General features: G+C 53.1%; 8 protein-coding genes and 3 long non-coding RNA genes across 36 annotated transcripts; 7 read left to right on the top strand and 4 right to left on the bottom strand.

Annotated features, from left to right (window-relative positions):
• The first annotated feature begins 7,130 nt into the window (after window positions 1-7,130).
• On the top strand, window positions 7,131-11,792 carry TSPO2 (translocator protein 2). The gene is made up of 4 exons (XM_061471901.1): window positions 7,131-7,287; window positions 8,807-9,013; window positions 9,319-9,457; window positions 10,311-11,792. Exons 2-4 carry the CDS (start codon window positions 8,841-8,843, stop codon window positions 10,491-10,493), a joined length of 495 nt encoding a protein of 164 aa, XP_061327885.1. The 5' UTR covers window positions 7,131-7,287; window positions 8,807-8,840; the 3' UTR covers window positions 10,494-11,792.
• A 1,478-nt stretch (window positions 11,793-13,270) lies between these two features.
• LOC133278772 (uncharacterized) lies at window positions 13,271-16,886 on the bottom strand. Of its 2 annotated transcripts, none has more exons than XR_009746687.1 (3): window positions 16,410-16,886; window positions 15,113-15,209; window positions 13,271-13,391 (listed from the first exon to the last, which is right to left on the bottom strand). It is a non-coding gene; the product is annotated as an uncharacterized LOC133278772 (long non-coding RNA). The 2 variants fall into 2 exon arrangements; XR_009746686.1 differs by lacking the exon at window positions 13,271-13,391 and adding an exon at window positions 14,578-14,797.
• Window positions 16,887-18,133: 1,247 nt separating this feature from the next.
• Window positions 18,134-26,173, top strand: APOBEC2 (apolipoprotein B mRNA editing enzyme catalytic subunit 2). Its single transcript, XM_061471911.1, has 3 exons — window positions 18,134-18,526; window positions 24,455-25,002; window positions 25,539-26,173. The coding sequence occupies exons 1-2, from the start codon at window positions 18,402-18,404 to the stop codon at window positions 24,993-24,995; spliced, it is 666 nt and encodes a 221-aa protein (XP_061327895.1). The 5' UTR covers window positions 18,134-18,401; the 3' UTR covers window positions 24,996-25,002; window positions 25,539-26,173.
• A 1,262-nt stretch (window positions 26,174-27,435) lies between these two features.
• OARD1 (O-acyl-ADP-ribose deacylase 1) lies at window positions 27,436-218,499 on the bottom strand. Of its 4 annotated transcripts, none has more exons than XM_061471913.1 (7): window positions 218,495-218,499; window positions 30,617-30,697; window positions 30,349-30,416; window positions 29,691-29,835; window positions 29,028-29,086; window positions 28,585-28,697; window positions 27,436-28,033 (listed from the first exon to the last, which is right to left on the bottom strand). In XM_061471913.1, the coding sequence occupies exons 2-7, from the start codon at window positions 30,690-30,692 to the stop codon at window positions 27,931-27,933; spliced, it is 564 nt and encodes a 187-aa protein (XP_061327897.1). In that variant the 5' UTR covers window positions 30,693-30,697; window positions 218,495-218,499; the 3' UTR covers window positions 27,436-27,930. The 4 variants fall into 4 exon arrangements, with proteins under 4 accessions (XP_061327897.1, XP_061327896.1, XP_061327898.1 ...); XM_061471912.1 differs by lacking the exon at window positions 218,495-218,499 and adding an exon at window positions 143,430-143,433; XM_061471914.1 differs by lacking the exon at window positions 218,495-218,499 and having other exon boundaries at window positions 30,588-30,691.
• NFYA (nuclear transcription factor Y subunit alpha) lies at window positions 30,909-47,018 on the top strand. Of its 18 annotated transcripts, none has more exons than XM_061471887.1 (11): window positions 30,909-31,074; window positions 33,711-33,832; window positions 35,431-35,517; window positions 37,755-37,901; window positions 39,176-39,307; window positions 39,938-40,043; window positions 40,488-40,636; window positions 41,448-41,621; window positions 41,978-42,079; window positions 45,497-45,572; window positions 46,396-47,017. In XM_061471887.1, exons 2-11 carry the CDS (start codon window positions 33,758-33,760, stop codon window positions 46,485-46,487), a joined length of 1,140 nt encoding a protein of 379 aa, XP_061327871.1. In that variant the 5' UTR covers window positions 30,909-31,074; window positions 33,711-33,757; the 3' UTR covers window positions 46,488-47,017. The 18 variants fall into 18 exon arrangements, with proteins under 18 accessions (XP_061327871.1, XP_061327865.1, XP_061327869.1 ...); XM_061471881.1 differs by having other exon boundaries at window positions 30,910-31,074; window positions 40,470-40,636; XM_061471885.1 differs by having other exon boundaries at window positions 30,911-31,074; window positions 35,434-35,517; window positions 40,470-40,636.
• On the top strand, window positions 47,392-49,926 carry LOC133278769 (uncharacterized). The gene is made up of 2 exons (XR_009746685.1): window positions 47,392-48,175; window positions 49,455-49,926. It is a non-coding gene; the product is annotated as an uncharacterized LOC133278769 (long non-coding RNA).
• Window positions 51,402-56,519, bottom strand: LOC133278768 (triggering receptor expressed on myeloid cells 2-like). The gene is given in 5 exon segments (XM_061471880.1): window positions 51,402-51,892; window positions 52,280-52,334; window positions 52,661-53,005; window positions 54,858-54,919; window positions 54,921-56,519. Coding segments are annotated over 5 exon segments (786 nt in total). The 5' UTR covers window positions 55,040-56,519; the 3' UTR covers window positions 51,402-51,687.
• On the bottom strand, window positions 57,117-62,873 carry LOC133278767 (polymeric immunoglobulin receptor-like). 2 transcript variants are annotated; one of them, XM_061471878.1, is made up of 8 exons: window positions 62,435-62,873; window positions 61,634-61,969; window positions 61,005-61,325; window positions 60,023-60,346; window positions 58,906-58,981; window positions 57,994-58,196; window positions 57,558-57,592; window positions 57,117-57,456 (listed from the first exon to the last, which is right to left on the bottom strand). In XM_061471878.1, exons 1-8 carry the CDS (start codon window positions 62,667-62,669, stop codon window positions 57,250-57,252), a joined length of 1,737 nt encoding a protein of 578 aa, XP_061327862.1. In that variant the 5' UTR covers window positions 62,670-62,873; the 3' UTR covers window positions 57,117-57,249. The 2 variants fall into 2 exon arrangements, with proteins under 2 accessions (XP_061327862.1, XP_061327863.1); XM_061471879.1 differs by having other exon boundaries at window positions 57,335-57,456; window positions 57,558-57,619; window positions 58,008-58,196; window positions 62,435-62,871.
• LOC133278766 (uncharacterized) lies at window positions 103,720-107,442 on the top strand. Its single transcript, XR_009746684.1, has 2 exons — window positions 103,720-104,408; window positions 104,547-107,442. It is a non-coding gene; the product is annotated as an uncharacterized LOC133278766 (long non-coding RNA).
• On the top strand, window positions 151,273-202,652 carry FOXP4 (forkhead box P4). Of its 4 annotated transcripts, none has more exons than XM_061471904.1 (17): window positions 151,273-151,392; window positions 169,628-169,838; window positions 177,027-177,116; window positions 184,133-184,255; window positions 186,047-186,133; window positions 189,578-189,725; window positions 190,138-190,342; window positions 190,591-190,695; window positions 193,269-193,356; window positions 195,220-195,303; window positions 196,186-196,387; window positions 196,491-196,567; window positions 196,759-196,860; window positions 200,603-200,724; window positions 200,823-200,889; window positions 201,003-201,169; window positions 201,340-202,652. In XM_061471904.1, exons 2-17 carry the CDS (start codon window positions 169,644-169,646, stop codon window positions 201,482-201,484), a joined length of 2,007 nt encoding a protein of 668 aa, XP_061327888.1. In that variant the 5' UTR covers window positions 151,273-151,392; window positions 169,628-169,643; the 3' UTR covers window positions 201,485-202,652. The 4 variants fall into 4 exon arrangements, with proteins under 4 accessions (XP_061327888.1, XP_061327891.1, XP_061327889.1 ...); XM_061471905.1 differs by lacking the exon at window positions 151,273-151,392 and adding an exon at window positions 152,116-152,266; XM_061471906.1 differs by lacking the exon at window positions 151,273-151,392 and adding an exon at window positions 156,734-157,064.
• On the top strand, window positions 210,591-225,854 carry MDFI (MyoD family inhibitor). The gene is made up of 4 exons (XM_061471910.1): window positions 210,591-210,739; window positions 221,211-221,393; window positions 224,886-225,134; window positions 225,509-225,854. Exons 1-4 carry the CDS (start codon window positions 210,670-210,672, stop codon window positions 225,763-225,765), a joined length of 759 nt encoding a protein of 252 aa, XP_061327894.1. The 5' UTR covers window positions 210,591-210,669; the 3' UTR covers window positions 225,766-225,854.
• The last annotated feature ends 2,961 nt before the right edge of the window (window positions 225,855-228,815 follow it).

Genomic DNA, 228,815 nt, shown 5'->3' with positions numbered 1-228,815 from the left:
TCTTGCACTGCTCTGCTTTGCTCAGGGCCAAACCTCGCTGCTCCCCTGATGGCTCACCCCTTGCAGGACCAGTCCGGACCCCAGCTCTGCTCCTAGCGGCACCAGTGAAGCTCCAGCAGTGGCTGCAATGGGTGGAAAGGCAGTGATGGGAGGGGCAGGATGCTTTAACACCGCGGGTAGGCTGTGCCCTCTTAATGAGCACACTCCCTATAATGAGCACTGGCACAGCCTATGAGCTAATGATGCCCCAGTCATCACCTGCAGCTGCCTCTGCTGGTACCTTCCCCTTTCCAGCCTGGCTGCTGGGATGGCTGGGACCAGAAGGGCTTGAATACTGCAGAATTAGCCCTGGGGAATGTGTTTGGGAGTGTTTGCTGGAGAAGGGGAGGAGCTGGAGGCTCTGGTTATAAATTGCTGTAGAAAGAGGGGCTCAGGCTTTCCACACCATCAGCCAGTAGCAGATTAAGCATTGGAATCTACATCAATATTTACCCTCCAGCTCTGGTCTCTATAAACAGCCGTGTGTCACAGCTGCCACTTGGTGCTTGGGATCACTGCAGTGGGATTCCAGCAAGGCAGGAGTGCTTCCTGCACACAGGCACGAGCTGCTGAGGCTCTGTCCCTGCCTCTCTGTGCAAGGAGAGGTTAAACCTTAACACAAGGCAAACGTCCCTAATGACAGCACCGGCTGCTCCTGTAATCCACTTTGTGTCCTGCCCCAAAACCACACCAAGCTCCTAATTAAAGTACCAAGAGAATTATTAAGGCCACAACAGTATTGAAGGATTTGCCTTTGGCCATTCAAATAGAACCAACCCTAAAGCAGAACCCAAGATGCATCAGCGATCTAGGTCTAGATCTGGTATTGGAGACAAGGACCTGGGTCAGGCTTGGCAGCACCCTGAGTTTTGTGGAAGTAAAGGTTTTCCAGCTGATTTCCAGGGTGTGAAATGAGAGTGGGCAGGAAGCAGCTGGGAAATCCCACTTGTGTTCATCATCCTCATCCTTAAAACAAAAGCCCTCTGCTCTGGGCTCGTTCCCTTCCCTCAGCATGTGCTGGAGCATCCTCAGCCTCTGGCTGGGATTCAGGGGCACGCTCCTCCCAAGGGATCCATTCATCTCACACAGCATTTCTACCACTGATAGCGGGGACTGCACGCAGGACCCGGCTGCACTGACACAATGAATTGAAGGAAACGGACTTTGCTCTTGCAGTGAAAGGGGAACACGTGCAGCAGTAACAACCCAACGTTGCCGTGACCTGGCACCAGCAGAAGGGCCTTGGGCAGTGCTGTGAGAGCAGCTCGCAGCAAACACTTCACTGCACCAGCATTCCTTTCCACCCTGTGCATCCGCAGCCAGGGATGCTGAATCTTCTCCAATTCATTCCTTATTCCCAGCTCTCCCTGACTTTCCATGAGTTGTGGTGGACAAAGTCAAGAGAAGACAACCCCAAAAGCATGCCTATCCATTCACCCATGGGGTGAGATGAGCTGGTTCCAGCACACAGGACTCTTCTGGCTCTGCTTCCCTGCTCATACAGCTTTCTGGACCAAAGCTGGAGCCTGTCCAGATATCAAGAGCTCTGGCAAAGCGATTTCATGTCTGCACTCAATATAGCATTTAGACATACCCTTATCCTCAGGTGGCTGTGGGGAATACTGCAGTAATTCAATGCCCTTGGCTGGAGCTCTGTTGTAAAGGAGGAACCTCTTGTATTAAAGTCAGAAGACCTGATTCAGCACAATGCAAGCGATAAATCCTGTTTTCTACTTACACGGGTCCACGAAGGAGACCAAACCATAACTCTGTCTTTATACAAGTTGTATTCCTAACTCAGAGCTCCCTCTCTGAAGAAGAGCCCTCACACTTGCTTGAACCATGTCTCTGCCCATCAGCTTGGTCACCAACACAGCCAAGGGAAGTGCCTTGGCATTTACCATGTGCTGATTGTGCTCACCTACGGGATTTACACACTCATTTGGGTGGTTTGGTTCTACTTTGAAGACTGAAACTGGACAAGCTCTATATGGCTCAGATGAGAGCTCTCTGAGAGCAGCACAAGGTGCTTCACAGCCCTCTTTTCCTTGTGATCCTGCAAAAAGCTGGACAATGACAATGCAGGAGGTGACCACGGCTCACCTGCACTGCCTTAAGACCAGAGCAATCCAACCACCCAGGCACCAAGCAGCAGGGCTTTGCCAAGGCAGGAGGGTAGCTTGCTAAGCAATGAGTCAGTTTTAGCAGCTGGCACATGTGAGGGAAAGGCAGACCCACAAACACTGGCACTTTATGGCTTCTTCAGACTTCAGAGCAATTCATAGATGCTCATTTTATTCTCCAGCAGTGTTGTTCCTGCTGCATCCCCATCTTTGCAGATGTTGCCAGGGGAAAATGCAGCCGAGCATCATCCCCAGCAGAAGCATGGCGCTCCATCCCTTCCGGACCATGGAGCTGGCAGCTCCTCCGTGGCTGGATGGAGAGCACAGTCCTGCAGGAGCCTCCGCTGTGGCAAGGCTGTGTGACCACCACTGCCAAGGGCGCTGCAAGAAGCACATTCACTTTCCTCACACATACTCTACACCTGGGGAAGAACACAGCAAAAGGACAGGCGTGTGATGACTCACAAACACCAGACTGGGGTTCTAAATCAGAACAACACCAAGGTTAGAGCCGTTAACTCAAGGAAATGTGCGCGCTTCAGAGCACAGAAATGAAAATGCCCACATCGGTCACATCTTCCAACTGTTGTGGTTTCTCTTCCTTTATTAAACCTTGGCTCTCCGCAGCATCTTTACCTTGGCTTGGAACTCCCTGCGCTCCCTGGGTTCTTTCACCTTTTCACTTCCTATTTCTGTTAAGGCTGAAGAAAAACATGGTTTTTCTCTTCACAAAACCGACTCAAAGCACTGCTTTGATGCATTTTGACAGACTCACGATTCTCAGCAGAGGTATTTAGACTAAAAAGAATCAGTCACTGAAGCTTTCCCTCCTGGAAAAGAAAAAGGACATCTCCATTAAAAGAACAACAAACATCCTTTCATATAAGTTTCTTGGCCAATCTGATCTTGGGCTGAACTGTACAGGCAGGTTCAGATGCAATGGTGCTTCCTGGGTCTCATGGAAGCCTTGAGTTACTAAATCAGGGTGGAAATCTCCTTCCATGGAAAAGCCAAGATGCTCGTCCCTTTCTTCTTCATCATCACCATCAACAAATCCCTACAGGCTGCCTAATGCCTTCCGAAACTCCTGGGCAAAGCTTGCTTCCAGGTTTTATGCTTCCTGAACCCCGGGCAAGCCGAGGGCTTGCCAGACCCTCAAGGCTGGAAGTGCCCTTGGGAAGGACCCTGATGTCCTCTGGCTGCCAGCATTAGCAGGAGGGAAGGGACAGAGGAAAACCCCTCAGGCGGCCTGGAACAAGAGGCATCCGGTCTAACGGAGCTCACCATTCACTGCCTGTTGCCGGTGCTTGTCTTCACTTCCCCAGTTCACTCTGAACCACCCTACTACAAAGGCTGGAAGTCTGCACCAGGGCAATTTAGGGCACATCAGCACATGAAAGTGAACTTGATTTAAGTGAGAGCATCACTTGAAACCGCAATAGCTTTTCTCAATTAACTCCGCGTGTAGGAAAGACCTTGGAACGCATTTTAAGCTGCTATATTAAGGCATTTTAAAGTCCTTTGTGAACACTATTATTCTGGCTCACTTTAAACCTTATGCCCCAGTCTGACATTAATACAAGGGTTGCGATCATGCAAGCGCATAACCGAGCAGCTGAGTTGTGATACCACTTAACCCACTGCAATACAACACTCTGCCAGTGGCTTTGTGGCATTTCTGCAGCTTTCTTTTCCTGAGGCAAGAGCTGAGTCCTCTGGGACAAAGCTGCATCCCTCTGCACATCCCCAGGTACCATCCTCGCAGTGCCAAGAGCCCAGCACCGTGCCGTGCACACGGGCAGCAGTTACGTGCTCTGACTGCTATGTGCAGGTCAACAGAAGCACTCGCAAGTCCTCCAGCCAAGCAGGAATTACTGGTCACAGGAGCTGAAGGCCAAGTATGTAACATCACATTAGAGCTGGGCTGGGGCTGTGTGCGGCTCATTAAAGCGGCTCAGCTAAAGCGGTAATTCGTTAAGCCGCATGACTTAATTGCTTGCAATCATCTGCCTATCCCCACACTAAGATCCTCCTCGGAGGAAAGGAGGTGTTGGGCTGCGTCCGTTACAATTCCTTCTCTTGGCTACTGAGGTGCAGCTGATAAGGCCAAGCCATTCCCTCTCGGTTATCACAGGCAGGCAGCTCCGCACACCAGCCCTGCTGACAAACATGCTGGGAGAAGCCCCAGTGTCCAAAACAGACCTCAAAACTCAGCCCTGACCCTTCAGCTCCCGGCCGGCCACAAACACATCCCTTGGGATGCAGAGACCCGGTGGGAGCAGCGTGTGCACGGCTCCTCCCTGTGGTACAGGGGAATCAAAGGCTGAGCCCTCACAAGTTAAGGAGGCTTTTCGTCTCACAGCAGAGCTTGTTCCTGCGATTCACCATCAGCAGGCAGGACCGCGAAAGGATGCTGTGCCGCGCAGAAGCACCAGCGCCCGCACCGCTCCGGAACACACCGAAAACCGGGCTTTAATCCCCCTAAAGATGCGGTTTTAAATTCCCTCTAGTGGAAAGAGGTGGAAATTGAAGCTGCAAAGTTCCTGCTCAACGAGCGATCCACATCCAAGCTGTGAGGGGCTCCGGGCTCTTGTGCTAGCCAGTGAACCAGACACATAGGGGGGAACCAGCTGGAGACTCCAGCATCATGTCCTGTTACCTGGAATTTTATTCCAACGTAATTGGAAACTTAAAAAAACAGGCTTTTATTCATTAGGGAAAAAAATGAACGCTGATAACATTCATTTAGTATGAAAAGCCTGAATAAACCAGGCTTTTCATAGTCCAAAACTTAGATGTTTGACTCTGCAGGTCTGAGCTGCCCACAAGACAGAAACTGTCATGAGGGTTCCTCCCCAGCCAGCACCGGTCCATTGGGCCGCCCGGCCCTGCTCCTGTTCCTCCTCCCGTTCCCATTCCCACCACTGGCAGCCAAACCCGGACACCGTTACTGGTGTAAACCAGAGCAGCTCTGCTGCATGAGGAGCTCTGCAGATTTATGCCAGGAGCTGACCCCGCACCTCGATTTCCAAAACCAGGGCAGACTGAAATATGCGGGTTTTCAATCGCGTATTCAGGTTAACAGAGCCTTTATATTTGGGCAATTAATCTTGCACAGGCTGAGACCTCTTGGGAAATGTGCAAAGGTTGCTAAGGCAAGGAAAACAAACACAGTTGTGTAACTCAGTCCTCCCATGTCTTTTCCCTCATGAAAACACAGTGCAGGGATGCACTGGATCTGAAACCCAGCAGTGATGTACTTTAATAACCAGAAGCACACCAAGATGTAGTTTAGAAATGATTTTACTACGAGGTAGCATTACCTCATCCTGTGTTACTGTAGAATGATTCAAACCAGAAGTATTGAGACATGACCCTGGTAACAGGAAAACCAGTGCTGTGTTGGAGTGTGTGGTCACAAACAGAACATACCTCGCCATGGGCACTGGTGTGTCTCTGTGACCATGCAAACTCTGGGTCCCAGCACTGATCCCTGCTTGATGCCACCAAAGACTCTTCCCAGACCTGATCCTCATCTTTCCACGCTCCCTCTCTGCCTACAGCCCCATTGCTGCATCTCAGCTTTACCTAAGACGCCCTGTGGCAGATGCCATTTGGAACTGCGGACAGGGAGCTGCGCTGCATCTTCTCACCTAGGAAGCAGATGTCCGCGCAGGCAATGGCACCCAGCCTGCTGTGATCCACTTAGGGCAAATCGCTCATGTATCATCCCATTTTAACATGCACCTTCATGCTTTCACTTATCCCTTTCTTTCCTTGAGTAGAACTGACACACGACTTTTAGGCTTGTAACTGTTCCTCTATTTTCTTCCTCTTTACATTTGCCATTCCCCAGCCTCACAAATTTACGGAGATCCTTGTGATTGGACCCTTAGTTTTTAATTCTTCCAGCATATTAGACTCTAAAATAGGCTGGGAATACAGGTGCTATATGCCAAGAAGACTGGTTTGTGCTCAAGAGAAAGAAATACCACCAGCTAAAAGCTGTCAGCCTGCACTCTTCCTAACCGAGCTGCCCAAGCCTGGTAAAGGCAACGCTGCAGGTAGCTGCATGATGACCACTGCAGCAGGCAAGAGACTGACTGCGATGGAAAGATTCAGTCACACCGAGCAGCTGCATCGTTGCATGGCAGAAGTTTCCATCACAAACAGCAGCAGGCTCCGAGAGCATGCAGGTGGCTGCTATGTGATCCATGTGCTGCTATTCCAAAGGGGCAGTTACACGGCACGGGCTCACCTCTGCAGATTGGTGCCACCTGAAAACCTGTCCCTTCACACCGGTTTTGGTTTTGTTTCTCCTCCCACAAAAGAATAATTTCCTTCGGAGCCCAATAAACCAGAAGGTCTCATTGGTTCTATGCTGTAACAGCAATACTGCATTCTGCTAGGAACCAGCAATTCTGCCTCTGGCTGTGAAATTCAGGTAATGACCCATAACTGAAGTAAATGAGTGTTTCATTTCCCATCCCTTGCAGACAGCTTACTAATGGAAATTGATTTCTAGCTTTTTTTTCTCTTTCATTTAACACGCTTATATAACATCTTTATTTTGGATTCAAGCGGTTCCCAGTGACTTGGAGCCGAAAGGCTGGTGTATGGACAAAACCCTGACCACATCTGGTTAATCCATGCTGCGCACCAGCGTGGCAGGGACAGCCTCCATGGATGGATCCTGAGGTGGGGATCAGCAGAGCTCGCATCCATGGGACACGCACAGAGGTCCTGATCCGTAGGCACAGTTACACCAGCACCACGTTCATTTGTAGGTGACACGCTGCATGCCCAGCCACCTACAAGGGTGCTCCTCTGTCCCTGCAGCCAAGCCACAAGCCCCACATGCCCCATCCCAGCAGTGTCTGGGTGCAAAAGGTCCTGCTCCCCCCCTGTGGCTGCTCAACCACCCCTAGGTCCATGTTAATTCTTGCCAAATTGGGCTCTCTGGTGTAATCTGATCGAGCCGCGCGCGCACACACACACAAACACACCCTTTTCCTGCTGTTTGGGTAAAACTCAGCCAGTTTCTTCACTGGGCATCAGCAGCAGACACCAGCCTTGGATGAGCAACCCTCTGTCTGTGCAAAGGGAAGAAAGGCAGGAAGGCACGGTAAGGGTTTTCCAGCTCCCACCCCGTTAGGTTACAGGGAGGCAAAATGTGGGTTTATAAGAATGTTATTTCCAACCCTTCTGCAGCCCCTCGGGTCAGGCTGGCAACTGCAAGGGAGCTGGGAGGAGGGAAACACCTACTTTCACATTTTACTTTCCTGAAGTGCTATAGATGAAGCAGAACTCAGCTGGAGCCGTTTTACAGTTTAAAAGCAGGACTAACAGCTATTATTTTTCTCAGTGTTGGGTTGATTTTCTGGTCCCATTGACACCTTAATAGCATCATAAATTGTCTGGTAAAGGAGTTTTTAGTTAGAGATGGTGTCTGGGGTATTTGTTCCTTACTGATGTATAAATCAGCTTGTACTGCTGTTGGGTGTTTCTAAAGATGGATGATTTGTAGCATGATGATAATAATAATTAGCATAGGATATAGCAGAGTGTTAATTGTGAATTAAAATAGCAGAGATGCTTGTGCAGATCAGCCCTCTCCTGGTGCTCCCCATCTCTCTGACCACCAGCGCCAGGGACACTTCCCTGCACAAAGGGGTTTTCTGTGCCTGCTCCTCTCTTCTTGCACTGCTAAACCCAGCCCTTCCCTTTGCTCAGGTGCATTTTGCACTTCTGCTGACAGCACAGAACTGCCGGGCTCCTGGAGAATCCCGTGTGTTATCCCCCATGAATGCTAATTTGGGTTGCATTCTCTAACGGATCAAAAGGGAAGGTGACTATGGAGACCAGACAGAGGAGGACAGGAGCCTGGCAGGTTCGGAGCCCTGCAGAGAATAATGGCAGGGGAAGAGATGGGACAGAGAATGAAACGCTTATCACAGCTGCCTTGTGTGGGAGCATAATGTCATTATTGCAGTAAATGTTCCTTCCTTTGATGCAAGAGGAAAACCACGAGCAAATGATGAAACTACTTTTGTGCCTCAGCTCACCTGCTTCAGAGGCAAAACCCCCTCTCTGCCTGCCAGGGTTACAGGGAGAAGTAAGCAAGGTCCATTGAGCTGTAAGGATGTTGGCTTGTTATAGACTTTAAAGTATAAATCCATGGTGAAAACAAGATGAAGTCAGAAGGGATGGGGTTTTCTGTGTGTGATCTGTCTGGGTTTTCCCATTGAGAATGCACACAGCTCTGCTGAGATGAGCACACGTTAAAGTTCATGTGCTGTCTGACTTAAGGAGGGATGATGGCAGGATCTGCACTCTTGTCTTCTAAGTATATAACCATCATAGCTGAACCCTGTCACACGGATATTGCCCTGAAATAGCAGGGGGAAACCACTCTGCTGGGCAGATCAAGGGGAAAAATGTAACCATGGCAGAAATAATTACCCTGTTTCAGAGATGAGGAGATGGGCAGAGGGCAGCCAGCAGCAGAGCTGAATGCAGTACTAAGTACCTTCTGCCTCAGAGACTGAAGTGGGATATGGACAGTTAGAGAAAACACTGGAAAAATCAAAGTAGGGGAAAACATCCTTTTAAAGTGATAATCAATGATTGTTTTTAACTTACAGCAGGCAAAAGGCTACTTCAAGCCACCAAGGAAGGATGTGGGCTTATACTGTTGGTTTTACTGTCCTGCCTCATGTGGGAGGTTTGCTTGGCTGGTTCATGAGCCGAAAAGGAATACCAGTTTGGTATGAGAAACTGAAAAAGCCTTCCTGGTGTCCTCCCCTGAAAGTATTGCCTGTTGCCTGGACCGTCCTGTACACCGGCATGGGGTAAGTTCTGCGATCTGCTCCCTCTCCCATCCTGCTCTTGGTGACACACAGAAGCCAAATTCTGGGCTAGGTACCACAGGCAATGCTTATGTGCAAGGACAAAGCCCTTACTTGGCTTTGTAAACAGCTACTAAAGACAGTGCTGCCCTGGGGAACATGTAAGAGCCAGGCGGGTACAAGCGAGGGCCACGTGTGAACACCCCTGTCCTGCACATCCCTGCTGCCAAACAACCTCATGTGAAAAGACTTGGTCTGTATTAGAGATTTCCTCACTGCAAACCTCTAATGTGTTCCTCTGTTCACAGCTATGCCTCCTACCTCATATGGAATGACCTGGGTGGCTGCAACAGCAAAGCGGTCCTCCCGCTTGGCCTCTACGGGGCTCAGCTGGCCTTGAACTGGGCTTGGCCTCACTTATTCTTTAGGGCACATAACCTGAAGATGGTAACGTATGGGTCACCCATTGGAGGCCTGGCTGCTGGGGTCCCTGCCACAGGGCTGTGGGAGGGTTTTCTAACCACTTGTAAAGAAAGCCACAAGAAGAGCTTTTGCTCAGATGCGGTTCACGCTGCACCTGGCTCTAGACAATGGTATCAGCCCCTTCCACCCCTCGCCCTGCTCATGCAGATAGCCCACCCAGCCAGGCACAGGGAGCAGTCAGCAGCCCCTAGTTAAGGATTCGGGGTGAGTGATAAGTCCTGCAGGGAGCCCCACCCTGTGCCAGCATCCCTGGGGTGTATTAGCAGTGAGCAGCTTATCGAGCAAACACAATGCGCTGTGCACTGCAGTCTATAGCAGGATGGGCACAAAGGTGAGGCACAGCTATACCAAAAAAAGCACTCACCTCAGGAGCCAAGGCCCAGGGGTGACAGAGGCACAGCATGGGATTTATGTTTCCATCTGAATTTTGTCACCCTGTGGATGTAAAGTACATTTGGAAAGTCTGTTCAGTGATAACAGCCATTGGTATTAACATAAATAAGGATGTGTCTGATGTGGCTGTGTGAGCAATACCAGCAGGAGGACAGTGATCATCATTAACAGTCTATTAATCCACGGAACTTGATAATGAACATAAATTAGCATCATTTTGGCTCCTGGTGTGACACATTCCAATCGCACAGGTTAGAGTTCAGAGCTAAAGCCCTAGGGTTTAGGATCGCTCTGGCTGACTTCTCACTGCCAAACCTCCCCCATTCCCATTCCATGTCCCCACCTCTGGTAGGATGGTGTGTAGTGGTGCTGGGGAAGGCTGCCCAGGGTGAGCACCAGCATCACGCTCATCTCTTTGATACAGGCACTGATTGACATCCTCTGCTTGGACGTGCTGACCATAGGCACCATGTGCTCCTGGTACCGCATCAACAAGGTGGCGGCGCTGCTGCTGGTGCCGTATCTGGGCTGGCTGGCCATGGCCACCTGCCTCAGCATCCGCATCTGGAAGGACAACCCCGAGCAGAAATCAGGGAAGAGCGAATAAGAGCAGGACAGAAATGAAGGCATTTGGGGGAACTACACTATGCTGATGTGAACCAAGATCTAATCATCTGGGGGGTTCATTCTGGGACAGGCATCGGAACGTGCCTCCTCCTCCTCCCAGCTTCACTGCAGCTGTGTCGAAGGGTTTGCACTATGCACCCATGTGCTCATTTGAAGTAACTGTGCATTCTTAACCTGGGAACAGCACTGCTGAGGTCTGAGTGACCTCAATGTTATCAGGTCAGAAGCCAGTAGCCAAATTAGGATCTCACGATTCCAGCATAACCCAGGGCAGCACCTGAACACCCCTCGTAACCCCCCAGAGCAGAACTTGTTCACACACGTGGTAAATCCCATCTCCTCTACTGGGACCAAACAAAACTGCCCTTCCCTGCTGCACACCGACCTTTAAGGAACTTAATTGTTTTTTTTGCTGTTTGTGCTGTTGCTTCATTTCCACGTATCTCCACGTTTGTGCCTTATACCATTAACTTTTTACCTGTCAGCAAGCAGTAATCTGCCTTGTTCTGCTGGTGAAAGGAGACTGGGCACTTTGGCTTCTATTTGTGGAGTATCGCACTCCTTAAGTTTCATGCTTCAAGATAGAGCAGCAATGATTAGAATGCAAATGCTTCTCCCGAGAGGAATCTTCTCTCTTCCACCTCCTTGTGCTACCCCTCACCAGCAAAGAAAAGCCACCATCAGTGCCTTTGAAAAAGGCACTTAAAACGTTGGTTTGGGTTTTTTTTTAAGTACAGAAACACAAAAGCCTTTGTAAAATTTAAGATCTTGCTCACACTGCCTTGAAGGTTGTAATTCCATGACTAGCGAACAGCCCCACACCAAGTCTGTCAGGAGCAGAATAGGCTCCTCATCCCAGAATCTGCCCATTCCTGAATATTATTAATCAAGAAAGGTTTAAATACATTTAAAGGTTTAAATCATTCCAGAGCAATGGGACCAAGCCACGACAGAACCAAACACAAGAGGTGCGTGGACTGGCTCTTGTCCGTCCTTTATTCTAGCCATTGCCTTTGATAGATCTGAGCCTTAGATGTTGCTGTCTACAGAGAATATTTACTATTAGTTTCTAATTGATAGAAGCAATCAGAATAGAAGTGAATAGCAATTAGATAGAAGTGAAGAAAGGTGGTGAGTGGGTTTTCTTTCTGGCAGCTGACTGTAGATTAGGGTGCTTGGGTAAACTTGCAAGGGGGGGAGGAGGGCTTAGCTGGGAATGTAAAATAACTCTATTTGCTTTTAATAAAACCAAGCCACTTCTGTTTGGAGAATAAATAAATCCAAGTTCTTATTTTCCTGCTTGGGATCCTGTGGGATCCTGTCTGGAGCCCACAGCCTGTGCTCTGGCTCCAAAGGGATGGGGACAGGCAGCCAGGCTCAGTGCCAGTGCCTGTTAGGAGTGAATGGGCTGTGTGGGTTCTGAGCCCAAAGGTCCCTTCAGCCCCTGTACAGTACACACACACTCACTTGGGGATGCATCCCCACAACAGGCTCCTCCAATACACTTCACACACAACTCCAAGGTAAGGAAGGTCAATTGTTGGGGTTTGGGCCCTTCCTGCATCACATCAAGCCTGATTTTTGAGCTCCTGAATGTTTTCCGGTCCAGCTCATACCAGCAGCAGAGCCGGGTGCTTAATGATGGGACCTAGGAGCACTTGGAATTGGTGGTACCTGTTTGAAACGTGGTCATACATCTTGTTCTGTCATTCTGAGCCCATCCATTATTCCTCCTTTGTGGCTGCAGGACACCTTTTCACAGGGCTGCTGCTGCAAGCACATTGCTGTAACCTCCCAAGTAAAAGCTGCGCAAGAACAGGCCATTGAATGGATGCAGCTGTGAGCAGGGCTATAAAGCAGGAGCAGGACTATAAAGCAGGAACAGGACTATAAAGCAGGAGCACTGCAAAGAGCACTGGAAAGATCATAAGCTACTTAAAGAGAGAGAAGAGTCCTGTGTATTTCAGGGCTTTATATAACTGAACTCATTTACAGTGGTGCCTCGTCTGTGTCTTCCAGAAAGCAACATGCCAAAGGACAGGAAGACATAAATTACTTCTTCCTAAAAAGAATATGATAGCTGATAGCTGGGCTGGAGACTCAATCCTGTCCTTTCCCAATCAGTGTGGCAAAGCCCCAGAAACAGGGATGAGCTGAGCCACCCAGTGAAGCCAGGAGGGCTAAAGCAAGTCTTTACAGTGCCCTCTGCTTTTGGAAAGGGGGAGAGTATTAATGAAATCACATTTAAGTTTTTAAGTGACACTAGATCTAGTTGAAACCTGCAAAGTTTTAATCACATTTCCAAATTAAGTAGGTGAATGAATATTTGAGCAGCTTTCCTAAGTGAGTCCTCTTTCCCCTTCCTCCTACTTTCATCTGCAGCTAAAAGAAAACCTGGAGTTAAGAGTAATAGGCTTTTTTGATCTTTTGCCTTCTCCATTTCCCAACTGCAGTGACTTGGTCTTGTCTTCATTTCAGTTTCTCTTCCTTCCAGCCCACCTATAAGTGCACCAAGAGCTTCTCTTTGCTCCTTGCATTCTCTTGCAGGCAGCAAAACCAGCAAACACTCCTCCACGTAATACACATAATAGCTTAAAATCAATTGGCAAAGTTAAATTCAGCAAAACACCCTCTTGTATTAATATTTAAAGCATCATTTGGTATATTTGCTATTTAAACAGATATAGTAAAACCCCTTGCATGAAAATAACTTTAATGACATTTCAAAGGCAGTCATCTAGAAAATACTTAATTATACCAATCCAGCCTCTGCTTTCGTAGCCCTGGCTTCCCATCAGCGCTGTGGTCACACCAAGGCTGGGAGGAGCTCGTGGCCACACAGCTCTTGTCCGGATCCATCCCTGTGCTATGGGCAGACCTAAGAGAACGAAAAACCCAAAGCAAAGAGGTGAGAGGCTTTCCTCCCTGTCACACATGATCCTCCCCAGGGGCCCTTCTAGCAGGGCATCCAAAGAAGCTTTTGCCTGTGCCGGCACTGACCAGGCGGGAGGCACGAAGGTGCCTGGAACAGACACTACGGCGTCAGGAACATTCATAACCCACGTCGGGACACATCGCACCCCACACAATTCAAGCAGTGACTCAAAGGCCGCGCATTCACGGCAGCTTTCACAGGGTCGTGGCATTTCAAGAGAAGAACCACCCCTCAGATCACCATGTCTGTGATGATCCCCCTCTTCAGGCTCAGCCAGTGCTTCCAGAAAGATGGACTGGGTACTAAACTGCTCATTACACTTGATCATAGCCCAAAGGGCACAGCCCCGGCTGCTGGATCCACAGTATTTGTGCATAAGCAAACCCCTCCTGCTTTTCTGCCCAGCCTCACCTAAGCCTTGTCGCATTCAATAATTCACCAGCTGCTCCAGAGAACACTCTGGCTCCAGCAGTAAGGAACTTTAATTGATTTGCTGATGTCTGGAGCTCTGCTAAAATACAGCCAAATGCTGCTGTGTGCACTGATTCAGGGCCAGGCTCTCCCCATCACTCCTCCATCAGCACTGATGATGCACAACATAAATCCCTGTGGCTTCCATCACCTACAGCGGCCCTGGGACCGATCTCCCCCTAACCTGCTCCCAGGAGAACTACAGCAGAAGCCCAGTAGGAAGGGAGTTGTGCTGCTTGGAGCTGCCATTAACTCCCATTGGAATGGGATTTAATTCCATGGGAATCAATTGGGAAGCCGGTGGTGCCTGCCAACAACGCAGACACTGCCCTGGCTCTGTGGCAGGGGGTGCGCAAGGGTTGGAGGGCACAGGGTGGGGGAACCAGGCGAGAGCATCACTCTGTTCTGCCTGCACCATGGCTCACTTCAGCCCCAGTGCCTCCTCCAGAGGGACGCAGGCACCACCCAAATTAAACCCATGGGACACTGTGGTGTTTCCTGCCCCATCTTTTAAACCCTGGCATTGTGTTCTTGCAGTGGGAGGAGAGGGACAGGATTCTATGAGAGCCTGCAGGGGCCAGGGGAGGAAAGCTGCCTCCGCACATCACTGTCAGTGTGTTTATTTACCACGTAACGGTAGATACAGCTGGAAAAAGCAGGAGGGGGATTGCTGCCAGGCAGTGTATCCGGGGAGATGTTTTGTTAGTGCCACCAGCTGTCCCTTTGGAATAGAGAGCACGTCTGCGCCGTGACTCACACAGCCCGGGTCTTGTTTCACTCCCGCATCCATCCAAAAATGTTCCTCCAGCCTGAGAATGCAGTAAAACTCTCCAGTTGCTGGCAAGGGCTTCTGCCGCCAGCTCTGTTCTGCTGCCCCTCTGTGATCAGCAAAGGAAAAGAGCCACTTTAACTTGTAAAGGAACTCCTGCTGCAATTAGAGGGACAGGAGCTGACCTGCCAGGTCAAGGGAATGCAGAACTCTGTGAGATGCCTAGTTAAGATGGGGAAAAAATAGTCATCAGATTGGTCTAAAGTCAGTGGAGAAACTATTCTGGGCTTGGATGGATGCAGGATCAGATATAAATGTCCAATACTCCAGCAAAGCCAGAAAGATTCTCCCAGAACAGGCTGCTGTCCTAGCCTAGTTACCTTTCCTGACAGCATTCCCATGCAGACAGCTCCTCAAATCTTACTGCAAGTTGTTGTCTCCAAGGTCCACTCCTGCCCATTCCTTCATGCAGCTCTGCTCAGGCATTCTGGCCTCCATGCTCCAACACAGTGAAGCCAGACCTTTCGAAAGAGAGGGAAGGAGATGCCAGATGTTGTGGACACATCTGCCATGGATGGAGAACCACAGCCTGGGTTTGTGCCACTGTGATGGAGTCAGCTCAGTGGCTGATCCTGTGGTCACCGCTGGGAGGTTTCCTCACACACTGCAGAAGAGGGAACCTCCAAGGGAAGAGCCCATGCCCACCAGCTGCAGTGTGTGGGGCATGGGGAAAGGCCATGGGGCTCTGCTGGGATGAGACTTTGGCATGGGGCAGTGGATGGGAAGAGGCAATGGGCTGACCCTTACCCTCCCTGCACAAGACCCAATGTGAGTTGGATCTCCAGGGCTTCTCCTGTGGCTGAGCTGCGACTCCATTGTGTCGAACAAAGCTCATCATCAACTAAATAAGCCATTAAGTCAATGGGGAGACGGGCAGGATGGAGGGAAAACTCAATAAACCATTGGCAAGTGCAATGACTGCAGTGAACCCAAGTGCCATCGGGAGGTCCCTTCACGTCCCAGCACCACCCTGGCACCTCCCAGCTCCTTTTCCCAACCCCATCCTGAACAAGCCAATAGAAAAAGGTTTCCATCAGTGGTGTCAGTGACCAGGCCCATGCATGGATGCTCCCATCACTTTGGGGGAACCAGGGTTACTTTGCACCAACCATAACTTATCAAAGCCGCCATCATTCCTATGGCTCCGACACCAAACACCAGATTGACAGCAACTCGACGGTGTCCTTTTATATCTCTGGCACAGGCAGAGGGGAGGATCATGACTATTTAGTGCTGAGCCCTAGATGGAGCCATGGAACAGCTGGGAAAGGGCTGGGCAGAGGGGGAGCCTCAGTGCCACATTCCCGAGATTAGATTAGAGCTCAGCTCTGAGCCCTGCAGAGAGGCCAGGCCACAGAACACTAAAGGCTGCAAGAAGGATGGGAGCTTAGCCCTCGAGAGCTTCCAAAAATAAAGAGAAGTGGGTCAGAGGGACTGAAGAGGGGCTGGAATGCTTCTTTGAAGCAGAAGGGTAAGAAGGAAACAAGCTGTCACTCAATAAGAGAGGATTCCCATCCCCAGAAACAGTGCCTGAAATGTCAGAGGTGAGAGTGACTGGACATGGGAGCTGGAATTCGAGCACAGTTACCATGCAAGAGGAAAATACCACACCTGCCCTCCAGGAAAGTATTTTAAGCTTAAAAATAAATAAAATCCTGTACCATGAAAGATCCATGTTCCACGGATAGGATGTCTTGGGACTTGTCAGATCCATCATTGCACTGTTGTCACAATACACTCCATACCGGCTGTGTCAGTCATCAAACAAACAACTTCTCATCACTAGCAAACAGTGTGGGAGCGAGGGGGATGCTCTATCCCAGAGCTGTTACCAATGCAGAGCCACAAAGGATGCTGTAGCACAGAGGCTGTTGTTAGCAGCAGGGGGGCTCAAAAGAGCAGCCAGAATGAGTTCTTTATGGTAATACATTATTTGTTATCTATGATAATAAGTTATCCGCCCCATGGCATAAATTTAATTCACTTTGTGATAGTGTAGATCCCTCTAAAGCCTCTTTAGAGCTGATTACATGTATTACAAAGACCAAATTTGGCCTGAACACAGGTATTCACACCTATTTGATTCCCATAGAATACAATTTATCCTCCTCAAACTCAGAGCAGGTTTTCCACTAAGTACAGACCGAGCACTCAATCAAATAGAGCTTAATATTTCATATTTACCAAATCTCGAGGATGGTGGGTTCTGAACCCAAGACACTGAGGTTTGATTTCCAATATGCTCTGGCTGAAAAAGGAGATCTGCACAGCCACACATCTTCCATCGACGTTCACCCCCATGGCACAGCAGGATTAGTTTCCAGGAAAAGCCTGACTCAGGCTTTCGTTAGGCTTGGCTCACATGGGACTTCTACAGACTTCAAATGATTTACGTTTAGAGCGAGAAATTGGAAGAATTTCACATAATCCTGAAGGGAAGGACACACACACAGCCCCCTCTCCAAACACATAAACCTCTTTTTAGAGCTCATATGAAAGCTACATTACTCCTGAGCATCCTTCTAGGTTACCACAGCCTCTTCAAGAAGTCTGCTTGATCCAGTGCCCAGCAACCCAAACATCCCAACCTCATGTCAATAAAATCTTTACAGTCCTCCTCGCCTCCCTGTATGAAAGGCAGGCTCCACACCCATCCCAGTAAGTACCTTACTGCAGTGTGCCCAGCGCTTCATCCTCAGCACGCTGCTGACACCAGTGCCAGTCCCCTGCTGCACAACCACACTCCACTCATGGCACCACCATGCAGGCTCCTGCTCAGTCACTGCTTCAACACCTGCAGAGGGGAAAAGAAACAAAGACCTGGGCAAGAATGGCTGAGCTCAGCAGTTTTCACCTGCTCACGGCCATGCTACTGTTCCCCATGTACTGAGCACTTACCAGAGTGAAAACATACACAGCAAGGGGCAGAAGCTCAGCACGTGCGCTTGGAATTGCCCCACACCACAAATACTGCCCCACTCTAAGGCTGACTTCAAAATCCAATCTGACACCACAACAAGGGAGATTTCACCTGCTCAGATCCTGCTTTCGGTGTCCCTGCGTGGATGAGGAGGGTGGGGGCAAAGGCAGGTCCCACTCCCCCAAGCACTCCTGTCGTGATGCTCCCAGGGGCCCAAGAGGCCGAATCCAGCAAGAACAGTGATTTTTCAGGAAACCAAGCGAGGATTGCCCCTCTCCCCTCTTGCCTGAGCCAAAACAGCAGTCCTTCAAGGTCAGCAATGTAATAAACTGGCAAAAGAAGGTAGATGGGAAAGCTGCCAGCTTTGCATCTTGCCAGGTATCTGTCACACTAATGGATAAACAGACCCTTCTGCTTCCAGGATTTTCCATCCATCACTTAACCCGCCCACTGCGAAGTTGTCACTTAATTTGAAATTAAAAGGGGAGCAAGAGGAATTGTTAAAAAGACCTCGAGAAAGCAGGGGAAGGAGGAGACACCCGAGAGCCTTGGGTCACCCTACCCCATCCAGCCTCTGTCGTTGCTGCTTTGTTCCATATTTAGCTCCTGACAACTGTGCCTAGCACAGGAACTCCCAGCTCTGTTTTTCCCTCCTCCCTCTCCCTTAGAGCTCTCAGAAATCGTTCCTTCTTTTTCCCAGTGGCCATAACTTAATACCCCTCGGCTCAAGAAGATGGCAGAGAAGCAGGAGGAGCCCAGCAACACCCAGAATGGGGAACCTGACAACGCGGAAGAGGGGGAGGAAAAGAAGAAGAAGCTGAGGCGGGAAGACCTGCCACCATTTGAGATTGTGACAGGGTAAGAGGTTGAGATACAAGTATGGGGGCGCGAGAGAGGGACGTGGGGATGTCCAAAGGTCTCTGCCTCAGCTCTTATGCTGGGTCAAAGACAGCATCTTCAGCCAGTGCATTGCTGAATATTCCTAAAGGAATTAAGCGTGGCTTTTGTTGTGGTGGGATTTGGTTCAAAGTTTCACTGAGTTTTAAAAAGGATGGATTCACACCAGGCAGGCAGATCTGTTTTACACACGCAGGTCTGTTCCTGCAGTGCTGGCTGCTCCCCTTACACTGCAAGTAGTCCCACATGATTTGCCTGGTGGTACCGGGATGGAAGGCACTGGCCCTTGATGAGTGCTGAGTATTGATTTCTTGGCGTGAGCAGTGGCTCTCTTGTCTGAGAGTTTCACTAATGTGGATTGGGAAAAGCACCCCTGCTATGGCCGATTTGCTTTATGAACCTAAGGGACAGAGTTTTCAAGAGATAAAAGCCCACATTCCCAAGGGCTCCTCCAACTCCACAGCTGGATCCTGACTTTCAGAGAAGTCTGACTCACAAAACAGCCCCAAAACCACAGGCAGCTTTCAGGACTGCAAAGCAGCAAGGGGCTGCCTTTGCTCCAGGGAGCCTGGCCTTTGAAAGAGGCAGATCTGAGAGATGTGCCAGGAAGCTGAACTGTCAGATATAATGGACAGCTGCAACCAGAACCAACTCGGTAATCTGCTATCTCTAAGCATTGCAAAATGTTCATTGTAGTAGTAGCAAGATGCCCTGTGTCACTCCTCCTTCTGGTCTCCCTCAGCAGTCACCAAAGGGAGCATTCCCACCATGTAAAACCAACTCCTGGTTTCTTCCAGCTGCTTGAATGTAAAAGCTAAGGCCAGATACTAAAATCCCACTTGGAATCTTCCTGCCTGTGATATGGTCACTGGGAAGAAAGATTCCACAGATAAAATTTGGGTGGCACTTGTGAAAGCGACACAGGAGGCAGGACCCAGGTCTGATCCCACACAACCAGGTTACAGCCCTGCACAGGGGTGGAAAAAACCACCATTTTCTTCTTAAAATGTGCCTGCTCTGGCAAAAATCACTTCCCAAGGTGAGGCTTCTCTTGGCCTTTGGTCTGTCACACAGAGTCATAGAGATAATAAAAGGCACTGCTCCAGCAGAAATGTAAGAAAAGCACATCCCTCTGCTAGGAACAGAGCTAAGACACCACAAATTGTTTATATGGCCATTGGAGCAATGACACTGGAGGTGACAACTTCTAGACAAGACATGCACTAAAATGAATCTAATTGAGGAACTCTGATTTTTCAGCATTAGAGCACTCACCCTGCAATTAGAAATGCTGAGGAATCGGGTAGTGGCTTCACAGCAGCTGGATGGGAACCGGTGTGCTTGTTATGGATGAAAAGTCCTTTCTTAGTGTCAGCCTGCAGTAACATTCTTTGTTGAAATGACAGGAGTGGTGCAGAATTTGACTGGACTTTCCACTCTGGAAAGGCGGCAGCAGGAACGGGAGGGATGATGAGTGCCTGCAAAAAGGAGAGCAAGGGGGAAATTCAACCTGTGAGACTTATGCTGGATGTGGTGCCTTTAGTGGAGAGGAAAATGGCAAGAAAAGAAATTCCACAGTCACATTAGTGCTTATAAATACCTTGTGGATTCCCGTAGGAATCGTGACCATGTCTCTTCTGATCATTAGCTCATTACTAACATGCTGACTGTTAAAGGTGAGAGTGAGGAAGTACAGCGGGAATCCTGAAGGACCTGGGAAGAGGCACAGAAAATTCCAGCAGTTCCTACCCCCTATCATCATGGGTTGGATTTCTCCAATTCCGTACATATTTGCAGCCACTGAACCCAGTCAAATAGGAGAAATCACAGAACTGCAAACGTGGAAGCACTGCAGCTCAGTTACACTGCATTTCAGTTCTAGCCCTTGGATTAGGGGCACCTTATGACACGCAGCCAAGTTTCCAAGCTGTTGCTTACAGCTGAGGCTGGCTTACAAGAAAAATACTGGGCACCCAACTACTCTGTTTAAGAATATTAACCCCTGTTTTGTCAACATTTGGCTCAACAGAGTCCCAGATAAATATAAGCCCCATCTGTGCACATTGCCTGACATTTAAGTACTCTCATTTATTTACGCTTCGGGGTGTAAATGAGGCTCCTTCTAGCAGGGATAAACCTTAGTTCCTGTCTCAGCTGATCACTGCAGGCTTCCTATAACCAATGAGCCCAGCATGAATGTGTTTACTTGAGAATAGCTGTCAAGGAGCAAGCAAGAGGACACTGGTTTATCAGATCAAGTAACTTAAGACCTGGAGAAGGGAATGGCAAGAAAACTTCACTGATTGCAAGAAAAAAAACAAACACAAAAGCAGAAAAGCAAATAGCCCAGGCACTGAAATATCTGGTATTTGTGTATTTTAAACAGCTTGTGAGGTCAAATTCAAGGCAATACAATATTTATGTTCATCACTTACAGCAGTACAGCTTCTGGTGTAAGAAAATATGAAAATGGAACTCATCTCCTGGGTATACTTCATTAGCATTACCTTTCCTTAATGCTGGAACAAAACCCATAATGGGTAAAATAGAGATAACATTAACATTTGTGCACCACCTATCATTCAAAGATGGGAAAACAGGCTGGCCAAGCATTCAGTATTACTAGGAAACCATCCTTTCAAAGCTAGAGTTGAGTTTCCAAAGCAGTTGGCTTAGTTGTAGTGGCTGACACAGCTATTTCAGGGATGCATATTGATGCTCAACTGTTCTGAGTTTTAATCTACCCAAACAACATAATCACGATACTTCACTTTGTAAAAGTCATGCCAAGCTGTACCTCAGGGTGAGGTTACACAGCACTGCAGTATGTGCACAGCCCTGTGGTACATGGGGTTTGTTCTTGCCTGTTCTTTCACTGCTGAAACACTCCCTGCAGGGCTGTCCAGTTACTCCTAGGAGTAACACCACCTTGTTTGAACCCTGGCTGCCAGGAAGGGTCACACAGCAGGGAGGACCCAGCTGAGCCTGGCCAGGATGGATGCTTGCAATTCACTGTCCTGAGGTGTCCTCCCTGCTCTGGTTTAGATGGGATTAAGCAGGTTCTCACTGACCAGCACGCCCAGCTCTCTGCTTGCCTGGGTGTCCTGATCAGCAAATTTTCCAAGCTCTCAGCCAGCTACTTGGAAAATGCCCTTAGCTTTGTTTATATTCTTTATTGGAAAGTTATTAATGAAGCTGATACGTATCCCATGTTGCTAGGAGGATGGATTTAGGTGGATATCCCAGATAATCTTAGGCAGACACTGAGATGGTGAGTGATAAAATCCATCTAGAAGGAATGACTAAATGCACTGCTGAGTGAACACATCCTGGAACAGATCTGGAACAGGTCACTGCTCTTCAAACAGCACATCAAAACATCCACACTCAGCCTCACCACTGACGTAATGGCTTTGCAGTCAAGAGTTAAATCTGGAATGAGCTTCCATGTGACTGCTGGGCTGCATTTAAATACATGATCTTATTCTAAAACAACTCATTGTAGCCTGACAAACTTAGTTCTGAAACAAGGCAGTGGGTGGCTTACATCAGACCCAACATAGCTGGACTTTAAAGAAAACATTGATTAAATAACCATTAACCAAAGAACCACTCATTAGCTAGAATACAAAGCAGGAAAAGTGCTTTGCTTGGAAGCATGTGAATTGTTTTGGCCCAAAGAACAAGAGAAAGTTGTTCAGGACATAAGAGGCACTCAGCTAAATTAGAGTTTGGTAATGCTCTTTGGTTTATGTCTTGCAATTCATCTTAAAGAAAATGAGACTCACTGTAACATGCAACTTTAAGCCATACAATGTAAGGGAACAGGTCAAAATGCAAAGAAAAGGAAGTTAAAGTTCCTCTGGGTAGTTTAGAAATTGTGCAAGCCAGCACAGGCTTCCCTTATCTAGGCTTGCGCAGACTCTGAATGCAAATCAGAGAACCATAGGCCTAATCATATTCAAAGAGCACGATTTATTTGCTCATTAATCAAAATAATAGTCTGTACCCACACTAGTGCTTTGCATCCCTCATTAATACACTGCCAGCTAAACCAGAAATAGTGTGGAAGGCTCCCAAACAGGCTGCTCCTATTGTTTAAATCCCGTCTCGTGCAGATCTCATCTAAGTAGAATTGAACAGTGTGAGGTTTAATTACAGGGTTTAATCAGCAGCTGAAAGCCTGCTCCTAGTAAAACTTCTCGAGGCAAACCTGTGCTCTGAACTTCCAGTCACGAATCAGCGATATGTGAAAAGAATTCCAGCGGCCCCATGGTATTCCCAGCGTAGATGCGATTCTGTGACCAAATCGTTTTGACTCATACATCGTGTTGCATTTGGAAGACCAACGATCCTCCTTCCAGTCACTTCCACTGTCTCTGGAGACACCTTGGGAGATGCTGCATCACAAATTGCTCCTTCCTCTCAGCAGGACAATGCTTTGGCACCGAATCCTGCAGCCTCACTGCTCTCCCAATTAAAAACTCCGGGAGTCTGAGGATCTGTGCTGACCTTTGCTCAGTGCACCCCCCGGAGAGGGCTGACATTATAATCCCACTCTAGATGAGACAGGAATGAATAAAACACTGTTTTACAAAGCCCCGTTATTGCCTCACTGGGAATATCAAAGTTACAGGTCCACCTAAAGCTCAGATGAGAGGAATACAACATGCCAGAAGATTACTGGTGTATAATAAATGGAGTGTTGTGTTACTCCTTTTCATTATTTCACTTTGGCTACCCTGTGCAGTCTTCACTCCCACCCTCTGTGGCATTTAGCAGGTCACAAGGCATGTTGTGAGCACAGTCTTTTTCATCTTTCCACCTAACGCTCTCAGGTACTAGTCCTTGTACCAATTACATGCTACAGGGGGTGATCAGAAAGCCTGGTACTCCCCAAACAAAGAACAGGGACTATGAGACAATGCAGCTTTCCTTTTTTGTCTCTTCAGCCACCAATGCACCAAGGCTACATGCAGTATTTAAGGGACTAACTGTAACTTCCTTAAGTAACAACTACCTTGTGTGAGCAAAAGGGCTCTGCAAACACATTACTCACTGCCATGAATCACTTTGGATTCTGCTTCTTTAGAAACCCAGAATGGAAGAGGAGGTGCACAAAAAGTATCTGAAGTTTATCAGCAGCATCCATGAGAGACCTCTCAAACTGCAGTGGGAAAAACACTTTCACAGAGAAGTTAGATTTGATCTCAGGTATTTTATTAAACCAAAGTCACAACATAATCCTACTGAACATCAGTATTCAGCTGGTACTGAAGGAGCAGAACCAGAACACATAAAAGGTGTAACTAGTCAGTCATACTTGCCTCTACTCAGAGGAAATCCAGCCTGCAAAAGCACGGGGGGCAGAACATTAACCAGCAATGCCAGAGCTATCATCCTAAAAGTGTAGGTCAACAGATCCCACAGGTTAACACTGCACCACCACCCTGACAGAACTATGTTAATGGCCTAGAAAACAAGCTCAGTCTACAGGTACATTAAGACTAGGAAAATGCTAAATCCTGTCCCTCCTTACCAACAGTAAATACCTGAGTCTCAAGAAATACATTTTAGAAGCAGGTTCTTCTTCAAATATGTCAATGCAGATACCAGATATTCCCAATACAAGTCTGCTAAAATTAAGTGAAAAAATACTAGGTAGAGAGCACGGGCCTGGAAGCCTCATCACACCACAAATTAGCTGAGTATCACAGGATTTTAGATGTACTTTGATTCTCCTACTAAAAGGCCTCTCCTTTTAATGCACAGAGAAACACAGCCACCATAGATGTGGCAACTAGTCCAAGATCACCCACAGGAACTAAGCCAATGCTATAACCCTTTCCTGTCTGCCTCTGAGATGCCTCTCTCCTCTCCACTCTCTAGGGAGCGCCTCCCAGCCATATTCTTCAAGTTCCAGTTCAGGAACGTGGAATACAGCTCCGGCAGGAACAAAACCTTCCTGTGTTACGTTCTGGAGACCCAAGGCAAAGAGTCGCTGACTTCCCGGGGTTACCTGGAGGACGAGCACGCGGCTGCCCACGCGGAAATGGCTTTCTTCAACACCATCCTCCCCAAGTGCGACTCCAGCCTCCGCTACAACATCACCTGGTACGTGTCCTCCAGCCCCTGCGTCACCTGCGCCGAGCGCATCATCGAGACCCTGAAGAAGAACAAGAACCTGCGCCTGACCATCATGGTAGGGCGCCTCTTCATGTGGGAAGAGCCAGAAATGCAGGCGGCCCTGAAAAACATGAAGTCAGCCGGCTGCAAGCTGAGGATTATGAAGCCGCAAGACTTTGAGTATGTGTGGCAGAACTTTGTGGAACAGGAGGAAGGAGAGGAAGCGAAGGATTTCGTGCCATGGGAGGACATTCAAGAGAACTTCAATTATTACGAGGAAAAGCTGGCTGAGATTTTGCACTGAAGCTCACGTGAGTGAGGGGTTCTCCTTGGTCACCTCTCTCCTTGTATCAGCATTACAGGCTCCTTTATTTCCCAGGTTCAAGGTGTCATCCAGAGCCCCACTTCAATTACTGTTACTTTCACATGTGCTGGGCTGGATTTGCCTGTACCTGAGCACTGAAAATGATCTTAGGCAGTAACTTACCCCTTCCAGTGTAGTCAGACCACAGTGGGCTCCTCCACAGCAGACACGAGGGATTTAGAGCTTTCTCTTTTTAAACACTTCCAGGAATAAAGAATCCACATGCGCTGGGTGCAACAAGAACATCTCGTTATTCCCCACATGAGTATATCCAAAAGACTTGTGGCAACAGGGAGGGGAGTGTGGAGAGAAGGGGATTTTACCCACCCCTAAAGCCTAGCTGTCCAGGGGAAAAAACGACGGCTAAAGGAAATCACAAGTCACCACTGCAGAATTCCCTTTTGGAACTAAAAAGTCACCTGTTTAAGGCATAAAACACGAAAGCATTTAAAGCTTCTAACATGTCTTTCTGTCCCTCCCCAGGACCAGTCCAGAAAAGCTCTATAGAGAGAGATGCAACAGACTTGGAAACCTGGGACACCCCTGCTTCCCAAAGCTTTGATTCCAGCAGGATGGAACACCAACTTGTGGAAGACCAGGCCCTGAGGGACTACAAATACACATACACCACAAACCTTTGGTGTCTGGCATTTTTCTGGGTTTATTTTGGCCCCATTTCCCCCCTCCCACCCCAAACCAACTCATGCTGCCTCTGCTGATAGGAAATGAGGCAGCACCATAGCGTGTGGTTTAAGCCTTGGATGCAATGGAGAGCAGCGGGTCTACAGGAGAGACTGTAGGCCTCATACTGGGACTACTTTATGAGAAAAGGTCTTAGAGCAAAGCTGCCAATTAGGTCAATGCATTTAGAAAGTACAACCTTCATAAATGTTAAAGAGATTCAAGAGGGGAAAAAAAGGGTTTTCTTCCTCTGTCCTCCTCCACAGTCAGAGCTGTGATTTAAATTAGGGCTAACGGGTCTATTTTAATGTGATGATAAAGCCCTAAGTACTCAATTGCAAATACATCAAATACCTTCTCCCCTCGTTCAATGACGTGTGCGATATGAAACTCGGAAAAGCAAAGTGAAATAAAACTAGAAGTCACTGCAAAAGCTATAGCACTATTTGTTCCTTCTTCTCTGGCTGTGAGAGGTCCTAAATCTGACCTGACAAGCGAGCTCATCCTGGGCCAGCCACAGATGAAACATTTCACAGCTGAAGTGCATCATTATGAAAAGGGAAAATCACTGCATGCCAAAACACATCCAAGAGTGCATACAAGTGCAGAATACTGAGAATATGGGCAAATCACTTCCCATATCAGCCAAAGCACAGACCACACAGGGGTCACAGAGATGCTCATCAGCTCAGATACCCAGGCAGGGTTTGTCCTCATCTGGACTTGCACTTCCTGCACTGTCACACGCTGGAGCAGTGCTCCTCACACACCCTCCCTGCTGCAGATCACCCCCCTCTCTCTTACCTCAAGTCAACTGCACTAAACTCAGGCATAAATTTTCCAGGTGGGAAACCCAAGCAGCATTGGGAACACCTTTGTGGAGCCCCTGGGGACTTCATCTCTTTGCCGCTAGAAACCAAACGTAAATGAGCAGAAGGACTGAATCAATGAGCAGTGGTGATGTCCACTCTTCATCAGCTCAATACCCCCGAGTTCCTATTTGTCTTACTGAGTTTTCCAATTGTGTATTTAGCTACAGCAATTATCCACTAAAACCAAGCTTAGAAAGGATGGCCAACACACACAGATGGGATCCATAGATCTGCACCGGCAAAGAAACACACAATACTGATGAATCACAATGTCACGGACAGAGAACACCCCATACATTCAATTCATACTGAAACCCAAATAGGAACCCTCGGTTATGCTACAAGCTGCTTATCTCCCATCTTTCAAGTTTATTCAACACATCTGGCATGTTTTTGGGCATTCAGTAGGAAGGAAGTGAAAAAGATTTGTTATTATGGGAGGGTGGGAAAATACAGACACAAAGGAGATGCAGAGTGACAGCTCTTCAGTACAGGAACCAAGCTTCCTAACATCAAGCAGTTACCAGTGAGCTGCTTTGCTTTTGCTACTGGCATCACCAAACACCAACCTGCGCATAACAGCTGAACTACAAATGCAGTAAAACAGGAATATGGAAAGAAAACCTTGGAACTCCACACTATGGCTTTTCAGAGCGTATCAGGCATTCACGTGTGTGGGCTCTCAGACAACAGCAACCATAGGATACAAAACACACCCAATAAAGCACCTTCACCCATCTCTAGTGTTCCCCTTCAAACCCAGCCTTCCTCCAGAACACAGCCACAACACATACACACACAGAGGAATGGCCAATCTGACACCAGAGTACTGCACAGCTCTTTATTTCATATTGACAGCATGATTCTCAACCAGTACTATCTCCTAACAAAAACAACTGTATTTGTGGCCAGAAGGTAAAAATTAGATTGCTAATCCTGTAATGAACAGAGTAAATCAACTGTATGCCACGTGTGGACACTGCAGAACGGGGAAAAACAAGTGACAGGGCTCCACAGCTCTCGATACCAACAAACACCCAAGTGACAGCCAGCTCCAGTTTCACCCTGCACAGGAGCTCACAGCTCTAGGAACAGCGAGGCTCTATGGAGGCCCAGTGACACCTGGTGGCTTCCAGAGACAGAGCCAGAGGGTTACAGCCCCACCACTGCTTTCTTCACAGGCTGCTCAGCCCCACATCCAAACTTGCTCGTGGCACCAACACCACCTGAGTGAGCTACGCTCCAAGGATGTGCTCAGCGTGCAGTTTTCCCCCTTGCCAGCTACCAGGTTCCCAGTCCTCAAAGCTCAAACGCACTGCTGCTCACAGAGTGTAAACTGTGATCTTGATATCAGTGCCTTCAAACACCTCCTCAAGTATTGCTGAAACTTTACTCCAATCCAGGCCATCAAGTCCACATCCAATCCTGGAAAACGAGACATGAAATCAGCTGTTAACAGCCCCTTTTGGAGCATGCTGTGAACAACCAGCCCTCCGAGCAGCTTCAGTTTTGTGTGGCACTAACCCAGCTCATAAAAAAAATCACAGAATCCCAGTCTGGTTTTGTTTGGAAGGGACCTTAAAGCTCACTCAGCTCCAAACCCTGCCACAGGCAGCGACACCCGCTAGAGCAGGTTGCTCCAAGCCCCACCCAACCAGGCCTTGAACAGTGCCAGGGATGGGGCAGCCACAGCTTCCCTAGGCACTCTGTGCCAGGGTCCCCTTGACCTCATAACGAAGAATTTCTTCCTAATACCTAAACTAAATCAACATAATGCACTTAAAGTAAGGAAGCAACCAAGCCTGGATGTTTTGCTATCATTTAAATACAGTGTGAAGTGCAAGTTTCATTTGTACAAGTGACCAGAAGAGAGGTGGATTCCTGAACTCGTATTTCACAGCAGAGGATCATCTCGCAGACATCCTCATACACAAAAAGCACTGAAGTATTTAGATTAGAGTAACCCCACTTCCTACCTAGGCATGGAGATGTCAGTAACTCCGTTGTTCAGAGAGTGAGCTTTCATGGCCTCTAAACTCTTCCGCATACTATCGTATGTTGGTTTGTGAGAAGCTTTCTTCTTTGTAATCTAAGCACAAAAGTAAAAAAGTCAGTTGTGCCTTTGCCATGATCACTGCAAACTGCTTTTTTATAATATCATATCCCACTACATTCCAAAGGTCCATGCCCAGAAAGAGACATGGAACACCCCTTGTTTCACAGCTTAAAACAGTGTAATTTAGCAGCTAGTTCTGTCCATTTAAAGCTTAACTACACATACAAACGGTTCCTCTCTATTAGCACAGCTCACTCCTCTCATTTAGGGGAGCAAAGTCAAAACCTCCCCTTGACTACTAAAGCCCTTATCATCTTATCAAATATAGTTAGGCAAGTACCCAAGTTAACGTCACACTCTCACCAGGTAGTAAATGTATCGGTCGTCTCTCTGGAGCACTGCCACCTCCCCAGTCTTCTTTTCTGAAGTGAAACAATTAAGAACTTGTTTTAAATCACTCCTATACCATTGTGGAATTCCCCTGCACCCCACGCAGCTTGGAATGTCCTTAGAGAGCTCAAAGTCCCCCCCCGCCGAGCCTTCTCTTCTCCAGACTGAATCCCCCAGGTCCCTCAGCTGCTCCCCATCAAACTTGTGCTCCAGGCCCTGCCCCAGCTCCGCTGCCCTTCTCTGGCCCCACTCCAGCGCCTCAATGTCTCTCTTGCAATGAGGGGCCCAGAACTGGATTCAAGGTGCTGCCTCACCAGTGCCCAGTGCAGGGGCACAATCCCTGCTCTGGCCCTGCGGCCGCACTGCTGCGCATCCAGGCCAGGATGCTGGGGGCTTCTTGGCTGCCTGGGAACAAGCTGCTCACGTTCAGCTCCATCAGTCGGCAGCCCCAGCTCCTTTCCCATGAGCAGCTTTCCAGCCACTCTGCCCCAAGCCCTCAGTGATATGCTTTAGTGGTGGTCTTGGCAGTAATGGGGTAATGGTTGCAACTGATGATTTCAAGTCTTTTCTAGCCTGGCTGATCCTATGATTCCAAATCAAGGGTTTCCCCTTCAGCTCCTGCATGTCCACACTCACGTTGATCCAACAGCTCCTGCACACCTCCAAACTTCTCCTTGAAGAGCCGGGCTATGCCGGCACCCATGCGGCAATCCTCGCTGATGCAGTGTGCCAGAGCATCTTGTGGGGGGCACGTGAAGAGGTCCCCCTTCACGCATTTCAGCTGGAAAATACCACAAACACAAGGGCAAATAAAAGCAAGCCCAGAGTGCAGATTCCACTAACGGGATTCTCAGAAACAGGGAATCTGGCCAGCATGGCCAGTGAAGAGTGTAAGAACTTGAGCTTTAAGATGCAGCCCACAAGTAAAGGACTCAGCATCAATGAGAAGCCCAGCGTACAGGGAACTACCTTTTCTACAGGACCAACATGCCAGCTTACATGTTAATGTTACTAAACCAATGCTTAAAAAGGAAAACTACATACGATGGAGCACAGTTGCATTAGTGCACGTCTTCAGCACACCACCAGTGAGCCAGCGCTGCGTACCCCCATACACTTCAGCACCCCTACGCTCTTGCACAGCATGTGCACCACTGACACCAGCATGAGGAACTGAGCACCATCAGCCACAAGCCAGTTTGCTCCGGCACACTGCAAGCAGCTCCCGCACTATCAGCCTCTTCACACAGACACCTATCACAGCAGTAGCCCACATAACCCATTTCCTACGCACTCTCTCCTCCTGATCCTTGGAGAAGTGGGTGGCCATGGTAACGTGGGCTATGCTGAAGGCTCCTGCAGCTGGAAAGATGACAGAGAGAAAAAGAGAGTTATTAGGAAGCCCACACACACACGGGTGCAAGGCCAGGCCTACTGCATCAATGGGGACCACCACGACACCCCGTAGGCACAGCACCCCCGCAGGGGCACCACACAGGAGCCACCCTCAGCCCTCCATCAGAGCACCCCTACCCTTGAGGCCACCCCTCAGCAGCCCGCACCCGCGGGAGCGCCGTGCAGAGCGCTCGGCGTGGCCGCAGCCCGCGCCGCCAAGGCCCGTCCCAGCGCGGCCCACATCGGCCTCCACCGCTCCGCTACCTCCGCGGCAAGATGGCGGCGGGCGGGAGGACCACCCCCTCCGCCATCCTCACCCAGAACATTCCAAGCGGCAACAGGCATGCGCCAAGAGGTAGAGGCGGGGGCTACCCAAGGCAAAGGAAGGGGTGAGGCCGCGCAGGCGCAGAAGCCGTGGGTGGGCAGTGCCCGGCGTCGAAGGAGGGAGGGGCCACCCGCGGCGTGCGCCGTTGTGCGCATGCGCCGCCCGCGCCCGCCCCCGCCCTGGGCTTTGTTCGGGGTTGGGCGCCATTTTGCGCGGCGGCTGAGTGAGGCGCTGATTGGGTTTCGGGGGCCCGCGGCGGAGCCAATCAGCGCGGGGCCCGAACCGGGGGAGCGAGGCACGGTGAGCGCGAGCAGCCAATATGGAGCCCCCGAGCGCCGGCCCCAGCGCCGGGATTGGCGGGGCCGAGTGGCCAGTCAGGAGCCCGCGCGCGGGGCCGGGCCCGGCCGGGGAGCTGCGGGGCCGGGGCTCGGCTGCTCCGGGCCCGGGGAGGCGCGGGGGGAGCGCGGAGGGCCGGGGGGGGGGGGGGCACCGGGGCCTGGTCCGCTGTGGGGAGTCGCTTGGTGGGCCCGGCTTCCCTCGGCGGGGACAGGCCTGGCCTGTGCGGGGCCGCTGGGACGGGAGCCGGCAGCGCCCCGCCCTCCACCGGCCGTGCGGGGGGAGCGGAGCGGAGAACGGCCCCGCCGGCTGCGACAGATGGGCCGCGGGCAGCGCGGGCTGCGCCTCCTCCTCCTCCCCTTCCCCGCTGTGCCGGGTGTGAGCCGAGGGCAGGACGCGGCTCCCCCCTCTCCAACCCCGCCTTCCCGCCCCGCACCTGGCCGCCAAATGTCGCCGGCAGCGCTGCTCTCCGTAGGGAGGATCCGGCTGTGGTGCGGGGTGAGGAGCCCGGGGCCGCCGAGCTGCCGCCTCCGGGAGCGGCCGTGCCCGCCGGGCAGGCCCCGGGCTGAGGCCGAGCCGCCCTGGGTTGCTCCCGCAGCCGTGTGGCGGGTGAGGAGCTCCGACAAAACCTGGTCCCCCGTGGTTTATTACTGCTGCCCTCAACGTAGCGCAGGTCCTGGCGTGGGTTATCGCGCTGGTTCGGTCTCAGTGTGGCTCTGCTGAGGGAGCTGTTAGTACATGTTCTGTAGCCCCATGGCAGTGTGTGTGTGTGCAGGTATGAAGCACGCTGACGGAACATGAGGGCACTGTCAGGCAGCCCAGGGCCAGGGAGGAAGCAGTGGCTGAGGAGGCAGCTCCAGGAGCAGTGTGTGGGGCTGCAGTGCATCACCTGGTCCTAAAACTGGAGCAGTAACGCTGGTGCTGTGGGTTTGAATGAAGGGAAGTTGGGCTGGTTCAGCCTGGAGAAGAGAAGGCTCCTGAAGGGGAGACCTTAGAGCAGCTCCAGTTCCTAAAGGGGCTGCAGGAAAGCTGGAGAGGGGCTTGGGACAAGGGCCTGTAGGGACAGGCCAAGGGGAATGGCTTGAACCTGCCAGAGGGGAGACTGAGATGAGCTCTTAGGCAGAAGCTCTTCCCTGTGAGGGTGCTGAGGCGCTGGCACAGGGTGCCCAGAGAAGCTGTGGCTGCCCCATCCCTGGCAGTGTTCAAGGCCAGGTTGGACACAGGGGCTCGGAGCAAGCTGCTCTATGGAAGGTGTCCCTGCCTGTGGCAGGGGTTGGAGCTGGATGAGCTTTAAGCTCCCTTCCAACCCCAACCAGTCTGGGATTCTAAATAATCCCTTGGGAGGACCGTGATCAAATGCCTGTAAAATCTGTTTGTGACTTTGGCTGGTGGCAGGCAGTGCAGAGAGCTGGGATTTCAACCCTTCCGGTATGTGAAGTACACAAGACAGCGACTCAGCACAGGGTGTGTGAAGAGCCATCCCCAAGCCGCGGTGGGCCTGTGCTCAAGAGCTGGTTGTGGTGTTAAGGAAGCCAGAAAGCTTTTGGCAAACAGCTTTTACTGGGCCTGCTATTGGAATACATCCCTGATGAGTGGAATGTGGGAGCCGTCTCCTGCCAGGCCTGTGTTTGGTGTTAATGTGCAAGAAACCAAGAGAAAGTAAAATCCTTTTGTTTTCTTAGGCTACTGTGAGGAGTAAGGTGATGGAAAAATGATGCATTCTTAAGACACATGCAGGGCACTGAAGTACAAAGGATGGTTTAAAGAGCAGGAAGCACTGCAGCAAGTAACCACAGCAACTGTCACAGCTAAAGTTGTGACTGGGTTTTGTGTGCTTCTTTGGGAGCCTGGGGGTTTTGGTGCTTTAGAATTCCAAGATTAAAGTTATAGGCTGCTTTTCACTAATGTAGCAGGTACTTGTACAGTCATAGCATAAATCAAATACCTCATTAAGAGTAAGAGTAAGAATTCTTCCCTTGTGGATCTACTGAGAAGAAACCTGAGGGAGAAGGAGGTAATGGAACTGAGTGTTTTATTTCAACAGCGTGTTCCTCATATGTGCAGGCAAGAGTCCAGGAGCTCTGAGGCAGTAAAAGGCTGGGGGCAGTGAGAAGTCTGCTGGTTATCCTCAAATATAGGAAAGGAGGAAGAGGAAAAGGATGAGGAGGGAGTGCTGTGTAGTTGGGGAAGGAAAGTTCTGCTTTGCTTTGTTGAACTCCTGAAATGCAGCTTGGTTTTACATCTGAACTTTGTGTTTGGTGAGGGGATTTAACCATCACATCCCTCTCCTCCACCAATATGCAGTGCAGGCATCAGTCTACAGCCCAGAATATTCAGACTTGAAGGGTAAAATGGGAAGAGAAAGAGGCTCATAGCTACTATTTCATGCACTGAAGATATTGAGAGCATTGAGATTGTGGTACTTTCTGCTTCGTGGTCAAATGAGCTGCTCTTGAAATGCCAATTGTAGTTCTGTTAGTGGGTGCTTTGAAAGAGGTGGTTCTGACATCAGTGCCAGCAGATGGTTTGCTTTTCAGGCACTGTCAGGTAACAGTAACCTTCGCACAATAATCACAGGCTTTGTTCACTTCTCTTGCCAGATACACAGGCTGAGGTGCGCCTTCCACCGTGCTGGAGCTGACCCGCTATGGAGCAGTACACAGCAAACAGTAACAGCTCCACAGAGCAGATCGTTGTGCAGGCTGGACAGATTCAGCAGCAGGTATGGAGGGTGGAACGGATGAGCTGGTGTGCTCAGAGCTGTTACACATCATCTTGTACTCTCAGAGTTTCACAGGACCAGCCTGATGCTTCATGATACTGTCTGGATATGCGTTTGCCTGGCTTTAGCCACCTAATCTGCAGTCACTGATCCGACTTGAAGTCAGAGTAGATGTAAAAATGACTTATTAATAAAGTTGCAGGTATACAAGCTACCAAATTCCACGTTGATGGGAGTTTGCAAACTGGTGGTGACCTGAGGAAAGTAACAGATCCCCTCTGAAAATGGAAGAAATGTAGTATTAATAGAAACAGTCTGGTGTCCACAAGGAACAGTGTAATTTCCCCCCACATTTAAAATAGGCTTTGTTGAAGCCCATAGAGGCTTTCTCAAAAGGAGTATTTGAGATCAGTCATTTCAGAACTACAGGTGGAGCAGAAAGAACACACAGCACAGGAGTTGCAGCAAGACATGTAGCTTTGGATTAATTCATCCTCCAGAAAGACATTTCTAGCTCATGTTCTATTGTGCAGGTGAGAAAGGCCAGGATTTTTTAAGGGCTTATAGATTTTTCCTGTTAAATTTCACCCATTCAGCTACAATAACACATTTTCAGGTGAGCTGTGCTGCTACTGCTGGGTTTTGTTGTAGCTTGTGTTTACTGTAGTTCAAGGCAAGGGGAATTTCTTACTTTGTTGTGCAAATGAGTGGGTGATGTTTTCAGTGAGATGGGCTTTTGTCACCAGTCTGATAGCAGGGACCAGCTTCTCCCATTGCTTTTAATTGACATTTTTAGTCAGAACAAGAACGTACTTGAGGTTAAACATAAAGAATTATCAAAAACACCTGCTACAGCAGATACATTTGGTTTTCTTGACGCTTTGTAGGTGCCAATGAGGTAAATACATACTGTGGCTTGCTTCACTTTTAGTACATGCTCTTAAAGCCTGGGTTGTGTATGACATGAAATGTTTCTCTAAAATAAAACGTTTAACAGGCCTGTTGTAGTACAGCTTTTAGTAGAGAGATGTCCTTCATCTCCCCAGTGCTAACACAGTTAACACAGATATTTTGGGACTCTTACTAAAGAGGCTAAAGATAGAAAAGGCTTTTAGATTCAACTGCTCTTGCAGCCTCTCAAGATTGTCCTTCAAGGTCAGCGTGGGAAGACGTTGATGTGGTCATGACATAGCTGAAGCTATGACTGGAGTCATCTGTGCTGCTGCTCTGTGCAGGAAGGAATTTATGGCCTTTATTGTAACTGACTGCCAAAAATCTGGAACCCCTCCACAGTAAGGAACATGGGCAGTGAAAGGAAGAGTTAAGCAGAAAGGCAGCAGTCTGAAACACTGAGGCTGAGATGTTAGATTCTGCACAATAATCTCATGTCTTTGGAAGGTATTGCTGTTTGGGATAGTGAAGCCTGTATGCAGTTCTGTTGGTATTCCTTTCTCAGGTTTGTAAACATGTTCACATTCCTTATGTTCCAAGAGCAGTGTGTATGAATTTTCAATTCACCCTCTTCCAGCAAAGTGTCGTTGTCTCTTGTTGGAGCTGTGCGTTTCCATGTTTCAAGCTATTCCTGTTCCTATTCCCAGCAGCAGGGTGGTGTCACTGCTGTCCAGCTGCAGACTGAGGCCCAAGTGGCATCCGCCTCAGGCCAGCAAGTCCAGACCCTCCAGGTAGTGGTGATCTCTCTAATTGTGTTTGTGAGCACTGCATGACTCTCGCCATCGCCACATATCTAATGCTGTGTTTTCTCCAGGGTTTGAAAGAGGAACAGGAAAATTTGCTAGCAGTAGTATTTGTGCTTTATGCAAGGTGTAGGGTTTTCCACGGAGAGCTTTTCCTTGGATCTCAAGTGCATGCCAGAAACCCTGATGCATCTAGGAATTCTGGCTGTATATTCTGAAAGTGAATAGTGGTTGAAATGGGACTTAAAAGACAAAAAAGCCACCAAGATGAGGAAGAACCAATTCAGATACATAACTCAAAAGATTTCCTGTAGTTTCAGGGAGATGGGATTTCTGATACCCACTGTGAGTAGCTGTGTTTTCACTACAGACAGGGAGGTGGTAGAGCTTGGAGAGTGAAACTTTCTCACCTGTGATTAAAAAGGGCACCTGAGGACAATATTGGCCTCTGTGAGATGGAGACATCTGATTTCTTATTTATGTGTGACCAGCCCAGGGAAACCCTGAAGTGTGTATCCTAAACTGGAAAGAACAGTAAGGTCATTTCAAACCCTGGTTTGTTTCAGTGTGGAGTATTTTCTGTCTTGCAAACTCCATTTCATTAGCTCACGTCAGAGGCTTTAAAGGAGCTGAGAAACCCTGCATAGCTGCAGCACTTTAGAAGTGGGGCATTTCTTACTCAGGATTTGGATTCTGTTTGGGTTTGAATTCTTCAGAGGGGAGTTCCAGGAGGCTGGAATGGTCTTGCCAGGTGTAAAGTTGAACACAGCATTTTTTATGTTCAGAGTTCATTTGTAAAGCTGGCTGACATGAATTGCTTGGGTCATTGTGGCCTCCTGGTTGACCTTGTGGGCCCCCCTTTCTTTTTTTGTTCTCTTTTCCCCCTGCTTGCTCTAATACATTAACAAGAATCCCGGAATGAATCATTTTTGTTTCTGCTTATTGGATATTGTACTGCTGACTGTGCTTCTCTGGCTGCCATGAGCATGCTTGTCTCCTTCTCTTTATGTTGTGATTCAAAGCAAGCACTGCTGATGTTTGGTAGGGACTTGTATGCCACAGGCTGAGGAACAGAACAGTGGTGCAAGGGTGACTGGAAAGTCACACTATTCTGTGTGGGGTGTTGATCACTGAGGTACAACCGCAGTTGCTGCTGTGGATGTGTTAGTATGTAATTCACTTGGGTGTTTGAACTATGCAAAGTAAAGTGTTTTAGGGGTAGTTCAGTGTGTGCTGGAGCTCTGTGCTGATGTTCAGCCTGGGGTTCTGCAGTGCTGAGTACTGCAGAGGAGTAGCACTCGCTATTGCCTGGTCTTGAAATTTGCAGGTAGAAAACCCAAGAAGTCAGTGAGGTTTAATCAGGTTTTTTAATCATTTCTAAACAACTGAGAGTGTGGCCAAGAGTCATCACCTGGTTCATAAAACTCATTTCACGTTTAAGCCATGGAGGTATGGTATTGGCAAAGATATATTCTGAGGACTTAGCAGGTGAGGGTGTTTAAACAGAGAGGTTTCCTTTGCTTTTCATTGGCCTGTTTCCTAGTGACCAGAGACATACCTGATCTCAGTCTCCAGAGACTCTTATGCTGAGTTTACAAATACAGTTGTAAGCGTTGTTGGGCCAAGTGGCAGCTGCTCATTGTCTTTCTCTGTTCCTTCCTGAGCTACACTTTGTGTTGTTACATTCATAATTTGACTTAATACCCATGAAAAGGTTCCCTGAGAACATCCCACGCAACATATCAGTTAGGAAATGGAAATGTTGTAAGCATGTAATTGGGGAGAGCTGAAGCTACTTCAGAATCTGTCAGAATGGCTTATTTAGAGCTTTCTCATTAGGAACTCCAATTAAAGATTAGCAGGAGTGATGTGAATAGTGAAGTTTCTTTTATTACACTTTGCTCTTGGGCTGTGCATGAAAGTAGTTATTGTGTCGGGAAAATTTAGCTGTGCTTTTCATGCTTCATTGCAATTAGACTTGGAAGTTTTGGTTAGACTGCAACAGAAAAGGATAATGTACTAAATCCAGTAGCACATCACGGAAAAGAATCTAGAAATTAAAGATACTTGATGGTGATTGTGAACCTGGTTACTGACTGTTGCACAGTTTCTCTGGTCACCGCATTAAAATAGGTAAGCGTTCAGCCTCCTGTGGGAGCCACCTCAGTTTCTGGCTTCAGGTCACCAGACTTTTCATTGTTGTGTTTGCTTTTTGTCCCTTTTCCCAGGTCCAGGGTCAACCCCTGATGGTACAAGTAAGCGGAGGCCAGCTGATCACATCAACGGGCCAGCCTATCATGGTGCAGGCCGTGCCAGGGGGTCAGGGCCAGACGATCATGCAAGTCCCTGTTTCTGGAACACAGGGGCTGCAGCAGGTGAGATGAGCCTCATTTTATTTGAGGTAAACTGCAGAGAATGAACTGGGATGTTCTCACCTCATCAGATATTGTATTTGCCTCTTGAACTAAACTGGGCAAAGCCGGTTGTCCTCCAGCTGTGGATTTGGCAGTGAGCTGCGTGTTAAGAATGCAATGGCAATTCTTTGTGTATTTGATTTTTGTATTTTATGGGATGGTGCAAACCTTTTAAATGAGATCCATTAAAACACAGCTGGAGTTGGTTTGGGGTTTTTGGTTTGGGGCTTGTGTTTGTTCTATTTTAGCTGGCCCTGAACAGCGTAGTTGTGATCTGGTGCCTACTCAGTTTTGGCTCAGAAAGATGATTAATTGATTGCTTGAAGAAAGCTTCTTGAAAATAACTCTTGTGCTTGAGTTCATTTAATACACGATGGCTGAAGGCAAATTGAAACTTTCCTATTGCACAGAAGGTAATCCTGTAGAAGGTATAGAAGATGGATTTTATTAGATTACAAGTATTTGTAATACTTGTCTAAAAGATGGTTTTTGAATTCGAACAGGAGCTCACAGTGTGTTCCTCAGAAGCCAAGGGAAGAGCTGTAACAGTGGCTTAATGAAAGTGTTCTAGTGATTCGAAAATGGGATTTAGGAATCAAGTTGAGCACAGTCCAGGAAGGCATCTGATGTCTCGGTGTTTTGGAAGGTTTATTTAGTGTTTATTTAAAATCCTTTTTGTTGAAAACCAATATATTTTGTGTAAGGTTCTTTACAGTCTGCTTGGTGGAGGAAAATCCATACCTGAAGCATCAGGTTCAACCCACATTCCAGTTCCTCTTTTTTAAAGTAAGAAATGTTCCACATTGCTGGAAAGACTTCTCTGCAAAGCTGAAGGCAACTTTTATCTATGTCCAGGAGGATTTCTGTGTGCTGGATAATTAACACTTTGCAGATTTCTTAAATCTTAGTCCTCTTTCACCTGACTATTATTATTCTGGTTTCATGTAAATAACTTACTTCTTTTGACCGTTTTATTGTGTGAGCAGTGGAGAACTGCTGCGGTATAATGACACCAGCATATTATGTTTCCTCTATTCTGCATGACTGTGACTGCTGTGTCACGGGGAGGAGTAAAGTAAAACTCTTCATTTGAAAATGGAAAAAAGAGAAGAATCAGTGGTTTCATTTTCTTTGCAACAGTAAATCATCCTCAGAGATGATTTGGTAATGCTGAGGCCAAGGAGGGAGAAATAAGAGGCATAGTTAATGTTCCTTTCTGACTCTTTCTTCCACAGATTCAGTTGGTCCAGCCAGGTCAGATTCAGATTCAAGGTGGGCAGGCTGTGCAGGTACAGGGGCAGCAGGGCCAGACCCAGCAGATCATTATACAGCAGCCACAGACTGCAGTTACTGCTGGCCAGACACAGGTAACTGCACCAGCATGAAAGGGTTTTCTTGAGAGGAACAGGAAGAGAAACTTGGCAAATGACTTAAGATGTGGTTAAGAAAAAAGGGGGAAAGGCATTATTAATATTGAGGAGAACTTGAGAATAAATTTCATGTTTTTGTAGTGTTTTCATACATAACTCTGGGGCAGAATAAATAGATTGCATGTTTTTATCCATTGTGTTTCTGTACTTTATTGGTTCATGGTCGGTTTTGTCTATTTGTTGCAATTTGAAAACATGAAGTATCACTAATGTCATACTTGCGCCATTTGTGATGTAGTCCAGTCATGCCTGGGGTTTCTGCTGGTTCTTTTGTTTAGGACCGAAATTAATAGTTCTTCTTTTAACATAGTCATAGCAAGACAGGAAACGTAGAACTTGTTTCTTTCAATATTAAATATGATACTGTTAGAAAAAGTATGATATATGTGCTTGAGGTGTTTTATCTGCAGTTCAGTGGGTTTGTGCTCCATCCTATTTCTTCATGCTGGTAATAAAGCAAAAGAAATAGATGCCTGAAACACCTTAAGCACCATGTATTAATTCAGGAATTGTAAAAGTTGAAAAGCGAGCAATTTGTAAAGTTATTGTGTTATTTGTTTTGTTTAGACCCAGCAACAAATAGCAGTGCAAGGACAACAGGTAGCACAAGCAGCTGAAGGCCAGACCATAGTCTATCAGCCAGTTAATGCTGATGGAACCATTCTCCAACAAGGTATGAGTTTTGGTGTGAAGAGAGTCAGGACTTCTCAATATCTCTGCCACAGGTGTTCATTGCCTCGTAATCACTGTCAAAGAAAACACTGAGTTGCAGTGCTGGGGGTGCTCTGAGTGCAAACAAGCTCTTTGGCAAGGGCTGTTTTCTAACAGAATAGAAAGGTGTTTGCTTTTACACCTTGGAGTACACACATCTTTCACCTGACATTGGGATTACTGAGCAAATACAAACTAGATGATCTTAAGGTCCTTTCCAACCCTAACTATTCTATGATTCTGTAATGCTTTTCTGGATCTTTTTGCATGCTGTGGAAGGATGAATGAGTAAAAAGCAGAAGTGGGACTAATGGTGTTCCCTTCTTTTTGTGTGCGTGTTTTTTGGTTTGTTTTGGTTTTGTGTTTTTGTCTTTTCTTTTCTTAAAAGTGACAGTCCCTGTTACAGGCATGATCACCATTCCAGCAGCCAGTTTGGCTGGAGCACAGATTGTCCAAACGGGAGCCAACACCAACACAACCAGTAGTGGACAAGGGACTGTCACAGTAACGCTGCCGGTTGCTGGAAATGTTGTCAATTCAGGTGGAATGGTTATGGTATGTATTGACCTTTCCATTGATATTCTTAAAGGTTTGAAGTTTCAAGTTGCCTGTACACAAACTGTTGTCTGAGATTAACGTCGCCTTAATATCATCAGTCTTCTCAGTAGCATTCATTTAGGATTTAACCAAGGGAAGTTTTGAGCTTCAGTGGCCTGTGTCCTATTGCGACCTGGGTATTCTGTGCTTTCTTTCTCCCACAGCAGATTGAGTTCAGAAATCTAGAAACAGAAATTCAAAATAAGTTGTTAACTGATAAATAAGGCTTAAAAAAACTGAATCAGCTCTTGCTTTTTTTGAGGATTCCTTAGTATTTGTTTTTCTGATTCCTAAGAGGGCTTTTTCTGCCAACTCCTTTGTAGTGTGAGGCCTTTTAGCTTGCATTCTGTTCTTCGTCCCCACTAGATGTCAGCAGCTCTATGAGTAATCCTTAAGAAATTACCATATAAATTAAAGAAGTGATAACCAAAGAGAAAGGGAAGCAGTGAGCATGTCCTGTATGCTTAATTGTACAAGAAACAGTAGCACGGTCATAAATTGTACATGGTATTGAAATTTCACCATTATTAAAAGAAAATAAAATCCCTGAGCATGACTTATGAATAATTGATTTCTTTAAATTTGCTCTTGTTTGTTCTACAGTTTAAGAACAACTTTTATTACTCCTTTTAATTCAAGTAGGTGCATTATCTAAACCAAACCCAAACGCTTTCCATTTTCACGTTCATGGGTTTTCTTTTTTAGTTACTTTTTTTGCATTCACTTTATGTTCTCAGCTACAGGCACTAAACCCACATTCTCTGTACAGATGGTACCTGGAGCTGGCTCAGTACCAGCTATCCAGAGAATACCTTTGCCTGGGGCAGAAATGCTGGAAGAAGAGCCCCTCTATGTAAACGCCAAGCAGTATCACCGGATCCTGAAGAGGAGGCAGGCACGTGCTAAGCTTGAAGCCGAGGGAAAAATTCCCAAAGAAAGAAGGGTGAGAATATAATTCCCATCTAATCCAGGGTTGCTCAATGGGAAAGGCATAGAAAATCATTTGTGCTGGAAAATGAGGACTAGAATCTTAGTGATCTTCAGTTACTACTTTTGTGTCTTCATTAGCTACATCAGAGTAATTTTAAGTCACTTGGTGGCAGTAGTGCTTCCTGTGCCTGCTTCTGATTGCTGAATGTGACCGTAGCTGCATTGCAAATGGGCATTTACTGTTAACACTTCATCTTTGGGAAGGATGGGGACTGGGTAGGCTTTTCTAGCAGTCAGGAATTTCCCCTACTCTGAGTGCTGAAGTAGAGATGGTGGGCTGGTCTCATTGCCTGCTTCATCCTGTCACAGAAATACTTGCACGAATCTCGGCATCGTCATGCCATGGCCAGGAAGCGGGGAGAAGGTGGACGTTTCTTCTCACCAAAGGAAAAAGACAGCCCTCATATGCAGGTTGGTGGTGGTTTGTCTGCTCTTTGGACAAGTGCCACTTTCGCTTCTTTACTATACGCTTTGGAAGTGAATTGTACTGTTCTGTTTGTTCTTTTTTGGGCTAGGCTGCTGACCTTGTTCCCTTTCAGGCAGTGTAAAGAAATAATTGTCTCTGGTAGAGAGCAGGTGTCTGTTTGCCTCGAGTAATTAACTTAACAGTAATACTGATAGAAATGTATTCACTGTGTTGTACAATCAGAGAAGGCTGTATTTGTCCTAACAAATACAGTCTTTGCAGTCTGGTTGCATACCAGAAGTATGTTTTTAGGACATGAATTAAAAGTAGAGGCACCTTATCTGCATCTGCTGGAAAATTAGAGGAGGTGAATATCTGATTCCTAGCTGTATGGTGATTGGCATAAAAAGTGCATGACAGGTTTTCAAAGGAAGGGACACATTAGAGTAGAATTAGCCAATTCTGTTGTTGATTAGTGCTTCAAAGCAGTGCTGTGGCTTCAGCAGAAGATTTCTTTTTCTGAAGTAGAATCCTTCCCAGGTACTCAACCAGTAATAGGTCTTCTCTATCACGAGAAACAAAACATTAGCAGGAACTACTGAGATTTATATATCCCATTCTCATACACTGGCCTGTAAACACCAGGAAAAATATGACATGTTCAGAGATCAAGGAGCGTCAGGAGTATCTCCTCTTGATAGTTGTGCATGCTTCTCTCTGCTGTTACAGGAAAATATTGATGTTACAACCTGGTATGTATTTTGTATCTGTAGGATCCAACTCAGACCAATGAAGAAGCAATGACACAGATGATCAGAGTGTCCTAACTGCTGCTTAAAGAAAAAATATAACTGAGTAGGATTCCTGTCCCCTCTGCAAGTCTCTCCTCTCTTTCCAGTGTATCAAGCAAGTCTTTCAATGGGACATTCACCATATCACAGCCCATCGTTTTCTACAGAACAAGCACCACGTTGTCAGTATGTGGGTTGGGATTTTAACTGCAGTTCACTCAACAGAAAAAAAACACTCAAACTTACTGACTTTCTTGGTATACTCTTCTGATCCAGCACAGGGATTTCAGAGGCTGAGCAGTGCTCATGCCTTTGTTTCCTTCTTTTAAACATCTCTTGCATTAAGATTGGCCATAGGTGAGAGTGTGCTGCTGACTCGGTGATCAGCAATAACTCTGGCATGCTGAAGCAGGGGCAACAAAGACTTCTTGGAGTTATGGCCCTTCTGTACAGAGACTTCATCCAGCTTCTAGCAACCAGCACCAATGTGGCTACACCACACAAAACTACTTTGTTTTCCTGCAGAAACTTGTTATTTACATCCACTCCTTACACCTTTGGACTTCACTGTCAACTGGACTGTTCCCTGTTGTTGCGTCTGCACTTCTGAACTGGCAGAAACTGAAGGGGCATTCTTTTAAGTTCACCTTGTAAAATATGTAAAAAGCAAACTCTTCTCTGGGAAGAGTTCAGCAATCTAATCACCATGATAGAAATATTTCATGATCCCTGCAGGACTTGATATATTGTGTATCTGTTCCAAGAAGTAAGATGGGAGAGGGTGATGCGGGGATAAGGATTTAATTGGTAACAGCAGTCTCTGGGTGGTTTTTGGTATGTTTATTGCCAGTAGTTGTTGCTTGGAAGAGAAGTGGGTGCTAGTATAGAAAGGTTTAAAACTTTTAAGTGAGTCTCTTCCAAAGGATTCCTTCTAACCTGCCCATCCAGTGCGTGGTTCCTCCAAAAGACATAAAATGTGTGATAGCACTTGACCATCTTTGTGATGGTGTTTCTTGATGTCTGTTCTAAATCAGTTCTACAGTTCTCTCATTCTACAAGGAGTGAGGGATTTTATGGCAGCAGAAGCGTCGGGCGACCTAACTCGGCTCATCCTGGTGTAACTGAGGAGCTGTTAAACACAGGAAGGCAGATATTGATGAGCCTTTAGGCTTTTGATAGACTGCCCTCTTTAAATAAAAAACAAAGTGGCACTTAATCCATTTTTTTTAAATGTAAGTACTCCTCTTTATTTTTCATGACCAGTCGCTGGCTTCTGCCTGAGTGTCCTGAGAAAACATATCTTGAATTCCACAGCTCATTCTGGATTTTAAGCTTGCTCCATTCTTACTGATTTGAAATTTGGCGATGGAAGCTGTGGTTCATAAGCATTTTAACAGGTGATACTTGCATCTTTCTTTCTCCTCCCATCATGTGTGAGTTCTAAGATGCTCTGTGTATCACCTGCATTCTGCCGTCCCATCTCTTCCGGTTCTTGTGGTCTGTAGTTCAAACACAAAACTGCCAGGAGTTGAGCATGGGATTGGCAGTATTGCCAGGCATTGTCACTGAGGAGGTAGTGATGAACCCAATAGGTAAAGCTGCAGTGGCCAGTATGGGTTCGAGGAAGGCAGCCAAGGATGGGTGAGACTGGTTTAAAGTCAGTGAATTCTGTTTTCAAGTAAATGCAGCTTGAAAAAAAAACCAGCCCTTATTATTTCTTGTCCCCTCTGCTTTTCACATTCACTTAAAGCTTATGACTAAGTACAAAATGGAGGACAAATCAGCAAACTGTAGAAGACTGAGAGGATACAAAAGGACAGAGCCTTGGAAATTCTATTTACTTTAGATAAGAAAGAGAAATTCTGGACCTAAGAGTGTGAAAAGGTGGGAAGGAATGCAAGAAGAGGGAGCAGAAATGTGGAGAAATGCTACATTCTACATTGCCAACAGGCAATCTTGGAGGAAGAGCATGTCAAGATATTAAGGATGACAGCATTTAGGTCAGCCACCCATGGAGGTACATAGCCAGTGAAAGAACACAGCAATGCAGATCTGGCATTTGTAGCAGGCAGCTGGATTTTCTCAGTGCAGTTCAGTTCATTTTCCTGAAGCTTTAGTGCCATGTTCCTGCCCTTACCACTGCTGATGTGGTGAACTGAGGCTGAGGAGGAAGCTTGGGCACACGGTTGACGCCTGCGGCTATGGGAGGTGGTGGCCAGTTCTTGACATGCAAATAAATCTGTTAAATGCTATGAGTTACCTAAGGCTCTGCTCACAAATCTTAACGTTAGGGGTTTTCCCTAGTGGTTGAAAAGGCATTTGTTTACCTCCATTGCATTAATGGCATCTTTGGTGCTGTTGGTTGCTTCTGCCTTAAAATACTTGCCCAGTTTGAGCACGGTGCTTCTGTTCTTCAGTTGGCGACTATGAAATGCTCACCCATTTCAGGAAATACGTAGCTCTCTTAGTGAAGGACTAACAAAGAAAAAATCTGCTTTATTTGAATTTGCAGCATTATTGTAAATATTTTTTAAGCGCATCTGTACAGTTGGTCAGTGAAATATTCATGTGCTGGAGGCTTATTTCTGTGCTGGAGTAAGACAGCCTCTCCATAACGTTTCTGCTCTTCAGGTCACAGCTGATCTCTGTCCTGGAGAGCTCCTTCTGAAAATTGGAAGTCAGGAAAGCAAGATTATTGCTCTGACAGGTATTTTTTTTAATGAATAATTTCTTCTTTTCTTAAAGAACTTGTAAACTTCAAAGCAGCTAGGATGTTTTTCCCACTAAGCTCTTCTATATAGGTTTTCTGACCCGTTGTTGTAGAATGTGTGTTAAGACCTCTGGATTTGTGTTACATAGGAAGTCTTATTGTTAATACTTTCAGTAGTGATGTGAAAGCCTGAGTGCTACTGTCCTGTTTTTCCTTTGCTTTGGGTTATATGTATCACTTCTAAAAGTAGTGTTTGCTTGGCGAGACTGGAGTTATCGGTCAACACCATGTTTACCAAAACTGCTTTCTTTTCCTGGGTAAATGGGTTAAATTGGAGACGTCATCAAGTTCAAACCTCTCTAGTAATTAAACGGGAATTCTTTGTAGATTTGCTACACTTGATCAGATCCTCCCATTTCGGAGAGCGTAAAAGAGAGGATAAAGGAAGAGGCTCGGGCATAATTGTGGTCGATTGACCCAGAGAGCACTGGAGTGGCGAACCGATCAAAAACCAGTTTAATGGGAGTGTGAAGAACGGGGTTTGGAAAGCGGTCCCCAGGCGATGCCACGCGGCTGTAAGGCCCTGCATGTTAAAAGGGGGCGAGAGGAGTCTTCTCTTTGTGAATGGGTGTGGGGAGGGTACCGAAAGGAATGAAACGTGAGGCAAAGTTTGTATATAGTTAAAAGTTTATAATTTTTTTTATATAATGCATTTTTTCAGGTGTATTTCGGTCTTTAATAGATGCAATTGTAAGTACTGTGTACACTCTGCAGCTAATAAAAGTTTATAAACCAAGAACAAGCTTTGCTGCTTTTTCAGACCTCTTGAGCCAAGCGGCAGCGGTGACACGGGGCAGGGCAGGCAGTGCTGAGGAGCACCCAGCAGCCGCTGAGCTCTCTCGCCCTCCATGAGGGAAGGTTGTGGGCAGCGGACATCTTGGTGTTCCTCTGCTCCATGCCCATCCGCCATCTTGCTGCCTGAGGCACTGCTGTGCCCGCCCTTGGGGCCAGGCTGAGGGTGCTCATTGGCTGGGGGCTGCTCTGGGACACCTCTGATTGGCTGGTGAAGAGCACTCTTCCTCACAGCCTGAGGAAAGCAGTGTCTCAAGATGGCGGCTGTGGGGTGGGTTGTGTCTGAGGAGGGGCTGCCAAGGGGTAGGAGAAGGCTTTGCCTCCCCACTCAGAGCCCAGGGAGTATGATTTATTATACGATTGTTAGGTTCTTATAGTGCACTTAGGGCAGTGCTCTTAGCAGTTAGCAGCAGGTACCAGAGGAAGGTGCCCAACCATCAGTTCTGTATTTGTGTACTCCCTATCGGAGATTAAAACAGTCCTCTTAGCGTTTACTGCTTTTGAAGTGAGACAAGAAACAAATAACTGTTTCAGCAGCTATCTTACATTTGGAGTGAGTTTTAACTAGAAGGACAGAAGAGACCTTTTGAGGCACCAAATGGAAGGTATTGATTAATAGAATCATAGAATAGTTTGGGTTGGAAAGGACCTTAAGATTATCCAGTTCCAACCCCCCTGCCATGGGCAGGGACACCTCACACTAAACCATGGCACCCAAGGCCTCGTCCAGCCTGGCCTTGAACACTGCGAGGGATGGAGCATTCACAGCTTCCCTGGGCAACCCATTCCAGTGCCTCACCACCCTCACAGGAAAGAATTTCCTCCTTAGATCCAATCTAAACTTCCCCTGTTTAAGTTTTAACCCGTTACCCCTTGTCCTGTCACTGCAGTCCCTAATGAAGAGTCCCTCCCCAGCTTCCCTATAGGCCCCCTTTAGATACTGGAAGGCTGCTATGAGGCCTTAGTCCTAGAAGAAACTCCTGTCCTCTTAACATCCTGTGCTCTGTCCATCTGATGCAGCCAGTTCCTTGGGCGCTGCAACTTGTCTTCCTGTTGCCATCAAAGGAGGGAGAAGCCGGGAGGACGTGTGAGACATTAGCCAGGTATGTGTTTATACCATTATTCAACAGCCAAACCAGAACTAGGTCTCTAACCAGCTGTCTCTGACAGGCTTATCTGAAGACACAGCAAGGTTTGTCATGTCTCAAATGGTCAGAGGCTGCTCGTACCCATTAAACCATTCCTGAATGTGGTTCCACAGCTCAACAGAAGTGGATTGGGTGGGCTGCTGGTGCTTTCCAAACTTAGCTACCAAAGATGCCCATTTAAATTGGGTCTGAAGATAATTCTTCCTTCATTATAGGCAGTTCAGGTTACGAGCAAGTCTCCATCATATGCACAGAAGGAAAATACCTGTAAGATGTTACAGATTTAGGAAGATTTGACAATGTTTCTTGTGTCTTTATTTTAAATCAGGCAGTTACATTTTGATAGTTTGTGACAGGGGACTGACAACATCCATAGAGATAAACTGTCCCTAGAAACACCCTTGAATTTCTCATATGATAGCAGATCATCTTCAGCTTTTTAGGCAGAAAGACGTGTGCACCAGTGAGCTTCTCTATTAAGTTGGTTATTCATCTTCTATTACTTTAGGATCGAAGGCCCCCAGTCTTGTCACTGTGTATGCCATTGCATCCTGATGAGGGTCTATGCAGGCAAAGGTTCAGGTGCTTTCAAACAGACAAGTAGGATAAATAAGGAGTCAGATTTGTGTGCTGCAGCCTCTTACATTAACTGTTGGTCGCTGCTGTTGTGCATCATGTCAGACCTTAATGGTATGGTCCCCACACCAACACTTCAGACAGCTCAAAAGTGACCCAAAGCACAAGGGTGTCAGCCATTCATTTTAACAGAGCTGGTTAATGCAGCTGGTGTGGGGTAAGCTCGGAAAAATTAAAAATAGCAGCATGCAAGAACAGAAAATGGGAAGCTGGCACAGGAAGGGAGGGATGCACTCGTGCAAGCCTGTTTAGGAAGCCAGAAATACGTTTCTTTAGCTATTATTAATGGCAAAAAGCTTCCTGTCATGTAGCCACACCAGACCAGTCAACACAATTTCCTTCTTCCCTACCCCTCTTCCCCCTTCAGGATTGTACAAGCACTCGCAGGCAGGCAGAGTGGAGTTTCTGTGCTTCATGGATGTGTTCTCTGCCTTTTCATGTTCCTTTTCCTCCCATGCCACCCAGTACTGAGGTTGGAGTCTTCTTGGGATCTTAATACCAAAACATTAAACCTATTTTTGTACCATATTTGGCACCCTCGGGCTCCAGCTCATAGAATGCAGATGAAAATCTCAGTCAGATGGCTTTTGGGATTTATCCATAATCCCTAATGAACGTTTGCAGATAGCGTCATGATAACAGGATTGAGGAGGTCAATCAGTGTGTGTGTAATTTATTACGGGTTTATATTGCAGCATGGGTGTGGTATGATTAACAAGCACCAAAGGCAAGGAAATACGGAGTTATTTCTTTGTCAAAATAACTAATTTTGGGTGTAAATTCTACACCCATGTGTTCAAACTGAAGGCAGTTTATACTATAAAGTAGACAAATGTTTTTCCACAGGACCCTTGTTTACTAAAACACGTCAAGTGCATTACTTGTGTGTTTCAAGCCCTCCAGTGACTGGCACTGTATCAGTTGCTACCAGAGAGAAGTAGTTTCCTGTATTTGGGTTTATAGTTGCCTATTGTTTAAAAATAGAGTGATTTGGAAAAAAAATACACCCTAGGCTCCCACTAGATTTGCTTACCAAAACTGGGATGCTGGACTATTAGAAAGTGCAGGTATTTTTGTCAGGGAAAGTTTGTGGATCCATGTTTCTCAACATTTCAGCTCTGTTCTGCCTCACACCCCAGACACATCCGACCTCAGCAGTTGGTTACAAATTGGTAAGTTTAGCAAAATTCTGTGACTAAGCCCAAGGCTTTGGGCTGCTTTGCTGAGGTGGACCTGTTTTCAGTTCCAGAATGGGGAGCTGTATCCTCATGGCGTGTCCATCTCATGCAATGAAGAAGCAGAGCTAACACCAGCACAAAGAGAACTCACAGAGGACAAGGAAATAAGCATCCCCAGGATGATGATCACTGGAGATGAAGTTGGGGTGGCAAATGGGAAATCTGGATCCCTGCTGCCCTTTGTGGGCAGGGGCTGTCAGGCTCCAGGGCTGCTCTCAGGTTCCCTGGGACCCCTCAGCTGATTTCTTATGCCTTATACAGGTCTTCTACATGAGTTATCAAAGCTTTTCTGTGTGAAAGGTTTCTGTGACTGGAAAACACTTTTAACTGAATGGAAACATTTGTGCAAAAGCTGTTTTTTAGTTCTCATTGACTTGAAAAATTGCTGTCCCAAACCCATTTGGTTTTGATTAATACAGTCCTACAAAATGGTATTCAGTGGTTTTGATGGGAATCCATAAAATATTATTTTCTTTTTATTTCCTTTGAGACTTTTTTATTTCATATGGCAAAAAATAATTTCCTGGCCACTTCTGCCTCTAGATACATACAGGTACATATTGTGGTTCTGTGTTGAACTATATAATGGAGTTTTACCCTGTCCTTGATAACCTCTAGTGGGATCTTTATGTCTTGGTACACCACCTTTTGCTGTAAAGCAAAAATGGAAGTGACACATCATTCTTGATTTAGCTGTCTCCCACCCTGTGCGCTGTTCACCTTGTAGCTCACCCTCAAGTGAAACCACTACCTGTATTCTTTCCAGCAGAATATTTTTCACATCACCCATAGAGAAACGTGCCAGAATTCTCTCTTGGGAGTCCTGCCATGATTCCAGGGCACCACAGTTACCATGTGGGAATACTGAAGCCAGGTTTTGTCACTACATCTGCAGTGGTGTGTGGCTGTGGATGGGCTAATTTAGCCTCTGGAAATGAGTTTAGCCAGAGCACAACCATGGAGTGCCTTATCTGGTTTGGGATCTGAACTGCTGTTTCTGCATGGTGCTAAGTGGGGTGCATATACCAACCTGCCCAGCTGGGTCAGAGCACTTCTGCAGAGCATAAACACACCAGCACATTCTAAGTGTCACCTCTTCTTTGGGTGATGTGCTGTGACCTCGTGTACTGCAGCTCTTCATCATGGCTCCACACAAAGTCAGATAATCAGTTTGATTTTATTTAGCTTTGCAAGCAGTGCAGGGAAAAGAATGTGAATGCCCTTGGGTTTGGGGTCTTTCTGGGAGAGCAAAGTGCAACCTCACTTTGGGGAACGATGAGCAATGATCACGTGTTAGTAAACATCCCCTTAAGAGGGTAGAAAAAATACAGGGAGAAATACAGAGAGCCAGTTCATTCTGTCCTTGCAAAGAGAACTTTGTGTTTTGAGAAAGAAGGAAGCAGGCTCAGGGCTGCAGGGAGACTTCCCATTCCATTCTGTTATGTTCCACAGTCCCTTGCACCTTTCCACAGTGACTTCACCAAGGATCCACACAGTGTTCAAGGCAGTTTCTGGGAGTTAGTCTTCATCACCTTGGAAAGACAGGATCTGTCACCTGGCACTGCTCTGAAATGGCCCGAAGTTGGTGGGTCTCAATGCAGACCCTGGTGAAATGATAGGGGGATGAGTATCTGGAATAACTGCCTGATGGTGCTGCTGCTGGAGAGCACAGCAGAGCACTGCATTCCCAAAGGCTTTAAAGAGTGGAATCTCGGTTAAAATACTGATTTTTAGACAAATCTTAGCTTTCAGTAGAAGCCGTCTAGTTCTGGTTGTGCTTTCGGGGAAAGCCTTTGAGCGTTTTGTGGAAACATGTAGGACACCTTGAAAAAAACTGAAGACAAGGAAATAACCAGCCCTAGTCTGAGAAGGGTGATCACTAGAGATCAAATGGGAAACCTGGATCAGTTCTTTATCACTGATTTCCATGAATCAGGAAAAGGTTCTTGGATCTCTTGACAGAAAGAGTTCATGTTCCTCTTTTCCCCCAGCCCTCGATCCCATCCCATCCTCTTCCTTTAGGTTTGGGTGCTACTGGCAGCATCTTTTCAGTTCAGTTGTGCTGGGAAAAGTTGGTCATCGCTAAGAAGAGGTGGCAGATGGTGACATTCCCTCTCCAGAGCGACAGGTTCAGCGGCACCTATGTTTAGTAGGCGATTCTTTTCTTACAGCAGGTGGCAAAGCTTTGCCTGCAAACATTTGATGGTCATTTCCCTGTGACCTCCCTTTGGTGTGGCTCTAAGCAGTGCTGTCCCAGGAGGGGCTGATTCCATCACCAGCGAAAGGAAGGACCTGCTGCTCACTCAGCCTTGGGTTCGTCCACTCTGTTTCTCTGCTCTTCCTGCTGTTGCCAATGATAAAGATCAGCACAGCCACCAGGAACTTAGAAACCAGTAATCCAGCAAGGATATAGAAGACAGTGAAATCAGCTTCAGGAGGGATGCTGTGGGGAACCACAAATACAACAGTGAAGGGGATGGTTCAACTTTTGAAAGACAGCATTAAAGAAACTCATAGTACAAATGTGAAGATGGTAACATGTGCAACAGGCAGTCCCTGCCTGTGCACAACAGAGCCTGGTTATCTCACATACAGATAAAATTATGATCTTCAGGATTTGTTTTGCTTGACACTTAAGCACTGTGTTTTCTAAATTAGGATAAAAACCTTAGAAACCACACAGCAGCTCTAGGAATTGTCATGGATTAGGAACAGGTAGAAACTATGCCTGTGGTGCTGTTCCTCTCAACTTCTAATAGGGTTGCCAATGCTAATCTGCCTTAGTCCTAGGAATATCAGAGATCACAGCATGAGGAGTTCTGTGGTTTACCTGGAGATGCTGTGCACAGCCCTGGGCTCCTCTGGCATTTGAGTCTCCAGGACAGCTGATGACAGAAACAGAACAGTTTAGTCTGCAGATGTTTGTGGGTGATGCTCATTGGTGTCACCTACACCAGTGCCCCTGCAAGGCACAGGTAACCAAGGGGAGACTAGCCACTGGGCTAGCTTTTAGAAGGTTAATCTGGGTAGCAATAAAGGGATGACATGTAAAAGGGATGTCCTGTAAAAGTGAGGTCATGTTACTGTAAATCAGGAACTAAAAAGAGGCAATGAAACACAGTTCTTCCTTAGAGTAAGACACAAATAGATGTTTACTGAAGTGAGGCCTTGGCATCTGCAGAACCTGTGAACTCAGAGCCTCGGGACATACCTGTCAGCACTTCCACTTGCACCTTCCTTAAGCTGTTTGTTTCCCCCAGGTAGTCACTTTTGCACTGGTACAACCCAGCATCCTGCTTCTTGAGTCCCTTTATGGTGACTGTCAGGACCCCTTCACGGACGTTGTCACTGATAGAGGTGGTGCCATTCCTGTTCTTTAGGAAAGGCAGCCAGAAGCGTCGGGCACTCACCACGTGTTGGCACTTGGTCTCATGGATCTGCTTGCACCAACTCTTTTCTCTCCATCGCTGCTGCCAGGGGTTATAGGTGCAGTTGACAGAAATGGTGTCCCCCTCCATTCCATACACCACAGTGATATTCTCTGCTGCACAGGCTGCTAGGAGAGAAGGAGGAGCATGAAGCTGGGCATTTAGGTAGACTGAGTTGGCACCACACAAGTTGTCCTGCTTTTTAAAAGCTCTTTTTACAAGGCAGCTCCTAAACCGATGTTGCCAAGCTGTGTGTGCCTCTTATTGGGCTGTGGCATCCCTGCTTTGCCATGTCCAGCTGCGGCAAGGCAGCCCGCTTCAGGATTTGGCCTTGAGCACTTCCACGCATGTTAACAGATGCAGAGTTGGCTCTGGAATACCCTCTGCTGCAGAAAAGCTCCTTTGCCGTAAAGGCCCGTGAGGTTTAAGGCTCTTTACACAGCTCTGGAAATACTAAAATCACTGTGACACCTCCAAACCCATGCCCAGCTAACTGCTTAGGAGGTTATTTCTTAATCCCACTCCTAATTTCTAAATCTAGAGGTTTAGCTTTTTTTTTTTTCACCCTATCTTTTAATATCCTGCTAATTTTTATTATGTTGACAACTGGTCTGTGGCTGCTTGGCTTTTTATTTGGTCTTAGCTCCTTATTCGTAATCTCCATTCCTCTTGATGGTTGGCAGAGGCAGAGGGGGCAGTCTGAGCTATTCATACTTCCAGAGAGAAGTGCAGTGTAGTATTTGTGGAAATCCCTGTTATTTCTAGTGAAGAAATTCAGATGTTGGTGCCTTCTGTGAAACAGAAGTGACGATAACACAGAAAGAAATTAAAAAGCCAGACTTTGGGCTGGCTAAGCCTTTTAATAACACTTCTTAAAATCATTTTAACCATTCTAAGTGAACTGTAAACTAAACAAATCTGAAGATCTTTCAGCTTGACTAGAAGGCAAAAATACGCATTAGTGCTCTCCAACACACTCAGGTCTTTATCCTGATCTGTTGCCCTCCTCATTTATTTCAGCTGAGGTTTACCCCCGACATGTCCAGTCCTGTCCTGTGCAATCCCTCAAAGCACTTTAACTCCCTCTCCTATCCCTCGTTACCCCCTCTTCACCTTCGATTCTGCCCCTCCAGTTCCAGGAGTGGCCCCAGGGTTTGGGGCTTTGGCTTTGTTTTAAATAGAAACAGCACTGCAAAAAAAATCTCTTCATCCAAATCATGGCATTTATAAACTTGCTGATGCCCCTGTGGAACACTTTGTGTCATCCTCTTTTCAACCAATTCTGCTGACACATCACTTACTATTTGTATTCCTCTTCCCTTCGTCTGTGCTACTGAAAAAAGGATAGGGCACTACTTTCCCAAACTCATTCAGATTTTTGAGGCAGGTTTCTGCACTCCCAAAGCCTGAACCTTTCACCAATGCCCTTCTGTGCATTGCTGTAAGTACCTGGGACCTCCAAAGTGTGCCTGGAGGGAGAGGGCTGCCAGCTCGGTCCTGTGCCTTGTCCTGGGTCCTTCCCAAGCTGAACATAGTCAAGTGTCCAAGTCCCCTTTGCTGAGCTTTCTTTGCCTCCTCTCAAACCTGCCTGCTGCAATTTATATTCCAAGCCCTACAAATGGGCATTAACAGGATTTTGCAGTTTCACCCAGGACTTCTGTCAGCAGTGCTTCCTGTCTGACTCAAAAGGATCCCGGTGGGAAAAGCTGAGCACTTGGATCACCCTTTGGTAAATGAATGGAAAAGCACAAACTCTTAGGAAGGAGTCTGGCATCCCTGCAGTGTAAGTGGGGAGGAAGAATAGAATGTAGAACACACTGCAGTGTTCCAGCGTCCCTCTGCGTGCATTGCCCTGGACCTTGCAGTGCTCAGGCAGGCAGGAAGAGTCTTTACCCTACCAAAGGTACCCTAGCCCAAGTTCTGCATCAATCCTTCACCCTACCTGTTAACTGAAACCCAAGGCCATGTATGCTTTCTTACCTGGTAAGGAGACCAAGAAGATGAGGTGCACGAGCTTCTCCATGTCAGCTGAGCAGAGGAGGCAGGAGAGGAGTCTGGAGAAAAGTGGAAAGGGCTCTTGCCCAAGAGCAGCTTGCTTTGCCCCCTCCTTGCTCTGCCGGAAGGAATGAGCACAGGAACTTGGCATCTTTTTTGTCCTGCATATTGAGCAATTCACCAGGGATGGACAATTCTTCCGTGGGCTGCAAATTCAGGCATCAGCACTGCCCATGCACAACCACAGTTTAGTCTAGACAGCCTGAAAGAGAGCATCATGTGATGGCCTGAAAATGTGGTGCTGGGAGCCCCTCCCAGCCCAGCCTTGGAGCCTGTCCACCAGAGCAGGCTTTGCATGGAGTGAATTCCTGCAAAGTCAAAAGGGAAAGGTGGCTCTCACGGAGACTGCAGGTAGCTCAGGCAGCATCACAAGGCTGAGAGGTGGGCAAGGACATCCCCTTGTGGGTTATTTTCAGGAGAAAGAAGGTTTAGAAGAGCCTTCACATGAAGCATTCCTATCTGACACCTAACCAAAGGCAAGAAGACAAGAACACGGTGTCGGGTGAAGCTGTGAGGTGCTTTATGTGAGCAAACCAGACATCTTTATTTTGTATGGAGCAGAAAGCACAGATCGTGGCATGGGGGCACTGACTCGGAGGCAGTCAGTGCTCAGGAGGGCAGTTGGAGCCTCCTGTGATGGCAGCAGGCTGGTAGGCTGTGGATGGTGCTGGTTTTTCTTTCTTGAAGTTATTTACTTGGAGTAAACGAAAGTACAAGTAGACCCTTGGTAACGTGTGTGCTTATCTGCTTCACAGGCAGATAAACCCCACACTTCTCTCCATTCAGAAGTGCCTTCTTTTTCTTTCCTCTAATTACAGCTTAAGGAAATGGTACCTCACAGTGTCCAGACAGTCTCCCTGAGGCTGGCTGCTTGCAGGTTTTGTTCATTCCTGCTCCAGTGAGCACAATTTTGGGTTCTCTTTGATCAGAAGCAGCTGTCTTCCTGAAAATGTCTCTCTTCCACTCAATTGTTTTTCACTCTTACTCTTACACTGTTCAACCCAGTGTAACTGACTGCATGAATAGCAAATAGTTTAGGGAATCTAGGCCTGAAGGAACTATTTCCAGAACCATTTTCTTTTTCTTGCTGTCATTTCAACTCTGAAAATCTCAAGAAATACATCAGCTTCCCTGCTGCAGCCATAGCAAGAGAAGCCTTTTGGATGTGACTGGCTTGTGAAGAGGAGTGGGCTCAGGCTCCTGCAGAGCTGGGTGCAGCTAAATCAAGTGCCAGAGTTTCTGATCTTTTGGAGAAATGGAGCTGAGCCCCAGCAAACTCACTGCACATTGCTCACCACATGACTGCTAAGTCAAGGCAGCAGATGTGTCATCTGGAGTGTTTCCAGCAGAGAGAGGGAAGTAATGGCATCACTTTCCAAGGGGTGCTCTCCCATGAAGCTGCATGAAAGCCCCAAGAGCTTGTTTTCTGTGGTGAAAGCTCTGCAGAACCTGTCTGTGAGGAGCAGCTGAGGGAACTGGGGGTGTTCAGCTGCAGAAAGGGGGCTCAGGGGTGACCTCGCTCTCTACAACTCCCTGAAAGGAGGTTGTAGCAAAGAGGGGTCAGTCTCTTCTCCTAATAGGAGGGAGGTCTTAAAATGCTGTCATGGTTTAAACCCAGCCAGCCAGCTTGTTCACTCATTCCCCCCTTTTTCCTCCCTCTTTCTTTCCTTCCCTTACCCCCCCCTCTTCCCCACTCCTGGGGGGATGGGGAGGAGAATGGAAAGAATGCAACTCCCACGGGTTGAGACAAGAACAGTCCAGCAACCAATGTACAACACAAATCACCACTGCTACCAGCAATGACAACAATGACAACAATGATAAGAGAAAATAACAAGGGAAGAGAAAACGATGCCACCTGCTGAAAAACGAGTCCGACCCAGAAGACCCCGTGTCCTTCTGGGTAACTCCCAGTTACCCCCCCAGGCATGATGTGCTGTGGTATGGAACACCTCTTTGGCTAGCTTGGGTCAGGTGTCCTGTCTCTGCTTCCTCCCAGCTTCCCCTCCTCCCTGGCAGAGCATGAGCCTCACAAAGTCCTTGGTCAGGGTAAACATCACTTAGCAACAACTGAAACCATCGGTGTTATCAGCACTGTTCCCAGGCTGAAAGTCAAAACACAGCGCTGCACCAGCTACCAAGAAGGAGAAAAATGACTGCTACTGCTAAACCCAGGACAAATGCATAGGCAACATACACATGGCAGCAAAACCTTAGATCTACCCCCAGTGTCCATCCACACACCTTCTACTCCCCATTCCCACTTTGTATTCCAGTACTTTTCTCCCATTTCTGGATTGTTTTGGGATTCTGTGCTTCATCCCTTGTCATTCGTTGTTAACTGCTTGACCGCAATGGTAGCATATTCCACGTTTTCATCCTTGGGTTTCCTGAGAACCTCACTTAGTTCAACATTACAGTAGAGAGGATCCTCAGGGCTGAGCCGGGATTTAAAGTTCAGGGTGACATACTTTAGGTCTTTGCTGTTGTCTCTGGGACTTGGCAGTCTTTCATAGCTGTCAGGCTATGGAAAGAAAGGTAAAACACTTGTTTGTGTGATTCAGCTGTTATCAGACCATTGGTAAGGAATTTGGTACCACAGGGAATATCTGACGTTTTCCTTACCTGGGCTGTGTTGCCTGGTTTCTCATAGGTGTCCTCTCCATCTCTGTTCCCTTTGGAATGAGCTAAAATCAGAGATTGTAAAAGTAGAGAAGTCCATGAAATGCCTGGGCATTGCCTAAGCTTCAGGAGTTTGAGGGAAGGCTGTGGGATTGCCCAGAGATAGAAGCAATGGGGGTACCCGTGGGACCCATCTACCACATTGCTCCCACTTTACTTCTCTGTCATGTTAGGAAGTGTCACGTGCAGAGTCTGGAGGAACATGGGTTTGTCTTATTGTCAGAGGAGCTCACAGCAAAGAGCCTGCCTTGAGGCTTCCCAGGCAGCAGCTGCCTCATCTTCTCCAGGGGACTGTGAGTTGGGAATAAGCTCACCCGGAGTGGAAGAGAGATGGCCAGGAAAGGCCCTGCTTAGTCCAGACTAGAACACAAGGCATTACCAGACTCCACATACCTGTTGCGTTCAGCTGCTTGCAGCGCCTGACATACAGTGTTACCAAGCTGATGAGTGCCAGGAAGAACAGGATGCTCAGGATCCCAGACAGCAGGATGGTGTTTCCATTTGAGCTGAAGCCAGGAGAGCAAAGGAGTTACCAGTGTTAGACAGTAGCACAGCGTGATGCTGTTGCAGCCCATTATCAAGCTGTGACCACAAAAGAGACAGGAATAGCTTTAATGCCCGAGGTTTTATGCACTTGAAAGGAGGGCCTGGTTCTCCTGCAGCAATGCTCTCTTGGTTTCTCTGTGGCTGTGCCTTCTAAGCTTTTCCTAAACTATTCTCCAGGCTTTAAAAACGAGGCACTGTTCAAAGTTCAGAGCACAGTACCAGCTCTCTGGAGCAGGTACTGCCTTTCCCCCCCCGTGTTTTGCTTCACCTGAGCTGATGTATGGTTGTACTCTTAGGTGCTGCTGTAGTGTCGATGACAGCAGATGTCCAAACGGGAAGAAAATCCTTTCTATTTAACAGCCTGGTAAATAGAAGGATAAAACAGCAGCCAAGGACTATTTCATTGTTAAATATTCATGGCCAGGAGTAAGCAAAGTTGAGACAGAAAGGCTTAGGGGCAGACTCTGGGGGTTTCTATGGCTACAAAAAGCACAGTGCAAAGATAGGATAAAAAGGTAAATAGGCATCTACATTCCAGAAAGCTGTCTCTTGATCTTCCTTTGTAATTATACCCTGGGCAGGAGCTGGAAGAGGAGGTGCCATCTTTGGTAAGGACCGTGGTGTGTAATTCCTCTGGGAGCAGGATGCCCAGAGGCTGCCTGCCCCAGGCAGACACATGTATTTTGGAGGAGACACTGGTAACTCTTGTATGTGGTCAAGCTCAGAGACTTTCTGCAGGCCTTACCTCGGGGCTGGGCTGTTGGCAGCAGGGGTTGCTTGACTTGTGCCTGCAGCTCCTGGCAAAGTTGTTCCAGCCAGTACTGCAAGCACAACATGAAGAGAATTACCACTACTGAGTTGCTTTGCATTCACCAGCTGAACTTCCCTGCCATTCCCACCATGGATATAAATGCATTCCCACTGCGACACCCTGCACAGGGAAGCTGCCTGGGCTGTAACTTGTGTCATTGGGACACATTCTGGCAGCAGGGATGGGACTAGAAGGATCAGAATATGGGAGGGAGGGGCAGGAGCACAGCAGGAGCCCTACATGCTCTCAGTGCAAGCACATCTGCTCTATGGGCAAGATCTTGAGGTAGCAATGATGAACTTAATGACTCTGCTTAAGCAGACAGAGGCTTGTGAAAACTAAGCAAAGAAAGAACATTGGCTGTGCAAGACCCAGTTGTAAGAGCTGCTTCCAGGCCTGTTCCATGCCCAGGGAAGGTTGTGCCTGCAGGAGGCTGCTGGCTCAGAGCCTGCACTCAGTCCTAGGAATCCTGGTAGGATTTTCACCTAAAGAATGATAGCATCCCCTCTCATCTTCTGGATTGCCGTATCCCTGCACCGCTGCTCCGCCACATGCCTGAAAAGGCAGGCTGCAGCATGGCCTGCCACAATCAGGTGCTGAAGTGCTAGCACATACTCTTAAAACATCATGCTGAAACAAAATCTAGCAGACAGAAGTCTTTAAAATATGGGTCTACAGGTTGTCCCCTTGGCAACCAAATGTGAAAGTCTTAATAGTCTTTGAAAGCCAAGGGACAAGTTGCTATAAAGGGGCAGAACTGGTATCATGACAATGAGTGACAGAAACACCTCTGTGAGGATAATTGAAGCTGCTCTCAGGTGGAAGTAAAGCAACACAGCACACACGTTTGCTCCAGTTCTGATCCCTGCTGCTATTCCATAGCAGGGCTGGTATGAGAAGGTACCGTGACATAGGGCTTGGGCAAGCAGACACGTGCAGATGTAATGTGGGAGGTGGTGTGAGCTGGGCAGTGCAGAGCCCAGAGGGAAAGGGTAGGAAAGTGAGTTTGGAAACTACAACCAACCATGTTTCCCTACAGGTCAGTACTCACCCTCAGAAACATTAAGTGTGACCTCCAGCATTCGGAAGAGATGAGCATGTTCGTAAAGTGCACACCAGTACACACCGGTGTCCTGCGCCTGCAGTCTCTCCATGGTGACAGTGACAATCCCCTGCTCCGTGTCGTCCTGGATCCTGACTCTGCCTTGCTGAGGTGTCCTCTGGTACTCCAGGCTGTTGGTGGTGACTAGCACTGTACATGATTTCCTTGCTCCCTCTTTACACCAGGCTTTGCTCACAGCCCTGTACTCTGGGACACTGTATGGACACTGGACAGAGACATCGCCTGATTCCTTGGCTGTGTATTGTTTGGTCCCTGGAAAACACCCACCATGTTTGGTGAGACCCCAGAGCAGGCACAATACCATCACTGGAACACTGCTGTGGGCTGAATGCTCCCTAGATCCTCTACCTCCAGACATGAGGAGCAGAAGGGGCCTGGACCCACATTACACATGCAGAGGTGAGTCACAAATGCGTGCCCCCTTCCTCTGGTTCCCCCAGGGACTGCACGCTCATGGGCACTCAGCCCATAGGGCCTGGGAGGCAAGGACTGGGGAGGGATGGCAGCTGTAGGGCCAGATCAAGAGCAACGCCTGGCAGTGGGATTGGTCTCCAGCAGTGCCCAGCATGGGCAAGCCCAGTGCTGAGCTGGAGAAGCTGCTTCTGGAGCCGCTGGATCGGCCCTGTGGGAAGCACTTGTGAAGAGTGGCACCATTTGTGGGAGCTCCTGGGAACCTCCCCTGAGTCTCTGCTGGGAGCAGACAGAGCACGAAGGGCCAGGCCTGGGCCTTGGTTCCACAGGCCCAAGGGGGAGCTGCCAGTGTGTCTGCCAGAGAGATAGAGCAATGGGTGTGAGCTGTGTGGTGGCAGTGCTGGGCTCCGATGCTGTGGCACAGGATGGGAGGGAGAACAAATGGGAACTGGGGCTGAAGTCTGGAGACATCCACACCTGGCTACCAGTAGGTACTCACTCTTGAAGACAGAGAGCCTGACCTCCATGAGCCAGGTGAGAGAAGACCTTCTGTAGAGCGCACACCAGTACATGCCGGAGTCCTCAGCCTGCAGCTTCTGCATGGTGATTGTGACAGTCCTTTTCTGGGTGTCATCCTGGATCAATGTTCGGTCTTCCAGAGCTTTGCTGTTATGCTGTGTTGAAGAGTAGTCTGTCCTCACTATGAAACTACACAAAGTCTCATCTTCTCTTCGACACCAAACTTTTGTCCCCAAGCTGTAGTTCAGGGTGCTGGGCAGGCACTGCACAGAGACACTGTCCAACTCCCACTTATGCAGCTCTGTGAAACAGCAGATGTGGTCATGGCCATTAGCAGTAGGTGCCTGGGACAAACTGTGCCCTGAGGCAGCTACTTCAAGGACAGCAGTCCCTCAAGGAGGGGGTGAGGAAGGGAGGACAAGAGAGCTGAGAGCTCGCAGGTCTGTGGAGCTTCCTCACACTCTTGCCTGCATGAGTGGGGAAGGCAGCGAGCAAGCCTGGGGCAAGAGAGGGGGGGGTCCAGGGAAGCTGCTCAGCTGTGGGGATGGAGGGAAGGAATGATGTTGCTTTCTGACATGGCTTGATTTTCTGTGGGGAAAAGGTACTCACCCTTGAAAACAAACAGTGAGATCATCCTTAGTTGATGATACCCGTAGGAGTAGTAAGCACAGAAGTACCTGCCTGAGTCCTCTGCCTGGAGTTCAGTCATGGTGACAGACACAGTTCTCTCTGTGGGGTTGTCCTTTAATGCGACTCTCCCTTTTGTGGCCCAGTTTGTGTGTGAGTATTCTTTTGTCACCACTAAGGGCTCACACTGTCTGTTTCTGAGGCGGCACCAGGCTTTCTGCTGCTGGTGGGTAGTCTGTGCTGTGTAAGGACACTGGATGTACAGACTGCTGCCTTCTGAGCGTGTCTCCTCAGTCCTAAGTATTTGGGCCTGAAAACCTGTAAATATCAGATGTGGTGAGGGAGAGGGAAGCTGCGTTCTGCCTCCCAAAAGACCTGGGGAAACTGCCTGCGACCTTCCCCCATGGCTACTAATGGCTGGAGGAACTCTGAAAACCAAAATTGCTCCTGGCTAAATTCACCTGCTTGGAGACCTGAAGGTTGATTTCTGGGGGGCAGTGCTGAGATTTCAGCTGGGCCCACCATTGTGATTTAAAATCCAGTATCATTGATTTAAAACCACAGACTCACAGGTGCTGGAAGTGTTGGACCTTCAAGCCTAAATGGAACAATAGTGGGAATTGGGGCTGCCCCTTCCCTTCCCATCCCTGCTGGGAGTTGCTCAGCTCAAAGTCTGGCCGGTGCTGGATTCCAGTGGGGAGCTCCCCAGGCAGCAGGAGGTGGGGAAGGGTGACCCCCGCTTAGGTTCATGGGAAGCCTGAGGCATGCCCAGCCCTTTCTTACCTGGGAAGCAGAGCAGCAGCAGGAGGAGGGCTCTCAGCTCCATGGCTCTTCTCAAACCCAGGGAAGGGGCATCGCTGGGGGCTGCCCAACGTGTCCTGTTCAGAAGTGTCTGTCTTGTGAGCCCTCCTGCATCACAGTGATGCTGGTGGAGGAAGTGCCTGAGCTCTTGCTTTCGACGGAAACACTTCACCACATTTTGCTGTGAGACTGATATTAAGAAAATTTGAGGGTGCATTTGCGGAAGTGGCTGAGGGCAGAGCCTGGCCCGTCCTGAGGGCAAAGGCTCTTTGCTGCTCTCACCTGGCCATGTTCACACTCTGCCCTCAGGGCAGCAGCACTGGGGTTCTCCTCGGGCTGTCCTGAGCCATGGGGGATGGAGCAGGTCCTTTGCTGTGCCCTAGCTCTTCTCTCTGGGCTCCCAAGTTGTCCTCAGCCCAGTCCCTTCCTGGACGGTCTCCTCAAAGCTGGGGTGGCAATGAGTCCTGGGCTGTCCACTCTTGGTTTCAGTCTGTGTGTCTATGGAGCAGGAGGCAAAAAACAGTCCCTTGCAAACGGAAGCCATGGTGTTGTGTGACTTCATGCTAGCTCCGCCGCAGTGCTGCATAAATGCTTGTGATGGCTGGTGGTTCAGTGTGTGGAGGGATCAGGCAGGAAACTGTGGTTGTCAAAAGATGAAGAGATTCTTCAGCTTTGGTTACAGCTTAGTACTGTGCTCAAGGACAGATCTTTTCATGCCTATTCAAGCTTTGTGTCTAGAGATACAGTGAGCACAAATATATATGGAATTATATTCCCCCTATGGAATAGTTAACAGGCCTGAGCTGGCTCTGTGGAGGCTTCAAAAGACTGAAGATATAAAAGGTTTGGTAAGGAAACAGAAGCCTGTGTCAGTCGTGTGTGATAGTAAAGCTCTGCTAGTCATACTGGGGGCTGCTGAAACAGTATTACAGTGCTGTCATTTGGATGAGCTCAGTTCCAAAATTATTAGCAACTCTTTCATGTACATTTGCTTCCTTGCTGCCTCCCAAAGACTCTCCTTTTCTTTGACAGTGGCTTTCAGAGGGATCCTTCCCTTCAGAGTTGCTTTTTGTGCTGCATCAAAGGTACAGTGCTCCATGCACTTAGTCTGCCATGCCTCAGGATCCGTGAGTCTGCATCTTAACGATCAGCTCCCACTCTTGTTCCAGCTGCTGTAAGGACAGCTCATTCTTCTGCTTCACTCTGCAGACACCTTGTGCTTGCCCTACTGGGAAACATGTCCCTTGGTCAGTGGGGCTTGACACATTCTCTTCTGCTTCCCCTTGAAATCCCTGTGCCCTTCTGTGCCCTTCAGGCAGTGGCAGTGGAGCAGCAGAACAGCAGCAGATGCCTCCACTGCCACTCACAGGGTCTCCCCTGGGCCAGGACCTACCTGCTGCGCTCCAGCAGAGCAGTGCAGGAGCCTGTACTGACACCCTGGCTGCAAATCATTTCCAATTATATGGATAAGCAGCTTATTAACAATACATTCTGGCTAATCATTTTGTGCTAGATAACTTTGCATTGTCTTGTCCCCAAATCCCTCTCTCATCAGGCACTTGATGCTCAGTAACAAGAAGGGGGGATGCACTTGTTCTCCTACAGCAAACCCCAGGAGTCTGCAATTAGCTCAGTTGCTGCAACTGGTTGCTGCAAACCCAGCCAAGATCTGTGCCCACTGCAATGCCTCCCCCCTTCCCACAGCATCTGCATTTGCTGTGTCCTGTCTTTGAGGAGAGCAGCACGGTGTGCCAGGATGGGTCATGAGGAGATGCCTGTCCAAGACCCAGCGTGGTGGTCACTAAGGAGCAGCAAGGAAGGAACGAAGTTGGTCCTTTTGCTGCATCTCCGACAAAGGATCAATATGGCTTTTAATTATAGTATCACAGCAAATAAAGGTGAATGTTATCTCAGGAGGTCACTTACTCCAGCCCAGGGACACTCAGTAGGATCAGCTGTTTCAATGTGATTTCTAAAGATCTCGGTTTAACTCATTTAAGTCGCAGCATCCTCCTGGTGACCTGTTCCAGTGCTTGCTTGAAGCTTCTCCCAACATCTGACTCTCCTGCTATCTACATGCCCCGCTCCCTTTATACCCCTGAGAACTCAGAGCACAGATCATTCCCTTTCATTGCCTTTTATGCAGTGACACCTGCCTTGCCTCCCTTCAGGATAACCACCCCCAAGCCTTGCAGTTTTCCCTCCCAGGTTGTTTCTGGCAGCTTGGATCATTTTTTCCCCCCTTCTCATCAACCCACCTCTTCTGCCCGTCTTCTTGGAGTCCCCCTGAAGCTTCTGTTGAGCTCTTCATCCAGTCAAGGATAAACCCACACGCTCAGAAATTCTTGCTGCCCGTTGATTCACTCCCATCGCCGTGAAACCCGCAGGATTCCGAACGCTCCGGTGGAGGTGCCATGCCGCTAGGGGGCGGGCGAGGACCGGGAATAGCCCCGGGACCGGGCACGGTGGTTTGCGCTCCGGTCCCGGGGCACGGCGGTTGCTGTGTCCCTGTGGGTGCTTGGGCACTGCGGTTTGTCCGTCCCTCCTGTGGCCCCCCTGGCTCTGGGAGGCAGGTGCCCGTGTGCGCCCGTCTTGTGCACACTGCAAAGCTTTCAGAGGAGCTGGATATCCCTCCCACCACCACCCTGCAGTGTGCCCTAAGAGGGACCTTCCACAGCCGGCCAGAGACCCTTGTCTCAAAGCGGTGAGCAGGCTACAGCCTTAACACCTTGCCTGTCAGCTGATGGAGCCTGCCCGGCCCTTCCTGGCGGCATTGCCACCAGTTGCTTCTTGAGCACAAGCAATACGAACCAGTCCTTCATCCTCATCTCCGCAGGGATGCGGGGCAGTGAGGAATCGATGCTCAATAAGCGTGAGAAAGGGGGATGCTGGGAGAAGGGAGAAGGTGAGGGCTGCTCTTAAGAGGAGGTTGCAGCAGATGGCTGGGGAAGCAGTAGCTGTAGGGAGGGGGAGTATGGGGGCAGGCAGGAGGTGCTTGCTGTGTGCTTGCAGGGGCTGCGGGGCCCACGGGACAAGCACTCTGTGAGCAGGACATGGGCTGCGGGCTCGGCTCGCTCTGAAGGAGAAGAGGCCCCACAGCAGCAGCTTAGCGAGAGGCCTGGTGTTTGGTCTGTTCCACATCAATGGGGCGTCCAGCTGTGGCTGAGGATGAAAGCAAGCAAGCGAGAGAGAGAGGATTAAAGGCTCCCAGGGTCTCCTCTAACCCGCCTAAGACTCGCCAAGAGGGCAGTGTGCGGCTTCAGGAAGGCTTCTTCATATGGAAAATATTATGTGAGGGAGAAAAAGAGGAGGGGGAAGGGATGAGGGAGAGAGGGAGACTTCTGTCCAGAGAGTGCTGGGGGAAGACTGATCACAAAACCCATTTCGGAGGCTCAGACCAAGCACAAGGAGAAAAGTGCTGAGCTCTGCCATGGCCAAGAGGGTGGTGGGCCAGAGGTGTGATGAGGCCTGGAGACAAGGGGAGAGAACATGAGGTCCAAACATGCTAAAAGCACCGAGAAAGGGATGAAAGAAGAAGGGAAAGGGATAAGGGGAACAGGGAGGCTGGCAAAAGGGAGGAGAAAGACAGAAATGAAGGGGGAAGTGGTGAAAGGTGGAATGAGGGACACAGAGGAGAGCAGGAGGTGATGAAAGGGCCGCTGTCTGCTCCTCCATGATATTAAGCAGGTCACGGGGGAAGCAGCCACGCAGCCCCCCTGGCTCATCTCCTGCCCCGCCACGCTGCTCCCAGGAATGCTTGGGATGGGGAACAAATTGCTAACAGAAGTGAGACATTTTGCACTGAATGCAAGCAAGTTTCCAGTGAAAGGTTTCCTGTCAGTGGGTTGGGGCTGGAGGGTGTGGAGCCCTTCTGCTTGCTCTGGTGGAATGATGCTGGGGGTTGACTGGTTACAGTGCAGGATGAAGGGCCTGAGGCTGGGCTCTTCCTGCCTTCTGTTTGGGCTGCCAGCGTTTGGCTGCTTTCATTCACTGTTATTTTCTGCTTCACCCACGTGTGGCATTCTCTGCCTCATCAGCCCTTCCCCTGCTCCCCCGGCCACCCCCACCAGTGACATCTCCCCAGTGCTCACAGCCTCCACTCCACTTTCCTCCTTGATTTATACTGGTGAACCGAATGACCTTCCTTGACCTCATTTTCATGACAGTGCGAGCACACACATGGGCACTCAGCAAATGGCAAGTCCCTCTTGAGCAGCATTGCCCTCTGAGCAGCAAGGCCAGCTCTCCCATTCACATATGGGGTGGCTTTGGGGTCTGCCCCATCACCCGCATCCACAGCACTGCCACATCTGGAGACGTGCAGGACTTTTCCATTCTCCACCACCTATGCTTCAAGGGAGCCCACAGGTATCTGTAGTTTGTCTCTGGGAGAGACAGTACCTGCTCTTCTTTATCTAGGTTGCTGTGTTCTTGGTCATCGCTTGCTACATGGACCAGCCAAGCCAAAACACAGAGCTGAGAGATGTGCATTGACCCCCTGGTGTGGACGCGCTTGCAAGGAGAGGGAATTTCTATTACCACAAATACGTGGTGCCCCATGACTCCTGATGGAATAAGTGCATTTTCCCTCCCTTGGAAACACAGAACTGAGTCTCTGCTCCTGGTTCTGAGGAATTTCAGACAAAAGACTGTAGTTTTTAAGTGAGAGAAGAGCAGCCAACCCAAAGGTGCTGCTGGGTTTGGAACAGCACATCAGCCACGCTGCTGTTTGCCATGCTCCAGCTGCACTCCACCCAGACTCCACTCTGACATCCCAGAGCTGGGGGTCTGCCACACTCCTTCCAAAGGGCTGGCAAAGTGGCTTTGCCCCTTTCCCTACCCCAGCGGTACACAAATCCCTTTGTCCCTTGCTCTGGAAATCTGCCTTCCTGTCCCTCCCTTCCCTGCCTTCCTGGGAAGTCAGCGTGGATACGGTGCTGCCGGCTTGCCTGTCTGAGCTGCTTAGTTAAGAATAATAAACAAACTCCTAAATGGAAGGATATTCTTTAAACCTGCCTTGTGCTGCCTGCCAGGGAATGCAGCAGCAAAGCCCACCTCCTGTCCCCCTCCAGCCCTCGCTCCAGGCTCTCCTGAAACCTGATCTCCTTTGCTGTGGAGCTGCACCATGGCCTCTGTGTGCACCTTCCCCCCTGACCCTGTCTGGATTCTCCTGTCCTTTTCCTGACACACACCCAGCAAGCACATGCTGCTGGCCCAGACACACACATACCACAGCGGGGCAGACGGTGACACTGCCGCATCTGGGCTTGGGCAAGCAGAGGTGGCCGTGCCCAGGTTAACACACGCGGCCGTGGTCCTCCCTTCACACGGCTGTGCACAAGCACGCTGTGAAGAGAGATGCCAACACTGTGCCAGCAGCCAGACAGCTCCCCCGATTGGGAAAGCCACCAGGGCAGTGTCTGCTCCCAGTGCTCATGGGCACGTGGAAATCAGTGGCCACCCAGCCCCAGGAATGGGGGTTTACCTCTGGTACAAGGATGTGCTGCACACACCACCCTTGTGCTTGAAGCTCAGACCTTCCTCTACGCGTCTGCTTTGCTTTCATACACTCTTTGCTCTTTGCAGCTCCTCTTAAACAGGTTTGTCACTCCTCATCTCTCCATGTTGCTCATTTATCTTTTATTGAGGCACACAGGCATCTTTTCACCCCTTCTCCAGCTTGTTCCCCCCCCCTTTCCAGCCCACACAGCTTCCCAGCTTTCCTTCTCTGTGGCCCATTTTCCTCATGGCAGCGTTCACAGCCAGCAGGAAGAGGATGTCAGTTAGAGGCTAAGCAGTCCCTGGGACCCTCCGGCCCTGCCACACTTTTCAACCCACTTCTCGTTTTTCTTCTTCTCTTTTGGTAATTTATTGTTTTCGGCTCTCCTCCTCCTCAGCGCCTGCTAAAGGGAACTTGTCTCCTGCCTCCCCTCTGTTTTCATCTTAAAAGAAAGGGAAAAACCCATTTTGCTCTTTCCCCAGCTCCAATTCCCCTTCCACCCCCACACCCTCCCACCTCCCTTCCCAGCCCTGAAACCTTTCCCTGATAGTGTTGCTGTAACTGTTCAATTAAAGCAGCAATTACAAAATCAATCAAACGGAGACGTGTGCTGAGCACTGAGCGGGGCCGGCTGCAGAGTGGGGATGCGCCTCAGCCCGGCCCAGCCTGAAGGCAGCTCAGCTCCCAGCTCAGCTCAGATCATCTCCTTTGCTGGTGAGACCTTGCTCTGAGGACAGGTACTGTGCTCTGCAGGGTCACGCTGCTGGGCAGAGCCACCATCACTGCCTTCACACCACCTCCCATCAAAGAGCATCATAGAATCGTAGAATGGTTTGGGTTGGAAAGGACCTTAAAATCATCCAGTTCCAACCCTCCGCCATGGGCAGGGACGCCTCACACTACACCAGGTTGCTCCAGGCCCCATCCAACCTGGCCTTGAACCCTGCCAAGGATGGAGCATTTAGTCTTTGGGCACCCTGTGCCAGTGCCTCAGCACCCTCACAGTAAAGAAATTCCTTCTATCCAACCTGAACTTTCCCTGTTTTAGTTTAAACCCATCACCTCTTGTCCTGTGCCTACAGTCCTGCCCAAGCTGCTGGTGTTACCCATTGGCTTTGGCTTAAGCTGGCAGCAAGAAGGTGCCACGTGGAACAAGTCACTGGCGATGTTGAGACTAGGGTGGCTGCTGCAGCAGTAGGAAGGCAGGCGAGTGACGAGGTGAAAATGGCAAACCCAGGCATGGGAGTTGCTGGGAATTTCATGGTTTTACACCTGCTGACTTCCTCTCCCCTTTGTGTGCGTGTTTCTGCTCCTGCTACACACTTAACACATGTCGAATCAATGTGTGCCGTGGCTCTTTGCCACTCTCTGCTGTTTTCTCACCAGGTGACACACTGTCTTACTCCCCACTGTCCATGTCTCCTCAGAACTGCATCCATGATTTTCACTGCAGGAATTCCCTTTAGACACCTGCAGCCCTCTTGATGCTGTCATAAGCAAGCAGCGAGCCTATCCCTGACAAATCCTTCCAAACTGATCACAAACAAGAAGAGATGAGCTGGAGAGCGTGTTGGATTAAGAGGAAAATGTGCAAAGCAGATGAGGTTTGGTTCATACGTGGGTAGAATCATGGCAGCTTTCCAGTGGTGTGAAGAAGGCAGCTTTAGCTTATGGCGTTTACTGAGGAGAGCCACATCCTGTGCTTGCTTACACCAGGGAAACCCCATCATCATCTCCCTCGAAAGGCCGAGGCAAGCTGAGGAGCAGCTGGGACCAGAGAGCTCAGTGGGAAAGGATGGGGAAAGCTTTCTTGTAATCTTAATGAGCGATGTGTGTGAAAGGAACACCTTCTGAAAACCCCTTTGCCTTCATAGAGCCCATTTGGGTTCATCCTGCTGATGGGTTCTGGTCCTGCTCGTCAAGGCTTCCCTCCAGATTTAAAGGAAGCGGGATTGGAGCTATTTAATGAGGAGCTCTTATCCCAGACTTGACCCTGATTTTGCACAGTCAGAGGAGCAGCATCCCAAAGGCTTATCATTCCTTTAAGAGCAGAAAGCTGGCGGGTGGCCTAGGGCAGGAGTCCAGTTTGGCTTTCGTTTCTAGTGAGTAATACTTGAAGCCTGGTCACCCGGCAGGAACTATGGACAGACAGGACTGTGCTGACACACTTCCTAGTGCAGCCAGGGGGACACAGATCAATTTGCAGGGATGCTGTAATGAGGTCCCCATCCCCAGTGGCTTTTTTAGTTTGGTGACAGCCTGATTCACTGGAATTCTGTATGTATAAAAGTACGGGAGATAAGCACCAATACACAACTGCTGCTTCACCCCTTTTCCAAAGTCCCTTCTGTCCAATGCTGCTGTTCTATGCAAAGCTCATCTGTTTCCCTACCCACCTGGAAATACCAGGATGAAGAGGGCTGGAAAGGGAGGCAATCTGGCACGGGGAGTACTGGGTGGTAGGTTTGTTTCTGTGCCAAGAAAGGCTACAGAGAGGCTGCTGGAGCCCTCCTGCTTGTTCCAGTTTGTGGCAGTGTTTGCTGGGGCTCAGTGGAGGTGGATGAATGGACCTGAGCACACTCTTGACTTCTGTCAGGTGGGGACCTGTTCCCTCAGGAATTCACTGCTGATTTATGAAGGGCTTGCTCCTGACTCGCAGGAGGATGAATCACGGCGAGATTTGCCCCCTGCTCCGGGGAATGCATCGTGTGCTCCAAGAGATCTGCACAGCCCTCACACGCTCAGGGCTGCCGGTGTGGGGACACAACCGTGTGCTCCTGGTACCACAGGGCACGGGGCTGGTGGCCCTGGCGGAGCCCTCAGCCTGTCCCTCTCGCTGTTTGCCGTCTATATTTGGTAAAAAAGAAATGATTTGGGCTTGTTTGTTTGTGGCTCCTTGGAAACCCCCCTTAAGAAAGAAATGGCTTCTTTTGTTTGGTTACTTGGGAAGAATATGTTCCCCTCCTTCTTTCTCTATTTTGAAACGCTGAAAGCAGCAAAGCTTTAAAGAGCCCGAGAGCATCCAGGAGGGATCGGGCTGGCCCAAGAGCTTCCACAGCTCCACTTCCCTCGGCCTCCGTCTCCTCAGACACTCGCTCCAAACACTGACAATGAAAACACGATTAAAACGTCCTCCAAGTTCCTCTTTCCATTGAAAAAAAAAAGGGGGATTTATGCTCTCTTTAAAAATCAGAATTAATGTGATTCTAATGTGTTCCTTTTGATCTTCAGGGGATTTTTTACACTGATGATCCCTAATTTTGATTTTTTTTTTCTTTTGGTTTTAATTGTTTTAAAAAGCTTTAGTGAAGGGAAAAAAAAAAAAAACCAACCCAGTCCTACTTCTCTGGCACATCTTTAACCTTTAAGTACCTCTGGAAAAAAGATGTTTAAAATATCTGATACATTTTTAAGCAGGGTGCCTTTGACAGGTCAGTTTGAAACCTCTCTCCTTCCTCGCGCTGTGTTGGAATAAGACAATTTTGCAGCTTGGATTTTTTTGACAGTTAAATTGCAATGTAGGCAGAGGGTGGAATAGGGATCCTGTCTCTTTAACTCTCTAACTAGACAAAGACTTTTCCCCTCTGAGAGCTGAGCCCGGGATCAGAACTGTCAGATGATCTCGTAGCACTTGGGAGAGTTTGCAAAGTCATAATTATATCTTTTAACCTGTCTTGCTCTTTGCAAAAGAAAGGTCCTATTATATTGAAATGAGATTATTAGCCATCAAATACTTTCTTTCTTGGGATTCTTCTTCTTTAACAAAAAAAAAAAAAAAAAAAAATAATTCAAATACCTTAACTACTTTGCAATTGAATTTTTATCAGATTTACTTTTCACTAAATAAATGTTCTGTAGCAGCTAGGGTTTTGTTGGTTTTTTTTTTAAGTATTTTTAAAAGGGTGTTTTCAATATGCACATGCAAAAAAAAAAAAAATCAGACTAAATGTCTGAAATGTCACCTGTATAATTAAAGGAAGGTAAAGTTTCCAGCTCAGCGCAGGTTTGGTGCCTGGCTTGGTTGCTGAGCTTCTAACCCTGCTGCTTTTCCTGACTTCAGTGCCAAAAAGATTGCTATTTCCTAAACCACATCATTTTCCACCTTCCGTTTTCTCTTTCATTGTTCCCCCTTGTGTCTTGTCTTCTTCCCCAAACTTGAAACAAACGAGACCCCAAAGAACTGCAGAGCTGTTTTGCTGGGGTGCTTTTTTCCCCCTTTAAATCCACCCAGTTAAACCCGCTGCACTGCAGTGTCAGGATGTGCTTTAACGAAAGGTGACGGCTGCATTAGAGCCATCAGGGTAACACCAAAAAGGAAGGGAAAATAGGACCCAAATTCGAGTGAGAGCTCCTTTGAAGGAGTTCACCCGAGCACCATAGTTACGCCCAGAGCTCATCTAAAACTCGAGACCCATTCCAGGTTGCACAAACAGTAAATATTTAGCTGAATAAGGACTGAAATGAATACAAACCAGTTGAAATCCACCAACAATCTGGGCCTGCTCCAAAGACCTCTGCAGTCAGTGGAGGATCCTTCCACCTGCTACGACAGCTTTGGCTCGAGACCCCTTTGTTGGAAGTGCTGGGTCACTTTAATCGACTGATTAAAGTGCTGTCATTTATAGCTCTATAATTCAGATTGTGTCAGCCTTTCCATTATAAACTCTCTTTCTTTTCAAGGGTGGGTTATGTCTTGGCCATAAAAATTCATTCTGAGATTAAATTCAGCATGTTCCGATCTAACAAAGGAATTGTTCCTTGTGCAGACAGAACTCCCCGTTAAACTCGCAGGATGCCAGGAGGTCACAACTGCTTTGCATTTTTTAAGGGATTAGATACATTTCAATGGGTAAAAATGCTGTGCAGAGTGCCCAGGGCCTGATCCTGCAGCACCCTGTCACGGGGCTTTAAGAGAATAGGGACTATTGCTGCGAGCAAAGTTACTCAGATGTGTATGTGTTTGCTAATACCACACTCTGGTACATGTTTCAGGAAGGGCCTCAGCTGTACCCTGCCATAAGGCACTTCTATTTGCTATTTACTATGTGCTGCTTTTTTACTTCCAAAGGCTAAGAATAAAGGCCATCATTTAATGCACATTTCCGTAATCATCTCAAAAGACGTCTCAGTTGTAATGAAAAGCAGGAGACTGACACATCAAAAGAACCTCCCTGATGTCAAATAAGGCCCCGATTCTGAATGAGACCCACCTGGGGAAACTTTGTGAAGAACCTCAGGACAGGAGAGTAGGGAAATTCATTGAGCTGCACTTTATATAAACCTTAGCACCTGCTAAATGTTAAGTACATGTTTTCTGTATCTCTAGAACTCCCCTGTGCTCCTTTGGCTTTGGTATTAAAACACCTCCCTGTCCTGTCAGGTCTTAATACTCACAACCCTATTGCAAACTAAAGCTTTTTATTTCTCCTTTACAGGCCAGACGTGGTGCCTTCAGGGAAGCTCCCTGCCATGGCATCAGCCGGCTCTGCTCCTCCAGCTTTAGTTCCTGTTTTCCTGCTGAAGCTGTAGCACCATCTCCCTCTGAGGTCAAGGTAGGAGCAAATGTCTGGTTTTACTTCTGCATGTGTTTCTTTTCCAACTGGATGACTCAAGAGTGGCAGATATTCATAGAGTAGCACCTCAGTGAGCTACCTTCAGTTGTCTGTGTGTGCTGGAGAGCCAGGTAGATAAAACTGGAGAGCCAGTTCAACCTGTGTAAACTGGCAGCATCCCCTTGACTCACTGGAGCAGCTCCAGTTTACACCACTGAGGGTCTGACTTGGAATTTCAAGGCTTTTCAGTTACCATCATAAATATCTCTTCTTTTTCTTGGCAACGAAATAATCTATAGAGTAGTTCCAAAAAATTAAAAGAAGTTGTTGGCAGATGTGTCTATTAGTTTGAGCTGGAGATTTTTGGCTTTCTGAGGTGGGAGTTGGGACACAGGGTAGTATGGAGGCTTCTTAACATCCACAGTAGCTTTACCTCTGGCTGTGCAGTCCACTGAGCTGTCCCTAGAGGAAGGTGCTTTGTTTCCCTGGGCTGGCTGTAGAGAGGCATTGGAGAGGTTTAAATGAGAGAGCCTGGAACTCTGTGATATGAGGAATTCCAAAGCTCCCCCTTCCCTCGGTGACAGGCGAGCCGGTGAGTCCGTAAGTCTCCACTGATGTCAGTCCCTCTGCTCCAGCTTTTGACAGCGATGTTGCATGGCTTAGGGCATGGCAGCAGTAGATGATGTCTCACTTCATACATGCGAAACATGGAAACTAACACCTTTCTTAGCCGTGGATTCCTACGGAAAACATTCCCAGCCTTCTGGGAGTAAAATTCCTCGGCAGGGCTGGCGGCGCTGTGCCTTTGGAAGCCTGGCAGAGCCCGGCCTGGCGCTGCAATGGAAGGAGATTGGGGTTGGCGCCTCTGTGGGTGTGAGTGTAAACATCCACCTGGGTGTGCCAGCGGGAACGTGCCCTGGCTTTGTTATTCCTAAGGCCCGGCTCCACTTAAGACTTTCTCCTGAGCGATTATCGACGTGCTGGCGGTTCCGGGGATGTGGAAGTTGGCTGTTTACTCTCATTTGCCAACAGCAGCATCAGCCCTTTGAGGCACTGGAGTCCTCCCTTGAAGTCAGGAGTTGCTGTTCAGCAGCTTTGCAGAGCAGAGCTGAGGAGAAACCGAGCCCAAGCTCTGGCCAGAACAAGGTCTCAGTGGGCATAGCTCACCTCAGCCATACCCTGCCCTCCTGCCTGCTCATCCCCCCATTGCTGGCACCAGCCTGTGCTCAGACTCCCCAAAGCCAGCCAAAATCAAGGTGAAAGGTTCTATAAATTCCTGATGGGAGTTTCAATTGCCCAGATTTTTAAATTTGGTCCTGGGACTGGTTCAGGAAAAATGTCAAAGCTTTTGCTCCGTTATTTGTGCCGAGCTAAATATAACCTGGGGGGCCCCACCTTAACTGAACGCTCTCACTTGCAAACAGAGCAGTCCACAGATTCCCATCTGCTGGTTCTCTTAGGTTTCTGGCAGCCAGAAACCAAACTCATCAGAAGATGGAAAACTATTGCTTGTTGTGGTGTCACCCTTCCTGATAGAAATCAGTGGGTCTGTTGGAACGTAGCGAGTAGCAGCTCCAACTCCTGCAGCAGGGACTTTTCCAGCTGGACATAACCAAGCCTGCAGTCAGAGCCACCGGATTGCTGGTGGGGTGTCCAGCTTCCCAACCACATCCATGGGTGCACCTTATCCTTGGCTCCTGCCGTGGTGGTGGAACAGGCTGAAATGGCCTTTGCTAGCACCAGGGTCCTGTGCAGACAGGGTCTCTGTTGGTGGAGCCTTTTGGGGCAACGGTGGCTTCCGAGGTTTTGTAAAGTGGAGCATTTCTCCTAAAGCAGCTCCCTTCTGGCAAGACAGACCCATCACCCCAGAACCTCAGCACTTTATGGGTTGGATCAGAGGGCAGTTGTTCCAGAAACACACTGAACTCCCCAGTCTAGGTCTCTTTTTTTGTTGTGTGGTTGTGTTGGGTTTGGTTTTTTTTCAGCCTTTAACAAAATCCCCCGAGATCTGAGCAAAAATAGAAAGAATAAGAAAACAAATTCTATCATAACTTTTGTCAAGGGCGGGGAAGTCATTTCCCAGCCTGCTCCAGACCCTTGCATCCCAGAAACGTTTCATGGGCTGAAGCAATCGGTCTCTCTGGAGGTGCTTGAGGGGAAAAGGGAGGCCACGAAACCAGGGCCGTGTGTTCCATCTGGTGTGACAGCAGTGTTTAGCCCGTGGCTTGGGCCAGCTGCCCCCTGCCCATGGCAACCTCCAGGAGCTGACACCCGGCCCCTCTCTGTGGTGTCTGTTCTGGGGACTGAGGACATCTTGATGCCATATTTTGGTTTTACAGCCCCTGCGCAATAATCACCTTTTCATTCACCCTCCCACCCTCCCTCCTCTCTTCTCTCTGTGCTGAGGAACAGCAGACGGGAGATTTCATGTGCCATAAATATTTAGATTGTGCCTGTGTGTTTATAACACTTGCCGAGAGTGTAACTGGAGCAGCTCACACTCAGCAGCAACACCTGATGCTGGGGAGAGTTTTCCATCACCTCATATGGACCAGACAGCCGTATGCCGCTGGCCACCACGCACTGGGACCAGTAGCTGTGTTGTTCCTGCCCCTCTCCCCCCACCACACCAGGGAATAATGACTGTAACAAAGCAGATGGGCTTTCATGTCCCTGGGGAGCTGCTGTTCCAATGGACCCTGGCAAAAGCTGTGCCTGGGATTCAGTGGGAACTTTCTGCAGTGTTATGGGGGAAGTGTGTCCACATGTGGTAAGAGATCCATAGTGCTGTTTGTGTCTTAGCCTCCTCAACATAGCCCGAGTGTGTTCACTGCATGGCACTGTTGCCTTTAAGAAGGTGGAACATCTAATGCAGGAGCTTTTCCAGAGCAGGTTGGTAAAGCTGAGCCTTGTGAGCACATGAATAACCCATCTGCAGTTCCAGGCCCCTTCCCATGGCTGCCTGGACCAGACCCTCTGGGCTGGGCTGTGCTGGCGGCCCTGGTTTTATGTGGAGTGGAATCCCAGCTCCTGTGGGAGCCTGCCTGGGCACACGCTGGGTCCAGCCATGCTCTTCCCAGAGCATCAGGTCTCTGAAGTGTTACGGAATTTCTTGTGCTTTAATAAATGTGTTTTTATTAATGTTTCTTCAGGGGAAAATATTTGTCTTTTGTTTCTCTGTGTAGCCTCTTTAGGACTTTGTGGAAGCGAAGCCAATAGCACTGCTTTTGGCTCTTTTTTCCCCCTGCCCTGTGCTTTTTTCCTCTCTCTTTTTTTTTGGAGAGGAAATAAATCTCTGGTTTTAGTCCCTTCCCTTGCTCCTATTCCACTTACCTGCTGGTTCTGTGCCTTTAGTAATGGGAGCAGTGGCTGACTCACAAACTTGGGAAGGGTTTTCCTCCCTGGGCAAGTGATTTGATACTTGTCTCCTATGGACATTGCCAAAGCTCTTTCCAGGAGCCTTTAATACTTGTCATGCTCAGAGGTAAGATATTACAAATGATGTCCAGTTCAGTAGTTGTTGGGTTCTTTAAAGACTGGTCTTTACCACCCATGGCAGGTTTTGAACTTGATGCAGTGAGGACTGGAACTAAAAGGAAGAAGGAGAAAAAGGGAGGGAGAGAACCCTTCCTCGCCCTGTTTTAGAGTCAGGGGATGGAGAGGAAACATAAACTCAATTTGATGTGGATTATAAGGCACCTATAAAGAGAGTCATATGAACTGAGACACTTGGCTCTGTTACTCTAATGATACCTATGGAACAATATGTGAAACCTATTACACTATTCTGGATGGATGTATGTGTGTATATATATTTATATATATGTACAGAGAATGAGAGAGAGAGACGAAATATGGGGCCTTTATTTTTATTGGCTTCTGCAAAGAATAAATTACACAGCAAGGGCAAGGTTAAATTATTGTAAATGTCTGTATGAAAGGCATCACTTAATTATTAACAGTCTGCTACAAATAAAAGGTACATATGCTAAAATGGCCTGACCTGCTGGACCGGGGGTGTTTAAACTGCCGCTGAGGCCCACAGCTGACTTGTTCTCTGTCAGACAGGCTGGAAAAAGAGGCAGGGTAAGATTTCATTGCAGAGTGGCTGATCCCTCTTTACCAGATGTCAAGTGAATGCCTAGAAAATGGGGAAGGGGAAGGTGGGGGCTTTCTGAAGGCAGGGGCAAACCACTGCGAGGAGCAGAGGATGCGGAAAACCGCCTGGATGGATGGGGAAGGAGGGAAGCGACTGATGTAACTGGCTGTAAAGTGTGTCTTACAGTCTCCCTTTCTTATGACTTAGACACAAAGGGTATGAGTTTCTTAGTGAAGCTCTTCACCCTGTCCCAGATAGGAAAAGGTTGGAACCCTTTAAAGAGCTGATCAGCCCTCATGTCCCATGGACTTGCTGTGTGTGCTGGGATCTGCTCAAGGTGAGCAATAAACCCAAGTGCTCCATGCTTCTGTTTGTGGAAAGAGAAGATGAGCTGCTGGCCCAAGCTCTTCCAACTCTTGGTTTTATTGCTGGAGACTTACAAGTTGGCCACCAGTGCTGGATGCTGCTTTAGTTTAGGTGACTTAACAAGAAAGCTGAGGCTGATGCTGCCATGTCACTGCCCCTTGCTGGTCTGAATGTTCCAATATCCCACTGGAGAAGGGTATTGGGCTCCCTGAATCTGGCACTTGCTGTGTTAACAGCTGTAGGAAATAGAGGCTTTCAGGACCCTGTGCAATATTTGTATGCTTTAAACAATCTTTAGATCCATACAGTACTGCTTTGCTCTTAGGTTTTATTTCAATCATCTCTGTGAACAAGTAGCACCACAGGGCAGAGCCTTCTTCTCTGGGAGACCTTTCCTCCCATCCACAGCCAGGCTTGACTCCTGTTCAACATCCTCCTGTCAAAGGCAGCCTGAATGTACGAACAGGGCATCTTCCTGTTTGCGTCCACTTAAATTTGCAGAGCTTTTCAATCCTGAAGGCTTTTGGGTTGCACCTGAGGAATCTGCAAAAAGTAACTCAAAGAGAAAACCATCCCAGGATGGAATTTCCAGAGGGAAACTTGGAGGCTTCAACAAGTTGGGTTAAAAAGGGCTAAAAATCCACCAGTCCATCTGAATGACAGTGGAAAGCTCTCCCTTTCCTTCCCATGCAAAATTAAAACTGCTTTTGGCAAGGCAGGAGATGTCTCTGTGATTCCATGTTCAGCTGCAAGGTCAGAGGGAATCCCTTGGAGCGCTGGGCTGATCCCTCTGGCCAGGGATTCCCACAGGCCCTGTGGAGTTGGAGCCTCTGCTCCCGGGGACACTCAGTCTTGCTTTAAGGATCCCAAACAATGTGAGAAATCGCTGCCTCTCCCCCTCCTTGGTGTAAGTCCTTCCAGAGGCTGGATGTGCCAACAACACCATTTGCTCAAATGGAAAAACAGGATGAGTAAGAAAATACTCGGTCTGAGCTTGATCCTGATGGATTTTAATGCAGTTTGGCACCTGAGGAGAAAGGACAAAGAGGAGGAGCCCAAGTCATCACTCTCCAGTGGTCCCGACACCCACTGTAAGTGCTCTGCAGTGCATCCCTACCCTTGTCCTTGGCACTTAGATTTAGTAAAGCTACATCATGCTATTGTACTGTGCTTTCACAGTGGTCTGTTCATCTGCTGTCTTCTGTGTCAATGAATGCAAAAGGTCCATCTCCTCTTCCATGTTCCTAAAATTCCTATCAGTGGCTGCATCTCTGCTTCCTCTTCACCCACTTGCCCTGGGTTTCCCTCTTCAGGAAGGCTGCTCAGCACGTGCTGGATGGCCTTGCTCTTGTTCCAAGGCGCAGGTTCGTGTAGAAGATGTTGAAGACATAGCTCCAGGAAAACTGGATTTTGGTGGATTTTCTCATTGCATCAGACTTCTTTTCTGCATGAAGGTTTGAGCAGCTTGGGAAATACCAAGTCGAGGTGAAAAGGAGTTGGATGGAACTAGACACAGGTGCATTCTCTCTCCCACATGATTCGTTAGGTCCTAACTCTGTATTTTACCTTTGTGAAAGTCTGACGTTTTCCCATAAAATCCTTGGTGACTGCGGGAGCAAGAAAATGCTTAACCCACTGCTTCCTTTTGCTTTGGTCACATCTGAGAGAGGAGCAAAGCCCTTTCACTCTGCTTGCAGACAGGAACAGAATTCCTCACCGAGAAAACCTGGCTCCACAGGAGGGATGTCTTACAACAAGGGCAAAAGCATGTCATGACCATGCAAGCCACCAGTAGCACAGCTTGTTACAGACCCCGTGGGCCGCTGAGGATCTCTATCATTCTCATCTCATGGACTGGTTTGGCGCGTCTCCAAAGGACATTGGCAGCGGTTCAAGGCCTTGAAAGGTGCTGAACACGCCGAGTTCCCATTGTCTCCAGCATGTGCCTGTGTGTTGGGATGGATTATCCCACTGTGCCAGCGGCACCGGCATTTGCCTGGGCTATGTATGGATGTTAAGTGCAGCAAAAGGGGCAGGTTTGGGAAGGTGACTTTTCACCTTTCATGAGAGTTGCAGCTCTGTCCCCAAATGCAATAGCTTCTTGCTGTGGATGGTAACTACCACTTGTAGCCATAGCATTGGATGGTCATGGGTTTATCTATTCGAGGACAGGGGTAGAGATGAGCTGTGGATCACCCCTGTGTGAGAGGTGTAGCAGCCACTGAGGGGAAGCGGTGATGTTTGCTACTTGGGGTTGTAGCAAGGGGTAAACGGCTGTTGGTCTGAACTGGGGATGCTGCCACAGGGTGTGAGATTGCTTTGTCGTAGTTGTTGGGGTTGTGAATAGGTTGGAGGGGCTGGTTGCTGATCAGGAGTGAAGACCTGAGAGAGCTGGGGCCAGCAGCCACCATGAGCTGGTGTGTGAAGTCCTGGGAGAAGAGGCTGTTTTCCAGGGGTGAGAGTGTGGGAGAGAGCTCATCCATATGTGTGCTCTTAGCACATGTGTTCACACGTGCAGTGTTCTCAGCTGGTCCCGAAAGGAGCCATGTCTGGGGATGAAGGGCTGTGGTGGCTGTAAACCCCAGGCTCCACACGAGAGGCAAAGAGGGACACAGGAGCAGCGAGGTCAGCCCCACCTTGCATGGGCTGCCCTGGAATGTGTTTGCACTGGGGGTGTGCAGCCCTGCGAGCGCCTCAGCAGCGTGTTGAGTTAGTAACACGAACCTGCACAAATACCTCCGGGGCAGACAGGTCCAGTGCACGCCGTGTTTATTTAATAAAGAGCCAGTGAAGTAACTGCAATTTCATTGTCAATTTACTAATGCGTTGCAGTTATGTTTCTTAACCTCATTGTTTGGGCTCAGGAGCTTGCAGTGCCTGGCCAGAACTTCCCTTTTTTCTCCCCCTTATCCCTCCCCTCACGTGTAAAACACGTTTTATTATGACTAGAATGTCTTCTATTTATCAAAAACTGGGATTAAACCCCTCAGCTCCCCCTCCCTCGTTCCACGCACATACCCAACTTGGCAACAGGTTGGTTTATCACCCTCCTGCTAGCCTCACTTGCTCACTGGCCTTTATTTTTAAGGGAAGTAAAGCCCTGCACGTTTGCACACACACACTTTAAAAGTTCATCTGGGAAGAATACAATGGAAACTGGCTGGAAGGAGGTGGAGCAGTGTGTCTTTGTGGTCTGGGAAGTCTGACTATGGCCTCCTACTCTTTTGGATGGAAACCTGGGCTTGAAACACGCTTGCACGTTCTCACTAAAACCCCAACCACCCTTCCCCAGTGAGAAGAGAAATGAGCTCTTGGATGAAGGTGGAGGGAGGCCATCAGGGCAGCTGCTAGGAGCTGTTTGGGGCTTGATTCTCAGCAGATTCCAAGCTCTGTCCAAGTTTTGGATATTTCTTCAGCATCAGTCACCATGTCCAGGATTTGCTCCTCCCTCCAGCCCTTCTGGCCTATTGTGGCCTCTCAGGTGCTCATCTTGTAGATGTAGGCTGACTGATAGAGTGACATTGCGAGGGGGTAAGAGGTGGGATGCAGAAGCAGGGGTGGGAAATTTGGCTCTAGAGAGGACACAGGGACCTTCTGGAGTTCCCACCCAAGCCATGGTTTTGCTCTGTGATACTGAAAGCTTCCCTACTTCTGTTGATAGGCACTGAGTTGTTTTGGGGAGCGACTCTATCTGTGGGTACATCTTGTGTGTGTGTCTAAGTATAAGGCAACAACATGCAATAGGCAAATATCAGGCTATCTGATTGTCTACCCCTTTATACAGCCTCAGAGCATAGACCCAGCTTTGGGGTTCACATTCTGCCTGGAGCGCTCCAAGTGTTGCTCCCTCAAATGGGATGCTCCTGCTGCTGCAGGGCCTGGTCTGTGCATTCCCTTCTCCAGCGCTGGTTTAACGGGAGGTTTGTCTCTGCTTCTGCACACAAAGCAATGTTTTAGCACGGGGCTTTCCCTACAGCTCCCTTTGGACATACCCAAAGGCTGAGCGCAACGCAGGCAGCTGCAGCACCCTGCCCTGCCCTCGGCCGTGACCTAGAACCACAGCACTGTCTGCTCCCTGAAAGGGTTTGATTCAGCCCTTCCCAGCAGAGCAGCAGCCAAAGCCCTCCACAGCACAACCTCTGGTCATGACAGATTACATGGGGTGGCTTCAGCCGGGAGCTTGCCTTATCCCAGGGCTCTGGAACCCTCCTTGGGCTGCGGAGCCCGGCTCTGCCTGGGCAGCAAACATGGAGCAGGGACCCTGTTGTAATTAGAAGGAAGATTTCTGCTAATCTCCCCCTAAATGAGGGTCTAATTCCTGGAGCAGAAACTTGTCAGCTGCTTGTTAACAGCCCCCAGACCCCCCTCACATGGGCTCCATTAGTTTTAGGAGTGCTTTCGGTTGTGCCTCTCCAGTTTGGAACAGGAGCATAAACCGTGCTTAACCGTGGGCTCGTGTCTGTCTGCACTGGCCGTGTTAATCACCCTCTGCTTAAATCAGATGGTTCCAGAAAGAAATACAGCAGCAGTGAGGGGGGGACACACACATTTCAGAGTGAATTGGCTTTTTTATTTTTTTCCCCCTTAAATGTGGAAACTTTTAGACACAATCCCAGCCCTGTGTTTAAGTCATTAAAACATCTTTAAGCATTTTCTGGATTTAGTTTTCTTAGCAGCAGTCCTTTTCCTGGAATGTATTTTATTTTATTTTTCTTTTAAGTTGATGAAAAAAAAAAACCCAACCCCCCCCCCCCCAAAAAAAAAAACCCTAAAATCCCACCCCTTGCATTTCCAGGCGAGTTTTAAGGGGAGTGAGGAGAGGGAGGGCTGGGGGAGGCGGAGGAGGGAGGAAAGTGAGAGAACAGGGCCCTTTCTGTGTTTTATTTCTAATCCGCAGGAATCCATTTTAGCCTTTTATGGCTGTTGCACTTGCTGACAGGATTTACATTCTCCGTATGTTATCTGAAACATCACAATCTGTGGCTGTGGGATTGTTTCATGCCTGGGTTAAAAACACGCCAGCGCTTCTGGGAGGCTGCGGGGAGGTGGGCAGGGAGCAAGGGAAGAGCAGGGAGGAAGAGAGCTTTTAAAGAGGAAAGAAAGGAGAAAGAAAGGGCTGAGCACTTGCTGGAGCTGCTGTTGGCAGAGCTCACTCCCCAGACAAACTGATGTGAAGTGACCCAGGGGTTATTATAATCCCTCTGATTCCAGCTGTGCTGGAGCACGGTGCTGGTCTACAAAAGCAGCTCTTGGCTGAAGGCCCTCCATGCCGGTGTCTCTCAAGCCACATTGTCTGCTTGTCCCAGTGCAAGGCAGGGTCCTGCACCCACCATGGCTGGGAGGGAATGGCCTGTGGCCACACAGGACCTGCAGGCTCCATCCCATGGCCTCTGATGGAGGGAGAGGTTCTGCATCACAGCGACCCAGTGACAGCAGCGCTCCCACGTGTCCCGATGCACGAGTAGATGTTGGGTGGTTGGATGCAGAGGTTTTCCTCTGGCCTGTGTATCAAAAGCCCCTTGAGAAAACCTTGATTTTGAAGAGCCTCTCGTTCGGAAAAACCAAAGATGCTGCCATTAAAATCCTGATTTTGCCAGGTGTTTGTTGAGAGTAAACAGTGTGGATGTGATAGCTGGTTTCCAACAGGCACATTCCTGGGTGTCCTTCAGTCCCCTGCACTGTCAGAGAGTGCTGAGCCTCAAACACACATCCCTCAGTGTGTCTGAGCCTGGATGCCCAAAACATCACTCATCTCTCTTTAATGTCTTGGCTCTTCTCCTTGGGCTGTGCTGGTCCTGCCGTTCCCTCTGATATTCCTCACTAAGTTAGTGGATGTCTCTGAATACACAAGAAGGTGCCATTCGACATAGTTGGTTTTCTGATCATGACCAAGCTCTAAGCTCTTAAGGTAGGGACTTCAGGTTTTTAATAACTCACGGGAGAACTCAGGGAAAATGTAAGTTTTATGGAGTCTAGAGAATATTTTTAAAGGATTTAGATGTCTGGAAAAAGTGTCTTAGGAGGTTTAACTGCTTTCCAGTGGAAAAAAATTAACAAATATTCTTATTTCTTTGTTAGTCCCTTCCAGGGCAGAGCAACAGCCACGTGTTGGGGAAGGGCTGTGCTCTGGATGCTGTGGGACAAACCAGTGCAAGGCAGCACAGCCCATGCGGGGTGGGCTGGAGCTTAGGCCCATGTGTTCTGCAGGGTGAAAGCACTGGAATCACTACAGCTTTGAGGGGTTGTTATTTTTGGGTGGCAGAAATATCCCCGGGCTGTAAAAAGCTCCGTGTTTGAGAATCAGCAATGGTATGTTGGATCCTAACCTAACCAAAGCGGGATGTAGGCTCGCTGATCTTTCACTTTGCAACCCCCTCTTCTCCATGCCACTGTATCCATTGAGCCGGGATGGAGTCCTGCTCTTGGGAGGCACCGGAGGTGGATCATAGCAAGGCCAAGCTGGGAGGTGATCTCAGGTGGGTCTGTGGTGTCTGAGCTCTGACAAGGCAGATCCAGTGCAGTTACTGTGCAGCTCAGCACGTTTGGCACCCGCTCCATTCCCGCAGCAGCACACGCCTGTTCACACGTGTATGCAGGGCCCCGCACACGGAGCCACGGCAGATGCACTGTGTCGTGCACGCAGATCCCCTCCTCATCACGGGTTCGACCTGGCACTTGCCTCCTACTCCCCAGTATCCAGCCCCTTCCCAGCCAGTGCCTGGTCACCACATCCCTCGGCAGAGCCCCCATCCCACAGCCCCTTGCCCTGCCCCAGCACCCTCCGCACACACACAGACCATGGCAGAGCCTCTGCCCCCATCGCCCCCCAGTCTCCCCTTTGCTGGAGGGAATCAGGTTACGGCCCCCGTCCCTGTGAGTGAAAGAACCCACCTGTGTCTGCGGGGCCTGTTTTGGATTCCTGGGAAACTTTAACCTCTATTAATACCACTAAATTATTTCTTCATATGGCAAAGCACTTATGTAAACCGATCTCCTCCCGCCTTCTTCCCCTCCTGCCTCGGCAGAGGCAGGCGCTCCCACTCAGATGGATCTACCTGCTCTCCGGGGGCTTTCAAACCCTCCGCATTCCTCCGTGGCACTGCTTTTAGTTGCAGAAGGACGTGCGTGTGCTGGAAGCGAGCACGTGATGGGAAAAGGGGGAGAGAAAGGAGAAGGAAGGGAGGAGTGAGATCACCAAACTAATTGGCTCGGAGGCCTCTGGAGCAGCAGCAGGTTGTGGTGTACATTTGTCTGTCTCTCCGTCAAGTCTTAGCGAGCTGATGTCTGACTCAGACCTCCCCAGAGCTGGAGTAAATTAGGAGTAGGCTCGCTGGGGTCAAGTAGGCTTAGTCGTCATTTACACCGACACCTCTTTTTATATTGCACCAGCTCCCAGCAGTGCCAGGCTGGTGTGAAGGGACCTTCATGTAAATGAGAACCAGGCCCACGGGGTTAGTTTTACCAGTGGCAGCATCAGATCCTCCCAGCCACAGGCATTCAGAAATGGTGAAATCATGGGACTATCCTGACATTCCTCAGATTCAGTGTTTTCCTTTCGTTTCTTTGGGGCTTACAACTTGTGTCCTTCCCTGCAAAGGCTAAAAATATGCTTTTTAAATATGAACAAACAAGTGAAAGATTAAAAACGTGTCAGGAAGTCACAGGACTCCAGCAGATGGGGCTCAAAGAAAGGAATGCCAAAATACCTGTGGACTGACGGTGCTGCTGGGGTCACCAGAGCAGAACCAAACCTCTTCCATGGCCATTTTCCTCTTCTGCAATCGCCCTTTCTAAAGAACCAAGGAAAAGGAACTTGGAAGCCTTTTTCCTTTAGGTTAGCACCAGGTTGAAGGCAGCCTTTGGTCATCTCAGAAGAGACAAACCTCTGCACTCCCTAATTCAGGTGCACGGGATTTTCTGTCCAGGCTCTCATTGAATTAACTTCATGTAAGGCACGAACACAGAACGTGTTAAAATCACGTTGAAAAATGAGGCCTCAGCCTCCCCAGTGTGTGGCAATGTGCAGCAAAGCAGAATTAGTGCAAAAATACGGGATTCTGAATAGGAAAGTCAGTTGTGCTGCCTGGATTTGACCTGGTTTAGCCAAGAGTGACCAAGTTATCCAAAGTTTGATACCAACTCCACTCAAAAGTGCTGGAATTTGAAAGCCTCTGACCTCAGCAGAGGCAGGTGCTGGTCTCTGAGGGCTTCTTGCTTGCCTGCCTTGCCTGGTTCTGCTGCAAAGCATCTCTGGGTTGATGCTCTGCCTTTCAAGCACCAAGCAGAGCAGGTACCAGATTTCAGTTGAAGCTGTGAGATGACACCATGGAAAGAGGCTGGATCCGAGTATCCATGCTGTCCATCCAGCCCGGAAGCTGCTCAGACCTCTGCCCATGATGGCTCCAGGCAGGGGATGATTATGGACTGGAACCAGCTACCCCCAGGAGCAAGGGATTCACGTGACTCTTGGCATCTGTGGATGGAGACGGCCTTTCTGGAAGGGGTGCTTTAGTCAATGCAGGGTATTGGGTTAATTCGGGACAAATGGAGACACAGGAATTACGGAGTAAAATGTCCTGGCCTGTCTTCTCCAGGAGGTCATCTGGATGATCTGTTTGTCCCTTCTGGCCTTTAAATCTACTAATCTATTTTCCCTTCCAGGAAACACAACTATATTCTGAGAACAACAGCCCCTTAGGAAGAAAAAAAAATAGGAGAAACGCAAGCAAGCCTTAGCAAAACAACAGCAAAGACCAAACCCTTCAAGTATAAAATAAACTCAGGTACAAGGTGCAATTAACAATGCACAAACAGCGGAGCCTGGAATGTAAATTGTATTTAAATAGGGCTGTGAAGAATGTTTCAGTCCCCTAAATGGCTTCTCTCTCCTGCTGCCTTGAACCTCCAATCAAGCCCTGCCTGGGAGTAATTTGGTGCTGGAAATTGTTGCCACACGAGCAGCTGAAGGCTGGCAGGGTCACCGGCCCCCCGTGTCACACCCTGTCATTTTAGATTAAGATATGCAAAGGCGACACGGCTGCGAACTTTCCCTTTGCTGCTGCGGCCGCGTCCATCCCCGGCTGTAATGAGAGGAGGCGTAATTGGAGTCAACTGCTTGATTATGATAATTGCTACTGTCTGGGGGGAAGAAACAGTTGAGTCCTGGAGCTGGAGCCGTGCTGCACCTTTGGGGTGATGGCTCTCTTTGCCTGCAGATGGGCCCGGCAGAAAGCATCCCTTCCCGGCCCCGCTTTGGCCTCTTGACCTCTGCTTGACCACTTGTTGACTCCACGATTTCAGGCAGGGTCATGGGGTTTTCCAGTTGTTCTCCGCTTCCCACCGGAGAATTGGTCCTGAAGGATTTATCCCCTAAGAGGGAAAAGGCCTTTTTAAAATTTATCCCCAGCTCTTCACAGTGACACAAGTGGGAGATGAGGTGCCATATATTTCCCACTGGGATATTTATCGCTTTCATTGTATGTCTCGGCAACAATCTGTGGGAAACACCTCCAGGAAGCTTGGCTGGTCAATCTGTCATACCCTGCCTGCTTTCATTTGCTGAGAGAGCAGAGATGGTCCTGGAGGTCAAGGCACCAGGATGGGAACGAGGCGACAGGCGCTCAAATTTCAGAGCTTCCAGCAAACCTTAATGTGATCTTGTCCGAGTTGCTTCATCTGTCTCTTTGCATCAGCGCCCCTTGGAGACACAGAGATGGCCCCTTCTCCATGCCAGCCTGGTTATTAATGCTTTTAAACGGTCTCGAGATCCTGTGATACCAAAGGGAGGATCTTGCAGTCAGGGTGGGACCCTGGGGGACATGCTGTTGTACTCCCCAGTCCTCCGCAGGCTTGGGCAAGTCTCTTGGGCTGGGAGCCTTGGAGCAAGCTGCAGTTTGAGTGGGAATTAAACTCTTAAACATCCCTGGGAAGGTTGGCTCTAAGCTCCATGTGCAGTGATGTCCCCCCTGTCCAAGGGAGCCAGTTTCCAAGGGAGCTCCCATATGTAATTGAGGTGTCAAGAAGTGTATTGTTAATTCATAGCTGTTATTTATTAACATCAACCTGAAGTGCAAAGCTGCACTTGAGTCTGAAGCAGTAAGCGCGGCCAAAGCGACAGCAGTAAATAACCAACAAAGTAACTGGATAATCGTTTTCCTTCGTATCTTAAAAGTTTAATAAGATTGATCTTTTTCATGCTCCTGTTCAAAGCATGGAGGGGAAGGCCCTGTTTGCATCAGGGGAGAGATTTCAGAACCATCAGGAATGGCAAAGCTCAAAGCTGCAGGTGATGCTGTGGGATTTGGGTTGTGCTGAGCATGGGGCTGTGCCCCACAGCACAGGGGTAGCTGGGGTGTAGCTGTTATCACAGAACCTGATTCCTTTAAGAAAATAGTGTGCTAAAGTGTCAGGTCTAACGCCCAAGTTAGAGCTAGCATCCTTTCCCCAGGACTCATGGTTTTACCCATTCACTGCTATAACTTGTTTCTGGCAGTGCTTTGAACTGTGTGACCGGTCAGTTCAGACCTTGCTGGGCTGCTGTGGTGTGCTCACAACAGTGGCCAGGCCCACCTGCTTCCAAGGAGGAACCTGGTGCACTTGGAGCACTCAGGACAATGATCTGGGGCCCTGTCACTGAGCTCTGCAATAGGATCCATTCTATTGATATATGGGATAACTGGTCCCTTGGGAGAGTTTCTTCCTAATCTCCGCTAGTTAGAGATTGCTTTATCCTTTGCAGCAAGGACTTCTGCATCCCTTTCCTCTGTATCTTTCTTGTCTCAAACTTTATCCCTCTAATTCTGGGAATCATTTATTTCAGTTTCTGTGGGGGTTTTCCCTTTATGTTTTTCCCAAGTCCCCTGAACCCTGGCCTCAGGAATATCTTGGGGAATAAGCAGAGTAAGGTCTGCAGGTGAACTCTGCTTCTGTATGTAAGTATAGATCCTTCTGACAGCTTTGTTTCACGTCACCAAAACTGCCAGAATACACTCAGAGCCTGTTCTCTGGCTACATGTTCATTTAAATGGGAAAGGCCAAAGGAGCTGGCAAAACCCTCTCTTCATCCAGTTCTAATTTTACTTCATTGAATTCAGAGTCATCCTCTTTAACTCAGGAGTTGGTGATGCTGCTGCTGCTCTCCTGGACTTGTGGTATCTCAGGCTGCCAAATCTGACAGGATTTCACAGGGAACTGCCGAGAAGTTGTTCTCTGGTCACTGGTTTATCCCATGGAGCAGCTTCTGCAGAGCTCGGTAGAGGTTCACCAGCACCAGGGGCGCAGAGGGAGAAGCCAGTGGAAGACAGGAAGAGCACAGTGTGACACGGCTGAGCCGCATCAAGGGCTGGGGACTGCCCGCACCCTGTGAGCAGTGACTGACCCCCGGGACCCCTTGCGTGTGCCGAGGCTGCTGTGGCCCTGGTGCTGCACATCATGCAAATAAAGCCATGACCTCGAGCAAGAGCAGGTCAGAGCTCTGGGCACTCTGCAGCGTGGTGGCCTTAGAGGGCTGGATGCAGAAATTGGTCATTTCTCATGGCCGTTAAAGGGAATGGGTCTGAAAATGTGAACTAGGAGTCGGTAAAGATTTGCTGTTCTTGAACTTCTTCTATAGGTGCTAAAGCAAACCTTAGGCTTGGGGATGGTACTTTTCTTCCTTCTTTGATCGCAAGTCAAACGTAAAGAAAACTGTTCCCCAACCTTTAGCACTCGTAAAGCATTGTCTTGCTTCTCTGGTGGTGAGAAAACCCTGCCTTGCCAAACACCCCCTGCCCGGCTCAGCCAAGGGCTGTCTCACAGGGGCAGAGCAGCAGCATCCTGTCTGGCAGCTGCTTGGGGAACGGAGTCCAGCAGCTCTGCCCTCACCTGCAGGGCAGGACTGAGGCAAATGAGCTCTCAGCACCCGTTGCTTTCCATGGGAAGGTGGAGGTGAGGATGGCAGCTCCCCTATGAAATGCCTGGAGCAATGTGAGCACGTTATTGCTGCTGTCCTGTGGCTCTGCATCCTGGGCCTGTGCCTTTCTCTGCACCTACTGCAATATCTGATGGGCTGAGGGGATGTGGTGTTCCCCATTAATTCAAACCCAGCTCAGGAGGAGATTTAGGCTTGCTGTTATCTCAGGGGTTTGTGGTTAGGTGCTGGGGTGGCTGGAAGCAGCACAGCCCAGCCTCAGCGCGGGCAGGCGCTAAGCCAAGGTGCTTTAGAGAAGCTTTGCCTAAATCCTGGTCAGAGGTGGCCACCCAACTGCCCCAGCTGGCTTTGATGTGCTCACGGGGGCCTCTACTTGAGCTGCAGCACTTGCTGCTCCACAGCAATTATCCAGAGCTGGTTCCCGAGTCGGGAAGGGGGGCACTGGCACTGCACAGGGAAGCATGGATGGAGCCCTGCTCTCCCGAGTCCCCAACCAGGCTCAACCCGCAGCCCACCTGCAGACCCCCCCTCAGCTCGCATCCCCAGGGCAGAAGTGGTGGCATCTCCATCTCCCACTGGCACCAGCCTCTGCATGTGCCTGGTGCAAAGGCAGAAGCAGTGTGCCAGGGTGGCGAAGGTGGGATGTCTCTGAGCATCACATTGGAAGTGATGGGGAGGGGGCTGCTTTTTTTGTTATCCAAGAGGAAAAAAGAAACAGTAAACGCATCAAATAATAATAAAAATCCACCCTTTTCTTTGAGCCTGAATGTATGCTGGTGCAGTGCTTAGGGGATTAATCTCTTAAAAAATAAGTGCCATGTGAGTAGACAGGCAGTGATTAAGGTTTTAACTGATCAGTCTGCGTCTGACAGTGAACCAGCTATTATCTTAACGGAATCAAACGAACATTCAGAGCCTCTGCTCAGCCCCAAACATGAAAGGAGATGTCATCTGCTGGCAGTTGGCAAGCCGCAGGGGAAGGGGGAGAGCGCGAGAAGGAGGGAAGGAAGGCAAAACAAGGGTGAGGAAAAGGGGGAAAGGCAGGCACAGCTAGGGAAGGGAGGGGAGGCGAAACAGGGGAAGGAGAAAGGATGGAGGTGTAAATAGGGGAAGCAACAGAGAGGAAAAAACCAAAGGCAGGGAGAGCAGCAGAGGCTTGAGCTTGAAGTGCAGCCGCCTGCCCTGCGCTGGCGTTTCTTCCCTCCCTACTTTCCTAAAGGGTTTGGAAGCAATTCCCTGAGCCAGCCGGGCGCTGCCTCCCCCCGAATCCCCTGCCCTGCCTCTTCCCACCCCGGCTGTCGCTGCCGCCAAGGTCCCCTCTCCACCGGGGAGGTCTGGCACTCTTGAACCTGAGGTCAAAAACAAGAGGGAGGAAAAGAATGGCCTTCAGGCCAGAGGAAGAAACCAGGGCAACCAAGCTCTTAACGTGATAAAAGGGCTTTATCTCGAAGCACTTAAACAAAACACACAAGCCTGAGAGAAGAGGCTCTGTCAAGTATCCGCCAGGGCCATGGGGAGATTGCAAATCCCCCGGGATAGGGGGGCTGCTCTTTACACTGAGCAGACCCTGGAGCTGAGGCTGGGGCAGGTGACTGCGGGAGGGCAGGAAGGATTTACCTTGGCTTCAGGCTGGCAGCCAGGGTGGAGACGGCAGTAATTCATGGGAGCCGCTTAAGCGCAGATCAGAGGGGAGCAGCTTGGAAGTGAGCGGCTCTTAAAGCAAAGATCAAGGGCACAGGGAGCAGGAAGTGGGTCTGGAGAGGGGCAGGAGGGGCAAGGAGACACCCAGGAGCGGGTGAACACAGTCCCATTCCCTTCCTTTAGGGGTTAGTGTAAATCAGTGTCATTGCTTTGTAGTCAGCGGGTTGATGCAGTTCACAGGAGCCAGGTTGGCCTCAGGGACGAGAGCGTTTTCCTCTGGGACATGTTGGGAGACTGAAAAGGAGCAGTTGCAGTTTCCAGTGCAGGGGAATGTGTACTGGAGAAGGGAGAGGCTGCCTGGCAGAGAGCAGGAGCTGCCTGGTCATGCTTGTGTGGTCGGTTTGCATCAAGGGGACAGCAGGATTTGTGTTCTTGAGGGCAAAGAAGTAGCTTGGGCTGGAGGAGGACTGGAGACCCGAAACAATGGGGTCTGTTAGCCCAGGGGCTGCTGTCGGTGTGGGACAGCATGGCCTGGAGATGGCAAGGGGCGGGCTGAGGAGCTGAAGGAGACCCCAGGAGACCTGGAGCTTGCTGGGCCTCCTGTGAAGGGTAATGGGCAGGGTAACAGGGGAGGACAGGTGTCTGGGTTGTTTCCTAATGCATGGGAAGGGAAGAGGAGCTACACATGCTGCAAGCATCTGGCAGCGGAACTGAAGGCCCTGATCCCAGAGAGCTGGCAGTGCCCAAGGTCCTGCAGCCCTGCAGCCCCAGGGCCCTAAGGATGCACTTTGCAGCAGTTGGTCTATGGCACAGCCCCACCTTTGGGGCAGCCAAATGCTGCTGACATGAAGGGCTTGGAGGCAGGGAGACCCCCACCACCCTGGGGGCTGTGCATCCCACCTGCTGATTGTCAAGAGTTGACCTCATGGTACCCTGCTCCAGAAAGATAAGCTGTTTCCTAGGGCTCCTTCATCCCTTGGGGACTCAGCCCCATCTCTCTCCCCATTTCTCACTGAAAGATACGTGATGCTTTCTGCATCCCCCTCTTTTGGGGGGCATGTCCTGCCCCAGCCTGGGGAGCTGCTCTCTATCTGTCTGCCAGCTTCCCCTCCAAGTTCTGTGGGCTTTGGCATTGGGTACATCCTCAACCCCATCAGCAGAGCATGTGGTGCCCCACATGGCTCCCTGTGGATCCAGGTGACCTGAGATGTCCTTCCCCATGGATCCCTCTCGTTCCATGCTTGCGTTGTGCAGAGGCCATGCCATGCCTGGGTGACTGAACCCAGTGATGAATCTCCCTGGCGCAGACAGGGCTGCCAGGCTGTTATTGCTCCTTGCTCTCCCTCCTGACTCCATCTGTCTGCGTGGTGCTGCTGCTCCATGCCAGGAGAGCTGCAGGAGCGCCAGGGTCACGGCTGCCCCATTACAGGGTGAGATTTATCATTGGCAGGTGTGCTGCGGGATGGTATATTATCCAGGATTATGAACTGTAACAGGATAATCTCTCTAATGTAATTCAAGCTCTCGACATGGCTTATGGCTCCTTAATGTACCTCAGACTGAAGAATTACAAGAACATTTTCCCCCCTCCCTACCTTGTCAGCTCCTAAATGATTTAGGCAATCGCCTGAAGCCAGATCTTGGCCTCCAGTCATAACTCAGAGCAGTTCAGTAAATATGATGGAGAAGGAGTTTTCCTGGCTTTGCTCTTTCTTCCTTCCACTGTGCTCAGCCCTTGCTCTGCCAGGGAGTGAGGAGGGAGAGCCGGGGTACGTGGCCCTGCCTCTGTCCTGCGGGCTTCCTCTGGCTTTGGGGATGAGCTGCTGCCAACCAGGCCCTTGAGAGCAGGGCACAGAGCACCTGGCACGTGCACCAAGGTCATTAATCCGATGGGACATTCAGTCGATGGTCCCTTGGGAGGTTTGTGCATTGGGGAACCATGGGGTGTCCCGCTTAGAGCATCCCCTCTCCCCAGCGCACCAGCAGCCACATCAGCAGCACAGCGTTTACAGCAGGAATGTGGGAGCTGTGAGAGATTTTCCCTATGAGCAAGGGAAGTCCCTTTCCCTGAGCCTGGGACACAGCACTAAGCCAGCTTGAGCAGTGACGGGCCCCTTCCCAAGGTCTCTGCAGCAATGAGACCCTCCTGTGTGCAGTCAGTCAGGGTGATCTCTGCTATCACCAGCAAGACAGATCTCCACCACCTGAGGAGTTGGGATTTTTCTTCTTTTTCCCCTCCCTGGAAGCTTCTCCAAGGCAGAGCTCCATAAATCTCACTCCCCAACCCCTCCGGCAGCCCGTTGTCTGCATCCTCTCCATCTTCCTTTCTTTTCCACATGGGATGAACTGGGAGGCAGACGTGTGATGCCGGGAGCAGGAGAACCCGGCTTTCCTGTGCTGCCGTGCACCTCCCTGCTGGGCCTGGCTGCCATTTGGCAGTGCCTCCCTTCCCCTTGTGTCCTGCATCTCCTGTTGGCTTAGAGGGACTGTCCTGGGGCTACTGTGCTACAAGTGGCACCCAACTCTTCCAAGCCATCCAAGTAGTGACTGGGTGTAAAACCACCAGTGGAGGCAGTTACTGGTGTGGATGTCCACACTTGCTCCCTGCCCTCCTGCTAAGCCAAGGGGAAGCTCTCCCTTGTTTTTTGTATAATTGGCTTTTAATTCCAGCTCTCTCTTGATTGCTTTCGATGTAACAGTGGGGTTGGTGGTGCTGATTTTAAAAGGGTTCGTTCAAGGTGTAAAGCATGGAAAAGATGAGCAAGGCAGCACTGGGATGGGCCTCTGTGCCTCTGTGCTCTTCTGTCTGCACCAGGGAGGTGTGGAGCAGCAGGAGTCAGTCCTGCCTTTGCTAAGCCCCGCTCTGAAGCCCCTTTCCTCTGGCCACCTCCTTGCTCCTGCTCCCGATAGCAGCTGGGGGGTCTCACTGCACCCCCTGCGGCTGCATCCGACCCAGCAGAGAAATTAAACATTGTAAATGGGGCAGGGGAGGGAGGAAAGAAAGCAAAAGAGGAGAAAAAAGCAGAGATTAAGCCCAGGAACTGCAGGGATACAGCTTCCACCCAGCGACAGGCTTAAAGTAAACAGCAGATACGCAGAGCAGGGCCGGGAACCTGCCGCAACTTGGGAGAAAAGTGATGCTGGAAAAATACACATCCTTTAGCATGGAAGGGTTTAGGCCTGAGCGGCCTGGTTACCTGTTGCTAATGTGAGTGTGGGAGATGCGTGAAGTGCTGGGTGATGGCTGGAAAGGAAAGGAAAAGGGGAATCTGCAAAAAGGAGGAAGGGGAAGACAGTGATAATGTGCAGGTCAAGATGCAGCATCAAGCCTGTGACCAAAGGCACAGCTGAGCTGCTCCTAGGTTGGGGTGACAGTGATTTCCCATAGGGCCCCACAGGGTCAAGTGGGTCTGCCAGGGCCCACCCCTGTGCAAGGGGCTGGACGATGCTCTGTGTGTGTCCCATTTGCTGCTGTGACCACTGACACCCTGGGACTGCCCAGTGTCTCTGTGGGCTGCGTCCCCATGCAGTGGCCATCCCCCTGTGGGGTGTTTGGGGAGGGTCAGGTCTGCACCCATCTATGGCACATACGTGCACAGGAGAGGAAAATAACCCTGCAAAGATGGAAAGCGAAGGGATGAAAGAGAAGAGAGAGGTGAATACTTCAGAAGGAAGCAGCCAAGAGGTTGCACTTGCTGGGCACGGGACACCAGGCTGGCTCCATCAGTGACTCCCCCAGAGGATGAGTCCAGCCGGAGCAAGGACCAGAGGAGAGGCAATGAGAAAGCAGTGTCCTCTGGAAGTCTGGAGGCAGTGTGTGGTGTTGAAGCGTGACGCCCTTCCTGATCCCAGCCCCGGGCAGGGCACCAGCCGCGGCTCCGGCAGCTGTATTTACTGTTGCTGTTTGTTGTCGCCCTGGCAGCCTCTGTAATGTGAATTTTCTGTGTCACTGGCTGAGAGGATTCCAGGCAGGTTTTTGATAATGTGGGGTTTTGTAAACCAGGGAGGGAGAGGGGGGGAAAGAAGCCACAGGCGAGAAAAGTGCTCGGCCCAGAGCTTTTAACTCCTTCGTTGCCAAATGTGTTGGGCTGGAGTTTGTGGTTAAACCATCAGAGAGTGTTGCTGGAGAGCTGGGTACCACTGCCTGTGTTCCCTGCCTGTGGCAGGAGGAGGGAACATGGGTGCTCCAGTGCCATAGCAATGTGCCAGCCTGGCCTGGGCACTTGTGCACACATATCAGGCTGGGGAGAAGGGCAGGATTTTTGCACAAGATGCTTTAGGTGATGCTCAGGACACTTTTAGGGCCAGTCACTTCCACAGGGCTCTTTAGTGATCCCCAAATGATGCTCCATGAAAGGGTTTAAGGAAGGAGGGGTTCAAGGCTTTCCCCACGGTTTGGTGTGTGAGCCAAGCAGGTACTGCTTCATGTTCAGGGCTGCTTTGGACCAGCAGCAGCACATGGCATTTCCACTGTGCTGACCTTCACAGAACCATCATCCCTTAATTCCCAGCATCAAGAAAGGAAACCCCAGGCATCCTTGGGCAGGTCCCCACAACCCTGCCTCGGGTCCCTTTCCCACCTGCTGCTTGGGATATGTGTGCCCCATCACCCTGTGCCTCAGTTTCCCTCCTGCAAAGGGGGGACAAGCAGTGCTGGTGCTGTCCCGGCTGGTACCCAGTGGCACAGGCTCCCTGCAGCCTGCAGCGAGGGGCTGCATCCCTGCATCCCGCAGCCTCAGGGTCTTGCCACTTGAAAGGCAGACGAGGCTGCAGAGGGTTTGATCTCTCCATAAACAAACTCGAAATCCAAGTGTAATCTTCGCCTCCTTTGTTTTCAGGCAAACAGAGCAGCAGCATCTGTCTCTTCCCGGCACTGCTGCCAAAGCTCTCGACACGCGGTGAAAAGCCGCACCAGAATCCGTTCTTTCTTCCTTTCTTTCTCTTTTCTTTCCTTTTTGTCTGGTTTATGCTTTGGATAATTACTGTATCACGGAGAGATAGTGTGGGGGGACAGGAAGGAAAAGCTATTTATACAACTATATAACTGAGGAACTGGTAAAGCATCTTCAGCCACGTCTCTGCTTCCCAGGTGGCACCTTGGCTTAACCGATTCCTTCCTGTGACACAAAAGGGGGATCTCTGCCAACCTTTGCCATCTCTGCCCCCAAAACTTCCTTGGATTAACCCTTTGCTTGCTCACTCAGAGGAGAAAGGAGTTTCCTTCTGGTCTGGTACCTAATTTCTCCATACACATTGCCAGAGGAGGGGGCAGTGACCCCAGGACCTTGCATGGAACAAAGAATGAAGCCTTACATCTGGGTGGTCAGTCAAACATGGGGCTTTCAGCCCTGTGTGTCCACGTTCTACAGCCAGCAGTGCTCCCCTGGGGTCCTTCTGCTCCTCTTAGGAGAGGGGAAACTGACACCAGGTTGGCTAGGATCCTACAGAAAGCAGTGCTGGAGACCAGCTCGAGCTCAGCTCCCTTCTCTACACCCACCAGCCTTAACACCCTCCTCCAGCCACAGCCACAGCCGCCGCCGCCGGTCACCTCCTCTCCCAGCCCTCAGATTTAACACTTCTCTCACGCGGGCAGGAGGGACTGTGTGAGCCGACCTGATTGACACATGATTGACAGAGCCAATTAGCCAAACTAAGCCAGCTGCATTCAACTTGGTCCTCCAGAAGGCTGGGGGAGGAGGGGAGAAGCAGAGGGGAGGCCAGAATCCAATCCCTCTCCCATCAGGCATGATTGCTGGTTTTGTTTTATCCTCAGCCTTTTTTCGATGTCTTGGAGACGCTGCATCTCGTTTCCTGGATGCCATTCAAACGGTGCTCACCAGCTTCCCATGCACTTGTCAGAGAGCGTGAGGGGGTTGTCATCACCTGGGCACGGTTTCCCAGCTCTGGGATTTCCCCAGGTAAAACAGGGAACTCCTCAAGGCGTAACATGTTCCAGATGAAAGTGCAATTCAGGGAAGGGATGCGGCCCCCTCCTGTTGCCCAGGCAATAAGGACAGTGTATAAGGATGTAAGGAGAAGGAGGGCCTGGTGGGCTGGTGACAAAGCAGGAGCTGCCTGGGGTTTCTTCCCTCTTCTGCTTGTCCCCTTGGCGTGGGGAGTTGGTGGTGGATTGAAGAGAAGCGGGTCGAGGAGGCTGGGATGGGAGAAGGAAGGCCGGGAACGCGCTGTCACAATAAGGACAGGCCGTGCATGGAGTTTGTCTCTCTGGAGATCTGGGTTTCTTCTTTCTCAGTGTTTTTTGACTCATTTCCTCAGCTCGCAGTCAGATATTTACTTAACCTTGCAACTGCTCTGCACTGAGAATGCCAAGTTTGGGGGCTGCAGGCGCTCTCCCTGCTGCCGTGTTTATACGTGGAGGCTCACACGCGCTGCACACACGCACGAGCAGCCCTTGGGCACTCATACACTTGTGCAAGGGGACACACAATGTGTGTGCAGGGCCAGCACCTCGATCCTGGTTTATGGCTCCATGGCCAGGGAGAAGGCACAGGCACCTGTCAGCACCTCAGCATCCATTGCTGTGTCCTGGCACTGGCACTGCAGTGACAGACCCATTGTATGTGTCAAGCCCACATGATGCAGGAGACAAATCTCACCTTGAACATCAGGTGTGCTGGGCACATGAATGATCATGGACTGTTTGGAGCCAATACATGGATTTTAGCCACCTCTGCTGTGTGCTGTGTGATGAGTCCAGCAAGGCTGGGACACTGCCAAGAGGAGAGGCCCCCTCCAGGAGTCACACTTTTGCCAAGAGTCCTGTTGGGGTGGGCAAGGCATGGCTGGGACCTGCTGCTCATCATTCTTCCTTCCCAGCCTTCTTTCCCCACCCAGCTCAGACGTGGCCATACTCCCTCAAAGCCTGCCTTGTGTTGAATTTCTAGGACCCAAAGCCTCCTTTAGGGGTGTAGAGTCAGCCCTTGGTGACCACCACCAAGGTCTGGACAGATCCCAAAGCCTTTACAAATTGATGAAAGGGTTCATTTCTTCCCTTAATGAGATGCAGCCCTCGCTGGGGGCACTGCAGCATCTGTTTAGCAGCTAATAGCAACCCAGCACAACACTTTGGTGGAGGCATAGAGAGCTCAGCCAGGCCAGGGGGTCACTGGCACTTCCTGCAGCACTTCTGGAGCTTCTGCAGTGGCTGTAGCCAGCCAACAGATCCCATCCAAGGAGCCTTCAGGAACAGCCTTCAGGATGGAGTCAGGCAGCAAGTACACAGCCCCAGCCAGAGTGCACCAGGACAGCGCTGGCTCAGAGGAGAGTGTCCAGCTCAGCCACCCAGACCCTTCCCTGCGTGATCCAAGGTTGCCTGCTCCATCTGAGCTGCATCAGAGCTGCTCTCACCTGCCCCAGCAAGAGGAAACAGCTCAAACCTGTTGTATGGAGGCTACCAGCTCCTCGCACAGCTGGAACCTCCTCCTCCTTCTCCCCACAGGCAGCTTCCTAAGGGCCAGGAGCCGGTCAGGAGCATGGAGTGCTGGGCAGGAAGCACTTGTATGTACCTTGATTGGGAGAGCAGAACACAATGGCCCCTGCGCAGCGCAACTGGCACATGGGAACTCAGAGCAGCTTTTGTGCCATCGATTTTTGCCCCAGCTAAATGCACATGAAAAAGTCATTCAAGAGGCCACTTGAAAACAGTCTCTGGCTCTAACATGGGTGCACACACTCAGGGTGTCAAATGATTTCGAATCAGCCAAGAAAGGTCTGATCAGCGTTAGATGAATGGAAAGAATCCGCCTGACTTAGTGAGCTTTGGATCCAGCCCTGAGTTATTAGGAAGTAGCTATCAAACCTCGAAGCAGGCAGCTGAGAGAAGTGAAACTCTACCCAGGTGTTAGAGATCCTGAAACAGGGAAGGAATTTTTCTTCCCCTTGGCCCTGGAACAACAACAATAGCACTTCTTCTACCCTTAAAGCCTATTTCTGAGCTGAGCAGGCAAGCAGTTATCATCATCCTCCTCATCACTGCTATCTGAAGCTCTTTGAAGCCAGAAGTGGTCACTCTGCCAAGGGATTGCACCCTGCAGGCTGTGCCAGCAGCTCTCACACACAGCCTGGCTGCTGCAGGGCACTTCCACACCGGAGCTGCAGGAAGCAGCGGCACTGGATGCCCTGTGCAGCCAGCCAAGGGGACCCGCAGGGTGAGGGTTTAATGTGAGGACGGCAGAGAAGGAGGAAACTGGCAACAGTCCTGGAAATTTAAAGCCCTTTCACTGCCCAGCTCTCTAAAATAAAAAGTATTTGTGATAAATTAATGAATTAATATCATCTTGCCTCCCTAAGCCATCTCACTCGCTCGCCCTTGCTGAGGATAGAAGCCATATAGGTACCATAGGAGATAAACGCAACTCTCAGCCTCGCTGATGCAGCCTCACTGCTTGTCCTTGTCCCAGCAAGGGGAGGGTAATTCCCCTAATTCCCTCAATCCCAGGAGGGTCTGTGGCTGCCAGGGAGGTTCCTGCACCACGTTACGGCTCCGCTGGCTCATGCAGGTCCTTCCCGGAACCCGCCTTCCCGGCTCAAGCGTTTCTGGGAATGAGGTCCCAGGGCTGTTGGTTTGGGGAGCCTGCCAGGATGGAGGGGATTTGGGGGAAAAGCGTGGGGCCCCTGCTTTGGTTAACCCCTTCCCCTCCAGCGCTGGGTTCCAAAGCTGCCCCAGGGATGGGCCCCAGCCACCTCGCTCTGCATCTCCAGCCTCAGCAATGAGAGCCTCAAGCTTTGTGCATCCCCCTCTGCGTGTCTACGGAGAGATGATGCTTCCCCGGGTATCTGGTGGAAAAAAAGGAAGGGAGGGGAGAAGCTTCCAGCCAGTGCAAGGCAGCAGGAGCCAAGTCTGAGCCTCGCAAATCTCCGGCCCATCCCTCACGGGTTAAGCGGGCTCTGCGTGTGCTAAGGTCAACACAGGCTGCACCTGCCCACGGGCTCCTGTGCGCGGCAGCACAATTGATGGCTTGTTCCTTTCATAAGTGCCGTTGGAGCGCGGTGCCCAGGCCCCGAGCCAGCCTGCTGATCACATAAAATATTATTTGTGTTTAAAAATTCCAGTAATTGACTATGCACCGGTTTTTTCCAAGCCTTCTGCCAAGGGCAGTAAAATCAAAATCCGTCCCAGGTTATTTTCATCATGCAAATTCCCATCTCTGTAAACAGGAGTAAAGCGGCAAAGACCCACTGCCTGCAGCCGCCCGGCCGGGCCGGCCGCCAGCGTGTGCCGGGAGCGCGCCGGGGCCCCGCGGGAAGCACCGGAGCAGGGAGCAAGGTGCAGCGCTGAGACCTGCCCCGGCCGCAGCCATCCCTGCCCTGCGCTGTCCCCTCATCCCCTCCCATCTTCCGCTGCTGTTGTCCCAACTCCTCCCTCTGTGGCATCTTTCCCCTGGGATGCTCGCTGGAGCCCAGCGCTTGCCCCGCTGCTGCCTCTCTGCTCACACCAGCTGCTTGGGATGCTCTAATCTTCCACAAGGATCTGGCCAGTCCTCACCGCTCATATATCAACCCAGCGTGGAAGAAGGGAGTGTCCCTGAGACGGGAACTCGGCATTTCCTGATGGAAACCCCCTTGCAGGATGTGTGGAAACAGAGGTGTCCATAGCTGTGTGCGGCGGGTTTTTGGCTGCAGGGCTCTGTGCTGGTGAAGCCTAAGTGCTGCTTAGGCCAGCTCCCCCCCCCCCCCCCAGCTTCTCACCCCAAAGCTCCAGCAGTGGTTTCTTACAGCTGAAACTCAGTGAGACTCAAAGGCTCTGGCAGGAGGCTCTGGTGGGGCTTTGGTGGTGGTTTGCAGCCATCCGAGGACGCTGCAGGAACCACAGGGTAATGGGAGATCCCAAAGCAGGACAGCTGCCCCTAACCCTCAGGGGAAAGCTCTCCAGAGTAAACCTGAGTGTTTCAGGGCAGAGCTGGTACAATGGGGCTCTCCAGACCCTGGAAGATGAGCAGTAGATCTGTGGGGGATCCCAGTGATTTGCAGTTGCTAGAGCTGTGCAGAGTTTGTGGTTTTGAGGCCAGGGCTAGGAAGAGGTCTGGAAGGCAATAGAAAGCATTGCCAACCCCCAAAACACTCCAGAAGTTGCCTCAGAGAGAATAACCAGCTCTAACTCAGTGCCCTGGGGCACTCACCAGCCCGGAGGGCTGAGGTTAGGGCCATCAGCTACATGAATTATCCCATTCTCGATCATTACCAGACCTCTTTGTACCCAGTTTGGAAACCTGTGGGAACAGCTGGGCTCGCGTGGGACACTGCCCCACACAAGGCCCTGACCTACTTGGAAATGGCAGTTTTGTGTTCCTATGGGCCTTTTGGTTTTGCATGCATAAGCAAAGATGACATTTTATCCTCTTCAAGGAGAGGGGAGGGAGACCTTGCTAAGAATTCACATCTGTTTTGGAAACAAGTCAACGCAGGAAAACTACCCACATGGAGAAGTAATGTGGTTTTGATTGTATTGCACTCTATAGAAAGTAGTGCATACATATTAAACTATATTAGACAGTATAATAATAGCTTACAGTTAGTCTGCCTTTCATCTGGACGTGCTTCACAAACGTCACAGAAATGCAGAAGCCTCTCACTGCCACTGAGATGCCACCTCTGTGGCATCCCTGCACATGTAAACCAGCACAGCAGCCTCAGACCACCAGCCACCTTGAAACCCTTGCCAGTTGGGATGGGAAAGGTTCCTGTCCTCGCCATGCTCCAAGTTTAACATCCAGGGAACAGCCATGCCTGACAGCAAATGGCTGAATAAGGACTACAGGGAAGCAACTGTGTTATGTTTTATTTTAAGGTGATCCCTGCAGTCTAAATCTTGGCTAATTACTTTGGCTCCATCTTAAATGTTGCATGATTAATAGATATGGATGTGTGTTTAACTAAAACCTATCACGTTTGAAGGGAATAATAACAATAATAAGTTTTTCCATCCATTGAGATCCAGACCACTTATGATAATTGAAATTGCATGACACTGCCAGTGAGGGTCTTGAGATAGTTTCCAGTTACCCAGGTAATCCTGTTCTGCCTCCTTTATTGCTCCAGGGATCTCAAGTGGATACTGGCATTTTATTTTCCTTTTCCCTCATCCTCCTGGACCGCTGCACTCTTCTGTAACACAACCAATGGCTTCTGGTGAAGCACTTTTGGATGTGCTTAGTGCAAAACAGGCCTGTTGTAGAGCAGCAGGATCCACACTGAAGGCCAGGGGCTGTTGGGATGATGCAGGGTGAGTGTGCTCTGGGAGCAGAGGCAGCCGAGGGGTGAAAATCCAGCTTGAGGAGCAAAGGGAGACCCTTTTCTGGTCCGGGTCCCACTGCTCACTGATGTGCCTCATCCCATGGCAGAGGGGATGGCTGCTCGGCCGCTGTTTATACGAGGGCAGTGACGAACAGGCTCAGCTCAGCGATTGCAGGAGGCTTTGTACAAACAAGGAGATGAGAGGCAGAGGGGAGGGATCGGGGCTTGAAATACCGGCTGTAAACACCACGTGTTTCAAGGAAAGACAACTTGGAGCAGGGTGATCCAAACTCACCAGTGTTGCAAGAGTGGAGCAACAGGGAGGGCGACGCGCGGCCGTGTGCCGGCGCGGGGCTGAGCTTTCACAATAAATGATTAAAGCATGGTTCAGATCCCGTCAAATGGAACGGTGCTAATCTAATCACAATCCATCTGGCACTGCCACATCTGTCCCAACACCTCCACCTCTTCATTTTCAATCAGCCTTAAATAGTACATAATTATTAATGTCTACCCGCCTGTCAGCCGGCGCGGGGGATTCACTTATCTCTCAAGATTGGCTAAGGCAAGACACTGATATCGATGGATCTAGTGCCCGGCTCAGAGGGCAATAAGCCTTTTGCCCTTGGTTTCAGTCCTCCCTTGGTCATGGGGGCCTTGGGGATGGGAGGGAAAGTCACACAGAGCCCCTGGAAGCTGGCACCAGGCAGGGATTCAGCCGCTGGCTGTGGTCAGTGACTGGCTCAGCAGTGTCACCTTGATGCATTGCTTTGCTCAGATCCAGAGCTCACTGCTGTTCACAGGGGTGGTTGCAATAGGGTTTTTTTGGCTCTTCCAAGAAACAAGCCAACGCCAAAGCCCCAGCTCTTTGTGGGGCTTTCTGTGTGGGCTCTTTGCAGCTCTGGCTCACACTGACCAGCCAAACTAAGCAGTGCAACATCTTACCAATCCTTAGGAGTTCTACTGCGAGTCTTCCAAAACCTGGAGACGTTTAAAGGCTCAGGAATCGTGTGGTTATGTGAAAATCTTGTCTCTTTCCTCCTTTATAGAAAAAATATTTTCCTGTTCTTGTGGCTGAGATAAAGTACAAAAATATGAACTGGAGCAATGTGAAACCCAGAAACAGCAGCTTTCCTGGATGATTTTTAGGTGCTGCCTCAGGCCAGGGAGACACAAGCTGTGATTTCCTAATGGTCAAGATTAAAGTCCTCTTTCTGCCCAGGTTGAAGGAGTTGGGACCAAGCCTCTGCCCCAGCCGAAGGATGTGCTCGGCTGCAGCCGCTGAGCTCGGCTAAGCCGAAGGCTGGGAGAGAAGCGCTGGATGGCAAAGCTCAGGAACAGCCTTAAGAAAGCAGAGCCGAGAGCAAATACTCTGTGCACATTGAGCGAGCCCCCCCTGCATGTTTACAGAATAAGTTACCAAATAACCAGTGTCTGGGGGATATCTGGTGAGCCCTTGAAACGAACGCTGGTGTTTTGATCAGCGCCATCGATCTGCAGCCGCCGCGCGGTGCTTACGTGGATTTGGAGGTTGAAAGGCGCTCGGTCGCAGTTCACAGTTTGTTCACAGACAAATCCTGCTGGTGGGGTTCTTTGTGGGCCTTTCTTCTCGGGAAGAGCCTGCTCAGCACGTCCAGGTGAGAAAGCTGCTTTCACACCGCTCTGGGCATCTAAGGCATGGGAGTTAAAGGCAGATCTGGTGGAGGGGAGAGCGGAGCTGTAACAAGAAGCGCTCCTCTCATCTCCATTCCGCTCAGGAGAGGATGTTTCCACAGGGCTTGCAAAGGCAAAGGCAATAGGTGCAAATTGCTTCTTGGTGAAGGGATGGAGAAGTCCAACCGGAACCGCAGGGAAGCGAGGGAGCTGAATAAAAGGCCCATCTGATCCCCAGGTCTTCACCTCATCCTCTGGCTTCCTTAGAGACCCAAACCCATGACCTGGGTCAGACAAGGGGCCAGGTTCTAGGATGTGGAGTTTGGGTGCTGAAGGGGAAGACAGCAGTTTGCTCTGGTCTGGGTCTGTCCTGGCTTTCCAGAAAGTGTTGGCCCATGGACTGTTTTGCTTCGAAAATAAGAGTAAATCAATGGCTTCTCTTGGCTTGGGTGAGCTTGGGAATGGCTGTGATTTATAGGCCTCTGGTTGGTTGGAGTTTCAGGCTTGCCTGAAGCCTGGGTGATGCCACAAAGGAAGGAAAACCCCAAACCCCAGCTAACTGAAACCAATGGAGTCGTTACTTAGGTGTGGGCCGTGTGCTCCATTTGCGGATCCTTCCTGAGGTCCCCAAGTGTCAGAGCTCACTTTTGGGTCAGTTTTGCTCCCCACCCTAGAAAGGTGTCCATGAAGCAGGACAGAGCAGCGCTCCGCTTTGCTCCCCAGGAAGCACCAGGGCTGGTGCAGCCGGTGCAGCACCCGCAGCATCCTCTGCTGCAGCTCCTGGTGCAGCCTTCCCTCCACATCCCGTTTCTTCCCCCCTTTCTCTTTCTTTCTTCCGTTTTATTGCCTCGATCATCTCTGGACACTGGTTTCACTTTGATCTCTGGAAACTTTGGCATCGCTCCGAAAAAATATATGTAGATATTGGGAAAGAAAAAAAAAAGGAGAATAAGGGAAAAGCCGAGTCTTTGTTCCCCACAGCTGTTGTCATGCTGGAGCAAATCTCCACACAGGTATTAAATGCTCACCATTGATCAAACAGCTGGTGGTCCAGCGTTACCGGCACGGACCTGCTGAAGCCGAGTTATTTACACGAGAAATCATTTGGTTCCTGAGGTCTTGCTTGAGTTAAAGAGAAAAAAAACCCTAAAATCACAGAGTGGTGGGGAGCAGAGCTGGAGATGTGGGGTGCTGCGGGGCAGGGCAGAGCTGTTGGTGCCACTAAATCCTGGGCTGTGGCTGCCCTGCTTCCTCCCCATGGGTACCCCGAAAACACTCAGCCCTCCAACCATCACTGGAACCCTCAGCCTTGCAGCTCCCACAGTCCCATTGCCCGTCCTGGGACATCCCACTGAGGACATGGAGGGAGACCCGCTGCAGCCGGGAGATGGAGCCCGGCGGGCGGGTACAGGAGGGAGAGGCTGGGGCATCGTCTGGCTCCCACATGTGCCTGGGTTGTTAGGAAGATTTATAGGGGAGAATGCGAGGCTTTTTCTCTTTGGCTTTATAATAATACATTAGGCTTTTAACCTCTGACCGGGAGCTCTGGGAGGGGGATGCTCCAGGCAGCCCCCGGGAAGGGGAGCGGGTGGGTTGGGGTCCTGGGGGGCCGGGTGCGATGCCGAAGGGGTTAATGCGATGTGGAGGAATGCTGGAGTTTAACAGGAGGCGTCGGCTGTCTTGAGGTCACCTGCGAGGGATTAGCGGGCGCAGACAGTTGTTGTTTGAGGACTGTCTGAGGCCAGGGAAGGGGTGGCGAGGCCCCAGGGCAGAGGGGGCTGCAGCCCCACCAGAGGGATCTTCCCTGTCAGCCTGACTGTGAACTGGTGTCTTTTCTGCTAAGGAAATTAATCCATCACCATTGGGAAGAGAAGGAACGGGGACCAGTGGCAAGGGGGGGAAGTTGGGGTGCAAACTGTACCAGAGCCCAGGTGGGCAGCAGAGATGCTGAGGAGGAATTGAAATGTTGCAGGCATGGCCAGGACTCACCAGGCTGTCCATGCGTGAGCTCCTTCCAGAACAAGGGCTGCAAGACAGCTCCCTCCCGTGAGGACCATGAGATAACTGGTCCTTGCCGGTGTGCGCCCAGGTGTGCAAGGGCAGCGTGGAGGGATCTCCGTGTTAGCTCTGAGTATGAGCAACCTGAGGTTTTACACACCTTCCATCACCACAACTGACTCACAGGCTTGGCTGGGGCTGTGGGACCTGCCTCGTTGCTGCCTTGATCCCAAATCCCTGTAAAACTGCTTTGTCCTCCATCCATGGCTGTGCCCTCTCTGAAGCCGGATCAGGAGATCCGTGCTCCTTCCCAATGGCTTGGGAGTTGAATCAACACGTGACTTTTTTGCTGTACCTCTTGCTGTAGTATCTGCACCCTCTGCAGATGAAAGGTATTAGATGAGGATAAATTCTTAATCATCACAAAAATCAATCATTCCTTACCTATAATTTAGTTGAAATTAATCCAGCAGACGAGCAAAGGGCCAAATGCTAAGCTGTGTCCTGGGTCTCTTTATTGACTCGGAAGGAGAGCATCTTCCATTCCAATCAAGAGCAAAGCTTGACAACCTGCACCCAGAAGTTTTCCATTCTGAAAGGGAGAGCACAAAGAAAAACCCCACAGAATAAATAACCTTATTCTTTAAAGAAACATCCTGATTTTTCTCTGGTTGGGGCTGGATCTGACTCATGGTTTGACATGCTGGAGGGAGGGTGCGGAGCTGTAAGAAGTCAGGAACACCCTGTGCTTACCTGCAGGAGGTTCAGCCTTGTGGTTTATTTAAATATAGGAGCCCAATTTGCATTTCAGGGCTTGTAGCAGCCCTTAAACATTGGGTTTATTTACATGAAGGAGACCTCTCCTTGGTGAGAGCAGAGCAGGTTTGGTGATAAAGCAGAGGCCGTGTGGCCCAAACTGCTGGAGAGACCTTCTAAGGCAAAGAGGCTCCCTGGGGCTAATGGGTGCTTTTATTGTACCAGCCCTGTAATAAAACACAAAATAAAGCAATTTTATTGAAATTCAAATGTAAATAGAAGATATGTCTCACACCCCATCCCTGCCCCTGCCAAGATCTGTGTCTGGCAGCAGGGAGATATCCCAGCTCCATCTGTGCTCCGGCGGGCTTCAGACCCGGGTCTGCCTCTTCCTCCACTGCACTTCACGAGCAGGGACCCAGCTGGTGCTGGAGCTGGGTGCTGCATGGCTGGGTATAGGATGCTGGAGCCCCAGGACAGGAAAGGGCTTCCTGGGAGCCATGCAGGGAAGGAATAAATTGCTGGGGGTTTCCCACTGGGCACATTTCATAGCACTCAACTTTAACCTGCTTCTGCTCCTCGTGTTGTGAATGAATAGCGAGAGGTGTTGTCCAAAGGCAATGCTGAGCACCCAAAGGACCAGGCAAGTGATGGCACGGTCAGAGCCAACCCTGCTCACCTCTGGGAAGAGATCTGCTTTGCCCAGGTCCATCTCAGGGGTGGTGCAGCAGGAGCCACCCATCCCTGCTCCCTAAGGAGCAGTGGCAGCAGGGCTTGCCCTGGCCAAATGCATCCCAGCTGCTGGCTGAAGGAAGCATTCCCTGCATCCGTGGAGGGGTTCTGGTAGTGGCTGAGGGACAGGATAATAAAACAGGAAAAAATTAACATGTAAGAAAACATAGCTGCACCTGAAGCAACAGAGCAAAGAGAGTCAATGCAGTTCCCCTCAATGCCAGAGGAACTGTACGTCAGGGGAACAGGCCGGTGCCCCCCTCCTTCCCCCCCGGCTCTCGCTAACTCCTATTTCAAAGGCAGACAAACAACACACTGTACTGTGTGGCATCTCCACTCTTAAATCTTCCTGTCTTCAGGTCCGTGTAATGTGAGCTGCGGGGCAGGATCTGACCCTTGCGCCGAGCGGGAGCCGTCCGGGGCACAGCCTCAGCTCCAGAGAGAAATCCCCTTGGCCGGATCTCCAAAGCCCCTGGACGAGCCGGAACAATCCTTTGGGAGAGCCCAAAGCGCTGCTGCGGGCTCTGGTCTTTGGGGTTTTGGTCAAACCCCATGGCAGCCGGAGAGCCCTGCCCCAGGCTGAGCCCCTGCAGGGGCCAGGGGCTGCAACCACTCGCCCAGCTCTGCTGCACCTTCTCCATTCAGGCTCTGCTTATTCATGGCAGCCCGAAAGCCGTTTGTGTCACCGTGCTGGCCATCAGGCAGTGCTGGACTCCATGGACCAGTGTCTTGGAAGTCATCTCCTGCCATGGACTAAGTGCTGCCTGGAGGCTGGTTGTGTTGCTTGCTGTGCTTTGCTTTTCCTTCTTTCTTCCCCCTCCACCCCCTGCTTTCTTTCTTGCTTTCTCTCTCTTTCTTTTGCAAAGAGACATCATCTCTCTCCCACTCTCACTCTCGCTCTGTGAGAGCTGATGCAGTTAATTGGAGCTTCTTGTAAGTGAACATTAACGCAGGCAGAGCCAAGAAGACGTCTTGGCAGCAAAATATCATTATCAGCTCTTGAGCTCCAGCCAGAATCCCCTTGTGGTCAAAACACCATTCTTTAAACCAAACAATTAAGGGTTTGTGCAAGTGTTGCTGCCACGAGTTATCGGGATGTGTTGGGGCCACCCCATCCCTGTGAAACCTCCCGCTCTGAGCAGGCAGGCAGGTGATGGGCTGGAACCTCCACAGCATGGGTAGAACTGGGCAGTGGCGGCGAATTCACCCTTCTCCCTCACCGCACAAAGAAAGGAAAGCATTGCAGCCTCTGGAAACTTTCTGTCCAGGTTAGAGCCTCATTTGAGCCTCAACGGGGGAAAAGTCAGTGAAAGAGGATCAGTTTAGACAACTTGAGGTTGTCAGGAGGCCCTGAGGTACCTCAAACACAAACCTTCATCTTCAGGCCTGGCTGAATCTGCCACTGCTGCTTCCTACCTTTACAGGGGGACCCAACCCAGGCAGGGCAAAGAGGCATCAGGGCTGCCACAGGCAATCACGCTTCCTCTATTTTCTTCTCCTCTGATACCTGCTTTCTTGTCTGCTATCCCACTTCCTTCCCCAGTCTCCTGCCCACCTCTCTATGGTTCTTCTACCATCCCTCTTCTCTGCTTACTCACCAGCAAAAGTGCTGGTCTGGTGTTACAACCATATTCCTATGTATAGCAGCTGATAGAGGAAATAATAGATAAAATATCGAGTGCTTCAGGGGCAGAAGGTGTGGAAATACAGGTCTTGATATCTCTTATCACAACAGCAATAAAAGGCAATGCTTTTTCACACCCATCCATGCTCACGAGAGTCTGAGCACGAGCATCCAGCAAAAAGAAACTGAACCAACACATGGATACCCAGACCTGCCAGCACCTGGAAATGAGAGCAGCACCCTCAGCCTTTCCCTTTCCTTCAGGCTGAAGGAAATGGGGACTTGTGCTTTGGGACCGACCCCTTCACCTGGGAAAGTCCCTTCCAGGACATTGTGACATTAGAGGGGGAAAAGAGGCAGAAGGGGAGGATCCCCTCAGCACGGGGGGATGCGCAGGGCTGTGTCCGAGCAGCGCTCCCTGCTCCTGGGCACAGGTCCTTCCTTTGCCCCTGGCAATATTCAGGCCACGGATGTGAGCTCTAACCCTGCGTCTGGCTGCACCCAGGTCTGTTTCCCCCTGCGCATTGCATGGCTGCCGTGTGCAGGCTGCGGGGGCCCCTCTGGCCTTCCTGGGGACAGTCCCACCGCCACCTGTTCCTATGGAGAAGGCTTTTTATCACAACCACTCGGCAAACAGCGCCCGCCGGAGCCCCTCTCTGCCCGGAGAGAGTCAACAAGGAAAAACAAACATTCCTGGTCCTTGTGCACACACATCCCGGGCTGCTCAGCGTGCCAGACCGGGGGCTCCCAGAGCCAGGGCCGGTGGGCACAGCCCCAAGCCTTGCTTTGGGGCAGCCGGGAAGGACGCATCCCCCCTTTGCAAAGGGCTTGTCCCTCTTCCCTTCCCTGGCAGTGGGTCCAACAGGGTCAGACCTTGGGCTTCACTTCCCAAAGGGGCTTCTTCCCAGCAAGCTCTGAGGTTGCAGCGTTGAGCTTTGACTGCCCCCGTCTCCCACTCCCTTCCCACTCCCACCAAGGCGGGGGGAGAGGGAGAGGGCAGACAGGATCCCCCATTGCGACAAGCGCTTGCAGAGCCGGAGCTGGGAATTAACATGCTCAGGCTGTAATTAGGGCTTCAGCACCGTGACACCTTTATAAGTGTCTTTATTTAAAAGCAGGTAAATTGGAGGCTTCCAGGTTGGGTACGTTAGCAGGGGGAGGTGGTGGCAATGATGGTGGGGAAGGGATGAGACAGGAGTGAATTATTTTTAGTGGCATCCTTGTGCAGTGATGGGTTAACCATGGCCTGGGTGATGGGTGGGAGATGTAGAAACTTGAAGGAAGTTGGTTGCAGTCAGTGGGGAAAGAGAGTATTTGTATAGCTCCTACATCTATCTGCCTGTTGAAAGGGAACGGGGGTTAAGCTGCATAGGTTGGACCCCCCCCATTGCATATCAAGGTTGTGCTCATCCCATTGCCTGCTCCATTCCGTACACCTGCTTCTGTCAGCACATTTGAGCCTCTGCCTGCTTCACCAGTGACCAGGGAATGGCTGGGAATTACCCCCAGCAGGAGGAGGAACAGGAGCAGGGCCGCGGTTATGGGAAGCAGGCAGCTGGGACTGAGCCTTCCACCAGCACTGCAGCATCGCACCCATGAGCCGTGGGCACCCTGCCGCTGGCCCCACGCTCACCACCGGCCATCCTGGCTGCTTAGACACAGCGTTTGGATGCAGATGGCACCACCGGCAGGCTGAGAGTTCAGGGATGTGCACATCTAGACCAGTCTCGAGGCTTTCTCTTTTTCTCCCTGACAGCTGCTGCCTCTACTTTAGGCAAGGACATTAGCACCGAGAGGAAAAAAAATTTGATTTTAATGCAAGCCCCAGTAATCAGCTATTTGTGATGGAATTTTATCTGTCCTGGTCTCTAAGGGATGAGAAGCAAGCAGAGAGGAAAGAAGGGTCAGAAATTAGTATGCAGAAATATCTGATCAGCCAAAGTAATTTTCTTTAATAATCGTATTCATACTGGCTGCTCTCCGCTCACTAGAAGAATTAAGTATTTAATAGTAATATATTTCATCTGGCAGCAGTTCCGTTTCGTTAGGAGCCGCGATGCCTCCCGGGGAGGGGGTGGGCAGCGCATGGCAGGGGCGCCGCTGCCGCACGCACCGGCCCCACCGCAGTGCCTCTGGGATGGGGCAGCATTCCCGCAGCGTGGGACAGCCTGCAGCATGGCTGTAGGCACGGAGCAGCGAGCTCCCAGCAAGGGAAAGGGAGGTGAGGGACTGGACCATCGACACGTGCTTCGTGTTGGGCCCTGGGTCGGGAATCCTGCGCTGCTGCATCCTTTGGGTTGTGCAATACAGGAGGTCACACCACGGGGACAGCGGGTTGCTCCGTGCCCTTAACCCCCTGGTTCTGTAACTGCTGGGAGATGCACTAATTCTTGTCATTGGCATCCATTCAGACACTGAACTGGAGCATGTCCATAAGTCCCATTGGCTCTTATAGGACTTATCTACATACTTAAACACTGCCCTGAATATTGATGTTTTCCCAAATCAGTGATTATTCACAACAGTCCCATAGGAAATGTGAGAGCCTCCGGGAAGGAAGCTGCAAGCGTGGATCTGTCCGAGTGTCTGTCATGTCCTATGTGGGCACACACAGACATCTCTTGCTCCAGACATTGGCAGCATCTTTCCACCATGGCAGCACCTCGAGCACCAGTTCAGAGGAAAGGAACCCAGGCAGCAGCACAATTGCACCTTAGCAAGGGCAGGACTGTGCTCCCCAGGGCCACACGGGCTGCAGGCACAGGGAATGTGTCCTGTTTGAAACCCCCAACCCCACGCCTCCATCAGAGCTCCCCTGGGACAGCCAGAGCAAGGGAATGGGGTTACCCGCTCTGTGCCAGCCCTGCCTCCAACACCCACTGTGATGTGCACATGGGAGGGGAGAAATGGATCCATATTCACTCAAAGAAGAGACAGAGAAATGGAAATCTGAGTTCAAATCCTCTCTGTTCTTTTAACAGCACATGATAGAAACAGATGGAAAGTGATGCTGGCAATTCAGATCACTCGACAGTCTGGAGTTAAAATACCTGTGTTAAACTGACAGTACTGCAGGCACTGGGGAAGGAGGCAGCCAGGGATTGCAGGTGCCTTGGCAGAGCAGTGACTTGGGGATAAACTGTCCTGGAAAGGTGGAAATGCACTTGTACAGCCAAACCCTTCCAGAAATCACAGCAGAACAGTATCACCCACCCTCGTGGTGGTGCTCGCCGGACTAATTACAAGCAAACTAGTTTTGTGGCTGCCCCATCCTTGGCAGTGTTCAAGGCCAGGTTGGATGGGGCTTGGAGCAAGCTGCTCTAGTGGAAGGCATCCCTGCCCATGGCAGGAGTTGGAACTGGATGAGCTTTCAGGTCCTTTCCGACCCAAACCAGTCTGGGATCTATGATTCTATGAAAGTATCAATGGCAAAGAGCACAGGTATTGGATGATTCGATGTGGCACATGAGGGGACACACCTATTCTCTTTCTTTCTTTCTTTCACATCTTTCCCAGATTTGCTAAGATGAACAAACCTGCCCCTGGGCTCCCTTCCTCTCATTTCTGCCATCCCGGATCTGCATCTGCTCCAGTGACATGGTCTCTGCAGCAGCTTGCAAATGCCAGGAAATACTGTTCAGTTGAAAAGAGATCTGGGACTTGGCTCTTGTGATAAATAGACTGCAGTGTGGGAATAGTGAGTAAATAAATAGCATAGCAGAGGATAAGATGCAGGCCCCAGCTCCTGCCTGCCCCATGCCTGCTCTCTGGCTTCCCTCTCCAGAGCTTTCCAGCACACCCAGAGCCATCTATGGGCACCTTGGCTCTTGGCAAGGCCCGTGCCAGTGGTCCAGCTCCCAGCAAACACCCTCATCCCTCTCCAGAGCCGGTGACCCCGGACATCCATCCCTCGCACGTCTCCCTCCTTCCTCCCCTCCTTCCCTGTCCTCCTCCTCCTCCTCCTCCTCCCCAAAGCGCGGTCTGCAGAGCGCGTGTTTGTGAGCTCACAGGGAACGGCGGGACACGGGCCTTTCTCTCAGCTCTAATGAAACCCTTTAATCATATTCAAATAGGTTACTGTTCAGGGGGAAAATAGAAATATGGATTTGATAGCAATAAATTTCCCTGGCTGGCTAAGCCCAGTTCTTAATTGTCCTGTCCCAGGGCTCGCACATTTCATTGTTCGTTAGGTGCTTAAGTCCCTGCTCTCATTTTGTGGCGGTGACATTACCGCTGATGGCTCTAATACTCTCATAATTTGAAAGGGGATTTGCATGATAGAACGCAGAGTATTAAAAGAAAAAGAAAAAAGGAGAGTTAAGAAAAAAAAAAGGAGGGAGGGGGCGAAGAAAAGGGGGGGGGGCAGGGGCTCGGCTTCCACTTAAAAAAAAAAAAAAGTCACTTTCTTCAAAGTCAAATCATTGTTTTCATTAAAGTGGCAGAAAAAAAAGTGTCTCCTCTGCACAGGCGGCCCGGCCTGGCGCGGAATTATCCTTATTGTTGCTAATGGTTATTAATTATTATTATCCTGCTACACAGAGCGCTGCGGACGTGATGTCCCCAATGTCCTTGGGACAAAGAGTGAAAAAAAGCCAGGGTGTCCGAGCCAGGGTGGCTGCTGCCGGGTGCTGGGGGCCGAGGGGCTCTGCCCAGGGCCCCACTGCGGCACTGGTTTGGTGGTGGAGCCTTGGAAGGGGCCCAGCAGGGTCTTGTCTCTGCAGCTTTCATCCCGAGGTTCGTGGCTGTGCTGCTGCCCATGGCTTGGGTTCAGGGCTTGTTTGGGTAGGAAACATGAAGATGGGGTTGCCCTGCTGTGCGTCTTCATCGCCAAACTGTGGTGAATGTGTAGGGATAAGCCCAAATATATCATCGTTCCTTGATGTCCAGAGAGACTCCGACCTCCAGGCTGGGTTATGCACCGCTGCCTCTGCAGGGCTGGACACCAGAGCCTACCTTAGGGCTGCATTTTCCTACTCACTGGCTTTAAAAGCTGGGAAGAACCATTATGATCATCTGAGCTACAAGGACCAGAGGGCCTCGGCACTCGGGGTGTCAGAAATCCTGATGTGGATTTTATAGTGGCAAACCTGCCTCTGCAGAAACCAGGGCACGAGTCTCCAGGCTGTCATTTTGCAATGCAAAGATTGGGGGGAGCCAATTCCTGCCTCTGCCACCGGCACTGAGAGCCCTGGCCATGGCAGCACTTCCACGCAGGTGATGCTCTTGTTAGTAAGGGGAACAGTACCCTGCTGTGGTCACTTTCCTTTGGTCTGCTGTTGTCCAGCCATGAGGAACAGACCACCAACTAACCGGCCACGTCTGTGACTGCAGCATGTCCTGAAGGAGGGCCTGTGCTCACTGACACAACTTCCCCTCCCTGTCCTTCACGTGAGAGAAATGCACAGGGAGAATCTGCAACCAAAAACCAGCCCTGGGTCAAAATCCCCTTTTCACCTCTGTGTATGGAGGCCGCAGTTCCTTTCTGCAGTTGATCTGATACTGAACACTGGTGCATGGACACACGCTGCTCTAGTGCGCAGGAGTCTGTGGAAGTCTTTATCCATCGGCTCTCAAACAATAAAGTCGCAATCAGAAATGTATTAATTATTCTCATAGTGTGTCAGGCTTGTGCAGAGATGATGTTGTGGCTGCTGTTCTCTTCTCAAGTGATTTAACATCGTTCAGGGTGGGAAGGGTCCGGGTCTATTGACCTCAGCAGAGCTGGAGTCATTCACCCCAGCTTGGGCTGCTGCCCTTGCCATCCCCTCTTTCCCTCTAACTCCATTGTCCATCCCAGGCTTGCAGAGATGGCAAAGCCCAAGGCCGTGTGTCCAAGGTGTCCTTGCTCGCATCGCGCCATCCCACCAAGGGATGATGGGGCTCCCCTTGAGAACAGGACAGGGGTCTCATCCTAGGGAGGAACATTGCTGTGTCTGCTCATTCCAGTGTGTTCGCCACCCATTTATGGGAATTTCGCCATCCCAAATTCCTATGGGAAGCAGCCCAAAGGGCTCACAGAGAGCGCAGATTCCTAGCTGTGTGGCTGCAGCAGGCACCCAGACTCTGCGCTTGCAAGGACCCGAGGTCAGACTCCCAGATGTGGATGGATTTTGCCAGCCCCATCCCGAGCTGGTTGCCCTGCCCTTGCTACCACCAATTGGCAGCACGCCCGGCTTGCCTTGCCTTGCTCCCCCCAGGCTTGGAGCAGGAGACAGGGATCAGCCATGAGCAAAGCCAGGGGGAATCTGAACCCCACAGGTGAACCGGTAGACGCCTAAATCCAGAGAGACCCTGAAGGGTGCAAAGGAACCAGTTAGCGGGGTGTTGAGGGAAGGATCCTGGTCAAACTAGGATCATCTCGTCTCTCTTCCATTCTATTTTCATCACCGCAGTATTGGACCACTTCCCACTAACATATTTACCCAGCGAGGTGACTACCATCTGTCTCCTCTTTATTAAAATACTCCAGGATTTTCCCCCATGAGTCGTGGCCCATGGGAATGGGAAGAAAGGATGTCAGCGAGCTGGAGGAAGGGCTGGGAAGTGGGTCATACCCTTCAGGAGCGCTCTCAGCCCCTCCAAACTGGGGCACGCCGTGAGTCCGGGGACACAGTGGGGCTGGACTCGGCTGTGGCTGATCCCGGGTGGATTTCTGCCTGAAGGCACCGTTTGGAACGGTGCCGGCCCCCACCGTGCAGCAACTGGCTCCCCGATTGCGTCACCGGCACCGGCAGCAAAGGGAATTATTCAGGCCCTCGTTTCAGCTGAAACAATACTGCAAATTAGCCAAACGTGTGCTCCGCTCCCAGCACAGCTCCCCGGGAGCACGCGCCTGCCGCAGCCTGCACGCAGACCTGCTCCGAGGGGCAGGGGATGGAGCCACTGGAGCTGGGTTTATGGAGGTGAGGAAAACACTCATTTCCTTTGGAAAGGGCCCTGAACCTTGAACCTGGGAGGTTCTTCCCAGTGTGGGCTCTGCTCCTGGACTCTTGCCCACCCCGATGGGGCACAGCAGCCTCTGTGCATCCCTCCTCATGCCCCTGAGGCTCAAACCCTCCATCTTTTGCTACCTACAGGCCCGTCCAGCAGTTTCCCCACCAAAGCTCTGCAGCCTCCACCACCAAGGAGGTGTCCATGGCTCCGTGCAGCTCTCAAGGGGAGCCTCACCATCCCCAAACTGTGCCCTGTGCCGCAAAGCAGCATGCCCTCCCTCATCCCGCTCTCGGGACGATGCTGGGATGCAGGAGATGTCCACCACCACTGTCCCAAGCGCCGCTTGCCCTGGGAAAGCACCAGAACCAAAGTGGAGCTTCAGTATTTTTGCTCTCTCATTCACTTCGGGGTGGGGGAGGAATGAAGAGGGGGAGAAGGGAGAAGAAGGGGAGGGGGACAAAGGGGGTTTAATAGGCTCCAGTGACAGCACAATGTCCACATTGGGAAAAGATTAATGACGAAAATTAATCGCATGACCTTTCTTTCGAGGAGCTGGAGGTGAGGCGAGCCATTAAAGCCTCTTATGTTGTAATTAACGTTTGAGGGGAGAAAAGACTGGCTTTAGAATGGATGCGATCATTTAATTAGGGTTATGCGTCAGTGCCACAACAGGTTCAGAGAAGTCATAATTTAACTATAGCTTTAAATTACCCAGTCAGAAGGCAGGTGGCAGGGTTTAATGGCAGGGAAGCGCTGGCACCGAGGAGCAGGGAAAACAATTAAATAAACACCTCGAGGGGAGAAGGAGAGGGAAGATTCTGAGGAGGAGAGGGGGGCACCCGGCCAAGGGATCGGTCACAGGGAATCCTGTCACAATGGAGCGGGACAGACCTCGTCCGGGTGCAGGAACCACCTCGTGCATCCTCCCCGCTCGAGCTTCCCATGGCAGCAGGTCCATGCCTCAGCCCTCTATTCATCCACCAGCCCCAATTTCCCCTTCTTCCACCCCTATGGACATGGGTCACAATAGGATTCATGTCAGGACACCGTGGCTTGGCAATACCTGGTCTTTGATGCTTCTGATCACCCCGTGATCAACAGCAATGAGCAAAAGCAGCGCATCTTTACAAACACAGGGTTTTAGAGACAAGGTCGGGATTTCTTCTTTTCCTTTCAGGATAAAACTTCACAAAAATACCCAGGGATATGCCTGGTTTTCCCTCTGTCTGTGGAGAGACATCCACTTGGTGAGAGCACCAGCTGCTTTGTGCTGCTGCAGAAGGTCTTTTGGTCTGTGAAGGGGAATGAGATGCTGCAAAGCATGGGCATGGGCATGGGCATGGGCACCAGCACCGTGTCCTCCTGGGCTTTCTTGGAGGGCTGATTTGAAAGGGAAGAGTTGGGCTGTGTTTGACTTTGGGCAGCGACTCAGCGCAGGGGGATGTGTGTGTGAGAGCAGAGGTGAAGGTGGATGTGTGGAATCTTGGAAAGTGATACGTGAGAAATGAGTGTCATGATCAAGTGCTGCATATTGGATGGATTATTAAGGTTCAAAATTAAAACATATACAATATTGCCAATGCCAAGAGCTCTCTAATCATAAATCAGTTCCCCTGACCCCTTCATAATCATGAGATTGCCCTAAAGAGCAGGAGATTTTACATAATAATAAATGTGAAAGGGGTGGGTTTTAATTGGCCTCCTGCTTTCTGGAGCCTGCAGTGGTCACGCTTCCAAACGCTGCCAGCAGAAGGCTGTTTTGTTTGGGGTTAGTGGAGGTGGAGGGAGGGTTTCTGTAACGCTGGATCTTTGCGGAATTAGGCTTTAGGGAAAAATGCCCATTTCTCATGAGCAAACAGAGGTGAGGAAACCGGAACCCCGAGATCCCAGTGCCGATGCTGACCTCGGTGGCCAAGTAAATGGGAGCTCCTTACCTTGGGATACCAGCAGCAGCTCTGCTGCCTTCAGCAGGGCAGAAAGCTGGAGAAAACAGTTCTGTGATCTAAGCAGCCGCTTCAAATCAGTGTGATGCTGCTGCGAAGGGAAGACAGTTTTGCATTCCCTTTTCCTTCCATCATTCACTTTGGTTCTCCTCATGCTTTTGCTCACGGAGGGGCTGGTACCACTTTGCACCTCTCCCTTTGCTTTCAGTCTGCTGCGCCTTGCAGTGGAGGTTCTCCTGAGTGCCCGGGTTTGTGCTGAAAACCCACGCGTCTCTTTGGGCAGAATCCCTGGAATTCTCACAGCACACGGAAATCACAAAGGAAACCCTCAGATGCTCACCCAGTATTGACCAAGAGCTCTGCATACCCCTTTCTGTGAGTGCCCCTTGTGAACCTGTCACCACTACCCCAGGCCCTGCCCTCCCTGTCCTGGTGCATGGACCTGGTCCATCCCAGCTCCCGACTGCCCATAAACCCCAGTGCCTACGAGAGAGAGATGGAAATGACTTCTCTCCTTCACCATGGCCTTAAAACTTAATAGTCTCTCAAATGCCGTGATGCAAGGGGGGGCTTTTATGGACTCGACAAGGGATAATATTATTAAAGTGTGTTATTATATTAATTCCAATATTTCATGAGATGGGGCAGGGGGGAGAGGGTGAAGAATAAAACCTTCCACTGGGGAGTTCCAGGTTCTTTCCCCCCAGGGCTGCACACAGTGGTCAGCGAGGGCTGCCAGGGCTCCTGGAGTGGCAAACCCACTGTTCACCTCCTCCTGTCCCTCCCCTTGTCCCAAGGCAGCTGGGGAGGAACCAGGCATCCACTAAATGCCTTCACTGCCCAAACAAGTGCCACTCGATTGTCTCCTTTCCTAATCCCATCGCTTTCTCCTTCTTTCTATACTTCCCTCTTCCCTCCTTTCTCCCTGTTCCTACTTCTCCATCCCTCTCCAAGCCAAAGCGCCTGCTGGGATTTTGGAGTCCAGCCACTGCCCGGCTTTCACCGTGTGTGGGCAACACCAAACAAACAGACTGTAAATAAAATACCCTCCCTCTCACACACACACATATTTTCTCCATTACCTCCGCTAATACTGTCTTTCTTCCATCTTGACTTCAATGTTGTTTTTTGTCTCTCCCAAACCCCTCCTCCTCCTCCTCCCTGCAATTTATTCCAGCTGTGAAAACCTTTCTGCCATCCCTCTGCCACACGGCGGATAGGTGAGTGGCAGCGAGAGAAGCCCCTCTAAGCCACTGTGGCTAATCTATCCCACATGTGTGCCTTGGCGGGCGTCCCGCACCGGAGCCCGGCCGGACCGCGCGGCTCCTGCCGGAATCAGCCCAGCCCTTCGCAGGCTCCAGCCCAGACGTTTCCTTCCCTGCACCGATGGGAGCAGCACCGCGGATGGAACGGGCTCCCTGGGTCTTTCCTTTGCTGCATCCTCTGGTACTTGGTCCCGTGGTGTGAGCCGAAGGGGTGAGATGGCCTCGGGGAGGAAGGGTCACCATGGGGGAAGACAAGGGAGGACGAGCTGTGAGCACATCATAGATCACAGATTGGGTTGGGTTGGAAGGGACCTTAAAGCTCATCCACTTCCAACCCCGTGCCGTGGGCAGGGACAGATCAGGTTGCTCCAAGTCCCATCCAAACTGGCCAACTTGTCCCAGATCCCATCCGAAGCCATTCATGGAGTGGAGGGAAGGGTTTGGCTGTTTCATGCCCTATAACCATACACGAATTCACCCTCCATGAGCTGGGAAGGGGACCCCAGGACCCTGACACCTCAGCTGTGGACACTGAGCTGTGCAGCTGTAACATGTTCAGCTCCCTCTGAGGCTGATGGAGACAAAATCAAAGTAAACCCAGCGCATTACTCCAGCCCCATGACACTGTGTTAGTCAATAATAAATCCTGTTCATAAGCACGGACGTGCATAAAAAGATCAGATCATCAAATCCCCGCAGCTCTCAGCTGTGGGGTTGGGTTTAAATAGACACATATTGGGGCTTTGGCACATCAGTGTTCAGTGCGGGGCAGAACTTTGTGCCACATCTACTGTGCATCACTCAGAGCTGCCAGCCAGGGCAATGCTGTGGTACCCAGAGGAGGGCTGACAGCCCTGGGGACCTGGGGGAAGAGCCTCACTAAAACCTTAAAGACCACTTTATTTAACAGAGAGCTTCAGTTAAGCAGTGGCTCCTGCTGGGCTATTTTCCTGGCTTCCCTCTGGTCTCAACACCAAGCAAATAGACAGGGATTTCCCATCGCAGCCCAGGGATGCAGCAGGAGGAGAGGGGGAATCCTTGCTTCCCAGCAGGTTTGAGGCAGGAGTGGGACATGCCCATTGTCCTATAGAGCTAATTGCCATCCTCGGCGTGGCCTCGAGGCTCTCTGGAAGTTGTGTCTTGTCTGACCATGTGGCTTGGTTTGATTTTAGGCTAATGAGGATCTTTACATGCACCTTCCCTATCCCAGGGAGCTTTTCCCTGCCCAAGCCGTGCTACCAGCCACACCTGGAAATAGGAAGGACCTTGAGGGGGCCGTGTCCTCCTGGTGACACCACCTGAACCTGGAGAAATAAGAACAGCTGAAAGTATTTGTCCAAAACGGAGTGACCAGTGACCGCTGCCTCCTCACCAATCTTCACCGCTGGGATGGAGCCTCCCACCAAAACCCCACCCCAAAACCACACACATACGCCTTGGTCACCCTCAGGTGTTATCTCTGATTGACTGGAAAGGAAGCTGGGGCAGATCAATCAATCAGTGAATCAATTCACCTGCCAATGACACTTTTCTCACCTTGCTATCAGGGCTGAAGAATGCAAGAAGCCAGAGTCTGCTGGAGGATGGATGTGCAGGGGAGCTCCTTTGCACCAGGATGAGTTATCAGCTGCAACCTGTGTTCTTAGATAAAGGTTTTAGAAAGGCAGGGGCTTGTAAAAGAAATAACAAGGAGCTCCTCTTAGGGATTCTGTGTCTGAAGCAGAGCAGAGCATTGCTGGGCTAAAGGAAAGCCGTGTTTGAAGTGCGTACTGGGGGTGTGCATTGCTCAAACACACCAGTGAGGTCCTGACTCCTCCAAAGGGAACATCTGCTCAGTAAATGCTGTCTCCCACCTGATGGAAGCAGTTGAGTAAAGGTGTGGATTTGTTCCAGATGGGGAGCGAAGGTGCCATCATCTGAACTCAAACCAAAAATGTACGTGTTGAGCCCTGCTGAAGGGATCATCTTCCTGCTTCCAAGCAGGAGGCAATGTCCAAAATGAGAGCGTGCAGCGCGAGGTGTGAGGATCTGCATCTGCCCTCATCCTCTGCCTCTTCCCTGCTGTCCTTCTTCCCCTACATGACCAACACAAGGGGTGAGATCCTTTCTTCATGCTTGGCTGTTTGTGGGGACATCCCTGATCATTTCAAAGAGCAAAATGTTTGACTGCAAGATGGAATCCCACAGCTCAGGCAGCGAGTAAAGCCCCTTTCAGCCCTTGGACCTTAGGAGCAGAAGCAGGGAAAGGACCCCGGGGTGATGGAGCAGAGAGGGCCAGCAAGCCTGGGAGCACAGCAGCGATGTCCTGTGGGATGTCAACTCCTGGGACATGAAGGTGTGGAGAAGAAAGGAGAATAATGGCCCTGGATTTCCCCCAGATGTGTGGTGGGCCCACATGATTGATGGCATCTGTCTTTTGCTTTATTAAACTTGTGCAGCCATGTTCAGCCAGGGATTTGCAAGCGGCTTAATGGGTATTAGGGAGGAATCTCCTGGCAGGACAGGGAGATTTCGGGGGTTTGCCGAGCCACTGGCAGGAAATGTCCTGCACCACGTGGCGTGTCCTGCAGGACAGGGACTGCAGCTCCAGGAGCCAAGGGAAGGGCCAAGGGGTGATCCTGCCAGGCTGCACTGCCCGAAGCTGGAACTGATGCCCTGGTTTGCTGTCTGGGTCCTGAAGCCCAGCTCAGGCAGGAACATTCTGAGTGTCAGTTCACTGGTGGGTTCAGGGACAAGCTGGTGCAAGAGTCCCTTTTCTGTGGGGCTCAGAAGGGATCTGGGGAGACAAGTTAATGCAGAGCCCCAGGTCTGTCCTGGTCTCTGCTGCTGAGTCAGACCTTTCTTGTGTGCAGGCTTATGCCTGTTCCTTCTCTTTTCCTCTTTGATGGGGATTTCAGGGTGCCTGTGCCATAGCCTGCTTTTCCTAGTTAGAGGAGGTGCACATTGGACATGAGTGTTCATATAGATGTCCATGTAATGCATGTGTGTTTGTATGTGCAGAGTGGGGATGGCTGATGCAGAACTTGTCAACTGGCAACATTTGCACTTTAAAAGCCTGATTAAACAGGAAAGTTTCTCAGCTGCAGATCACTGCGGTGCCTTCCCCACAACCCCTCACCTGGGAAAACACTCCGGGATATTCCCAAGTCGATTCTCCATCCATATTAATACAGCACCACCTGCCCAGGGCACTGCTGCTGTGCCAGCACAATGCCACAGAAGAAACTTCCCTCTCCTCTGCCCCAAGCAACCAACCCCTGTGAGTTACATTCCCTTCTTTCAGTTGTCGTGACCCTTTTGTGCATTACCTTAAAGCCTTTTTGTGATGGAAGAACACCCCTGGACTAGGCACTGTGATAGGAAAGGGTCGGCTTTTTCCTCTGCCAATCCCTCTCCTCCAATTGCTCACCTCCGTCACTTCTCTATCCACACCTTCTCCGCCCCGGGCACGTCACCATCACAAGTCTCAGCACAAACTGAGGCCTCTGAAGCACCAAAGGCATTTAGAAATGAAATCAGTTTGGTTTCTTTCCATTCAAATCCTGATTTCCACTTGGGGGAGTTGGGTGTTTTTTGTTGCAAGCCCGGCACAGCATCCCCACGCTTGGGTTTGTGCTGCAGAACAAAGCTGGGAATCTCGGGTACCACTTCCGCCAGGTGGGTTCTAAAGGGGTTCGAAAGAACTTTCCCAAGCACAAAGAAAGGGGCTTTGGGGAGAAGGTGACCCCGGAGCAGCGGGATCCCCGTGGATCCTGGCGATTCCCTCCTCCAAGGCCAGACCCAAGGAAGCAAACCCCAGAGCTCCAGCCCAGCCCTGCTCGGGAGCATGGCCTCTGGCCTCTTATCCCTCCTTCCTCCCCGCGGCCTCCGCGCTCCCTCCTTCCCAGCCTCCCCTCCTGCCTCCTCCCCAGCTCCCTTGTTTTTCTTATTTTAATTTTTTTCCCTTTTTTTTTTTTCTTTTCCAGGGATTTTTTTTTTTTTTTTTTTTTTTGGTGCCTCTCTTTGTCAGAATTAGTCAGGGCTGAGCTGCCTCCACTCCCCAAGGAGACCCTATTTCACCCTGCCTAAAGTTCACCGCCTTGTCAAACCGAGCTAATCTCCTGCCGGGGAAGGAAAAAGGCTCATTTCAAACTGTGGCCCATTGGGGAGCGCGGGGGGGAGGAGGAGGTCTTCCTGGCTCCAGCCTGAAAAGCCCCCGGACAATAATACCCCTTTTGTTCTAGGACAGTGGGAGGGGGCGCGGCGGTGGGAATGAAAGATGGGGGATATTAAAGGAGCAGGTGAAAGACATGCGTCTTCAACAGCCACAGATAAGAGCCGACCCCCTTCTAATCTGACTGAAGCTTATTATCTTACTGCCACAGTCATTACTATTAATATTAAATATGGAAAAAGAAAACTGCATGAGACAACAACCTTAAAGAGGCTGCGCTGAAGCAGCGGCAGACGTGGAGGTAGAGCCAGAGACTGGGGCCGGCTTCGGAGCAGGGGGAGTGGAGATGTTCTTGGGGTTTGGAGGAGTTGGTCTGGCTGCAAGATGTCCCCTTGGGTCAAAGGGTCTGGTGAACACAGCCCTCGAGCCAGAGGCTTTCTTCATACTTTACTTAGCAGAAAGCAGCAAACTGGGGGGGTTCTTAGCATGTGGGGGGGGGTGAGATGAAGGGATGCGCCGTGCTCCGGCTCTCCGGGGGCTCTTTGGGATGAGGCCGTGGGGCTCTCCCCCATCCCTCCAGATGTTCCGTAACGGAGGGAACAGTGTGTGCACAGCCCAATGGAGGGGAGGGGGGCACATGGAGAAACTGGCTCCCCACTTCCAGCCCTACACGTGTCTTCTGCTCACCCAGCATCTCCCACACCTCGCTCGCGTTGCTGCCCGGGAATGCGGCCCCGAACCCACCGGGAAGCGCCCGTGACTCATCCCGGAGTGTCCCCCCCCCAGCTCCGTCCCTGCCACAGGTGGCCTTGGGAACAGGCTCTTTGTCCCGTTTCCCCCTCTGCCAAGGTTTTCTTTGTTCCAGCAGCCCCTGGGCTCTCCGGGGCGGGGGATGCTCCCGGAGCCTGTTTGCTTAGCGCTCGCCCCAGCAGCCCCGCGCTGCCTCGGTAAATAACCAACCGTGCAGAGCAGGCGGCTCCGGAGGTGCCTCTCCCACCCGGAGCCCTGCATGAGCCGGGGGGAAGCAATTCCCTTCCTAGCGCAGGAGAGCAGGGGGCTTCTTTTTGCTCTGATCTGACAGACCCTGCATGGATGGGAACGGGGGGATCTGGGAACTGGGGGTTAGCAAGTGTCCCCTGAGCATCCCTCTTGCAGCAGCCGGGGAGGCGACGCTCCCAGCCTGGCTCCGTGGCTGAGCCCCCTCTCCCAGGCAGGGCTGCACTCACACCCCAGAGCTCCCAGCGAGCACAGGCACTGGTGAAGGTGGGTCCGAGCGGCTCTCAGTGCAGAGGACACTGCCTCCTGCCAGATGTGGGGGGGATTCCCTGCTGGAAAAAGATTCAGAGGGGGCTTTTCCACCCTGGGGAAGGAATGCCAACGGCTGGGCAGCAGTGCTGCAGCTCACAGTGCTCACTGGACTGTCATTTATTAACCACGCTCAAGCAGGAGGTGCCGGAGGGGGAGGAAGCCTCCAGGAGGGGATTTGTTTGCTGGTTTGGGGAGGGAGCTGGGGGCTATAACCCCCTGCATAGTGCAGATGTTGCAGCAGAGCCTGAGCGTGAGTGAGGATGCAAAAGGACCTTCTAGCATGGCTGTGCCTCTGGGGAAACGCAGTGCACCCCATTGTCAAAGGAGACCAGCATGGTCAGACCCAAAGGCTCCCGGGTCTCATCCTGAACACCCCCCCCCAACCAACCTCACTGCAACAAAAGGGCCTCTGAAGGGCCCCATCCCCGCTGCTGCACCTGCGGCAGCACAGGGCACCGCGGCCGTTCCCAGGGCGTCGCGGTGGGAGAGCTCCCACCCTGGCGAGGCTCCGAGCAGGAATGCTCGCCGCGGCCTCCTTCCCCTACAGTAAACATGAACGGGTGACCCCGGAGCCACGGGCAGGGCCTGGAACCGTCTGCGCGCTGCCGAGCCGTGGGAATGCAGCAGCCGCTGCGTCACGCCGGGGACTGCAGCGAGTCAGGGCTGCGGGTCCCTGGTCCAGCCGTGTCCTCGTGTGCGAGCTGCCGGAGCTTGTCCCTGCACGGAGGGATGGAGAAGGGGGTTACTTCCTGCTGGCAGCCGGCTGGGATGCATGGAACTGGCAAGAGCTGATGCTGAGATGCGTTGGTGAAGTTACGTCCTTACAGCCTTTACCTGCAGCAGGCAGAATTGGGCAGGATACATAAGGGAACAACTTTCGCAGGGCTCTCTCTTGTTTCGATCTAAGGCAAGCTTCTGGGATGAAATGGGGAAAATCCCTGCGGGGAAATAGCTCAGAGCCTTGCAAAGGTTGGCTGGGATGGAGGAGAATGGGGAATGATTGAGCTTGGAATTAGCAGGTCTAGAAAGCAGTAAATCAGGGCTCGTTCTGTTACACCAGAACATTGATTTATGGGGTTTAAGAGGAACATTTCAGGAGCCAAAGGCCTCTGAGTGTTTTTTCACCCTTTGCACCCAAAGCAGGTGGATGTAGCTGTGCTCTGAAGGATGTAGGAGCCTGGGGTGTTGCATGCAGGGGTGACACGCTGGTAGCGTCACCCCACCATGTGCCAAGGGAAACCAAAGGCACTGATGGTCAGAGGCCCTTTGGGTCCAGACATGAGAAGCGAGGCCTGAATCCCACATGTGGGAAGGCTTCACAGCTCGTCACCCCGAGCAGAGCCCATCACCTCTGAAGGGGAAGGCCTGGCTGTTACCACATGTAGCTCCATTTCAGCTTAACTCAGTTCAACTCCTTTGCTCGCCCTGAGACAGAGAAAATTCACCATGTTAATATTATGGGGCCCACACCATGATGTGTTAAATATCTCTGGACACTAACTCTGCCCCAAGAGGGCAGGGGGGATCCCATGGTTCTCACTGTGTCAGGCCTGGAGGGGTGATCTGTTGCTCGGTTTCAGCCCGATCTGTGTTTTCATGGCCTCAGTCCATGGAGCAGGCTGGAGGCTGTCACAGTATCCCGCACGCCGGCAATTTTCCACTCCTGTTTGTCAAAGCCAGGTACATTCTTTCTTGCTCTAGACAGCCTGAATGTGCTGTTCCTTATCTAACCTTGTATTGATGTGTCTGTGAGACAAGGTATTCAGTGTGTGTCACTCCTGAATCCTGGCATTTAGGACCTGCTCTGGGTGAGCTGCTTGCATCTTTGCGTTTCGTGCTGCACAAGACTTTTCCTTTGCAGCTCTTAAAGCACCCTGTTAGTTAGTTCATTATTCTTCCAGTCCATAAACCAGTAACAAGCAGTGTCCTTAGAGACAAGCCAGCCTTTGACACACACATGAAACCCCGTCAAGTCAAGGGGAAGGAGGCAATCCCGTACATACAACAGCAGAGAACCAGACAGCCCCCAAAATAAACCCTGTGCTGCACAAAGTGCTGCCTGATAACGTTCAGCTTGAGCCAGGCGGGATGCCTGCACTTCCTGAGACGTGGGCTCTGCTGCTCTTAGCAAACCTTAGTTAAGCCTCTGAGGGGGGTGTTTGTTGTATCTTTTGCTCTTGACACAACAAAAGCAATCGGAAGAAGCTTCAAAAGCAGCCTAATAACTGTGTCTGCAAAGGTGTGCAAACCCCTGTTCTGCTGAGTGCTTTGCTCTCTTCTCTTCCAAGGGCCATGCACAATGTTGTCCCAGTGATGGGCACAGCATGATTGCCAACAGAAACTGGGTTCTTCCCATTAACTTTAATTAAACATTGGCTTGGGACATTCAACCTGTCTGGAAGCCCCAAACCACTCATCCTTTGGCTTCAAAGGCCAACATTTTTCCAACCTGAGAGCCTGAATTTGGGCTCACAAATCCCTGTTGAAGCAGCTGAATGAGAATCCTCCAGAGTGCGTAATTCCTGAGGGAGGGAGATGTGCTGTGGTTAACGCTGTGGTTAATGCTGTGCTCGCCCTTATCATCACCAGCCCCAAGCAGGGTGCCGGGTCCTTCACAGCTAGTCGGAAGGAAGAGTTCCTTCTGGAGGACAGGGAAATCTGCCTCTGTGATGGATGGTAGGAGCTGCGGGTGTGGAAGGTGGCGGGCAGGCCTCTGAACACACTCAGATGTGCACCGCAGTGGGTCAGGAAGTGGGGTTTTCTGTGCTGAAAACATGAGGTTTGTTCAGGGGAGAAGATAAATCAGACTCGGAGCTATCCCAACACACAGGGAGGAGTGGGGGATCCCGGATCCCTGTCTCTGGATTACCCAGGATGGCCACTGTCTTTTTGGAATGAAGCGGGGCTTGGCCCTGCTATGGTTTTCAATGAAAAGTGGAATGATTCCTGGGGGTAAAGACACCTTTCACACACAGAAGCCCTCATCACCCATAGTGGCATGGGTGAAACCCAGTTTTGCATTGAAACCCTCTCTGGGATGGTTTCCAGCAGGTTTCTGCACACATCTCTTGGGCCATGTGGACTCCATGGCTCAGGTTTTCCCTGCTTGGAGCCTGGCTCCGGGCACATGGAGTTTGTTCCCCTGCTGCAGGAGAGTCCTGGGCACCAAACCCGGAGCGGTTTGTGTGTGTCCAGCTGGGAATGAGCAGGATTCAGCACCTCGCCTGTGCCCGGGGGCACTGGAATTCTGACTGATCCCAGGGAAAAAGGAAAAAAAAGGAAAAAAAAAAGGAAAAAAAAGGAAAAATAAAAGAGGCCAGAGGGGGCAGGGAAGTTGGAATGAATAAAAGACCGGGATTAAAAAAGAGAAGAAGAGAGTTTAGGAAAAAAGGGAGAAAAGGAGAAAGAGCTTCACAAAGTGCCACTTAATTCAAAGCTTTGACTTTGGCTTTTCCACCTCGGAAGCATGAAAGCAGCTAAATTAGCAAAACAGAAGTAAACTGTTGACTGCTTCATTGCAGGATTAAGTGTGATAAATGGAGGTTTTGTTCAGCCTCTGTCCAGATGTTGTGTCTACACTGGGTGGGTTTTTCCTTCTTTTTTTTTCCCCTTCTTCTCCTCCTCTTTTTTACATTCTTGGCCCAAGGCCCATATATATTTTGGATACTGCAGGGAGTATATAATATCATTGGAAAATGATGTGGTCTGGTAACCTTTTAAATAACATTTCCTCCCTCCTCTCTTTTCTAATAGTTTGTTTTTCTTTCCATGTTTTCCTTTTATTGGGGGGAGGGGGGGGAATTTTATTTGTTCCTTTTTTGGGGGAAATTCATGAGGCCGAAGTTTTAAAACAGAGCACAACAAACACCCCCTCCCCAAAGAAACCCAGAACACACCCCCTTCCCCTCCCCATTTAGAGGGGGGAAAAGGGAGTTGAGGGACTTGTAAGGGCGCAGGCGAAGGATGTGTTTGGGACTTTCCTTTTTTCCTGTCTAGAAAACCTTCCTGGTTACACTTGAACGTTCCCAGTGCACGTGGCCCAGCAGAGATCCCGGCTCCTGGCACTGTTTGCCCTGTCAGACCCCCCCCAACCCCAAAAGCACTGCTTTTTGCCTTCCATTCCATGAAGCAGAAGTACCTGTCGCTGCTGGAAGCAGCTGATGTGCGGCCTCTCCTGAATCTCACACAGCATCCAGTGGGAATTCAGACTCCAAACAAGCCGGGAAGGAGGCGAGGGCAGTGCCTGCAGAGCTGTGCCCAAGGGGATGAGGGAGCCAACCTCTTCCCTGTATTCCCTAAGGTTTTAGCATCCCCCCAATAGCACAGCCCGATCCTCGCATCTCCACCACCGGCCTCACTGCTCCCCTTTTGCCTTCAGGGTTCCCCACAGGGCTCCAAGGGTTTTTTTCCAGAGTCCACCTTAAAATCCCCTCTGTCCCTCCCTTGGCTCAGCCTGATTTGGGAGAGGAGCCTGGCCCAGGCTAAAACTGTGCTCTTGCCTCAGCTCACCGCTTCAAGGCAGCTAAAGGAGCACTTGGGGGCTCACCCCATGGAAGCAGGACCATGCTGGATTAACCCTGTGAGGATAGAGCCCTGCTCCCTAGGGTGACACCCTCTCCCTTGGTGTGCTGCAGGCAAAGGGTGGTAGTGAGGGTACAAAATGGGTTGATTTAACCCCATTGTACCAGCCAGTGAGGGTTCATGGCTGGGGGACGTTGGGCAGGACAAAACAGTGTGTTCCCTGCCCAAACACAGGGCTTTCCCCCTTGGAGCATGGTTGGATGTCAGCACCAACACTACTTAGGACTAGTTTGCAGCGAGTTTAACACCCCTTATTGCTTCCTAAGGCAAGGCAAAGGATGAACCCACTGGGTCCCCTGGTCACTGCCTGGCTGGTGTGACTTATGGAAAGGGATATGGAAGCATCCCTATGGCAATGCATGAAACCTGCCGTGGCTTTCGGATGCTGCCCCTGCTTGAGGCACGGAGCCTGGGTACCCATTTCCCAGCACAGCACTGCCTGGGGACATTGCCCCTTCCCCATTCCTGTCCCGTGGGGTTTGTTTTTACTTCCAGGGTGACATGAAAGCGACAAAAGGTGCGAATTTCAGCAGATAAAAACGCGGAGCAGCAGCCGCTCGCAGCAGTAAACACCTCGGGAAGCCGCGCTGGGCTTTTCTCCCCTCCATCACCTCCTGCCTCCCTCCTCTCCCTTCTCCTTCCCTGCCTCTCTCTTTCTTAAGGTAGCAGCGTGGGAGCTTTGCCAAAACACTGCGGTCCCGTGGGGAAGCTTTCCTCTCACTGAAAGAGCCCTTGCGCCTGCCAGCCCAATTAAAACAACGTGAAGGGAAAGCAGCATCTGGAATTGCGCTGCCTCTCACAGCCAAGTCACAATTGTTTAGTCTGAAAGTCGTTTCAGGGAGAGCGGGGCTGGCTGCCTGCGCTGCGGCCCCCACATCTGGATTTGCGGCTAGACAGCCTCTTTGGCTGCAGTCCTGTGTGCATGTGCATTTTTAACTTGAGGATATGCTGACAAGTTAAGAAGTCAGAAAGTCAGTCACAGCAACAGCCTCCGCGGCCCCTTCCTCCCTCCGCCCCTTTCTAACACACACACGCAGTTGACTAAATACAATTTTCTGACATCCTTTCATCTGGAGAGGGTTTCTTCCCTTTCCAGCCTGCAGCTCGGGTCCCCGGTGAGTTATTTGAGCCGAGCCAACACATGCGAACAAAAAGTCTTCTCTTTCGGTGGATGCTCAAGGGCCCGTCTGTGCTACCCACGTTTCGCCGGCAGCGGGGCTCCGGCGCGCTCGTGGCCGCTGCTGCAGGGACCCCGTGCCAGGGGGTTTGGTGGTCACCAGCCCCGGTGCTGGTGGCGGTGTGAGAGGGGCTGGGGTGTGATGGGATTGTGCCCATTGGGGTGTGTGGAACCGCAGCCAATGCCAGCCGCTCCCAAGTAGCCCCTCCAGGATGTGAACGCGGCTTTGGCCCTCATTTAGGTTTTCCCTGCGATGTCGGGGTGATGGACACAGGGGGGATCCCCCCCCAGAAAGGGACAGGGAGGGTAAATCTGAGCGTTCACAGACACAGCTCAAAGAAGGCCGCTGACCATGCTCCCATTACAGCTTGCACTTGTTCATGCACAGCCCAGAAACACCCCGAGCCCTCACTGGTGTGGTTTTGCTATCTCAGGAGCTGGAGCAAACTGTAGAGTGGGGCCGGCCCACAGGATTCCCATGGAGAAACATCTCATCAGCCCATTAAGGCAAATGCCAGAAATCCAGGGTCTGAAAAGCCTGGGAGGGGGGGGGGGAATGCTCTGAGGTCTCCCCTCTGGGGAAGCAGGTTTTTTGCCTTTTTGCCTTGTTTTCCACCCACAGCTAAGCTTATCCTGCCCCTCAGCCCAGCATCAGGCCTTTGCTCAGCACAGGTTAACCAGCACCCACAAACGGGGCTCCCCAGATGCCAGGAACATGACAGGGGGATGCTGGGGAATGGCTCTGCCCCGATCCCGTGGGATCTGAGGGGCTGTGCTCCAGGGGCTGCTCCTCCCGCACCTCTCCCCGCTGTCCCTGTGCACAGCAGCGTCGCCACCAAACTGGTTTAGCAGCTCTGCAGGGCGAGTTATGTTGTGTCGAAAGCTCCCCAATCCGTGTTGTTCACCAAGCTCTCCTGTATAAATAAATACCAGCATTTCTCTCCTGACCTTTGCTCTTTTGCCGGGTTTCTCCTAAACGCAGAGCATAGGAAACCGCAGCCCGAATCACCCCGTCTCCATGGCTCCGTGCGTGGTGGGGCAGGGAGGCATCTGGGAACTGTCTTCTTCAACCTCCTCCCTCCCTGCAGCCTTGGACTTTGGACTCGCAGGAGACCCAGACACATCTGAGCTTCTGCCTCGAGCTGAGGGGCAGGAGGAGGGATGGAAAAGCGGTGCCATCAGTGCCAGCATTCCCAGATCCCACGTGAGGCCTCCGGCTTGTTCCAAAAGGGGCTGAAAACCCACACCATGATGCTGTAATGGCTGTCCCAGATACAGTTATTGGGGTTTTCTTTGTCTGCCTCCTGCTTTCCAGGCCTGCCAGGATAGCAAGGTCATATCTCCAAGTGGGGCTGGGTGGCCAGAGCTTTTGCAATTGCACCAGGAGTCTCCTGGTAGCCAGTGTTTACTCTGAAACCTGTTGTGTGGCTTTGTTCGCTCCGGCTGGATAAAACACAGCAGATCCAGGGGGGAGAAAACAGTCCTAGAGCAGTAAAAGGAAATAAAGCCTCTAAGAGCCTTGAGCTTATTGCAGCCTTCTCCCTGCCAGACCTGCAGGAGCAGCCCCTTGTCCTCTGGCTGCATGGCAGAGACCCCAAGGATGCGGGGTGATGGAGCATCGCGGTGCTGGCTCTGAGCTCACCCACCCTGAGGGTGTTCTTGCTGCTGGGAAGCTGTGCCTGCCCTCGATCCCTCCTGACTGATAGCTGGGTAAACTCGCCTTGTTTACCCATGTGGGTGTCACACTGACAACAAGCAGGTCTCTACCTGAGTGTGTCATAAGCGAGGGAGGACAGTAAATAAGAAGTGACACGTAAGGCTGCAAAGCCCTGGGCTGCTGGGAACGAGGGAGCAGCTTCCTCCTCTGCATGGCACGTTCCAGCAGAAGCAGATCGAGGGCTCAGTCATCTCCTTGGAAAACACTGGGGAAAATGACATAAACGGCTGGAAAAAAGGAGAAGGAATGTTTTACCCGACTGCGGGGACTTTGGGACAAGGGTTTTATCCCGACTTTGCCCAGCAAGGTGGCTGAAACCTGTCACTGCAAAGCCATGGGCAGGATGCAAAAGGCCCCGTTTAAGATCCAGCTGTGATTTCTAAGCACAGTGGGCAAACACTCTTCCCACTGAATGGTTCAGCTCCTCCAAAAGCACTTTCAATCTGTCTTCTCCCATTTCTTCTTTTCACGGTGGAGTCGCAAAGTAGATCAGCCTCCCCCGAAGCAGGACCATCGAGTGTTTAAACTCAGCTCCAATTCCTCCCATTTACTTCCCAAGTGTCCTTGAGCACATCATTTCCCTCTGCCTCAGGTTCCCCACCTGTGAAATGGGCCTGAAAGCGCACGGAGACAATATAAAGTGCCTGAGGCGGGACAGAGCCGGCTGCGCCGCGCCGATGTCCCTTGGGTTTAATGAAGGCTGCTCTGCGGAGCGAGCGGCGTGACCGCAGCGTGACAACGGCAGCCGCCTGCCCCATGGAGGTGCTGAGCCGTCTGCCATGGCACTGCTGGAAACGTCTCGTCTCAGCCAGCCCCGCACTGATTGCTGCCTGAAATACTGCCTGGGGAATAACGTCTGCCATGGGACAGCACCAGCGGATGCTGGAGCTGCAGAGCGGGGATGCGGAGCTCGACTTGACTTTACCAAGGACAAACCTCCGCATCCTGGTCCCCTCCGCCCGTGGCACGCACACACTCACACGCACATTCATGCACCCACATTGGGAGTTTCTGGGTTTATTTTACATTTTCCCTCGTAAAGATTTGTGTCCGTGCTGCTCTCGTATCAAAGCCAGCAGTGGCCCCTAGGATAAACATGCGGTCAGAAGACAGAAAACTCCAGGCTAAAACGCTATTCGTTTCACCCATAGCAGCATAAACTGAGAGGCTTTTAAGAAGGGCGAATGGTTTTCAGTAAATCTCTCATATCAGCAGAAACCTTTGAAAGAGTTTGTTTAAAGGCTGTGGAGATAAACAGCCCAGCCAAGTGTTTGTTTAAGATGTATGTACTCTGTGTCGACTGGTAGGCTGGTATTTATATCAAGGGGGGAGAAGGAGGGCTGGGATCACTTTGACCCTTTGCTAGCTCTGCCTGCAGAAACAGGGGTGCTTTGGGAGATGGGGGGTCCGGGCTGGGTGTCACACAGGGCCCTGGGCTGTACTGAAGGGTGCGTGATGATGTGTGAGGGTGTTGAGGGCTCTGGCTGTGCAGAGGCGTGCAGGGGTCCTGCCTGGGATCTCTGTGCCAGGCACCGGGGAGATAAATGTCTGCTGAGGGATTCCCTGCCTTGGACAGCCTGAAGCTAAGCCCCACAGAGGGAAGGGAGGAAGGAAAGAAGGATGAAGAACCCTGGGAAGCAGATGGGTGAAGCTCAGCACAGCTTGCCCTCGGCCATGGGAGCTCAAAGCCGTCTCCTGAGCCTTTGGCTGCTGCTGGAAGTGGCCTTTAGGCAGCTTAGCAAAAGGTGACTCAGCACCAGTGGGGTCCAGGCTTCTCCTGTCCCTGCAGGGATCCGGCAGGGAAAGCACAAGCAAAGGGGAGCAGAGACTTCCCTGGACACAAGCCGGTTCTGTCACCTTCCCTCTCAGACCTGGATGTGAATCATCTGGATGGCTTTTTCCCCCTAAACCAAACAAGATGTGGGTGCTGAGCAGCCTGCCTCTGGGAAGGAGATGCTGTCAGAAGGGACTTGCTCTAGATCTACCCTTGTGTGAGAAGCAGCAGAATTTGGCCCGTTTCCTGGGTTGGTAGGATGTGTGCAGTATCCATCAGCTGAGCACCTGAATAACGCTTATAGCATCTCCCCTCATCCTGAGGGATTCCACAGCACAGCCTGGGTGCACTCAGTGCTCCTTCTGCCACTCCTAGGACAGATCCTGGGGTAAGGATCAGAGTGTTCCACACATCTGCAGCCATGGGAAGTGAAGGGGAAATGCTGCAAACAGCTGACGGTCAGGTGGAAATGGAACACAGAGAGCCCAGAGCTCAGCTGGTTTAAATCAGCATCTTCACACCAGTTTGTAGGGGCTGAGGTGGTCCCAAGTGTTCTGAGATGCAGCCAATCCTCAGCATGGGCAGCCCTGGGATGCTGGGATGCATTTTTCATTGTATTTGCCCTCATTACTCACTGAACAGCCTCTTCAGATCCCAAGTTACTGAGGACTTCGATGTTTGCTATGGAAATGCAGGCCCATGCTGATCTCTTCTTGAAGCCTTGTTATGAAAAACATCGTGGCCTCCCTCGGTCACATATTGCCAAACCCTCATGCAAAGTTTTCCCTAAGCTAGAACTGGAAGTGAAGCCCCTTTCTGCTCCTCTCGTGCTGGGAATATGGAGAGCAGCTGATCCCTGTCCTCATCACAGCAACCTTTTACACCACCGGGCTGTTATCTCCTGCCCTCCTTGGCCTTAACCAGACCAGACTAAACAGACACAGCTCCTCCGCTCTCTCCTTATAGGTTGTGCTTTCCAAACCTCTTACTGCTGCTTCTCTGCTTGCTTTTGAACTCCCCACCACCACCATTGACTGATCTCCCCCCTGCTGCATCCCGCATGGGCAACTCCTGAGCTTGTGAACAGACATCAACCTCACTCTTCCATCACTGCCTTGCCACCTTTTGCTTCTCGTTCCCTGTGCCTTTGCCCTCATGAGTTCATTCGGTTGCTCCTTCCTTTTACTGCAATGGTTCTGAACACCCGTCCTGTGCCCCCCCCCAGCAGCAGCCCCCCTCCAGTGTCCTCCTGCATGCACTGAACTTGCATGATGGAGTTAAGAGCTGGATGTTCTTGGGGTCCTTTCCAAGCCAAACCATTCTATGATTCAAAGGCCTTTCGGTGTGGTAGCAGGATGCTGATAACTCCTGGTGTGCTTTCCCACCCAGCTGTGCCTCTGCAGGATGATGACTTCATCTCCAGACCATGTTACCTTTGTTTGCCTACGAGACTGCACCGGAGCCTCCCCGCTCTCCCATCCCTGCTCCAAACAAACTCATTCCCCCCCATTCCCTCTTAGCTCCTTACAAATTGATTCCTTAATAATCTAGTTGGGTATTTTTCTGAGTATCAATTTATTCTAATCCCCTCCCACCCCCCCAAATCATAGACAATGTGATTGTTTCTCCCAGATCTCTGGAATTCACCATCCCAGTTCCTGTTGATGCAAATCAATGAATCAGAGATGGCTTCAGTTCCTCCTTACATAGGACAGGGAACCACAGAGTTTCCTCTAAGCCCGTCCCCATTTGGAGTGGTGGCAGCATCTGTGCAGCAGTTTGTGACCGGTGTGAAGAGCCACCAGGTCAGATACTGGGGTGATGGCAATGGAGGGGGCCAGGGCTCGTCCTGGCTCTGGTCCATGGTGATGCTTGCAACAGATCTCCTTATGATCTCCTGTCTCACTCAGGCTCCTTCTGTGCCCATCACCTCTCTGTGTATCATGGAAGCAAACCCTGAGAAACCCCTTCCTTCACTCAGTGAGTATTTGGAGTTTCTCGGTTCCTTTTCCAGCCCATAAACACCCATTCCCCTCCCTGGCTTGCTTCTCCTCCACCCTCTTCTAATGTGTGTGCAAAGGAAAGCCCTGTGTGAGATACTGCTTTCAAACCCAGAAGCCAATACTTTTCTTTTCAAACCTCAGCATTTCATCCTTCCTGTAAGGAGGAAGGAAGCCCCTTTTGTTGAGTACACAGCCTGTAATTTCCCTGTCAGATCCCAGCAGCGGGTCAGTGTTGTGACTGACTGACTGAGGATCGCTCCCTTAAGGGTAATTACACTAAATTCCCTTTTGAAGGACAGCTTTCCCTGGATATGATACAAGGAACCCGCTTTTTTCCATTCACTTAAATTCATGAATTCAGCGGCTGTCACCGAGCACACAGCAGCCAGGGACTTGTGCCCCTTCCAGCTCCAAGGCGAAGCCTGAGGCGGTGGTGATGGGCACACGCAGCAGATCCCCCCAACGCATCACCCATGGAGGAGCTGAGCTGGGATGAACCTGGGTGGGAGCTCCCTGTGGATCTGGAGGAGGATGGAAGAGGGGTGCAGATGGATGTGGGATTTCTCTGCCCAGCTCCACGCATGATGGTGCTCTTCCTCCCTTCTCTCCACCTGGGTGGCATCGCAAGGCTTCATCCATTACTGTCTGGCATCTCGATTGCTCCTGCGGGCTCACCCACCATGTGTCCAGGAGTCACTCATCAACAACAAACAGTTAAAAGGAAGAAAATAGGCTGGAAATATCAATGCACTTTGGTAACAATAAACCCTGCTTTTAATTTATGCTAATATGTAGGGTTGTGGTGACAGTAAGAACAAAATTACAGAGTGGCTTTCTAGCTGGTAATTATCCCTCCATTTTCGTTGCTCGGGAAGATGGACACACAATTATGCTCTCTTGCTGTATATTAATACGGATTCTTGACATCTTCAGCAGACCTGGAGCTGTCATCGGGCTTTTTGTCTACTTTAATTGAAAATTAATGGTTACTGTGTTACCAGGGAAACGGTGGCAATGGACGCCAATAGCGCTCACATATCAAACAGGCACTGGTGGCATTGTCTGTCCGGGTTGACCTTGAAAGTTAAAAGAAAAACTTAAATTAAAAAATAAAAAAGGTGAGAGGGGTAGAAAAGAAGGAAAAAGAACAAAAAACAAAACCTTGGAAAAAGAGGGTTGGACACTGGGAATCGAGGGGAGGGGAGAAAGGGAAGGAGGGATGTGAAGGGGAAACTTGGTGCTGTTTGTGTCTCGCTGGGGGTTAAAAGGGGGCTTGGAAATGAGGGAGTCGAGGTGGCAAAGTGAAGGGTGTTGGAGTGTGTAACCCATGCGGTGTCTGATGAGCAGCTCCGGGCTCTGGCCTTGAGCCGCTGTGCAAGTGAGTGGTGTGTGCTGGGCAGGCGAGGAGCCCGAGGATGGGCTGCGCAGGGGGATGTCAATGGTCTCTGTGGAGATAAGAGAAAAAAGGCAAGAAAGAGGGAGAGAAAAGGGCTGAAAGGAAGAGTCCAGGTTTGCTCTGATGGGGTGGCAGCAGACCCACAGGTTCAAGCACCCCCACAGCGCTCTGGAGAGCGTATGGTGCTGCGGTACAAGGGATCCTGCGGCCCCACAGAGATAAGAGCAGGGGGCACACGGAGGGGCTCTGCTCCCTCTGCATCAGGAGCCATGGGACTTGCTCCTCTTGGAAATGCAGTTTTGGGTAGGTTTTGCTTTCCCTCGCGTCAAACTTCTGCTGCCTCATCCCTCCTCAGCTCACCCGGGAGGGATGCAGCAGTGGCTGTCCTTTGGGGGGGTGCAGCTGGGCAGGAGGACCCCAGGGAGGAAGGAGCTCCCGGCCAACAGTGGGTCCCACTTTCTGGTACCCAAATGAGCTGCACAATCGGCCTGGCTTTTCCTCCTTGCTCTCCTTGAGGTTCCCGTGGCCCTGCTTTTAGGAGCATGGGGAAAGGCAGCTGCTCCGCTTTCCCATGCATAGTAAAATGCCACCTTAGAGCAAAGGGATTTGGTAAAGAAGCTGTCACCACCCCAGGTGTGCCTGCTACTGCCCGGTAGGAGGGCAGAGGTGTCCGGTCAAGAAGAGCTGTGGTGAATGGAAGTGGGAACAATCTGGTCAGGAAGTGAAACGGTGACATTTCAGAGCCCCCTGTGGAAAAGGTGCCCATGGCTGCTCCTGCTGCTCTAACGCAGCCGCCTGTGGGTTCGGTCTGGTCCAGCTGCACCAGGGACAGCAGAAATACACCGGCTGCATCCTCATTCCCCTTGGAATGCCTCTGGATGCAGCTCCGAGGTGAACGCAGCCTCTCCAGGAAGGCGACTGGGACCCTTCTGAAGCCAGAGCCCGTCCTCCTCCCGAGCAAACAAGAAGCCAAACACAGCAGAGGCTTGCCTGAAAGCCAGAGCCTGTTTTCATTTTCCCCGCATCCCTGATCCCAACCTTAATCCCTGCTCTGAATCCTGTCAGCCCGGCTGTTCTAGCACTGACATTGCTGCAGGCATCTTCTCCGCTGCCTTCCCTCAGATCTGCCTCCTCCTGGGACACCTAAAGAGGACTCTGAGATTTCTGTGTTACTGGATGATTCGCTCCGTGCCCTGCAGCAAAGCGCTGGGATCCCAGGGGAGGATGCAGGCAGAGGGGGACGGGGCTGCGATGCCCGTGGGTCGGTGCTGGTGGAGGGCTGTGGCCGTCTCACCGGGGTCAGCCAAAAGCAAGGGGAGGGCAGGACACGGTGCTGCTGCCTCCTGCTAGTGCTGGTGGGGAGATGAAGCTGTCACCCCAGGACAGTTTATCCCAGTTCTGCTGTCAGGTCGTTACCATAATGATGTGCTGGAGTATTTTGCCCAACTCTCCATCGATCTGAGGCTGTAAATGTCAGCGATAGACACATCACTGGGGCAGGGGCTGCAGGAAGTGGCTCTGACAGGGCCTGCCTGCCTTTCCCTTTGCCACCGATGCAGCTGGGCTGGGTTGGGATAACCACGGGATAACCGAGGGTGAGTGCCCCAGCCCTGCAATCAGAGGGGGCAGGTCCCACCAGCTCTATCCTGTTTGTGTGGCACTGGGAGCCAACGCTCCTGGTGATGGTGCTGAGCCCATCTTGCTTTGATCCTCTGGGATAAGGAAAGGAAAAGGTCTGCAGGCTCAAATCGTCTTGAAGCAACAGCACGGGAATGCTGTAGGGTTTGGGGATTCTGCATCTGTGTCTCCAAAGCTCCCATGGCACAGAATCCCAGATCCAAACACCTCTGGGTGGGTGCAAAACTGAAGTTGTCCCATGGCTGCAAGTCATAGGTTCCCCAGTCAGGCAGGTTTCCTCTATAAAAAGCAGCCAAGCTGAGCTGTGTGATTCCCAGCAGGTGTTCCACTTGGATCGGGGAGGGATGATGGTTTCTCATACTCATCCTCAAGCTCTGCGGCCCCTTCCCCATCAGCTCCTATGGGAAGCAGTGGAGAAGAGCTGAGACTGGCAGCCCCTGGTGCTCCTGATGCTGTAAACCCTCCAAGTTACCCCAAACTCAACCCTTAGTGTAAGAAACAGAGCAGTGTCTTTAGGACCTTCAAGGCGACAGAAGGGCAAGGCTCAGATATGGGGTCCTGGGAAGGGTGTGCACCAGCCCCAGTGCCTATGGGGGGGTCTGGCCCCTGATAAACCCCTGGACAATGGGACACCCTGATACTGGCACCTCTCCCCATGCTTTAATCGCCGCTGCCGCACGTGTCTGAGCGAGTCTAAGTGCAGCAGCATAAAGGTTTTACTGTGGTTTATGTGGGCACTTGCAGCATGGGCCCTGGGTGTGGGGTGTTTTATTCTCTATGTGGGGACTTTAATAGGGCATGTTTGGATTTTATGAGCCTGCGTACATGGGGTTTATGGCAGGAAAGGTGGGCATTTTAATGAACTGCTCAAGACACAGGAACAAGAATGGAAAGATGTTTTCAATGGCCCCTTAATAAATAACAAAGGACCCCTACATTTAAATGGTGTAAGCAATAAAAAATGTGTGTATATTGTTGAACATACATAGTTCCTGTGACGTTTAAAATCCGTTATTAACTTCAGCTCTTTGTGTCCGCTGCCCAGACAAGAATCCTTTTGCCTTTGGGGTTGCCAATGCAGGGTGCTGGAGGCTCTGAGGTCCAGGGCAGGATGGATGATGTGAGGCTTGGTGCATATGGAGGGGCTGCTGCTGCTCACCACGCTCTTTGGAGCACCCCAGCAGTGTGGAGTGGCTGGAGAGGGCCATAATTGGGTACTAGCAAGTCCTGGGATGTTCAGAGGGGAAAACTGTGTGCCTGGGACCATGAAGGCCCTGGAACCCCTGGAAAATGCCCTGTGCTTCTCCCTTCCCATGGCAGTGTGGTGGACGAGGGCAGAGCATCCTGTGATGCGGGCACGCTGTGAGCAGTGGGGCTGGTGCCAAGGTGCTGAGCCAGTCCCATGCCAGCTCCAGGGACAGTCTTTTGGCTGGTGCTCTCCTGCTTCTTGAGCAGATGAACGTCAAGTGGGCTCAGAGCACGCCGCATCCTGCAGGACCCCGGGGCTGATTCCTGCAAGAGCCTGAAAATATCCTTCTTTTCTGAAATGTTTGGATAGCAGGACTTGGCCGATTTACCTCATAACATCTCCCGTTGGCCTAAAGCCGAGGGCATTAGCAAAACGGTGAGCCAGATAAATGGTTCTAGCGCTTTTTTCTCCTCTCTATCTGCTGTTACAATAAAAAAGGGCCTTTTCCAACCAAGTGCCTCCCGTTAACCCCGGCAGTGCCGGAGCACAGGGAAGGAATGGGGATGTGAATGAGCCAGGGCTGGGTGTTTGCACAGCCTGGAGTGGGAAAAGCCATGGAAAGGCTTTATGCTTCCTGGCATGGAAGCCTGGGGCAGCAAGATCTGTGGGTAGACATGGTACCCAGAGGACCTGGTTTGATGTGCCCATGCCGTTGTGTTAGATGCAGCTCTCAGCTGAGAGGTATCTCCTTCCAGATGCCAGCTCAGTGCTCTGCACCAGTATTCAACGTGAAGCAAAGAGGGTTTGGGGTTCATCCCCTTTTGGCGGCTGTGGAGGTGACACAGAGGAGGAGGTGGCATGTTCCGTATTGACCAAGAGAGCAGGAGCTGCTGGGGGAAGCATCAGCATCAACTCTGCAGGGCACAAACGCCCTCTGCACTTAGAGGTGTAATAAGGTGCGTTGGAACCACCGGTGCTGCACAGCAAAGGGTCGGTTTGCAGAGGCAAAGGGGCTTTAATATCAAATAACCCCAATTAACCTGTAACAAATTCCCAGCCCTTATTTTGTGATGCTTGCAGGGAGAGAGGAGCAGGACCCTGAGGCCCATTTGGGCTGCTTGTGGAAGCTGTGAAGTTGCTGGGTCAGGAAGAGAGTGAGAGGAACCAGTGGGGTCCATCTTCCCCCTGGTCTCCAGCTCAAACCCTGCCGTGGGTGCTCGCTATGACCTGAAGCAAGGAGACACTGATTGTACTAAGTTAAACTGCTTTCAAAAGGACAAATCCATCAATGCTGCAAGCGTTCAGGCACTCGGAACCTGGCTCCGACTTGGAGCTGGGGTGGTTTTGCTGGGACACGGTGGCTCTGAGCTGGGTAATAACTGGTGTTCTGGTACACCCATCCAAACACCTCTGCAGCTGCGCTCCGGTACCTGATTTGGCCTCTGGGACCGATGCCACAGTTAACTGCCAGTTTCCTCAGTGTAGGGCTCAGGCTCTGGAGCAAGCCCAAATGCCGGATCGGGATGCGCCGAGCTCCCGGCACACCCAGTTTGGACCGGGCGAGGTGCGCACCTCCCCGAACGTTGGTGACCTCATGCCGCAGACATGGATGAGGTCACTGGGATAATTGCTCTCCCAAAACGCTGTATCTTGCGGGAAGAGGATGTTATGAAGCCGGAGAACTTGCTAGGGCAACAAAACCCACATCGGGCGCCCCTGGCCGAGAGCGCTCCGAGGGCAAACTCACGGCACAGCGTGCCAGGACCTCCGAACAATAGGCTGCAGGCTCCGGGGGCATGGCAGGAGAAGAGATGCCGGCAGCTGAATGCGGCGCTGGGGGAAGCCAGGGGATAATTGCAGGAGGAGGAAGATGTGCGGTACCTGGCGGGGAGGGAGAGGGGCCTTGCAGGGACCTGCCCTCCCCAGGGCTCGCTCAGCGGGTGGGCAGAGCAGGGCGAACACCCCCCAGCACTCCCCATCCTCGCTGTGCTGGGTTCTTCCATGGGGAAAGAGCCACACGCGTGCGAGATCTCTTCCTTGGCCTGCCAGGCCGGCTCCTTCTCCCCCAGGGAAAACTCCACTTCTGCCCCTCAGAGCACTGCAGGTGCCTGGGGGTGTGCGGGATGCTCGGCCCTGCTATGGTGGGTTCACTCGGCAGCATGCCGTGCCTCAGTTTCCCTTCCAGTGAATCCGCAGGAGCGATGCTCTGCCACCCCTGCACAGCACTCACAGAGCCTTGCTTGCAAAGATGAACCAGGTATTGCACGTCCCACTCTTCCTTCCCTTGCCAAGGAAAGCTCTGATGTGTTTTATCCTCCTGGATAAAGTCACTGCAGCCTGAAGGATGTGGGCTCAGCTCGCAGACCTCGCTCAGGATGTTCCTTTATGCTGGTTCTTCTCCTTGTAGCCCCATGACAGGTATCCGAAAAGAAGCTGAGACCAGTCCTACTAAACCTTCCCAGCTGTTGGGACAAGGAAGCCTTTAAAGAGACTGAATGTGAGTGAGTTTCACAGGGAAACAACCAGAAATACTGCACCAGGAAAAGAAATAATAGTAAAGAGAAAAGCTGGGGGAAAAAAAAATACCCATTCAGTGGAAAAAACTCAACTCTTCCCTGAATAAAGCCGACAAAAATGCTGCCGTAGTGAGCTGTGACATATGGTTACACAAATAGAAACCACAGAGGGGAAAATCATGTTTTCTCTTTCATTATTTATCACTCTCTAACTGTCTCCAGCTGGGTGAGTAAACAGCCTCATTGGGCTGTAATGAGAACAGCCTGCTGCTGCCACTGTGCTCGAGGCTGCCGGCATGCACCCGCTGCCCCTGCGCCACCGACACCGGCTGCGGGGGGACATGGGGACACCCCAGCACCCGTGCGTGCTTAACCAGGCGCAGGCCGGGAGTTCAAATCATGGGGCTGCTCCCGGTTATTGTTCCAGGGGAATTATGTGCCCAATTTCCCCCCTGAGCCGCGTTGCAAATTGACTCCTAAGTGTCCCGTGAAATGGCTGCATAATTTGCACATTTGAGAAGCGGCTGCAGGAACGGGCTGAGCTGGGGCTTGGCTTGGCTTGGCTTCCTTTGCCTCGCTCGGGTTCGAGCTGCTTTATTTGCCCACCCTGCGGCTCTCACAGCGTTTAATCGCAGGGTCTGGGGGCTCTGAACGCGTCTGCCCTCCTGTCCCATCTCCAGCGGCTCCGAAAGGTCAAGTCCTGCAGCTCTCGCCTTCCTGAGGACCAGACTGGAGGCAATGGTCCCTTCCCAGCCCCGTTCCCAGGAGCCCCAGCATGGAGCCTCTGTGGATCCCAGTAGCTGGGTCCTGTCTCCAGAATCCCACTGCATTTTCCCATTTGCTTTGCTGGGGTGGGGGGATCAGACTTTAAGATTCAGATCCCCCCTGATTAGGGCAGGCTTTGGATTAGGCTCTGAATTAGGTCAGGGTGTGGGATGCTTCAGCCTCCAGGGTGCTTTTGTCTTTCCTTCCTGCATCTTTCCTGGGGCATGGCTGAACTTGAGCCTCCCTGGCTTGTGCACATGGACCAAAGGGTGAGTTCCATTGGGCACAATGGCCATGGCCCAGCTTCCAGCAGCCACTGTCACTGCACTCACCACCCAGCACAGGACCCTTGGGAAGGCTCAGTCATCACCAGCCCCATGTAGCACCGAGGCACCGCATCCATCTGAGCCTTTTGGGAGAGAAAGGTCTTTGCTAAGAAAGTCCTTGAGCATCAACGAGCAATTTCCCATGAAGATTAACCCATTTCTGAAGTCAGGAGCAACCGTCCCGTCCCCTCTGTGCCCGAGTCCTTCCAACAAATGAAAAACTATTAGTAAACGGAAGGGTTTTTAATGCAAACTGACCCAATTTTGAGTGCCGCTTCTCCCACCTCAGGAATAGGCTGTGCCAGAGTTGGAGTGAAATTAGGTCATCGCTGAACAGAGGTCATGAAAGAACATGAAAAGCTTTTCAGTGGGAAACCCCAGGTTTTATGGCTTTTGTTCCATGGAAATCCCCTCCCAAATAAAGCTGCCAACAAGAGTGACCAAAAAGGCACAAAACACATCCCTGCATCCTCCCGCTATGCCCAGTCAAAAAGCCCAGCTTGGCCCAGCTGCAGATTCCACCCCCCTGGGAATGTGCACCTCTTGCGGTGAATTTGGGGAAGAAAACCCAAAACCCTTGTGAGAACCTGGTGGGTTTTCCGACTAAATCCCTGCATCCTTCACACCCGAGCACTGCTGGCCCCCTGCAGAATGAGCATTTGGGAGCTCCAGGCAGGTAGGGCTCAGCAGTGCCTCTGATTCAGGAGCACGCACTCCCATCCCCTTGCCTTAACCCTGACTGAATCAAAGCTCTTACAGTAAATACTCACTTGGCTTTCACAATCGCCATCGGATGATCTAATCCCTGCCCATTTCCCTGGGAAAGGATAGCAGAGGCAACTCCTTTCTGCAGAAAACCAGTGCAGATGAGAGCCAGATTTGGAACCCCTGGGAATCTTGCACAAATCAGTGAATCAAAGCTCATCCAGTTCCAGCCCCCTGGCACAGGCAGGGACACCTTCCACTAGAGCAGCTTGATCCAAGCCCCATCCAGCCTGGCCTAGAAGGTTGAGAAGATTGGTAAAGTTGGAAATGGGGAAGTTTTGGGAAGGGGCTGGAGACAACGGAGGCTCATCCTGCACCAGATGCAGCTCTGGTCCATTGCTTGGCTTGATTTTAAGGTCTCCTCTGTGTGCGTACACACACATACAGATGTATCTTCAAATGCACAACGCGGTGCATATTTTCCCCTCATTCTTCAAGAGAAGTCTGGTCTCAATTGCATCTGGTTTGGGCAGTTGCTCAAGGTGCTGGTGGTGCCTTCCCCATCTGGTCCTGCAGGACCAGCTTGCTCCCGCCGCTGCCCATCCCTGGTCCCGGATTCAGAGCCCTGCTGCATCCCATCCCCATCGGGCACCTCAGCAGGGGCTGGGACCCGGCCTGAGGGTGCTGCAAGCACTGGCGCAGGACGCACAAGGGGTGCCCCTGAGCTCAGGGGAGCTGCTCCATGGCCCTGGCCCAAATCCTGGCTGGCATCAGCCAAAGGGGAGCGAGGAGGTGGAGGAGCCCTGGGTGAGGGGCGCAAACTCCAGCCCCAGACAAAGCGCTTTTGTGCTCCCTCCAGCTTCCTGCCGCCCGCTTTGGGGGCTGCTTCCTTCATCCTCTGCGTTCTGTCCTGCTGCTGGAGCATCAAACAGGCAGATCCTGACCCCCAGAGCCTCCCTTCAAACTCCTGTTTCTACCCAAGTGCATTGCAATCCCAGCACTGGCTGCTCCACCACCTTTCCCTCTCCTCCCAAAGCACCATTAGCATCCTCCCGGTGTCCATTTTAATGGATTGTCATCACCCAAAGTAATCACCAGTCGGAAAAAACTTAATTTTACAAAAGGACAAAAAGAGGCTTCGCTCTAATTGATGGAAAATTGGTCATTTCTTGTCAGGTTATTGTTCATTTCCCACCTGCTAATGACTGCTTCCACCAGCCATTCCAGCCTAAAAGCATCACGAAGAGCATCCCGGTGAGCACCCCACTGGGCAACCCCTTGCCCTGATTGGAACCTCTGTGAAACTGGGATGAAGAGGGATGTTTTCACTAATAAACAGACCTGCCCCACACTGTCCCAAACCACTGCTGTTCAGGGATCACATCACAGCAGTGCCCAGGGCCCATAGCCTGGTCCCTTCTTGCTGGGCATCGTCTCAACGTGCCCATGGACCGCGGGGAGTTGCATCCCTCCTCCGGCAGCCCCCGGCCTCGGTCTACACAGGCTATTACGGTAATTTGATAAGCCAGTTCCTCGTGATATGAATCTTTGCCTTCGTTAAAGAGAGGAGAAAAAAAAACTCCATTGCATTTTGATGGCTCACAGGGACAGTTCATTAAGCAATCAACTCTTTTAATGAAATATTTCTTTGTTAAAATATTCATTGATCTGCCGCGGGTTTGCATGGAGGAAGGGAAGGGCCATGTCCCAAATGCTTTCCTCTTGAGCCTTTCCCAGCGCCGGGTTGTGCCTGGCATTGCCAACACGGTGAGTCCCACAGCAGGCGTCTTCGGGGAGCCCAGGTGAGCCCCAGCCTGAAACCGGGAGCTGGGGCTTCCTGGATGGTTCTCCCTGCCTTTATCCCACTGTGATGCCTAATGAGGGCTGAGGCTGGGTGCACCAGGGCTGGGTCCTTGGAGGAAGCAGCGGGTGATGCCGGTTCCGCTCTGGTCCAGCTCAGGCAGAGCCATTGATGCCATGCAGGGACATCTGGGAGACATGGGGAGAAGATGGAACAAGAATGAGTGGAAACGGGCAGAGAGTGAAAGGGGGTGTCCCAAAGGGGTGCTCTGTCCCCAGCGGAAGAGCAAGGAGGAGGGAGCTCAGAGAGCCAGGATGGAGCGAGCGTTGGCAGGAGTAAGAGAGGAGGGGAACGAAAATATCTCAAAGAGTGGGAAATGAACAACTGCAGACAAAGCACTGAATGTGGCCTCCCCCCCCCCCCCAAACCTTACACCGTGAGTAATCCCCACCCTCGGCACCCTGACGACTCACACAAGGAGTCACCACGTGCGGGTAAGCATCTCCCTGAGGAAACAGCGCAGACAAGCACCGTGCGGTGAGCGCAGCCGTCCCGCTCCGGATGAGTAACGGCCTTTGGAAGGCAGATAAAGGGGGGAAAAAGAAAGGAGGGGAAAGAAAAGAGAGAAAAACACCAAACCACGGCACATGCCAGTGGGGAGAGAGAAGCCAAATGTGCTGCTGTCTCCGTGCCTCGGTGTGCTGGTAGCGCGCAGAGCAGGAGGCACGGCTCCATTGGGGATGCCCTGCGGCCCCTCTGCTCGCAGACTCCTTCGTCTCCTGCACTAAGGCTTTGCAGACACGGAGGAAAATTGGTCACTGTCTGGAGACAGCCCCCCCCCCCGCGGCACATCCTCTGCTCCGTGTGTGGAAGCAGCACACCCAGGCGCTGCGGAGTCCTCTCTCATTTCGCTGTCACCTTGAGCTCAGTAACACCCAGCTGAGCCCTGTCTGCCTGAGCCTCCTCTGCGCCTGCAAGCAGGGGAAACTGAGGCACGGCACAGCCACAACCCCGAGGGGCTGCAAAGCCCCCGCTGGGCTCTGCTGCACCCCCACAATGTTTCCTCCCCGTGTCCCTTTTCTGTGCGTAGCTGAGGGTGCCACCCCCCCCCCCCCCCCATCCCGGGGGCTGCTCCCTGTGTCTGAGGGCAGCGGGGACCCTCTGGCCAGGGCAGGGGAGTGATGCCAGACCCCGGGCAGACGCCGCCTGTCGCTTTAAAAGGGAGCCAGGAGCCTCTCATCACTTACAGTAACTCGGTGCATCATTTCTTCGCCTTACGCAAGAGGCGAGCAGGGTCCAAGAGCTCGGCGTGGCCCCGCCAGCACGTCCGGGCAACGCCGGATTCCTCCGGGCGCCGGCCAGAGCGCTTGGCCCCGACGGCATCATCCCGAGGGGGCCCCGGAGGTCTCCTTGGGGTGAACCCCGAAACAGCCCCGGGTGGTTCAGGCGCTGTGTGGAAGCGTCCGGTGTCATTTGGGTGGAAAAGCAGCTTCTCATCTGCTGTTGTTGAAATGTGCACCTTGGAAGGGACGGGAATTTGGGGCTTTGCTGCGTTAACGCGCAGTTCCCTCCCCGAAACACTGCTCCGGAAGGGAAAAAGTAACTTTCTTCCCTTGTTCTCCCTATTTTCCCATTCCTAACTTTCTTCTTTCCATATATTTTTGTCTTTATTTTGCCTTGAAGGAAGGAGGGAGAGAACTGAGGTGAGGCGGGAAGCAGAGTTCAGGGGACACGTTTGCATCCTCAGATGCAGACCTTCCAAAGGAGCATCTTCAGAGAAGTCAGGTTTTCTTTTTGAAGTTACTCGCCCTATAGAAGAGAAAATAAAAACCAAATGGATGCTTTCCAGAAATGGCCGAGTCCTAACCTGTGGCAAACAAGGTTTGGATCCAGCTTGGAGAGGAGCTTCCTGGGAGGATGAAGATGCTCCCAGGCCGGAGCTGCTTTGCCTTGTGTGGGATTTAGGACAAACCCAAACTGATCTCCAGAGAAGATTTCAGCTTCTGTCACCCTGAGGGCAAACTGGAGCTGTTTCCATTCCAGGCAACACTGGGATAAAATCCTTGGTTGAAAATCTACACTTTTTAAAGGGTTTTGATATTCCAGATAGAAGAGCAGAAACTTTGCTGAGAAAACTGACTTCCCCCAGATAACAGTGTGGGGATCAACCACAGAGGCAGGAAAGTCAGGATGAACTTGGAAGAGGTGGAACATGTGGGTTTCCCAGAAGAGCCACACGTTCGGGACCCATCACTCCTGGTCCTCGTGCCATGTGTCTCAGGGCTTTATAACCAGACATTATGCAAAAGGTTTAATCCAAGGGCTATAAATCCTCCTGCTTCTGTTATACCCTTCTGGAGGTGATACATGTCCAGAGCTTTGCCTGGTGCAGAACAAAAGGAAGGGTTTTCCCTTCCTTTTTCCCCCTCTTTCGGCAGGGAGGGAATTGCCCCCCTGGGAATCTCTGGATGTCCCCGATGTCCATCAGCTCCCCAGCTATGGCAGGAGTGATGCCTCAGGGACCAAACCCACTGAGCAAGAATCCGTACAAACTCTGGCTAAACCCTGGTCCTGCCATGTCCTCACCCAGACTCCTGCTTGTTCCTGGCTTTTTGGCTGACACAGATGAACAAAGAGGGATCTTTGGGCCTTTTCCTTGGAGCCCTTTCCTTGGAGGAAAGCTGCCCATGTCTTTTTGTGCAAATCCTTCCCACTCAGGTGCTGTTTGATGTCTTCAAAGGGGCTGCTCTTGTGTTGGGAATAGAGGGCAAGCCCAGGTTTGTCTGGGGCTCGTCCCTCAGCTACTTTTCACTCAGAAAAGTGCCAGTTTGGGGCTAAAAAAATAGATTTTGTTTTTTGTAGGCTGATATTTGGGTAACTCATAAAGTCTGAGGGGTATAAATGTGGGGAGATGGATGCGAAAACAGCTTTTGTGTATCGGGGGGGGGGGGGGAAATAAAACTCCCTGAACCCACAACACTGCCTGGAGAGGATCGTGTCAGTGTGCCAGGGCACAACCAACCAGTGGTGCCTCTGCTCGGGATCAGGGGACCTCCGGGACCCCCATGGAGCAGGGGAGGTCAGCGACCCTCCATGTGGCTGCCCCTCTGCTTGTGGGGAACCAGCTCATTGGGGTTTGCAGTGTGCCAGGAGGGATCCACTCTGAGCTGGGGGAACTGATGCTGCTCCGCTTCCCATATGTGAACCAGCCCTGGAACGGGTCGGGGAGTCCCACACCTGAGTCCTGAGCAGGAAAAGTGTGGGGCACTTCCCCCCTTCCTAATGCTTGCTTTAAAATCCCCCTTTTGAGCAAATAAATACCTAAATAAAGGGGAAAATGCCTTTGCCACGGTGTCAAGCCTGAGGGAGGCCCCATGGGTGATGCCATGGGTGCAGAGCCAGCCTTGCCTGGTCACTGGCCACGGATCCAAGGGGTGATTGGTACTCCCCGAGGGCTGGCCGGGGGTTATCATCTTGGTTTTCCATTGCCAGGGAGAGGGGAAAGCTGTTGCTCCCTAAAGAAAGCACTCGGCTCCAATGGGAGCCCCAGAACTGCTTGGGAACAAGCTGAGCCTCCCAGGATTCCCAGCCCTCCGAAAGGGCTGGCAAAGGCCTGGGTTAAGGCTTGGCTCAGCCCAGAGCAGGGCTCACAGCAGGGTCACACTGGGCCTGTTTGTCGCCTTGATGTGAGATTTTGGGGGGGCAAAACTAATGGTTTCACTGGGGTCTTTGCTGGGGCCAGCAGAGCTTGCAGCTGGGGGGAACCTGCTTGTCCATGGCACAGGAATTCCCGGTCCAGACTTTTCATTCAAAAATGGATTAATTTTTAAAACAGTTTTTGTGTAAAAAAAAAAAATTATAGGCAAAAAAAACCAACCAACCACCCCACACCTGCAGGTGCGTTGGAATACTTTTCATTCCAAGTTTTAAAGCTCTTTTATCTGTCCATAAAATGGAAACTACAAAAGAGCTCCCCTGGGAACTCGGGGTGTCGGGGTGTAACGGGGCTGCGGGCTGCCGGGGTCACCAGCTCCGTGCCTTTGCATCCCCATGCGTCCACTGGGGTCAGCGGTGCGCGCTGGGGGTGCCTGTGTGTGTGATGCTCCCCGTGCCTCAGTTTCCCTCGCGCGATCCCATCCCTCCGCATCCGCAGCGCTGAGCCCTGGGGAAGCGAACGCAGCAGAAACCAATTAGCGCAGGCGTTAATGAGCTAAAGCACGGGGGGGGATGCTGGGAGCGGGGACACCGCCTCCCTTCCCACCCAAAGGGGTTGGGGGTGTGGGTGCGGCCCCTCCCGGCCCGGGGAAGGGAAGGGACGGAAGGGAAGGGGAGGGGAGCGGGCGGGGAAAGCGGCTGCACCTGCTTTAGAGGAACTATGGTAGGGCCGGTGCCCGCCCCGCGCCGCCGCGCCCGCGCCGCCGCCGCGCCGAGCCGGACCTGAGCGCGGCCCCGGCCCGGCCCCGGGCTGCCCGCGCCCCGCTTCGGCCCGGCGCCGCCCAGCACCGCAAGCAGCGCGCCAGGCCAGGGGCGGCGGCGCCGGCGCCCGGGAGCCCCCCGCCATGCCGAGCCGCTCCTGAGCCCCGCCGCGCCGCCCCGTCCAAGTTTGGGGGAAGCGGAGGTGGGGGGGGGGCCGGCCGCATGCCCGCCGCTGGACCCCGGCGCGACCAGGTGGGTGAGAGCGGGGCGGCACGGTCCGAACGAGCCCCCGGCACCGCCGCGGACAGGGGGGGGTTTGGGACGTGCCCCCAGCCCCGCCGGCAGGTGTGGGGCACGGACACCCCCCCCCCTTCCGTCCCCAATGCACCCCGGTTCCCCGCTCCCGGAGCGCGGCGGGTCCGTGTCCCCGCGCTCGGAAGTTTGTTGTGGAGCCCGGACAAAGGGAGCGGGGCCGGGGCACGGGGACCTGGGGCAGCCCCGACGCGGGGTCCCGGCTTCCCCTCCCACCCCCCCGGGGGTTTTATCCCCTGGGGGGGGGGGGTCAGGGAGCCCCGGCGGGGTTTGGGAGGGGGGAATCGGGCACCGGGAACTCGCGCTGCCGGTGCCGGATCCAGACCTGCTGGGGCCCCGCACTGGGAGGTGGGGGGGGGGGGGGGGCACGGCCCTGCTTGCCGCCCCGGGCTCTCTTTGTTGGGGCTTCCCATTCCCCCCCCCCCCCATCCATTTTTCTTTTTCTCTTCACCAGTTTTATTTTAATTCCGGTGGTTTGGGGCGCTCGGGTCGGGTTTTTTTTCCTCCTTATTCCCTTTTCTTCCCTCCCATCGCATTTTAACTGAGCCCCAGCCCCGCTGCTCTGTGCTGCGGAGCGGCCCAGCGCGCGCGATCCCCTCCTTTGGGGAGGAATCAGTGAGTCGGGAGCCATCACTTAAGTTTTGAGGTCGCTGGAGAAGCCGCCGCCGCCGTCCCCGTGAACCTGCGTCGCTCCTGGGAAATCCTCGGCGGAGCCTGCAATAAGCAATAACCCCGGCAGCGAGGTGAGGGGAGAGCAGGACGGGACGCGCGGCTGCGGATGGAGCTGGAGAATATTCCCGAGCCATCCCCGCAGGTTTGGATGCTGGAAGGGGTGGCGGGGCCGTGAAGCCCCGCGCTGCGTTCGCCCGGTGCAAAGTTTGAGAGGCTTCGGTGCGGCTTTGTCTGCGGGCAGCGAGGTCGGGGTGGGTTTGGGGGGGGGGGGTGTTTGTAACCTCCACACGGTGCCCGATACCGGTTAGGACCCCGCTAACAGCAGCAACAATAACGTGTTCGGAGGGAGTTTGATTACGGAGCTGTCGTCTTCGGGGAGTTCAGAGATTCCCGGGCTAACGCCGTCCGGCTCCTGGAGCCGGGAGCAGCCTCTTCCATCCCCTTCCTACCCGGTGTCCGCTTCTGTCGCGAGATGCTCTCGCCAAGTTCGGCCCTTTCTGTTCTTCCCGGCTCCATCTCGCTGTCCGGGGGATGAACAAACGCGCCTCTGTCTCGCTGGCCGGGATCGCTCCGGCGGTTTCTTGGTGGTGGTGGTAAATCTGGTTTGAGTTGGCAGGCGCGTTTCGGAGGTGTGCAGAGGAGAGGACAAGTGGAGCGTAATCGGGGTTTCTTTTTCCATTTGGGAATGGTTCCTTTTTTCTCCCCTTCTTTCCCCTTTTAAAACAACCCGGACCGCGTCTCTCCCTCTCCCCTCCTGGGCACTTTTTAATACCAGCGAACAATGCACGGAGGAGAAAGCACAATCCTGCAGGCTCCGTGGTGCTCGCAAAGTGCCTGCTTGGAAAACTTGCTCCAGGGTGGGTTGTTTTTTTACTCTTATATATAGTCCAAGAGGAATTTGTGTCCGAATTGAGCCTCGGGGGCTCCTCCATCCCCATCGCTCCGGCTGCGAGCCGATACCCAGCGATTTCCCTTTTCCCACCCTCGGAACCAGCTCAGTAGCGATTGAGACCCGAGCGCTGTAAAGCTGTGGGGCATTCAATAAAAACCTGATTAGTTTCTGCATGGAAAGGGTTGGTTTTAACCCAAACCAGAGGCAGGATTTACTTGGACAGATTTCCTCTTGTGCACTTAAAAACTGACCCGAGGAACATCCAGCACCGTGCTGGGTGTTGGATCCCCGGCGTGCAGCTCAGGCACGGCACGATTTCGGGTTCCCCTTCCTCGATTCCCTGTATTCCCGATTAACTGTAGCGGTGTCTCGGGCTCTTGTGAAAATCCAGCTCTAAATGGAGTGTTATTTTTTAGCATTATTTATTTGAATTTCCACTCCACCTTAAAGTCTATTAGAAAAAAGAACAAATCCGATGAGCCCCCGGGGCTGGGTGGATGGAGAAAATCATCAGATTTGGGAAGTTTTTCCTTTTTTCCCCCCTTTTTTTTCCTTCCATTTTTTCCTTTTAATTTTTTCCTTTTAATTTTTTCTCTCCCCTCCACATTGCTTAAATCAAGCTGGGACGGGGGGGAGAAAGGGGCAGCAGTGCCCGTGCTGAGCTGGGGAGGCTTTGTGAGGGCTGCGAAGCCTCACAAAGGCAGGAGCAGGGGGTAAAGCGGGGGCATCAAATAATGGTGCAGGCTCCGGGTTGCAGATGTTCCCGGTTTGGGGGTTTTAAGTTCTTTTTTAATAGTAATTGATTAGTTATTAGGGGAGTTTGGTGTGTGTTCTTTCCCCCCCCATCCCAAGCTCCCATTGGGATGTTTGGTGTGGGGAGGGGGCTGCTTCCATGTCCAGCATCGCTCCTGCCACAAACCCCCGAGAAACCGGCAAAGTTGGACTCGGTGTTGGTGGCAGGGAAAAAGTGCAGGAGAACGGGATTGGGATGGAAAATCCCCCCCTTAACATGGGCACCCTGGGATGTGTCACCCAAGAGGGCTGGGGGTGGCAGGTACCCCCTGGATTGGGGATGGAGGATGCCAGGGTGAGGGGGGGGCTCAGTCTATGTGTGCCGGTGGGCAGAAGGCTGGGAAAAGGGAAAGGAATGAAATGGATTAAAGTTGCTGCTGGAGGAGGGGGTTGATACACAGAGGCCCCCAAAATAACATAGGAAATATCAGTAAATGCTGTGTCCAGCTTTAGTCCCATCCCTGGTAGTCGGGCGTCCGTAGGATTTACGTCCCGGTTTGGGAAGGGAAGAGCAGGGCCCGTTACAAACAAATCTGTGCAATGTATAAAATGAAGTGACACTCAAACATCCAGTCGGGCCCTCGCCCTTTTCTCTCCCAGTAACCCGGCAGGAATGCGAGTGCACTCGCTTGTGAAGTTGCTGCCCTGGAGTCCGGGAGCTTTTCTTCTCTATGCTGGAGCTGGGGGATGCTGGAGCTGCGCTGGGTCTCGCTGGGGGCGTTCGGGGCTGCTTTTCAGGGTTTGCTTTCCTTTTATTTCTTACTCCTCCCTCCCCCCTTTTTCCTCTTTTGTGGGGCAGGCGGAAGGGGGAGAGGTGCGGAGCTGGGGTTGCCTTTGTAGCACAAGGTGGGGGGGAGCTGTGCCCCTAGCCGGCACTGGGTTAATTCTTCCAAGCGGAGAAAGGCGGGAGAGCCCGGGGGTCCCGGCTTTTCTTCTGCTCCTTTTAAAGTAACACACGTTTATGGCTCTTTGCCTCTTGTTTTCCCACTGCGGAGTGGGGTTTGTAGCTGGGAATACTTGGGGGAATTCTCTTTATGTATGGAGGGGGGAGCTGGGGTGGTTTTTCCCCTTGGTTTGGGAGCCTGGGAGAGCCTCCGGGTTGGAGTTGGCAGGTGGTTCGCGGGGCTCTCAAGGGGATGCTTGCACCCCCCATCTCCCCAGTGGACATCCAGGGTTTATCCCGGGGTTTATCCGGGTGCTCCCGCTGTGGCCTCGCCGTCACCTGCTGCTGCTGGAAGTGGAAACTTGAAATTTCCTGTCCCGTCCTCTTTGATTTCCAGCTCCTCCGGCACCGCCGCGGGAGTTATGGGGTGCAGTGGGGCTGTAGGAGCTCGGTCCTGCCCCGGTGGGATGCTCTGTGGGCATCTTCCTGTGGAGCGATGAGTTGCATTAGTGGGAAGGAGAAACGGGGGGAATTAAAACCTCAAATACACTCGGAAAGCCGCGTGTTCCCCTCGGAGGAGGTAAAACCCCTCCGTGTGCCACTGGAGCCCCTGATGCGCTCAAGGGAAGCGCAGGGGTAAATGTGAGAGTAACCCAGGGCTGTGCCAGCGGCTGCAGGGTGAAGGTCTTCCATGGGGAAGGACTTGCACCCGTGTTACCCTCTTGCAAAACCTCCCCCTGCTCGCTGCGCTGCACCTTTTAAAGTCAAACAGAACTTGTAGATCAAGATGGGGCTGGGCACAGCTTGAGAAACTTCCTAGTGTTTTATCCCCCCCCCCAATTGTTTGTTGTATAAAATGCATCAAAGCCGCTGCTCGAGCGTGGGGGGTTTAACTTTTGTTAATTCAAACCCTTTTGTCAGTTGCAAACCTCTGTGATAAAACACGGTGGTGGTGATGGTGCTGCCTGCGACTGAGCTGTGTTTGCGAGCGGAATGGCATTGGGAAAGGGAAGAACCGAGAGGCGAAAACGGAGGAGGAGGAGAGCTGCTCCCTTCGGAGGTGGGCAGCGTGGTGCTGCTGAGGAGAACACAACCCAAGAGGTTTTACTCTGTAAAGATCCTGCTGGAGGAGAGTTGAGATCTGGGAATGGAGCTGGACAGAAGGCGTTAAGGGATTCCGATGCCTTGTGCCGGGGCTGTAACTGGACGTGGTACCCGGGCAAGGGAGTTCCGTGTGTGCGGATGGGCACCGGGAGTCGGGATCCTTTCTCCTTGTGTTTCTTAAGGAAAAGGAAAAGCAAAGGCTGTGTTTGCAGCGGCTCTCTTGCGCGCTGTGCTGGGGTTAAGGAACCTGCTGTCGGTGTCTCCTGGCCCCGGTTAACGTTCGCCACCGGCTCGTGCCCTGGCAAGTTGGCTCTAAGTCTGTCGCGTTGGGTTGTGTTGGTGGGAACGCTCCTCCTGCGGGTCCGGATGAGCAGCAAAAACATCCTTGTTTTTTAGCAAAGCAGGGAGTGGAGCGCGGCTGCGGGAGGGAATTTCACCCGGTGCCGGCTCAGCCAGGGGCTCCGGGGCATGTTTGTCGGCAGCCAAAGGTGCCGTAATAAAACTGTTCTTTGGGAGATCGTGTTCCAGACCATGGAAAAGTGCGAGGAAACCTTTCTGTTTAAGGTGCCAAAGGAGGCAAAACTCCCCCGGGGGGGGGAGCTTGGCTTGGAGGAGATTGGGAAAGTGTTTGTTCTGCCTCATTGGCAAACCTTGGTGCGACCAGCATTGATGGGGAGCTGGCGATGGGGATGGGGGCACTGATGCTGGTGGGAAGCAGGGGAGCCCCAGCTGATGGGGACGTGCTCAGTGTGTTGTGTGGCTGTTTGGCAGCTCGTGAGATGCTGTCCTGGGGGTGTCTTTGCTCAGGCACCGATGCTCCCGTTTAACAGGCAAACACGGGATTGGGATCAGCCGGGATGAGCTGCTCACCCAGAGAGGGGGGTGTTGAAACGTCTTATTTCAACACACCTTTGCCAGGTCGCTGGGTTTATCCAGGGGGATTTAACTGCGCTGAGGCTAATAAAGGCATAAAAGAAAGGCATAAAAACCCCAGCAGTGCCGGGCAGGGCCAGCCGAGCATCGTGCTGCAGCCGTCAGAGCCTGACCCTGAACCCTTCACTTGCTTCCTCCCTGTCATGGTTTATTCCACGAAGTAGATTTTAGGTGAGTGGCTTTCTGCCTGCCTGCTTATTGTGAGTCTGCAAGCTGGGGACGCTCCTGTATTTGTTCGCCTGTAGCAAGATCTGGATGGGGACCACCTAGGAGAAGCTGTCACGGGCTTGGGAAGAGATGTCTTCAGGAAACAGGGACAGTGGAGGAAGGATGGAGGTAGGTTGCTCAATGCAGGATACAAGGCCAGAACCTGTTTGTAAGCGAAGGATGCGCTGGGATCCGTTTGCTCAGGAGCCTTTCCTCCTTCTGGTGTCCTCTTGGCTTTGGTTTTCTCCCTGTGAGTTGTTCCCTGCAGCCTATTACTGGGAATTAGTGGCCCATTACTTTGGCCATTGACTCTGGGCACAGCTTGCTCTGTGCTTGAGCTCACTGCTCGGTTGGGTGCCACCCTCATGTGCCGGGATCACGGCACATTCCTTGGCTTGGCCACCGTGGGATGGGGTTTCCGGTACAAATGATCCCGCTTTGGCCACGCGGTCCTGGGTGCTGCTGGGAGGATGCTGCTGGATGCAGGACTGTCCCTGAACCCTGCTGGGGCCCTTTTGCAAGGGCTGGAGAAGCTCATCCCAAACCTCCCTGCTCTTGGGCATGGTTTGGCCTGTTAGAAATGGAAGGAGGAGAGGAAAATGAGGGGTGGGGGACAGAGGGAGAGTGTCAGGAAATGTGGGGTTTGAAATGATGCTGTGCCGGGGATAGCTGCAAAAACCTGGTGTTGCCGAGATGGGTTCTGGTGGGGGTGAGGCTGTGCTCTTGGAAAGGGCTGTCTCCGGCTTTGCCCTTCTCCTGGGCTGTTTCCAAAGGATTTGCACTTTCTCCTTTTACTCTCCGAGCTGCTTTCCACACGGCGAAGTCGCTTCGCCACCAGAGCAGTGCCACTTTGAGTGTGGATGTCTGTCGTGGGATGGGGTTTGTTCCATGGGCACAGAGGGGTATCCCCGTCTCCTGCTTATGCCGCTCTGGCTTCAGCTCTGCTGGCGCAGGGTTTGGGAAGTGGGGCTGGCCCAGATGTTCACCGTTAATAAATTAAAACCTCAAAATCGCCATGGTTTCTCATTTGGAAAACAAAAGAGGCGTTTGTCCCCTGCTGTGCGGGTAAATGTGGTGCTGGGGAGGAGGAGGAGGAGGGTCCCATCGCTCCCCATTTATCTCAGCCTCTCGGCACCCGCCGTCTGGGGCACTCGTGCCTTCTCCTACCCCAGTGGGTGCCATCCTATTCCTCTGCCCCCTGGACCAGGTGGTGGGTTTGTAGGGTGCTGCTGGCAGGGGGCCTGGTTGCTCCCCAGTGAAGGTGAGAAGCAGATGAAACACCAAAAGCATTTGTATGGCGGAGGTGCTGATGCTTTGCGAGGGGACGCGGGGTCCCCTCCGTCCTGGGAGCTTATGATGTGGTGCCAGGTTTGTTTCATCTCTCTTGCTGGAAGATTTGTGCTGAAATCTGGGTTTGAGTTTCCATGGCTCCTTTGCTTGTCCTGGCAGCAGGACGGGGATCCCTGGGGCCAGCTCTGCCTGCCTGGAAGGATGCTCAGGACTCTCCGGATGCAGGTCAGGGTCAGCACAGCTCTATTCGGGTTATTCGTGCTGCTGCTTTTAAACCGGGTTTTTGTCTATGCCTCTCATGGCAGAGCCTGCTTTTAGGGCCTGTTTCAAAGTCCATTTAAGTCTTTCTCTTGGTGCTGGTGGGCTTGAGCCCTGAACAAATGTCCCTTTCCTTGGGAAGTGGAGCTTGGTCGGACTTTGGGGCTGTGAGAGCATCCCCATCTGCAGATCCTGTACCACGGGGGTGCTGCATCAGTGCTGACACCGGCATCACTGCTCGTGTGGCTGGGCAGAAGCAGTGCCAGAGCGATTCCCCCTGGCTCATAGGGCTGGTGGCTTGAAAAGACTCTGTTGAGAAGGCCAAATCCATTTACAAACGCAGCAAGATGAAGTTTAACAGGCAAGGGGGCTCGTCTGGGGGCTGGTGGTGGCTTTGGGGCAGGTCTCTCGTGTCCCCATTGCACTGAAGCAGCGAATGCCGCAGTGGGGAGCATCAGTGCTGCTGAATCTCTTGCTGCAGATTTGGGCTGCTGTGGGCACAGAACCGTGGGGACATGCAGCTCCTTTCGTTGCAGGATTGGTCCTTCCAGAAGCAGTGGAGATCTGTGCTGGTCCTTGCTGTCACAGATACGAATGCTCTGGGAACTTCTGGGGCTAGGAATGGGCAGGTGCTGGTTTTAGCCGGAGGTTTAAAATCATAATTGGTGTTTTAACATACCTGGCAATGGATAGGAGCCATGGTCTGTGCTGGGACGGGTACCAAGGGCTCACGGGTCACGTCCCTGGGGGTGCTGATGACCCGGCTGTGTCCGCTTTGTGTCCTGCCGGATGCCGCATTCCGGTGTCACGTCCTTCCCTCACCCTCACGTGATGAGGTTTGGTCTGGGAGGAAAAGGGATGTCCCCTGGGTTGCTGCCCTGCCCAGGGCAGCCGGTGATGGAGACCTGATGGCACCGTGTCCTGCAGACAGTGGTCATGGAGCACTCGCTTCCTGCTGGGACAGGGTTATCAGTGACCCTGTCTCAGCAGGAGATGCGGAAAGATGATGGGACCTGATTGTGGAGGAGTGGTGCTGCTGCGGAGCCTGGAGCCCCAGTGCAGTGATGGGGGGTTTTGTGCCATAGCTTCTTGTGGGCACCCATACAGGACATGCTCGGGGCGCTGCTGTGGCTCCATCAGCCAGCAATGAGTCCTCCCCGGGGAGCGGGCACATCAGGAGACAACTGGGCACTGAGTGCCATGAGGCCCTTCCTGTCCCAGCACCCATGGGTGCTCACAGGGCCTCTGGGACTTGGCAGCCAGAGCTGTGGGCTGGGCGAGGTGCGAGATGTTGGAGCTTGCAAGGGGTGAATCATAAACTGGGATTTTAAAGAACAAGGATTATTTTTAGAGGGTTGGGGAGAGGAAAACCGCACCATTTCCAGGGGTGCTTTGCAGGGAGGCTGCATCGACCCCCTCAGGAGCAGTAGAAATCTGTGGATTTGCTCTGCGCTCTCTCCCACACCAGCAGGAAGGGGTCGGTGGCTTCCTTGGCCACCTCAGTACAGATCACCTCAGTTTACTTCATGCTTCCATCGCTCTGTTCCAATCCATGAAGCAGGGATGTGAAGATGCCGCCTCCTTATGTGTAAGGGCTGAGCTCAGGATGCCCAGGGCTCAGGAGTCTGGCTTGGCATGACCTGGGAATGCTGTGGATGACATCGGAGTGATGCTGCGGGACCAGGTCACCTTTCCGTGTTGCCAAGAGGTCCAGAGGGATGCCGAAACCATGGAGTGTGCTCCAGGAACGCAGGGGAGAAGCTGTATCTTGCACTGTACAGAGTGTCACCCTCTGGAGTCCCCGGTGGAGGGTGCTGGAGGAGGATGCTCTTCCCAGGAAGAGGATGTGGCAGCTGAACACAGCTCATCGAGCTCAAACACAGGAGCAGCACGGGGGACCCCGATGATCTTCTGGCTTTGGCACAGGTCTGTGTAGGGAAACGCTTCCCCTGGCCGGAGGGATGCTCCGTGCCTCTCCCCTGAGCCTTGCTCTCATCCCATGCACCCCAAAAAGTTGAATGCACCTTCCCAATCCCTGCCTGCAGCCACCCGTCCCCATTCCCAGTGCAAGAGCCCAGGACAGCCCAGTTCCTCTGCCGAGCATGCTGCTTCCCAGCTTTTAAGAAAGCCCTGGGAAAATTGCTGATGTTATTCCAGTCGCTGCTCTGCGCAGGGCTGGTGGGAGCCGCGGTTGTGGCTGCGGCTGCGGTGCCGGGGCAGAGCAGGAGATGGTGAGTCCATGTGAGATGGAGCCGAGCTGTGCAGGAATCAGATCAGGAAGGATGTCTGGAAGTGCTGCTCTGGCGGTGGCTGCGAGACGGAGCCGGCCTCGGGTCATGCTTGCCTCTGATTTGGATGCAAAATAATGGACTTCAGACCAGGAGTTTGAAGATGCCCAAGGATAGTTCTCCCCCCCCACTGCCTTTTTTCTTCTCCCTCCTCATGAGCAGCATAATTTCTGGATGGAAACCAAGCTTCTTCCTGCATAAAAATGGGATTTGTGATGGAGAGCATCAGTGTGCAGCAGGGAGCGCATTAAGCAGAGCGTTTTCTGGATGAATTTTTGCACAAACACGGCGGAGTCTGGAAAAACTTGTGGCATCCGAGTTCCTCCCTCCTGTTCAGTAGGCACCAGGGCTTCTTTTCCTCCCCTCTGGATTATTTAAAGGCCAGAAGAGACTTTTCGCATCCTCCCATCTGACTTCACGCAAACTCAGCTGGAAAATTCCTCTCGGGTCTGACATGGGAGCTTGTATTCCCGGTGCCGGTGGCTCTGCCATCGTTCCCTGTCCTGGTCCAGATTGTCCCTCTATTGCTCCAGGTCATTCTCCTCCTCCCTAACTCTGCTCTTACCCTTGGCAGCCACCCCTGATGGGATCAGGGGCCAGGGCAGGGGGAGCTCCTGCAGCTTGATTTTGATTTTAGGAGCTTCCTCCATACACACCCCCTGCCCAGAGCCTTCCTCCGCTCCGGTGCTGCCTTTGCCGTTCCCAGGGCTGCTGGGTGCAGTGGGCACATCAGGATGCTTCCCTGCAGCCCTCCTCTTCCTCAGCTTATGTGCGGCGATGTCCTTCATCGCTCTGTCCAAGAGGATGAGCCCTGCTCTTCCTTGGGTGACCGAGGCTCTGGTAGGCGGGATACCCATGAGCATGGGGCCATGTTGGGGCTGTCTGCATGTAAAAGGGATGGAGATTTTGTGTGTGCCCTGGGTGGGCTCGGGGCTCTGCTGCAGCAGGAAGGCTGGGTGAGATGTGCACCATGGGCATGGCCCCGTTGTGTGTGTTACTGATGGGGTGTAAAATAATGGGGTGAGCTGGGCATGTGGGCAGAGACATAACCGTGAGCGAGGATTTGCTGGAGGAGCCTTGGGGAAGCACTGGTGTGATGCTGGCGGGGATGGACACGGTGGCTGGCACCATGTGGAGTGATGCCAGGGTGATGGCCACAGGCTGGGCAGCGGTGTGTGAGTGTGCATCGGCTGCACCACGGTCCTTGCACTGTGCTGATCCCTGCAACTGCTGCTTTTGGGCTCAAGCTCTGCTTTGGCTCCCGGAGCATCCTCTCCACACCAGCAATGTGAGGTGCATGTAATGGCTGTGGTAGGGTTTGGGAGGGGGCTGCTGGAAGCTCCCTGTCTCCATACCCCCGTATCCCATATAGAAGCACGGCAGTGAGTCTGGGGGAATCTCACACCCTTCCTCCTGTGGGGTTCCTTTCTCGTTCTTTTCCTGGGAGTTTGGAGGAATCTTTTGCTTCTCGATGGATTTTCCCCCAGCCTGTTCATTACCATCTTTGTTAATTAGATTGTGATGGGGAACGGTCTCTATTCAAAAGAGAGAACCTCCGGGATGCGTTGTCACGAGTGCGATTGGGGGGGGCGGGGGATGACAGACCCAAAGATGCTTGAAAGAAATGACTTTAAAAATAATTTCTTCACAAAGCAGACCCCCCCCCTTCCCCCCCCTGCATTGAAGGACCCCCCCCAACCCCCCCCTCCTAATTAAACGATTTGAATTTCCCCGTTAACCGCTTGGTGCTTCCCCGGCGCCTCAGATGATTAGAAAGGGATATTCATTTATGCCTTTTAAACGCCGCCCCGATTAAAATCAGAGAGATATTTTTTTTTTTTGCCTTCATCAAAATCTAACATCCTTGAAAAATTAATTTGATGCCTCTTGTTATCAATTAATTGAATCTCGTTGGGAGAGAGGCTCGTGCGGCGGGTGGTTGGAGCTGGCCCTTCTGTTCCTAGTTGCTTTCCCCCCCTCTCCTCTCCGTTCTGCTGCTTCCAAACACTGACATTGTCCAACTCTGCCTTTTTTAATATATATATTATTTTTAGTCATTGCATAAAATAAATGAATAAAACTTGGTCTCTCTTCCCACCCTCCTCCCCCATTCCCTTGAGTTCCTCTTGTATGAAAGACCCTTTTTTCCCCTTCCTTTCTCTCATCCCTCTTTCCTATAACTTCCGAGTCGGCGAGGAGAGGCGGGGGGGAGAAGAAAGTTGGGGCTTTAGCAATCTCGGGCGTCGCAAAGCGGCCAGCGTCCGTCTTTCTTCCTTTCTTTCACGGGGGATATTGGATGTTTCATTTGAATCTCCCTCTTTTCAATTAAAAGCGCACAGCTCCTGCTCGTGGAGCTGCTCTATTCTCCGGCAGCCGGGGAAGCGCTTTTCCTTTCTTTAATACTCCAGCTCTTCCCTCGAGGCGGGCTGTGCCTGCCTTGCTTTTCTCAATAGACTTTTTCTCCCTCTATTAAACTTTTCCAATCTTCATCCCTTTATTTTTTTTTCCTTTTCCTACTTCTTTAAACAAAAAAAAAAAAGAGAGGAAAAGTTGGAATGTTTCAAGAGCCAGGGTCATTCAGGAAGTGATTGAAATCACCTGAAAACCAGGCGTGTGCTTCGTTCCTGCTCTCCTGGTTGCTCTTAGATTGAGTCTCTTCCTTAGTGCATCTGTTATTCATGTCCCATTGTGAATTTGGGGTTGGAGGCTTGGGGATGGCTCCGGTGAGTGCCGAGAGCATCCCTGCTCCGGTAGGGAATTGGTTTTGTTTCCTATGGAGAAAGGGTCTGTGTTGGATGCTGTTGGTGCCCGCGGGATGCTGGGGTGAGGGATGTGCGTGGGGTTTCCCTTTAGACTCCCCACAGATGGTGCCATGATCAAGTTGTGACTTGGTGCCACCGCTGCGGGCATCCCCCCCCGTGCTGTGTGCCTGTCCCATCCATCCCATCCCGTTGCGGTGAGGGGATGAAGTGTCCTGCAGGTCAGGGATGCTGCGGCCTGTGCTCACTTGGGTGCCTCCTGCGTGTAGGTTGTGAGGGTTTGGGGCTGCTCTACAGGTGTCTTGAGACCCTGCCCCATGAGCCCAGGGGGCTGCAGGGCTGTGTATGTGGTTCAGGACTTTTTTCCCATTGAATTCCCATTTGGCACATGCTGGACAGAAGGAAAGCCAGGTTTTGGGGGATGAGAAATTGGAGTCTCTGTGGGCTTCCCAGGGCTCAGGCTCTGCCCTGCTGCAGCTGCATCCATCAGGCGCTGGGTACCAGACCTGCGGGATGCTCCAGCACGGCAGCAGTGAAGCACAACCTGCACCACCGGGTGCTGCCCCTCGGGGTCCCCTGATGCAGCTCCCGAGCAGCGGGGCTGGAGCCCCCCGTGCTCCACGTCACTATTTAATTAGACGTCCCTGATTAACAAAACTTGGCGTTTGCTTCCTCCTGCCCTGTCTTCCCTGGCTCCGAATCAATGGCTTTGATATGCTAATTAGGGAGTAATTTAATTTCAAAAGGCCGCAATTAACAAGGGTGTTGTGGACATGCTGTAGTTAAGCAGCGTAATCTAATTTGCATTAGTAACAAGCAGGGACTAATTAGAAGCTTAATTAGACACTTAGACGGCTCTTGTGTTTATTTTCTTAATGAGATGGAGTGGGGCTCTTTTTAATCTTTTCAAGAGCACAGCGAGGGAAGCGCAGGATGGAGCTGGGTGGATGGAGCGGGATGGATGGAGCAGGATGGAGCAGCCCCAGCACGTGCCCAGCCTGTGTCCGGCCAGCCCCGCGTTCATGCCAGGAGGGATTTCATTTTCCTTGCAGCTTGGCAGGGAATGGGAGCCGTGCCAGCCGTTGGCAGCTCTGGGGATGCTCTGTGTCCTGATGCGGATGGTTCGCTGGCGTGGGCACCGGGAGGAGGATCTCCCGTAGGATGCTCCGGTCGCTTTGTCCTTACTGGTGCATGGTGTGAGCTCCAGACTGAAGGATGCTCTGAGGAAGATCGTTTTGGAAAGGAACTCAAGCAGGAATAGTGCCGTGTCCCACTGACTGGTGTGGCTTGGTCCCCAGGGGCTTCCCCCATTGGTGATGCTCATGATTCCTGGTTCTCCGAGCGAGATGACCCAGCTTTTGGGGAGAAGAGCCGTGCCGTGGTCATTCTTGCGTGATTTCTGTGCAGCAGCAAATGAGCGTGGCCAGGGCAGCGAGGGCACAGTGGCAGGTAGGTGAGGACTGCTGCAGGGTGAAGGTCTGTGCACCCGGAGCTTGGTTCTTCCCAAAGAAGTTGCTGGGAGTGAGATGAAAGTAGGAGATGAAAGTGCCCAGAGGTGAGATCCCATTAAAGCGGTGCCCAGGCTTAGCCAGTCCTTGGTTTCTTAAATCTCTTCTAATTTACAGTAATGCTCTAGATTCGTTTCAGCTCCTCCAGACTTGTATTTTAATCCCCTTTCCACATTTCCATGTGTTTATGTGTTAATTAAAGGGTAAAAAGCCACTCTCGGAGCAATCCCGGCTGCTGCTTCTCTTCAAGCCAAAGCCTTTTAAGATTAGCCAGCCACTTCCTAAAGCCTCACGGTGCTGGATCCGGATGGGCAGGTTGCTCAACTTTCCGTAGCTCGGAGCAGATCCGGTGCCTGGGCTCAAGCCTCCCCAAGTCCCACTCGTGCAGAGGAGCATCCCACAGGACTTCCAACAGCTTTGAGGGATTTGCTTGGTCCGTGCTCCTCCATCATCTGCTGGTACTTGCAGGAGAGGCTGCCAGAGGGAGAGCCCTCACGGTGATGCAAGGCAGCCCACAGCTCCCCTCCAGGTCCTGGCAGGGCTGGAGCTGGGAAGGGAGGGTCTGGAAAACTGCTTTGGAAGTGGGATGTAGTGGGAAGGGTGGAAAAAGCCTCCGGAGCATCACTGTAGCAGGCGGCTCGAACATGTATGCTGTCACCTTTGCTGTCCCTTGCAAACTGGATCAATATTGAGAACTTGCTCAGCTCGGGATGTGGGGTGGGAAGCGTTTTCCCGCTGGTGTTTCCCACTGTTCATCCTCATCCCTCCCGGGTGCCTTTGAGCTCTTTGGGTTTGGATGCGGGGAAGCCGAGGCTGAGGGGCACACAGCGCTATTGGCACAGGGATGGGGGCTTCAGGACAGGGATCTGCTGGCAGCAGGAGGAGGTGCCCGTGATGCCATGTCTGTACGTGGTCCTGTGAAGGGCAGCCCAAAGTTACAGAGCCCCAAAGGACCAGGGTATTGAGGGTAGTTAAAAATAGGAGAAGCTGCTGAAATAGGTGCTCAGCGACTGCTGCTTAGGAGCTCATGGGCTCGGCTGTACCTGTTTCTATGGGTCCCAGGGGCTGAAAAGCTCTATTCAATATTCCCGTCTGTGGAGGTGAATCAGGTGGAGAAGCGGCATCACTCCAATGGGGCTGGATGCTCCAAGATCCCTCAGGAGCTTTTGGGGAGAGATCACTCTGTGAATGCTTCGTCTGCTGTTCCTGCTCCTGAAGTCCCCGTGTTCTTGCGTGCAAATCTGTGCTTTTGAGTCCGCCAGCTCTCTTGCCTCTGTGCTCATCCTGCTCCTTCTACTCAGCTTGGAAAGGCTCCGTGGCGATGCTGGGCTCTGTGGCATGGCACACACGTGGTGCTCCCATGGGACATGGGGAGCATGGCACAGGCGTGTTGGGCACATGTGCATGCCACGTCCAACAGCCCAAGGAGCTGATCTGCCCCCCCCTCCCTGGCAGGGAAGCTCTGGGTATCCATCAGCCTGTTAATTGTGCTAATTAGAGAGTGTGGAGGTGTTAATTGGCAATCCCTGGTATCTGCCTGTTTGCGGCGGGGAGGGGGTGTCAATAAAACTGGATTGATGGCTTGGCGTGGCGCATGCACTTCGCAGGTTAGCAGCGAGTCAGGGGTGTCAGGGAAATGTGACTGCTCAGACGAAGCAATTGTTAATTAAAAAGCAACAGTAATTAATATCCACTCATTGCCATATGGTACTGCTAAAGGTTGGGGGATTCTTTACTCTCCTCGTAGTTCTGTTTCCCTTTCTTTGTCCTGTGAAAGGTGCACGTTTAAGGGAAAGGTGGGGGGGAAGGCAGAGCGCTTACTCCGTGGGGTGGTTTGGAGCCCGAGATGGGGATTAGCAATCCATTTGTGCAGCCTCTGTGGTTCCCCATTAGAGGGGTCTCCTCCCCTCCCCTCTTAAGTAAAACCACCCTTTTCTGCTTCATGTGACTGTCTGGTCAGGGTCCCTGCCTTAATGCCTTGGGAAGGTCTGATCCTGATTAGACCCTCTGGATACGAGCGTATGGAGAATCCCTGAAACACTGGCTGTGTTTAAACTAGAACAGATGAAAAGCAGGAGCCGGGATGCTGCGGCTTGTCCCATCTGTGCACAGGGATGCTCGAGTCGTGCAGCCGGGTTTTGCTCTTTCCAACGCGGCTTCAATTATCCCAGCTCGGTCCTGGCTGGAAAAGCGCTTGTTCCCGATTTAAGCCGCGTTCAGAGCGTTGCAGACCCTGGCTTCGCTCTTTTGCTGTAAGGTTTTGTAAAACTTTTATATGAATGGAAATATTTTCATTATTATTATGACTTTCTTTTATGACTTCCCTTGCAGCGCTGGGAGCGCAGACACCAGCGTCCCGCAGGCTTTGCGAACGGGAAGTCGAGTTTTACTAGACTTGGAAAGGGAACCCCTGGCCTGGTGTCCTGGGAATCGCCCGGCCGGACCCCAGCGCGGCTCATCGGCTCCGGCATCCCGCCTCTGGCCGGGCTGGGGATGACAGAGCGAGCCCATGGTCACAGCTCCTCCACCAGAAGAGATTTCCTCCTAATTCCCAGTAGTTACGCTTCAGTTTGTGCCCCGAAGCCAGGAAAGTTTTATATCCTTTCCAAAACCTTTTTTTTCCCCCTTTCTTTCCCTTTTTTAATACTTCCTGTTGTAACTCTGGATATTCTTGTTCTCCATATAAAAGTCAAATCGCTTTTTGAATCCCGCTGAGTTTCTGGCCGGGGCCGTGCCTTGTGACTGCCGGGCAGGGGCAGAGCCGGGCTTTCCCGGTGAGGCCGCTCGCCTGCTCCAAACAGTAGGAAAAGGGGGAAAGAAACAGGAATAGTTCAGTATCCCTGCAGGCTCTTGTTTGATTTGGGCAGGGGGAAAGGTGCTTTCTTCCAGGTTCTTTTGCTCCTAATATCAGTGAGCATCCCCATCCTTTCCTGGTCCTTTCTCGGGAAGCTGCTCCAACCTCGCCGTGCTCCGGCACAACCAGAGCCCAGTAATCCCGTTACCAAGCCGCCCCACTTGGGTTTGGTAGCACCAGGCCTAGCGGGAGGGAGCCGGCAGCTCCACATGGGAATTAATGTCAGTCATATACCCTGCGGAAATGACTTTTGAAATGCATATAATCTCCAACATGCAAATGAGAAGCTTGCTTCACCCTGTTTAATATGAATGATCAGCTTCTGAATAGCTATTATTACACGCCACATTTCAGCAATTATGTTGTTCGCAGTTTGTCTTTCTGTCTTTTGGGGCGGGGAGGGGGAAGACGGGGGAAAAAAGAGAAGAAAAAGGCAGAGAAACAGTATTTCTTCTCCCATCCCTCTTTCTTTATTCCCCTCCTGTTCCAAACTCACCAGCCAGCTGCGAACGGCGGCTGCCGATCCCACTCCAGCACCCGCTTAACGGGGAAGGAGATGGATTGAATGAGATCAAACTGTATCCTGTGCTGTTCCACAGAGCAGAATGTGTGTTGGGAAGGAGGGAGAGACCCCCTGCCCTGGCAGGGCTCCCTGTGAGCCACGGGTGTCGGGGCTGGATGTGGCCTCCAGGGCTCGGTGGCTGGGGTTGGTGCTGGATGCTCTGGTTGTTTCCTCCAGTGTTAGCCCGGATCTGGGAGCTTCTCCCAGGAAAGGGGCTGCTCAGGTTCCCAGCTGACAGGCTGCCTGCTGACCAGCCTAGCAGTGCAGGGACTCTCCATGTCATCGCCTTGAAGCCAGGATCCCAGCTCTCCTGCAGCCAGACGCACATTGGGGTGCAAGCGGCTTTCCCAGCCCGCAGCTCTCCCGGTGCCGATGCTTCCCTCGGGCTCCATGTTGTGCCTCAGGAGCTCTGTTGGTTGAGCTGAAGCTCCAGCCCTGAGGCTGCTGCCAGCATCCCATGGTGCTGCAAGTGTTGTGCTGCTGCCTGGTGAGAGGGAAGCCTGGAATTGTATGCAGTGAGGTGCAAGAGCAGCCACATGCAGTGAAGCGCCCAGCTCAGTCCTTTGATGGTACCCAAGGGGTGCATAGAGGTGCCAGGGATGCAGGCAGGATTTTCCAATGGGTGTTTCCTGGAGCACCTCACACTTTCATTCTGCCATGTCCCAGTTCCATTTGGGTACCCTTTGGGTTTCCTCATCTTGCTGGCAAACTTCATGCCAGGGAAGTGCTGGTTTGCTGGGAGCTGGTTTGTGGAAACGTGTGCTGGGATGCTGATGGTGAAATGCATGGCCCGGCTCCACGTGCCTGGGGAGCAGCCTCACTGTCTCCAACGCCTCAGAGTGAAATATTTTGGGATTCTGTGAGAAATGCCTGGATTCCTGGGGTTTTGTATCTTGCATCTGGCTGGGAGAAAGCTGAAAACACGGCGTTTTCCAAAGGGATGGGTTGCGCTTGTTTTCCTTAGCGTTGTGCAGTGCGTTCACGGCAGCTCATGCTGCTGCACAGTCGGGTTTTGGAGTCAATTGAATGTGGCTAAAACCAGCCAGGGTTTGACATCGTCTCCCTGCTGGACCTCATGGGGATGGGAGATGGGGCAGGGCGAGGATGGGGAATGTGGAAGTAGGGCTGTCAAGCAGGGGTTTCAGGCTCTCTCCTCCTCCTCCTGCTCCTCAGGTCCTGCTAGCAAGTCATGATGGTTGAATCCGCCTCGGAGACAATACGGTCCACTCCGTCCGGCCAGAACGGGGTCAGCAGCCTCAGCAACCAGCCCGATGGCGGCGGCACCGGCGGTGCTGCGGCGGGTGCAGGGCGAGAAGGAGCCACGAGCGGGGAGACCAACGGCGAGATGAGCCCCGTGGAGCTCCTGCACTTCCAGCAGCAGCAGGTAGGAGGGACACCCCGCTTCTTACCGATGTGAAACCCCAGGTTTGGGGGTAGCGCTGGATTTTACCCTCCTCTCGTCCCCCAGGGCTGGCACCAGGGGTTGCACCAGATTTGGCCATCCCTGATGAAGCTGGGGTGCGAGTGCTGCTGTCTTTGCGGGGCATATCCCTAAGGAGATGGAGCTCGTTGGTCCAGTGCAGCTCATGGGCTGGTACCTTCTGCCCCAGAGATGGCTGTGGTTTGGGGGGGTCCTGCCTGCTCCACTCCCGATGGGCACAGGGACCCACACAGGGTGCAGGAGAGCAGGGAAAAGACCTGTTGGATGTAAAATCAGGAGCAGGTTTTCTCCGGGTCTGTCTTTGGTTACCCAGGAGAGTGCCCAGAGGTGGTCCCCATCCTTGGTGGGGGTCCTGGTGCCTTCAGGTGGAGATTTAACCTCGCACGTCTGAAAATGTGGGACTGCCACATGTGCATGGAGCAGCTCTGCCCTCGAGCACGCATGTGTGCCCCTCGGGGGGCTGCGTGGCACACGTCTCCCCTTGCCTCATGTGCGCTGTGGGGAAGGGGGGGGCTCTGTGTGTGTGCCTGCAGGTTACCTTTCAAAACAAACTTGGGCAAACCCATAAATTTTCCTGCTCGGATACTAAATAAGGCAATGATCCCTGCCTGGGATGGAGATCGCCTCCCTGAGCCATAAATTCCAGCGTGAAAGCTGTAAAAAATTGCTGTGTCTGATACTTTAGTAGCGAGTGCTGTAAATCCATTACCTGAATAACAGCCGTTTCTCACGCAGTTAAGCCCCCCTTCCCCTGATCTGAAGGCTAATCATGCGTGTAATGCTGCTGCGAGTCACCCTGCCAGGGACGGAGCCTGCACGGTGCACATCAGAGGCTGGGCACCGTGGTGGTGGAACAGGGTCACCTCCTCGGCAAAATAAGGGGGAAAAGGGATTTTTTGCAGGTGCTGTTGGCTCATCCCTGTGGATGCTGCTCCCGCCCTGCCTAAAGGACATCCTATGTTTGATTTGCACCCTCTTGCACTTCTTCTTTTGGATTCCCAGTGTAACTGCCCTGGGAAACTCACTGGCACGTGGAATTATGAAGGCAGAGGGTTTGGTCAACTTCCAAAACCGAATGACATCCGCAATGACAGCACCACAGGGAAGGGGGAAAGAAACCATCGTGAGCGCTATCAATCTTCATGCTTCAGGGAACAGGCTGAGCACCAGCTGGGGTCAGGAATAAATGTCCCCATGTAGAGAGCTTTGCACAATTAGGTGCTTTATGAAGGCGTTGCGCCATCCTTGGGAGCATCCCATTGGCGCAGGCAGGATCTCGGACCACTGGGTTCTTCCCATCTCACAGCTCCTCCATCCCAGCTCCTGCAGTATTGGCCCTCAGTTCTTATTTAACTATATGAAATCCCCCCAAAACCCATTCGGGAGCGTGGAGGGGTGGACCCACCCCAACTCAGCAAGCCCTACCTGGCCTTGAGGGGCCACTGGTGGCTTAAAACTGCGTCTGTAGGGGTTCTTTCCCTGGGGGCATGTGCTCTGCTCTCTGTTTTGGCTGGTTTTGCACCTTTGGGTGACGTGAGCTGGATTGGACCTTTTTGGGTATCCGCAGCCTCCTTTTGAAAGGGTGAAATCGGGTACCCCGGTGCTTGTTGGCAGGGACTTCTCAGGTTAAACCCCACTTTCTGAGTGCTGCTCGGAGGTGAGTGCCCTCGGTGGGAGCTAGAAGGGAGCTGTGGGTATCGTGAGGTGTTCGGGGACCCCTTGAAGCTGGTTTGTGACTTCTGGGCAGTCCCCAGAGTAAAAGGATGGGGGTGTCCAGCTCTGCTCGCAGCTTTGTCACCCTCCTCCTTGCGCCTGCTCTGCCTGTCCATGTCGCTGCAGAGCATCCCGCGGTCTGGAGCATCTGGAGGGGAGCGGGAGACTGGTGGGATGAGGTGAGGAAAGGGCTGCGGAGCTGGAGCATCCCCCTCTCCCTTCCCTCCTTCCTTCCCCTCTCCCCCGCAGCCCAGGGGATGGCGTTCAGGTTAAATCCCTGGATTTCAATGGCAGGGTTGGGCTGAAAAGCTTGAATAGCGCGCGCCGGCATTGTCCCGGGGTTGGCAGAGGGGAGAGGTCGGCTGGGGGCATGGGAGGGCTCCCACCGCTGTTGCTGTGGGAACGTGGTGAGACCTCCAGCGCGGTGACATCCTGCAGCCGGGCTGCAAAGCACCGCTCATCACCGAGCATTCATCAGCTTTTAACGTGGGGCTGGCCCCCTGCCCCCTGCCACGATGGGTCCCCCCCACCCCGGGACCCCTCGGCTGTGCAGGAAACAGGGGCACCAAGTGATTGGGATGTTGCATCCCTGCAATGGGAGGAGGATGAGGGACGTGCCAGTTTGGGAATGGGGGTACAGGGGAGACCCATGGATGGGCATCGCACGTGGCCGCGTGCCGAGCAGGAGCTGCTCTCCCATGGTTTGGGTCTGTTCAGGGTTTCCTTGTGTCCCTGCAAAGAATCCCAGGTTCCAAGTGTAATCCCAGAGCTAGGGTTTAAACCATGGGGTGCAGAGGCTGCAGCTTCGGGAGTGCAAGGTGACTTGGAGCAGGGATGTCCATGGGGAGTCATGGGGAAGATCCCCGAGTGTGGCAGCTGCATGGTAGCCGTTTCCAACTTGTTATCCTATGGAAAAGGAGCCATCTGGAAAATCATCCTTTGGTGGGGTTTTATTATGCTAAAAGAAATTGCAGTTTATGGCAGGCACGTGTTGAAGAAATGTGAAGTTATTAAACAAAAGTAAGACTTTTGTCTTTAAAAAGAAGAAAATTGGACTTTCTTTTTTTGGTAGTTAAAGGGGGGGGCACTTCCTTGCCATGGCACAGATACTGTTCCATAAAGCATGTGATCACATCTCAAATATATTGTGTAATCCACTATAATTAGGGTATTTCAGATAAAATGAGACCGGAGCACTTAAGTGAAACTCATCTCTCCATAGGTGCTTTGATTTATACTTCCTATTTTACGGAGTACAAATGCAGGAGGGGGTTTCCCTTCTTGTTACTCTCTTTTTCCCTGCTGGGGTGGGCTTGTCAGGAGCATGTTCCTGGTGTTCTTCATTAGTGGGAATGGGTTTAACCCCTCGCCTGGCAGGATTGAAGAGTCAAGAGTGGAGGAAGCAAGTCTGCAGGCATTAGCGTGTGCAGCGATGGGAGTGCAGCCGGGGCTGCTGTCAGAAGGGCTTTGGGGGTTTTTTGCCTCCTTCCCCTATGAAGGATTATGTCATTTTTGTGAATTCTGATCTTTTTGGAGCCGTTTGGTTCTGGTTAAGCACAGCCAGGGCTGGGCTGGGTGGAAGCGCTTCTCAATATAGCATCATTTACCGTTAATATCCAGCTAAAAATACCCGTGTGTGTGTGTGTTGTTTTAATAGCTCTAATTCTGGAATGTGACGATGTCATTTTTATGAGGCTAGTGTAAAATTATTCCTTTTTTTTTTTCTTGATGTTTTTTCATCCCTTCCCAACCTCTTTCTATCCTCAAAAAGGACAGAGGGAAAAGGGACGATACAGACTCTCTTTGTAGATCCGCTTGCTGCCCCATTCTTTGCACAGTTCTTGGTTTAGTGTCATTTTTAGGGTGGCTTTTCACTTGCTGGACATTAAAACCCCGTTGCAGAGCTTTGATCCCGTCCAAGTGGAAAATCCCTCCCTGGGTTTGAGCAGTTCCCACCACAGGCCAGGCAAACCCACTTTGGCCCCAGCACCATAATTATATGTGTGCCCTCGTAAACTGAAATACGTGGTGGGATGAGGGAGGTCAGGAATACCCTGGGCAAAGCTTTCCCATGGGATGGGATGGAATGGGAGCTGCTGTCTCTGCTCCTCAAGCACTTCCATCACTGGGGCTGGGTGGGATGGGGCGGTCCCCGTGGAGAAAGGGATGTTTGTGGTGTTTGTCATGGGAAGCCAGCCAAGAGCTGGCCTTTGTGGGGAGCAACCGTCACGGACAGGGGTATCCTCCTGGCCAGAGCACGAGTGTTTGGGGGAAGGATTAACAATAATCCCAGGTACACTGGGTGGAAGCTGGGTTAACAGGCTGCTTCCCTGCTGGAGGAGGAGATGCAGCAGGTTTACCCAGTGAACTGAAGGGATTTGGCATCCCCAGGGGGAGATGAGAATCCCACAGGCTTGAGTACCCCAGAGTCCCCTGCCCTGGCACAGAAGCCTCTGCTCGCATGGGAGCAGCTCGGAGCTGGTCCTGGCAGGGTGGCTGCTGTCTGGGCAGAGCATTCCCACCCCTGGGATTAATCCCAGGCACTGTTTAGTTACTGACCCTTCCCTGTCCCATACAACCTGGTGTGTTACGTGCCACCGTGCAGCATAGGGCAGTTAGGGGCCACCCCCAGCAGAGTCTGGGTCTCCATCCTCTTCCTCAGCACTGAAACCTGCTGCTCTGGGGAAGGGCCAAGCCGACCAGCAGCAGCTCCTGATGGAAGTGTCTGAGGCATTACATACTTTTTTATGGGATAATTTGCTGATCAAAGGGAGCCATCCAGGAGCATGATGAATTTGACACAAGCCATTCGTTCCTAATTACGGGTAACGTGCTAATGGTTCTTGAATAACACCATGCAGCAGGATACGAGGTTTTAAAGAAAAAGTCATTTTTTCCCCTCTGGTTCCCAGAGCCAGGAGGTGGAATCCCATCCACTCTGCAGGGCAGGATTGCTTCCTTCTGCTCTCACATCTCCTCCGCCCGAAGGAAAGGATGGGGATGGGGGTGAACCATCCTTGGTCATCCCTATGGAAAAGCTGCACCCCAGCTGCAGGCCCCACTGCCCTGCAGGGTGAGGGTGGCGAATGCGGCTATAGCACAGGGCTCTGCATCCCCAAACCGGGTTCTTGGGGTTCCAACTGCTTCATGCAACAGGTCTGCAGCACCGTGTGCTGCCAGGCACAGCATCCACAGGCTCAGCTGGACTTGCTGCTGGTGATGGGAAGGGATAGATGGATGGATGGAGGGAGGGAGGAAGGGAAGGAGGGGGGAGGCCCCCATGTGCAATTGTAAGGCCATGTCAGTTTTGTTTCCTGTAAATCTTGTAATTTCGTGCTTCAGAGCACAACAAAGTGAGAGCCAGCAGGGAGTGAATTCAATTCCCCCCTGAGAGCTGCTGTGGTGGGGACACGGTGGCACCTGTGGCCAGCCAGTGTTTGGGGTTAGAAAGGGAGACACTGGGAGAAGTCCTGCACGGTGCTCGGCTTGGGCCCTGGCATCGTGTCTGTTTGTCCCCTCCTGGCTGTGTCTTCCATACCTGCTGCACTGGTGTTTGTTGGGCTGGGGCAGGGACCTGCCTCACCAGCTCGCCTGGGTGAGCTGCTCCTTGCAAACACGGGAGGGATTTCCCGTGGTGCAGATGGAGAACCAGATCCATGCAAGCCTCTGTCCATCGGGCACATGGCAAAAGCAGCTGAAGCTCGAGCAGCCGGTGTGCACCCAGGGAATGGTCCAGCACCCGTCCCTGGATGGGTGCCTTGGACCTGCTGCGCACTGAGCAGCGTCGCTTGAATCCCTCCACCCTGGGCTTTTAAAGGGAATTACTGTTTTCATTTCAAAAAGTAATTAAAATATCAGACCTTGAGCTGTCATAACTGTCACATAGTTTTTGTGTTCGCATTACCCATGCACATCTATTACTGTTAATAACAGGGAAATAACATGCCCGTGGAGAAACGCGCCTGTGTCAGCTCCAGGACATGGACCCCGGGCTCGTGCCATCAGGGTTCCCAGCAGCAAATTGCAGGGTTTTGTCCTCAAGGATTTCACGGTTTAGAATCGTTTGGATAATGCGAGTTTGCAATTTGAGAGGTTGGGCAGGGCTGGAGCATCCCCAGCAGCGGACAGGGATGCTCGGGAAGAGGCAAGGGGCACTTTGGGCTTTGGCTGCTGGTGGGTGCAGCCTGGGTGCATTATAGGAGTGTGATGTTAGGATCCCATCTGCTTTTGGAACTCCTGACCTTTTAGCTTTCTTGAGGCTGTTTGGTTCAAGGCATGTGGTGGCAACTGCAGCCAGGCAGGGCAGAGGGTGCCCTGTGCTGTGACTGGGGCACAACTCTTGGGTTTGGGTTCCTTGCAGTGAAATGATCATGGTCTGGATCTGCTAAATGCTCTGCTCACAGCCTCCACGTTCAGCAGTGGCTTTAAAATCACCTCTGGTTTTCAAGTGCACTTCTAATGCCTGTCCACATGCAAGGAGCGGGTCGGATGGATTGATCCAGCAAACCCCCCCCGTGGGGCACCGCTCGGACAGCCTTCGCTTTAGGTCTGTGCGTATTCTCTTCCCGAGCAACCCCCTGCAGAGAGAGGCACAAAATGGGACCTAAACCCCAGCCCTTCCATGGAGCTTTATTCCTTCTCTTGCCTCCTGATTGAAGCCCCTGGTTTGGGCCACGCTCGCCTGTGGCCAGCTCCTTTCTCCCCATTGTCTCTTTGCAGGACACTGGCCATGGCTCGCTCATGGCTGCTTGTGCCTGTTTCCACAAGTGGTTTTTATCCATTCGCATTGGTTTCTCCCTCTTTTACCTGTTGCAAACCATCCCAGCGAGGCAGCTTCATCCTGCAGCCAAGTTAAGGAAACCCTGAACTCTTTATAGGCAAGCACCCATTAAAATAAGCAGGTTTTGTCTTGGTCGCTTGTGTGAGTTCCTGACCTCCTCCTGCACCACTATAAACTCCATGTGGATGTGTTCATGGGTTATTAATTCAGGGTGGAATCCTGCACTTGGCCTGAGCTGAAGCTGGGCAATGAGTGGGACTTTCTGGGGCTCCGGTGTGGCAATCTGATGTAAAGTTAAATAGAGATGGGAGCTTTAGACATAAGGAACAGCGGCTGCAGCAGGAATGTCCTGGTGGCTCCATGCAGACGGGAAGTAAATCAGGGAGCAAACCCCTGCGAAGGACCTTTGGTTGGGTGTTGGCTGTGCTGAAAACCTGCTGAGGCACAAGGATGCTGGGGATGGAGAAGGGCTTTTGGAAGAGGATTGCCCCCGAGCTCCTGTGGCCCTCAGTGGCTCTGGGGTTGGAATGCTTGGTCTGTAATGGGATGTTCTGGTCACGCCCTTCTCATGCATCGCTTGAGGAGGAGGATGAGGCGGGCTGCCTTCCTCCTGCCCACCCGCTGTGTCTCTCTTGCAGGCTCTCCAGGTGGCACGCCAGTTCCTGCTGCAGCAGGCCACGGGGCTGAGCTCCCCCAGCAGCAATGAGGGCAAGCAGCCGGCGGTGCAGGTGAGCCCCAGGATGTGTGTGTGTCTTCCCCTTCCCCATCACCCCTTTCCCAGGAAGGGCTCAGCTGCAGTTGGATGCTGTGGGAAACCGCACGGGCAGACGCACATCGCCTCTGGCTTCGGGATGGCTGGAACACACCAGGAGCCCCCAGAGAGTTAAATTCTCTGTAAACCTCCAGATATCTCTTCTTTTGGGGGGGTTGTGGTGTCCCCGTTGTGTGCTGAGGTGGTGGGAAAGGGTGATGCGAGGGGAAGGTTGGCTCCAGGCAAGGTGAGGACTGGGGAGGGAAGGTTGCTGTGTGCCACCATCCCTTGGGATGGCATTTGTAGAGTTTCCCAGGGTGGGAGCACCCCAGGATTGATGCTGTGTGTGGGTGCAAGACAGGTTCTGTGTCATAGGACAGGGCAAAGGCCCATCTAAGGTGGGGATTTTATGGCACTGGCAGGAAAATGGGTCTTCAGGTGGATGCAGCACCCTTGGGTGGCATCCAGCTCCCATATGAGAGAGGGGACCTCCCACTTGCTGCTCTCCTCTGCCAAAGGGAAGGGACAGAAGAGGGATGTGAACCTGGGGAGCGGGGGAGGCAGAAAGAAGCAAAGCCCTAAGCGATGGGAAGTGCCAATTTAAATAGCTGTGTGGAGGGGCTCTCCCTTCAGGCTAATTAAATTTATCAGAGAACAGCAGGTTACTTTATTAGAGCCACGTGGGTTTAATTAACAAAGGAAAGTAATTAGCACAAGCACTCTCAGAGCTGGAGGTCCTGCCGATGCCAGGCTGAGCCGGCACGAGAGTGGGAGCCAAGGCTGGGATGGGACATCACTTGTCCCTCCCTTGGCTTGGGAAGCCAGGGCATGGCTGAGCCTCAGCCAGTGCATCCCGGTGCTGGGTGGGCTCCTTGCAGGGGTCATGGAGCCTGGAGCCCTTGGAAGCCCTGCTGGGATGGGAAGCAGGAGCCGGGTCCGGGCAGTGGGAATTAGTCAGGGCTCCCGCGGCGCAAACAGGCGGCTTTTTCCAGTGGTGCTGGCAGGAAGGAAATGCAGTCACTGCATGGAAAACGTCTGCGAAGGACAAAGGCAGCGAGGGTGAAGTCAGATTCCGGTAACCGGCGCCTCGCTCCCCTCCATGGGTGCGTGTCCCTGCCTGTGCTCTCCTGCCTGCGCTTCTGCCTGGCCCTCGCTGCCCCATCTCCATGCCCTTCCCTCGCTCAGCATCCCATTCCCGATGGCTTTTCCTTCCTCGCCTCCCGTCCCTGCCCATCCTTCCAGCGGCTCTGCCGGACTGAACTGGATCTGCCTTCGCTTCCCCTCCTCCCCTTCTCCCTTGCAAAAGGACTTGTGAAAGTTGTAGACGTGAGTCAGAAATAGCTCATAACTCAGCAGCGACCGGCCTCTTCCTCCCACCCCGGCCCGGCCGGCAGCTGGAGCAGGATTTGACCGAGGGGAGATAGAGGATTAAGCAGACTCCTTTGAAAGGAAGTTTATCTAACGACAGCGTGGTGTGGATGAGACTGGCCAGGACGCCTGGAGGAGGAGGAAGGCTGGGTCCCAGTGCAGCAGCCGCTGGCTGGGGAGGGATGGGGGAGCATGGCAGGAGTGGGGTTCATTGCAGTGTTTGGGAGCCAGCCTGGGGGCTGGATTTCCACATCGCTTGGGTGTTTTGGGGCGATGGAGAAGATGTTTCAGTGGCCCCTCCTTTGCTCCCGTTCCCAGGATGGTCCCAGTGTCAGCAGAGAGCCGGAGAGCTGCGCAACCCCATGCACTTGCTGTTGCAGGAGCAGCTCCCCACTGCCTTGCTGATGGGGATGGGACGTTCATGGGGCACCCAGCCAGCAGGAATACTAACAGCACTCAATGTGTGCTCTGAACAAGCTGCTGAGCTCAGCAGGGATCTTTGGGATCTGGGTTGTTTTGGAGCATCTGTCTGCCCCCAGATGCCTGGAGGTGTGTGGGGAGAGCCTCAGAGCTGATGCTCGAGCTACAGCTGGAAACAACCTGGAACATCTTCAGATGGGTTTATTTCTTTGCAACTTGAAAACTGTTAGAAACTTGCCAACAAAGGGTTGCGTTGGAGGACTCCTGGTCTGCAGGGTGCTCCTCTCCTGTGGGAGCTGATCCCGCAGGATCCTCCTGGCGTGGGGAGATGCTGCTGGTATCCAGGGAAGCCACGGTGCGAGGTGCTGGAGCATGTTTGAGCTGGCGTTTGCAGTGCTGGGGTATTTCTGGCTTGGAGGCATTGCTGAACCCTGGGCGCCTTCTTTGGGGTCCCTTCCCCAGCTCAGAGCCGGGGCTCTCCCACAGCAACTTGCCGAGGTTCAGAAGCCTCTGAGGTGGGAGAGGGGCTGGCGGGAGGGAAGGGGAGAGGAGTTTGGAGCGAACAGTGGGAAATTGCTTTCCTTTCGTCTGCGGCGGCCGGGGAGGGCAGCGGAGCGGAAAAGTGCATTTTGTTGATTTGAAACTTGAGTGCAATGGGTAATGGAGACAGATCAATACCAGCCCGCGCGCCTTCCCTCGCCCGGACAGAGCTCAGCAGCGCGTCCGCCGCGCTAGGTTTTTCCATTTGAACTCGCAGCACCAGTGTCTGTCCCCGGTCCCCCTCGTCCTTCCCGGAGTTCCTTGCCATGTGCTTTGGACTGGCAGGGAAGCAGAGTTGTCCCTTCAGTCCCTGCAGGTTTCATCAGCACCCAGTGCCCGTGGAGAACACGTGGGATCCTGCCCCAAGGAAGGTGGTGCCGGGCACAGCATCGCCACTGGCATCGGCATCCCCCAGCCAAATCCCTTTCAACTTCAGTGGCACACAGTCCAGCTATGGGTGATCATCCTAACAAGGATGCACGTTGGGTTGAACGTAACAGGGATGGATTCCTTCTTTCCTTTCATGCAACATAGTCAGCGGTCAGTTGTCCTCCATGCAGCTACGTGGGTGCCCCCTCGCCCTGTGCTGCTGCCACCCTCACCCAAGGCAATTAATCCTCTTTTGTGAAGGCTGTTCAAAGGATTCATAAAAGCCCCATGGAGCTGGAGCTCCCATGCAGATCTGGGTTTGGTTTCTCCTCTGATGCTGGGTAGGTTTTGGTCTGGCATCGCTGTCTCATCTCAGTGAGATCTGGGCACAGCGTGGTGTGAGCAGAAGGGGTAGAGCAGCGTCTGGGTGGCCCTGTGCCACCCGTCAGGGTGTATAAACCCTGGCTGATGTGAGTGGCATCATTGCTGCCTGGCCTCAGGCATTGGAAGCTCTCGCAGATGGTCTGAGCCAGCAGAACCTTGGCACTTGCTCGGGGATGCTGCACACAGGAGGGGATGTGGGGATGTGCTTGCGTGCTTCGGCTGGGCTCGGGGTGGAAGGTTTGCTCTTCTCCAGCTGCAGCAGTGAGAAGTGGGTGCTCTGGGGGGGTATTTGCTCATCCCCTGCCCCTAAAATCAGACCCGAAGCTGCTCTCGGTGGTGGTTCTCCCCCCTCCCTGCCCTGTTCCCAGCTCCCAGATGAGCTCATTTGTTGCTATAGGTTTTGGATTTGAAAATGGTGTTAAACAAACAAGAAACACAGTGCAGACATGTTTGTTGTTGTGTCTATTTGGGAGCTGGACCCCGAAATCAGATCAGGGACAAGGATGTGCAGTGCCATGGGCCCTATGGGAAGCATAAAACACTCCAGGTAGCTGGTGTGCACCCACATGGGGAGAGGTTTGCTCAAGGCCAGGTTGGATGGGGCTTGGAGCAAGCTGCTCTAGTGGAAGGTGTCCCTGCCCGTGGCAGGGGGTTGGAACTGGATGAGCTTTAAGGGCCCTTCCAACCCAAACCAGGCTGGGATTCTATGATCCTTGGGCTTCCAGAGGCTCCCAGGTCATCCGGGATGGAGGGGATGAGCTCTGGTCTGTGCCTGCCCCAATGCAGGAGCTTTATGTGTGGTTTTAGGTGTGGACCTGGAAATGCTCCCTCCAGCTTCCAGCATGCTCCCTGGGGACACTGGGGCTCCTGCATCAACCTCCCTGCATGGGTGATGCATGGCCAGGAGGTGACTGTTGATGCAGGGGTTGAGGACTGGCGATGGGGATATCCCGGTGCTGGTGCTGTGCCGAGCCACGGAACCAGGATCAGCCATGGGGCCACGGCTTCCCCCGCTCTGCCTCATGGCTGGGAGCTGCAATCCGCTTCCCGTCAAAACAACATAAAAACCCTAAGGAAAAGCAAAGCGAGAGCATCGCTCCGATGCTGCTGCGGCCATCCAGCCCAGTCCTGTTTCTCTCAGCCAGCTTTGGCAGAGCTGCCCTGTGCCGAGTTTCCCTGTAAAACCCGTCTGCTTTTCCACCCTCTGCCTGGTGATGCCGGCACGCAGGGATTGCAGCAGCCGGGACCACCTGGAAAAGCACCCCCCGGAGATACCGCTCGCGGTGGGAGCCGCAGCGCCGGGCTGCTGGGAGGCAGCAGAGCTGGGAGTGAGCAGTTGTGTGGGGTGGCAGCCGGCCAAGGCGTGAGTCAAACCCTTCCTGACGCGGTGTCTGGCAGATGCCAGCTCGTGACGCTGGGACCTGCTTCCCAAGGGATTTGCCGGGTGCAGCGCGAGTGGTGCCTGGGCAGGGGATGGTTGGAGGAGGCAGCTGGGTACAGCTCATCCCTTGTGCCTCCTGTGTTGCTCTGCTTGGCACCCTTTGCTCTCTCTTGTGGTGTTGACTGCCTGGATCTGAGCTTTGGAGGCGACCGTTGCCCAAAAACCTCCTGTTATCCAGGGATCCTAAGAGAAGAAGAATCCAGGGAGACCTTAGAACTGTCTTCCAGGGGGCCTGTAAGAAATAAGAAGAGGGGCTTTGGACAAGGGCATGCAGGGACAGGCCAAGGGGAATGGCTTTAACCTGCCCGAGGGGAGACTGAGATGAGCTCTTAGGCAGAAGCGCTTCCCTGTGAGGGTGCTGAGGCGCTGGCACAGGGTGCCCAGAGAAGCTGTGGCTGCCCCATCCCTGGCAGTGTTCAAGGCCGGGTTGGACACAGGGGCTTGGAGCAGCCGGCGCTGGTGTATGTGGTGACCGGCTGCAGTGGGTCAAAACTTGCTGTAAATGGGAATTTCCCCTAAAGAAAGTTCCTGCCCCCCCTGGAAAACCTGAGCTGGGACAAGGAGGGAAATTGTTCACGTGGCTTCAGCATCAGTTGGGGCTCAGGTTGGTGGTGAAGCCCGGGTGCCCCTCACAAGAGCCAGCACCGGTTCACCCCATTCACCCCCTTTGGAAGCCACCACCATTTCCCCGTGTCAGCTCTGCATCCGTGCGCAGAAGAGGTGGGGGGGGGGGGGGGGGGAAGCCATTTAATGCAGACAAAGGTTGTATGAAAATATAATTCTGCTTTTGTTAGCAGCCATCAAACTCTAAAAAGCATCACTTTTGTTTTCTTGTAACATTGTGAAAACCTCGTGTCGGATCGAGAGCTGGGGCCCTCTCGACTAATCGCCTCTCCTTTGTGTTTTTAGATTATAGGGGCAATTAGTGTTGTCAAAACCTCTGGCAATTCTCTTTGCTCTTGACAGGGTGTCAGTCCGCTGGGCGAGAAATGGAAGGTGTTATAACTCTCCGGTAATTAGGATGCCTCCGATTTGAAAATGCCAGCAAACGGGGTGGGAGCGGGCGCACGGAGGGGGTGGGAGCCCGCCCGGAGCGGGGATGCGGAGCAGCAATTAATCAGGGGCTCTCATTCTGAGCACGTTGCCAGCTGATGAATTGGCAAAGGGAAAGGAGCGGGATGCCCGTGCTCCTCGCACCGGCCTCGCGAGCATCCTCCCTTCCAGATGTTCACCGAGGGCTTGCACAGCTGTCTGTGAGCACCTGAGCGCAGAAACAGCTTTGTCCCAGTGCTGGTGCCACGGAGCGGGGGGGCTCCCATGGTTCCAGCACCCCTTTGCTGGGGATGCTCCTCCCAGCCGGAGCAGGGGAGGGTGCCCCGCAGCAGCCTTTGGGTGTGAACATGCAGCAGTTAATCAATAACTGACACGAAGGCAGCTGAAGAGGGGGGGAACTGCCGGCCACAAATGAAACTCGGCCGCTGGCCATGCCTCCCTCCAGCAAAATGCCTGAGTAAACAGATAAGCCTTTGCAATCTCCCTTGAAGGTCAGTGTGCTCCAGCCTGGCACCCAGCACAGCCAGGAGGGACTGAGTGGGGCCTCCCGGTGGTCCCGTCCCTGCTCTGTGTCTCACTGGGGGTGGCTGAAGGGGGGAAGCAGCCCCAGCATCACTGGGCAGGAGGGGCTGGCAGGCACCAGGCTCTGAATCCGGTTGGTTTCTTTCTCTGTCCCTTGGTCTCTGAGGTCCTGCGACTTTGGGAAGGGCTTTGGGCTGGTGGGCTGGGAGGAGGCAGCATCGCTTCACCTGGGCAGGAGTGGTGGGGCTGGGATCCATCACTGACACCTCTCTGGTGCTTTGCCGCGGGGTGTGGACCCGTGTGATGATAACCAAAGGCAGGGTATGTCAGGTTCTCCCAGCCTTCCCTTTGCTTGGCATGGTAATTGTGAGTTACTGGTGTCAGCTGGAGGTAAAGCTTTGATGTGTGTCTATGGAAAACCTGGTAACCTCTTCCTCCGTGCTCTGCTCTGCAAAGTTATTTGGGTGATCGGTATCTTCCCCGCTTCCCTTGGGGTTTCCCTCCTCCCTGCATCCTTCGGGACCTGGAGGGAAGGAGCAATGCCCTGCACCTTTCCCCTGCTCATGGAAGGGGAAGGGAGCTGTGGTTTGGAGCTGGCTGCCCATGTGCTGCTGGCTCCTCCTGACTCCCAGGTCCCCCCAGCTAAACTGCATTTAAAGACCCTATGGGCAGAGAGCATCCTGCCCCGGGATGGGAGGGAGCTCAGGGCTTAGGAAGCTTTGTCCCAGTGCCAGCTGCACCATGGAGCGTGTCCCTGTCATCACCAGTCCCCCTTGTGCCCATGTCAGTGGCCTGGAGGTGCCACTGGGGTGGGGGGCATGGATGATGCCCCAGGGGGTGGCATCAGGGGAGGGTTTTCCACGTTGGGATTGGTGACGTGTGTGTCCTCTCCGCAGGTCCCCGTGTCCGTGGCCATGATGTCCCCGCAGATGATCACGCCGCAGCAGATGCAGCAGATCCTGTCACCGCCCCAGCTCCAGGCCCTCCTGCAGCAGCAGCAGGCGATAATGCTGCAACAGGTAACGCTGCTCCTGGGCAGCTCCTTGGTGATCCATGAACTCTGGAGCTTGGTGCAGGCAGGCGGATGGGTCCTTTCCTCCTTGGGCTCCTGCATCCCCCATGTGTTTCCTTAGGGATTCCCAGCATGTCCAGTACCAAGGGATGAAAAGAGCTGCAGGTGCTCACAGTGCTGGCAGAGCCAGATGCTGCTGCCTGCAGCCAGAGTGTCAAAGCCCAAAAAGCTCCTGCACAAGGGCTGGTCTGGAGCTGCCCAGCTCGTGGGGTCAGTGTGGGTGCTCTTGGCTCTATGGGACCCCAGGCAGAGCCTCTGTGGTCACTACTTGGGCTTTGGGGTCGGTGTCTGGGTCCAGCTCCAGTGCGTGGGTTTGTTTCTCACGCCCCGCTTGGCTTTTCTTGAGCACTTGTCAAGTGTAAACTGAACAGGGAGGGAAGAAAAAGGAAGAGACAGAAAAAACCAAACCTCAGCTCCAAAACAAAACAGGTCTGCTTGGGTAAACACCTCCCGCCGGCGGGAGGGAGAGCAGGAGAAATCCCACAAGCATCCTCCCCACCCTTCCTCCTGCCTCCAGTACCTGTTTACTCCAAACAGGCTGATAAGGATTCAAGGTTGGCCCCAGGGAAAGAACAAAGGGTAAACACTACCCTGGGTGGGTCCTTCTGCAAGGCTCTTTGCAGCCGGATAAAGAAACACGTTTGACTGCAAATTAAACAACCCAGGCCGGAATAGCTCGCATTCTCCACCAGAAGAAAACCAAACATCACACCTCTCACCCCTGACCCAATGTTCCTGCAGCCCTGCTCGACCATGCTGCAGAGCCCTGCCTTTGATTGGCTTTTGGGTAAACACCCGGCTCTCCAAACCTGTCCGCAGACAGAAAGAGCAGAGCTGCTGCTGTCAGCGCTGTCAGCCCCGAGCTGATAAAGGCTTCCCGGCATCCAAAGGGGCATTCCTGAGCCACCACCGGGGGGGGGCACGGGATGGTGGGAGGGGGCTGCTGGGTACCGGTGACCTCCCGCTGCCTCCGGCCCCCCCCCACGCCAGCAAATCCATCACCAACAGTTTAGTTAGGGGCCAGGCGAGAGCTGGCAGCAGGTCCCAGACTGGGACCCTCTTGGTGGCTCGGTGCAGGGCTGGGGTGGTTTTGTCTCTTCTGCTGGCCCCTCTGCTTTGCCTGGGTGCTGCGAGGGGCCAGGTTGCCCGTGCTTTTCCATGGTGTCCGTGGAGCGGGATGCAGGTCAGAGCCCCTAACACTTGCAGGGTTCCACTGTGCAGACCAAGGGCTGTGGCTCCTCCTGGCCTCTTCCCAGGGGTGTTTTGGGGTCCCACTGTGCCAAAGGTGGCATTTCTCCACTCATGATGTGCCAGAGCATCTGTCAAAGGGTTCACCCTCCTCCTGGCGGTTCACATTCCCCTTAGGACACGCGGGAATTACTGAGCTAGGGATTGTGTCCCTCTTCCTTGGGGCCGGGCCAGGCCAGGCAGAGCCGGGGCAACAGGTCAGCATTAGAACGGATGGCAGGTTTGGTTTGGTGGTGTTCAGGGGTTTCACTTGCTGTGGGGATGCAGAGCCCTTGGGAGTGTGTCCCAGGGTTTCTTCTGCAGCCGTGGCTCCTTTGGAGAGGACTTTTCCTCTTAACCCACCGCCAGGAGCCTGCCCTGACGGCGTGGTGCCAGGCACTGACGTGGCTGCGGCAGAGCCGGTGCTGGGCATGGGGTAGTGCCAGGCAGGGAGACGTGACCAGGGTGTTCCTGCTGCTAATTTTGCTCTCTCCCCTCCCGTCCCTCCCAGTTACAGGAATACTACAAGAAGCAACAGGAGCAGCTTCACCTGCAGCTATTGACACAGCAGCAAGCTGGAAAGCAGCAACCCAAAGAGGTGAGCTCACGCTGACGGGTTCTGGGCCATCAGATCTGGCAGCAAATAAAAGGGGGCCCAGCACAAAACAAGGTGTGTGTGAATCCCAGCACGCAGGGAGCCAGCAGGGATGGGGCATGGGGACATCCTGCTCATCCCTTCCTGAGGCACTGCCCCTGCCAGGCTCTTGGCACAGCGTGGGTCCGGCAGCCCCTCCTGAGCAAGCTGGCACAGCAGCACCCTGGCAAGTGGGTGAGCAGGGCTGGTCAGATGGGAACCCAATCCAGGGCTTTTCCTGCTGGGAAAGGCAGCTCTGCAAGACCCAAACACCACATGAAACAGCAGCCATGCCAGGAAAGGCCTTTTCCAATGGGAGATGCCCCCCGATGACCAGGCCCTTTGCTAGCAGACAACTGCTTATTCTGGTGTCATTGCATCAGTCTTGTATAGCTCCCTTTACACAATGGGTTTTGCTCTCCTTTCCTTAAAAAGGACTTAAACCTTAACTCTCTTTTCAGGGAGGAAGTGTTAAAGCCCAGACTCTGCCCTGGGGTGGCTGCAGCGGGGGCTTCAGCAAAGCCCACACCAGCACAGGAGGAATGGGGTGGCAGTGGCAACTCTGGATGGGATTAGGACCCACTCAAGCCTTCGGTACCCTTTGACCCAGGCTTTCAGTGCAGGATCTTGGTGTATTTATGCAGTGTGCGCAGGGTCAGGCTTTATCGGAGCCATCTCCAGGAGCTGGAGTAGCTGCTCGTGCTCCGGGAACGGGGGAGGCATAAATCTGAGCTTCCTCAAGGACTTTCCTCTTGGCCATGGTGATGTTATATTGCAGCAGCGAACAGGGATATAATTAAGCCCTAACAAAGGGCTTGCTTAGCGGCTTCCTGGTCTAAAAAGTACAGGTTAACTTTTAATTAAATGGTACAGAGGAGACAAGAAACTTATCCGCTAACAAAGTGAGTGGCTGGCAGGGCGGGAGGGGAATTAGGTGATGCTGAGGGCGCGTGTGCCCAGCTCCTGCAGCATCACCACCCCGTGGCTATTGAGATCACTGAGGGGATCTCCATAAGTGGATGGCAGAGCATTCCCCCTCCCCAGAGCACCCCAGCTCGGCTTTGTGGGGTCGGCTTCACCCTGAGAATTTGGGCAGCTGCTGTTAATGAAGCCTCATGCTGGGAATGAATGGTGATGCCGCTGCTTCCCCCGACGGCACAGGGAATAGCTGGCATGTCTGGGATGCCGCCACAGAGCCGCTCTTGGCCGGCGTCAGCTCCCTCATGGAGCTCCACAATGGTGTTTAATTACAGCCCTGCTGCAAGGTTTGTGAATTGGGCACCTTCTGCTTTCCCTCTGCTTGATTCCAAGCACTCGCCATGGTGTCATTGGATGTCTCTAAGCGCGGATAGGGATCAGCAGGTGGGAATGGCTTTGGTGCAGAGCAGCAGCATCTGGTGGAGCAGCAGCACGGCTGGAGGTCCCCCAGTGAGCACAGGGAAGGGGAGAACAGGAAAAGAGGGAGCGCGAAGGGTGGGAATGTGTCGGAAGCGCCTGTCGGCAGCATCCTGTCCTGGAGGATGCAGGGGGTGCTTTGTGTCTGTGAGCTGGGGTGCAGGGAAGGGGCCAAGCAGGACAGCTCATGCATGCATCCCGCCAGGATGGGGCTAAGCTGCAGCACATCCCAGCCCATCCTGGAGCCTTTTCCTGCCTTGGGGTGTGAGTGTGAACCCCCAGCTCTAGCAGCATCCCGAGCATGGGACTGAGATGGCTCCAGGCCCTCGTGACAGGAGGTGGTGAAGCTGGGCTCTGCCATCCCACTCTTTCCCAGTTGCTTTTCCTCTTCAAGCCCAGCTGCTGCAAGCAGCATCCGGGTGCAGAGACCCCAATATCCCCTGCGTTCGAGGCCAGTGGGTCTCCATGTGCCCCTCAGAGCTGCTGGGGCAGGGAGTTGTCCCTCTGCCGAGTCTGTTGGGGTAGGGGAAGACGGGGGGGGGATGCAAGGGGGCTGCCTGCTGCCTAACCTTGGTGTCAGCTTAATGAACTGCTCCTGTCAGTCCCGCATGTCACGCCGAAACTCCTCCTGATGTGCTCATAAATCAAAGTGACGGCGGCTCTTAGCCCGGTAGCTGCACCCAGTCATCTGCGTCTAATGTACGGCGAGCGCAGGCGAAGCGCTGGACCCCGAGCCCCTGCACTGGGACAAGAGGCAGAGTTGGGATGCAGGGGGGGTGTCTGGATGCTAAGCACAGGATCTGGCCCTAATGCAGAGCAGCCTCCTCTTGGAGGGGGGGGGGGGTGCTGGGGGTCCCTTTGGGAGCGACCCAGGCAGCATTTGCCAGGAGGGGAGAGGAGCTGGTGGAGTGATGGCCAGGGAGAGGTTTTGGATAAGGCTGGGGCTGACAGCGTCTCACAGCCCTGCCTTCTCCAGGGCAAACTGAGGCTGGTGGGTGGCTCTGCTCATGGGTACACCTCTTCACCCGTCGCACTCAGTGGGTTTCGGACGTTGCGGTCTTCAGGCTCTGTGGGGCAGTGGCAGTGGCTTCTCCCGAATCCCCTGCTGCTGCCAGCTCAGATCCTCCCGACCTGCACGCAGCGTCTGTGCAAACAGGGCTCTGAGGGGTTCCAGGGGTTACGGGGACGCCTGCCCCGCTAATGAGGCCGGGCAGGCCTGGGGCAGCTCCGCTCTCGGATTAGCAGCTGCCTGTCCCCATCCCTAATTGAATTCTCTCCCCTTCAGTTAATTCTCATGGATTTCTTGGTGCCTCCCCAGGGACTCGGCCTGTCTAACTAGTTTAGGGCCAGCTCTGCCGGTCAGAGCGTGGCCGGCTCCTGGGGATGGTGGGAGAGTTGCCTACTCCGTGTGTGCTTGTGACTGGGGTGAGGGTGATGGGCACCTGCTCCCCTGTGACCCTGTCCAGGAAGGGGCTCGTAATGGTCATTTTTGGCAAATAGGAACCATTTCCCTGTTCAGAGGAGGGTCCTGTGCATCCAGGATGCTTTCTGGGTGCTGGCAGCCCCCTTGCTTTCAGTGATGCTCATGGGAGCTCACCCTGTGCTGTGGGACCTGCTCTAGTGGAAGGTGTCCCTGCCTGTGGCAGGGGTTTGGAACGGGATGATCTCAAGGTCCTTTCCACCCCGACCCAGTCAGTGATTCCATGACCCCACAGCTGGGCTCTGCGTGTTCCGAGCCTGCTCTCTGCTCTGAGCAAGCCCCCAGCTCCGCTCACTCCCTCTCATTTCAGCGCTTTATTTTTCCCTTCCCCTTTTCTTCCCCTCCTCTTCCGACAGCTCCAAGCCCAGGTCCTGCTGAGCCGCAAGGGGAGCGGCCCCGCAGCGGGATGGAGCACGCAGGGCTGCAGACCCATCGCCGCGGGCACCCCTCGCTGCTGCCATCATCCCCTGCGAGGCTCCTGCTGCAAGGCTGGAAATAACAGGCTCTGATTTCTCGCTTTTGTCTCCCGGCAGCCGTTAGGGAACAAGCAGCTGGCCTTCCAGCAGCAGCTCCTGCAGATGCAGCAGCTCCAGCAGCAGCACCTGCTAAACCTGCAGCGCCAGGGGCTGGTGAGCCTCCCACCGGGGCAGGGCTCTGTGCCCCTGCAGACCCTGCCCCAAGGTAAGGATCCTGCGGTGAGGAGCGCGTTGGGGGGGGCCCCACGGCTGCAGCTTCTCCCTGCTGCGGGTGAGGGCGGGCTGGGGACAGGCCTGGGTCACTGCTTTTCCCATCTGAAGTTTGGGAGCTGATTGCGTTAATGCTGGAGCAGCTCGGGAGAGTTGGAGCTGGGTCATGTGCAGGGTTGGGTCCTGGTTTCCTCTTGCGTTGAGGTATGGGAACTGGGGTCTCCTCCCCTTTGGGGATGCTCTGCTGGACTCCGGGTGCTGCGGTGGGCATCACGATGGGGCTGTGTGTGCTTGGCCTTGGGTGATGATTTCCTGGTGCTGGGTCCCAAGCCAGCCCGGTGCCTGGGTGCCAGTGGGTGCTGCTGCTCCTCCCCGCTGACAGTGGGTGCTTTCTCCCTGTGCCATAGCTGTGTGCCCCTCAGACCTCCAGCAGCTCTGGAAGGAGGTCACGGCCGCCCAGCCCGTCGAGGACAGCATCAAGCAAGAAGGTCTCGACCTCACCACCAACACCTCCAACTCTACCTCGTTTTCGGCCGCCAAGGTCTCGCCTCCCATTTCCCATCACCCTCTGCCCAATGGACAGAGCACCATGCACACGCCGAGAAGGGACAGGTAGAGCCGGATCTGGCACTTTGTGTTTTTACCCCAGGAGAGGTGGGAAGGGGCTGGGATCCATCACCTGTGGGGCTGGGAACAGGGTTGGGAGGGTTCAGCCCACCTCATCAGTGTTTGCCTGCACTGATGCGCCCACAGAGGACAGGGAGACATCACCGTGGGGTCTCCTGAGAGCTGGCCCCATGCCTAGGAACGCTGGAGCATCGTGGCTGCTCCATCTGATGAGCCCTTTCCCTCTTCTGCAGCTCTTCCCATGAAGAGACCCCTGGCTCCCACCCGCTCTATGGCCACGGAGAGTGCAAGTGGCCTGGCTGCGAAACCCTCTGTGAGGACCTGGGACAGTTTGTCAAGTAAGTGCTCTGCTTTTTGAGGGAGGTCTTCCCAGAGGAGGGGGCAGCCCCGCTCTCAGGCCAGGACACGTGGGGCTGGTGGAAGGGAAACAGGTCCAGACACCCCAAAGTCTGTCCATTGCTGGAGAGGCCCATGCAACAGGGAGGAAGCACACCCGGGGTTGCTGCTGGAGGAGAGGAGCCCCAATGCAAGGGGCAGGACAGGAGCAGGCAGGAGTCTGCAGCTCCCTCCTGGGGAGGGGGGCAAGAGGAGGGAGGAAGCAGATGGCAGCGCGGCAGCCGCTGACACCGCTCGTGGGCTCCGGCGCTGACTGATTAACTCTGCTGTCGAGGAGCCCTCTGCCAGCGTCAGGGTCAAACAAATTGTTTTCACGCTTCGTCAGAGGTTTACTTAATTAGTTCATTTGCAATTAGATCTCTTTGTAGCCGGGATTTTTAGCAAAGACATCAGAAGGAACTGACGGGCTTGCTTCCTCCTTCCCCCCCCTCCTTCTCTCTGGCTGGCTGCTCAGTGGCCAAGATGCACCAGAGTGCGCTTCGCTCGGCGGCGGTAAGGTTTGGGGGTGTTATAAACTGGTCCCGTCTGCTGCCACACACTCAGAGCTGGCTCCGATGGGGCCATTCCCTGGCCTCCTCATTCCCAGGGGAGGAGCTGGGCAGAGGCTTTGCACAGGGGGATGAGGAGGAGTGAAAGCAGAGCCGGGGAGCGTTGCTTGGTGGCGATGGAGTGAGTGAATGAGTCAGACCCCTGTGTCTTCCTTCCTTCCTCTGACTCATGGCGTGAACCTAGATAAGGCATCTCCGCCTGCCTCTCCAAACATGTTTACATGGCACAGGGCAGATGAGCAAGCTCTGGTTTGGAAGCTGAGGTTGGCAGGGGTTTGCCAGGGCTGGATGGTGGTGCCAGCAGAGCCTTGCTATGAGTCCTGTGTCCCCTAAGCACACCTAGAGCTTCAGGGGGAAGCTTCCCAAGGGGTAGCATCCCTGACAGCACTAGTGCAGTGTGTCTGTCCAACATGAGTGCATGCTGGCGTGTGGGACAAACTCCCAGCTCCCAGAGGCTGAGCCCAGCTGCAGTGTGGACCTTGCTTTGAGTCCAGGCACTGGATTTGAGCCTGTTCTGAGCATCCTCTCCATGGAGTAGCTTGGAAACCTCAGCATTGGCGTAGAGAGGGGCAGCACATCCTTTGAGCAGTGATGAGACTCGGTGGGACACGTGTCCCTTGTTCCTGCTCAACACAGCTTAGGTTCTCAATAGCTTCTTCCCTGGAGAAGCAGCCGTGCCCTCGGTCTGTTTGAGGAGCAGCGCAGGGCTGACACTGCTGGGGTTTGCTCACACACAGTCCCAGTTACCTGACCTGGTTTTGCAAGTTGGGGCTGGAAGTCTCACAAACAGCAGGGTGAGACTCCTGCGTCTTCCACATCCGGATCCTCCTGAGGCACCTTCTCCTGCGATGCCTCAGCAGAAATAGCTCAGTTTTGGTGCTGGAGAGCATTGGCCCTGGGACACCTTTGTGTTTCCCAGCAGTGGGTCCCAGGTACAATTTGCCCTTGCACCCACCATCCCCTCTCTGACCTGTCCCACTCCTTTCAGTGAGGACCCTCTGGGTTTGCACCCACCCCAGCAAGGACATGGCCCAGCCATTACTGTAGTGATAGGACAAGGGGTAATGGGTTAAAACTGAAACAAGGGAAGTTTAGATTGGATATAAGGAGGAAATTCTTTCCTGTGAGGGTGCTGAGGCACTGGAATGGGTTGCCCAGAGAGGCTGTGAATGCTCCATCCCTGGCAGTGTTCAAGCCCAAGTTGGACAAGGCCTTGGATGATACGGTTTAGTGTGAGGTGTCCCTGCCCATGGCAGGGGGGTTGGAACTTGATGATCTTCAGGTCCTTTCCAACCCGAACTGTTCTATGATTCTATGTTGTCAGGACTGGATGCGTCCCTAGGCTGCCAGTGTGCTGAGGACTCCCACAAGGATGTCCCTGGCTCTGTAGCAGTGTCCCTGTCACCACTCCCAGGGGTCCTTCCCCTCCCCAAGAAGGAAGGAGGGTGGCAAGGCCCAAAGGTCCTTGTGTTCCATAAAGTGCTTTATAAACACAAGGCACAAAAGTGGTAGGATGAGGAGCACCCTGGAAATGTCACTTTCTGCCTTCAGGGCTTTCCTTAGAGGGTGTAAGTAAACCTCCATAGTGCCACCTTTGTCCTGGGAACCTGCTGCTCAGGTCCTCCAGGGTGCCTCCTGCCAGCCAACCTTCTCAAGGACTTCCCATCAACCGTGACTGCTCCTGAGCACCACGGGGCCTCCCCAGGGCTGGTTATCCACAGCCAGGCTCCAGCCCGGGGTTGGGGAGGAGGCACAGCCCGTTTTGGTTGCCCGTTGTGCCTCAGTTTCCTTTCAGCTCTTCACACTTCAGGCAGTGGTGCCAGAGCATCCCGGGCAGCAGCTTGCATTGTGTGCCTGGCATGGCTGGTGCAGGCAGTTCAGGGCAGGGCCGATGCCAAGTGTGGTCCCAGCGAGGGGGCTGCATGTTGGGCACATCCAGGCATCGACACCGGCGTTCTCCTCCCCAGACACCTCAATACAGAACATGCACTTGACGACCGAAGCACGGCCCAGTGTCGAGTCCAGATGCAAGTGGTACAGCAGCTGGAAATACAGGTGGGTGCTGCCCAGCTCCTAAGGACGCAGGTTTAGACAGCATCTCCTTCCTGCACCGTGTCGTGACTGCTCTCTGTGGGATGGGGTTAGTGAGGTTGGAGACAGTAGTGGGATAACCAGCCACCCTAGGGCTCATTAAAGCAGCCTTCCTGAATCGTGCTGGATCTGGGCCACATCCTGGTGGAGATCAAGACTTGGGGGACCCTCAGATTGGTTCCCCCTGTGATACCAGCCCCCCTGCATGATTGTGATGGGGCTGGAAGAAGGGATAACCCACCCTTCCTGCCCAAAGTGTCCCAGGGAGTACAATGAGATGCCATTCCAGACACCTGGCACACGTGCTGCTGGGGGGTGCATGTCCACAGGCAGGACATGACCCTTCTCCAGCCCAGCAAGAGCCATAGGACTGCATGGCTCTTTGGAAATCAGGCCACTTATTTTGGTCTTTGGAGCCCAACTTCAGGGGGCTATTTATGGAAAGCTGGTTCTTTAAATAGCATCTCCAACTCCCCGATGTGTTGTGTGGAATTTGGTTAATAGGAAAGGGGAGAAATGGGAGGAAAGGGAGGGGTTTCATCTTGGGACCTGAAAGCAGGACATGGCAGGGTCTCTGTTAGAGGGTTGCTCACCGGGACCCCCACGGCGTTACAGTGCCTGGGGGCCTGGGTGTTTGGCCAGGGGCTGGCGGGAGCTCAAAGCACTTCACACCCATCGCTGTGTGTCACCGTGGGTGCCACGATGGGGGATAGTGCCCCTAGGGAGCAACAGGCCATGATGTGAGCAGCCTTGGGAGCCCCTGCCTGGCGTTACAATAACAGGGGCTGCAGAAGGGACCACGCAGCAAACCCCTCCCAGGCGGGAGGGCTGCGAGGCTGGGCGAAGCCGCGTGATCGCATCCTGCTCTCCAGCCCTCGCTAAAGCGAGAGGTTGAAAGCAATTACTGGGGCTTAAAGTGGGGAGGGAAAAGGGAGGCGGGGGGGGAAGCTGAAGGGCGAGGGGAAAGCGGTGTGTGCACAGAGGAGAACCTGCCACCGGAGCTACCAATTATAAAGTTTTCAGCATGGAGCTCCCGCTGTGCCGGCGGAGAGCGTCTGCATCACGAGGGGAGACCTGTCAGCTCTAATGAGCACCACGACAGCACGAAAGCGTGTGAGCTGCTCCAAACTTGCAGCAAACTCTGCTCTGGCTCCTGCCTTTAACTCCTTCCTCGCCCGAGTCCCAGCTCCGAGAAGGGGGCTTGGCTGGAGGAGCTGGCAGCACGTGGGGACGCGGAGCCCTGAGCTTGAGGGGTCTCGGTGGAAAGGGAAGGTGACGGGAGGAGAGCGGGTGTCAGATCCCATCGCCTCCGCCGGCCTCAAAGTCTCCCCTGGTGCCACAGTGAATATTTCACCCTTCTCCGCACTCCGGGGAGTAAACGGGGGGGGGGGGAGCGCGCAATTAGAGCGATGCTGTGCGTCCGGGTGGATGGATGGAGGGATGGGGGGATGCACAGGGGCCTGCTGGGGAGTGGGAGGCAGCAGGGACTGGGGGAAGGCAAAGGGGATGGGGATGTGGGGCACAGGGAGGAGAGGGATGCAGTGGGACGGGGCCGTCACTGAAGCTGTGGTTGTGGGTGATTGCACACAGGGAGCTGAAGCAGGGTCCCTTGTGTCCCACGCCATGGGTGCTGCAGCCCCCACCCCAGAGCCACTTCACTGGGCTCTTGGAGGGGCTCCACGTGGGGTAGGAGGTAGCTCCTGCAGGGCTGATGGAGGATGCTGGGGGCTCGGTGGGCAGCTCTGTGCAGGCCATGGGTACCTCTGCAGTGAGCACCAGCACTGCCTGACCATCTCCCTTCTGCTTCTTGCTTTCTGCTTCCTGCAGCTGGCAAAGGAGAGCGAGCGTCTCCAAGCAATGATGGCCCATCTTCACATGAGACCTTCAGAGCCAAAGCCTTTCAGCCAACCTGTAAGCCTGTGTCCCCCTCCTGGCCCTCTCCTTCCTCTTCCCTTGCCGCTGGCTGCTGTGCTCTCCTTGCCTTGTGCATGGTCACTACAACCCTTTGTGGCCCTGATGGGCTCCATGGGATGGGTATGCCCTGACCACCCTCAGCACACGTGGCCTGGTCCCTTGTGCAAAGGCATCAAGCAGGAGTGTAACACAGCCCATGTCGGTGGGTTGTGTTGCTCAGCCAGCTTGGAACATGTAGTGGAGGCATCCCATCCCATGGGTGCATCTCATTGCACAATTACATCCCATCCTATGGGTGCATCTCGTTGCACGATTACATCCCATCCCATGGGTGCATCTCATTGCACAGTTACATCCCATCCTGTGGGTGCATCTCATTGCACAATTACATCCCATCCCATGGGTGCATCTCATTGCACAATTACATCCCATCCCATGGGTGCATCTCGTTGCACGATTACATCCCATCCTATGGGTGCATCTCGTTGCACGATTACATCCCATCTCATGGGTGCATCTCATCGCACAGTTACATCCCATCCCATGGGTGCATCTCGTTGCACGATTACATCCCATCTCATGGGTGCATCTCATCGCACAGTTACATCCCATCCCATGGGTGCATCTCATCGCACAGTTACATCCCATCCCATGGGTGCATCTCATCGCACAGTTACATCCCATCCCATGGGTGCACCTCATCGCACAGTTACATCCCATCCCATGGGTGCATCCTCTTCCATGGTTGCCTCCCACCCCTGTTGAGCCCAGCAAGTCCCCCCCACAAGCCCTTCTTCCCTTGTGGCACGAGCGGCTCAGCCCTGCCGCTGCCTTCCCCACACTGGTACCCAACAGCCACCCTCCCTCCTGTCCATGCAGCTGAACCTGGTCTCCAGTGCCACCCTCTCCAAGAGCACTTCCGACACGTTCCCTGATGGCTTACCTCATCCCCCCACCTCCGCCACGGCGCCCATCACCCCGCTGCGGCAGGGCCCCTCCGTCATCAGCTCTTCCACTTTACACAACGTGGGGCCCATCCGCAGGAGAAACTCGGAGAAGTTCTGCACCCCAATATCTTCAGGTGAGCTCCTGGGTGCAGCCCAGCCCCCTCCATCACACGGCCCCCAGGTCCCAAAGTGGGTCCCTTCACCCCCTTCCCCCCCTGTTTCTTGTCCCCCCTCCAGAACTTGCACAGAATCACGAGTTTTACAAGAACGCCGATGTCCGGCCGCCCTTCACGTACGCCTCCCTCATCCGGCAGGTGAGTGGCTCTGGGGTTCACTCTGCATCCCAAAACCTGCCCGCAGGAGCCTCGGGCAATGCTTTCCCCCTTTCCGTGCCCTGGGCACCCCCCAGTGCCTGCTGAACCCCCTCATGCCTCACCATGGGTGGGTGTTGAACCGCACCAAGGCGAGGCGAGTGATGCTCCTTTTCCCCCCTCTGGCTTCCCAGGCCATCCTGGAGACCCCCGACAGGCAGCTAACGTTGAACGAAATCTATAACTGGTTCACACGGATGTTTGCCTACTTCCGGAGGAACACGGCTACCTGGAAGGTGAGAGCAGCCCTGGGGCTCACCCCGTCCCGCTGGGGCTGCAGGAGATGCTCTGGCTTATGTGGGCATCAGCGGTAGCGGATCAGTTCATTGCACAGTTGGTGGTTTTGTGGGTAAATCCCATACTTTTTCCTTCTGAAATGCATCCCCCTTGTCTGAGGATGCATTGTCCATGCAGTGGGGTATGGCAAAGTAGTGTAGGAATCCAGGTTGGAGTGAAGTCACCCACTGCAGCACCAGGAGAAGGGCAGAGAAAAGAGCGAGACACTGGAAATGCCAGCTCAGGTTGGTGATGATCCAGTCGGATGGTGTGCTCAGAGCAGGATGTGCCACAGCCAGGTGAGGACAGTCTGCGAGGGGCAGCTTGTGGGTGCAGGGGCTGCTCCCCCCTTGGGTATGTAGAAATCAAGAACTGAGAAAACCCATCTCCAAGAGCAGGGGGGTGGTGAGAAGGAGCAGTTATTGCCCTAACACAGATTTATTTGTTGTTTCCTGCTGCGTGTATTTACTGAGCTTCCTCCTGCAAGAAGTGGCAGGGGGAAACCGACCCTTAATGAAATCAGGAGTGAGGGGCAAGCGAGATGGTGCCTTTTGAAAGGGTTAAGGAGGAATCGGTTCTTCTGGAGCCCCCGTGTGTCCGGAGCTGCCTGCAGCAGGGGTTTGCTTCTCACAGCAAACTTCGGCTGAATACCGGTTGCTTTGGCTCCAAAGTGCTTTGGGTGGCCCCTGGCTTCAGCATGGCTCATCCTGAGCATCCCAAGGGTAGCGGTGGGAAGGAGCAGGGTGGTCAGAGGTGCCGGGGTCATTCTTGGTGCTGGCAGTGGCCCGGCATCAGTCTGGGGTCCCCCTCATGGCACTCGTGCAGCACTGCAGGCCGGCGGCACATCCCTGGGCTGGCCTCAGCCCATGGGGACACCCCCAGGGTTGGAAGCTAATGGGGAGCCCTGGGACAGGGAGCCTGGAGCAGCTCCAGTGCCTCGCCATGCAGTGCAGAGCAGGGACTGTCCATGGCAGCGCTTTACCTGCTCCGTGCCTCAGTTTCCCCATCTGTGCAGCGAGATAGTGGCAGCTGAAAACGTCTTTTTCCTGCCCTTTTATTGCCTGAAAGGAATAAGTATTTTGTTTTTTTTTTTTCCTTTGGGGCTCCCCACACCCCTTGTTCCCCAAGGGCAGAATTGGTGTCTTAGAGAAGGGCATCCCCCAGCCCTTCTGGTTCCCTTGTTGCTACTCTTTATCTGGTCCATGACCAGGAGGGGATTAAAAAGAGCTGCAGGGGGATGCTTCCCTTCACAACCCTCAGTGTCCAAGGCCAGGCATCTTTTGAAGGAGGAGGAAAAAATACTGTATTTCCACTCTTTGGAGAACCCACCGTTCCTGCTGTGCCTTCTCCTTGTCTCTGTAGCTTCCCCTGGGATGGGGCAGGGGTGCTGGGTACCCCATCCCCACCATGGGAGACCCCCAGCACGGCACAGGGAGCAGGGCTGGGGATGTAGAGCAAACATCATTAGCAAAGACAGATGAGAAGCAAACAGAGCAGCCAAGTCTGGCACTGAACAAATACTCTCTCAAAATACAAAAGCCACGTTAGGATGAGGCAGGGGACCCGCTGCCAACACCGGGGGGAGGATTCCCATGTTGGGGATCTCACCCAGCATCTCTCCCATGTCCTGGGACCGGGTCGCTGCCTGACACCCAACACCAGGGATGGGGCATCCCAGGCTCTGGTGAGGCTCAGTCACATCCTGCCCAGTGCCAGGATTCATTGCACTTTTGCCTTTGCAAGCACATACCCACTGATGCCCCTGAGCAGGGGATGTCACTGTGGGGACAGGGGGGACGTGTGCCTCCATGTGCAGGAAAGGTTTCAGCTTTGCCACGCTTTTTGCCTTTCATCAGGGCTTTGTTTGGACGAGGAGTCCCCTGCACACACAGGAAGGAGGAAGGGGAGCATGGGCAGGATCCGGGAGGAATTCCTGTGTTTGCTCAGCAGGGGACAGGGGTTCAAGGGCAGCGACAGGACCCAGCCCTGGTTGGGCTTCAGACCCCCAGGCATGGGATGCAAGGGTAGAATTGGGGCCTGGGCTCATCCTTATCGAGAGCAGCCGGACCCTCCTCAATGGGTGATGCCAGTTTGGGGTGTGGGGACCAGGGATGCCTCAGTCCCATGTCCCAGGTGGAGCGCATCCCTCTGGGTAATGGCACCAGGCTCTACACGCACTGAGCATCACCCGAGGAGCTGGGCCGCTGTGTTCCTGGAGTGACCCAAGGGTTCCCAGTTATCCCAAAAAATCCCATCAGACAGCACAGATGAGCCTGAATCTCCTTCCCCAGGAAGGAGCCAGGGAGCTGCTTGCAGAGCTTCCCTTCAGGCTGGCTCTGCCAAATGGGGAGAGGAGCCAGTGGTGCCAAATGAGGTGCCAAATGAGGAGAGGAGCCAGGAGCCTTCGCATCCCTGCTCCTGTGCAACTGCTCTCACTGGGGCTGTTGTGGCAGCACCAGGCACCATGGCACAGCCAGGGACACTGGGGCAGCAGGCACAGGGCAGCAGCTGGAGGATGGATGGATGGATGGATGGATGGATGGATGGATGGATGGATGGATGGATGGATGGATGACGAGGGAAGGATGGATGGATGGATGGATGGATGACGAGGGAAGGAGCCCAGCTTTGGTTGGTTTTGTCCTTAAGTCAGAAAAGAGAAGGGGTGATGGTGCAATGTGATGAGGTTCTGGGAACTCCAACACTTCCCAGCGCCGGGTCGGGGTGGGGGTTCGGTCCTTGTGTCTCCTTTTGCCTTGTTGTGTTGGCCAGCTCCTTTGTTTATCCAGCCCCTGTTCGACCTTTTCAATTGCTGTTAATGTTTTAGCGGAACGAATTAGTCTCTCATCACGAATCAGGACTCGAAATAAAAAAAAAAAAAAAAGAAATAGAAAAAAAACCCCCCTCCGAGGCCAACTTCCTGAAATTGGGGTCATTCTCATTTGCAAGGCAGAGAATCCGAGAACCTTAATGCAAGGAAATTTATTCAAAGGCAGAGCCCCGGCGTGATTAGGCCCTTTGTAATTATAGCTCGGAGAGATTCCACTCCAGCCTCCTGCCTCCCTCATGGATTAGCAAGTGAGTCGGAAAAATACACAGGATTTAATTAGAGGCAAATTAAAATTGGTAATGAAATAGGGGCAGTAGCAAATGGCAGGGAGTTGGAAGGGGAAAAGGGAGCTGGTATCTCTCGGGGCTGCGCTGTCTGCCTACGTGTGCGTCTCTTTATTTTACATTTAGAAATGTAAAGATGGTCGATGTAAAGAAGAAAGGGAGGGAAAGGACCAAAAAGGGAGGGTGGGGGGAAGAAAAAAGAAAGGGAAAGATTAACTGGCTTTGCTTAACATCGCTGAGAGAGCTGCGGCAGAGAGGGCGGCTCTGCCCCTGGGTCCTTGCTGGCGCCGCTTATCCCTTGTCCCACACTGTCTTCATCTTCCTCAGCATCTGGCCAAGGTCCGTGAGGCAGGGCTGTGTCCCACGGGTGGTTTGGGGGCTCAGCTCCCACCCCCCTTGCTGATGATGGGGTGAGCGCTGGCCGTGTCCCTCTGTGGCTCTGCAGAGCGTTGGGCTGCGAACAGGACAGCCCAGGGACATGGGGAGCCGGAGGGGCTGGGTGAGGAGGAGGATGGTGATGAAGAGGAGGGGTCTGGGCAGCGGGATGAGGGCTGCGCCGCTGAGCTCTCCTGCCTGCTCTGCCTGCAGAACGCCGTCCGCCACAACCTGAGCCTGCACAAGTGCTTCGTGCGCGTGGAGAACGTGAAGGGAGCCGTGTGGACCGTCGATGAGCACGAGTACCAAAAGCGAAGGCCACCAAAGATGACAGGGTGGGTCCTTTCCCATGGGACACCTTCCCCCCCCACACACACACCTCTGCCAACCCCTGGAGCTCATCCCTGCATCCTTCTGCTTTCTCTTCCTGCAGGAGTCCGACTTTAGTCAAAAACATGATTTCAGGACTCGGTTACGGAGCACTTAATGCAAGTTACCAGGTAAGGACCCAGTCCTGTCCCTGGCAGGGCTCTGGGGGGCCTAAACCTTCACTCTGCAGCCCTGTGTGGCCTCGCAGCCTCCGTACCCGAGCCGATGGCACTCTCTGTTGCAGGCTGCGCTGGCAGAGAGCAGCTTCCCGCTGCTGAACAGCCCCACCATGATCAACACGAGCTCCGCCAGCGGCATGCTGCACGTGGGCCACGATGACGTGAGCAGCACCGTGGAGCAGGTCAACAGCAACGGCAGCAACAGCCCGCGCCTGTCCCCGCAGCAGTACAGGTCAGCCAGGGCATGGGGGATGCTGCTGGTGGGTGCTACTGGGAGGGCTGGGAGCAAATGGGAGCGCCGGGAGCTGCTTGTTGCCTCCTGTGGCTCTTGTCCCCCAGGGGAGGTGATGATTGGACCGAGGGGGATCAGCACCCCGAGGCTGAAGGCTTCCCTCCCCGCAGCCATCCCGTGCACGTGAAGGAGGAGCCAGCCGAGGCAGAGGACGACAGCAGGCCCGTCTCGCTGATGGCCACCACCAACCAGAATGTGACGATTCCCGACGACAGGGACCTGGAGGAGGAGCTGCCGGTGGAAGACTTGTCCTAAGGACCCCTTCCTCCTCCCCACCGAGGGGCAAAACCCTTCCCACCATCCCGGCCGGAGACCAAGCGACGGCTCCCACCTCCCCAAGGTGACCTTCGGCGTTAACCTGTTTTTTAAAGGCACTTCCACAAAGCAAAAGGGTTTCCTTGGTGCAACGACCTGTTGCTGACGGCGCGTCCCTCACGCTCCCCACTGCCCCGCGCTGCGCCCCGGTGACTGACTGAGCCCTGCTTCAGGGGACATCCCTCGACATGAGAAGCGAAAACCCAAGAGCTGGACTTTTTCTCCCCTCCTCCCTTGGTTAGTGAGTGGTGAACGAGGATGGTAGGTTGTTTCTGTCCGAAATGGTCCCTCCTTCCTTCCCTGTGCGAGGGAAGGCAGCTCCGTCCCCTCTTCCCTGCGGTGCTCGAGCCTCCAGCAGCGACCGCCCCGGCAAGGGAAGGCGATGGCAGGAACCCGCTGTCATCTCTCCCATCACCCAATGGGGTTTGCACTAGGAGGGACTGTGGACCCTGCCCATGTGCTGCTTCCACCTGGCTTTGGGGGAAGAAACAGCAGAAACAGGAGGCAAGTCCTCTGCCATGGTCTGGATGTGAGGCTTGCACCGTTGTCTCCCGGCTGGGCAAGGATGAGGACCGGTGCTTTAGTGGGACTGTGTCCCCTTGGCCTTGCCACCTCTAGCAGGTCCCTAAACCACCCAGCCCCTGGTCCACGATGGTGGGGAGCTGGTGGCACCAGCAGTGGTGACCGTCTCCAGCCAACCACCAGTGAGGGCACGGCTCCTGCTTCCTTCTTGATGTCATCTGCAGCAGGTTACACCCCTCTCTGTGGCCCAACTTCGGCTTCAGGGGGGGCTCCTGACCCCTGTGTGCCCGATCCCTGCTCCAAAGGCTCCAGGGTGTCCGAGGCTGCAGCTCGGCCATCCTGCTGGTGGCAAAGCCAAATCAGTGAGCCCTTGTGGTGGCCAAACCTGGCCGTGGCCGCTGAGCCGAGCCTGCTGCCTCCGGGGCTCCCACTTTCATCTTGTCCTTTCGTTATCCTTTTGTGTGCGTCCAGATGGGAAGATACCAAAAGATTTCTAGAGACAGAAGGTCCGTAGTTCAGGTGAACAGATGGTATTAATGCCAAAAAGAAAAGAAATATTAATAATAACGAGAACAACACAACCAAACACCCCTCTTCTCCCTGCTCTTTCTTTCGGTGGTGGTGATGCGGGTACCCAGCGCTGGGCTCCTCCTCTCCTCCTCCACGGCCGGGCTGGCACTGGCTGTACTGGTACGCAGCGGGGTCTGCTGTGATGGGCACGGAGCTCTCCCAAAGCGACCCAGAGCACTGCTCCATCCTCCCAGTACCCTGGGTTGACTGTGCTGGGGTCCTGGCAGCAGCAGCCCCCTGGGAGCTGTGGTTTGGGTTGAAAATGCCACACGCAGCTTTGGTTCAGGGGGTACGTGTTTGTCCCCATGCATCACCCCTGTGACATCCCCCGGGGGATCTCAGCCCTGTGCCACGTGTCCCTCATGCAAGCCTGCACCTCAGAGCACCCTTTTTGCTGCTGCTTGCATCCTCCATGCCCACTGCACCCGTGGGTGAGGCTGGGTTGCCCTGGGCCACCCAGCTACTGGTCCAGGGGATGCTGAGACCCTCAAGGAGCTGGGCTGGGGAGGGGGGCGCACATCATGGTGAGGCTGTAATGGGAGTTAAAACCCAGCCCCACACACGGGTGCTGAGGCTGTCCCAAGCCATTCCAGGCTGTTCCATGCCATTCCGTACCGGCCTTCGCTAGGTGTCTCCACTCGACCCGTGTTTCCTGCTCCCGCCTGCCTCGCTGCTGCCAGCACGCTGCTCTGAGGAGGTTTGTTCTCCAGGCCAACGGGGTTCTCCCCTTTTCCCCGGCCTCCCCTGGCTTCATCCTCACTCCATTGGACACCAAAGACCCTGCCTGGGCTGGGGGCAGGAGCCAAACCCTGTCTCTTGCAGCCCCGGCCCCCCCCCGAAGGAGTTTTTCCTTCGTGTTTTTAATGTGATTTTGTTCAACCAGGCTTCATTTTAAGTTATTGTTTCTCCCACATTTACAGCTGCAGAGGGAGGTGGCAGCACAGCCTTGCTGCTCTCCCCATACCAACGGGGGGGGGGATGCCCAGCCTGGGTGTTGGTGTGAAGCCCCCGTCTCCATGTCCATGTTCACCCTTGGCAGGACATCCCCTGCTTCCATCCAGGCTTTTGGGGTTCGGTTTGCATCTCCCTGATGGGGGCTATTGTGTCTCTTAGGGCTGTGCCAGCGCCCCGTGTCACCCCTCGTGCTGCTCTAGGACACCCCAGTGCCCCTGCAGAGGGGATAACCCAGCCTTGCACTGGGGCACTTTGTTCTCTCCATGGAATGGGCTTTGCAGCATGGCTGATGCTGCGGGTACGGGGCGGTGGGTGCTGCAGGGACACCTTCCACTAGGGCAGGTTGCTCCAAGCCCCATCCAGCCCAGCCTTGAGCACTGCCAGGGATGGGGCAGCCACAGCTTCTCTGGGCACCCTGTGCCAGCGCCTCAGCACCCTCAGGACAAGGAGGTTCAGGACCTGCTCCCCTTCATTGGTTCTTCTGGGTCCTTTCCCTTCGCCTTCCTCCTGCTCTTCAAATTTAATGCCAATAAGCTCTGCAGCCCCCAGGTTTCTGCACTGGGGCAGCAAAACCCAGAGGTGGTCCTGGCATGGAGCGCACCCGGCACCGGCGGCTCCTGCTCGGGGTGGGATTTCTAGGTTTAAGTGTTTCCAGAGGTACAGACATCCCGAAACCCTGCCCAGGACCTCCAGAGCCAGACCGGTCCAAGCCACAGCCCCAGCTCTGCAAGGACAACCTGGCACCTTCCCCTCCTCACCACGCATTCCAATAGGTCCTTAGCTGCCACCCTGGCTCCCAAGAGCACTATATATATATTATATATATATATATAAATAAATATATAAATGTAAAGGAGTTTTTTCTCTTCAAACACATGCCCAGGTTTGGGAAATCCTATGGGCTCCATTGATTCCTCTTCCCCCCCTCTTGCTGAGATGGGAATCGCAGTGGGTGATTGCACAGGTTTGATGCTTGGGGGTGAATTTAATTCATCCTCTTACACCCAGCCTGGCTGTTCCATGGGTCCCATCAGCTCCTGGTACCATCATGCCCCCCCCTACCCCTTCACCCTGCCGGGTGGCTCTTTGCTGATTTGGATTTGAACTCATTCTACGTGGCTTACCTCAAACTCACGCCAAGGCAGGGATGGGGGGGGAAGGAAGGTAATGGGCCAAACGCATCGTGTGGCAGAGCTGTGTGTCTGTATATACTGAGATATATATATCTGGTCAAACCTACCAGCACCAACTGTGCTCTTTTTTGTTTCCTCGGGGTATTTTTTGTTTGATTTCCTGGTTTTTCCCACTCTGGGGCAGTTCTGCCAAGGGAACGTGTGTGTGGCCACCTCTCTGTAAGTAAAGGCGTTTTCCTGGTATCTCCCACTGAAGGAATTCCTCATTTTTCCATGTCTTTTTTTTTTTCTTCCCTCAATGATTTTTATTCCTCACCCCCAATAGCTAGAATAGATAGAGCTGGGGGGGGGGGGCAGAAACCAGTGCTCAAAGGGAAGGGGTGCTGGTAGCACTGGGGAGCTGCTGGCGAGGCGACGGGGCAGCAGCAGCCCAACCTGCATCAAACCAAAGGGTTTCTTTGCTTTGTTTACAGCCTCACGCCCCAGAGGGTCTCCCTGGATCTAGGTTTTTGTCCTGGAAGCATTGGGGAAGGTGGGGACAGGCCCGAGCCAGGGGCTCACCCAGGCCACAACCTCATCCTTTATCTCCCCCCCCCAACACACACACACTTTGTTTCTCCATCCTCTTCGGCCTGGGTGGGAGGTGATGCTGGGGAGGTGGGACAGGTCCACGGGGGCTGGAGGAAGGTGGGGGGGAAGGATGTGTATAAAGTGACCGGACCCCTTCCCTCCCGCTGCATCCCCTGTGCTGTATAAAGGAACGAGCATTGCTGTGTATTTGTACTCTGAACCTCCGTGTGTCTGCGTTGGCAGACGGTAAACCCTTGTACAGTAGGAATAGCTGCATGTAATCTGTATGGACAACGGCATTATAAAATGCAATAAAATAAATTACCTATCATGCTGCTGTGCTGCCTGCTCTGTTCTGATCATTGATGTAAAGAAATCCCGGCCCGTTTTCATCCTTGCAGGCTCTTGAGCAGCGAGAGAGCGATGGTCAGCCTGGTTTTGGAGGGGAGAGAAGTGACTCTCTCTGCTCTGGGGCAGTGTAGGTCCCTGTACCTACTCCTTCCAGCACCAATGGCCGGGACATTGGGTATCCATTAGGAAGCACTCATGGAGGCTCCAGAAGCGGGGCCGGGTTTGCAGCCTTGAAATCTACCCCTTAAAAACGTGAGGCTTTGGCACATCCCTCAGATAATGGACTTCCAGGGGCATGGAGGCTGTGCCATGGGGAGCTTCTGGCTGTTGCTTCGTGTTCTTTTCCTGCACATCCTCACTCCGAGTCGGGGCCAGAGCTGCAGCAAAGGGGACGGGGATGGGGATGGGGCAGGAGCGCATTTCAGCCCTGAACTGGCTGCCTCCCAGCTGCTTCCAACCCCTGCCAATATGAACAAGCTGCTGCAGCCCCTTTCCCTGCGCTGCTCCAGCTCGGCCAAACTTCCTTAATCTTTTTTCCAGTGGCTTTTTTCCAGGGTTCCTGAACCACATCCAGCTCCACAGTGGCTTCCTGGGGCGCGCTGACCGTGCCACCACCAGCCCCTCGCAGCCACGGGCGCAGGAGCCAGCAGAGGGGCCGTGTCCCTGTCCCCCAGGGGCTCGTGGCCGTCGGTCACTGCGGGAGCATCTGGCTTTGATGGATTTAACACGTGGAGAAAGAGCTTTTAACTTGTAAACTAGGAACTTTTTTGGCCTTTCTGTTTTGCTGCAGACATGGAAGGTCTCTTGCTTTGATTGCAAAGCCAGTATGTGGATGGGGGATGAGACTGGGACCAGCCACCCCTTCCCCTCATGAAGCTGAGTAATTCCATGCACCTAGAAAACCATGGTATCCTCTTTGTCATCCCCACCCCTCTCATTCTCTTCCCTCCAGAGCTCATATCCACAAGGATGCCACCCTTCTCTCCATCTTCGCCCTAAATCCATGAGTTTTCACCCACCCCTGAAGCACGGTGTGGGGTTTGCTGCTGCGAGCTGAGCCCCTGGGGAGAGGCCTTCAAACAGTTCAACAGACCAGATGAAAGGAGGGAATGCTTTTGGTGGGGTTGGTTTGCCTTGGTTTTTAATGAGCATTAAGGAATTGCAACAACAGGGGCCAGGAAAGGATGTGGCCAAAGCATTCTTGCTCTGAGATCTGTTCCCCTCCCTGGGCCGCTGATGTCTCCGGGGTCTCTGGTCCATGTGGCTGTAACCCTTGGTGGGATGCTCTGACAGACATTGATGTGTGTCCATGGCACGACACGTGCTCGGCTCGATGCTCCGGGACAGGAGGGGGAAGTCTTTAACTTTTTCCTTCTTCAAAAGACAAATGTTCACAGGGCCCTTTTTTATATTAAGTTTTTTATATATTAAACGTCTGTTTCCTTCTTTTTCTCTTTTTTTTTTCATTATTTACAGAAATAGCCCGTGACTCATCAGAATCCGTGAGCAGAAAACAGTGGGGTCATTCACTGCGCACCCAGCGAGCCGGGGCCTCCCCCCCTCCTCGCACAGGAGCCGTTGAGAAGCTCGGTTTTGTTTGGGGACTCGGTGTGGATGGATGAGGGGTTATGGCTCCGGCCCCGAGCAAACACGGCTCTGTCTGCACAGCCCCGCTCTGTGCTGACTCCACGGCCCCATTCATGGCAGGTCAGCGGCGGCGTGGGGCTGGGCCCCGTGCTTGTTTTCGCATCGCCGGCGTCTGCTGCTCTCTATTTATTTTCCTTTCGGAGCAGCAAAGGGATCGATGCCGGGAATGTTGCAAAACCCTCTTTGAACTGCACGAGTCGAGGCTGCAGCGCTGAAACCCTTCCCGGAGCCGGGAACGTCGGGGAGGTTGAAATCTCTGCCCAACGCTTGTGCATCACGGGGCAGCAGCAGGTCCAGGGTGATGGGGAGCAGACCCCGCTCCCCCCCAACAGAGCCCAGGAGCGGGGAGGATCCGAGTGGATTTACTTTGGCGGGCGAGGAGCCGGGAGCGGGTGCCAGGGGTTGTGAATGTGGGTCAGTGCAGTCACACACCTACAGAAACAGCCTTGTGTTCCAAAATACAGCCGGCTCCCACAGAGCTCCTCGGGCTGTATCGCAGGGTTCATCCGGGTGTAGCAGTGCAGGACTAACGTGCCCCCAGCCCTGCTCCTCCCGTCCCCAGCACCCTGCTAACGCTGCTCCAGGGGCATTTCCTTTAGAGGTGATGATGCTTTGGGGGAAAAAGACTTGTTTTTATGGAAAATGCTCTCGGTGTGCCATGGGTAACCCCATGGGAGACCTCACTGGGCTCATTCCCCTGCTCTGCTCCCCTCCATCCCTGGAGCTTTCCAGTACAGGGATGGGGCTGAGCAGAGGGAGTATCCTGAGCCACTGAAGTTGTGACTCAGCTTCCCAGGTGCTCTTTAATCTCTTTGTGTGGGTTATCAGCTGGAGCTGCCAGCACAAAGGAAAAGTGCTGCTGATCCCCACCCAGGTGTGCAGCCTCGTGGCCTGAGCCGTGCACGTGGCACCCTGGTTCCCAGCTCCGTCATAGAACCATGGAATGGTTTGGGTTGGAAGGGACCTCAAAGCTCATCCATCTCCAACCAGGGACCCCTTCCACTAGAGCAGCTTGCTCCAAGCCCCTGTGTCCAACCTGGCCTTGAACACTGCCAGGGATGGGGCAGCCACAGCTTCTCTGGGCACCCTGTGCCAGCGCCTCAGCACCCTCACAGGGAAGAGCTTCTGCCTAAGAGCTCATCTCAGTCTCCCCTCGGGCAGGTTCAAGCCATTCCCCTTGGCCTGTCCCTACATCCCTTATCCCAAGCCCCTCTCCAGCTTTCCTGTAGCCCCTTCAGGCACTGGAGCTGCTCTCAGGTCTCCCCTTCAGGAGCCTTCTCTTCTCCAGGCTGCCCCAGCCCAGCTCTCTCAGCCTGGCTCCAGAGCAGAGCTGCTCCAGCCCTCGCAGCATCTCCATGGCCTCCTCTGGCCTCCCTCCAACAGCTCCACGTCCCTCTTGTGCTGTTGTTCCCCAGAGCATCACCCCCTGGGCAGTCACCCGCCTCCTTCCCCAGGCTTGATGCAGCCCCACGGCTGCTGGCTCCTTCCGGCATCCATCACCTTTGTCCGGTGGCTCCGCATCCCTTGGTGCTGCTCGGGAGGAGCGGGGCCGGGCTCCTGGGTTCTGGAGCAGGTAAACAGGGAGGAATGTGCGGCGGCAGCGCGTGGGGCTGGCGTGTTCCCAGGTGACTCACGGGCACACCCCGCACGCATCCCGCTCCGGCTTGGACGCCGCTGGAATGAATCCTTGTGGAAAGCTGCCGGGACCTGCTGGGGCTGCGGCCAACGGAACGGTGTCAGGTGAAGGAAATGACCCAGCCGCTGGCTCTGGGGGGGTGACCCCCCCCGGGATGGTGTTAGTCAGTGCTTCACCCTCAGTAACATGGATGCGCAGAGAAGGCCTCTGCAGCAGCAGCACTGTGGCCGGGGAGGAGGGCCCCTGCATCCCACTGCACCCCATCCTGCGCCATGCACCAGGGCTCTGTCCAGGTGGGGATCCCTGTTTTCCCAACCTGCCAAGCAGGTACTGATGTGCAGCGCCTGGCTCAGTGGGGTGGCCTGGATGGTGCTGGTTGTGCGGAGGATGCAGCTCCAGCCACAGGATTTGAGAGCCACCGAAGGGTGCAGGCAGGGATGCTCCTCTTGGGAGGGTTATTTAAAAGGCACAAGCCATGGTGACAAGCTGGCTTTAAAGCAGACCAGTGCTTGAGGTCTTGCACGACCTCAATCTCCCTGGCTCCAGGCTGGAGCTTTCAGAGAGATCCTGAGCACGCTGGGTCCCCCCAGTCCCACTTTTCCCCCTCCTGACACATGCAGCCGCAGTGGTGACATCCCAACCCTTTCCCCTTACCCCTCACCGCACTAAATGCCACATCACCACGCAGGAGGCAGCAGCAGGATTGCAGCATCCCCACGCAGGAAAGCAGCGGGTTGCGGGGAGTCATCGGGGCTGTCCCATGGGCACAGCCCTGCTCTGGGAACCCAGAGCTCTGCATTGCAACACCAAGCATTGCCCAGACCCGCAGCGTGTCCGGGAAGTGATGGCAGAGGGAAGTGGTGGCTTGGGGTGACCCCAGCCCCAACACTGCAGGGAGGGCACCCCAAATCCGGGCTCACGCTGGGCTGCAGGAGCTTGGAGCAGCCCCAACCTCTCCGCGTGCTGTGCAATGCCGGGCTCTTTAAAGGCAGGCAAACAGCAGTGATATAAAACCCCCCCCACGTTCGAAACGGTCCCGCCAGCTCCTACATGATGCTCTGCACGAGGCCCAATCCTCATGGGGACCCTGTGCCGGAGCGAAGGCCCGCATGGGACACGCTGCTGCTGCCGGGAAGCTCCGTGTCACCGTGACTCTGCGGCTGGTGATGGCTGTGACACCGTCCCCTCCGCTCCCAGCGCCCCGGGGAGCCGAACCTCGTTTATGTCAGCTGGGGAAACTGAGGCAGGGAGGGGTGGCGGGGGCAGAGGGTAAAAGCGGCCTCTTTGCTGCCCCTGTCCCGAGCACGGCCGGGCAGTGGCAGCCCCCGTTCTCCCCCTACCCCAGGGGAAACCAGAGCCGAGCCGAGCCGCAGCGCGGAGCAGCCCCGGCCCCGAGGCTGCCGCTGGGATCGAGCGGCTCCGGCTCCCGGCCGCGGGGCACGGGGCGGTCTCGCAGCTTCTCCTTTAATGAACTCGGGAGGAATCAGGGAGAGCAGCCGGGGAGCGGAGCGGAGCGAGCCCAGCCCCGCCGGCCCGGACGGCGCTTTATAACCCGCGGGGCGGGCGGCGGGGCCGGTCCGGGCAGCGGGGGCTGAGCCGGGGCCCAGGTGAGCGCGGCCGGGGCCGGGCCGGAGGCGGGGGAGGGCCGAGCTGCGGCGGGGGCCGGGCCGGGGTCCCGGGGAGGGGGGGGGGGGGTCTCGCAGTTCGCGCTGTCTCCGCCGCAGCCGCCGCGCCCCTCACCGATGTCCCAGGCCAGCGCCCACCGGCAGAGCCGCCCGGAGCCCCGCCGAGCAGAGCCGGGACCGCAGCCAGGTACCGGGGTGCTGCTGGGGAGCCGGGGGGGGGGGCCGGGGGTGTGCGGGGCTTCGGAGGGGTGCACGGCGTCGGGGGCTCTGTGTGCGCCCAACGGGGACGTGCAAGGCTGCGGGGGTCCTGGTGTGTGCGCGACACGAGAGGGGGTCCCTATCCCTATGTGCAGGGCTGGGGGGGGTCACTGTGTGTGTGCGGGTTTGGGGGTCCCTATGTGCAGGGCTGGGGGGGTCACTGTGTGTGTGCGAGTTTGGGGGTCCCTATGTGCAGGGCTGGGGGGGGTCACTGTGTGTGTGCGGGTTTGGGGGTCCCTATGTGCAGGGCTGGGGGGGTCACTGTGTGTGTGCGGGTTTGGGGGTCCCTGTGCAAGCTGCAGGGCTGGGGGGGGGTCAATTTGTATGTGAGGGTTTGGGGGGTCTCTGTGCAAGCTGCAGGTCTGGGGGGGGTCACTTTGTATGTGTGGGTTTGGGGGTCCCTATGTGCAGGGCTGGGGGGGGGTCACTGCGTGTGTGTGGGTTTGGGGGTCCCTATGTGCAGGGCTGGGGGGTGTCACTGTGTGTGTGCGGGTTTGGGGGTCCCTGTACAAGCTGCAGGGCTGGGGGGGGTCACTTTGTATGTGAGGGTTTGGGGGTCCCTGTGCAAGCTGCAGGGCTGGGGGTGCCCCGCGGAGGGCGCATTCCTGGACACAGTGCGTATACATGGAAAGGGGGGGTCCCCTTGTGTGTGTGGTTGTGGGTGGACAACATGGGAGCGGGGGGATGTAAAGCACAGCTCGGGGGGGGATTTATATGGTGGAGTATGTGAGTGGTTGGGGGGGGAGCATTGAAGGGGGTGCCTTAGTATGTGTGTGAGCGTGCACGTGTGCACTGAGCGTGCGGACACGGCGGATGCGGGTGAGCCCCCCGGGAGCTGCAGCACGAACTTTTCATCAGCTGCTGTCGCTGGGCCAAGTGAGGGGCACTGAAGGGGTTAAACCCCCCCCTGAGGGCGGTGTGAGGGGCTGGGGGGGCCCTTCCCCAGCTGCAGCAACTCCTCGGGGTTCTGCGGTGGGATGCAGGATCAGGCCATGGAGAAGGGAATGGAAAAAAGTTTGGGAATCGTCACTTTTACCGTGGGGAAAGCTGAGCCCTTTGATTGTGGTGGCTCTGCTGTGGTTCTAAGGACTTGTGCTGGGGTCCCGCAACGGTCCTCACCATGGTTCACATGTGGAAACTGCATTAAGATGTGAAAGAAAAGAAATGCCAGTGCGGGAGGGTGATGGGGAGAGGTGGGAGCCCCCATTGTGCTGTCGGACCAGATGCAAGGGACCAAACCCCCTGAGCAGGCAGGAGCTGTGCTTCGGGAGCCCCGGGCACGCTGATGCGAGGGAGCTGAGCACGGCTGGATCTCCCCTTGTTGGCTTTGGCCTGGAGCGTGGCTGGGCCCAAGTATTGGAGAATACATCCTCTTGTTCTCTTCCCCCAGCTTTTCCAGCTGGATGCTGCGGGCTCTGCTTCCCGGCTGCACTCTTACGCTGCTTTGTGCTGCAGCCGCAGGGGCCGTGTGGAGCTCAGTGCTCTGGATTCCCTTCCATTCCCTTTCCTCTCCAGGTGGGAAACTGCACTGTTAACACATGGATCTAGCGCAGAAAAGCCTTTGCACGGGAGTTTGTCCCCAGCCTGGGTTAAGGAGGAGCCCTGCGTGAGACCAAGTGTGGGTTGCTTTAAAAAGTATCTTTAAAATGTGTCCAAACTAGGCTGAAACCACGATAAATGCATCCAAAGAAATGGCCTCGCTGCTGTTCCGTGGTGCCAGCGGCTGGATGTGCACAGTGTGTGCAGATAGCATCCAATATGATGCCCAATTCGGTGTGCCCATGGTGGGGGGGTCACCTCCATCCTCATCCAGCCATCCCTGGAGGGCAGCGTGGAGCTGGGGTGAGTGAAACTGAGCAGAGCAGCACCAAGTTTGCCTCCTTTAGACCCACATTTAGCCCTGTCTCCAGGACACCCTCAGCTTCCATCTGCCCATGCTCCAGGGACCAGGTTCCACGCTTGAGGGACCATCCTTGTCATGTCTCGGAGAGCGCTTTCCAGTTGCACATCCTGAGCTTTGAATCCTTGCTCCTGTTGCTTCCCTCTTCCTTTCTTTTCTGTTTCTGGGGAGCAATGAATGGACCGGTCCAAGCTGTCCTTCGTGCTTGTTTGGCCTCGTGACGTCTCGGTGCAGCCACTGCCATTTGGGCAGTGTCCAGGGGCTCTGTCACGCACACGGAGCCTGGGAATTTGTGCTCTGCTCCCTGGCTGATGCTTTGCAGATGAGACCAGGGAGTTCTGCACCACCAAACCCGTGACAGAAACATGGAGATGGAGGTGCTGTGCGGCTTGGCTCAGGCTGGCGCGTCTTGGGCAGGTCAGGTTGGCATTCCTGGGCTTGCTCCCATTTCCCAGCCTGAGATGAAGCCCGTTTCTTGGAGTTTATTCCTTGGCATCAATCTGGAGATGGGCCCGGTGCCATCGCAGCCTCCTCCCACCCCACAGGGACGGGCGCATCGGGCTTGAAATAGCCACAGGTAGTTTGCAGAGCAGCCTGGGGAGAAGAGGCCATTGCCCCCATGGAGTACGTGGGCTCTAATTATTACCCTTTCTGAGGAATTAACAGGAGAAAAACAGCCCTTTGGCTGATGGGATTATTTTTGTCCTTCCCTCCTTGGGGAGAAAGAGGAGGAGGACCAGGGACAGCAGGAGAGCGGCTTTCCATAGGGGAAGCAACCCCATGGAGAGATGCTTGAGGCAAATCCCATCTTCAGAAGGAAAACCTTTCTCCTGGTGTTTGCCTCCTGATTCCCCATCCCAGCAGGACACTGGCTGCATCCCTGCTCCATTTGGGCAGGAACGGGATGCTCGCACACACTTCTTGAATTCTTTCTGCTGGGGCCTGACTGCCTGCATGAGGGTGCTGAGCACCCATGGGTGCCCTGGCCACCGCAGGCCGGCCAGGAGTCAGTACCACATCACTTAGGTACCCATTACCAGCCTCTGCGAGGGAGGTGGCAGCAAACAGAACCCTCTCCAGGGTCAGCATAAAAGGGTCTTTGCTTGTGCATGCACTGATTTAAATGCAGACATCCGCGAAGCACAGCAGAGCCAAACTAAAAAAGCCCTCAAAGAAACAGTATACATTTATCTTTTTAACCCCAAATGAAGCCCTTTATTTTTTGCTCAAAAAGCTGAATTTCTGTTTGTCTTTCACAGTTTCTTGCCTGCTCAGGGAAATGCTTTGGGGTTTTGGTCTTTCCTTTGAACACCACCACCAGGACTCGAGGTAAACACAGCCCAGCAGATTGCTGGTGCTTCAGCTGCTCCTGGTTCCCAGCGAGCGGCAGAGCCCTGTGGGGCTGTGCCGCTCCCGCTCCAGCTCCCGATTGAATTTCCTTGGGAAGCGCCCGTTCGAGTCTGTTCCTTGCAGAAACTCGAGCTCTCCGCTGGGCGTTTGCTGTAGTTCCTCTGGTTGTTTTGATTCCCAGAGTTCCGCCTCGCTCAGCCGAGCTTCCCATGGGATGGGCACGGGGTTTGGTGCGGGATGGACCCACCTCAGTCCCTCCCGGTGCTGGCAGCTCCTTCCCGTTTCCTCCCTTCCCCAGGTGCTGGGCTTGGGTTGGACCAGTGGGAATGAGCTATGACATGGCAGGAGGGACGGGGTTATCGGGGTTGGTTTGCCCCAAATTCCAACCTTCAGGCTTTGTCCACTTGGACCGTGGGCCTGGGTCCATGCTTTCTCCATCTCTGATCTTCAGCCATGCTTTGGCAGCCTCCTTGCACTCGGTGTTTGGCTTGGAGGGAAGGTTTCCCTTCGGGTGCCGTCCCGCTGTCTGCATCAGTGCATCCCTGCATCAGGGAGCAGATAGTAGCTTCAGGAAGCGCTTTCACCCCAGTCCATCCTCTTTTTGGGGTTCCCATGCATGCACAGGAGGCTCCCAGTGGCTCCTTTCCCCAGTGCAGGCAGCCATGCCCAGGGCAGGGTGATGCTCACCTGGTTTGGCCACTTTCAGTGCCAGTTCTGCAGCATATTCCCCACAGCAGCTTTGCCTTCACATGGTGAGGAAGAGGAAGCTGGACAACGAGCTGCCTCCATCCGTTCCACCCAAACGGCTTCACTGTTGGCTGCTTTCCTTCAGCAAGCAGGCGTGCTGCTGCTTTCTCACCATCCAGGCCATGCTCAGCACCTCCAAAGCCTCTCTGGGGTCTCTCAAACCCCAAGTAGGAAGTTAAGCACCAGAACTGCAAAGCTTTGGGCTCCATCCCCATAGAACGTTGCTTTGGGCAGACTCCTTTTGAGTGCTTCCTCAATGGGATGAATGGCTCCACAAGTGCAAGGTCCTACACCTGGGTCGGAGCAATCCCAGGCACAGCTACAGGTTGGGCAAAGAAGAGATTCAGAGCAGCCTGAGGAGAAGGACTTGGGGGTGTTGATTTATGAGAAAATGAACATGAGCCGGCTTCAGTGTGTGCTTGCAGCCCAGAAACCAACCCTATCCTGGGCTGCATCAAAAGGAGCGTGACCAGCAGGTTGAAGGAGGTGATCCTGCCCCTCTGCTCTGCTCTGGTGAGACCTCACCTGGAGCGTTGTGTGCAGTTCTGGTGTCCTCAACATAAAAAGGACATGGAACTGTTGAAACAAGTCCAGAGGAGGCCACGAGGATGAGCAGGGACTGGAGCACCTCCTGTATGGAGCCAGGCTGAGGAAGTTGGGGCTGTTCAGCCTGGAGAAGAGAAGCTGAGTGGAGACCTCAGAGCAGCTTCCAGTGTCTGAAGGGGGCCTATAGGGATGCTGGGGAGGGACTCTTCATTAGGGACTGCAGTGACAGGACAAGGGGTAACAGGTTCAAACTGAAACAGGGGAAGTTTAGATTGGATCTAAGGAGGAAATTCTTTCCTGTTGGGATGGTGAGGCACTGGAATGGGTTGCCCAGGGAGGTTGTGAATGCTCCATCCCTGGTGGTGTTCAAGACCAGGTTGAACGAGGCCTTGGGTGAGATGGTTTAGTGTGAGGTGTCCCTGCCCATGGCAAGGGGGTTGGAACTGGATGATCTTCAGGTCCTTTCCAACCCGAACCATTCTATGATTCTATGTCACAGCAGTGCTGATGTACAACACGTGGGGATGGGGCCGTGTGTGATGGGCGCTGGCTTAAAGCTGTGCGCTGGGCAGCTCTCGGGTGCTGCGGGAGTGCAAGTTATTATTGCTGTTAATCACGATGGCCACAGCTCACGTTTATCCGCTCTTCAATTAACTTTTCCGAAGGACTGTCTAAGCAGGTTGGAAAGACACATCCTGCCCGGCAGAACCGGCGCTGGTTTAACCCGTAAGGTTACACAATTACTGCACTGCCATGGTCCTTAATTAGTCTCTCCTTAATTTTCTCCAGCACAGCAGCCTGGCTCCTTGCTCTCTAATTCCCAGAATCTCCTTAGATCTGATAGGCATCACATTAGCTGCTTTCTAGGCTTCAAGGGTAATTGCTTGTCCTTAAGGACACTTGGGATGCTGTAGCACCTCCGGTGGCATCCTTCATCCATGCCAGCATCCTGTGGCACTGGGGAGCACTGAGCTAGCACAGTGCTCCTCAAAAAAGCCCATGGAAGTTGGTTTGACCTCAGTCTGGCTCCTTGACCCTTTGTGTTTCTCCACCATTTTTCTCCATTCCTTGGCTGCGCGGTGCATTTGGGATGTTTGACGTTGCTCTTTGGGTTAGGCAGAGCCCAGGCCTGATGCTGGGAGATGGGCTGGCCTGGCAGCTGGAGGAACAAACCTGGTCCCTCAACCCTTTCTCAAGGGTTATCCCACCATCCCGGCGTCCTTGCTCTCAGGTAGGAGCAGTTCCTTCTTAAGGCTGTGCCTCCAATCAGGAGCCAATGGGTCAATGAGGACCTTTGGGTGATGGGGTCTGTGGGGACACCTTGGGCTGGGGTCTGTGCTCTGAACCTGGAGTTGGGGGTTTGTTGCTGGAGGAGCTTTCAGCTGAGGTCAGATGCAGATGGTTGGGATAGATGCTGATCCTGGCCTGTGTGCCCGGCCCAAAATTCCTCTCTTCCTACCCACCCAAGGGCTATAAATAACAAAACCCAACAACTCCCAGGCTGCAGCTATTTGGGGTTTTGTGGGGTTTTTGGCTTTGTTTTGCTTTGTTGCATTTAGGAAGTGACTTTTCATAGAAACCCATTACTTTTTGGACCGGATTCCTCCTTGTCCCAGGGCTGAGCTGTTTATCCAGAGCTTTGCCCAGGTGAGCAGAGGGACACGGGGGCAAACGCGCTGGGTGGGATCCATCCCTGGGTGCTTCTCCTTCTCCTCCCGCCCTCCTTTTCCTTTCCCTGTGTATCCTAGGACCTGAAAAGGCTTCGGTGCATTAATTTCAGACTGAAGGTAAATAAGCCATTTGGATCTTTCCCAGTTGAGCAAACCTCCAAACCAGAGCTTTGCTTTCCTCTCCTCCGGCCTGGCTCGCGGGATTGGAAGGATTTGCCTCAGTGCTGTCTCTTCTGCACTTGAAACCACTTCATCAAGCTCTAAAATAACCCTGGAATAGGTCAGGCAGGCACCTGGCTGGGCCAGGCAGCGCGTACAGGAAAGGCAGGGGCGATCACACACTTGTTTTATCTGCATAAAGCAGATTAGAAAGCTCCCAAACGAAATATTGCTGCAAGGTAGCATGTTGGTAATGGCAAACCCCTCTCTAGACTGTCTCTGTTGCCGTCTCCATCCGACGTTATCTCCTCCCTGACCAGCCATTCCTCAGGGATTAAGGGGAAAGGGAAGGGGGGACAGGAGAGCGTCGTGAGCTTCTCCAAGTCATCAGGACTTGGGACCCGTGGTGTTAGGTTTGGATGTCTTGGGGCGGTTATGACGGCGGGATTTGGACTTTGTAAATGGGGAGAAGAGTCAGCAAACCTGCCCCGTGTGCATCTCCTGGGCCTGGCAACCAGGAGGCAAAGAAAGGAGCTCCACATCGTCTATCCCATTGCCTAATCCTTGTACCTCACAGCAGCCCTGTCATTTACCTGGCTTGCTGTGTTTAAAGGCCTTATTACTACCTCTGTTCTCATGAGCACGTGAGTCCTCTCCCTGCACCGGGTTGCCTTCCTTTCTCCCTGTGTTGCACAAGAGGTGGTGCAGAACGGGGGAGCAGAGACCTGGACCCTCATCCCAGGCTGTTTCTCCATCACAAGATGAGCTTTTGCCTGGCTGGGAAGGGGCTGGGGGTGCAGGTGGGAAAGGGGATGGATGTCGCACCTCAGGGGCCAGCTCTTCTTAGGGATTTGTCTGTGTTTTGCCTGGGCTTGTGGCTGGTTTTAAACCCATCAGATTTAGGTCAAGCCTGGTCTTGTTCTGGTGGCAGCAGGGGAGGGGAGAAGCCATTCCCTGCCCTGGAAGCAGAAGGAAAAGGGGACCCCCCCCCCGCCAGATCCCAGTGGTGTGGGGGACAGAGCTGTGCTCAGCTCTATGTGGTTTGGAGCAGAAAACCCTCACTGGGGGGCTTTGTGCCCCAAAGCAAGTGTTCAGAGGGGTGATGAGGGCACGCAGCCGAGGGGACAGAGGTATTTGCACAGGACCCTTGTGGAGCTGCACATCATGTGTCCGTCCTGGTCTGCATGGGGTGCCCCTCTGTCTGTCTCTCCTGGTGCCATCAGGATTGATGCCTGAGCGTTTCCATGTGCTTTTCCCTGTGGGCTGGAAAGTGCCTGGACCCTGCAGGGGTGGTGCTGAGCCCATGTGTGTCCCGCTGCCCCCCAGCCCTGCCCCAGCTCAGGATGTGACCATGAGGGCAGACACAGCCTTTCTCCAGCTCGCTCCCACGGGATGTTGTGCACTTGGGGGTCAGAGCCATCCGTCTGCTCCCCACGGCCAGGCAGCAGCAGGGAAGCAAGGACCAACTTCCCCACATTTCTTTCCTGTCTATTCTGGTCTCTCTTGTGGCCAGCTTGTTCCAGTGGGAGTTAATTTAATTGCCATCTTCCTCCCCGCATCGCTGCGGTTGTGTGTGAGACCTCTTGTGCAGGGTAATTGTATGTGTGAAGTGGACATGGCAAAACCGGAGCCTTGTCTTAGCAGTCAGCTCGACATCCATGCTATCCGTGCTTCCACACGGAGCTCAGGGTCTGAACAGACCCTCCTTGTCCTCTGCCCCTCGGGAATGGGCATGGAGTGGGCAAGGGATGCGGTCTTGGCTGTTGATGTGCAAGCCCTGAGCAACGCTCCGGGCATCCCACAGCTTAAACCGGAGCAACTCCCAGCTGCACCAGTGCCCATCGGCTCAGATCCCTGCCCTGCACTGGGTACCCCTGCCCCAAGGTCTCATCCAGAGCTCCCCAGGTTTGCATTCTATTCTAACAGGCACCAAATGCCACAGGTCTGACTCAGGCCGGTCCAGGTTGGGACATGACCGAGGACGTGGATGCAAAGCATGTGGTTATTATTCACCTGTACACCACGCCTGTGTGCAAACACCTAGAGGTGGAGGACAGCCTGCTTTCCTCTCCCTGTTTTGCCCTGGGCTTTCCAGGGCCATGGGAATGAGTTTTCACCTTGCTGGGGTTGGGTGCTCCCCTTCTGCTTGGGGTTTGGAGTGGCTGTGCAGAATCCAGCTGGAGCTGCTGCATCTCCCTTCATTGAGCCCCAAAACCCCCTCGCCTGATGAGCTTTCAATCCCAGCTCTGACCTGGAGCTGGATCAGCATCACAGGGTGCACAGAAGGGATGGTGCTATGGGGAGACTGAGGCAGCCGGATGAGCGTATGGGGTGTAGCAGAGCAAGCATCATTCCAGGCCGGTTACAGCCCTTCTGCAGCATGTCCAGGCTCCTGCTGACCCTGCTGTGGGGATGGAGCCCTCCACCTCCCTTGTAGGGCCTCTTGTTATAGCCCCTGTAATTATAGGTGTGAGGTCTGCCTGCCTTCCCCCCCGGCTCCTGCTTGTAGGAGCTCTTGTTATATTGAGTATAATGAAGTGTCCGAGGTCTCTCTTCCCCCCACCCGCCCTTGCCTGTCTGTGTGTAGAACCTCTTGTTATAGACAGGGAAATTACGGGTCTTTGGGCTCCCTCCTTTTGCCCAAGCTATAATTTAGCTTTATATAAAGTGTGGTCCAGCCCCTGTTGTGCAAGCAGTTGCTATTCTGGGTGCTGGGGAGAGGGATGGGGCAGCGAGGAGGGGGCTTGTGGTGGGTAGGGGAACTTAGCATCACACTGAGCACCCCACAGACCCCCTGCCACGGGGGGCAGCCAGCCCCAGCCTGTAGTGCTGGCTCTGTGGGAGGTGGTTGTGCCTTCTCCTCCCTGGGTTTCTGTGTGGGGCTGTGTGGCATTGGGGTTTATCCCTGTGGGGAATAACACATCTCTTGTTTTGGGGTTTGCTTGCACAGGGGCAAGCAGCAACCAGGAACATGAGGGGAGCTGGTTCCTGCAAGGGAGACTCTTTTATGGGAAGGGGGGATGAAAAAATCCAGCCTGAACCGCCGAGTGTAACCAGATCCCTGGCTTTTTAGAGAAGGAATGTGGGACCTCGGCAGGGATTTTGGGAGGGTGCTGCCGAACTGTTGGCTTTGGGTGAAAAGCTGCAGGATGATGCAGTCCAAACCTCCAGCTCTTGCCCCCACTGTGCACTCTGGGCTTCAAAAGCCACAGGGGCGGAGGGGATGCGCTGCAGGTTGGGGATGCTCTGCGGGTTGGGGATGCGCTGCGGGTTGGGGATGCGTTGCAGGTTGGGGATGCTCCTTGGGTTGGGGATGCTCCTGGGGTTGAGGATGTGCTGTGGGTTGGGGATACGTTGCAGGTTGGGGATGCTCCTTGGGTTGGGGATGCACTGTGGGTTGGGGATGCGCTGCGGGTTTGGGATGCGCTGCGGGTTGGGGATGCTCCTTGGGTTGGGGATGCGCTGCGGGTTGGGGATGCTCCTTGGGTTGGGGATGCGCTGCGGGTTGGGGATGCGCTGCGGGTTGGGGATGCTCCTTGGGTTGGGGATGCTCCTTGGGTTGGGGATGCGCTGCGGGTTGGGGATGCGCTGCGGGTTGGGGATGCTCCTTGGGTTGGGGATGCGCTGCGGGTTGGGGATGCGCTGCGGGTTGGGGATGCACTGCGGGTGGGGGATGCGCTGCGGGTGGGGGATGCGCTGCGGGTTGGGGATGCGCTGCGGGTTGGGGATGCACTGCGGGTGGGGGATGCGCTGCGGGTGGGGGATGCGCTGTGGGTTGGGGATGCGCTGCGGGTTGGGGATGCTCCTTGGGTTGAGGATGCTCCTTGGGTTGGGGATGCGCTGCGGGTTGGGGATGCTCCTTGGGTTGGGGATGCGCTGCGGGTTGGGGATGCGCTGCGGGTTGGGGATGCGCTGCGGGTTGGGGATGCTCCTTGGGTTGGGGATGCGCTGTGGGTTGGGGATGCGCTGTGGGTTGGGGATGCCCTGCGGGTTGGGGTGACTGGGGTCTTTGCTGGTTTCTCTTGCAGAGGCGGGTGAGACCTCGCACCCATCACCAAGGCAGACACCTGCGACACCAGCGACAGAGCCCCGGCCGCCTGCCCGGCCTGTGGCATCCAAGAAGGAGAAGCCCCTGGAAGATGATGAATCCGGAAAAGTCCTAACAAAGGGTCCTCGGGCCGAGCTCAAAGGCGCTCCTGAAGCTGTGACATGTGAGTGGTTCCCTCCGTGCAGCTCCGGACACCTCCGGGTGCCCGTGCTTTGGGGTGCTGCTGTCTATTTAGTAATAGGGCTCCTTAAAAAGGCAGGAGCTGTGGTGGGAGCCATCTCCTCCTCACTGTGCTCTTCCCCACATCAAAGCAATGGGCTTTAAGTGAGCCTGAGTCTCCTGGAGCTGGGGAAAGTGAAGGGCGCATCCTGCAGTGCCCATGCCTCTCCTGCCCTCGCTCCTGGACCTGACTGGAGGGGGATGAGGGCGAGCGACTGGAGGAGCTCAGGGTCGTGTTAGGGTCCTGCTGGGATGCTGTGGTGGGAAGAGGGACCAATCCCTGGGGGAAAGAGCTGGCTGCTCTATGGAGCATCCCACAATCCACAGTGGGATTGAGGTGAGCCCCCAGCAGATCAGGCTCTGTGCTCACAGGAGCTGTTTGCTGGAGCAAAGGGAGATGCCTGTCATTGCGAAAGCTCTTGGCTTTGGCATTCCCAGGGCAAGGGTGAGGTGGTGCAAAGCCTGAAGGAGCAGGGGCAGGACCGTCTGCACTGAGGATTGGGGTTTGCTCCAGAGCTGCTGTGTCCTGATGTGAGAAATACCAGGGTGGGAGCAGAGGTGGGAGCCAGGGTGCCCTTGCTCTGTTTCCCATTGCAGGGAAGGGAAGGGAAGCAGAGCTGGCAGATGTGGGAGCCTGGAGCCAGGCTCTCCTGGATCCGTCCATCCTTTCCCTGGCCCCCTGCCTGGATCTGAGGGTTTCGCTCCCAGGCTGCCCCTTACACACAGAGCCATTCCCCTTCTGTTGGATGCGAGCGTGCAGCTTTCCCTTCCAAAGGGCGTAAAGTGAATGGATGCTTCCCAAAGGAGAGAGGGAGGGTGGGAATGAGGAGCAGGGTGGGAAGGGGAAGGGACGGTGAAATCCGGGTGCTCCTGGCGCATGTGGAACGAGGAGCGTGCACGTTCCCTCCACCAGAGCTCGAGCCCTTGCAGAGCATCTGGGAGCTGGGCCGGCTGCCCACAGACATTCTGCACCTCTGAGTCACGCTGCAGCCTGCTGCACCCTGCGTGGAGCAGCCCCGCACAGCCCCCTCCCAGCCCACCCCATGGCAGGAACGTGGCTGACCTTGGGCTTGCATTGGGTGCTGGGTGCAGGAAATGTGCCCTCTTCCTGAGAAATGAGGTTCAGCTCCCCAGGGAGCATCGCCTCCGGCATCCCTGGCTGTGCGACCTGCTCCTCACAGTGCTTCCTGCTGCTGCTATGGGGGGGTCACAACCACTTGTGGGGGGCAAAGCCCCTGCTTTAGCAGCACCTGGGGAGCGCAGTCAGGCTCCCCCAGGGGATGGTGAAGGGGGTAATGGTGGCATTTTCATGCAGGGTCAGGAGGGAGCTGGCAGCAAGGGTCACATCCATCACCAGTGGTGCCAGGACCAGCTCCCCTGGGGCTCAGTGCTGCTGGTTGAAGCCTGCCACCGTTCAGTCCTCCAGCAGCTCGGGAGCATCCCAAGTGGGGATTGTGGGTTTGGGGCCTCTGAGTGTTGAGTTTCAGGCTCAGCTCAGGCAGCCACAGTGTTCAGTTTGTCCAAGGGAAGGCACCCTTGGGCAGAGCTGATGGCCGGGTGGGGGGCCCAGTAGGGTGAGGACCGCTGCAGTGCGGGTGTTTGTCCACTGAGCCCTGGTGATGCTGCCATAGGGTCCTGAGCTGACCCAGTGCTGGGAGCATCACCTCGGGTGTGAAATACAAAGTGATGGTCCAGGGGGTGTTTGGTTGTTGAAGAACCACAGGCATGGGCTCTGTTTTCCCACCCTGGTGCTGGTGGGTGGATGCGATGGGAGCCATTGGGTGGGCTAGGCCCCCGCTCCTGCCCTGACACCCGTGTTACCGCTCCACCTGAGGGTGGGGTTGAAGACGTCTCCTTTAGAGCTTTGGGTTCCTGTGAGCTGTAGGTGGTCCTAAAGAATGGAAGCTATTTTTCCTTAGGGGGGGATTATCGGCTGCCTCCCGCTGCCACTCACTGGAGCCGGAGCATGACTGTGATTCACAAACAGTTTAGTTTGAGGAATGCAGTGAAATGGAGAATGCCAAAGCAAGCGAGTTGTGTGCTGCTGCACCCCCTGGGGAGACCAGGGCTGGGAGCCACAGGGTGCTGGGTGCCATCAGACACCAAACGGGTGTCCCTGGGGCCTCAGATCCTGCCCATGTGGCTCTGGGAGGGCACCCATCCAACCCGGTTCGGTGCACGCACTGGGGCACGGCAGGTTGAGGGCACTGGAGAAGGACGCACACTCCATGAGGCCCTTTTAAGGGGGAACACGTCCCGTTTTACCCAGGACCCGTTTTCCTTTCCTCTTCTCTGCCCTCCTGCTCTTCCCACTCAGCTCTGGTTATTTTAAGCCCCTTTCCCAGCGCACGCGTTTCCCCCAGGCACCCGGTTAAACCTTCGTCTGCGGTCGGAGCCCCGCTGGCTCTGGCAGAGCCGGGCACTGAGTGCAGACACTTGTGTTTTCTTAACCTCCATCTCTTCTATTTTCACCACTGTCTGTGTTCCCTCCACTCCCCCCCCGCCGTGCCCCATGGCCACCCTTGCCCAGAAATCAGCTCCTGTTCCCAGCGGCCGGCGGTGCCTTTGCCCTCGAGCCTCCAGCCTGAATCATCCCTTGTTTACTGCTGCGGGCAAGGAAAGGCAAAGTTTGGCCAAAGCACCATCAAGAGAGGTTTTAGTTGTGGCTTCCATTGGTGCTGCTGCACAGGGGCTGGATGCTGAAGCCCTCTCCTCGTGCTGGGCTCCCGGTGCTCTCCATCGCTGGGATGCAGGGAGAAGGCCCCAGCAGTGATTGAGGGCTGGAGGGAGACGCAGACACTGCAGATGGTTGTTTTCCTCCTCCTGCAGAGAAGTTCAGCCAGAGGCTGGGGAGACCTTCAGTGAAGTGGCCAATTCATGCAGTGCTGGGGAAGGGAGCAGCCTGGCTCTCTGGTGGTGCTTCATCTTCCCTGGCTGCAGGAGGGTGACGGGGACGGCCAGGAGCTGCATCCAGCAGCGCCGTGCCCAGGGCTTGTGGGATGGTGGCTTGGCCACGGGGGTGGCTCTCAGCTGGAAGCAGCCACAGGCTCTTCCCTTACCCACTTGGCACAAGGCGAACGTGCCTTGATGTGTCTCTGTGCCCACTCTGGTTGGCCTCGGTGGCTTCATCTCTTCTGCTTCCTCCCTCCCAGGGTCCAGCAGCGCTTGGACCCCAGGAGACCTCCTCCTCCAAGTCATCTGCTGCATTTGGGCAGTTGCAGCATGTCCTTCACAACAAGTCTTTATCTCCTGCTCTTTTTTCATCCCTTCCTCTCTCTGGAGCCTCTGTCTCCTACCTCCAGCCATGTCTTCTGCACCTCTATCCCATCCCCTTGGACCATGCATCTGTCAGCATCACTTCTTCCCAGCCATGGCAGGGGACCAGGCATATGAATCACTGCAGGGGTCTGGGGGTAACATCCTGCTCTCCCCCCAGGCCAGCCCCAGGTACGAGCAGCCCCGCAGCCCCCCAGCACCCGCCTGCTGCAGAACGGTGCAGGGAAGGGGCCGGATCCAGGTGGTGCCAACGGGGAGACCGGGAACGGGATCTTCCGTCCCCTGCCCAGCACCCAGAAGCCTCACCGAAAGCTGCAGTCGCACCACTCCATCAACAGCCAGAGCAGCAAGAAGAGCAAGGGCAGCTCCAAGTCTGCCTCTTCTCACATCCCTATTGAGGCACAAGAAGGTACCAGCAATCCCCAGCGTGGGGTAGGGGGCTTTACAGACATCCTTCCTCTTCTGGCCCTGCATCCCATTTGGGAAGTCTCATGAAGCATCCTTCCATCCCACTGGGAACCCCTGGAGTTGCCCCCCTGGCAGCCTTCTGCAGAGCAGGGTCCTCATGTCCTCCAGAGCTGGTCTCCCTTGGGGTCTGGGCATGTCCGTGGATGTCGAGGGGAGGACCCTGGAGCACTGCCCGCTTCCCAGCCCCTCTTCCCCATCCCTTCCACTAATTCCTGAGGGAGGGTTTCCACCCTTACAGAGTGGAGCATCCACTGTGCTGGATGCTGCATCCCCTTCCCGTCCCCCCCTGATCCCTCTCTGTCCCTTTCTTTGCAGACTGCTGCGTCCACTGCATCCTCTCCTGCCTCTTCTGCGAGTTCCTGACCCTGTGCAACATCGTGCTGGACTGCGCCACGTGCGGCTCCTGCACCTCCGAGGACTCCTGCATCTGCTGCTGCTGCTGCAACTCGGGCGAGTGCGCCGACTGCGACCTGCCCTGCGACATGGACTGCGGCATCATCGACGCCTGCTGCGAGTCTGCTGACTGCCTGGAGATCTGCATGGAGTGCTGCGGGCTCTGCTTCTCCTCCTGAGGTGCTGCACAGGCCGAGGGCGGGGGGGGGACCAGGAGCTGATCCCTCCCCAGGCTCTCCTTTAGCGGCCAAGGAGGGTCCCATCGGCTCCCTGCTGAGTGATGGAGGAGAGCGGTACCCCCATTGCAAACCTCATCCTGGGAGCTGGTGAGCCGGGCTCGGGTCCTGCCTAGGGAAGGGTGAATCCATAGGGCCACGGGGGCTCTGGGGATGGGCCGGTGTCCCATCACGCTCTACCTCTTCCCTGCACTGGGCTGGTTCATGAGGATCAATGGAGCCTCCTGCCACCTGAGCCAAGACAGGAGCATACACCCCACAGAGCCCCCTGGCACTGGGGACAGTGTGTCCTGCTGCCACCACCCCAGGACAGTGCTCTGGGTGTGTTACATGGGGCAGCACGGAGCATCCTCCCCATAGGGACACCTCCAGGCCAGAGCCTTGCTCCCCACCAGGCACTGGGAGATGCTGAACGCCTGCAGCCAGGCTGTGGACCTGGTGCCATTGAACGCATCCTGCCAGCCCCTGCCCCTCCTTGGTGCCGAGATTGCAGCCAAGTGCAATACGCTCCATCTGCTCCCCATCAACAGCAGCTTCCCCTTTGCTGGTCCCTGCAGCAGGGGGCTTGGGGAGATCCTGGAGCTGTGCCGAGATGCTGCTGTGTCTGGGGGGGGGTTAGGACAAGGGGGTTTGGTTGGTGCCGAGTGACCCCCAGCACTTGCTGGTTGCATCTGGACAGCCAGGGGCCAGGGCTGGTGGCTGGAAAGGGGTGGGAAAGGCCCCGTTGAAGGGCTGGGGAGAAGGGGAGGGAAGTGTCACGGTGTTTTATTTCATCCCTTTTGTTTGTTACTGTAAATAAAGGTCTGTCTTCATTTCTGCCCAACAGCTGCCCCATCGCATGCTCTGCAGCTGCACCATGTGTCCTCCATCCCTGTGCTTGCCCCCTATCCTGGTCCCAGCTTCAGGCAGGGGCAGGCTGCAGGACTCCTTTGGCTTTGGGAACATGCTTGGGACAGCTCAGTGAGAGCCCCAGGGTGTTCCTGCTTTGGGAGACGTAGGAGGACCCTGTCCTTCAATAGGGAGCAGGTCCAGGTCCTTGCTCTGCTCCTGTAGCCATAGGACAAACTGCTGCACCACATCCCCTGCAGCCAGAGGAGCTGCTCCATCCCCAGGGCCAGGACATCCCTATAGGACAGATAAACGATGCAAATTCCCGACTGCAGGACCCTTTGGAATTTGGGTGGCCTCAGTGCTCCTGCTGCCTCCCAGCCCTGCGTGTGGGACCAACTGTGCCATGCAGGTAAGGGACCGTGTCCCTCCCACCCCAGCCTTGGATGCCAGCAAGGCTGCTGCCTGGGATGAAGCTGAGCAAGGAGGGAAAAACACTTCAAAACCGAGGCCAAATGGGTCAGTTGGTCACGGTGACAGGGGCCGGTTGGGCTGCGGGCTGCCTGCCCTCCGGTGCTGCTGCACAGCCCTGGATCCTATTTTTAGTGGTGAGCTAAAGGCACTTGGAGCAGTGCATGGAGAGGAAGAGGCTGTGCAGGCAGCCTTCCTCCACCCTGTGCCTGGTGGGGTGGTGGATCAGGGTGTTTAGCCTCAGAGGTGGGATGCCCATCACTGCCCATCCCAGGATGGATGGGACCAGGGCCCCATCAGGCACTCACGAGGTCGGTGGGAGCTTTTCCACAGGCTCTGCTCCAAAGTGTTTGCATCCTTGGCAAGGAGGGATGGAGGCGCTGGCCTTCCCCAGCCTGGCCTCACTTGTGCTGCTAATTGGGGAGGTTGGAGCTGGCAGGGCTGCTCTCCCCACCAGCCGCAATGAGGAGCGATGCTGGAGTTGCTTAATGGGGAACAGATTCCCAGCTTCCCTGTGCGGGAGGGCTCTGCGAGCTGGCTGGGCTGTGCCGTGTGTGCTTGTGTCCCAGTGTGCATGGGAAGGGGGTCACACGCCCCCTCCCAAGCACCCAGCAGCTTGAAACCCGTGGGTAAGGGGGAGGCAGGGACCAGAGCTGGGCTCCTCACAGGCTGCGCTGTGGGATGGATGTGATACTCACGCCTACAAATGTACTTTGGGCTGCTGCTAACGAATGCAACTCAAGCAGCCTGTGCAGAGCTACCCAAAAGCCCAGCTCAGCCCTGCAGAGTGGTGGTTCTGGGATGTGGGAATGACGGACCAGAGCAGGGACTGATGGACCAGAGCAGCTCAAGTCCCTGGAAAGAGCTTGAAAATCAAAGTTCAAGCCTTCCTCTGGATGCCAGCTGATGCTGGCCGTCCACCTTGCAACCCACAGGGGAAGGCAAGAGTTAAACCCTCCTGCCTGGCAATTAATTAACAACACATGTGCTGGGTTTTAACTAATTACTCTCCTGCCAGCACTTGGTTTTTATGGTCCTCTCAGAGCTGGGAGCTCTAGCACCGTGCCCATGTGGATGCTGGCCCCACGGCCTGGGCTTTACTGGGCACCCTGGGCCCTTACTTCCCTTAGTTGCTGTCTAAAGTGAAACAATGCCATGGAACAGGCTAAAATTCATTAAAAGGACCACTCAGCTAACCTAGCCCTGCTCCATGGTGGTAGGGTCCCCCAGCAGTGACACACACCCACCTGCCCAGGTAAGCAGTGCAGGAGCCCAGTTGTCCAATGCAATTAATTATGGATGGGGCATTCAGTGTATTAATGACTTATTGTCTGATTGCTAACGGGCTGCCAGGGCTGCACATTCCTGGGGCTCCCATGCTGAGCATGTCTAGGGATGTAGCCAGCAAGATGCACACAACAGGGCTTGGAAACTCTGAGGGAGCCGTGGTGGGCAGGTGAGGAGCCCTCCAGCTCCAGGGCTGGCTCAGCCCCATGGCCAGGAGGTGTCTGGGCACCTCTTGCTGCCGGAGGATGCTGTATGGGATGAGCCCCACGTTGGAGCAGCCTCTGCTCCTGCAGCCGGGAATGCTTTCAGCAGCCTGAGCTATTTCTGTCCGCAATCGTGATCAATAAAGCGAGAGAGAGGATTTTTATTTTCCACTCCAAATACTTTCTTCATCCTGTTTCCTCCCA

The sequence above is a fragment of the Pezoporus flaviventris genome, unplaced genomic scaffold, assembly GCF_033815535.1.
Source record: "Pezoporus flaviventris isolate CSIRO_AGI_PZ_B2104156 unplaced genomic scaffold, CSIRO_AGI_Pfla_v1 ptg000069l, whole genome shotgun sequence".
Lineage (NCBI taxonomy): Eukaryota > Metazoa > Chordata > Aves > Psittaciformes > Psittacidae > Pezoporus > Pezoporus flaviventris.
The sequence above is the reverse complement of the archived record's forward strand: the minus strand, read 5'-3'. Positions and strand labels throughout refer to the sequence as shown.

Bases quoted from the DNA above. Each gene is read 5' to 3' on its own strand.
- TSPO2 (XM_061471901.1), top strand. From the start codon at position 8,841: ATGTGGGCTTATACTGTTGGTTTTACTGTCCTGCCTCATGTGGGAGGT. The intron at 9,014-9,318 runs GTAAGTTCTGCG...CTCTGTTCACAG, and splicing joins GTCCTGTACACCGGCATGGG to CTATGCCTCCTACCTCATAT. The intron at 9,458-10,310 runs GTAACGTATGGG...TCTTTGATACAG, and splicing joins GGGCACATAACCTGAAGATG to GCACTGATTGACATCCTCTG.
- APOBEC2 (XM_061471911.1), top strand. From the start codon at position 18,402: ATGGCAGAGAAGCAGGAGGAGCCCAGCAACACCCAGAATGGGGAACCT. The intron at 18,527-24,454 runs GTAAGAGGTTGA...TCCACTCTCTAG, and splicing joins CCATTTGAGATTGTGACAGG to GGAGCGCCTCCCAGCCATAT.
- OARD1 (XM_061471913.1), bottom strand. From the start codon at position 30,692: ATGTGGGCCGCGCTGGGACGGGCCTTGGCGGCGCGGGCTGCGGCCACG. The intron at 29,087-29,690 runs GTGAGTGTGGAC...GTTTCACTTCAG, and splicing joins GCAGGAGCTGTTGGATCAAC to AAAAGAAGACTGGGGAGGTG. The intron at 28,698-29,027 runs GTGAGAGTGTGA...TTTTGTGCTTAG, and splicing joins ACCGATACATTTACTACCTG to ATTACAAAGAAGAAAGCTTC.
- NFYA (XM_061471882.1), top strand. From the start codon at position 33,758: ATGGAGCAGTACACAGCAAACAGTAACAGCTCCACAGAGCAGATCGTT. The intron at 37,902-39,175 runs GTGAGATGAGCC...TTTCTTCCACAG, and splicing joins GAACACAGGGGCTGCAGCAG to ATTCAGTTGGTCCAGCCAGG. The intron at 41,622-41,977 runs GTGAGAATATAA...ATCCTGTCACAG, and splicing joins AAATTCCCAAAGAAAGAAGG to AAATACTTGCACGAATCTCG.
- LOC133278767 (XM_061471878.1), bottom strand. From the start codon at position 62,669: ATGCACCCTCAAATTTTCTTAATATCAGTCTCACAGCAAAATGTGGTG. The intron at 58,197-58,905 runs GTAAGGCCTGCA...TTGTGGTCACAG, and splicing joins GCCAACAGCCCAGCCCCGAG to CTTGATAATGGGCTGCAACA. The intron at 57,593-57,993 runs GTAATGCCTTGT...ACAGAGATGGAG, and splicing joins CAACAGGTATGTGGAGTCTG to AGGACACCTATGAGAAACCA.
- FOXP4 (XM_061471904.1), top strand. From the start codon at position 169,644: ATGATGGTTGAATCCGCCTCGGAGACAATACGGTCCACTCCGTCCGGC. The intron at 193,357-195,219 runs GTGGGTGCTGCC...TGCTTCCTGCAG, and splicing joins TACAGCAGCTGGAAATACAG to CTGGCAAAGGAGAGCGAGCG. The intron at 195,304-196,185 runs GTAAGCCTGTGT...CTGTCCATGCAG, and splicing joins CAAAGCCTTTCAGCCAACCT to CTGAACCTGGTCTCCAGTGC.
- MDFI (XM_061471910.1), top strand. From the start codon at position 210,670: ATGTCCCAGGCCAGCGCCCACCGGCAGAGCCGCCCGGAGCCCCGCCGA. The intron at 221,394-224,885 runs GTGAGTGGTTCC...CTCTCCCCCCAG, and splicing joins CGCTCCTGAAGCTGTGACAT to GCCAGCCCCAGGTACGAGCA. The intron at 225,135-225,508 runs GTACCAGCAATC...CTTTCTTTGCAG, and splicing joins CCCTATTGAGGCACAAGAAG to ACTGCTGCGTCCACTGCATC.